The 288,358-nt window shown below is 40.1% G+C and overlaps 3 protein-coding genes, 1 long non-coding RNA gene and 4 pseudogenes across 7 annotated transcripts; 4 read left to right on the top strand and 4 right to left on the bottom strand.

The window, feature by feature from the left end:
- Window positions 1–630: 630 nt before the first annotated feature.
- On the top strand, window positions 631–4,247 carry LOC134365577 (uncharacterized). Its single transcript, XM_063081679.1, has 5 exons — window positions 631–961; window positions 1,194–1,266; window positions 2,074–2,194; window positions 2,687–2,918; window positions 4,113–4,247. The coding sequence occupies exons 1-4, from the start codon at window positions 631–633 to the stop codon at window positions 2,798–2,800; spliced, it is 639 nt and encodes a 212-aa protein (XP_062937749.1). The 3' UTR covers window positions 2,801–2,918; window positions 4,113–4,247.
- Window positions 4,248–59,918: 55,671 nt separating this feature from the next.
- Window positions 59,919–98,884, top strand: LOC134365901 (testis-expressed protein 10-like; annotated as a pseudogene).
- LOC134366284 (U2 spliceosomal RNA) lies at window positions 95,213–95,381 on the bottom strand (annotated as a pseudogene).
- A 17,280-nt stretch (window positions 98,885–116,164) lies between the features above and the next one.
- Window positions 116,165–120,169, top strand: LOC134365899 (liprin-alpha-1-like). The gene is given in 3 exon segments (XM_063082262.1): window positions 116,165–117,115; window positions 118,061–119,812; window positions 119,814–120,169. Coding segments are annotated over 3 exon segments (2,892 nt in total). The 3' UTR covers window positions 120,003–120,169.
- LOC134365903 (testis-expressed protein 10-like) lies at window positions 119,272–153,925 on the bottom strand (annotated as a pseudogene).
- Window positions 153,926–158,208: 4,283 nt separating this feature from the next.
- Window positions 158,209–225,988, bottom strand: LOC134365906 (myb/SANT-like DNA-binding domain-containing protein 3; annotated as a pseudogene).
- LOC134366115 (uncharacterized) lies at window positions 204,354–206,841 on the bottom strand. The gene is made up of 5 exons (XM_063082536.1): window positions 206,804–206,841; window positions 206,277–206,611; window positions 205,972–206,044; window positions 205,044–205,164; window positions 204,354–204,551 (listed from the first exon to the last, which is right to left on the bottom strand). The coding sequence occupies exons 1-5, from the start codon at window positions 206,839–206,841 to the stop codon at window positions 204,438–204,440; spliced, it is 681 nt and encodes a 226-aa protein (XP_062938606.1). The 3' UTR covers window positions 204,354–204,437.
- A 54,226-nt stretch (window positions 225,989–280,214) lies between the features above and the next one.
- Window positions 280,215–283,631, top strand: LOC134366172 (uncharacterized). 4 transcript variants are annotated; one of them, XR_010022248.1, is made up of 5 exons: window positions 280,215–280,325; window positions 280,558–280,630; window positions 281,438–281,558; window positions 282,051–282,282; window positions 283,497–283,631. It is a non-coding gene; the product is annotated as an uncharacterized LOC134366172 (long non-coding RNA). The 4 variants fall into 4 exon arrangements; XR_010022249.1 differs by lacking the exon at window positions 280,558–280,630 and having other exon boundaries at window positions 280,219–280,325; XR_010022247.1 differs by lacking the exon at window positions 280,215–280,325 and having other exon boundaries at window positions 280,334–280,630.
- Window positions 283,632–288,358: the final 4,727 nt, after the last annotated feature.

Below are 288,358 nucleotides of genomic sequence, written 5' to 3'. Positions count from 1 at the left end.
AAGGGCACTGCCCAATCACAGACTGAAGTTGAGGGGACAGAGGGCACGGAAGGGCAGGTCCTATGGCCATGTCCGCTTGGGCAGCAGAAGTACCTTAAGCCCCTGTATGAGTTGAGTTTTCAGTAAATGTGGTGCCTCACCAAGAGGGCAGGAGAACTCACAGAGGATGAGGTGTAATGTGTGATCACCATTATGCAAAGTCCACGCCAGTACAAGATCCCAGACTGGGTCTTCAACAGACAGAAGGATATAAAGGACGGAAAATATAGCCAGGTCCCGGCCAATGGGCTGGACAATAAGCTCCATGAAGATCTGCAGTGACTGAAGAAGATTCAGGCCCAGAGAGGGCTGCACCACTTCTGGGGCCTTCGTGTCCAAGGCCAGCACACCAAGACCACAGGGCGTCATGGCAGTACCCTGGGTGTGTCCAAGAAGAAATAATCTGTAGGCCTTGTCTGTTAATAAAGAGTTTCTATACGTGTCTCCCCCATAAAAATATACATTCCCCTGGGTCAGAATGATCCAATAAATATCCGGCACAGGCCGTCCACGAACACGCGCGGGTCCAGGTGACAGGCGCTGGTGGCGCTGGGCAGGTCCTGCAGGTCCACCTCCTCCATCTCGCAGTCGATGAAGCTCCAATCGCCGCTGCTCTCGTCAGCCTCGGCCCCCGGAGAGGGGCGCGAAGGGCCGCAGCGTCACCCCGGGCCGCGCTCGCGCCTCGGCAGCCTCCGCAGCTGCCCCGAGCCGGGCCCGGCCTCACGGTCCTTCATCCCCGCGCTCGTGCCCGCGCGCCCCCGTGCGCCTCCGCAGACTGCGCTGGGCTCGCGCGCCCAAGCCTGGCGCTCCCCGTCCGCGCCGCTGCCGCCGGCTCCGCGGTTAACCCGCTCCTGCTCGCACGGCTGCCGGCGGCGGACGGTCACCACGGCTCCCGGAGACGCTTTAACCTTCTCTTCTAAAAGTAAGATTTTTACCTTCTCTTTAATCTTAATCAGGGACTACTTATGGTTGTTACCTTACCCTTGGAGTGAAATAATCTAAACAGTTAAACCATTTTCCATTTATTAACACAGTATTAGGAATTAGGTTTCCCCCAGTAGCCATTAACATTCCCAGTATCCCACCTTCCAGAATAATGGAGTGGATGATATAATGCAATCAACTGTGTTAATAAATTGATATTTTTCTCCAAGGAAATGGTTCTCATCGTTTGAAATGTAAAGCTTCTCAAGAAAGCCTTAGAGTCACAGCAAGAAGACTCCATGGGTTAGTGAAGTTCATGGTTTCCTTATTGAAACTCCCCAATTGCCCCAATGTTATTACCCTATAAAAATATCAGTGCAAACGTGGCATCCTTTTGCATTCATATGCTCTTTTCCTTTTGTATTCAAGCGTTCAGCCGATAATTATTTACTAGGGATCCACTGCGTACCAAGCAAAGTAACTAGTACCCAAAGATAAAAGAAATAAGGTACAGTGCCAAAGTAATACTAGTGAGTGTTATAACAGAAGAGTCCATACAGGAAAAGGAGAGGGCTGAGGTTTCACAGAGCAAGTGGCATTGGTCCTGAACAAGTAGGAGTTAGGGGAGAGGTTGAAAAAGGGAGCCTGGAGTGAGTGGGAGGACAAATAGTGAGCCCAACTTCACACTGAGGGAACAGGGAGACACAGAATTATGAAGAAAAGCATGACCTTTTAAAGAATGTGAGTAGTTTGTGGGAGGATTGAAAGGTGTACAGGGTATTTTGAAGAGTAAGTCAAGAAAGACAAAGGAAGGTTGGAACCAGGTTTGAGGTTACTTAGGGTGGATTGAGAACAGAGCCAAAGATGGGAACCCCGGAGGCCTATGACAGGGTAACTAACAGGTGGGTGGGGCAGGAGCCTCACTATTTCAAGGAGACCTGAGAAGCTGCACCCAGAAAGGAAGGAGGCTATGGAAAAACTTAGGAAAGCGACGGTTCAGAAGCTAATGGAGGAAAGAAATTTAAAGGATTGTGAAGTGCCAGGGAGAGGTTAAATAAGGGGGACATTGAAAAGTGTCCTTGGGATCTGAATATTGCCCCCAAATGGCAGTGCTGGAGGTAACATCCAGATGCACGAGATTGAGCCAGATGCACCAGATGCTGTGAGGACTTCAAGCCAGAGAGTGTGGACTCATCTATCAAGGAAGAAAATTTATAAGTGGCCATCCAGGGTAAGGGCTAACACCTGTAACCAGGAAATAGCAAGGGTGCTCTTGGGGAGATTGAACACATGTTTGTGGCTGAGTGAGAAACACGCAAAGGTGATCAGACTGATAGAGAACTTAATCTGAAGACCCTGACTGTTGGCCTTGTACTGTATTCTTATGCTCATGAGCTTTGTGCACATTTCAGTTTAGAATTTATATCAACAGTGAGGTCTCTGATTCTTATCAAGTGCAGTCTCTGACCGCTGTTCCCATAGCTCACAGTTCTAGAAATGACATAATGAAACCCTTTATCATTATTGCTTAAGGGAAAATTGCATTTGATTTATGGGTTTTTAAAAAGTCGGGTGAGGCAAGAGTACCTGTAGACATGAAGGCCAAAGCAGATACTATTTTAGATACATCCTGTAATGAGGGACCCTGTCATTTGAAGTAGGATTGAATTTTTTCTCTGCCTGTAAAGTCTTTGAACATATGTTTTCTGCTACTGTTTTTCAGAATCATTTGCTGTTTCAAATAGAGAACTGTGCGATGATGAGAAAGAGTTCATACATTTTCCAGTATGTGAGGGGACCTCTCAACCTGAACCCTCATGTTCAGCTGTCAGAATAACAGCCAGTAAAAACTACAGGAGCAAAACCTCTCAGGAAGGTGCTTTTAAAAAGATGCATGAGGAAGAACACCATCAACAATGTCCATCTTACAACTGCAACTGATACAAATGAATGAGGTGCATGTGGTGACTCGTAAAATAAGAATTTATAACTATTTCCCTAATTGGCTATGTATTTTTTTCACAAATCTGCTCACGATAGTTTGCCAAACACTTCAGGGAGAGGAGTTATTTGTCTTTCAAAGCAGTTAGGTAATATGGCAATGACTAGAAAATGGATTACTGTAAATCAGCTTACTTTTTCAAGTAAAATTAACTTTATCTAGATTAAGAAGTCATTCAGTACTTGCCTCTTTACCTCACCTATCTCTCCAGTAGACAGTTAGTCGGCAGGGACTGTGTCACCAAGACCTAACACAAAAGCCTATTATTGAATTATTAAGTATTATGAAATATTGGGGGTTTAATCAATGTTCACTGAAGAAAAGAATAAGCAAGTTTATCTATCCAGGTAATTTGAAACTACTCAGAAAATCTCTGCATTTCTCCTCCTGTACTTGAGGTATTCAGGGGAAAGATTACAGAGGACTAACTAAGAAACATATCTAATCTCTAGAGGAAGACCTTGCTTAAGGCTCTAGATGAGGAGAGTTTGGGGTCAGTGCCGGTGGTTTGGGGAAGATTTGTCCTGTATCCTGAGGATGAAAAAGGCTCTCAGGCCTTGACTATGAAGACCCAGATGCACAGATGAGTATTTTCACTTGGCCATGGGCATGATTACTTATATTTTCCAAATTCCAAATTTAGGACTTATAACCTGAAAAGGAATTTTTCCCTTGATATGTGGATTTATTTATATTAACATTTGTAATAATATAAGACTTATGTGTATCTATTTGTAGGTTGTTTATTCATTACAAGACATAAAAAATATGGTTGGAAAATTTTCTTTACTCTATTGTGAGTCTACTTGCATTTTTAAAAAAGGTTACGTTACAGAAATTTTCTCATACAAAAACAGAGAGTGAATCCCTATATTCCTGTCCTCCAGTTTCAACAGTTATTAGCTCATGAACAATCTTATTTTTTCTCTAAGCTACTGTTAAGGACTGAATATTTGTGTTTTCCCTCCCCCCAAATTCATATGTTGAAGCCCTAATCCCCAATGTGGTGGTATTAGGAGGTGGGGCCTTTGGGAGGTAATTAGGTTCAGATGAGGTCTTGACGGTGGGACCTTCATGATGGGATCACAGTGTTCTTATAATGAGAGAAGAGACTAGAACTCTCTCTCTCTCTCTCTCTCTCAACCAGGGGAGGATACAGCAAGAAGGTGGCTGTCTGTAAACAGAAAGTGGGCCCTCACCAGACACTGAATATGCCAGTACTTGGATCTTGAACTTCCCAGCCTCCAGAATTGTGAGAAATAAATGTTTCTTGTTTAAGGCACCCAGTCTATGGAATTTTGTTATAGCAGCCTGAACTAAGACACCCACCCATTCCAACTTCTCCTCAGGGATATTCGAAGCAAATCCCAAACCATCATTTCATATCATCATTTCATCCATAAGTATTTCAGCATGTATCTCTAAAAGAAAGAAAGGAACTCTTTTAAAAAAATAATTATAATGCCTTTATCATTATCCATGATTCCTTAATATTGTCAAATATCCAGTGTTCATACTTCCCTTACTGCCACATATATACATACACATAATCATATATATATGATTATATGCAAGTATATGAATGTATTCATATATACACACATATATGTACTGACAAAGACTCTCTCCATTGACCAGAATGTTAGTCAGACTCCTGAGACTTCTCTGTCTAGGCCCAGGCTTCCATCTCTGTCCCAGTAGAATCCAGTTTTAGCAAGAATCCTGTTAAGTCAGTTTAGTGAAAATCCCCCACTCTTAGTATCTGTTCATCCTTGATATCTTATTACCCTGGCTTGCCTTCAGCAATGATTCTAGAAAGTCTGTTTAGTCCCAAATCCCTTATCCTTGGTGTTTCCTCTTAGTAATTTTCTATCCGCTGACCCCCACACTGCTCCTTGGTTATAAATCTGCACATGTCCTTGTTGGAATCAGGGTTGAGTCCAATCCCTCCCCCCTATGCAAGACCCTTTTGTAGTGGTCCTATTGCCACAGCCATCCCTTGAATCAAGTCTGCCTTACCACCTTTAACAAGTATCATGAGTAATGTTTTCCTTATATATATGTATTATATGCTTGTATATACATTCGTTCCTCAGCATCTGTGCGGGATTGGTTCTAGGACCTCTCTCAGATACCAAAACTTGCTGATGCTCAAGTCCCTTATATAAAATAGCATATTGTTTAAGATCATTCTTAATGTCATTCCTTTGCTTCCTTCTCATTCCTGCTTAACCTTCTTAGAGCAAATGTAAAGGGAATATAGGTTTCAGGGAGTTAGTGACTTATTATGCACGTGGCATCAGTGGTCTGAGCACTAAAATCACAAGGCCCCCGGCCTCATGAGTCACAAGACACCTGGTGAATGATATTATTACCTTGTTTCTCTTAAGACACCTCCTTGTAAAAATGTTAGTAAAAGGGACTTTGCTATACAGACATTGTCTGACTCAGAGAGAGAGAGCTCACATCTGCTGACCTCCGATTCTTCACTGCATCCAGCATTCTTGTCTGTAAATCATGTTGATTAATAAATATCTTTGCATATCTCCAAATGGACCGGCCTGCCTCTTTTTTTACTCTCAGTGTACCTTTTCAATTTGGAGGGCATTATACTTTAATACCCTCATCAAGCAAATGTGTTTGTATTTCATGCTTTATATGAAGTGTTAATGGTAACAAGTGAATTAGGAATGTATCTACTATAAATACAGGAAGGAAATTCAAGGCTCGTTATTTTATTTTATAGAATACATGAAAGTAAGAAAAAGCAACTGCTCATATATGAGAAAATAAAAAATTAATCTGCACAATTTCAAAACCATGAAGAACTATTAAACTCCTTGGTAAGCGTCATGTTTATCTTTTGTTTTGAGGAACTAATGGTAATCATAGAGAAAGTGTACGTGTGCATGTGTAATTTATGTTCTAAAACTTTTGAAGTAATGTTTTAAAGAAGTAAATTTTTCTGACTATAAATATAATATGCTAGTTGCAAAATGCTGCTCTAAGGGATAGTATTTTAGAAATAATGCTTCAGGCCGTGCAATTGCCATTTTGTAATTTGAAAGTTTTCTTTAGTTGACTATATAATACGGGAGGTTGTCTTATTTCTTTCCCTGAAAATCTAGGGGTTTTGAACTCTGGGTTCAGAATCTAGTGTTACAGTTCACTAGATATGTATGTCCTTGTGCCTTAGTTTCCTCAGGGCTGATATTCAACTGGGAGGCACTAGGACAGCCATTTCAGTAGCTTAAAGCTGGCCTCTGTGCAGATTGTTGTAGGGCTGTACCAGCTGTTAAACCTTTGTGTTCCATCATGGGGTTATGGATATCAACCTGGTAGTGGGAGCTTCTGAGTCACTGTGAGTTCAAGGATACCTATCTGAATCCCAATAGTGCCGTTTATTCACTCTCCAGCTGCAGAAATTGTCAATTTTTTCCTGCCTAGTAGAATTAGTGAGATGGGTAAAATGACACCCAGGTGAGAGAAAACATTTGCAGAGACTATGAATATGTGTAGGATCTGCAAGGTGGCAATTTAACCTTGGTGATGATTATATGACTTTTCAAAAAGATTTGTGCTTTGTTTGATACGTGGTTTGTTTGCTTTATAGCTTTTTAGAAAACAAAATAGGGAAGTTTACTGGTTAAGACAAATCTTCAGAACTTTATAATGGAACTTATAAGTGTGTTATTGTTTCAAGTTTTGGTAAATGGTGAAGTATGAATTTAAAAATCAGTGTTTGTTGTAAAAACTGGTGAAATCCAAACAAGATTTGCACCTGAGTTAATAGTATCGTGCCAAGTACAGTTTTCTGGTTTTGACAATGTATCATGTTTATGTTAGATGTTATCATTAGGAGAAGCTGAGTGAAGGTTACAAGGGAACTTTCTGTACTACTTGTGCAAATTCTTATAACTCAATCTATTTCAAAATAAAATGTTAGAAAAACCAACCAAATGTTCAACACAAATGTATTAATTATTACTTTATCTTACATTTTGGTAACCAGCCTTTTAATCATCTCTTCATGCTATCTACACACCCCTCATTTCTTCTGGTCCTTCCAGGCAGCTAATAACTTTGCAATCTGTTATCTTTCACCCATTTTTCCATGTCTATATGACCACGTACAAATAAACACATATACTGTTGTTTATATTTTTGGTTTATTTCATAACATAGTGATTATATATACTTCCCTGCAGATTGTTTTTCTTACCTGGAAATAGTTTGTGAAAAATCTCTTCAAGTTAAATGATATAGATGGAACTCAGTCCTTTTAATGGCTGCATTAAACTGTGTCAATGTAGCACAGTTTATTTAATCGTTCCCCTATTGATTAGTACAAATTTTCTTCCCAATGTTTCACTATTTGAGTAATGTTGTAACAAGTATCTTGTAACTATACACTTTAGACTCATGCTTTTATATATACATGGGATAAATTCTCAAGGGATGGGATTACTAGATTGAAAGAATATGAATTAAATTTTTTTAGGTATTTCCAGACTTCTTTCCAATGTGTCCTCATTATTTGACATTTCCAACAGTGAAGTAGAACACACTTTTCTCTGCATTCCTACCAATAGTGGGTGTTGTATCAAATCCATGCTTTGTAGATTTGATGAGAAGTTATGTCCCACTGTCATATTAGTTTGTTTCCCTGACAATCAGTGAACTTCAGCAGTCTTGAAATGTTTATTGATCATTTGAATTTTTTCTGAATTGCTATTCACAACTTTTCTCCTTTTTTTCTATTGGACTATTTTTGTCGTTTTCTTGAAAATTTTCAAGAGCTCTTTGTATATTCTATATATTCATCATTTATCTATCGTATGTATTACAAACATTTCCCCAAGCTACTTTTTGCCTTTTGTCAATGTTTATGATATCTTTTCTATGCCATGTTTAAGGGTACTTCAAAAAATTCGTGGATGCCTGATACACAACTGAAATATCAACCAAATCTTTGTAGCAATCCAAGTGTGAATTATACTTGTATGACTTTTTCTTACTATAAATTTTTGAGCTTCAGGTGTTTTACCCCCATAATGAACTGAATGTTTATGTTCCCCCTCAAAAACCTGCACATTAAAATCCCAACCCTCAAGGTGATATTAGGTGGTATTAGGAAGCCTTTGAGAGGTAATTAAGTATTGAAGGTGGAACCCTCATGAATGGGATAAGTGCTCTTCTAAAAGAGGCCCCAGAAATCTGCCTCACCTTTTCCACCATGTGAGGAAGCAGCAAGAGGTAACATCTATGAATCAGGAAAAAGGCCTCACCAGACTCCCAACTTCTTGATCTTGGACTTCCCAGCCTCCAGAATTCTGAGAAATAAATTTGCGTTGTTTATGAAAAAAAAAAAAGTTTATGGAAAAATTGAATTAAAAGATAATACAAATCCTTCCAGGAACTTTTTGAAGACTCTTCATATAGCTCCTAGGTTTCTTGTCTTTTTAAAGAAAGTCTCTCCTAAATTAATGCTTTTATTATTTTAATTAATTGTTTTAAACTTTTATAGTCTTGAAGTGCTGATTATTAAGCTGTGATCTCTCAGCTTCAAACCCATCCTTCTATATTCTGCTTTGTGATGCTGGGCCTGGGACTCTGCAAACTACTTTTCTACTTTGCCAGCTGGCTCCCTGCTGGGCTCTGCCAATGGGAGGCAGGAGAGGGAGACTGGAAGGGTAAAGGAGGAAGAAGGGACTTGAAGTTTTCTGTTTGTTTCTTGTTCCTTTCATCACTGTAGTCAACATCACTGTAATAATGGGTCTTCAACCAGTTGCAACTTTGTTCTGAAGCAGCAATTGTTTCCATTTTGCAGTTTTCCCAACTCTTGCAGAAGCAGCAACATTGACCCACTTTGGAGATGCCAGCCAGTTAGCACCCAACCTGTCTGCCCCTCCAGAGGTTGGACCTCCAGCTCAGTGGCGCCATCTCCAACCTCCTATATTTTAATAATCCCCACTCCTTGCCTTTGTTTCCCCAGACCTATGGGTAGTAACTGGTAGTAAGTGACTCTTGCAGTTATTCCCCTGTGATATATCAGTATCCCCTTTCTGCCTTTTTATTCTTGAGTACCCAATTAACAATTCTTTATATTAAATTCTCTCTGTTAAAATATCTGGCATGGTTTCTGTTTCCTGCCTTGACCTTGAGTGTTACTGTTGAATTCGTCAATCTTTTCCTTAGAATTTAAGCAAGTTGTGACATACTTTTATGTAGGAATTTCACAGAGGCCAGTTTCCCCCTCTTTAAATGGCTAATCACCCTAACAGCATTTAATATCTAATCATCTTTTCCCTACTGATTTTGTTTAAAAGACCTTTTGATACATGAAACTTTAAAATTTTTGTGTAGGCAAACTTATCAATTCATCTTTCATGATTTTTTTTTCCCTTTGCTCTTACACCTTGAAAAGTCCTTTCTACCCAGACGTTAGACATATAATCATGTCTATTTTCTTTTGGTGCTCTTGTGCTATACCATACTGCGTCATTTAGGACAGTGGTTTTCAAACTTTTAAAAATTTGAACCTATTGTTAGGATGTATTTTGCTTTGTCAATGAGCATACATTTACACGTTTGTATAAAATTGAAACAAAAATTTCACAAAACAATATTTCTTGCAAAGACTTTAACTACTTACAGAAGATCCCTCAAATTTCACAGCTCCTTTACAGTTCTGGCCAGAAAGATAAGCAGAAATGCTGTCTGAGACTTTCAAGAAGTTTCCTTAAATGGAATGGCCGTGCCCTTCTCCTTTCTTTTCTTTTACTTGCTGACCGAGATGTGGGTGTGATGACTGGAGCTAGAACAGCTATGGTGAAGAATGAGGTGACCTTAAGAATGGAACAACAAGACAGAAGCAGCCTGAGTATTTGAGGAATTTCTGAAGCAGAGCCACTGATGTCATATCTCGACTTTAATGTGAGAAATTAAGTTGTTATTTTGTGTTTTGCTGTTACTCCCAGACAGACTTAATTCTTACAAATACATATTTTGCAGAGTTTATGTCAATTTATACTTCCACCAACTATATATGAGAGTGCTGTTTCTCCACAGCTTCACCAACAGATATATTGTCAAACTTCTGAATTTCGATAATCTTAAAGATGGGAAAAAATAGTTTACTTTTAATTTGCATTTCTCTTGTTATGAATCAGATTGAACATCTTTTAGTATGTAGGAGTGTCATTTATATTTCTTTTTCTGTAAGCTGTCAGGAAGAAAATATTTTTGTCGATCTTTTTTTGTTTCTAGTAATTCTTTATATATTCGGAAAATTAATTCTTTATGTTATATGAGCTGCAAATTTTTTTTCCAAGTTTGTCATTTTTCTTTCGACTTCACTTTTTCTTGGTCATGCAGAAAATATTTAAAAGTTTTGGCAAAAGCCTATAACCAAATTTTTGAAACACTTTCCCCCTGGCACTTAGATTTAAATCCTAGTAGAAGTCCAGAGTCATACAATAATTCACCCAATTTGTTGTCTGGGACTTTTATTGATTTGTTTTTTAAATATACATCTCTGAATTTAGTATGTGAAGTATAGATCCAACTTTACCTTTTTCCAAATGGCTCCCTATTTGTTTAAACCATTTAGCATTGTGCCACTGATATGAGATGTTGCCTTACAAATTCTTGTATTTATTTAGGTTTATTTCTGGACTTTGTATTTTGTTTTGTATTGGTTTTTCTATTCATATGCCAAAACCACATTTAAATTGTTGAGGTTTTATAATGTTTCCATATCTAATAGTGCTGGTCCTCACTCATTGCTTTTCTTTTTTTCTTTTTTAAAGTTTTCTTGGCTATTCTTTTCTTTTCTTTCTTTCTTTTGTTTTTTTTTTTTTGGTGGCTGGCCAGTACAGGGATTGATCCCCGGACCTCGCTGTTACCAGCACCATTCTCTAACCAACCGATTCTTGGCTATTCTTGTTTGTTTAATTTTTTATGCACAATTTGACCCCATGTCTAGAAAAAAGCCCTGTTGATATATTTATTGGGATCCCAATCAATTTACCAATTAATTTAGAGAGAATTGACAGCTTTAGGAAGTTGAATATTCTAATCCAGTCATAGGAATCTTATCTGTTTTGATTGCTACTGTAAATGGGACCTTCTTTTCCATCCTATCTTCCAAATGGTTATTGTTTGCATAAAATGAAGACTATTGATTTCTCAGTGTTAATTTTATACCTCCTTGCCCTTTCTGAATTCTACTATTGTTTGTAATAACTTCTTAGTTGATTTTTTTTGAGATATGCAATCATATCTGGAAATAAAGATAATTTTATCCTCATTTCCAATTCTTATTTCTTAAACTGATATTGTGACATAACGGTGGTGGTACTCCTGGCCTGGCTGGTCTCCCTTCTTCCTGTCTTTTTTCCAAGCCTGAACTGGCAGCCTTCCTGGCCATTCTGAGTGTTACCCAACACCCTTTCAATAAATTCCTTTTCACTCAAAGTCAGAACTGGTTTATTGTTACTTTGAGAAGCCTGACAAAAAGTTCATTTTGCACAAACAAGGCCCACTTCATTCTCAGTACTGATATCTGTTGCCATTTATTGAAGGTCTACTGTGTACCAGGCAGTGTGCCAAGTAATTTGCATATGTCATATCAATTCCCAGGGAATGTACTCTCAGTTTTTGTCCTGGTTATAGTACCAAACTTGAACTCATCCTTTTCACCTTTCTTTAAGGACACTTTTTGCTTTTTGTGTTAGCAGTAGCTTTACAATGTAAGGTAAGAGCCAGTTTAATATGCTTATCTTTTTCTTGTTTGCCTTGACATTATAAAATCAATTTTATTTGGTTAACAGAGTTTCAGGTTTTTTAGCAGTGGTACCTTATTCCCAAAGCAAATGTTAAGTGGAAGCCCATATAAAAAACATTTTAAAGAGCAGCTGCAAAGCTTAGTTGTATTGTGTAGGAGTAAGTTACTTAATCTAGAATCTTGTGATGCTTCTGAGCATAGAGAAAAAGAAGTTGTTCAGATGAAATATAGACATTTCTGGACACAGATCTTGGTGGCTACTATGCATTGAATTGTGTCCCCCCCAAAAGAAATGTTGAAGTTATAACCCCTAGTACCTCAGAAGGTGACCTTATTTGGATATAAGGTCTTTACAGAGGTAGTCATGTTAAAATGAGTTCATTAAGGCAGCCTTAATCCAGTATGACTGGTGTCCATATAAAAAGAGGAAATTTAAGGCTGGCCAATTAGCTCATTTGGTTAGAATGTGGTACTGACAACACCAAGGTCCAGGGTTCGATCTGTGTAGCAGCCAGCAAACACAACAAACAAAATTAAGAAGTGGAAATTTGGACACAGATATAGACACACACAGAGGGAAAACAAGGTGAAGACACAGAGAGAACACCATCTAGAAGCCAAGGAATGTCAAAGGCCACTAGAAGCTAGAAGAGAGGCATGGAACAGATTCTCCCTCAGAGCCCTTAGAAGAAACCAATTTCTGTATTTCCAAAACTGGGAGCCAATACATTTTTGTTACTGAGGCCACTCAGTTTGTGGTACTTTGTTATGGTAACCCCAGAAAACTAATACATTGGATTATGTGGCCAATTGACAGAGTTTTGGGAGTGGAATATCCTACACATTCCACAATGTATTTTCACTGTAAATAATGTTTTTCCGGCATGGGTCAGGACCCTGGTTAGTTACATGCTTGCTATTTATCAAAAGTCTCTTCTGGCTCAGCTAAGCAGACAATCCTCGTAATTGCTAAGTTCATCACATAGAGTTGGAAAAAGCCTGTCTTTTTAAAAAATTTTTTTATCGAATCATAATTGAGCATACATATTTTGGGGGTTCAACATGGACATATGCTGATCAAATCAATATTACTAGCATATACATTGTTACAAATCGTACTTATTCTTTATGCCCCTTGTCCAATCTCTCTCCATCCCCTTCTCTCTCCCCCCTCCCCCCTCTAATTACCCTAGATTTCTTCTCTCCTTCTGAAAGTGTAATGGTTACTCTGTTGATTTGTTGTCTAGATGATCTGTCCAATGCTGAGAGGTGTGTTCAGGTCCCCCAATATTACTCTAGAGCAGATGCTTCTTCTGTCACTCTGGAATGAGCTTTATGGAGAGAGACATCCTCTTCTTTCCTTTATCTCTGCTGGTGAGTCTCCCTGTGTCAATGCACTCCAGTGGCTGGCAGACCATCTACATGGTGGTTGTGGTGTCTAGCCACTTTTATGGTAGCTGTGGTTATTGTGGTGGCTGTGGTAGGCATGCTCCTTACCTAGTTGCTGGTGGTGATCGTGGTGTGCCTGGTTGTGGGAGGGGGGGTCCAGTCCCCGGATCCCAGCCTCAGGACCCTGGGTGGGCCTCTGGTCCTTCTGAATGTTATGGGTGTTCTTTGGTGAGATGAGACCTTTACTAGTTAATATCAAACTTTGTCTCTGATTGTGGGTACTCTGTTTTTTCTTTCAGCTCTCTGTCGGATTATTTGCTGTTCCCAACACTTAAACTCCGAACTGGAACTAATTTGTTGTCCTTTGCTTACTTCAAAAGTGGGGGAACTTCCTGTGGAGACCTGTACTTGAGCTCTGTGGATGAGCTAAATTGCTGCTTTGCTGTTTATTCCCTGGGGAAGGCTTTTTGTGCAGGTCAGGTTTGAATGGTTGACTTCGTAGGACTTCTGGGTTTAGTGAAATCCAATGCACCTGGGTTGTGTAGACACACTGGTCTGGGCCTGAGGCTTTTCATCAAACTGCACCCCATGCAATTCTATATTCCTGACCAGTCTCTTCTGTGTGGTCCTATACTGACTGGTGGTCAGATCAGCTGTCCTTGCTGTGCCCCAGTGTTCTCCCAGTGGTCCCCTCTCCCCCACCGCCTGTTGCGAACACTGTCCATGGGACGGGCTGTACACCGGTCCCTTGAGATGACTCACGGGCCTCTGAATGGCTCCTTTTTTTCAGTTGTTGTGGTTGCTCGCTCCTATGTGTGTCCACTGGAACCCTATTCCTGGTCTTGCTGGCCAGAGGGCCATCAATGCCCTCTTCTCCCTTGCTGCCTCCAAGCAACTTCATCTGAAGGACACAGCTGCAGCTTTTGCCAGCTCCTGCTCTGTGTATTTAGCAGCTCCAGCCTGGAAGTGGCCAGGATTCAAAATGGTCCAAGAGGTTTTTCCTTTCTCTCATCATGGCTTTTCTGGCCTTCATGCCCTCTGTAGGACTCTCCTCCTCTTCCCCTGAGCTCTAGCAGGTCAGCTTGGCTGTCATTGCTTTTTAATAGTCATAAATTAGTTGATTTGTGGGAGAGGGTGACTCTGAGGGCCGTCTATTCTGCCATCTTGACCAGAAGTCAGTAAAAGCCTATCTTTATGTACACACTTTTCATGTCTTAAACCAGAGGTTGTAAACTGGCAACCTGTTCATAAGAGTTTTTTGTGGCTGCAGTTTTAAAAAAGGGGGAAAAATATACATGCTCATTTATTAAATGTACTCGCTGTATTTATTTATTTATTTTATTTTGGCGGCTGGCCAGTATGGGATCTGAACCCTTGACCTTGGTATTATAACACTGCTGTAACCAACTGAGCTAACTGGCCAACCCCAAATGTACTTGCTGTATTTCAAGATCAGATTTCTTATAAACATTTCTGGATTTCTGGATTTGCTTGCAAACGAGAAGATGTGCATTCCCTCGTGGCAACAGTTGGCCATTGCTGAGACCTGCCAGCCACAAGTACATCCCTCAGCTCCATAGCCACCAGACCACTTTCTCGGCTGAGTCTGTAATCCATGTCCAACAGCAAAGAAGGGCATAATAAGAGCTGCTGTTTGCAAGCACCACTACGTAGCAGGTGCTTCCTTGACATCCATTCAACAAATATTTATTGAGGACCTACTGTATGACAGGCACTGCTCTAGGTACTTGAAATATACCAGGAAACAAAACAGACAAAGATCTCATGTGGAGCTTACATGTTAGTGGTGGGTAGAGGACAGAATCAAATAATAAATATGATACATAAGCAAATCATGTAGTATACAAGAAGGTTATAAGTTCTAAAAATAATATAAATGTAGAGCAACGAAGGGGAATTACAAGTTCTGGGAGAAGGTAGGTTGTGATTTTAAATGAAGTGGTCAGGGAAGGCCTCCTCGAAATGTATTTGAGCACACTCAAGGGAGGGGAGGGAGTTAGGTACGTGAATTTATTTGGGAAGAGTGTTTGAGGCAGACAGAAAAGCTAAAGCAAAGGTCCAAAGGCAAGAGCATGTCACGTGTGTTTGAGAAAGGCAAAGAAGCAAGGGCAGCTGCAACAGAGTGAAAATGGGAAGAGTGCAAGGAGGAGTGCTCAGAGGTCAAGGGGAGCCATGGAAGGGTTTTGAAAAGAGTGACCTGATCTGACGTAGATTTTAAAATAATCACAATGCTGCTCTGCTGATACTAGATTCTAGGAGGAAAAAGAGATGGCAAAAAGCAGGGAGACCTGTTCAGAGTGATCGGAAAGTGGCTTAGACCAGGATGGCAGCACAGGAGGTGATGTTAAGAGGTGGAAGTCAGGATGTGTTTGAAGGTAGACTCAACAGAATCTCCTCATGGGTTAGATGTGAGATGCGAAAGAAAGAAGCAAGGCCAAAACCCAAAAATTCTGCCTCGAGTAACTGGAAGGATGGAGTTGCTATTTGAAGGAGCTGTAGGAAGAATAAATCTCAGAGGGTAAATTGGGATTTTGGCTTTGAGTATGTTGACCTTAACTTGTGTACCTGATATCAAAAGGAAAAGTTGATGACCTGTTAGATATAAATCAGGAGTTCAGAGGACAAATCTGGCTGCCAATAACCTTTCTTCTTCTGATTCAATCTCATAGCTTTATATGTAATGCCATAAAATGCCAATGACTCCTAAATGTTTATGGTTATGGGGGATTCAAGGCAAATTGTGGCGGTGTTGCTGTGTTGACGCTGAAGAGCGGGGCTTCTGGTGCTGCCTCATTAATCTCTGATTATGGAGTAGGCATGGTTTTAGTTGCAGAGTTTGGGTCTCCCAGATTCAGACATCATTGCTTTGAACCCCTACCCTGTATATTGAGGCTCAATGTCTTTGCCAGCTTTATTAAGTCTCATATCTGGTAAGCTGTAGAGACAAATTTGAATCAAGATCTAAACTCCATACTTGGGGCTCTTTCTTCCGTGTCACCATGCCAGTCTATGCCAAGACTATCTCCCAAAGGCTCATTCTCCTTGCTTTTTTACCTTCTTTCTGGGCATTTTAATTTCTTTCTTAATTTCAGAAGTTAATTTAAATTAATTTAATTTTCCACTTAATTTCAGTAGCAGGAATATTAGTCCTGAGAAACTGAAATATTAGGGAAAATCCTAGATTGAGACTTCCAGGCAACAGCTACAAGGTGTATTTTGCTTTTAAGTAATTCTTATCTGCTCCATTGTAGCCCAGGTTAATGTCCCCAGGAATTCCATCCTCCTTGCATTCTCAAACTTTTCCCTTTCTCAGTTCAGTTCAATTTAAACTATCTCTGAATGCAGCTCCGTGTCTGAAGAAACGAGGCCTACAAGAAGGAGAAAAAGGTAGTTGTGACCAGTGAGACACCCCGAGAGGCAGGCCTGGGAAGTCGTGGGCTGGACCTAAGGGCCACGCTTTGTCCTCCAATCAGGCGCTCTCCTCCCCGCGCGCGGGAAGCTTCGGGCGCGACCCCTCCTCCCGGGAGTAGGGCGGGACCTGCCGCTCGGGCTCCCGCCTTCCCGGCTGCGCTCGGCGGCGGGGGAGGGGCCCTGATTTCCGGGCGGCGGAAGGAGACGCGGTGGCGTGACGAGGCCGAGGTGATTTGAAAACACGCTCCGGCAGCGACAGGTTGCGGCCGGCGGCGCACGCTGTCGCTTGTTGGGCTTCTGCTCGCACGCTCTTCCCCTCGCCTTCACGCCCGGCCCCGGCAGGGCCTTCAGGTGAGAGGCCGCTTCCCGTCGGGCTGGGCCCTCCCGGGGCTAGGGACGGCGCGCGGGTGCGCGGGGCGGTCGCTGTCTTGTCCGCGGCACAGGCCGACAGGGCAGGTTGTGGCCGCTGTGCGCCCCTCCCGGCCCCCGGCCGCGGAGCGCCTTCGGAGCTGGGCCTGGGTGCGAGCGGGGCCGTGCGGGGGCGGGGCGCCCCGCGGGCGTTTGCCGCGCCTCTAGTGACTGGGCATCCTCAACACCAAGTAGTTCCCTGCGGCCGGACCAATGGGCGGCCCGAGGCCTCAGCCCCGGCGCTCCCTACCGGGGGCAGGAACAGTAGCTCCCCTGGAGGCGGCGCCGGCCTGGCGGGGGCGGAGCTGTCAGCGCGCCGGGGGGGGGGGGGGGGGGGGGGGACGGGGGGGGGTGCGCGGGTCGGCGGGGTCGCAGCCACCCCTCCCGCCGGCGGCTCCGTCACGCGCCCCTCGCCGGGCCGGCCAGGGTCTTTGTGACACGGTGGCGATGACCGCGGACACAAAGGGACGGCGAGGAGGCGAGAGGGGCTGGGCCCGACCCGGTCCCGCGACCCCCGCCCGCCGCGCGCGCCCAACCGCTCCCCCGGCCGCGCGCCCAACGGCTTCCCCGGCCGCGCGCCCAACGGCTTCCCCGGCCCGGACTCCCCCACGCGGGCTCGTACCCTCGCGCGCCCGCGACCGTCTCATGCTGCGCGGCTCGACCCACCGACTCCGTCCCGAGCGCGGCGGGCCGGGGCCTGGCGGGCGCTGCGGGTGGAGCGGGGATGCTGAGGGGCTGCTCCCGGGCGGAGCGACGCGGATAGGAGGCGCCGAGGCCGCGGTGGGGCTCACGGCGCGCGGCTGGATGCCCCCGGCCTGCGGCTCCCTGCGCCTTCCGCCGTCCAGGGGCGCCAGCCACGGGCGCCGCTCCGGCTGCCTTCCGCGCACCCGCTCGCCTTCTGCTGCTACACGTCGGTGCTTCTGCTCTTCGCCTTCTCTCTGCTCGGGACCAACGGGTCCAACCATCCATCGGGTGGCGGCAGCGGCGGCGGCGGGGACTGTCCCGGCGGCAAAAGCAAGAGCCTCAACTGCTCAGGTAGGACCGGCCGGAGCCCGTCCCTGGGGCCCCTCCCTCCTAGTCCCCGCAGTCTAGCTGGGAAAGACCCTGCCATGGGGGGCCCGGGGAGCGGGGCCCGAGGGTGAGCGAGGGCGGAGGGCAGGGCGCGAGCGCGCGGTGCGGGCTTGGGGACCAGCGTTGGGAATGGGGAGTGGGCGTGCGTGCATCCGTGGGTGTCGAGTGGCTGGGAGACGGCTGCCCGTCGTGTCGTGAGGTGGTGTGGCCGGGACCGGGCGAGGCCGAGCAGCCGGCGGGTGCTCCCGCTGTGATCGTGGGTGTGCTCGCTGGAGCGCATGTTTGTGTTGTGCAGGCTCAGGAGAGGGAGGGCGGCCCAGGCAGGGATCTCTGTGGGTAGGAGAGGAGAGGGCCGGGGGGGCCGAGGCTGAGGGCCAGGGCAGTGACCATGTGTTGTGGAGGCTCTTCCTTGGGGCGCTGGGGTCTCGGAGGAGTCGTGCGGGTAAAAGGGATGTTGGCCCTGGGGACGCGGGTTGGCAGTGTAGAGTGACTTGTGTGTGTGTATGTCCTTTGGGTTCAGAGGTGGCATCTGTGGGCGTGGGGTGACCCAGGGTCTGTGGACATGGGCAGGGGAAAGTCCCAGCGCCCGGAAAGTGACCCTGTGTTTTTGTGTTGTGTATGGGTGAAGCCTGGGGCTGAGGTAGCCACTCTGGGGTATGCATTGACGTGGGGGGGATGGGGTGCCTGGAGTGAACCCCGTTTGTGTCGGTTCAGAAGCGGGGGACTAGGGGGTCATCCTGCGTAGGGTTTGGTTATAGAGAGAAGAAATTAGGTCTCACGGATTGCCCCAGTGTAGCGAGGTGTATCCCTGGGTTATTTGGGTGATGTGGGAAGAACTGGTTCTGAGGAAATGATGCCGTGTCTATGTTTGTGTGTTTTTTGGGAGGGCCTGGAGATTGGCAGCAACCAGAGCAAAGGAGTGACCTCTCCCCTCTCACCAAGGCCGCCTGCCTTCCCCCGACAGCTGTTGGAAACAAAGAGCTTGCTGGGGCTTTAATGGATGACACTGGGAGGAGGGTCGGCACAGTGAAGTTTCCTCTTCCTTTCTAAAGGGTTCCCAGAGGAGCCCAAGAATTCACGCCCTGGGGCAAGGAGAGGCCTGCAGGTCTCGTTTGAGGGTGGGTGGGTCCTCCTGGGCCTGGCCGAGCAGATGCTAGTGATCTAAGCCACATCCTTGCTAACCTGCCCTTTTATCAATTCTCAGTCCTCCACTTCTTTAAACCAAGGTGGGGGAGTGGGAAACATCAGGACATTGAGAATCTGATGGTCTGCCTGCTGGACAGCCTTTGTACCTTTGGGCTCTTGAAGGGGCATTGTTTCTGGCGGAGTGAGGAACGAGCAAGAGGGCCTCAGCACAGATGCTTATGCCTGCTGTTTCGGTTTAAAGGCTTTACATCTTTTAATAATTTTCATATGGTATATTTTATGGAGGGGAGGGGTTTTGAGCACAGTAAACAATGGCATGTCTATTAAAAGCTTTTCCATTCGTGAAATAACTTCCATTATTTTTCTAATGTTAAGAGTGAAGTGGAATAATGCTTTAATAAGTAGTTGCACTTTAAGAATCACACTCTAAGAATACACACCATTTGTATATTAGAGTGCCTTTTTTATGTCACAAATATTGGTTATTAAACTTGTAAGTGATCACACCATGTCAAAATATTTTATGGGCTAATATGTTATGGTTATTTGTTTTTGCTAAGCTAATTTGTCCTTAGTAAAATATGGTGTGTGTTGATGGATGTTTTTGTGTATGTTTTCTAAGTCTAGTGCGTAGTAGAAGCTTTAAGAAAAGAAGTGGAGGGCTAGAAACCCACATGATGTGGGGAAAAAGGGGACTGATGTAGGGGTCATGGCACTTGCTAAACAGCTGTGTAATTTGGGGCAAGTTATCTAATTTTTCTTAGTTTCCTCTTCTATTAAAAGAGAGACTTGACTTTATATCTGAGCGTTCTTTCAAGGAATATTTATCACTGTTGTAAATGTCAATAAATTAGGCTGATCTAATAAAATGTTTTCTAGCACTTTAAGATAAACTTGAATAATTCTGGCTCTACGGGTACAGTTTTAACTAAATGATATGTGTAGATTCTTGTTATAATTGTTTCTAGGATGAAGACCTGGGAACAATTTATATGGAAAATATAAATATTTTTTAATTGATGAATTTGAGTACTGTAGTAATCCAGTCTCAACATACACATCTATTAATGCAGCTTGAGATTGTGTGTAGGTTCTTTAGTAGCTTTTATTACCTAGGTATTTCCCACATAAGCTGAAGTTTACTCAATCATATATTTGAGTTTTAAAATCTAAGCGTTGGTCTTGATTCCCTGTTGATTTTCACTTTTGGTTTTGGACCATCATTCTAGACTACTGTGATTTTTCTGGAGCCTCATCGTGTCAGGCTGTGTGTGTTGGGTCACTCACAGCTTTGTGGCACTTGCATGTGTAAAGAGCAGGTTTATGGCTTTATTAAATTAATAGAAGTTGTCTAAATCGTGGAAGAGGGTGAAACCCTGTGATATTTTACTGGAGACTTCCTACCAAGGTGGTTGATGTTGATACATTAGGCAACCAGGTGTTCAACCAGCTATTCATCCTCTTAGTTGAGTTTAACAGATTTTTGAGCTTCTGCAGTTTGACGTTTTGTTCACCAGCCTATGGTTAAAAGATTCTGTCAGATTGTCTTGTCAGAATCAGTCATGTATATGTCTGTATCATCCTCCCTTCTTCCATTTTAGTAATCCTATAAAAAAAGCAACTGTTGTATAGGTTGCCTTAATAAAAAGTCCACAGTGACTTTCTCTTTTTACTGTGTTCAAAAACTTATTTACCTGTTCCAGAATTTTTTCAGCAGGTATATGGCAAGTTTACCTGTAGATGTTTTTCTGGACCTTCATTTCCCTTTTTTTGAAAAATTGAGAATGTATTTTTTCATTTCTGGTCTTCTGGCACCTTGTCAAGATAGCTTAGATAATCAGCAGTTTGTTGCAAAGTCAGATCTAAAAGTTTGTTCAGTATCATGGAGTGTGATTTGTTTGGATCAGAAAGCAAATTCTTTTGAACTAGCTCTGTATTCCATTGCTGTCCATTATCCATGCCACTTACCTTAGATGTCAGCTCCCTTTGATCAGAGTTCTACCTTCCTAGTTTGAAGACCATGCTCCTTGATGAAGCTGAAGCAGAGAAGCTCAATGAGTCTGCATCGTCCCTGTCATGTCTTGATATTACAACATCTTCTCTAGGCAGTGGGCCTTTTGTTTCTCTCTTCTTGTTCTAAACAGGCCTTTTTTGTTGTCCTCTTGTCCCCGTTCTCTATCATTCTGGACTTCAGACTTTTTTTTTATCTTTAATTTTATATCTTCTTATTTCTACTTATTCTTTTAAAATTCAACTTATCAGAAAGTTCCCTGTTCATCTAGAGAGAAAAAAGTTTGGAAGTACATGATATGTGTGAAGAAAGATGAACTTTGAACTCAGGAAACCAGGTAACCTTAGACATGACATTTTTTTTTTTCATTTGTACCTTTTTGGCTCTAGGGTGTTTAAAAAGAACACGAGGCTAAGCGTGAGGTGTTTCTATCTTAGGGAATATGGTTAAAGAGGTATAAAAACATACTAAGAGACCAATAAGTGGCATTTGGTGATAGACATAAGGTGAAAAGTTTGAACTAGGTTTTAAAGGTGTCACAGAATTAGAAGTGGGTCCTCTGGATTGTCATATGTTGTTAAGAATGATATAAAATGGATGATATGAATGTCAGATTAGAAGTGCCTTGTTAGTGGCAATTTAGGATTCTGGGGAGTAAAAAATGAGTTTTTCTAATTAGTGTGGAATTTTGGTCAAGACATTTTTCTTCTACATACATGGTGTGTAAAATGTGGATATTTATTAATTTAATGAACCTTGATAAAATACCTGCTTAATGTGGTCTAATCTGCTAGAAATAACATTTGAGAGGCCATTTCTGTCCTTAAGGGCCTTATATTCTAACAGAGGTGGTTAGCCACTTACAATATATACAGTGGAAATTTCTGTTTAACCCATCTGGGCTTGCTTCTACATCCTCTCCCCCATCCCTCCAATCAGCAAACATTTACTGAACACTAACAGGATTGGCATTTTTTAAGGTGTACAGTTGTAGCCTGTATTCAGAACTTCATTCCTTTCTATGGCTGAATAATATTCCATTGTGTGGGAGTACCACATTTTGTCTGTTCATTCCTTCGTTGCTGGATATGTGGGTTGTTTCCGCTCTTTGGCTTTTCTGAATAATGCTGCTTTAACATTCATGTGCAAGTTTTTGTGTAGAGATACGTTTCCAGTTCTCTTGGGTATATACCTAGGAATGGAATTGCTAGGTCACATGGTAACTCAATGTTTAACATTTTGAGGAACTGCCAGACTGTTTTCCAAAGTGGCTGCGTTATTTTACATCCCACCAGCAATGTATAAGGGTTCCAATTTCTCTACATCCTCTCCAACTCTTGCCATTGTCTTTTTGATTTATAGCCAAACTAGTGGGTGTGAAGTTGTGCATCAGTATGGTTTTGACTTGCATTTCCCTAATGACTAGTGATGTTAAGCATCTCTTCATGTACCTATTGACCGTTTGTATATCTTTTTTGGAGAAATGTCTGTTCATATCCTTTGTTAGGCTTGATGTTGGCATCTTAGGTTAACCATTCCCTTACTAAACCATACTTACTAATTCCCATAGCAAGCACACATGTTCAAACTGGTAGGTTAGCTCTAATTTGCCTGTGTATTATTTGATTTCTCTGCTTACTAAGAAAGTCAGTTGTGTTTGTTCTCAAACTTATTTATGCCAGTGGTACTTGTGAGTATAATTTAGTAAATATTCAAGTTGATTAAATATAAACGCAAAAATTTTTATGAAATGGTTTGGAAAGACTTGATAAAGACAGGAATTGCCTTTGACTGAATTAGATTGTGATCAAGACAACCAAAGCAGAGTGGGCAAACGCTGTAAGTTTTTGGAAGGATCTCCCAGAAAGCATTGCAAATATTTTTAAGTCCGTGTTCTACTTAAAAGGAAATGAAAACGAACATCTTAGGTAATGGTTTATGGGTATGGTTTATCCAAGAAAGTGGGGAACTGAATTTAGCAGATTCATACTCAAAGAAAAAGTCTTGAGTACTGCATGGGAAACATTCATTGGGAAATGAATGAATGAATGTTTTTGACTTTAAAATGGTTAAATTTGTCTTATTTTGGAATAATTTCCTGCTTTGACTCTTTTGGTTAATTGATCAGTCATCATCCTTGTATGTTTGGAAAGAGAGTTTCCACTGCACAAGGTGCCCTAAGGAAGATAGACACAGTGTCTAGGGGATGAATAATTCTCATTTGTAGGAATCAAAAAACGTTTCCCAGAGTAAGTGGCATTTGAATTGGGAGAGTAGATTATCTGAGTCCTTTGCTCTTGCTGTTCCTTTTGCCTGGAATCTTATTGTCCAAGTTATTTATCCCATCAGCTCTTTCAGGTCTTTGCTCTAATGTTGCTTCAAAATGATGCCTTAAAGTTGTAGCTTTTTCCCTCTGCTCCTCTCCTAACCTTCTTTCATTCTTTTTTTTCAAAGCACCTTTTCCTGTGTGACCTACTATATATTCTACTTACTATCTGTCTCCTTTATGTAGCTCCATGAAGCAGGGATTTTTGTCTGTTTTGTTCACAGTGCCTAGAATGTTGTCTGGCACAAAGTTAGGTGCCCATTACATATTATTTAATGACTAAATGAACTTAGAATCTGATGAGAGTTGGGAAGGGTCTTCCAGGCTGAAGTAATGGCTTTAGAGAAGGCACAAAGATGGGAAAGTGAAGGGAGTATTTTGGGAGTGCTAGGTTGTGAGGATTAAGGTAGTAGATGACCTAGTTACACACTGCCGCCACGTTAGTGGAAGGCCTTCAAGACCCATCTGAAGGTTTGGCATTTGCTCTAAAGACAAAGGGAAGCTTTTAAAGGGTTTCAGTGAAGTTGTGGTTTTAGAAAGCAAAGTCTGGAACTGGTGAAGATGAAAGGGAGAAGGGAAGAGACTGGCAACTTGGAGAAAAATGACAGTGGAAGTGGGAAGATTGAAAGGACTTGTTGGCCTTCACAGTTTTTTAAAAAGTTGCATTGGTTGTTAACCATTAAGAATCTGGAGATTTCCCTGAAAAATCTGGATATTTGCCTTCTAAACTTTGGAGGGACTGGCAACATTGGGCTCTCCATTGCACATAGCAAAAACCCAGCCAGAGCTGTCTAGTGAGGCATGAGCTCTTCTGTTTGCCAGTCCTCATCCAATCCAGCAAGCGTCTTTCATTGTCCTTTCTCGCCTTAGCCTCTGGCTCTCCTGCTGTAGGAGGCAGGTGAACTGTGATGCTCTTAATTTGGGATGGAGAGCCTGTTTGGAGGAGAGTCAAATCGGTGTACATTCCTTCCCTCATTTCTGTTATCACCAAGTTGGATGCAAATGCGTATTTCTGCGGTGCTGGGCCCTTTCTATCCAAACACCCCTCCTCCCTGTACTCCTTGTAGCATCTGCTGTACTCTGTTCTTTTCCTTCTTAACTCTTTTCTTGAATTTACCTCCTACCTCTTCATATTTGAAACCTGCCATCTCTGATTTTCCTTGCAACTTCTCTAAAGTGTTTTTTTTTTTTTTTTTTTTTTTTGTCGTTTTCGTGACCGGCACTCAGCCAGTGAGTGCACCGGTCATTCCTATATAGGATCCGAACCCGCGGCGGGAGCGTCGCGGCGCTCCCAGCGCAGCACTCTACCGAGTGCGCCACGGGCTCGGCCCTCTAATGTGCTTTTATCGTATCCATTTTTTCCTGTATGTTCTTAATTTTTTCTCTTAGTTTTTCCTTCATTTTCTTAATTTTATCTCAGCGTTTTTCTTTCTAAATTCTTTAGGTGGAAATAGATCATTATGTTTCTTTTTCTTTAACAGTGCAGGCATTTATGATAAAATTCTTCTTGTCAGTGTTTTAAGTTCCATGAATTTAAGTATGTTAGGTTGTTTGTGTGATTTTACATTATGGTCTAAGAATGTGTCATAGAATTTCTAGGATTTTATATTAAAACTAGATGTATCTTTGCATCCTAGCATGAGAACAAATTTTGTGAAAGATTCTTTTACCCCAGAAAAGAAAGTGTTATTTCCTTGGCTTTTCTGTCTCCATATTATATTAACTATTGATTTTACTTAAATTTTATTTTGAGATAATTTCAAATGTAAAAATTGCAGTAGTATATCCAGATGCCCCAGTTAAGATTTGACCTTATTTGCCTTATCTTTCTATATCTTCTCTATGTCTATCTTTTTTTTTTTTTCCTGAACCTGGCTCTGCTAAGTTGGTCTCTACCAAAAAGAAAGGTTTAATTTATGCTTTCTATCACTTCTATACTTTTAATTTTTTGTTTTATCATCTCTTAATGAAATGTTAAAGTCTCCAATAATAATGACATAGTTTGGTTTTTCACAGTTTGTCAGTTTTTCTTATATTTTTGTTATTCTGTTTAGGACATATACGCGAATATTATTTTATCTCATAATTTGTTGTACCTTTTGCCTTTGTATAGGGTAGATTTAAAGTATCTCCCAAAGTTATAATATTATCCATCTTTTTCTAGATTTGTGTTTGTCTTTTCGTTTTTAAGTGTTGGAATTTGTTTTCCAATGGAGATATTGGAATTCCCATAGAGATCATTCTGCTTTCATAGGCATTCTACTCATTTACATTAAGTGAAGTAATTATGATATTTGTGCTACCTTCCACTATCATCTTTTTTTAAAAAATGTACAATCCAGTGTTTTTTACATAGTCTCAGGGTTGAGCAACCATCACCACAATGAATTTTAGAACATTTTCATCTCCCCAAAAAGAAACTTCATTTTCTTTAGCAGTCACTCCCCAGTCCCCCCACCCCCACCGCCCCAGCCCTAGGCAATCTCTAATCTGCTGTCTTTTCCTGTAGACTTGCTTATTCGGAACATTACATATAAATGGAATCATACAATATGTGGGCTTTTGTAATTGGCTTCTTTCACTCAGCATAATGTTTTTAAGGTTGATCCATGTTGTAGCATTTATCAGATTCATTCCTTTTTATGGCAGAATAATATTCCATTGTATAGATAATACCACATTTTGTTTACCCGTTCATTTATCTATTCATCCATTGATAGACATTTGAGTTGTTTCTAGTTTTTGGCTATTATGAATAATACTGCTATCAATATGCATGTACAAGTTTTTGTTGGATGTATGTTTTCAATTCTCTTTGCTGTGTATGTAGGAGTGGAACTGCTGGGTCACACACAGTAACCCTATGTTTAACATTTTGAGGAATTGCCAAAGTGATTTCCAAAGCAGTTGCAACATTTTACATTTTCACCAGCCATGTAAGAGTGTTCCATTTCCCACAGCTTCATCAGCACTTCTTACTGTCTTTTTTATTATAACCACCTATCTTCACTTAAGTTCATATTTGTTATCCTTAATTTTTCCCTACATATGTGTTTTCTTTAATGGAATTTAAGTTCTCGATTTTTTTTTTTTTTTGAGCTGGGTTGGGAGATACCCTCCCTGCCTTTTTTACATTGTTAGAAGTATTGCTTTAAGAAACCTATTTTCATTATACCTATTATTAATTCTATTATTAGCTTCTCTCATGAGAGAAATGAGGCATTTAGGAGCTTGGCATATTTCTTTTCTCATGTACTTTGAAATTCTGTGTTCAAATCTTAAAATTTTCTCAGTGTGTATTTTTAGTTTTAAGGGGACTTCATTTATTGTTAAACTTTTGTTAATATTCAAATCGATTTATTTTTTTAAAGTGTCATTTTCCATGGCTCAGTTGTCTCATCATTTTTTCAAAAGCCATGTAAGGTTCTAGAGTTCTTAATATATTCTTCTGCCTTCAAAAACTTTGGCAGGTATGTTTTCAACCACACCTCCGTTTCTCTCATTTTTGTGCAAATATTCCGAGTCTTTCCTTTCCATGGATACAAAAAAAAAAAGAAAAAAAAAGAAAAAAAAGAAAAAAACCTCACACCTTTTTTTTTCTTTGTTAAAAAAGCAACATGATCTATGTCAAATTTGAGGAATACAGAAAAATATAAAGAAAATATCTGTGATGATTTCCATGTGTGGAGCCATGGCTAATGTCTGGAATCCTGTCGACACTGCCAATTGTAGCACTCTTAATCCTGTTTGTGATGCCAATTGTCTAACCACATGACCATGCTAGTTGTTAGGCTCTTTTACCTGCCGGTAATCCTGTAGCGACTGGGCCAGTTGCGAAGCTAGGGCTGGGTCTGGAGCTCATAGACCCCTCAAGCCCGTTCACAGACTGTGTCACAAGCCCTTCACATGCCAGGCTGGGTCATCAGACCCCTTACACACACGTGTTAGAGCTAGGTAACCGGCCAAAAAGTCCTTGGAGCCATAGGTTGGAAAGCACGGCTGCGCCAGGTGGACGCCCGAGGCAGACACCCACCAGCCTGCTTCACTAAAACTCCTCTCTCTCTCTCTCTCTCTCTCTCTCTCTCTCTCTCTCTCAAGAACACAAGAATAGCAAGAAAACTAAAAAGATACATTGGCATGCATCTGCGCTAACCCCCCCCCAATTTGTTTACAAAGGATGTGCTAAAACCACACGCAACCAGACCCTAGGCGAGGGCCCTGACCAAACTATTCTATTTTCCCAACACCATGTTCTTCTGTAATCTCTTAACGTTTATGCTGAGATTACTGCATTGTTTTACCAGAAAAATTTTGAACTTTTTTTTGGATATTGTTTGCTTTGGCATTTTCGGTTTATTTTGGAGCCACCGTTTATAGGTCAGATCTCCTTTTGGGATTTTTTTTTTTTTTTTGTCGTTTTTTCGTGACTGGCACTCAGCCATTGAGTGCACCGGTCAGTCCTATATAGGATCCGAACCCGCGGCGGGAGCGTCGCTGTGCTGCCAGCGCAGCACTCTACCAACTGCGCCACGGGCTCAGCCCTCCTTTTGGGATTTTTAAGTTCAGTTTATTTTATTTTGCCTTGTGACCTTTCATCTAATATAGTTTTGCAAGTAAACCCAAACTGCTGATATCGCTACATCAGGTCTGATGTTTATAGCCTAATTGATTTTTTTAGATTCTCTATTTTTTTTTTTTTTTTTTTTGTCGTTTTTTCGTGACCGGCACTCAGCCAGTGAGTGCACCGGTCAGTCCTATATAGGATCCGAACCCGCGGCGGGAGGGTCGCCGCGCTCCCAGCGCAGCACTCTACCAGGTGCGCCACGGGCTCGGCCCTTAGATTCTCTATTGTTCACAAGTGTGCCCAGTCTTTGTTTTAGAATGTGTGTTTGTTTTTCACGGGTTTCTTCCCTCTCTCTCTTTGAAGTGATTTGAGATTATTTTTTTAGGTGGTACAGTTGTGTACACCATTGTTCTTTACTTCTTCAAGTTTATATCACAAACACTTCCCAATTCCCATTTAATTAAACCTAGGTTTTTAAAAATCCTTTACTATTTTATAACAATTTGCTGGGGTTTAAGTTTTTGGTAGTGTCTTTTTAAGTATGGTTTTGTCAGTTTCAGCCAAAGAGAAGTATCTTTTATAGTTTCCACTGCTCTTTTGTAAGGGTCTCTTTTAATCCTTGCAACTCTATGAGGGATTATTATAGTACCTCTTATTTTCCTTCAAGTAACTGGGATTTCTCAGATTTAGTGCTTGGCCAAGATCATATAGTTAACCAAATAATTGGAACCCAAGTCTGGAACTCTTTATAATATACCAGAATTTTGTGAATTTTTTTAAAAAAGGTTAATATCAGGTTTTCCAGTGCCAATTTGCATGTTGTCTTATAGATTTTTGTCTTTGTGGGTGATTTCCCTGGGTTCTGGCTACTTCTTATTTTACTTAGCATTGCAGACTCAAGGAATAATGGTTAGAAATAGAACCAGAGGGTGTTATTCCTGAGTTTACATTTATTGACTTTTAAAAAATTTTCGATGGAGGAAGTGTGTTGAATATATTAGAAATATCTTCTATGTATGTAAACATGCATATGTCACAAAATATAAATGGGATTTATAACTATATGTATAGTTTTTTACAATGTACTTTTTTACTACTTCACAATGAAAACCCTACTCACTTCACACTGAGACTTGGTCTTCTTTCCATATCAATACATGTGTTTCTGCCGCATACTTTAATACTTTAGTGTCTGCTAGTATTTTCTTAATAATTTATTTAATTATTTCCCAACAGATGGATACTGAGGTTGTTTTCTACTTTACTGTTACAAAAAAATGCTGATGTTAACAATCTTATACATATATTTTTGTATTTTTTTCCTTTTATTTCTATCATAATTACCTAGAAATAGAATAGTTGGATAAAAGGATAAAGACAATTAAAATTTCAATACATATGGACACATGAGTGGTTGTGCCAATATGTTCTCTCACGATTGGTTCGAATGCTCCTTTTTCTATACCTTTTCCAGCACTGGTGCTAATGAAAAGAAGTAGCTGACACTTAATATAGCACGTACTGTGTGTCATGCACTGCTCTAATTGCTTTCCATATCTTTAATCCTCCATCAACATTATGATATAGGTTGTGTATTGTCCCCACTTTACAGATGAGGAAATGGAGGCACAGAGGTGGCAAATTACTAAGTACACACAGCTGATAAGTGCTAGAGCCTGATTGGGGTGCTCTGGTGCTGTGGTATGCCTCTTGAACACCAAATTATAATGCATGTTCTTGTTTTTAATTTTTTCAAATTTTAAGTAGCAGATTTTTTTATATGATTTTTAAATTTATTTTTATTTTTTATTGAGATAATTTACATAACATGAAATTCACCATTTTAAAGGATACAATTTGGTGGTTTTTTATAATTTACTATGTTGTGCAGCTATGATTGCTATTACTAACTAATTACAGAATATTTTCATCACTCGAAAAAGATTCTGTGCACCTATTAACAGTCAGTCTCACTACTCCCTATCCCCCATCCTCTCTGGCAACCACATAGTCTGTATGGATTTACCTTTTCTGGACACTTCATCTATATGGAATCATAGAAAATGTGGCCTTTTGTGCCTGGCTTCTTTCTCTTAGCATAATATTATCAAGGTTCTTACATGTTGTGTAGCATGTAATTGTTTTATCTGTTTTTAAAAGTAATATAAGTTCATCATAAAACTCAAACAATTCAGAAAGATCCAGAATGATGAAGAAAGTTCACATTCCACCAAGAAATAACTGTGGTTCATATTTTTGTGACTATATCTTCTAGTTTTTAGATAGGCATTAAAAAATATTGTGTTATACATTTAAAAAAAATCTACCTTTTAAACAAATGTATCAGGTCAGGAAATGTAGAGATTTTCATCATTATTTTTAATAACTGTACCATAACAGATTCAGTTTTTGAGTCTGAGAGGGAAACACACAGGTTTGCCAAGCTAGTTGTCAGAGCCTCAGAAACAGAAGTGAGGGAGAGAGTATCACAGTTTGAGATCTTTGGCTAGGACAGAAAAGGTCTGGAAAGAGCCTGGGTGTCTTTAATACTCAACTTGGGTTCCAGGGCTTTTCTTCCATCTGATTCTGCAGTAGTGGTCCTCCCTGTCACCTTACCTGAAGCATCCTGACAGAGTCATTTAGAGTTGAGGAGGCAGCAGGGAAAGATTGCAGGTGTGGAGGTGGAGGATTGACGGGAGCAAAGTGTTGTTTAACAAAAGGTAGTTTGGCAGTAGTATGCAGAGTGAAGGGAAAAATATCAGAGTCATAATTGTGGAGCATATGTGAAATTTCTTTCGTTAAATATAGCATAGAGAAATTTGAGTCATCTCTGCAGTTAATACTTTTTAATATTAATGTAAACTGCTTTTGGTTTTGTATGATGAAATATTAAGTAAAGTTAATTTTTCCCCCTCATATCTTTATAAGATGGTGAACTTACTATTGTTAATTTAGTAAACAAGTTGAAGATAATTTCTAATTCCTATTTGCTGAGACTTGAAGTGAACATTTACTGAATCTACTGCTTGATTTTAGTGGTTTGTGTCATTAAAGGTGCCCCTCAGGTTGGTTGAGAGTTGAAGTCATATCTGAGGAAAGAAAGAAAGTAAATCTTTGCTGTATACCTCCTTGTTCTAGGCACTGTTGCTTTTGAATGCATTATCTCATCTAATCATAAAGTATCATTACAATATCTAAAAAGTGAAGAACTAGCATGCGAACCTGGCCCTTGTTAACCTCCGTACTCATGCTCTGTCCCTTGTATAGCAGATTGTCTCTGGGGTTGTGTTTGAAATCATATTGAGTTTTTTTCCTCTATTAAGTAATAACTAATACGGAAACTTGAAAAGAGAAAAATCACCCATTTTTCAACTGGTGTAACACAGTTACCATTTTTATTTTTTCCTGGTTGGATTTTCCTGTATGCGTTTTTTATATGTAACCACAGTATATGGTTATAGTTTTTCTTCTGCTTTTTCACTTTAATATTCATAAGCATATTTCCATATTACGTAATATGCATCTTTAAATAGCTGTATAATATTCCATGGCTATACCACATCATTTCCTGGTGTGGGATATTTTAAATGTTTAGATATTTTAAATATTTCCACTGTTTTCATTTTAGAGATCATGGATCTGCATACAGGCTTAGGAACAAGGTAGGCTTGTTTTGGGAGTGAAACCATCCAGCGGGGTCCTGTAAAACTGGATTAGCGTGCTTTTCTGAAAAAGGGCAGGTTTCTCCCAGTACTATTAACAACTAGACAATGAGTTTAAACTCATTGAAATTTTGTTTTTAAGAACAAGGTAAAATGTTTGAACATGTCCTGTGGGGAGTCAACAGGGAATCAACTAGAGATGAAGTAAAGATTTCCACACATTGATAAGGCCTTAGAGAGCACTAATTGATAGGGCTTTCCCCAGCAATGCTCTGAAGACTGGAAATGGTATTGGAAAAACCAGATGATATGGTTTTAATAAGACTGGGAAGACTAGGTTTGAAGACTTGAAGTGCTGGCTGTGAATGAGAATACTGTGAGAGTAGGAACAAAATGAGATGATACAATGAGATGGCAGAAGGCGGAACATTTTTAATACAGTAGGAACTCTTGTCTTGGTTTCTTAAGATTCTGGTCGTTGGTTGGTTACTTGCAAAAATTATTTAAAGTGGGGAGTCACAAAAAATGATTCATAAAGGCATGTAGCATTTTGTTTTAACTTAAAAACATATAAATATATATTTATTAAACAATATTTTGAGAAGAGGGCCCAGAATTTTTCTTTGAGAATAGTTAGTTGCCTTTTTCTTGAATAAATCACCTTCATAATGCATTGATTACAAATTCCAGTTTTAATCCCTTTAAAAAGGAACATAAAGATGTGGATGCAGAGTTGTAAATGTAACTGCAGGTTTTTTTTTTTTTAAACAGTTCACCTTATTTAAGTCTTTCAATTTAATTTCCTGGAAACAATTTATGTTTCGTTCATATGAAATGTTGAAATCACATAATTGTACCCATAATAACAAATACAGTCAGGGTACCTTTGGAAACGTGCTGAGATCTTGGAGACTGTTGCTTATTTGACTCATTTTCCTTACAGCAATTGTGTTAGAGAATTAAATATAAAAACTTTGGTTTCATATTTTGTGTTGGTCCTCAGCAAGGGTGATTTTGCCCCCCTACAAGGGCGGTTTGGTTATGTCTGGAAACATTTTTGGTTGTCACAGCTGGAGTGGTCCTACTAGTATCTAGTGGGTGAAGGCCAGGGATGTTGCTAAATATCCAGTGCTCAGGATAGCTCCCCCCAAACAAAAAATTATTTGGCCCTAAATGTGAATAGTGCCCTCGCTGAGAAGCAATGAATTCTATTGTAACAACTCATGAAGTTTATTATTCCCTTTTGGCTCTCTCTATTAGCTAACTGACAAGATACCCAGAATTACCTTCTATTTAATGGAGGAGTGGTAGAAAAGTCCTATCATTCTAGAGGGCTGCTGGGTCTCATTTTGAACTGCAACCTTAAGCTAGTTAGTGGTGCCAAAAGTTGGGAGTTTTGGTAGCTCATGTTCCTAGGAAGCAGGGTTCCTTTTTTTAGTGTATATTGTTTCCCAGCTTTGAAATGTTAATGAAATTTGAGACAAATTTTACATTTAGAGAATTATGTGATGGGCAGGTTTGCCACCAGAGCAAAATATTTTTGTTTTGAGCCACTCTTCTAAGTGCTCCTTTGTGTAAAATATTTTTATTTGGAGAATTGATTTTTGAGGGCCTTAGTAATGGCTCATCCATTTTGTTGAATTTCCATTTTGGGCTCGGGTAGGGAGGTGTGTAATCATCATCATCATTGATAGGTAGTAGAGTGCCCTCTTGATGCCTGGTATTGTGCAAAATACTTGAAAAGAAAGAACATTCAGAAGATTATCCCAAAATAGATTTCTCCTGTACTGAGTTTGAGCTAAGGCAGTGGTTCTCAAATTTGTTAGGAGTCTGAGCACCAGGAAGTCATGGTGCTCTTGATAAATTAATTTTATGATGTGGACTCTGAAATAGCACAAAACTTTTTTAAGGCTTTTGCCTGGAAACATTCATCTTAATTAAATTTACATGCAATCATTATATCGGGATTGTGTTTAACTGCATTTATCAGTGACCTTGGCCATAGTGGCTTATATGATAAGGACTTTTAAAAAATGTGTTCATTTATTTATTTCCTATAACATTAAGTCTGGAGGGATGAAATCCATGATAGGTATGGTGATTCCATGATTCTTCTTTCTACTCCCTTGCTCCCATCTGTCTCTTTACCATGTTTAGGTTGTTGTGGCTTTCGTCTTTATGCATGTAAGGCTGCTACAACCTTAGGCAGTCAGGAAAAAGAACGGGAGAATGAAGGAAGAAGGGATAGTGCCTATATATCAACATATGCCTATATATGAAGTTCATATATGTGCGAGTGCATATCATATATATGTGTATGCGTGTGCATATGCGAGTATGTGTATATACATACACACACACATATATTTTTTCATATATATAGCTAGCAAGAGAGGCTGAGAAATACAGGGTATTTAGCTGGGTCCCTGTTTCCCTGAACAAAATTGGGGTTCCCTTACTGAGTAATAAGGAGAGAATAGATCCAAGTTAGGTAACTAGCAGTGACTACTAAAATTAGAAAACAATTTAAAACGTATATTTATGAGCTTGTGACATTCTTGACCTTGCATTCTTATAAAACGCTATTGGGATTTTTTACTGATATTCTTTATTTTTTGAACATTAGTTTTGTTGATAGCCAGCAAGGAAGTAATCTCAAATATTGAAGGTTTAAATGAAAAAACTTTAAAATGAAAATTTTTTCCATTGACTTTTTTTTCCCCTTTGCAAATGAGAAAATAAAATTATTTGATTTTAATGAAAATATACTTTAGTATACCAGTTTTCTTAAGGAACATGGTTTGGGAACCACTGATATTAGTACTGTTTGTTTGTACTATTAAATTACTTTGTCTCTACTTTCACTTACATTGTTTTCCTAGATAAAAACATTCTCTTTTCTGTCTTTTAATATTACTCACATGTTGTGGGCAGTTAACACGTTGTTTATTTTTAAATATCTTTTCTAAATTTTCCATGATCCTGTTAGTTTTACCATCAGGGAAAAAAAGCCTTATTAGTTTTTCAAGGTCAATGCAAGTGTTGCCTTTTCTGACACTGCACCTTATGCTCCACATCCATTTTTATCCCCTAATTCTTGGAACTCCTACAGCAATCATAACCTGTATAACACATTTATCCCCTTAATTGTAGACTGTGTTGAATACGTCACTAATCGTTCCATTTGCTAGCAAGATCATAAGCTCCCTATTACATATGTTTGTGTGTCCCAAATACCATAGTATTAGGTACATAGTAGATTAATATTTGCTTTCTGATCAACTAAATAATCACATTTAACACATTAACACACATGAAAATAACATTGATTTGATAGCAAGATAGGCATAAAATAAAATATTACTAATAACCAGTGTAATCAGAATTTCATAACTTTTACCCTTACCTATTAATATAGGACCTCTAGTTCTCTCCTAAATGCCTCTTTCCTAGGTGTATTCTTTGAGTCACCAAAGGGTGTTTCATGTGGGCTTGCTAATGTGTTCTGGCCACTGCCACATGGCACCTGTCTTTTCCTTTCTGTGATGTTCGCTGCCCCTGCAACTGTAAATCGGTACCTCCTACCGTATATCAGAGGTGTACCTCCTTGCCCAATATGACTGTCTCCTTGACTTTGTGCTGTCCTGCCAGGTGTGCTGCTGATATGCCCTGTTTAACCCCTTCTGTTATATATTGTCATGTAGGCATCAAATTGGAGCGCTTTGTATCCTATTGCTTCAGAGTTTTTAGTGAAAGCCATTCTTCACTTTCTTGCTGTAGCCCCATGTCTCTGTTGTGATGAGCTCTTGGGGCTGGGCTGGTTGAACAGAATGAGTGGTAAGCACCACACTGTGCTTGGAATCACTCTTCCTGTTTAGGGCTTTGTTTATTGGCCCCTAAACTTGGTTAAGCCTGCAGCTGAGCAACTATATTATACATCCTTATACTCTTTTCCAGGGTACTTCTTTATTAATATTTAGTTATCTTTGTTGGGTCTGAAGATGTATATTTGAGAGTAATTGGAACTGGACCTTGTGAAAGTTTCTAGCAGGAGTTAGGTAAATAGCGGGGAAGAAACGTATCTAGGATTGAGCCTCAAGAGTTAAAGCAGATGATCAAGGGGTAAAGGGAGGAGCAACAAAAAATTTGGAGATGAGGAAAACCCAAAACATAAAGCCTCCACAGCCAGGGTGAGAAGGAATTAAAAGATGGTCTTCTGTACCTGGAATAGTTTGTGAAACAGTGGGAATAACAAAACAGTCATATTAGTTTCCTCTTGTTCTAAGTTTCCGTTCATGTTTTTTGTTTTTTGCATATGCTTAAACTTTAGAGTAATCCAGTTCTGTGCACCTGAGATTCATTTAAGGAAAAGAAAAAAATTTTGTAACTCACGATTACCTAGATACATGCTTATCCTAGTATAGCATTTGATTCACAGTCGTTACTGCAATAAATACCACTGACTCTCAACTCCTTGGGTATTCAGGTACTTCACTTCCAGCTCTGTGGAGGTTCACCGAGGAGTGAGATGCCCAAGACACCTTTGAACAGCAGTGAGAACAAATGGGGCAAAGAGAGGCAATGAAATGTCACAAGGACGGTTATCACTAGACATAGAACCTCTTTGACTTCATCTACCGAATCCTACTTTGAAATCTAGAAATCAAAACCAACTGGGGATGGGGTATTACTGGAGAAGTGCTCCCTGAGACCTGTTTGCCAAGACCTCATCATGATCTAGGGATGCAGGGAGACCTTGTGTTCTTTCCAGAGTTTGTCAGCTGTTGAGCAGCAGAATCAGAAGTTAATGTAGGCCTCTCTGCTCCAAGACTCATGTCTTCTCCACTACTACACTGGGATGGTTTTTTCAAGCATTCATTTGTTTCTTGTTTTCATAGTGCATCTGTCCTTGTAGCACTCATCCCCAATAGAGAGGATGCGAAGATTGCATTGCAGTGATTTTCACCCAATTCCATGTGATTGGCAGCTTTTACTAAGTGCTAGCCTTGAAGCAGTGCACTTGGTTTATAAGAAAGCTAAATTTGATGCTTCCAAAGCAAGACTGACAATCTTGGAGCAGGAACAAAATGACCACCGGATGCTAGGTGTTGTTGATTGACTCTGCTTCCTGTGGTAGAGTCAAGCAAGTTAAATCAGTCCATTAAAAGTTTTAAGTCCAGTAAGATTTTGAATCTCTTTAATTCTGTGTATACAATATGTATCACGAAATTGAAATTCACCACTTTTTTCAGTTACAGTAGTTTGTGTAAGAATAATCACTCAAAATTTATTTTGAGTACCAAAAGCATTAAGATTACTTTCAGTATTCTTATTTGTTAGCCGTAAAAGTAATTTACTTATTAGAAAAATTTTAAACGTTAAGTAAGAAATAGTAAGATTATTATCTCAAGGTCTTGGCAGGCCAAAATAGAAAAATTCCATAGATTAATCTTTAAAAATTGTGTTAAATCCTGAAATTTGAGTTTTATGTTGGTTTGGGTTACTTTTTGGCATTTTATTATTCAAGATTGTCTTTGGGGGATACTGTATTGAACATTGTGTGTCCTGTGGAACTTCTTTTTGTATATTATGTCTTATTACTAAACTTGTGAATGGGATACCCAACACATTTTAAGGATTTTTTTTTCTTTTATTTGTATGTGAACATTTGGATAAAAAAATCCAAATATACATATATATATAAAACAATTTTTCCTCTTTTGCAGAATTAAATGTGAGGGAGTCTGATGTAAGAGTTTGTGATGAATCATCCTGTAAATACGGAGGAGTCTGTAAAGAAGATGGAGATAGTTTGAAATGTGCATGCCAGTTTCAGGTGAGAAAACCAAACCTATTTTGAAAAATTTTATGTTTCGTATTTTATAATTCGCCATTCTTCAAATTGAAAAGCTTCAAACACCTTGAGTCCCATGGGGAAGTTGGGTTCATAGCCCACCAATTCTTTTTTGTTAAGATAAAGCCCTATTATTTGTACCTTCCATGCTTCTTGCTTGGAATTAAGAGGACAGATTGGCAATAATAGATGTGAAAATGCTTCAAAAAATATTAAAATTCCATCTAAATGTAAGTTTTAATAGTCACTGAAAGGAAGGAAGATACAGGTTGCGGTAGAGTCTCTTATTTAAAATGATAGCGTCTTTTTCCTTTTCTTCTCCTTCTAGTTTGTCTTGGTCCCTTCCGTTCTTATTTGTTGCTGTCTCATTTCTTTAGGCCAAAGAACTTGACTGACTTGAAGCCTCAGGGTAAGTCAAGGTTAGAGATGGATTAGAAAGGGGAACCTCCAACTAAGAGTGTGCATATCTTTGCTTTTCAGATTCTCTTTTCGTTGTGATTCTATCGCCTAGAAAAGTAAAAGAAGGGAACTGAAGTATGTTCCATTTGGTTCTACCCTTTTGTTTATTTTCTGTGATTATAATCTGGTTTTAGAATGTTTCTCACAGGATGATCCCTGGTTCAGTATTTGAGGTGAGAGAAAGAAGGAACCAGAATTTTTTTCACTGGTGATCTTGTTCTAAACGTATCCACCATTTTGGATTTTGAGAAGATGAATGGGTACAGAAATTGGGAATAAAAGTATAGGAGAGTTAGGATTTCTGGTAGCGCTATGACTTAAAGCATATTTCTGTATGATCTCAGATAATTTTCTCTGCGTCAGTGTTCCATCTGAAATGAGAAGGCACATTTTTTACTCTTTCTTATGATATTGTAACGAGAATCAAAATTGGAAAGCGAGTTTGCATATGAAATTTCTTTGAAAACTATAAACCGTGATGTTGTTTATTTTCATTGAGAGGAAGTGGAGAACTTAAGTGAAGGAGGAAGGGGAGGTGGGAATACTATTTTCTAGCCAGACATTTTCTTTATGGTCAAAAGGAGCTTTTCATTTGATGACATAGAGTGATAGGAGGGGTTCTCTGGGGCATTTCTACAATAACCACCTTCTTCCAAGCCTGCTTAGGTAGCATTTGTTGGACTTCAGATCCCTGTGGTCTGGAGACATTGGTTCTTTGCCACGAGTGCTTCTTGCAGCATGGAAGGTGGCTTTACCCAGAATGAGATAAGAAGTCGGTGATAATGCAAACTTTATTCTTTCCACCCAGTGAGTTTTTAATTTCAGATTTTTTATTTCTAGAATTTATAGTTTCTTTTTATCTGCTGAGATTTCCTGTCTTTTCATTACAAGCATATTTTCCTTGAACCTAGATATTATTGCTGCTTCAAAATCTTTCTCTGCTAATGCCGATATCTAGAATATCTCAAGTATCATCCCTATTGATTGTTTTTTTCATTTGGGAATGGATATGTTTTTCTGTTTCTTTGTGTTAGAGTAATTTTGATTTTACCCTGCACGTTGTAAGTGATAAGAATGTTGAATTCTGGGCCAGCCCCCATGGCTCACTCGGCAGAGTGCAGCGCTGGTAGCACCGAGACCGCGGGTTCAGATCCCATATAGGGATGGCCGGTGCGCTCACTGGCTGAGCGTGGTGCAGACAACACCGAGCCAAGGGTTGTGATCCCCTTACCGGCCAAAAAAAAAATGTTTCTTTGAGGAGTACTGTTATTTTTGAAACAGTTAAATTGGCTGAACTCAAACTACAGACTGTCTTCTCTGAGGTGGGCAGCAACACAAATAATAGTTTCTCTTCGTCTTAGTGGGGCTCCTTGGTGTCTGCCCTATATGTGGTTCAGGAGTCAGCCAGAAATTTGCTGAGTTTATGTGCAGAATCTGGACTCCCCTCTGACTCTCTCCTTTCTGGCTATGGTTGCCTTGAACTCTGTCCTCTGGTTGATCAAGTGAGAAAGACTGCAGGGTTTTTCTGTAGGATGTTTAGCCATTCTGTGTGGAGGAGACTGGGGACGTTCTCCTCTTCCTACTGTGTTAAGCATTTCCTTAGTTTAAATTCCTTGTTATGGAATTGTTGGGCCAATGGGATACTCGTGTGCGGATCAACATTCTCACCAATAGCAGTTTATCAGACTGCCTTGACCCCTCAGCCTCTTGGTAGTATATTTAGGCAATCCTTTTAAATTTTGTAAATTTGAAAATTATTTGCATTTGATTTCTAGAGAAATTGAAAATGTGCCATATATTTATTGACCATTTTAAAAAATTAATCTTTTATATTCTTTGCCCATTTTTGGAAGCATTTTCTTTTTCCTTATGTTGATTTGTAAAGGCATATGTATATGTATGTGTATGTACGCGTATTCACAGTATACAGTATTTAAGTATTTATTTCTTACTATGCTGAGCATTTTATATCCATTCACTCATAAACTGTCACGGGAACCTACTGTTTTGATATGTTTTTTAAAAGGGTAATATGAGGGTGCTTCGAAAAGCTCATGGAAAAATAGAATTAAAAGATAATACAAATCTTTCCATGAAGACCACCCATATATGCTCATAATAAATAACTTGAACAATTTAATAGTTGATATATATTTTTAAAAAGTCTTCCTTTCACTGAAGGCTATCAGTTGCTCTTCTCAGAGGCATTATCTGTTGCTTCTCATATTTCCTTCTAGAAATATTCTGTGTGTAAACAAGCATATATGTGTTATGATTCCTCTTTTAAGTTCATGAATCACTGAATAGTATTTACCTTAGAGATTGTTCCTCCTTTTCAGTTTCTGTAGTTTACAAAAAAAGAATTTTGTATTTTAAAGAAGTTGTCCTAGTTTCATTTTTTTATTTATTTTTAATTGGTAAGTAATAATTGTGTATCCTAGTTTCTTCTTATTTTTATTTTGTTTATATTTTTTGACATAAAGAAGTTTTAAATTTTCACATATTTATCTGTCCTTTATGGTTCTGCTTTTCTTTATTCTTTGAAAGTCTTCCAGTAAAACTTGAAAGGAGTAGCCTTTTTGACCTTTTAAAAATACGTAAGCAGCTAGAAAATCCTCTCATGATCTGTTTGAACCCCTTGCATTCTTACCTTGTGGCAAAGCAGGAAAGGAACATATGTTGGGACTTGAGATCAGTAGATGTTTATCCAGTGCTTAGTTTCTGTTAGGTACTAGTTTAGATGCAGAGGGTGTAAAGATGTTTCAAGACAGGTTCCTTGCCTTGTAGGAGCAAACTGCCTAAGGGCTTATGGCATAGTTTGATCTTATTGATAAACAAACCTTCCTTTGACTACTCTGCCTTCCTATAAGCTTATAAATCTGTTCAGGTTAGACTCAGGTTATTACCAGCTTAAAACAATCACCTGATATGCCCATTAAACACTTCTCGCTGGATGATTTAGCAGTATTTTTCAATTCATTTAAAAAACTTGATGATGATTTGGCATGCTTTCAGTGCTCATATAAGCTTTCTGGGACATAATTCAAATACATTTTAACATGTAACAGGATTTGAAATAAAAGCCTAAAATTTTTTTTTCAGTCTGCTAATAAGAGCTGTTATCTTGCCACATATATAAACAAAGCCACTTTTATTAATTTTGTACAAAGAAAAATGAGCAATGGTGCATCTTTCCTTTAAAACTTTATGTAGAATAGTGCCTATGACTTTTTCCCTGATATTTTTCTTAATGTTTTTCCTCCCTTTTTGTTCTTCTCTTTGGAGTTCTCTGGACTATGTGTCTTTCTTCCTTAATGTATCAGTGTCTGCTCTTGCTAGGTGCCGTGCTCTCTTATCAGACCTCTGTATTAGTCAGAGAAACAGAGCTAATAGGAAATATATATGTATGTATGCACACACACACAAATGTATTTTTTTGTGTGTGTGTGTGTGTGTGTGTTTGTGTGAAAGAGATTTGTTATAAGGAATTGGTTCATTCAGTTATGGAGGCTGAGAAGTCCCACGGTCCATCATTGGTAAGCTGGAGGCCCAGGAAAGTCGGTTGGTGTAGGTCCCGGTCTGAGAGCCAGGAGAGTCCCAGCTCAAGCAGGTAGGCAGAGAGAGAATTCTCTTTTCCTCTTTCTGTTCTGTTCAGGTCCTCAATGGATTGGATAATGCCCACCCACATTGGGGAAGGCAATCTGCTTTACTTGGTCCACTGATTCAAATGCTAATCTCATCCAGAAACATCCTCACAAATACACCCGGAAATGTTTAGTCTGGGCACCCTGGGGCCCAGCCACATTGACACATAAAGTTAACCATCACAACCTTCTTATTATTTTCTTATTTATTGTATTCAGCACAGTTCGTGACGCACAGTAGGTACACAATAAATTCCTGAATAGATATGGCTCCAGAGTTGTACAACGCTGCATTTTTCTAAACTACTTAAAATAGCTGGCAGTGTCATCAAGTTCACCAGACTAAAGAAAAGGTATAGGGGAGAATTCTTTTTCCCAGCAAGGGAGGCAATACAGAGGCGGTAGACCTTCGGTTAGAGTTAGGTTCCAACACAGTGCGTAAGTCAGAAACTACGTGTTGTTACAATTGTTCAAATCCCTTAATTTGTCCCTAAGCATAATGAGAGGCTTTCAAGAGAGAACCCTGGAAACTGAGAATGACCAAGGAACAGCAGGCCTTGTTTTCCTGTCTCATGCTCAGTCCTAGATATGTGTTTGTGAGGTTGAATTTCAGGGACATCAAGTCCCCTACTCACTACCATGAAGTGACATATGGTAAGACCCAGCTGAATAACTTGAGTGTGTAGGGAGTGGTTCAGGTACATTACTTGTGAAGAATTGTGGCTCCTCCGTTTATTAGCTGTGACCCTGGGAAAATACTTCAGACTCAGGAATGATAATAGCAATTGCAAAGGTAACTAATGTTTATGAGAATTTACCATGGCCAGATATAAATGCTGAAGGTGTACTTCTCTTATTTGATCTTCATAACAACTTTCTTAGGTAGGTACTATTATAATTACCATTGTATATATAGATGGGGAGAATGGTGCTGGTGCTAGCCCATAGGCACGTGGATGGTGGGTGTATTAGACCATTATTGTTGCTTATAACAAAATACTTGATACTGGGTGATTTATAAAGAAAACCAACATTATTGCTTACAGTTTCTGCGGCTGGGAAGTCCAAAGTCCATCTGGTGGTGGCAACAGTGACCCAGGGGTCTCACATTGCAAGATGGTGGAAGCAGAGCGAGCAGAGAGAGAGAAAGACAGACTCTCCTCTTCTTTTAAAGCCCTCAGAACCACACACACCCCTGACCACCATTTTTAATCCATTCCCTACAGCACAGTCCCACAATCAAATCTCGTCTTCAAGGCTCTACCTTTCAATTACCATAATAGGATCTCCCACCTTCTTAACAGTCACAATGGGGGCTAAGTTTCTAATACATAAAACTTGAGGGACACAATTCAAGCTTCAGGGAGTTTTGGGGGGACATAATTTAATCTACTACAGTGGGTTAGGATTTGAAATCTAGCATTTTTGACTTCACAGCATTAGCTCTAAGAATTAAGCCATGCACTTCACGTGGTTGGATGATATATGAATTAGTTAGGACATTTCAAGTTGTATCTAGTGCTTACTAGATAGAAACTCTTTAATAAATGTTAAGATTCTTAGCCCTATCAGACTTAATGTTCCTTTTTAGTAACTGTTAATTTATATCCCATTTCTTTGCTATCTTTAAATGAAATTTGTAGATAATGTAACCCATATAAATACATAATTAAAGAAATGAATATAATGCATAATTGCCATGTAAACAAATAAAAGTAATTTATAATAAAATAAATATTTCAGAGCGTAAATGCTTATGCTAAAAGATAATGCGTTAGTCAGATGCTTATATCTACTTATAATGAATGTTTGTATTTAAAAAAAATTGGAAACAATTTCATACCAGTACACAAAAACAAAAAGTAGAGGTATGGTGGATGCTAGAATAAAAACCAATATCATGATAAGCTGTAACAGACCACACTTATTTGTATATGGTAAGTCTTGCCATAGTTCCTACGTGAATGGCCAGAGAGACATTCAGAAATTGTGTGGTACTTGTAAGTCTTTGTTGTGTGGAACTGTTTCCTTTGCAGTGCATCTAGCATCCTTGGAATCCATCTGCTAAATGACAGTCATGTTCCTCTGCCATTGTGACAACCAAAAATGCCTGCATAGGGGCACCCACCCCTAGGGGGCAATATTGGCACCTTTGAAAACACTATAGTAGAAAGTTATTAAGCGTATGTTAGGGAGAAATTAGGTTGGAAAATTTGTAGACAGAGCACCTGACATCTTGGAGCTCATAGTCTCTTTTGCTGATTATGTATTTTGTAATTACAAAGTAACATTGACTTATGCAGACATCATACTAGTTATGTAAATTTTAGGGAAAGAGGATAAAGGAGTGTGATCCGTGAACAATTAGAGGAATATAGAAAGGCTTCTTAAAATAAAATTTTAATTTTACTAAAAGTTCATGTAAGATTCTGCTGATACTTAATGTATAGTGAAATCAACTTGGTTATAAAATATATTATTAGTTAGTTATTTTAACCAGTAGCATGTCATATTGTGCTTCATAAAGTAAATCTGACCCCTTTTTAAAAAGTGGATAAATGATAAAAGTCAATCTTGTTCCTTGCAGAAAACTTGAGAAATACAGAAAATCATAAATATGGAAATAAAAAACCATGAAGACAAGTAATGTGAAAAATTTATTGATCTTTTCTTCCAGTATTCATTGTATGCGTGTTCATTTTTATGTCAATTGGGATGTAAATGTGATTTATTTTCTTGCTATATTTTATTTTATATTGTCATATTACTTTAAAATTTTTCATTCAGTTGTGGAATGGGTAATACACTTAAAAATGACACAACATTCACAGACGTTATATATGTGCTTTTCACCTAACATTGTTAGCTTTTCCTGTCACATAGTATTCTTTTAAAAGGCAGTTCTCAATAACTGCATTGTTAATTCCTTGAACAGATATAACATGGTTTTTTTTTTTTTTTTTTTTTGTCGTTTTTTCGTGACCGGCACTCAGCCAGCACCGGTCAGTCCTATATAGGATCCGAACCCACGGCGGGAGCGTCGCCGCACTGCCAGCGCAGCACTCTACGAAGTGCGCCACGGGCTCGGCCCTAACATGTTTTAATTAAACATTGTCTTGCTGGATATTTAGTATTCTAAGTTATCAATATGTTTGTGTTTGAAATGGCTGTAATAAACATTAGTCTACAAGTTTCCTTCAGATGGATTTCTGTATGTGTAATTCTAGATCAAAAGTTGCATTCCTTTTTTAGGACTTTCAAAACATATTGTTAAATGATGTTCTCCAAAATTGAACCAATTCACATTTTCATGGTGTGTTGGGATGCCCACCTAACTGATTTTTATAGCCAATTTTATAAGTTAAAAATGGCATCTCATTTTAGTGTGAAACGCTACTTGCTAGTGAAGATGAATCATTTTTTATACATTAATTGGATGTTTGAAATTTTTCTGTAAATATTTTGTATCTTTGCTTCATATTACTATAATATCTTTCTCAGTTTTTTTTTTCTTTTTTTCCTTTTTTTTTATTGGCTAGCCGGTGTGGGGATCTGAACCTGTGACCTTGGTGTAGTATAACTCCGTGCTCTAACCAACTGAGCTAACTGGCCTATTTTTTCAGATTTTAAAACTTTAGTCATTTATTATATTTTTGTCATGTAGAAGTTTTAAAGGTTTCTAAACACTCTGGACCAGTATGATTACTCAAACCTGAATCACCTTTTTTTTTTTTTTCTTCATCTGTCTTATTTCTACTCATCCTTCAAGGCTCAGTCCATATTCGACTTTCTCCAAGGGGGCTTTTCTTAAATACGCTAGCTTATAATAATAGGTATAAGGTATTATACTTATTGCCTAAACTGTTTATTTGGTATATTATCTGGCTTTGTAATGTATATAATGTTTTCTGTTTGTATGGCTCTCCAGCAAGACTGTAAGGTCTCTGAGAACAGAGATTATATTTCTTTGTGTCTTCTATAGCATTGATGGTGAGACTTTGCCTGCTAGAGGTGTTTAGTAAATGAACTTTGATAATAATAAAATGACATTACATAAGTAGTGCTCTTTACAAACACTGTCAAGAATTTCCTCTTATTATCTCAATGGTTTTTGATAGCAAGCAAATGAAGTAGATAGCGTGGGGATTTCCATTCTTATTTTTATGGATAGTAGGTAGTTATTTTCATTATAAGTGTGGAATAGGGTATGAAGAAATAGCATAATTCTTCCTTTTTTTAATGCAAGTAAAAGAACAAACTATTCACTAGTTTCAGTATGTCATAATAGCATGGTATTGCATTCATGAATGTGAATTAGACTCTTAATATTCATGCATAGTTCTGAGAATTTATTTTTGTTTCTTTTGTAGTGTCATACAAATTACATTCCTGTCTGTGGATCAGATGGGGACACTTATCAAAATGAATGCTTTCTTAGAAGGGCTGCTTGTAAGCACCAGAAAGAGATAACAGTGGTAGCAAGAGGACCATGCTACTCTGGTATGTATAATATTCTTCTGAATACATGTTAGAAATGGTTCTGCCATATTTTCCAACAGAAAGTTTCCAGTCAGAGGTATATTCCCCAAACTGCATGAATTGTTGGTGATTGTGTGAGGGAATGGGAAGCTCTTTTTTTGCCCCCATTTAGTGTTGTTGCTTTTTAACCCCACATATTCTTGTATTGACTGTGTTATTTCTCACTACATTTTTTAAGGCTTAATACCTTTTTTTGTGGGTACTTTGCATGTCCTTTGCTTTATGGTTTGAACATTAGAGTGAATAAGATTTGGGATGGGGAGTGATATGGGATTTATCTTGTTCTTGGTTGGTTTTTTTTTTTTTTTTTCTGGAAGAGGTGAGGAATATCTGTAGAAAGCTATTAGTAGCATCCCAGGTTGTGTACCTTTCCCAGCTCTTTTCTATCTGCATCTTTCCCACCAATCTGTTTGTATTTACTTTCTTCTTTTTTCCTTCCTGAACTGGAAATGGTTGATTTTGGGAGGCATCAATGTTAGTTTCTTATTTGTGCTTGTATTTGTGGGTAGGGATTCAGGTAAGGTAATTAGAATTATTGTGTGGATGATAGGGGTAAAGGTGGAGACTATTCTTATGTGATCTCTATTTCCTTTCTTTCCCTATATATTACAGTGCTCGAAAGTTCTCCCTTTCATGAAATGAAAAGATTTTTAGGGCCAGCTACAAAGTTAGTTTCCAAGACTACTCTCGCTTCTGACACCAGTTGAGATTGGGAGGTTCTCTGTGCTACTCTGAGTCCCAGTAATTTGTTAGAAGAGCTTATAGAAGTCACTGAAAGCTATTGTACTCATACGTTATGATTCATTACAGGGAAAGGATACATGATAAAATCAGCCAAAGGAGGAGATGCATAGGGCAGATTCTGGGAGAGGTTGAAACATGGAACTTCTGCTCTCCTCATGGAATCATGGACAGTGTCAGTTCCTCCTGGCCACAGTGCGTGACAATACACATGGAGTATTGCCAACCAGGAAAACTGACGTGAGCCTCAGTGTTCAGTTTTTATTGGTGATTCATTACATAAGTATGACTGATTGTCCATGTGGTTTATCTCGGACTCCAGGTTCACTAGTACCATGTGACGCAAAGCCCCCATTCTAAATTACATGGTTGGTATTTCTAGTGTGGCTAGCCTCCACCCTAAGACTATGGGATGTGGTTTCCCCCCCAACCCCCTATAGGTTCTGATGTGGTCAGCATCCTCCCTTAACAAAAGATGCTCCTATCAGGTATGACACAGATTACCATCCAGCAGCCAAGGGCAAAGGCGAGACCTCTTTTTTGGGTGAGGCTAAATTCTTTACTCTACCCAACGTAATTAGGTGCTTGGAGAAATTTTTATGTTTTTAGGCTTTTAGACTATCATTTTGTTGTGGTTCTTATACACTTCTCTAAGTACATTGTGTTTCACAGATTTGATCCTGAAACTAAAGAGGAATATGGAATTTTTTCCAATCCCTAAGTAGTTATGCCTCATTTATGAGGAGCATGTGTTTAAGACACCAAGCACTTTGACAGGCAGTGAATGTTACACACTAGGAGGCAGAATCGTAGATGGGGAAGAGCACCACACTAGGGTTAAAAGACCTGGCATTAAAATAACTTTTAAGTCTTTACTGTGTGACCTTGGACAAGTCATTTAGCCTGTCTGAGTCCTAATTCCCTAAACTGTTAGACAGTTATCATTTCTTGGGTTTGTTAAATAAGGATTGAATGAGCTAGGCTATAAAGTGCTATATCAATTTTGTTATTTGCTAAGTGGGCCAGTGTTTTTATGTCATTTGTTCTTTTATTTTATTATTTAATTAATTAAATTTATTTTATTTTATGTTTTGACCGGTTAGGGGATTGCAACCCTCGGCATGGTATGGTCTGCACCACGCTCAGCCAGTGAGCACACCGGCCATCCCTATATGGGATCTGAACCCGTGGCCTCGGTGCTACCAGTGCCACACTCTCTCGAGTGAGCCACAGGGCCAGCCCCATTTGGTCTTTTAAGCGTTCTGTTCCATGAGGTAGAAATATTATTCTCTTATGCTTACTTGAAAACTCCTTTCTTATGCTTTAGGATTGAATGTAAGCCTTTTCTCCTCAGTGAAATCTTTCTTCTGAGAATCTCACTGAAAACTCCTGGCTGAGTATGTTCACACCTTGTGTGTTTCTCTATGCATATACCATACTGTTTTTCTTTTATCTGACATATCTGCTTCCAGCCAGATCATTCATTTCTTAACCAGAAGGCATTGTGTCCTGCCTAGGAAGGTTTATCATCATCTCAGGGCTGGGGTGGAAGTCGTGTGGACTGTGGAAGGCATGTGTACAGTCTACAAAATATAATCTACAAGAAGAACTCTATCTTGTTATCAGAGTAGTTACAGTATTTAATTTATTTAGGAATTCTAAATGACAAAGGAAGGTATGAGATTTTTATGTTTATTAAAATTAGACATGGGTTGAAAAAAGGTTGGGAGTGAGTAAATATCTCATGCACTGGGAATGTGTCTTGTTTATCATTTTACTCTTAGCATTTACCATGATGCCTGGCAGATAACATGTACCCAATCAATGTATGTGGAATAGAAGTAAGAAGGGAGTGTTTTTCTAAAAAGGTTTGGTCATAAAAACAGTTTTAAATCGCGTTTCCTTCCTCCTCTGTTTTCTGTTCCTTTACTCTTTCTTTTCCTCCTTACTTACTCCGAGAAGATTTCATATTATGGTTGATTAATCAAAATTGAACACAATTTAAGACTTTAAAATAAAATCCCATGGAGATTTAGTAATTGGTACTACATACAATATGTATTTTAAAAATTCTTCCTGTTTCTACCCTATCTGGGAATTTGATTGTTGTCCGAAGGAGCTTGCAGGGAAGGAAACGATATTGTTCTGGGTCTTGTCTTCTACTCCAGAGAACTGTTTGAAGGACTGGAATGGCTTCTGTATGGCTTAGGGTATCCTCTCCCTTGGAAGTTGCTGAAGATAAAGTGTCAAATTCTACACTTGCCATCTCTGCTTTTTTTCCGATTCCATGCTGATGATGCTATAGCATTACTCTGTTTTCAACGTGATCTGTTCTCTATGTTGGTTCTTTCAGGATTATAAAGTAAATTTTTTGCATTAATTACATTTTAGGCTGGCTTCTCCCAGTAAATTTGAGGGATAGTCTTTGATTTCACTAGTAACAATTCAGGTGAGATTCTTTCTGATTAGATTTTCTAGAGGAAGTTAATTTCATCAGTAATAGAAAACCTCAACTCTGAGGTTCTTTCCTTTCTAAACCTTGGGGCTTTTCTTACCTTTTGGCTTTTGGTCTTTATCCACAGATTTCATTAAGAAGATTTCTGGAATAAGACCCAAAGGTCTTTTCCTTCTTTTCTAATAAAAGCAGCTTATTCATTTTTCCTCTCAAGCTTTAACAAAATTTTCTTCTACCTTTTAAATGAGTGATTTAAAATTAATTATTTATATTTAACAATTTACTTTATACTATTATTGGTTTTTACTCTGTAAGGCACCTAAATATTTCCTGAATGGGCTACAAAGATGTATGAAATATGGATGATTATGTTTAAGTAATTTATATTTTGAGAGAGGCATAAAATAGGTATAGTCTTTGAATAGGATATTAGATATTAAAATATGGAGAAAAGGACCGTATAAGAATGGATATCACAGTTTTATTTTTGATAAGAAATGTGACTATTCGATAAGATGAAATCTCCAGAAAAAATGTTATTATTCATTCTTGGCTTTTCTTCCCAGATAACGGCTCTGGATCTGGAGAAGGAGGTAAGTTTCAAATACCTCTTAAAGGACTTTGTTTCCTTTCACTTTTTAAAAAAAAAAAAAGATTTGAGATAAAATTCACATATGATTTGTCCATTTAAAGTATACAATTGAATGACTCTTTGTGTATTCACACAGTTGTGTATTCACCACCACAGTCAATTTTAGAACATTTGTGTTAACCCAGAAATAAACTATGCACCATCTGTTAAATTGAGGTGACAACAAACTGACTTCTCCTTAGTATCATTCCCACAAGTGATTTTAGCTTGGACCAGAGTGTTTTGTAACTCTCTCAAATTTTTGCTCATAAAGAATTTTTGAAGTACAGAGTTAAAAAACTCCAAAGCGAGTTGTGCATAGAAAAGGGAAGACTTGCAGAACAACTCTAGTGGGATTTAGAGTCTAATTTCAATCTTTAAAAATTTCCTATGTTCTTGATTTTATTTTGCAAATATATGAATTATTTCTGATGTTTAAAAAACTAATGTTTGGCAATAGTGTATAATAGGGTTTAAATTATCAGAACTGAGAATGACTAATCTGTTTCATAGTCTGAGTCTGTAATTCTTAATGCGTATCCACTGTATGCAAAATAATGTTTGAGGTGCTATGGGTATATACTAAAAGGACACTCACTCTGGAAAAATTCATACTTATGCAAATGAAAACTGCAGTTACGATCTTTTCAACATGATCTGAAACCTTACTGTAGACTTCTAAATTTCCAATAATCCTAAAGATTCAGAGTTGGAAGGGACTTTGAAGATTACGTAGAGAATAGAAGAACTGTCCTGAGGAAGAGGTTCAAGGATGACAGTTTTTGCTAGGAAAAAAAAATGATTAAAGCTGTTGAACAATAGAATTTGATTTAAATGGACACGTTCAAGCAGAAGCTTCATGATCATGTGTGAAGGATCAGATAATACATTCTAGATCTTAGAGCTGGAAAGGATTTTCAGAGATCATGTGGTCTAGCTCCTGTGGTCAGATATTCAGTTTTAGGGAACTATCATTTTTCCTATATTAAACAAGTGAGAGTTGATCTCAAGATTTGCTTATATAATTCAGTACTGGATGCCTTGCCCTGAAGATGTAGGTTGACCATATTTTAGGGAGTATGAGTTAGAAAGGCTTAGTGGTTTGCTCAGAATAATGAACAAACCTTAGTGAGCTCACGGGGGCTTGTAGTATTTCTGGATCTCACGATTCTGAAGCCTCAAAATTACTTAAGATTATGATCCTTGGAATCTGTTTGGGAGTATTCATGAGAGTTTGGAGAGGATTTCTACTTAAAGTGCAGGCAGACACCAAAAATTGGAAATTTAGAAGTTTTACCATCCAGTCATTGTAGATCCGTATACTTTCCTTTTAATACCTTCTTTACTGCTTGCCAATTCCTGGACAGTATTCTTTCCCAAACTAAATTGAGCAATCCCTTGAATGAACTGAAATCCTTAAGTTCACCCCAACTGATTTCCCTGCCCAGTTTGATCTTATCAGGATAGGATCCATTCTAGTTGAGACCCCAAAAATGTAGGGCCCCTTTTGTGGGATGTGAGCTGAGTAGGGGGCTAGTGGTATTCACTGTAGGCCCGCGTTGAAACTTTGTGTCCTTGTCAGAATTTCCATAAGTGCCTCAATGAAATTTAGGATGAGGCGTCCATGGGGGCTCCTTTTTATTTTTTCTTCAGAATGGATAGTGCCTTGGGGGCCTGGTAGGGACGGAGATGTGGTGAAATGAACATAGTGTATATGTGCACTTGTACTCTGAGGTGCCTCGTCCTCCATTTCCAAGGGGCAATTTTTTTAAACTAAACTCTTAATTTTGGAATAATTTCAGGTTTACAGAAAAGTGGCAAAGCTAGTGCATAGAATTTCTGTAAACCCTTCCCTAGTTTCGCCCATTGTTAACATCTTCTATAACCATGGCATGTCTGTCAATATTAAGTGACTGACACCGCCATAGTACTATGAACTAAAATTCAGACTTTATTGGGATTGTACCAGTTTTCCATTAGTGTCCTCTATCTGTTCCAGGACCCAATCCAGTGTATCACACTGCATGGAGTCTTCCCAGGCTTTTCTGGTTTGTGACAGTTTCTCAGTCCTTCTTTGTTTTTTTTTTTTTAATAACCTTCACAGTTTTAAGAGTACTGTCCAGGTATCCTGGAGAATGCCCCACAATCTGGGTTTGTTTGTTGATTAAACTGATATTATGGGTTTTTGGAAAGAATATTACAGAGGTGAATGCTCTTCTCGTCACATCATGTCAAGGAGTGAATGGTGTCAGCATGACATCTGGTGTCACGTTGATGGTGCCGCTGGTAATGTTGATCTTCGTTACTGAGTTAACATAGAGTTAGCTCGATTTTCCATTTTAATGCTTTTATTCTTTCCTTTTTTTGTGTGTGTGTGTGTGTGTGTGTATGGTGGTTGGCCAGTACAGGGATCAAACCCTGGACCTTGGTGTTATCAGCACCATGCTCTAACCGATTGAGCTAACCGGCCAACCCCCGGTTTTCCACTTTAAAGTTACTTTTTCCCCCTTTCCTTCCTCTGTTCCTTGAAAGGGAGTCACTAGTCTAGCCCCAGGGTCCCTTTTCATCGTGACAGCCCATGCTCTTGTGGTACATACCTCTCCTCCATTGTGCCTTGACCTGCTTTTATTGAAGATGAAGCCATTGCTGTCCAGGGCCATTCCAAACCCCTGGGAGTGTCCATGCACTCTGAAACAGAGAAAGCCTTCCCTCTGAACTGAGCCGAAGCCAAACATAAACCCCACTGGGAACATATTTGAACATACATGTATGATCTCCTTGCTCTGAAGCTTGGTTTTTATAACTTTGAAAGTGAGACATTGGTCATGGAGTTCCTATCCTATTTGTGTAGGAATTTTAACCATTTCATTCACAGAGGTTAGCAAATTAGACCTTGAATAGGTCCATTTGCTGCAGTGTCAATGTGACCGAAACCTTTAAACTTTTCAATATACTAAAGACAGTTTTGCTCTGATTGCTCTTCAGGGTGTGATGCAGGGTACTGTGCCCTAGCTGGGCACCTTCCTGACTGACCTGACCATGCTTGACACTGCTCTTCAGGACTCCATCGAGGTGAGTGCTGCACAGGTGGTGTAATTGGGCCTGCAGCCTTCTCACTGGATACCCAAAAGAGAGATTCGCTTCTACAACTACTAGTATCTATTGAGGGCCCATTATGTACAGTGTTGTGTAGAGGCTGGGAGGAATACAAAGAATAACACCAGAAAAAAAACACCAGAAGTGACTCTGTATTCAATGGCCGGCATAGTATATTAAAGTAGGCAGCGATTGACAGGAATAGTAGAAATTTGTTCTGTTTTTATTTATTTATTTATTTATTTATTTTAATTTTTATTGAATCATAATTGATTACACATATTTTGGGGGTTGAACACTAACATATGTTGATCAGATCAATATATTGTTACAAATCATAATTATTCTTTATGCCTATGTCCAATCTCTCCCATCCCCTGTCCCTTCCCTCTCCCCCCTCTTATTACCCTAGATTTTTTCTCTCCCTCTGAAAGAGTAATGGTTACTCTGTTGATTTGTTGCCTAGATGATCTGTCCGATGCCGAGAGGTGTGTTTAGGTCCCCCAATATTTTCATAGAGCACATGCTTCTTCTGTCACTCTGGAATGGGCGTTGTGGAGAGACACATCCTCTTCTGTTCTTTGGTCTCTGCTGGTGACTCTCCTTGTGTCAATGCACTCCAGCGGCTGGTGGACCACCTGTGTGGTGGTTGTGGCATCTAGCTGCTTTCATGGCAGCTGTAGTTATTGTGGTAGCTGTGGTGGGCCACCCACGTGGAGGTGGTGTTTTTGGCATGCTCCTTGGTGTCGGCGGTGTGCCTGGTTATGGCAGAAGGGGGTCCGTTCCCTGGCTCCAAGGGTGGGCCCTGAGGCACTGGTGGTGTGCCTGGGTTGGAACTAATTTTTTGTTCTTTGCTTACTTCTAAAATGGGGAACTTCCTTTGGGAACCAGTAGTTGAGCTGTGTGGTTTAGCTAAATTGCTAATTTGCCGCTGATTTAGTGGTTTTAATGGTTGACTTTACAGGTACTTCTGGCTCTCCAAAGACCCGTTGCACCTGAGTTGTGTAGAAACTCTGATCTGGGCCTGAGTCTTTTCATCAAAATGTACCCTATGTAGTTCCATATTCCTGGTCAGTCTCCACTGAGAGGTCCTTTGCCGATTGGGGTGCCAGTCAGCAGTCCTTGCTGTGCCCCAGTGTTCCCCCAGTGGGCCCATCTCTACCACTGCCCATGCAGCAGTCCTTGCTGTGCCCCAGTGTTCCCCCAGTGGGCCCATCTCTACCACTGCCCATGCTACAGACACTTCCAATGGGACAGGCCATGTGCTGGTCCTTTGCGATGACTCACCAGCCTCTGAATGGCTCCTTTTTTTCAGCTGTTCTGGTTCCTCGCTCCTGCATGAGTCCACGGGAACCCAGTTAGTGGTCTTGCTGGCTGGGGGGCCACCAAAGCTCTCCTCTCCCCTGCTGCGTCCAAGCAACTTCATCCAAAGGGCACAGCTGTGGCTTTTGCTGGCTCCTGCTTCTTGCACTCAGCAGCTCCAGCCTTAAAGTGGCTGCAGCAGAAAATGGTCAGAGTGGTTTTTTCTTTCTCTACTTGTGGCTTCTCCTGCCTTCATGCACTCCGTAAGTCTCTCCTCCTCTTCCCCTGAGCTCTAGCGGCCCCAACTTGGCTGTTGTTGCTTTTATATAGTGATAAATTGGTTGATTGGTGGGAGAGAGTGATGCTGGGGACTGTCTATTCTGCCATCTTGACCGGAAGCCTCCAATAGTAGAAATTTGAACAGAAGTGCAATGAGAGACCATAGAAGGTCCCGATTAATTTCATATGAGAGAATAGGATGGAAAGGCCTATGAAGGAGGGGGTTTGATAAGCTACTTCCTAGTAGCAATAATAAAATATTAAGTGGAGAGGAAATTTGATATTTGAAATGATATTTAAGGATTGCTTGTATTACTTAAGTACATCTCTCTGGTTGTCATATGCAATCAGCCTGCGTTAATTGTGTTATAATTAGAAGGGGAGGCAAATTGTGGGAGGTGTGGCTGTGTTGACGGTGAAGAGCTGGGCTTCTGGTGCTGCCTCATTAATCTCTGATTATGGAGTAGGCATGGTTTTAGTTCCAGAGTTTGGGTCTCCCAGATTCAGACATCATTGCTTTGAACCCCTACCCTGTATATTGAGGCTCACTATCTTTGCCAGCTTTTTTAAGTCTCATATCTGGTAAGCTGTAGAGACAAATTTGAATCAAGATCGAAACTCCATACTTGGGGCTCTTTCTTCCATGTCACCATGCCAGTCTATGCCAAGACTATCTCCCAAAGGCTCATTCTCCTTGCTTTTTTACCTTCTTTCTGGGCATTTTAATTTCTTTCTTAATTTCAGAAGTTAATTTAAATTAATTTAATTTTCCACTTAATTTCAGTAGCAGGAATATTAGTCCTGAGAAACTGAAATATTAGGGAAAATCCTAGATTGAGACTTCCAGGCAACAGCTACGAGGTGTATTTTGCTTTTAAGTAATTCTTATCTGCTCCATCGTAGCCCAGGTTAATGTCCCCAGGAATTCCATCCTCCTTGCATTCTCAAACTTTTCCCTTTCTCAGTTCAGTTCAATTTAAACTATTCTCTGAATACAGCTCCGTGTCTGAAGAAAGGTGGTCTGCAAGAAGGAGAAAAAGGTAGTTGTGACCAGGGAGGACACCCCGAGAGGCAGGCCTGGGAAGTCGTGGGCTGGACCTAAGGGCCACGCTTTGTCCTCCATTCAGGCGCTCTCCTCCCCGCGCACGGGAAGCTTCGGGCGCGACCCCTCCTCCCGGGGGTGGGGCGGGGCCTGCCGCTCCGGCTCCCGCCTCCGGGGCTGCGCGGTGGCGGGGGTCGTGGTTACGTGATCGCGGTGGTGGAGGGGCCCTGATTTCCCGGCGGCGGAAGTTGACGCGGTCAGGTGAGAGGAGGAGGCTATTTGAAAACACGCTCTGGGAGCGACAGGCTGCGGCCGGCGGCGCACGCTGTCGCTCGTTGGGCTTCTGCTCGCACGCTCTTCCCCTTGGCCTCCGCGCCCCGGCCCCCCGGCAGGGCCTTCAGGTGAGAGGCCACTTCCCGTCAGGCAGGGCCCTCCCGGGGCTAGGGACGGCGCGCAGGGGCGCGGGGCCGTCCCCCTCCGGTCCTCCGCACAGGCCGACAGGGCCGGTTGTGGGCGCTGTGCGCCCCTCCCGGCTCCCAGCCGTGGCGCGCCTTCGGAGCTGGGCCTGGGTGCGAGCGGGGCCGTGCGGGGGCGGGGCGCCCCGCGGGCGTTTGCAGCGCCTCTAGTGACTGGGCGGGTTCGCCGGGTTCCAAGTCTGAGAGTTTTAGGTCTGTGTGTAGGGATCGGCCGCCCTTACTTGACTGCGGTCCTGACCTGCGTTCACAGGAGTAGGAGGAGGGATAGTTTCCTAAAACCCACGGGGTCTTCACTTCTGGCACTCAAGACCGAGAACGTGGGGTGTGGCTGAACGGTCGCCTCCTTATTCTCCCTCCCGCCGCCCGGGTGTGCAGTTAAGCGACCTGTACGGAGCAGAACAGCAGCACCAGTTGTGTGGAGTCCCCTCTGCCTGAGCACCAGTTGTGTGGAGTCCCCTCTGCCTGGGGCATTTGCTTCGGGGAAGTCGGGTGCCTCCGACTGGCCTCTCGGTGGAGTTTGGGTCGGGGTTGGAGAGGAGATTGTCAAAGGCCTAGTGCAGTGTGCTTGCTCTCTCCTTGACTTTTTTGGGAAAAGAAGTTAGAAATGAGGAAGGGTAATGAGGTGTCAGGCAAACTAGGTGGAATTCGGTGCCGTTGAATTTAGAAATGAGGAAGGGTAATGAGGTGTCAGGCAAACTAGGTGGAATTCGGTGCTGTTGAATTTTTATACGCTATGATGTGCCTTTAGTTGAAATTGACAGATAAGGCCTGCAGTAGGAATATATGGAATTAAAGCCCAATAGTTTAAAAACTATCGGGGCTCACATCCCTAAGAGACCCAGTGATATGAGTTCAGTCCTTGAGGTCAGAGTTCCTACTGTATACTCAAAACCAGCTACTCTGAAAGCGGCTTAGTAGAACTGTTTGACTTCTGTGCTATGAAATTCTTTATTTTAGGTGAAAATAACAGAAACTTACAGTAGAGCTTTCAAAGTTCCTAATGTAAAAATGTGATCTACATAGAAAGAATCTTGCCAGTTTTAAAAGTCAAGGAAGGGCGATGAGCCCTCCTAATTTTCCTATCGAAGGCAGAACATGAGTGTGACTAATACAAAATGATGGATAACATGGCATAAACTTGACAGTAATCTGTGTGTTAGAGATCAGTCAGGTAGTTAATGGCTAAAGAGAGCCAAGAGGATTGGGGTGGGTGGGGTTAAGAGGGTTAATTTTTCAGAATGTCCTGTACCATTTATTTTCATCCCTGGTCCGTCCACGCTAGTAATTGTAGGAAAAGCTCACAGATTGTGCTTGCTTAATAAGTGAAAACCGTTTTTGTATTAAAAGAGGCCAGGTGAGTATCCGGGCCATCTTTTTAGTCTTCCTTTCCTTACCCATTGTTTTTTTCAGACTGAGGTAACTAGAGATGTGGGTGGGATGAAAACTTGGGATTGGGATAAATGAAATAAGGCAAACCATTTTGATTCCAGTGTGTATAATATAAAGTTGGCTTTGCAGAGCTCAGTCCTGTGAGTGAATTCCTCTTCAACTCTTTATTTTTTTATTTTTATTTTTTAAAGGATGATCGGTAAGGGGATCTTAACCCTTGACTTCGTGTTGTCAGCACCACACTCGCCCAAGTGAGCCACGGGCCCTGCCCCTCTTCAACTCTTTAGTGAAGGATTGACTTAAAAACCTTTCTGAGCCACATCTTTCAAATGGGCTTAGTACCAGTTTCTTCACATGGTATTGTGGGATTGAGTGGTAATGTACATAATGCATCTGATATTGTGCTTGGTATGTACTGGTCCAGAGACTTCAAGAACACATACATGTTTGTGCTTATTGCATATATAATTAGCAATGTGTCAGGCATAGTTTTGAGTGTTTTACAAGTATGAATTCATTTACTCCTTATTTGACCTACCTCATAACCACTGTGTGAGGTAGATGTTGTTGTTGTCCCTATTTTATAGGTAGAAACTAGGGCACTGTGGATAAGTTCAGCAAGGAAGGGGCAAAGTCTGGATCAGAACCTAATCAGTATGGTTCTAGAATTGGCTCTTGATCTGTGTAGCCACATCCTAGCTCATGGGGATTTTATAATGTAGTAAAACCCTGCAGTCAAGTGAATTTGGATATAATTCAGATTATATCCTTGAACCCGAGGCTGGAACTTGAGCTGCGCAGTCTTGCACCAGACATTTTATTAATCTTGCAGCAGTGCAGGCTTTCATTTTACTCATTTTTTTTTGTACCACCAGGTATAGCATTGTGACTTTTTATAGTTAGGCACAGGATAGTTATGATAGACCAGGAGAAGTTTCATTTGTTCCAAAGGTGGTTTCTTACTCAACTGTAGTGGAAGTCAGAATTCATTATTTTCGTGGCATGTGGAAAGGCTTCAAGAAGAGTTGAACTGGTACCAGGTGGAAGAGCCTATTTTTTAGATAGAGATTAGCTTGTGGGAAGGTAAAGCTGGAGAGGATGAACGGGGCCACATTTGGAAGGACCTAATATATTCTGCTAAGGAGTTTTTACTATGTGAGAGGAGTAAGAACAACTGAAAGCTCCCGAGCCTTGGTTAGGTCTTTGTTTAGAAAGAGCTCTGTGGTGACTGTGGCCAGTAGTCTAGAGAGTAGACACTAGAGACGAGGCAAGAATACCAGTGGGGAAACTATTGAATAGTCTAGGGTAGCTATAAAGGACTTCTTTAAAGTATTGGTCTGGGAATGGACCATCTTTACGAAGATCAAAGATGCCCTGTGTAAGGAAGATTTGGATTTAAGTTGAAGTCATGTGGTGAGAGGGAGGGGTGCAAGGTGACATGGTTGTGCCTGCATTATTTCTTATGGTAGTGGCCTACCTGGTCTTTGTTCCTTATTCCTCTGTTACGTTGTATTTCCTTTCAAGCTGCTTTTTATCCTAGTTTTTTTCTTTTTTCTTTTGGATACTGTTTCCTGTTTATATCTAGTCTAGCTTTTCCTGGTATTCAGAATGCTGGATCTTCACTTTTGCCTATACCAGGCCCATGCCCTACTCTTGACTTTCCTTGCTCATGAAATGCCTAGTACTCTCCTTGCTGCATATTTGAATCTTACTCATTGTTCAGGCATTTACATTCATGAAACTTTTCCTGTTACAGGCTACATTTATTCATAACATTGATTTTCAAACTTTGCTTTCTTTTGCTAGAGGTTCCGCAGGGGACTGTAGGGACTACAAGGTTCCCAGCAGATACAGGGTATATCTGTAGCAAGTGTGCTGCTTTCCTCCACACAAAGGAAAAAAAAATCATTTCGGAAGGTCTCCACTTAGCATGTTGCTTGACAGAGAGTTCCATGGCTCAGAAAATCTTGCAAAACCAGTGGCAAGACTGTTGCCTATTGTTAATGACACCCCTCAGTATTTCTTGATGCCAGTATTTCTCGACTCAGCTTACTTTTTGCATTTCTTAACAGTGTTTTCTATTGAATATTTTGATCCTTTGACATAATCACTGTAGGCCTTGATTCTTGAGTATGTTTGAAATAAGTGTTAGAGTAATGTAAGTGTAGGAAAATAGCTTTTTTGTTATCGTTTATTCTTGTCTTTATCCATTGTTTTTAAATTAATTTTTTTCGTTATAGCATTCAAGAATGACCAAAGAAAGAAAATGCCAAGATGATTTCCAAAAAGTAATACTAAATTTGGTAAAAAGAAGCCCAAGTTAGAAAATGCTACTGCAACAAACTTTAAAACAAAGACAATACATCTGCCTGAGCAACTCAGAGAATGGAACACTTCCAACAAACAATAGGAAACTTAACATAAAGGTAAGACATAAATTGTGTTTTGGTTAAGTGAGATTTTTTTTGAAATCATGTAGAATGTTATGTTTCTGTGAAAAGTTGTTTTAACTCTTAGAGCAAATGGCTTGCCTAGAGTCATAGGGTTTATTGATGGATAATGTTTAGAGTTCATCTGTTTCCTATATCTGACCTCATACCTGCGTCTTTCCCACCTCCTCCAGAAAGGCTTGCTAAACTAAACCCATAATGATTTTTCCCTAGAATACTTATGTGGTGATATATCATCTGGAAATAATTCTTATGTTTAACTATTTAATGTGTCAAGCTTTTGATAAACATTTTACCAGCTGTTTTTATAGCTGATTAAGATAAGATCCTGTTTTACTCATTTTTGAACCCATACATAGCACATAGCTTATTATAGGTTCCTGTGGAATGCTTGAAGTCAGTTGAAGTTTGACCAGTAGTTTTGCTTAAAAAATTTTTAACAGCTTCATGGAGATATAGTTTACACGTAATAAAATTCACCCTTTTTAAAGAATATAGTTCAATGGTTTTTAGTGCATTTACAGAGTTATGTTATTATCACCATAATCTAATTTTAGAACATTTTAATTACTGCAGAAAGAAACGCTGTATCCATTAGAAGTCACTCCATTCCATTCTCCCAGCGTTAGGTGACCCAAATCGAGTTTCTTTCTCTACAGATTTGCTTATTCTGGACATTGCATGTAAATGCAATCATATACTACATGGTGTTTTGTTACTGATCTTTCACTTAGCATACTGTTTTTGAGGTTCATCCGTGTTGAGGCATGTATCAGAGCAGTATTTCATTCCTTTGTATTGTCATATAGTATCCCATTGTGTGGTTATGTCACAGTTGATGGACGTATGGTTTCCACTTTTTGGCTCTTATGAATAATACTGTTATGAACATTTGTGTATAGTACAAGTCTTTGTAAAGATATGCATTTTCTAGTTTTGGTTTTTAAGCTCTGAGGGTTAAATAATACCAGAAAGGTATTTGAAGTTATGTGTTTTTTTGAGGGTTATGTACATTATGCCAGAAATAAAATTGTTAAGTAGTGTGCTTTGAATAAAACACACACACACACCTTCCGAAAGACAATTTAAAATAGGCAGAAAGGGCCTGTTAAATCAAAAGTATGTAAGTGAACATAATGTAATGTTTAATGTTTGGTTTATAGTTGGTCTTCAGTAAATGGTGCTGATTGCTGTCACTTTAAATCATAGAGTGCCTAAGTCTGCATTCAGGTTAATGTAAAAATGAGAAAATTCTAACTGAAAATTATGTAACATTATTAAGATAAAAATATCTTAAAGATAACACTGTGATCTGATCTTAATAAAAGCTAAATAATGTTTAAAGTACTTATTGAGGTAGTTTTTCCAAGGAGTGTTAGTGTATTAGCATAATTTTAGTTAGCATGTTTCTTTGAAAATAGTAGAATGTGTATGTGTATGTACCCAAAATGTGTATTTTTATTTATAGGATCTGCTGTCACAGATGCATCACTACAATGCTGGGGTTAAACAAAGTGCTCTTCTTGGACTTAAAGACCTTTTGTCTCAGTACCCATTTATAATTGATGCACACCTTTCAAACATATTAAGTGAAGTGACTGCTGTGCTTACAGATAAAGATGCTAATGTACGATTAGCAGCAGTTCAGCTTCTTCAATTCCTGGCCCCCAAAATACGAGCTGAACAAATTTCTCCATTTTTTCCTTTGGTAAGTGCCCATCTCTCTAGTGCCATGACTCACATTACTGAAGGCATTCAGGAGGACTCTTTAAAACTTTTGGACATTCTGCTGGACCAGTACCCAGCTCTAATTACTGGCCGTAGCAGTATATTGCTTAAGAATTTTGTAGAACTTATTTCTCATCAGCAGCTGTCCAAAGGACTGGTAAGTAGAGACAGATTCCAGTCCTGGATACTTTCTGTAAATCCTAATCGGAGCAACGGAGGCTGAAAGTCTTAGTGAGACTCAGTAAATTCCTTCAGGCCTTGGCAGATGGATCCAGTAGGTTGAGAGAAAGTGAAGGACTTCAGGAACAAAAAGAAAATCCCCATGCCACTAGCAACTCCATTTTTATCAACTGGAAGGAACATGCCAACGACCAGCAACACGTCCAGGTTTATGAAAATGGGGGTTCACAGCCAAATGTCAGTTCACACACAGTTCAGGCTACGGTAAGAAGGATTTCAGTTATGTCCACACTCAGTTTTCCTATTTTGAATTATAACTGCTGACCATTGATGGCTTATGATGGGAAGATATGCCGTTGTATTTCATAGTTTTCATATAGTTACTCATGATTTGATTTGGTTTACTGATGGGAGGAGTCATTTGAAAGCATATTAATTTATTCATTTCTAGCAAAGCCTAATGAGAAATAAAACTTGATGAACTCTGTTGGCTCTGTCATCTTAGAATTTCATTTTTCTTTCTAGTCTTGATTAATGTAATTATTTATGGAGCTTCATTTTAGTGGTATTTTGTATTTAAGATTTAAATTAAGCAAGGGATAATAAATATATATATATTTTTTTGGTGAGTGCACCGGCCATTCCTACATAGGATCCGAACCCGCGGCGGGAGCGTCACCGCGCTCCCAGCGCTGCCCTCTCCCGAGGGCGCCGCGGGCTCGGCCCATAAGTATTTATTTATCATTAATCTTTTTCTTCATTCTTTCCCTTCCTTATTAGGTACCTGGTTGGGGGAGGCAGTGTGGATGAAGGCCTGTCATCTACAGAAAACCTGAAAGGATTTATTGAGATAATAATTCCATTGTTAATTGAGTGCTGGATTGAAGCTGTGCCTCCACAGCTATCTGCTTCTGTTGGAAATGGTGTAGAACGAGAACCTCTACAGGTTATGCAGCAAGTTCTTAACGTTATTTCCGTTCTGTGGAAACTCTCTAAACAACATGGTGAAACCCATAAATTGGTGAGAACTAATGGGTTCTTTATTTTCTTAGTAATGCCTTTTATCATAAATGGGAAGATTAGAAATCAGCTTATTACTACTAATTGGTTATGCATTTTCCAAAAAATACCCAGAGTTGAACTATAAACTTGTTTCTTTTGCGCAAAACTACAAATTAGTTTTTAGAGACAAATTAGTTAGAGATTATTATCTGAATATATTTAATTCCCTCCCTCCCTTTTTTTAAAGTGAAATGGATAACAATATACCTGATTTCATTTGTTTTTATTAGGTGTAATTCACAGTCGAGTTGCAGTGTATTGCTTATGGCAGGTTGATTATGTCAGGGTATTGTAGTTTCTGAAAGTCTGTTGTATTATTAAAACAGTTGTTTATTAAGTAGTCTCTTCCACTTTGTACCCCATTGCCATATTTAGCAGAAATGGAGCAGACTGAATGGGTGGTTAGCCCTGAATTGTTTTAAGTGTGCTGTAGTGAATGTAGTACTTGCCATGCTTTTGCTGTGCAACTAAGGAAGAACAAACTGTAAGATTGAAGTGTTGCTAAATTAATATGGTAGCACATTTTAGAAGATCAGCTGCCGGAGCAAGACTTCAAAGATTGAAGCATCTGGTTTATAGAAGAATTCTGCAAGGACTTTTGACAAGGCAAGTGTGAATTCTTGAGGTGGCCTTTGTACAGATAAAACTGAGAATGCAGTATTTTCTTTTTTTTTTTTTTTTTAATTCTTTTTATTTCATGCTGAAGTTCAGAATGAGTCAGAAGGCTGCGTAAAATGACTAGGGATAAATTAAATAGTATTTGATAATCTCGAATAGCTTTATGGAATTGTATTAAGGTGTGTGTTTCTTTTAAGAGCTTGCTCTGTTGCTAATAATCCATGACCCGTCATCTGTAAGGACGTTTTTTGAGTTGTTTTTCCAAACAGGGTAGCATTTTGTTTAATAGTTTTGAGCCTTTCTGTCTTTTGATTCATTGCACAAACTGGCAAAAAAAAATTAGTCATGATTAGGGGTATAGTGTGTGATTTGGAGAAAGTAAAGCTTGATTTTCATATGGCAGTTGGTTTGTGATTAGGCTTGTAATAATCTGTACAGCTTCTTAGAAAAGTATATGTTAATCTGCAATCTTGAATTGGTCTATTTTCATCTGAAAGGCTAAGATAGAAAAGAAAAGTAATGATATTCAACATGGACTTTGAGTACCAGCCTTTTCTTTGTTTTTAGAGAGCCGAGAAATAAAAATTCCAAGCCTCTTTGGTGTTTGGTGACATATGAGCACCAGTAAACTTTTGGTACTGCTTTGGTAGTTGTATTTGTATGTAGATGGGATAGTAGGGCCAAAATAACAAATCTGCAAATTTATTAATTGTGCTAGTTTTGGATTATCTATTACTATTTTGATAACACTGACAAAGGATCTGCTTTAATTTTACGGATATTTAAAATAGTATGCTTTAGATCTATTTTGTGTTCTTATAACATGGCTACATTTTTTTTTTAGCAGTTCCTTAAAATAGGCTACTAAACTTAAAGACTGTATAGACTGTTGAAGACCAGAATACTGCGTTGAGATACGGTTTCAAACTGAAATGACTGGAGTGGGAGGGTGGTTAATTCAGATAGGAATAATATTTGAAAGCATCTGGTGGTAGAATTCTCTAGTTTACCTTAGCAGATTTGTTATACTGAACTGTAATAACTTGATAAAATAAGAACCATTATCTTAGAGACAAAGTATAAAAATGTATGTTAGCCATACATAATGCCGTGAAAGTGCATGGTAATTTATTTTTTTTTACCACTTGCACTGTTAGTTTCTCTCTCATTCACCTTTATTTGTAGATTGTTAGTTAAGATATTGGGTGACCCATAAGAGCTTAATCATTTTTTAATTTCCAGTATTGTTTCCTTCCTTCCCTCCTTCCTTCCTCCCTCTCTCCCTCCCTCCCTCCTTCCCTCCCTTCCTTCCCTCCCTTCCTTCCTTCCTTCCTAAGTTTTTGATATTTATTAGAAAGCATTTTTTTAATTGACATGATAATTGTACATGTGTATGGGGTACTGTGTGATATTTCAATACATGTGTACAATATGTAATGATCTTAATTCAGTCAGTCAGCATATCCATTACCTCAAACATTTATCATTTCTTTGTATTGGGAACATTCAAAATCTTCTTTTGTAGCTCATTGAAAGCATATACAATAAATTGTTACTTACAGTCACCCTACAGTGCTAGATAGAGCACTAGATCTTATCCATCCTTTCTAGCTATCATTTTGCATCTGTTAGTCACCCTCTTCCTACTCCCCTTTCCTGTGTCTGGTAATCACTATTCTACTTTCTGTGTATAAGCAATCAACTTTCTTATCTTCCGCATAGAGCAAGAACATGCTGTATTTCTCTTTCTGTTCCTGGCTTATTTCACTTAAAATAATGTTCTCCAAGCTCATCTGTGTTGCAACGGTTTAATCTTTAGGAGGGACAGAATGGCATTTCTTGGCCTTAAAAGTGAATCACACACCACAGGCTGAATTGTAACATTTTCCTCAGAAAATCTATAGGTTTTTCTGTTGATAGGTTGACATCCGGGTTAGGTACACAGTTCTAAGACCACTGATTACTTACTTTTAAGTGTTGGTGCTGTTTAATGCGTTTAGTTTACTAGTATTTGCAGCATATTTGAGAAATTTCATTTGTATTCAACTAGTTTAAAAATAAAAAAAAAAAAACCTTTGTAGTAATTTCAAACTTTGATCCTTGGTTTGAAAAAAAAATCTCAAGGTGCATTGAATCTTATTTGCAGTGGTTGAATACCCAGATCTTTACTGAGATTGCTTATTTCTGATATACTGTGTGTATACGTAATATGTAGCTAGTTTCTAAAATGAAAATACAATTTAACATTAACTTTTTAATTCGCTTTGGCTTTCAGGGTCCTGGGAGTCAGGGTCACAATTGTAATTATGCACTCTGAAAATTTTGTTTTGCCATAACTTTGTATTTTAATGCTGGGCTTACTTGCTACTTTTTTGCTGTATGTCTCATTGCTGTTATCCTTTTCCCATGAGGATTAGAATTTGCAACTAAACACAGACAGATGCAGTCATGCTTCTTGAGGGATTTATTCTAAGATTTGTTGGGCATCTATAAATGTGGCTACTTAAGTACAATTTAAAATCCAATTCCTCGGTCACAAGTGCTCGATAGCTACATGTGGGCAGAGGTTACTGTATTGGACAGCAGAGATAGAAAACAGTTTCATCATTTCAAAAAGGCCCTTTGAATAGTGTTGTTCTAGGCTCTGGACGTAGAGATAAACAGATTGATAGATGCTTGCTCTCATGTTTACCTTCTAGTAGGACTGATAGACAGTAAGCAAATGTATAATGTTGGTACTAGGAAGAAAGATGAAAGTAAAGCAGGGTGTAAAGACAGCGTGTGTCGGAACAGAGTGAGGGGGAGTTTAGATAGTTTGTTATGAAACGCACTCTGAGGGTAAGACATTTGAATGTCACCGAATGAAGTGAAAGAGCGAGTCTTGCGAAGGTTTGTGGGAAGAACATCCTAGGCATAGGGAACAGCAAGTATAAAGGCCCTGAGGTGGGAACAAAACAAGTTTGGCATATTTGAGGAAAGGCAGGAAAGCCTGTGCAAATGAGGTGCTAGGAGAATGGTAGAAAGTGAAGGAGAAAAAGAGTAGTGACAGTGTGGCCAGATCATGTGGTTCTCTGTGGTCTCTGGTAAGGAGGTTGGATTTTAACTTGAGTGTGGTGGACATTGGAGGGTTTTGAGCAGAAGAGTGGCATGATCTGCACTGTGTTTATTGAACTGTTTAATATGTTGAATTTACAAAAGTAGAACACTCATTGATTCCCTTGTGCTTACTGTCCAGCTCGAGTAACCATCATTTCATGGATGACCAGTTTGCCGTACATATATGTACAGCCATTCTCTTTTCCCCTTTCTGTATCATTTTGAAGCATGATTTATGTTTTAAAATATCACTGTGGCTGCTGTGTGGAGAACTGACTTTTGGGGGATAAGAAGAGAAGCAGGGAGATAAGTTAGGAGGCTATTGCAGTAATCCTGGTAAGAGATGGTAGCTTGGAGTAGAATGGTAGCTAGTGGTTGAAGTGATGCGAAGTAACTGGATCCAGGTGAAGCCAACAGCACTGCTGGTGCGCATAGTGAAGGAAAAAGGAGTTAAGGACAATGCCTGTGTTAAGGTCCAGATGGCAAGGTGACTGTTGATAGGGAGAGTTTGGTTTTATTCATGTTGAGTTTTAAAATGCCTGTTAGAAGTTGAAGAGGAGATATCAGGGTACCAAGATACAAATGTACATAGAATCTGGAGCTCAGGCAGAAATGGTACAAGGATTGATATCTGGGTAAATCCAGACATTTAGAAGTCAGGAAGAATAGAAGAATCTTGTAAAGGTTACTAAGAAGGAAAAACAATTGAACTTTCGGGTGACCAGCTGTTTTAGCATCTCAAGTTCCACATCCTAAGAAACCACTCAGTCTCTGGCAAAATGGGATAGTTGATTATCCCGGAGAGAAGGAAATAAGAGTGTTATGATCTGGAATTAGAGAGACAGTGTTCAAGTAGGAGGGAATGATAAAATTACTAATATTTCTGAAGCATTTTGGGAAGTGTATTGCTTTGTGAAAGTGTTAAATATCGTTAATGGGAAATAATGGATTTGCTGAGGAATAGAGTTAGGGTATAAATAGACCACCAGGTATAAGACTTTCTTAAGTATTTTATAAACATTGCATCAATGGTCCAAATTCAGAATTTTCTTAAATCTCATTTACTCTCCCTTTTTTTCCTCTTAAACAGCAGATAAAATTCAAGTAAAAGTAATTATTAAGCACCAAAAGGATCTGCGGACGAAACTTATGTGCCGTAACAGTTCATTTTAGTTTTAACATGTGTTTACATATCACTGGCAAAAGATGTATTGTAATGAAACCTGTATAGTTGAATAGCAATAAGTTTTCAAATTTCTGCTTAAACTTTTATTGGTTATTTCACATTATTTTTTCTTGTAGATTTTATAATCTTTGCTTATTTTAATAGGAATCATGGCTTCGAAAGAATTACCTCAGTGATTTCGAACACCATTTTATGAGCCATTTTCCATATGCCTTAAAAGAAATAACCGAGCACAGAAGGAAAGAGACAAATAAAAGGTATTGTGATTCTTTTCCACTGTATAGGTTTGAAAAGCTTTTTAAACAAATTATCAGTAAATAATTAGTCTTAATATGGAACTTTCTAAACTGTGAGGCATGTATATTTAGATTTTGTGAAAATACAAGTAGCAGTAGTATGGCTAATCTTGAACAAGTCACTTTAAGCCTTGGGACTAACAGGCTTTTGATTTAAAAAAAAAAATTAAACTGAGTGTTTTGTGTGCTACAAGAATGTATCAAAGTACATAAATACTAATTTAGTAAACGTTGCCGACGTGGGGGATTTATTTGGGTGAGACACTATGTAATTATTGAATCTCTAAGTGAGATAGCATTTTGAAGGTCATCTAATTCTGCTCTCATTTATACATGAGGAAATTGGTATGACACTAATATCAGTATCCTGAAAGAAGAGGGATAATTGGAGAATAATCAGAAAGGGATGGGTGATAGATTAAAAGATGGAGTTAAAAGGAAAAGTAAGCCTGAAAATTATTTAAAATGTCCACCTCAAGTGAGAGCAGATAAATGTGAGAACACATGATGCGATAAAATATGACAAACAGGTACAAGCTAGAACACTTAAAACCGTAGTTCGCCCAAGTGAACAAACACTTGCGAAGGATCTTACAGTCTGTCAAAAGGTTCTTAGATACACCAAAGAATCATTAAGTTCTTTGAGCAGGTTTCCAAGGATATGCTTAGAAGTGATAAGGCTGTTATAGGCATATAGGCATATGGTTTTTTCATTCATTCACTAAATATTTATTTTGGTTGCTTTCTATGAACAAAGTATCGTGATAGAGGTAATCAGATGTCTCAAGGTATACTCGCTCTCCTAAGCAGTTTCGTTCTGAATTGTAAGAAAGAGTGTCAGGAGGCAGAAAACACACCAGTAATTTTTTTTAACAGAGAATTTAATATAAAGGATTTGTTAACTGAAACACCAAAATGACAGAAGGGAACAGTAAGATATTTTGGAGGTAGCAACTGAGGAGGCAGCTACTATCTCTAGAACTGGGGGAACAAAGAGAGGAATGGCAGAAGCTTGGAGAAGGGAGCCAAAACTCTGACCTCTGAGAAGTGGGTGCTGCTCGGTTGGTGCTAGTGTCTTGAGCTCAGAAGTGGGGCCCAATGGGACTGAGGCCCAGAATGCTGCAGAGGGGGCTCTGGCTAGCAGGTGCTGGTGTTTCTTAGGGGGTGGTTCTGTTTCTGTGTCAGAAAAACTGCAAATTGGAGTAAACTGTGGCTACTAGAATGTGCTGCTAATGGCCTAAGGAAGATCTGCCGGTCGATACTGGCAGCAATGGGAAGCAAAAAAATAGGATGGGAGAGTGTCTCATCTTCCTACAGCTTTGTAGTCTCTTTTTACCATTATTGGCAGATCCCAATGAGAAGCAGCTGCAGAGGAAAAAAATGTGGCTCACAGAGTCGGAGCACCAGGATTACAAAGCAAAGCGTAAAGTGTGGGTTTGAAGCTGAGAAACAATAGCTCAGTAACTGACAGGAGGAGTGAATTTACATATTTGAAACAAGGCAGCATATAAGTATCATTAGAACTGTATAATTAAGTGCTATAGGAATTCATAGGAAGAGACAGATCCCTTGTTAGGATAGACAGACAAAGCTATATTGAAGAGTAGTATTTGACTGGATGTAGTGGATATGATTTCAGCAGGCAGGAATGCAAGGGATGAGAGACTATACTAACTGGAGAAGACAGCATACAGGAGAGCTGTAGGATAAGGTAAGGAATGGAGGGCATGGACCTGGGTCAAAGCTGGTTTCTTCTTGTCACTGACCTTAATGCTCAAAAGTAATTTCTTATTTCTGGAGTTTATTTATCTTTTAGCCTTGATCCTTTTGGCATTGAAGACTTGTGGTTGGGTTAGAACTGTTGTTTTAGGAAGAGTAATTTAGGGAATTTCTGGAGTTGAGGTGACAGAGTCAAACAGAGAGATAAAATCCTGACATCTTGCTCAAGAAAATTTTCCCCCACGTACAATTTTCTTCTTGGAGCAAAAGTTTTTATCCATGGGTAAGCTTCAGAAAGTCCTTGAACTCTTGAAATAATGATATAGCATTGTATATTTGTGTATTTTTTTCTGGTAAGGGGTTCTATATATAATTTTTATCAAAATGAGATTAAATAATGGGTAGAATGTTTGGAACTTAGTAGACCATTAAATTATCCAAGAGTATATTGGTGTGCCATTATTTAACACATGTATTGGACATTTAATATGTACAAGGCACTTACTGTACTAGGTAGTGAGCATTTATTCATTTATTTTTACATTTTAAAAATCAACTTTATTGAAGTATAACTTATGTACAATTAAATGCACCCATTGTAAGTGAACAGTTTGGCAAGCATACGTACTCCAATTACTATGCCAAGATAATAGAACTTTTCCTTATCCTAAATTACCACATGCTTATTTTTAGTCAATCTTCCACATCTCTTGCTACCCCAGGCATCCGCAGTCTGATTTCTAACACTATAGGTTAGTATTTAGTTTTAGAACTTCATATAATTTTTTTTTTTTTTTAAAAAGCATACTGTATGTAATATTTTGTCTCTGGCTTCTTTCAGTAGTCTTTTTGAGATTCATTCACATTCTTGCATGTAACAGTAGTTTGTTCTTTTATATTGCTGTATAGGATTCCATTGTATCAATCTACTACAATGGTCTTATCCATTGTCCACCAAATTCATTTTTGTTTTTTCGTAAAGAAAACAAAATTTATCGCTTACAGTTTCAGAAACTAGTAAGTCCAAAGTGCAGGAAACACATCTGGTGAGGGTCTTGTCCTGGTGGTGAGTACAGCAACTCAGGGAATCGCATTGTGAAATGGTGGAGCAGAGAGAGTAACTGCCTTGTGCTGTGCTTTTTGTTTCCCTTTTGACTTAGTTTTTATTTATTTATTTATTTATTTATTGGTTATGAATATTCATAGGGTACAAAGCAAATTGTTAGCACTCGTGCCTAAGATGTGATGGCCAGATCCATACTGGCAGCTTGCCCATTACCACAAATTGTGATTATACCCTGTGACCCCACCCAGTTATCCCCCCAATTATCCCTAACCTCCCTCCCCATCCCCCTTTGCATCCTTAGGTAATGTTCTCTCCCTCTGCAAGTCCAACACACCACTGTGGTCTTTCTTTCCTTCCTTCTTTCTCTCTTAGCTCCCACATATGAGTGAGCACATATAGTATTTATCCCTCTGTGCTTTGCTTATTTCACTCAACGTAAGTTTCTCCAAGCTCATCCATGTTGTTGCAAATGAGAGAATTTCATTCTTGTTTTATGGCAGAGTAGTATTCCATGGTGTATATATAAGGCGGTGAGCATTTAGTGGTAAAGGAAATAGGCAGGGTGCCAGTTCTCATGGAGTATAGTTTAATGAGGGAGACATACTTATTTCTCTGATTCTTTAATCAGTGACTGACTGATAAATATAATGAAGGAAGAGTTTACGGTTTATACCTAAGGAGGCGGTCCTGACCTTTCAAGGAGGAGGAGGGTCCTAGGGGAGGCTACTGTGTTGAAGTGACATTTGTCTCAAGATATAAAAGGTAAAAAAAAAAAAAAAAAAAGGAGTTAACTTGAGGAGGTTGAGATGGAGAATTGTAGACTTTTTAGCAAAGATGGATTGCTGGTATAATTAACTTATTCTTCATCGGGTTCCTCCAGTGGTTATTTTTTGGCCCTATAGGCTGCTCTTGTTAGTGCATTGAATACTTAGTACATACCAATACAGGTCATAGTTAGGGAAGCCAACAGTAGTCTAGGCCAGTGGCCTTCACACTCGTCTTCATGTTCCCCCAGTATATTTTTAACATTCATGTCTAAATTTTTTCATCTCAGGTTGAAATAGAGAGTTACCAGTGATATAATTTATTTTGTTGTGGTGAAATATACATAACATGAACCATTTTAACTGCTTTTTTTTTTCTCAGTATGCATAAGTATCATTCTTTTATTTATTTATTGAATTTATTTTTTTAATTTTAACTTCTCAGTGTACATTGACTTTCGTGACCCTTTTACCCACTCATGAATTTGCCTATTCTTCATACCTCATGTAAAGTGGAATCTTATAGTATTTATCCTTTTGTGTATGAAATAATGTCTCTACAACAATGTTGTAACATGTATCGGAATTTCATTTTTTTAAAACAGACTTTATTCTTTAGAGCAGTTCTAGGTTCACAGCAAAACTGAGCAGAAAGTACAGAGTTCCCATGTACTCTCTGTCCCGATCCATGCATAGCCTTTTTCACTATTAACACTGTGCAGCAGAGTAGTACGTTCGTTCCAGTCTGTGAACCTACAGTGATACGTCATTATCACCAAAGTGATAATTCACACTAGAGTTACTGTTGGTGTTACACATTCTGTGAGTTTTGACAAGTGTATCCGTCATGATAGTATCATACAGAATAGTTTCAGTGTTCTAAAAATCCCCTGGGCTGTGCCTAGCTTTTTCATCCTTCCATCTCCTAACTCCTGGTAACCACTGATCTCTTTACTATCTGCATAGTTTTGCCTTTAACAGAATGTCATATAGTTGGAATCATACAGTATGTATCCTTTTCAGATTGGTTTCTTTCACTTAGTAATATTCATTCAAGGTTCTTGCATGTCACTTGATGGCTTGGTTATTTCTTTTTAGCGCTGAATAGTATTCCATTGTATGTATACCACATTTTGTTTATCCATTTGTCTACCAGTGGTCATTTGGGTTGTTTCCACCTATTGACTATTGTGAGTAATGCTGCTATGAACATTGGTTTCCAAATATGTGTTCAAGTTTTTTGCTTTTAACTTTTTTGTGTATATCAAAGGATGTAATTTTGGCATTCCTGAAAATACCGACATCTAAAAAACTCAGGGTAGCTGAGTGGTCTTTAAGAACACTGCCTTTCTGGGCTCATAATTTATTGATTTAGATGATTATTCTGAGTTAATGCCGGTAAGTACAACTAGCATGAAAAGGTTTGTGAATATAGATACAGCTAAGTCTTGCCTTTGGCCTACAGATCAGTTTGTGAAAACAGTTAATTCACTGCTGACTGGAGAAGTCCATTAATCGGAAAGATTTTTTTGTATGCTGGGGAAATTTTAGTTTATTTTTTCAGAGGAACAGAGAGATTTGATTAATTTAGCAAGTTGAGGTCGATTGAGTGGTGGTTGGGTTGTGAATTCATTGCAAAGTATGTTAGAAAGGCCAGATTTCCATTTACGGTAGTGATAGTTTCTTTTAAAAGTATTTGTTTTTAAAATGTGAGCTGTATCAAATAATGAGTGAATAGAAGAAGTTCAGACAGTATGCGGATGATTACGTTTTGGCAAATGTACTAACAAACAGATTTCTTTTGGGGGACCAGAGAACAGAATAAGCTGCAGAGAAAGATAGCACAGTAGAGACTGAGTACTTCCGGAAGAAAAAATCAAAAAGGAAATGGATTTGCAGTTTCATCCACAGAAAAAAAATCAGGACTTCCTGTCATTAAATCGAAGAGACATATCTGTAAAGGCTAAAATGAAAGATCATCTAGAATAGCATTAAAAGGTTACGTGGTAAAAAGAGGTTTGTTGGATGTATTGTATACAGAAAGTTTTCATAACTAGTTTAAATAAGGACTCCTTTGAAGATCTAGAATTGTTAAATCCATAAGGATTGTTATTACTTAGGGAGAACCTTATGATAAAGGAACAGAACAAATTAGGCTGGAGGTGGGAGGAAAACTCCCTGAGATTTTGTGTAAGCAGAAGACTTTTTTTTTTTAATGTGTATTTTATGAGCATTGTTGGTATTGTGAGACAGTTGATTACATTTAGCTAGCTTACTCTTATGACATTTATCTAAGGCAGTAGTTCTCAAAGTGTGGTCCTTGATGCCTCTGGACCGCAAGGTAAGAACTACTTTCATAATTATACTAAGACATTATTTGCCTTTTTGTTTTGTTTTGTTTTGACATTTGCACTGACAGTGCAAAAGCAGTGGCGGGTAAAACTTGGTTTGATAGCATGAATTAAGCAGCAGCACCAAACTGTACTAGTAGACACATTCTTCACTGCCATATACTCACAGTGTAAAAGAACAAGCCAGCTTCACTTAAAAATGTTTTTAACGAAGCAGTGAAAATTCTGATTTTATTAAGTTATGACCCTTGAAAACATGCATTTTTAATATTCTGTTTGATGGAAGTGTACGTAAAGCATTACTGCTGTATATCAAAGAACTACAGTTATCTCAAGAAAACTGCTTTGTGTGATCGTTCTACTTGTAAGTATTTTTTTTGGATTGGACTCAATTTTAACCTAAAAATGACTGAGACAAACTCAGACTTGGGTGTTTTGGCAGACATTTTTTTCACAAAAATGAACAAAGTGGACCTCTCAATTCCAGGAAAACAACTGGTATTTGTTGCCGATGATAAAATTTGAGCTTTCAAGCAAAAATTGATATTTTGGAGAACTCCTCTCTACCACTATGAATTGTACCCTTACTTTTTCTCCCTTTCTGCTCTTCGTTTTTTTTTCCCCCCCATGTATCTCTGTCCATCGGGGATCATTAAGAATCTTCTGGAGCTTTTTTTTTTTTTTTGCATAAAAATATTTTTTTCTTTTGTATTTCTAAAGAAAGTTTTAGTAGAGTATAATATTCTTGGTTATTTTCTTTGAGCACACTTAAAATAACATTTTACTGTCTCCTGGTTTTCACTGCTGTTTAAGAAGTCAGTGACGAGCCTAACTGTTGATGCTTTTAAAAGTGACATGTTAGTTTTTTCCTCCTAAAATTTTTCTCCTTGTCCTTTGTTTCCTGCAGTTTCATAATGATGTATCCTGGTGTGGTTTTCTTTCCTTTTTATTTATTCTCCTTACAATTCAGTAGACTTACTGAATCTGAAATCTTGAATCTTCAACAACATGTCTTTACTCGGTTCTGAAAAATTCTCATTATCTTTTAAAAAATTACTGCAGTACCATTTTCACTTTTAACGCTAATTTAGTATAGAAGAACACTTCAAAAAGTTTGTGTACTCTAACTTTAGAGATATTTACTGAATCATCCTCTCCTATTTTTCTTGTCTTTTCTTTATCTCTTATGTTCCAGTTTTTAATTCTTTAGTTGTGTCCAATGGTAGCCAAACATAAATCCATTGAATTTTTTTCCTAATTTTTATTTTAGTTCTAGAATTTCTGTCCACTTGTTCCGTCATCATTTATTGAAAAGATGATCCTTTATCCATTGAATTGCCTGTGCTTCTTTGTCAAAGTTCAGTTGACTATATTTTTGTGGGTTTATTTTGGGACTCTCTGTTCCGTTAACTTATGAGTGTGTCTCTTCTTTCACCAATACCATGCTGTCTTGATTACTGTAGCTTTACAGTAAGCCTTGAAATGGAATAATGAGAGTCCTCCTGCTTTGTTCTGCTTCAGTCTTGTGTTGGGTATTCTGGATCTTTGACTGTATCATATAGACTTTACAGGCAATTTGTCAGTAACTACGAAACAGCTTGATGGAATTTTGATTAGTATCATGTTGAATCTATGGATCCAGTTGGAAAGAACTATTCCTCAAGCGACTAGGATGTTGTAGAACTGGAATTCGGTTTTATCTGAGCTGTTTATTTTATCCTGGGAGAGAAACCTTTAAGGATCCAGCTTAAAGTAGCGATCATATATCTTTGGCTGGCCTCGGGGCTTAGACTTTTGCCTTCCTTTCTCTGTGGAGCCACTGAAAGGTTACCTTAGTTTTGCAGCTTTTTCTGTGGAATTGGCAGTTGCCCACAAGACTAAATCTTGAGTGCCGGGAACTTGCTTTTTCCCAGGTTTTGGGGCCCAGTAAGTGAATGTTCATTTTCTTGTTAGCTCTTTTGAGAGTGCTTTTGAGATTTAAAAAAAAACAAAAAACAAAAAACGATTTCATCCAGCTTTTAAAGTTATTTTCAAAAAGAGGATTGGTTCTAACTACCTACACTACCAATACTGGAAATTGAAGTTTCACCAGAGACCTGCCTCCCTTATGGAATTGATGGTTGGTATATTTATTCTTTAAAATTTTTGTATAAATTCGTGGAGGATCAGAATGAACTCTGGCACGTTTGAAGATGTCCATTGAGACCTTTCGGATAGTAACAGATTATGCTGTTCAAGATAAAGTTACGCTAGATCATGTAGCGCTCTTCCTGTGGGGAAGAAATGTTGCAAGTCTGTCCCAGTTTTTATTCTCTCTTTTCTTAATGAAAGAATTCCCAATTTTTAGCTGCATATATGGCTACACAAAGCAAAATCTATATTTCCCAGCTTCCTTTGTAGTTAGGAGCAGTTATGTGGGTAGTTTCTTTTAGATAGTTCAGACTTCTCCCATTATCAGACTTGCACATTGAGTTGTCTGTGGGTCATCTCTGGCTGGATTTCTGACACTTTAGCTCACATATCCAAGGTAGAATTTATTTCTAGATCTCTGTTCCTTTTTCATCATCACCGTTATCAACTTAGTCACCAGTGCTAGATCCCTTGACTGCTTCCATTTCCATCGTCCCCAAACTCACTCATATATGTGTACATTTAAGCACATTTCAGGTCCAGGTAATTTTTATTCTCCCTAAATGCCCCCACTTCTCCCAGTTCATACCAACAAAGACCCTGGTTCTTGCACCTGCCATCTCTTGCCTGGATTGCTAAAATAGCTGCACAAACTGCTTCTTTGTTTATGGTCTCTAACTTGCATTTTTCCTTTTGCATCCACAGAATCATTCATCCGAAAGAAGGTCACAACCCTGTTACTCCCTTTCCTACAGAATTCATTTTAGTGTCTTTAGCCTTTGACTCTTTGTCATTTGGTCCCATTTTACCTTTCCAGGCCCATTTGTCATTTCTGGTCTTGCATTTGACGAAATGCACTTGATAGCGCCAACTTTACTTATCTTTTATTTTCCTTCTCATGTATTTGTGGTTTCTCTCTACTGTGTCCTGGCTTAAGCCTAACCTAGGATTCATCTTTTCCTTTAAATGGTTAGCTTGAGATAGGTATGATTTTAGATAACTTTACGTTTTTCAAAACATGACGGAAATAGGCTCTGTTGTTGAACATATCATAGTCTGCAATGAATGTGTTCTGAGTTGCAAATTGTGTCTTTAGAAGAATATTCTATTTGAGGTGTTTTGAAATTTCTTTCAAGCTTTGAAAGGCATGTTTTTTATTTGACTAGAATTTAAAAAACTGATTTCAATATGGGAATTAAAAAATTAAGTTATTTCAGACCAGTGCTTACCTAGATAAGTCTCCTTCACACGTGAGGAAATTGTGGCCAGGAGAAATTAGTGATTCTTTTAAGTCAAATGATTACTTAAAAGCAGAGCCAAGATCTACTGTGGTGTTCATCCAAATACAAGTATCTTCTATTAAAAAAGTCTTTAAGTGTGTTAGGGGTTTCAAGTCTTTTTATCTTTCAAATCTTCTGAGATTCTCAGGCATTTACCTTTTGTGTGAATAGCACTTAGTAGTGAACTGAGCAGTATACACTGTAATTCATGTCTTAACAACCTTCATTCCCTAATGGATGGTTTATTTCTAGAACTGTGGCCTAAACCTGGCCTGTGCACCTGTCTTTGTGGCAATTTATCAGTTCTAGAAGGAAACGTGTTTTATCCATTGATTGATTATTTTAAGTATTCTAAATGAAGCAGACACAGTTGATGTAACACTTTATAGATGTGTGTTTGTCTTTGTTTGTTTTTAGCACGAAGCATTGCACGATTGTCTCCAATAACATAGATCATCTCTTACTGAATTTAACACTGTCTGATATCATTTTCTCCCTGGCCAGTGCCTCAACTTTGGCGAAGGATTCCAGTTGGATAGAAACGATAAGGAAATTTGTGACAGAGACCCTTGAAGATGGTTTTAGGCTAAATAGTAAGCAGCTGAACAGATTGCTTGGTGTATCATGGAGGTTAATGCAGATACAACCAAACAGAGGTAGGTAATGCTGATTTGCCCTTATTTAAGAGAGGAGCTCTTATGCATGCCATTTAGGTTCTACATTGAAGCCTTAAAAGGTAGCTAGCCTAATTATTTATAAAGCACTATCTGCTTGAACACTGAAATCGTCTACGGCTTAGTAATTCTGTTTTCAGTGGTTGGTCCACTCTGAAGCAAATTGCTTAAGAGTTCTACCTGTTGTTTTGCCCCCCACAGATTTGTTACCCCACTTCCCCTGGGTGATGGAGCCGCAAAGGATTACTTAAAGCCCCCCCCTTTTTTTTTTGAGCAGTGAGAAGCCCCAAAGTGGTTAACTTTCCCGGAATTTTTAAGCGAGAGGCATTCCCAAAAACGGAATTAACCCCAATTGGGTTTTTTTTGCATTTATTTTCCAGACCAGGAAGAGAACATAGGTAGGCTTATAGTTTAACAGTATAGACTGGTAACTTTTAGTGAAACAAGGCAGATGACATTTTAGTAAGGCCATTAAGTGATTTATTAACAAACATTTTTTTTACAGCAATTTTTTTGGTATTTTTATAATTTAATTAGTAATCTATTTGTTTTTGAGCCAGCAACCTTGCTGTGCCACACATTTTTATTTTACAGCAGAGACTTTCTAGCCTGAGGAAAATTTTCTGTTTTTTGCAAGGTCAATATTTGAAACTGTAAGGCTTTGGAAAACCAGGCCCTGTGAAGTACATATGCTTTATAGTATATTCCACATCTCCCCCCATTTTATTTATTTTAAAAGGAAAAGCAAAAGTTCCAGATTAGGTTGGCACAGTTAAGACAAAAACATTTAAAGCAAAGTTGGTATTATTTAGCATCGCAAGTTCTTTTTTAATTTACTCTAGGTGAGGACTGAGATGTTGTTATTTTTTAGGGCAGCTGCAGCGGCATTATTTTAGGTGCTGCGAATTGGGTGTAATTGCCAATTGTTGAAACTCCGGAAAGGGATTTTGCTCCATATAATAGTTGATTTTGAGTCTAGAAAGTTCGTTAAACTGTTTAGGACATTACAGTTTGTAAAGCATTTAGTTTTTTGTAAAATTTTTGATTCATTACAAGTTTTTGTTTAAGAACAGGATGTTTTATGTAAGTTACAAACACCCTCTTTAAGGCCAGGAAAATTTAGAGAACTGCTTTTGTAGAGAAGATGTTTTTCCCTTTTTGATTAAGGCATTTTTTTATAAAAGCATTGATGATTAATATCTCGATTGAAAAGGTTTTATTTTTCTTTGTATAAATATTTTGGTGTTGGGAAGGCTTTTTCCCAGGTGGTGATTGAAAGGAACATTTTGGCTTACTTTTTTATAGTGATTTGTCTTACGTTGGGGGGTAGATGAACAGCAGGATGAAGCAGCAGTTAGGCCAAATGTAGGCAACATGAAAGAGGGGTCAGAACTTGGAAGTGAGACGTGCTATTTTATATTTAAAGTTTTAAATTTTATTTTGTTATAAGGAGAGAGTTAATTTTTATTAAACTTATACAAATAGCCACATTGTTATAATAGTTATAAGGATATTTAAAGTTATTAAATTTGGGGGGGGATTAATAGGGAGAAAACAAATGCTTTCACTTTTGTTTTAAATGACGTTTTACCAAACTGTTGTTAGTTATAGATAGCTTGAGAGAGAGAGAGAGAGAGAGAGAAAGTTTTTTACATTTGAAAACATTAAGAGAACCAGCAGTGTTTTAAAATAAGGAAATTGTAAAAACCCATAATTTTTTCTTTTTCTTTTTTTTTTTTTTTTTTTTTTTGCCCTTTTCGTGACCGGCACTCAGCCAGTGAGTGCGCCGGCCATTCCTATATAGGATCCGAACCCGCGGCGGGAGGCTCGCCGCGCTCCCAGCGCCGCACTCTCCCGAGTGCGCCACGGGCTCGGCCCGAACCCTTAATTTTTAAAAATTAATTTACCAATTAACTTTTGTTGATTTGACTTTTGTGAACAATTTTATAAACCCATTATTTTTTTTATTAGAATTTTGGAATTTTAGTTTAAAGCTATGAACTTAAAGTTTGTTGGAAAACTGTACCTATTAGAGTTTTTTAATGAAATATTTGAAGACATAACATTTAAAAATTATAATTAAACCAAGATTATGACTGGTAGCATTTACATTAAGACAGATATTTAAGAACCTTACCAGATTTTCGAACACATATTTATAACACCTTTAGTACTGACAGTGCTTTCCCATATAGTTTAATTTATTAAATAAGCCAATTAGTTTTGATACATTTGTATATATCCTTTGAGAAACTTTAGGGCCCTTGGAATTTTTTAGTTATTTTGATCTTTTAGTATTTTGTGTTGGAAAGCTTTGTTAAATAACAAAAGGCTTAAAACACTTAGTTGAATAAAATTACAAAATTACTACAAAAAATAAAACCAAAGTGACAAAGGGTTTTAAAGGCAGAGAGCACAAGAACGTAAGTTTTTAAATCACTTATTTAAAGGACACAGAAAACCTTTTATAATTTTCTACTAAGAGCAGTTAAGTGAAAAGACCTTTAGTAATCCTGTTTGATTAGTAAACCCAGGCAGTGATGTGTGCTGATAAGAACATTTTTTATACATTGAGGTTAGTAAATAGGCCTTATTTGTTAAAGCAGATGATACAGAGCCCAATTTGAGTTTTAGCTATATTTACCAAATACATCTTTATGGTTTCCCAGCCAAAAACTTGGTGTATTAGATTTATACCCTTATTAGTTAGTGCTAACTAGCGCCTATGCCATAGTTGGCATCGGTTTTTTTTTTTTTTACTAGCCATTTTAGGTTCCTGGTTTTTACCGTGGCAGTTGGAGCCATGTGGAGCTGAAGACAGAGGGCAGCATATACATAAAAGATACTGTTTTTCCCAGCATGGCCAGGAGGCAGAGCTGAGATAACGAGACATATTGACCTAGAGACAAATTTAGGTAAAAGGTTTGAATCAAATCTTGAAAATATATTTATTAAAACTTTAGACGATTTCAGTTCCATGAACTTGAGAAGTACACTTATTTATTTAATGTGCGCGCATTAATTATAAGCCAATTTGGTACCTTGCACGTAACACAATTACACAAGCAGACAACATACAGGTTACACACGCATATATGCAGACATAAACAACAAGAACAAACAAGGACAGTTAGGTTAAGATTGTGTTATTTGCAAAAGACTTATTGGTGAGGCCTCACCCTGTTTAAGGTAGTAACTATTTGCTCTGCTAATTGCTTTAGCCCTATGATATAATATTCTGTGTTCAGGGCCGTCTGGGCCAGTTTGTCCACTCCCAGATGTGTCCATTGATGCATTTGTCTGATCATGGCGTGGGCTTGATCTTGTGGCAAGATAGGCTTGCCCGACGCTGCATGCCAACGCCCTGTTTTCTGATCAAAGTAGTTGTTAGAGTCCCTTGAGATCACTGCTACGTCCTCAGCCGAGTATTTAAATTTGGGCTTTTCTGGTTCGGGGACGTCCACTAACAAAACAGTTGAGGACCCGTGGGCCGCCGCCCTTGCCTCAGAATCGGCCGAGTTGTTTCCCCTAGCGAGGGGGGAAATCCCCTTTTTGGTGGCCCGGGCAGTGTATAATACTTAACTTTTAGCGGTTTGTGAAGGGCCTCCAACAGGCCTACGATCTCTGCCTTGTTTTTGATTTTTTTTTCCTTCAGAAGTTAACAGACCCCGCTGTTGATATATAGCACCGTGCACATGAGCAGTGGCAAAGGCATACGTGCTGTCCGTATAGATGTTGATTCTTTTGCCCTCTCCTAGTTCAAGGGCTTTCGTGAGGGCGATGAGCTCTGCTTTCTGGGCGGACGTCCCGGCAGGTAAAGTCTGTGCCCACATCAGATTCTGGCCGTCTACTATAGCAGCTCCTGCCTTTCGTACTCCTTCCTCGAGAAAACTGCTGCGGTCAGTAAACCAGGTGGCTTCGGCATCCGTCAGAGGCTGATCTGACAAGTCTTTCCGCCATCCATGTGCCTCAGCAAGCACTTGTTGGCAGTTACGGATAGGAGGGTCAAAGTCCGAGTCTGGTAACAATGTGGCTGGATTTAAGCTCGCCGGTGGAGAGCTTAAAAGTAAGCCGATGTGAATTCAGTACCAGAGTCTGATAAGGAGTCGTGCGAGCATTTGCGAGCCAGCGGTCGGGAGGCTGGCGGACAACACTCTCCAAGGCATGAGGTGCTGAGATTACTAAATTCTGTCCCATAGTCAATTTATCAGCATCTTTTACTAGGACTGCAACTGCCGCTACGATCCTTAGACAAGCTGGCCACCCTGAGGCTACTGGGTCTAATTTCTTGGACAGGTATGCCACAGGCCTTTTCCAGGGCCCCAGTCTTTGAGTTAGGACCCCCTTTGCAATTCCCGTATTTTCTGCCACACACAGGTGGAAGGGCTTAGTTACGTCGGGGAGTCCCAGAGCCGGTGCAGACATTAAGGCCGTTTTAATATTATCTAAAGCCTGTTGCTCCTCTTTTCCCCACTTTAAAGGGCTGACTGTTCTTAGTGAGGGGATATAATGGGGCTGCCATCTCAGCCAAACCAGGTATCCACAGGTGACAAAACCCGGCAGTACCTAAAAATTCTCTGACTTGTCTTGGGTTACAGGGTGGCGGGATGTGAAACACTGTCTCTTTTCTGGCCTCAGACAGCCATCTTTTCCCATCTCTAAGAAGGTACCCCAGGTAACTGACCTGTCGCTTGCAGATCTGGGCCTTTTTGGCGGAGGCTCGATAGCCCAGCTCTCCTAGCTCCATGAGGAGACGCTTTGTTCCTTCTAAACACAGTTCCTCGTCGGCCGCTGCCAGGAGGAGGTCATCCACATACTGCAACAAAGTTACCTGTGGGTGAGAGGCCCGGAACACAGCCAAATCTTGGTGGAGGGTCTCATGAAAGATGGTGGGCGAGTTTTTTGAGCCCTTGAAGCAGGCGGGTCCAAGTGAGTTGCCCTGCTAGGCCAGTCTCTGCATCTGTCCCCTCGAAAGCGAAGTACTCTTGACTTTTTGCAGTCAGCGGCAAACAGAAGGATGCGTCTTTGAGATCCAGTACTGAGTAGCAGGTCCTGTCTGGAGGTAAAGAACTTAAAAGGTTATAGGGATTAGGGACGGTGGCCTGGAGATCGGCCACGCGTTTGTTTACCTCTTGGAGATCTTGGACCGGTCGGTAGTCATCAGTCCCAGGCTTTCGGACCGGCAGGAAGGGCGTGTTCCAGGCTGATTGACACTTCCGTAGGACTCCCAGCTGGAGCAAACGAGCAATGTGGGGTCTGCTGCCTTCGCGTGCTTCTCGGGACATCGGGTATTGTCGGACAGCTATAGGACTGGCTTGAGCCTTCGGCTCTACGTGGACGGGGGGCCTGATTTTAGCCTTCCCTATCCCTGCTGTTTCTGCCCACGCTTGGGGGTAGTTTTCTAACCACCAATGCATCTGTCCAGTCTCCTGCCCTTGCATTTCAAACAATTGGTATTCATCTCCTAACCTGAGGGTTAGTATCTGCAGAGGCTTTCCTTACCGATTTAGCACCCGAGGTCCCTCGGGGTCAAAATAAATTTGAGCACCCATTTTGGTGAGGAGATCTCTTCCCAGCAGTGGGTAGGGGCACTCGGGAATGACCATGGACGAGTGGGATACCCGGCCCACGCCTAGGTCCACTGTTCTTCGGGTAGTCCATGGGTACTGCTTGTACCCTGTAGCCCCTTGTACCCATGACTTTTTCCCGAGAAGAGGTCCGTTTGCTTGTAGGAATACTGAATTTTCGGCTCCAGGGTCTACCACGAACTGAGTAGGCTTCCCCTCCACTTTGAGAGTTACCCTGGGTTCGGGGAGGGGACCCGAACCCCGTCCCCCCTAATCACTGTCTTCCTGCAAGGCCAAGACTTTGGAGGCTTGAGGCTCTTTCTTTTTCCTGGGGCAGTTTCGAACCCAGTGTCCTCTCTCTTTACAGTACACACATCGATCCTTCGCCAGGGGTTCCTTTTTATTGCCTGGCACCATTTTATTGGGCTCCCTAGTCTCCCTGACTACAGTGGCCAGAAGTTTGTGGAAATTTTTTTCTTGGCGCTTTTCTCTTTTTATTTCCTTTGCTTCTTCTGACTCTCTGGTATGATAAACCTTTCCAGCCACCTGCACTAATTCTCTTAATGACTTATCTTGCAACCCTTCCAGTCTCTGCAGTTTCTTCCTGATGTCCCTACTAGACTGGTCAATAAAAGCGACCGTCCCTGTAGCCCTATGCTCTTCACTACCAGGATCGTATGGGGTGAACCGACGGAATGCCTCCGTGAGTCTCTCCAGGAATGCTGATGGAGACTCATCGGGCCCCTGAGTTATCTCTCTTACCTTAGTCAAATTGGTGGGGCGTTCTGCTGCCCCTCTGAGGCCTGCCGTTAGAGCCTGGCGGTGGACCTTCAGGTGCTCCCTACCTTCCGCCGAGTTGAAGTCCCAGTTTGGTCTGATTAACGGGAACCGTGCATCTATAACATCAGGGAGGAGGGTAGGTCGCCCATCTTCTCCTGGCACATTCTTTCGAGCTTCCAGGAGGATTCGTTGTCTCTCCTCGGTAGTGAACAGGACCTGTAGAAGCTGCTGGCAATCATCCCAGGTGGGCTGATGAGTAAATAGGAGAGGTTCTACAAGGTTAGTGAGACCCTGGGGGTTTTCAGAGAAAGGGGGATTCTGAGATTTCCAATTGTAAAGATCGGAGGAAGAGAAAGGCCAGTACTGCAAGGGCTGGTTGCCCTCTTCATCAGGGGGGCCTTAAGCCCGCAGGGGGAAAATAGGAAGAGCATCTGGAGGGGCCACTCGTTTACTGCGTGTCCCCCGAGCAGGCCCTCCCTTGGATTCATTTTCTGGTGGGTCCTCCTCCGGTGGAGCGGACGGCCGGGCTGCCTGTGGTCGGAAAGAAGGGGGAGGGGGATCAGAAAGAAGCCAGTCCGGGTCGGTGGACGGCAGGCCCTCCGGTTTCTTTTTTACTTCTTGGAGAGCAAACACAGCTGTTGGACCTGTTAAGGGAACAAAGGGACGGACCCACGGAGGAGGATCCGTGACTTAAGTCTTCCCAGACAATGATATAAGATGTCTGGCCTAGGAGGTTTTCAGAATTGAAAATTTTTCTTTTTACCGCTGTAATCAACGGCAGAGAGAAGGAACCTTCAGCAGGCCGTCCGGGTTGGAAAGCTGGCCACTCCGAAGAACAAAGTGTTACCCATTTATTCTTTCTAACCGGCACAGACAAATCATTAGCTCTTTCCTTCACGTCATTCCAGTATTTCAGAGTCAGGCTCAAAGGGGTTGAGACAGTCTGCCCCATGGCGCCCCAGAAAATCGTCAGTCCCCACACACACACAACCAGACAGACAAAAAACAAAACACAGATGCGCCCCTGCCACGAGCGCCACAACCAGAGTATCAGAGAACTCGGGAGGGGTATCTTTCCTAGAGATCTCCCGTGGAGCCGAACTTGTTCGTCTCCTGCGGAGGAATCTGGAGCGTCCTCCAGGACTCCTGTGGCTGCGGCGTGCCGGGACGTCCGCCCCGCCGCTTTTCCGCTACAGAGGGCTCCGCTTTGGAGCCTCCGAAAATCTAAAATCAGACCGGTGATTCCGTCCTGGAGCCACCGAAACCAGATTATAACAGACAGCTTACAGCCGACAACGAAAGTAACAGACACAGTCAGACAGACAACCGCGGTACCTGCTCGAGCGATCCTCTGTTCTCTAGTCTTTGGTCCCAGGGAGAGCGAGCCGATCCCGGACGAGCCCCCAAAAATGTGAGACCCGTGCACCAAGAACAAATGCTACAGGCCGGAGCGGCTCGCCTCCCAAAGACCACAAGACCAGGACCGTTGCAATCGGCATGAGGGATTTTATCTTTCCAGCATGCTGGGGCGCTTTGCCTTTCGGAAAAGCCCCCCCAGTTTACCACACAAGCACTTTTTATACAGTTTTTCTTGAACAGATCTTTATGACAGGATGAGTTGTCGGTTATCAGTGGCGCCCTTGGATTTGTGGGCAGACTCTAGCAGGCTGGTACCCCGGTAGATCTGTGGCGCCTTTAGATTTACAGGTGGGCTTTGGTAGGCCGGTACTCCCGATAACGGCGCTCCTTTCAATCGTATACCTTCCTTGGCACCTGGCAAGGAGGCTTTTAGATAAGGAACCAGCCCGTCCCTGGGATCCCTGGGACCGGGTGGGGGCCATGCCCTTCTTGGAATGTTTAGTGTACTTGGGCCCCCTGCTGCTTAATAGCCCCCTTAGAAGCTGCTTTACATTTCAACAGCCCCTTAGAAGCTGCTTTACATAAAATGCCTTTAGATACGTTTCCCCAAACGTTTGCAGAAGCGAATTGCGCAGGTTAAAGCTATACTAGCAAATTGTGCAGGTTAGAGCTATATCTTTCCGTTACTAAAATCCCACAATATCTTCTACCAGTGTTAAGTGTGATTCTCGCTGGCTGGGAAATCAATGAATACAGCAGATCCCATTGTGCTCCGTTCCTACCCTTTCTTTCTATTCTTCAGTCACACAGTTCTTCAGGTCTCTTGAAAATTTGTGTTTGGCTCTCTGCCACCTCAGGACCTTTGCCTCCACTGTCGCCCCAGAGTCTTCCCCCTGCTGACTCCTCCTAACCCTTATGATCCCAGCTTTAGCTTTATTTCCTCTGGGGAGCGCTCCCTGAAGCCTTGGCCAGGTTAGCTCCCTCTGAAGTTAAATGCTTCCGTGGGGCTCGACTTCCCTATTATGACAGTCGTCACATATATAATTAGTTTTTTGTAAATGTAAATAAAGGGTACTCAATAAATATCAGTTTAATTAGTGAATTAATTCTGCCCAGGAGTCTGTTTTCTTAGAACGAAAAACCTTAGAAGCTGCGTTAGTAGGTTGCACATGTTGCCATCTGAGCATGTCTTCCTTCCTCTGGGGGCCACTGCAGTGGGTTGGAAAAGGCTCATGCACTGAGGTTCTGCATATTGCCAAGGGTGCCTGAGGTGGACAACACAGTTCTAGTTGTCCCCTCGGCTGTCTGGTTTGGGCTTCTGCCCCTGGCCACCTACTCCCTGTGCTTACAAGATTTACACCTCCCCTTGAGACAGAAGTTTTGCCCTGTAACCCGCCAAAGATGACTGTAAGAGGAGGTCATTTATGTCCTGGCTTTTCTCCTTCCTGAGTTTAGATTATGTCACAATCTTAATCTTTCCATTCGGTTTCTGAAATTACTTTTTTAGTCTTCACATTCAAGAATCATCTCTCGGAGTTAATACTTCTTTTAAAATTATTTTTATTTTTTAAATATTTTTTTATTTTTTTTCTTCTCTGTAATGGTTTATCATTAAAAAATTAAACTAATAATTACAATAAATGTATAATTTACAAAAGCCCTATGTTTGTCCATAGGATTTATACATATAAGCATTACAGTACATTCATGTGAAAAACTAAAATCAGGTGTAAGAACATGAATTGATTTGAAAGGATATTTATAGCCTGGATATACATGAAAAAGTAAGTAACTATATAAGTGAAGAGTCATAAGTTTACCTAAATATAAGAAACGTTAAATTCTAAAATATTTTCGCTATGGTATTCATGAAACTTTCACTCATTAAAAACTCTGTAACAAAATATCTTAGGGTCCATACAACAAGTATTAACAGATTAAAGATTCCATTGCATTCTAAAATGTAGTCTCTGTTGGATTCAAAATGCTGCACAGTCATCTGTAGAAGTAGTGTGGGTAAAGAGCAGGAGGCTTTAGCAGGAGGAGTAAGTCCTGACTGTGGCAGAATCCAACCTCTGTGTTCCTGACACGCTGCCGTCCATCTGCATCTTCTTTGGTTGCATGGAGGGCGAAGACATAGAAGAAGTAACCCCGAAGTTTGCAGGAAGAGTCTCTGCTGATCCAGCAGCTAAGCCACGAATGTCCCTTGGTCTAAATTTTTTTTCTCCCTGATGGTGCTCTCCTAAAGCTTTTATCATCGTCTTCATCCAACCTTCTGTCAGTCCCCATGACCGAAAGGTTGTTAAGTTCTCTTTCTAAGACAGCACGAGCCCGTGTATTCTGCGTTGGGATCTGTAACGATAGCGCCAGTGCGTTGAAGTCAAAGGTTTCATCGCAGGCCAGAAGGGCACCGTGAACGCCACTCTCTAAAAGATTGTTTGCATATTCTTTAAGGCCAATTGACAGGATCCAGCGAATCACTCGATCGTTGCTCCAAACAAGCACATCTTTTCCTGCGTTCTGACTTTCTTCTCTTTTTCTTTCCAGTTCTTTTCGGTCAGGACTTGATGCCCTTCTTCTTTGGGGCTTTGTGGAGCGAGTCCTGGCTGCTGTTGCTACTGCTGGGATTGCTCACGGGACCGTCCTGGGAGCCTGTCGAGTTTCTCACGTCGCTGACATCCTCACGGCTGACTGTGTGCAATGCCTCCTTATGCAGCCTGTCTCCCCGGAGGGCCCTCGGGGAGGCCGGAGGGGAGCTTTCACATTTTATCGTTGTCTTGTCGTCTCGCGCCTCCTCTCTGGATGCAGGCAACAAGAGTCACGATGCCCCGTCTGTCTACTTCCCTGGCTGGGCTGTGAGGAATCCTCCTTGGGGTGGAACGGCCGCTGCCTGGAGGGGAGGAGCTGGCAAGGGAGGAAGCAGGGTGGGGCGGAATGGAGCTCATTGATCTCAAACGACCAAGATTGTCTAAGCCTCCACTACCAACTCTACTTTCAGTCTCCTCTGCTCGCTGCTCTGTGTTTTCCTTTTCTTTCTGTATCAACCTGATCTCTTTGTTGATGGCATCCAGCTGCTCTTGAAGCGTCATGGCTAATGTCTGTGCATCAGCCTGTCCACTGGGTGACGACAGATCAACTGAGCTGAGTAGAGGATCTAAACACACCTCTCGGCATTGGACAGATCATCTAGGCAACAAATCAACAGAGTAACCATTACTCTTTCAGAGGGAGAGAAGAAATCTAGGGTAATAAGAGGGGGGAGAGGGAAGGGACAGGGGATGGGAGAGATTGGACATAGGCATAAAGAATAATTATGATTTGTAACAATATATTGATCTGATCAACATATGTTAGTGTTGAACCCCCAAAAATGTGTAATCAATTATGATTCAATAAAAATTAAAATAAATAAATAAATAAATAATTAAATAAAAACAGAACAAATTTCTACTATTCCTGTCAATCGCTGCCTACTTTAATATACTATGCCGGCCATTGAATACAGAGTCACTTCTGGTGTTATTTTCTGGTGTGATTCTTTGTATTCCTCCCAGCTTCTACACAACACTGTACATAATGGGCCCTCAATAGATACTAGTAGTTGTAGAAGCGAATCTCTCTTTTGGGTATCCAGTGAGAAGGCTGCAGGCCCAATTACACCACCTGTGCAGCACTCACCTCGATGGAGTCCTGAAGAGCAGTGTCAAGCATGGTCAGGTCAGTCAGGAAGGTGCCCAGCTAGGGCACAGTACCCTGCATCACACCCTGAAGAGCAATCAGAGCAAAACTGTCTTTAGTATATTGAAAAGTTTAAAGGTTTCGGTCACATTGACACTGCAGCAAATGGACCTGTTCAAGGTCTAATTTGCTAACCTCTGTGAATGAAATGGTTAAAATTCCTACACAAATAGGATAGGAACTCCATGACCAATGTCTCACTTTCAAAGTTATAAAAACCGAGCTTCAGAGCCAGGAGATCATACATGTATGTTCAAATATGTTCCCAGTGGGGTTTATGTTTGGCTTCGGCTCAGTTCAGAGGGAAGGCTTTCTCTGTTTCAGAGTGCATGGACACTCCCAGGGGTTTGGAATGGCCCTGGATAGCAATGGCTTCATCTTCAATAAAAGCAGGTCAAGGCACAATGGAGGAGAGGTATGTACCACAAGAGCATGGGCTGTCACGATGAAAAGGGACCCTGGGGCTAGACTAGTGACTCCCTTTCAAGGAACAGAGGAAGGAAAGGGGGAAAAAGTAACTTTAAAGTGGAAAACCGGGGGTTGGCCGGTTAGCTCAATCGGTTAGAGCATGGTGCTGATAACACCAAGGTCCAGGGTTTGATCCCTGTACTTGCCAACCACACACACACACACACACACACACACACACACACACACACACACACACACACACACACACACACACACACACACACACACACACACACACACACACACACACACACACACACACACACACACACACACACACACACACACACACACACACACACACACACACACACACACACACACACACACACACACACACACACACACACACACACACACACACACACACACACACACACACACACACACACACACACACACACACACACACACACACACACACACACACACACACACACACACACACACACACACACACACACACACACACACACACACACACACACACACACACACACACACACACACACACACACACACACACACACACACACACACACACACACACACACACACACACACACACACACACACACACACACACACACACACACACACACACACACACACACACACACACACACACACACACACACACACACACACACACACACACACACACACACACACACACACACACACACACACACACACACACACACACACACACACACACACACACACACACACACACACACACACACACACACACACACACACACACACACACACACACACACACACACACACACACACACACACACACACACACACACACACACACACACACACGAAAGAATAAAAGCATTAAAGTGGAAAATCGAGCTAACTCAACTCTACGTTAACTCAGTAATATTCTTTCCAAAAACCCATATCAGTTTAATCAACAGACAAACCCAGATTGTGGGGCATTCTACAGGATACCTGGACAGTACTGAGAAACTGTCACAAACCAGAAAAGCCTGGGAAGACTCCATGCAGTGTGATACACTGGATTGGGTCCTGGAACAGATAGAGCACACTAATGGAAAACTGGTACAATCCCAATAAAGTCTGAATTTTAGTTCATAGTACTATGGCGGTGTCAGTCACTTAATATTGACAGACATGCCATGGTTATAGAAGATGTTAACAATGGGCGAAACTAGGGGAGGGTTTACAGAAATTCTATGCACTAGCTTTGCAACTTTTCTGTAAACATGAAATTATTCCAAAATTAAAAGTTTAGTTTAAAAAAATTGCCCCTTGGAAATGGAGGATGAGGCACTTCAGAGTACAACTGCATATATACACTATGTTCATTTCACGACATCTCTGTCCCTACCAGGCCCCCGAGGCACTAACCATTCTGAAGAAAAAATAAAAAGGAGCCCCCATGGACGCCTCATCCTAAATTTCATTGAGGCACTTATGGAAATTCTGACAAGGACACAAAGTTTCAGCGAGGGCCAGGCTGCTTGACGTGAGGCTGCCCACGTCCCCAGCCAGAACTGCTTCGTGAGGGTCACAGCAAGGAAGGTTCTGTCCTTTAGGAACTGTCAGCTGCAGTTTGTCCTTTGCCATTATGTGTGCAAGGACTCATCCTGAACAAAAATAATCTTTTTTTTTTTTGTAACAGCTATTTTTAACTTGTCTTTGAACCTCCAAAAAAGTTTCAAACACTGAATGTTTTGTAGGCTTTATGTTATAGAAGAAGTCCTGTCATTCAAACATTTCCAATTTATGTCCAGCTTTCCAAAAAAGGAGAAAATCCTGTGATTGCAGGGATGAGGATATTTAGAGTTTGACAGTCTCTATTCTCCTTTCTCTGTTTTTCCCCCTTTCTATGGTAAAAGTTGGAAATTTAAAATAAAGCTAAAGGTTAGAAATCTCTTTCAGTCTTCAGGAGAGAAGCATGAGCTCAGCAATGTCTAAAGGGTTTGGAACAAATGAAAAGATCTCTGAGTACAAGGACCAAGACCTCCCAGAGTAGCATACTCCTTTCCTTGGCCACTGTGTGCAGAAGCTGACAACAGTGTGCAGCCAAGGAGGCTAGGCTCTGAGGTGCAGGCGTGGGTGGAGGAGACCACAGAGGGATAGAAGTCCACCTGCTGCACACTCTCCCTTACCTTCAGGAAAAAACCTCCAGAAAACAGGATTTGCAACTCCGTGTTTACTTCCTACTGTATCAAATGGGGGTAATACTATCTTTCCTATAGACTTCCCGGGCTGCTGAAAACATATGAGGTAAAGAACAGGAGAACCTTTCTGAAAGCTCGGGTGTCCTGGAGACTGAAGGTGCCGTGCCAGGCAGGAGCCCAGCCACCCACACAGAGCCTCTCTCCTGTGTGCTCTTAGGAAAGAACAAGATCCTGACGTACCATATCCTTGTGGAGCTGAAGCCGCCTCTGAGTCCGTTTCTGGTTTTCTTTCACGCTGCTGTCCAGGTTTGCAAATTTTAAGGTTCCTTCCTAAGAAACACAAGCGCACAAAGAGGAGAGTGATGGAGGATGCCACGCTGGAGAGAAGTAGAGGGACATCTAGTGTCTGGTACATGACCCCGCATGACTCTCTGAATGCCACACAAAACAGAGAGGCCTCCAGCAGGCAGGCTATGGCGTGGTGTTATGCAAACGCTTGGCTGGCTTGTTGCAAGCGGTCTATTTATAATGAAGCCTGGTGGTCTTGGATTATCCTGTTTTCCCCCCAACTTTGTAAGAAGAGCAACTGATTTGGTTATAAAGTCAATCATCAATTTTTCCCCCCAACTTTGTAAGAAGAGCAACTGATTTGGTTATAAAGTCAATCATCAATACAAGGCGAGCAATTCTCAGAACCAGAGACATTTTTACACATCCCAAATTTCACTCAGTAATCCCATGTCCTGGAAATGAAGATCTCTTCCTCTGTACCTGTCGTGATTTCTTGATCTTGGCCTGAAATGGATGTGCCAGCATTTTGTGAACAAAAGGGACTATTTCTGTGGCATTTCTTTGCTAAATGAAACTTTTGTAGCGGAAGTTTTCTGAGGAAGTCCAGTACTGTGGTACATCACCAATCCATGAAAGCCAGACCTTCACACATTTTTTGCCCTCTTTATCCCTCCAATCAATCTGCCTCTTGGGTTTGGAACACTGACCAATCAACCCTTCTACCTGGTGTCTGAGGACAGAGGGCTCACCTTCTCTCTTCCTGTCTGTTATGATCACCAGCTCTTCTATATAATGACTAATCACGAGTTTCCTGACTAAACATAAAGTGTTTTCAGTGTCTTGTGAAGTTCTCATTTTCGAGGAACGGCATGAATGGGAGGCAAATTTCACAATCCAGTAGAGAATAACCTTTGTATTAGTTTTCCCTTAGTCAGTTTTCCCTGTATTTATTTTATTACCATAGCATGTGAGCTTTCACTACTGCACAATTGCAAGAGGATTCTCTTTCAGTGACTTGGCCTGGCTGATGGCAGTAAAGCGTCAACACATTCTATCACTCACCAGCCTTAACCTGGGTCCCAGGTACACTACTGGGGACAGATCCATAGTGACTCATTATTTATTTAGGTTCTCCTTATTACAAATGATAATAAGGAGAATTACCATTTACTAGTCTCCCACTTACAGTTTCTCCCAGGGATGAATGAAAGTAGCCTAACATGCAACATTTCCTGGGCTAGGTGAGTCCTCCCAAATTCTTGAGAATTTGCTTGGAGTGAGAAATCAATTCTGTCTGACCTGAATGAGTACTTGCCCACGTCCTTCCAATGTGTAGGTCCCTCTGGTCTCCTTCCAGTCTCACAATCACAGGCAGAAGACTAACGTATGCAAATTATTACAGATACATTTAAAACTCAGTAAGGACTTCTGAAAAGTTAAAAGGCTCCTAATAATCCCAGAATAACAGAGGTGGAAGGGATCTTAAAAGAGCACTTAGGACAACCTCCTCACTGGTAGGAGAGATAGAGACCTGACATGGGGAGCTACAAGATTTGCTGATTTCACGACATCATGATTTCATGAGAATGAGAGTCCATCTCTGGCTGAAGCACTAAAAGGACTGTCTAGTGCAAGTTCTTCCAAACAAAGTGTCCGCTGATAATCCACGGGTTTGCTACATCCACAGATTCGGTTTCCTCCTTTCTCGGCCCCAAATCCCCTACCCCACAATGTCTCATAACACCAATCCCTTGAACCTTCCTGAAACGTGTCACAGGCTTCTGTGGCTGCATCACTCTCGTTCTTTCCTCCTGCCTCCTTTGCTGCTTATGCTCATATCCTCTTAGAGACCCTTCTTTCTGCCAAAGCCATCTTCTTTGTGTTTCACTACACTCACGTCTTTCGAAATACCATCCAGTCCCATGACTAATCATCACCTGTGTTTGAATGAACTCCAAATCTCTCCCTCTCCCTCCATAGATCTCCCCTGCCCTCTCTCTTTCTTCTAGTCTCTCTCCCTGTCCTTCTCTCTCACCCTCTCTAGTGCAAATTTCCTGCCTGAGTCTCATCTTTTCTCTATCTCCATCTTTGCCAGGGTTCAGCTGCCCTCATCCATACTGTTCCTGGGCCTTAGAGGGACCTCTGCTACTAGTTCTTGTCTACTCAGCACTGGATCCATCTCAGTAAATGCTGGTTAAATTATAGCTCAGAAGCTACTGATAATTTTTATTTGAATAGGTCTTCAGAGTTCCAGCACTCTCTCCCTCCAATTCTGACTTAAGCATGTTTTGGAGCTTCACTGAACATACGTCTCCACCAGAGTCAAATTTCTGGGGCTTTCTAGCAGTTTTTTTATATCAATTCAATCAGGGAAAATTCCCACCAAGAGTCACAAAACCAAGAAGATTTGGTAACATTCTGCTTTCCTGTTGTTTTGAAATTTGTAAACTCTATAATTCATCTGCTTAAAATTATCTAAGTTTCAGAAATCATAAGGACATAACAGGTTTAAGAAAATCTCTGAGAAGAAATAAAAATATTTCTCCAATAATTAAAAGGAAAACCACAGATTTTTGCTAATTATTATGTTACCTGGTCCATAACACGGAAGAAATAAGATATTATTTACATCTGCCCAGAAGTAGAAGAGAACATAGGTCCTTTAAAACTAAGATTACCCAACTATATTAATCTGATAAGAACAGTCATTACACTTGATCTTAGCCAAAAGGCTAAGAAGTGATGCTACGATTACCCAGCTATAAATTGGTATAAGTCCAGGAGTAACATATCAGTAACAAAGGTCAGGAGTTTTTCCTGGAGTTTCTTTTGAGAATCTAAGTATCTTGACTTCATTTTTTCACAACTGTGCTGAGAACTAACACCCAGAATTACACATTTCAAACAAAGAATGATCAACAAAAATGACTGGAAAGAGACCTGCCATACACATGTGGACTGCCCAAAGCATTCCACTATCATTAATGATAATGTACAGACCACATGAACTCATAGCCAAGTTTTTCATTTCTTTGGGATTTGAGCCATATAAAAGAACTTTAACTTAGAGTACTGGTGTAAACTTCTACATTTAAGAAAGGTTTATGGGATCTTGAATGTCTAGATGTAGCTTTGCTTCTAAGGTTTCAGCCAGAAGACTGCCACCAAGCAAGGAGCTGCGCCGTATTCGATTTATGTACTTTGGAAGCATGACTCAGGGCTATTGGGATTCAAATGTGTGGCTCCAGTTAGTCTAGCTTCATATTAGTGACAGGGAGACCACTAAGCCATCTCCTTCCAGCCAGATGGGTTTCCATTTAAAGTCTGCAAATCTAGGGGGATGTGAAGCAGGGAGTAACATGATCTCAGAAATCATTGTTCAGTATTCAGTTAACCAGGTAGTCCAAATCCAAAGTTAGACATCAGCATAAACTGCCCTACTTACATCATCTACTCCAAGAAGGGCTAACAGTGGGCACATTGTCCAAGTCATGCGAATGATAAGACACAAATTCACGCAGTCAAACAATAGTTTCTGAATATCGACTACATGCCAGGCACTGCATTAGGCATGAGGAATACAAAAGCCAAAAAGACATGTAAAGTCTCTGCCTGCAAGAGGTTTATAAGCCATAGAACATGTGATAGGTGCCAAGGCAGAAGAACGGCAGGCTTCTCCTGGGGCACATAGGAAAGCACTTAATCAGACCTGAGAAAGGGGAGTCCACACTGAGACATGAAGGATGAGCAGGACTTGGGAGAACAGTCCTGAAGACTGTAACCGATGCCCTCACAGAAATGACTATCTAAGAAAAGGCAAGTGGATGCCTTTTCTTAGTAACCCTACCTCCACGTGACTTCATCCCTACTCCAAGCATCCTCCCTAAGCTCAAATATGCAGCTTTTCCTCTGTTCATTTTCATGTGTTATGCATAATTCTGTTATATATGTGTATAACTCACCAAATACTAAAAATAACTGAAATTTGCATAGTGCTTTCCAATATTTTGCCATAGTCAATCTTCAAAGCAATTCTATGAGGTCAACTGACCAATACTATTATTGTTTCCAATTTATAGAAGTAGAGATTAAAGACAAGGATCATATCTTCTAATTGCTCAGTTCAGGGCTTCCCTCTATGGCAAGACATATCATACTATTTTATAATTGTCTAGATTTCGGCTTCTCTCCATCACACTGTAATCCCTTCAAGATCAGGTGTAATACCTTTAAGATCATCCCTTTAAGATGGCTATATCTCTATCACCTAGCACATAAGGGCTCAATCAATATTTGTTGGCTTACTGATTTACCTTCTCGGTGAAGGTACACCTGATCCATCCTGCCCCCTACGCCCAAGGGGTCAGAAGAAATAACTTTATGCCTACGTGATAAAAGCACAGGTTTTAGGGCTGGCCAGGTAGCTCACTTGGTTAGAGCACAGTGTTATAACACCAAGGTCAAGGGTTCAGATCCCTGGACTGGCCAGCTGCCAAAAACAAAAAATCCCATAGGTTTTGGACTCTCACTAGGTTGGGTTTAGGCCTTAGGGCATATTACTTCCCTCTCTAGGTCTTGGCTACCTGCAAAATGAGGATGATAAAATCCACTTTATAGAAAAGCTGTGGGTATAGCATGTGGCCTGTCTTAGTTTCTGAAGACTGATTGTTCACAACCCCTTATTTTTATTTTTCTGACCACCTAATTCTCATTGTTTAGTGTCTATAGCCAGCCATCAACTAGATGGTGAACTCCTGGAAACAAGGTATGTGTCAGTCATCATCTTATTTCTATAGGCAGGCTCGATACTTTACAAATATGAGACAATCAACAAATGTCTGAAGAAGTAAAATGAACCAAGCTATAACTTTACCTAGCGTGGTTCAAAAGTCAGCTCTCATGTGCTGTTCAATAAATATTGCTGACTAACAGATTGTGCAATTCAGTCCAGATAAAGGATGTGGAATTGCTGGCTTGGCCTCTGTCGTTTTAGGAGGTTTTGCTGAGAAGGAATATTCCAGGGCCTCTCATCCACCTAACTGCTAGCACTCAGTATTTGCAGAGTAGTTTGATAAAGAAGTACACATATAAATAAACTCAAGTTTCACAATCTGGTTGCATAACAGGGAAGCTAAGGAGGGGAGAAGGAGAGAACTCAGCTGGACTTCAAATTTTCTGAGCCACAAGTTTCTTAGATTCTACATAACAAACATTCTTCCTTTTATTCACCTTAGGCTTTCTCTGGGGCTGAAGGCATTTAAGGAGCCCTCAAGCTACTCTTCCCTTGAATGGATTCAAGAGCCATCAGCATTGCTGCCCAGTGCTCTCACCACGACCCTCACCTTCATCAGTAGTTCCCGGCTGGTCAAATGGTTATTATGGTCTGAGAAAATATCTGAAAGTTCTTCCAACATCAGCATTCAGTCCCTAGAAAGAGAGATTAAGAAAATATTAACAATGAAGAATTAGTAAAAACCTGACACCTTCGGCCTAGCTGTCTTCAGTACCCATGGCTATGGAGGGATTGTGCTGATCCCAGGACTGGTGGGCAATATGAGCACAGATGAAGCCAATGACTTTTCTATGCAGGATGGCTTTTATGTTTTTAAGATGGACATGGGTCCTTGTGAGAAGAGAGGGATATTTTCTAACCATGCATGTTATAATCATTAAAAAGGATTACTCAGAGCATCAAGTCATTCAACTGGGACATGTTCTCTTCAGTACTTTTTTTTGTTTTTTTAATCTATCTTAGCAACACACACAGAGCCCAGTGGAACCTGAGAGGTCATCTTGGCCAGGCCCTTAATTTTAGAGATGAAGATGCCAGGGCCAGGGATTTGCTCAAGTTTCCACTAGGAACTGCTAAGAGTTGCAGGTATAGAACCCCAATTTTCTGGATCATGGGCTAGTGTTCTTATGCTCAGAGCAAAATGGTGGAGCCATGACAGGCTCTGCAGCCAGATCAGGTGGGTTCGAATCCCAACTCTGTCATTCATGTCCTGAGTGATCCTGGGCAAGTTGCTTCAATTTTCTTATCTGTACAATGTAAATACTAGCACCCCTCATGGGATTGCTGTGAAAGTAAGTGGGATCACATACATAAGGCACCTGCTCTGCCCTTGCCCCATCCAGTACTCTTCTCTATGTACCCCTCCGGGGCTACTGAGTGCATGATTCTCAAGGCAAAGAACTAATAGGGGCAGTATCACTGGATGAGTATATGCAACATTTCCTTTACCATGAAAAAGCCATTATTAAAAACCTGTTTGCTTTACAATGAGTGTAATATTACTCTTATAATAAAGAAAACTATTAAAGCTATTTATATCTTGGAGATAATAATTAAGAACTTAATGACACGTGGCCCTAAATAAAGAAGAATAAATAGGCATCCTTTCTGTCTACTGAAAGCTAGAAATGTAAGGGATTATAGGGGAAGCGATACTCAAATAAAATATCTTAACTTTGTCCCCTGAATTTGGCAATGGAGAGTACGTAAAGCTGATGTAGAAATGTCTTTTCTAAGGAAGTGACACTTCTGTAGTGTCCCTGCTAAAACATACACCCACCAGCCAACCAAGAAACAAACTAGACACCCACATTACACAGAATGCAGATTTGAGGGTTTTCTGTTTATTTTTTTAAGTTTATTTTTAATTGACATGTATTGATTGCACATATTTATGGGATACAGAGTGATATTTCAATACATGTAAATAATGTGTGATGATCAAATCATGGTAATGAGCATACTTATCATGGGAAAAATTTATCAATTCTTTGTAATGAGAGCATTTGAGCTCCTCTCTTCTAGCCATCTGAGAACATACAATCAATTATTGTTAATTAAAGATGCCTAGCACTAATAGTTTTTAAAAGCCAGGGCCGACCCCGTGGCGCACTCGGGAGAGTGCGACGCTGGGAGCGCGGCGACGCTCCCGCCATGGGTTCGGATCCTATGTGGGAATGGCCGGTGCACTCACTGGCTGAGTGCCGGTCACGAAAAAGACAAAAAAAAGAAAAAAAAAAAAAAGAAAAAGCCAGCTGGCATTTTAATAATTTAAAATAACTTAAGTTAAATGATTTAATTCTCATATGACAACAAAAGAGACTAAGATACAAGACCACCTATGTTTTTACTTGTGTTTTAGCCTCAGACTGGCTGTGGAAGAAATCTTAGGCTGGCTAGTTGACTTTCCATAGTGTTCTATGTATCAACCACCAAAGACAGACAGGATTACCTTTCAGTGCAATCAGACAAGGTGGCAATAGGGCAAGGCTGCATTTTAAAACCTGACCATCCCTCTGTTTTTGATACCACAGTTGGGTGGGGCACTGTGATGAGGGGAAGGAGAGGTGATGTGGGGGTGTGGATGATGAGGACACTGTATGTTTCTGATTTACCATCATATTTCACCAATGATTTTATACGGCCCATTTCTTTCATAAGATGCATGTGCAGAGAAAAATCAATCAACTGATCTCTCTTTCACAAACACAGAGTCACCTTCACCGTTCAAAATAATAAAGAGTAGAAAGAACCAAGACAGGAGTGGTAATCAAAAATTGCACTGGACTTTGAAAAGCCTATCTGCCAGTGCTTCTACTGATAGATAACACTGTTATAAACAAAGCACGAGCTCTGGAGTCCACATGGCCTGTGGCTTCTACAGCTCTGTAACATGAGGTATTAAGGTCATCACTTTAATTTTTTTTTTTTTACCCCTTAAAGAATTACTTAATAGATAATTTGACTTTCCCAAGTAGACTATTCCCTGAATAATAGTCATCAATAAGTTTGAGTACTTTGGCACTCATTTTTCAGCACAAATTTATGAAATGCTGGTTTACCAATATGAGTCTCCTACAAGTTCGAATAGTGTCAGTCCCTTACGGCTTAATCAGCTGTGAGTGAACTGATGAAACTGATTCTGCAGACCTACTCTGAGGACAAACCCACCAATTCCACCAGCGAAGCCATGGCTAGGGAGCCAGCTGGCCTCCCTCCTGACTAAAGCTAACTACAATGCATACAATATAAACTATACAGAGCTTACACATTCTTCCCTGATATAGCCTGACCTCTGGACTAGTTCAAACTTGTCGAAGGGAGCTGGCCTAGCTGGTGCCCACAACGCAACCGCCAACCTCTAAATCTGTACTGATATGGGACCAGAACTGCCCCCTCCCTCACCCTTTCTTCCTTTGCAAAAAGTTCTCCAATCTATGGGGATACTTCAGAAAGTTCGAGCAAAAAAATGAATTACAAGATAATTGTAATCTTCCCATGAACTTTCTGAAGACCCCTCTTGCAACTGAGGTTCTGAAAAATGAGGAGATAGTAATAGTGAACTAATAAGGAAATTAAATTGTTAGTTGTTCTAAAGATCATATGAAGAAATATGGAGAAAAGCAGCACAGAATGTGGCCAGTTAGTAATTTCAGTCCAGTACCAAGGAAGGAACACTTAAAAGGTTTTTTAACATCACTAAGACAACTTTTAATATGCTGAGGCAGAAAAGGATTAAATAGTTTCCTGTTGCACAGCAACAACAAATGTCCTATCTGCACACATTATCCCTTGCATCCTGGAATAGCTCAGGGCTTTGGAAAGAGGCTGAAAAACAACCGGAAGTAAAGGCAAATTGCTATAACTTCATCACGCCACAGCCTTATCCCTCAAATCCAAATAATAAGCACATCCTTCAAATTATGCCAAAAGCCAATGATCTTGGCTTTGTCCCACTTTGAGGAGTTTGATTTCTGCAGCAGCCCTGCCTCAAAACTCGTTAATGATCATGAGTAAAATGCATCCCGCCTGGAAAACACAGAGGATTTCAAATATGTTTCTCTAGTTATATAATATGAGCTCTGAAGGTGAGGACCCACAGCACTGATGCAGCAACCAACCACCCCAGCCAAAGAAAAGGAGAGCAGACACTTGGGAACTTACTTCGGGACGGCAGCCCAAGCCTTTTTTAACCGATAGGTGGAATTAGACTGCAGTGCTGAAACGATGGCCCTCAAGGAGGAAAAATTCTTCAGGATTCTCCATTCCTGTATGGGGAGTGATTAAAACATAAAAGGCATTTAAATATCAATATTACAGTGACTTGGTGGTGTCCTGCTGCAGAGGTATCACAGCTGCTATGAATTCTTGCCACTAAATAGGCAGCTGTATAAATACCGAACATCAAAAAGTGGCTCCTTCCTCCCACCCCAGTCACTGAAACACTTTATAGATTTTGGCACTGTATGCTTGTTTCTCTCCCTTTAACATATTTTTTGTGTTGTTGTTACAGTTTTACAGTTTCCAGCTTTCCTAGTAAAAACACTAATGGAGGTGAGTCCACAGAGCTATGCTAGAGAATGCAACTTTCTTCTGCTGAAAGCACACAGATACCCTAAAAATACACATGACAGTTCGCTGTATCCTTTAGACCCACAAAGCAAACTGGGCAGCAGCCACGTTAAGGTCAGATGTTATCAAACACTTCATGACCAACCCTTGTCCAGAGAGGTGTATATAACTTGGCAATAAAAATTCACCACAAGTTGAACTTTGGCTTTTATGCATTTAGCCAACGGGGAATATTTTTATACACATTCATTTCAAATTGGCGCTTCCTGCAAAAATAAACATTCAGAAACACCTTCGTACTTCAATGCTTCCAAAATAATTGGGGATTTTAAAATAAAATTCATTTGGGGAGTGTTTGAAAACAGAATAGAAAGAGAACAGGAAACATTCTGGATGTCATTTTCTGGGTAAGAAGAAAGCTCCCTGCTTAAACACAAGCTACCAAAAGGAGCCTGTAGCATCAGCAGTCAGTGAGTGACTTTGGAGTCTAAGTCCTGCTGAATGCATAGCAGTGGCAGAAAACAGCCAGGGAGAGGCCTCATTCTTGGCTGGCATGGAGAGGGTGGCAACACGGGGAGAGTGGACTATGCCTTATGTCATAGGAATGCTTCTTATACGGGCACATGGGGGTGTAATACATCCAGGGTTTCAACTAATATACCAAATGAGCATGTGTTTGGCTTTGTGCAGAACATCTGGGGCAAGAGGTCCCAGAGTGGTTGGGCGTAAATGCAAGTCGCTTCAAGGATCATTTCATGAAGTAATGCTAATCCTGAATACGAAGGGAAAACAGCATTCGCCAATTTAGCATGCCAAAATCTGGCTACTGAAAACTATGCCAAACAAACCTTCAAACATTTTATTTAAAGTAAATGCTGAAGTACTTTATAGAAGACATGCCCACCCTTTTCAAATGCCTCAATGTCCTCCCCTTATTTAAACAGAAAGAAAGAAAGAATTTTTAAAAAAGGCTCTGAATTGCAGTCTGGAAACCAAGCCTATGAGAGCATGGTTCAGCAAAGGTTCAGAATCCAAAAGCTATATTCTGAAAATCAGGAAACTTGCAATAGATAAAGGAACTCAGGCACAGATATCTCACGCAATTTGTAATAAACACATGGAACACATTATTCAGAAAGAGGTTTAAACGGGGGCTTGAAAGGAGTGCAAAAGGCATCTGGTCCCATTTCTAGAAAAGAAGGTATCTTCCAGGATATGTGATGCAAAAGTAAAAATGTAGCATTAGGACCAGTCCAAGAAAACACAGTAATATTAAGTCAGACAATTTCTCTGCATATAAAATGACCATTTTTCAAACATCCTATCAACAGAAATTGACTGTGATGAATGTAGGAAAAGTAAAATAAATCTTGGCAGGAAACCACCTGGGAGTTTTGTTATTTTATTAAGTTACCCTACACCATTTCCAGAGACACAACCTACTCAATATTAGGAAATTATACCACCAAGAGTAAGGACACTTGGCTTTTTCACATATGCTATGGGATTTGGAATATACTTCAAATTATTCAAGTTGTATTTCTTATTACCACATAAATGCCTAATTTATAATTTGTACCAAAAGTCATCTGTTTGAGCCACACTATGTCATACACACAGATGAGATATTCTTGCTATAGACTTTCTAAGCAGTTGAATGGATTGGAGCTAGACAGACCACTTGCTTTTGAGACGTGTAAAAGATTGTAAATGCTGTGGCATTTATGGCAGAAATGCTTTCTTGTTCTAAGATGGAGAAATTCCATGCTATATAACACTATATCAGAACTTCTTTTGTAACTTTTACTTGTTGAGAAATAGGCTCAATTTAGAATAGGAGAAATGTAAGTTATGAACGCAACTTATACTCTTGTTTCTTGTTCGTTTTTTTTCCACATACTAAAAACCCTGTAGTGACAGACTACCTAAAGACTCAAAACAAGGAAAACAAGGCACAGTTATGTCCTTGCTCTTTAATCAAAGACAATAAAAGAGAATATGAAAGGCTTAGGGATGGGCTGGCCAGTTATTCAGTGGGTTGGAGTGTGGTGCTGATGACACCAAACTCCAGGGTTCAATCCCTGTAACAGGCCAGCCACCAAAAGAAAGGCTTAGGCATTATGACCTACAGATAAGGGATTCATGAAAAACACATCTAGTGGGATATAAAGCAAAATGTGTTTTGGTTGAGGGTTGACCCATGTAGCCCAGAACAAAACCTAATAGCATATTTACATAGTAATTCTTTTGCAAAATCATTGTTTTGCTGAGGTCATTTCTTCTGCCTAGACAAAAAACGCCTTCTCGAATCTTCAAATACCCAAAATCCTAACTATTATTCAAAGCTAAATTCAAATGTCACCTCATCCATGAAGCCATCCTTGATCACCCCAATCAGTAATTTCTCCCTCATCCACTTCCACAGTACTCATCTCACACAGCCCTACTCCTCTACTGCCCAGGCGGAGAGTGTTCTATCCTGCTATGTCCATAAAGTACATAAAATTGTAGCTTACACACATCAGGAGCTCACAAAATACATGGTAACCATTGACTGAATACTTTTGACATTTCCTCAGTCATGACATAAGATGCTGATAAATGAAAGTCATATAGCATGTAAAAAACTGAACCGAGAGACTAGCCACTAAACAGCAGAATGTAATTCAGGCCTAGGAACACATTCCTCCCTCCAACTTCAGGCCTGAGGCCCCCAGAAAGGCCTCAGATGGATGTGAGATCTGCCTAAGTGTTTCAGTTCTTTAGAGAAGAGACTCAGGATTCTCAGACGGTACCACCTCTTCAAATCTACAGATGATGTAATGCATCCAGGTACTGGAAGGGGGCATGGGTAATCATTTTGGGTTGAAAAGCAGTCTGTTTGACATGCAGACCCTTGGTTATATTCACTGAAAGTGGGGCAGAGACTGACAGCCCATGGGGAACACAAAGGAAAAAGTGGACAGAATGTCTCTCCCTGGAAAAGCAGCAGTGTGGGGGCCCACGAGCAGAAAGAAGCTAGCGGGGGAACATTTTTTTTTTTTTTTAACAGGGAAAATCAATAAGCTCCCAAGTTAAGAAAGGCAACTTTTTTCCTTACTTTAGAACAACAAAAACCACCACCACCACCAAATGGGCCCTCAACATAGAGTCTTTTGACAGCCTTTCCAACCAAACGGCTAAACCATTTAAACAAAGTAATGGGAGTAGGCTCTAATATCTACTAAACACAAAGGATAATTTTGAAAAGACAATTACATGAGCAATGTTAATCCACTTCTCGATGATTCTGGCTCTCTGCCGAGTTTTGAGTTCTTTGCCCACCCCCGGATGGTGCTGACAACACATTTGGTGAGGGTATGAAACTGAGAGATGGTAGCACGGATCGTAGGAGCCAAATGTTTGTTTTCCTTCTTATCCCTTCGAGACCAAATGCAGCCCAGGCAGTGGTGAGGCACTACTTTCTTGAACAGTTGCCAGAACAAAAGAGGAATTGACTTTATACGGCAAAGCACGTCATCTGGGGCATCTGTACGTTGGTATTTTGTGAAGACAAATAATCCTTTTCAACTTGATTTGCCTCATGGTGTCCATTTCAATAGAAAAAAGTAAATAATTAATACATTAATGCATCAGAAAAGCCCACGTGATCTTTTTAAATCAGCTCAACCGACCAACTAGAACACAATGGCCAAAAGAAAATTTAAATGACTAAAGACATTTTTAATTTTCTGTCTTGCAAGAAAAGCCAGGGTAGATAAATGTGGTGAAGGTTATTTTAACGTCAATATCATACCCAAGGTGCGTTGTGGGCACTCATGATCATGAACTACCTATAATGCAACTAGATGCTCACCGACTGCCTGAAAGTGACTCACAGACGGACAGCACATGCCCCCCCCATCAATGTCACTGTTCCACATTCTTTAAAATGAAGAAAGTAAAAAACATTCAATAGAAAAAACTATTCCATATCACACGGTAGAAGGAAGAAAGAGGGATTTAGATCCTGATTTCCAGGTCTTTTCCTAAAAATAATAACCAACAAAGTTTTCCATCTTTCTCTTATGCTATCATCGTGGGACCAAAAGACAAATGTTTTTTTTGACAAATCAGATTCTCATTTGTACAACGATTCAGTATAATTTGTGTAGGGATTTGTATAAAAGAAAAACACCAGGATTTACTTCATACAGACTATCTGATTTACTTCTGATACCTCACTTGCATCCTCATTAGATGGAAACTCTCCTGCTTTCTCAAAACTCGTTAAGTGCAGAAGAGCTAAAACCCGTTGTGATAATTCCTAAAAGTCTCCTTTAAAAAAAAAAAAGAAAGAAAGAAACTGGTACTTACTAAGCTAACACTGAGCTAAGAAATGTCACTGACAATCAAATATGTACAGCCAACAAAAATATTCAAACTTCAAAAGTACAGGAAGCACACGTGGAAATGGGCTGCCAGATAGGGTCACGTGTGGATTCGGCGAATTCATTTTATCCGAACTTATACTTTGACCCTTGTACAATCCTCCAAATAAACAGTTCAGATCTTGAAATATTTATGAGTCTGAAGGGAGAGAAACACCCGTGGAACAGGGAAGATTTTGTTTCACTAGGATTAGAATTCTTACCTCCCTCTGTGTTTTGAGCTCCAAGTAAAAAGCACCTTCTTCCAGATTTGCAAGAAGAGCTTAGGCCTGAATTATTCAGGTGATTGATTCAAGTCACATCTTAACTCTGCATTTATAGGCACAGCCTCTCTCAAGGATTCAAAAAGACTTAAATCATATTGCCCCACCGCGCTCTCCAGGCCACCGATACTGTCACTCCCCCATGTTTCAGTGGAAGCACATCTGAGACACAAAGAGAAGACGTACCGCGTCCATGCAGGTCAGCCGCTCGGCCACGAGGTCCTCCGAGAAGCACGCGAATTCTGCTGACCCTCTGCCCTCCAGCTCCTCCTCCTCTTCCAGGCTGAAGGAGATGGTGTTGGGAAGCCCACCTGTTCACATCCGGAAAAAAAAAATCAGTAATTCGGTGCCCGTGTATAAGACCTTGTTTACAGAGTCAAATGGGACCTCTTTAGGAAGAAGAGGGCTAGTCCTTCAGAAAACCCATAGGGAAATAACTGCAGACCATAAATCTGAGCAAAATGGAGGTCTTCCCCAACTCTGCTTGTTCTTAGATTCTTTACTACCTTCGGGGGCCTCATGTTGTCACTTTGACAAACCACGGGTTCCCATGCCAAGGACAGAGCTAGGTTAGGCAAAATCTGGAGAAGCAAAGTGGGGCCCACATTTGGGGTCACCCTCATTGCAGGCACCCTCAAACTCTCTGATCAGCTCCAGGACTAATCCAAGTCATTCCTAAACCCCGACCATGTAATTCTTAATTTCTGGGCCACTTCTAACCAGAAGCCTAGAAGGACTGGGCATGAAGGCAGGCCAGGCTTTGGCGGTAGAATGGGCCATTGTGGTATCAGAAATACTGACAAAGTCCTCAGAATTCTCTAACTGTTCAGAGTCCCTTTCAGCTTCCACCTAAAGTTAAGTATGCATGAAGCAGCAGAATACAGCCTTAAACTAGATTCATCAGAGCCTTATTATAGACAAGCCCATCAATTAGCAAATTACATAGGGCACAGACTGAAGAAGTAAGAAAAAAAATCACTACCCAGGACTCCAAATAAAAAGCTGAAGGGCCGAGCACCTAAAACAGGACCTCCAGTCTCCATCTGGAAAAAACTAGAATGGGATGAAGTTTGACTTGAATCCTCAGCCTCCCTTCCCTGGAGGTTTCCCCCAATTCCTGGGCTGTTTCTCACCTCATCACCCTTCCAAAAAAAAAAGATCTAGTTGCATTCAGTCATATCTCAGCAGAAACTTAAATCAATTACTACTCCCCCAGAAGAACATTTATATTTTAAAGCTTTTCTCTCCTTCTTTGTAGAATGAATGACCTTTAGGCATCTCGGATCAAGCAAGTGAGGGTAGCTTCTTCTTAGTTTTGTAGGGGAAAGGGAATGCTAAGTGTGGGCCCTACAACACTTCCCCTACCAGGGCAGCATGTGGGTACCTGTCTACTCTGGTGGCAGGTATGTAACTTAAAGATTGCCCCATTACCCCGGAGTTGAAGGTCCTCATGCAAACGGGGACTGGAAGAGGTAGGAGGGGATAACTGCCTGGCCCCGAAGTCTGGGACACAAACATGTGCCAGCTAAAGGAAGCTAAAACACTCCATGATATGGGGGATGTTAAACAGTCTGATTTCATCACTTTCCCTCCACACAACTCAGGTACTCTCTCATTCGGTGAAGGAATGAGAAATTGGGGGTCTAATGGTTCAGAATGGGCCTCTGATCCCTCTTGCCAGCTACTGTATAGATATGTATCAACCACCTTGCAATGCAGAGGCTGACCCACTTCAGCCAAGAAAGGTCTGTGCTAAGGCATGATCTCATTCATTCATTCAACAAACACTCATGGCAGCCGCATATGTTCGTATGTCTAGAATGTTGCTGTGCATGAAGAGTACACGGTCCTTTCTCTCTGGGGCCTAGTTCATGCCTTCACGGTTTCTGCTTTTCGTTCTCTTCCAGAAGTAAGTAAAAACGTCAAGCACGATTTTACTTTTGAAACATACAGGAGAGCCTGTTGCTTTTGCCGGCGTTAAGACTGGGTAAAATAAACACATGGGAACCAAGGCAATCTCCTTCTCCCCTGCCTCGGCCTGCCAAATGAGCTCTGCCTTCCAGTCCCTGGGTTGGAAAACAACGAGCGACTGGTATCACCGGTTCCCCAATTAGGCACAGAGCCAGGGGCAGCCCCAATGGGGAGAGCTGGGCTCCAACACAGCGTTTTCCACTCCAGCGCAAAGCCAGGCGTGCAGGCCCCGAAGGGAGCTGAGGCCCGCAGCTGGAGGTGTGCCCCTGGTATTCAAACATTCCCGGCAGATGAAGTCATCTGAGATACACAGTATCTGGCAGTCTGCTTGTAATGATGCAACTGCATTTCCCCCTCTCCGCTCCCCCAAATATAAAAAATGCAGCAGGTACTGTTAGGAATTTGAGGTCATTCTCTTTGGAGCTGATGCAGCTTCCCTGATCAGTGCCAAGGAATCGCTTCCTTTCCCTCACTGAGGAAATCAGCCATCACTTCAGGGCAATGCCTGTCACAAGCTCCAAGTGGGTCAGCCACCATGGCAACCGTCACCAGCACCCCAGGGAGAAGATAAAACGTCATGCTGGAAGCTTGTCCTAACCTCTTTCTGACTTTCTTCAAGGCCTGATAGTTATAAGCACCCCATGACCTCCTTTGTCCTTGAAAATGGGGGGGTCAATTCCTCAAATAGGAAAAAAACAGCCACAGAAACTTCCTTTGCTGAGGCCATTAGAGATGCTAAATGATGGTAATCTGCTCTGGCAGGGGACACATTACAGCGATGCTCTCTACCCTGAAGGAGAAACACCTTTTCTGAGCTCTGGGGAGGGCAGGAGCAGAATCAGATTTAATTTCTTGTCTGCTGGATGGGGGTGCTTGTTTGCATTTGATAGAAGGAGGAGTTATCAGGCAAACAGTGAAAAGCAAGTTCAGCACGGTACATGTTGATGGTGGAATATAAAAATCTCATCCAGGAGACCCTCTTCTTCTTGGTAACAGGAGAAACCCTAGGAAATTACTTAACTTCTCTCAGCCACAGTTTCCACTGTTTTTCTCATCTATAAAATAGGGAGCAAACTAGGTGGTCTTGAAAAACACCCTCTTTGCTCTAAAGCTGTAAGGCTCTGTAATTAGCACTTCAATAACCTTGAGAATTTTACGCCCATGTCAATCCTCCAGCAGCTTGTCTTCTGAGGGCACCAAGCTTTCCTAGTCAACCGGCATAGGGAGAGCTTTCCTCCAACGTGGAGGCTGGAAATCAGAATCTAGCTTTTCTCTGTGAGCAAACGCAGTACTCACTGTCAGTTTCCACTTCTTGCTTCTGAAACTGCTCAAGAAGGTCTTGTGCTCTTCGCTCTGGGTCAGAGCCTGGCATCATCCGTTTGAGATAATCCAGCAGCTTCTGTAAGCACGGGAAGTGAGGGGATTCTCGGAAGTCCTCTGCGCATTGGTCAAGCCAGGCCCTCAGGATTGAAGCGACTGCACTGAGAATGAGAAATGGATAATCACTGCACCCAACTGGCTGTGGGGACTCAACACAAGCCCTGGGCACAGAAGCCTGTCCCGGGTAGACCCTGGGAAAACTTGAGCAGGTGGCCAACAGGTGGTCAATTTATCCAAAAGTTCCTGGAAACATCAATGAATTTTAAGCACCTTAAAACAAGCTGACCACACTTATTAAGTGGTGATTGAGTGGTGGGGGGAGACTGATAAGGTTGAAAAAAAAACAAAAACAAAAACAAAAGAAGAAACCTAACCTTTGAAAAAACCCATACAGGGCAGAAAAAGACCTGTAGAAGAAGCTTTCGTGAATCCTGAAATAACTTCAAAGCAATCTGTACACAGTGGGATATGTGGTTTCCAGTTCTGGATTTGCTCAAATCAGAGACCACAAGATCTACCATACTAATAGTTTAGGAAATAACTGCCTGCCATTAGGCTGGAAATCCATCTGATGAAAGGAAGTGCCTGGGTTTGGAAAAGATAAATGCATAAATTTAATTTTACAAAGATCTCCAGGGTTTCAACATGAGTACCAAAATAATCCCTTAAAATTATCCTTTTGTTTTTGTATTGTAACGATGAATAAGCTAATTATCCTGATTTGGCCATCACGTATTATACACAAATACTGATAGTCAACTCTGTCCCCCACAAATATGTATAATCAGTTAAGTTTCAAGAAAGCAAATAAAAAATAAAGAGAAAAGAACATTGAACATAAAAAAAAAATCCTTTTGTTTCTCAAATTACAATGAGGAGAATGTTTGAAGAGACAGAAATAGTAGGGTAGAAAAGTTACATCTCTGAAAAATAAAGGAAAAAAACTTGATAAGGAAGACCACCGAGAAGGTGATTTCCTCTGATGTCTCTACAGGTCACCTGCAGAGTTCACTTTGGGTGAAACAAGGGCCCGGGTCCCAGGGTGAAAGAGACAAGAGTCATTGTGTGTGTACTGCTCCCTCTAGACATGTTACTGATAACACAAGCGTGTTGTCTTTAGGTTAGGGGCAGTGCCTCACTCAAGGGAAGAGACAACCAGCTGAAAGGTAAGGAGGATAAAATATTTGGTGTGCGATTATTATTCTATGCTTCATATTCAAAGAAGACTCTACGGACACTCCTGAACCAGGCACATGCTGGGCTGTGTCCTGTGGAGAAGAATAGCTGCCTCATCAGCAACCACCCTCCCCCACAGCCCAGGCACATTCGCTGATGATGGCAGGAAAAGATGACAGGGACCATCAATTAACCCGTGCATGTTCTATTGACAGAAATACAACACCTCGTCGTAGCTAAAGACATAACTGACCAAAAGTCTTTCAGCTAGAAAAATCTTTTAGCAAATTTTAAAATTATCATTATCTAAGGGCCGATCCCGTGGCGCACTCGGGAGAGTGCGGCGCTGGGAGCGCGGCGACGCTCCCGCCCCGGGTTCGGATCCTATATAGGAATGGCCGAATGGCCGGTGCACTCACTGGTTGAGTGCCGGTCACGAAAAAGACAAAAAAAAAAAAAAAAAAAAAAAATCATTATCTAATTATACGTCAAACAAATTGTTTATTTAATTTAAAAACTATAACTAAACTAAAAGTTCTTATCCCTCTTTGAGACTTAGGCTAGGCTTTCACAGGTGTGTCTAACTTTCCCGTCTCGGTCTCATACCAAGGAGCAGAACTGTGATAGAGGCATAAATACAACTAAAGCCAATTTAATGCTGAACTTTTGGAATTGAAGTACAAACAGAAGGAAAATAAATGTGTTAATAACGGTTTTCACTACTGTGTACATCACTGTTTCACTAATGTAGACATTAAGGCATTTGGAACTGTAATATTCAATTATCTACACCTAAAGTAGATGACACAGGGCCGGCCCGTGGCTCACTTGGGAGAGCGCGGTGCTGACAACACCAAGTCAAGGGTTAAGATCCCCTTACCGGTCGTCGCTAAAAATAAGTAAATAAATAAATAAAAGTTAAGTAGATGACCCAAAACCATTAAAATCATAGAAATAACTCAATACTCTCCAAATCTTTAGTCCAGATTACATAAAATCATAAACAAAAATTTCATTCCCTTCCAGAAAGCTAGAAGTAATTAATCTGGATTCTGGGGTTAATTGAAAACGTAAGTAAAAATGAAATCAATGGACACGCATAAGCAATCATCGTTTCTTCTTTCTTTTACAAAAACAAATATGATGAATTAAAGAAGAAAATGATGAAGTGGCATTAAATATTTCATTTTTGTAAAAAATATTTTTTTTTCTGTGAATACGTTCCCTTCCTTCCTGACAAACCTTGAGCCCAGATCAGTGGTGCACACAGGTGGCGTGACAGCCTAGAACACAGGAAAGCCTGACATTTGCATACGGCAGGTTGACTCTTTGACTCTTTTTTTTTTTTTTAAGCAGCTGATCAGTATGGGACCGGAACCCTTGACTTTGGTGTTATAATACTGTGCTCTAACAACTGAGCTACCCAGCCAGCCCCTAGCAGGTTGACTCTTCCAGGACTTCTGTAAAAAGTTTTGCACTTCTCAAAATAGGAATGAATTAATCTAACTAATATTACTGCTCGCTTAACATTTCTTAATATTTCAGTGAGAAGATACTCTCTCGATGACACTGATGGAAAAACAGACATGGAGAAGTGATCATTCACATGACACAATAAGAGTCAATAAGAACGTCAGCCTAACAATGAGACAAACAACCTCATGACCCCTCAGTGTTTCCTAACTTAAAGGAACACCCACATAGAAACACAAAATTATAGACAGAAACCAATGATATTAATACACCATTTACTCCTTAACTGCTCATAATTATTCATTTTAAAATGATAAAACTCATTATTTATTGCGAAAAAAAAGTAAGTCTTACAAATGAATATAAACTAAAAAAGCAAAATATCTACTCCTCCTTCATTCTAATCCCATTCCAATCACCTTTTTTCAACAGTTTGGAGTATATTCTTCTAGACCTTTCTGTGGATGTGTATACATATTTAAATACACATACCATGTATATACAAATCAGCATGGGTTTTTCACTGAACGGTATGTTATAGACACCTCTCCATTCATTACCTCCAGATCTACCTTACTGTTTCTCACAATTACATAGTGTTCCATTGCATGAAAGCACCATAATTAATTCAAGTATTCTTCTACTGGTAGGCAGATAGTTAAGTTATTTTTAGGTTCTCACATTACAAACAACTGTAAAATGTGTATCCCTGTTTACGTCTCTGCATCCTTGTGAGTATCTCTCTAGGACACATTACGTAGAACTTACTTCCATAGAAAGCTGCAGCCTCAGAAGGACTGGGGAGCTCTAAAGAAGGACCTTAGTCCAGATCAGACTTGCCCCTAGGTGCACATTTTGTCCTCCTCAATATGATGTTTTTAACTAGCTCTGGTAATCTATTCATTTTACCTTTTGCGACAATGACCTTCCCGCAGCTTAGTTGAAGAGGGCTTTGAAAGTTCACCCCAAACCTAGGCACTGAATTAGCCAGAAAAAGCATTTCACGCACACACACACACACACAAAAGGAATAAAGGGGGAGGAGGAGGAAGAAAAGAAGGGAAAGACACACACAAACAGCAACAGTAAGGCATGAGGCAGACCCCCGCCCTCCTTCCTAATCAGTGGAATGTTCATCAGTACGCCAGGGAGAGAGGCTTTCTGCAAAGGCCTGGACATACGCCCAAAGCTCACAGTAGCTTTACGTTTGCCAGCCCTGGGAAGAGACTTTCCATTCTTGATAGACTAAGAAGCGGATAGAAATGAGAAACTTGAGACTTCAAAAAGGAAAGCAACATCGCAAAATCATGACAGAGAAAACAGGATTACTGGCCAACAGCTTTTCCGTCTTCCCCTGCCTGGCTCCACTCCTGAGATCTAGCTTATACACTAACCAGAACTGAGTGGGAGTATGTAAAGAACCCTACTACTGAAGGGAAATCCTGGTTTGAACTCACAAATTTACAGGAAAGGAGTGACTGTCAGACGAGAGAAGCCGCTTGGCTCTGTGCACAAAACAGGAAAGGAGGCTTGCAGGAGGAAAACCTGACTTCTCATCCTAGCTGTGCCACCTGTGAACAAAGGGAACCGGGACAGGTCCGCTAACGCCACTGACCCCTATCTGGAGAAGGGACATAAAAATACCTGCCTTCATCCACCTGACTGATTAGTTGTGATTTCAAATGACCCAATGACCATAAGGACATTTTGAGGCACCTGGAGAGAGAGGCAATTGTTAAGTCTGCAACTGCTTGCCAAAACTCACAAAAGGAAGAGACTGAAAGAGGTAAAATGGTTTGGTGAAAATCAATCAGCACTCATGGAAGTCAACTCAAAGAATTTGCTACCTATCATAGGAAAAATGACATGGAATACAAACTGTGCTGCAACGCATACGGCTCCAGAGCCGCTGGAAGACGATAATCGCCATGAACAAATGCTGAGTGCACATGTATGGCACACACACACGCACAAATGCACACGTGTGGGCACACACATGCCTACGCATGCACAGATCATGCACACATGTGGGCACATATGCACACACACCGAGGCATCCTCCCTGGGACAGATCAATGCAAAGACATCAAATTATAGTATTAACTCCAAGAGGCTCTTCCAGTGTCCGGCCGCGGGCCGGCCTTAGTGACTGGGGTGCCGGCCCTGGGGCTGCGGCGTGGGGCGGGTGGGCGGGCGGGCAGACGGACGGACGCCGGCCTCGGGATGCCTTCGTCGACCCCCGAGCTCACCCGGAGCGAGCAGCCGCCCGCCAGCCAGCCGCCGCGGAGCCTCCCCGCCCGCTTCTGCCGGCGTGCAAGGTAAGCGAGTGGGAGACTGAGGCAGGCTCGGGCGGAGCGGCTCAGGGTGCCCCGGGCCTCGGCACGGCCCTCGGCCCGGCACGGGGCGGCTGCGCGGCCGGCTGAATGTCGCCCCGGGGGGCGGCGGGGGCCGGGCCGAAGGGACGTGGTCTCGGGGCCACGCGCCGCCCTTCCCCCGGCCCCACGAGCCGGGAGGCCAATGACCTGTGGCTTCTAGAACCCCAGCCGGCGCGGGCCCCTTGGAAACGGTCGTCAGTGCCTCGTCAGTGCCGTGGTGGCCACGGCTTCTGCAGCACCTGATTCAGGCGGAGAGAGCGGGGCGCGGCTGGGCCGGGCGTCAGCCTCACCGTGAGGGGCGCCGGGGGTCCGCCGTGCCCAGAGCCTCGGGAGCGGCCCCCTTGCCCTCGCCCCGTCTGTGTGTTGCCGACACTTAATCGCCTCTCATCCACTCACCTATCGCCTTTCCTTCCCTCCTAGCCGTCGCCGGCTGTCCGGACCTGCTGGCTCTATTTCCATAGTGGAATTTTATTTGGGGCTGTAAACTGACGTAAGTTAGGTTGACTGACCAACCATCGGAGAACACCTCTCCCAACCCTTCACGAGTCCCGTTCCTTTAGTGCTCACCAAATCCAGCCCAAGAATTCAGGGAGCCGTCAGTCCTTCCCAGGAGCTGACTGCACACATTCCTATAAGATGCCTGATGGGTTTTGTACTTGTCAGTTTTGCTGGCTCTGTGCTCCTCCTATGCTTTTCCTGAAAAGTGATTGGGTGGCGTGTGTGTTTGACTTGCTCTCCCCCCACCGGGAAATTGGAAAAACAGGTACCTGAATCACACTTGTTCTCAACAACTAAAAAGTACAGCTTGGCGAACAAAATACTGCTGGGCTTGCTCTTTATGTGAGGGGCAGTCCTCTGGTCTTGACCCCTTCACGGGATTACTGTCCCTGTGAGTATCTTCATGGTGTGTGTTCCTGCACTTAGTATTTGCCTGTGTATGCTTTCCCAACTTATTTGCATACAAAGTGTAACAGATCTGAGAATAAAGAGGCTGTGAACCTTTCATTTATTAGCTGCAGATACTTATGAAATTGCAGATTTATGGGAACCTGTATGCTGCTCTTAATGATTCTAGTCTGGGTCTTTCATTTCCAGATGATGCGTGAGGTGATGCCAACCATCAGTGAAGCCGAAGGCTCCCCAGGAGGAAGTGGGAGCCATGCATCCGGCTCCCCTTCACAGGCAGACGCAGATTCACATTTTGAACAGTTGATAGTCTCCATGCTGGAAGAGAGGGACCGACTTCTTGACACTCTTAGAGAGACTCAAGAAACGCTGGCATTAACCCAGGAGAAATTACACCAAGTTGGTCATGAAAGAGATTCCTTGCAGAGACAGCTCAATACTGCACTTCCACAGGAGTTTGCTGCATGTACGAAGGAACTGAATGCATGCAGCGAACAGCTTCTTGAAAGGGAAGAAGAAATTGCTGAACTGAAAGCAGAAAGGAACAACACCAGGCTGCTTTTAGAACATTTGGAATGCCTTGTCTCTAGGCACGAGAGGTCTCTCAGGATGACCGTGGTGAAGAGACAGGCACAGTCCCCAACAGGTGTGTCCAGCGAAGTCGAAGTGCTCAGAGCACTGAAGTCGTTGTTTGAGCACCACAAAGCTCTGGATGAAAAGGTGAGAGAGAGATTACGAGTAGCACTTGAAAGGTGTAGTTCGTTAGAGGAAGAATTAGGTGCCACACACAAAGAGCTAATGATTCTTAAAGAACAGAATAATCAGAAAAAAACACTAACAGATGGAGCGCTTGACATGAGCCATGAACAAGAAAATACCCCGAGCACGAATGGAAAGAGATCTTCTGACGGTTTGTTAAGCCACGAGGAGGACCTTGCTAAAGTAACAGAGCTCCAGGCAGTCATAGACAAGCAACTGAGGGAGCAGAGCCAAATGAAAGAGCGCCTGGCCGCCCTCTCCAGTCACGTGGTGGAGCTGGAAGAAGATCTCTACACGGCCAGGGAAGACTTGATCAAATCTGAGGAGATGAACACGAAACTGCAACGGGACATCCGTGAAGCCATGGCCCAAAAAGAAGACATGGAAGAGAGAATCAGTCACGTGGCAGAGCTGGAGGAATATCTCTACACGGCCAGGGAAGACCTGATCAAATCTGAGGAGATGAACACGAAATTGCAACGGGACATCCGTGAAGCCATGGCCCAAAAAGAAGACATGGAAGAGAGAATCAGTCACGTGGCAGAGCTGGAGGAAGATCTCTACACGGCCAGGGAAGACCTGATCAGTTCTGAGGAGATGAACACGAAATTGCAACGGGACATCCGCAAAGCCATGGCCCAACAGGAAGACATGGAAGAGAGAATCAGTCACGTGGCAGAGCTGGAAGAAGATCTCTACACGGCCAGGGAAGACTTGATCAAATCTGAGGAGATGAACACGAAATTGCAACGGGACATCCGCAAAGCCATGGCCCAAAAAGAAGACATGGAAGAGAGAATCAGTCACGTGGCAGAGCTGGAGGAAGATCTCTACACGGCCAGGGAAGACTTGATCAATTCTGAGGAGATGAACATGAAATTGCAACGGGACATCTGCAAAGCCATGGCCCAACAGGAAGACATGGAAGAGAGAATCAGTCACGTGGCAGAGCTGGAGGAAGAGCTCTACACGGCCAGGGAAGACTTGATCAAATCTGAGGAGATGAACACGAAATTGCAACGGGACATCCGTGAAGCCACGGCCCAAAAAGAAGACATGGAAGAGAGAATCAGTCACGTGGCAGAGCTGGAGGAAGATCTCTACACGGCCAGGGAAGACCTGATCAAATCTGAGGAGATGAACACGAAATTGCAACGGGACATCCGTGAAGCCATGGCCCAACAGGAAGACATGGAAGAGAGAATCAGTCACGTGGCAGAGCTGGAGGAAGATCTCTACACGGCCAGGGAAGACCTGATCAAATCTGAGGAGATGAACACGAAATTGCAACGGGACATCCGCAAAGCCATGGCCCAAAAAGAAGACATGGAAGAAAGAATCGCTACTCTTGAAAAGCGCTACCTTGCTGCACAGCGTGAAGCCTCGTCTGTGCGTGACCTCAATGATAAACTTGAAAATGAAATTGCAAACAAAGACTCTATGCATCGACAGACTGAGGATAAAAACCGCCAGTTACAGCAACGGGTGGAATTAGCGGAGCAAAAGCTGCAGCAGACCATGAGGAAAGCTGAGACACTCCCGGAGGTGGAGGCGCAGCTGGCCCAGAGGGTGGCAGAGCTCTCGAAGGCTGAAGAGAGACACGGCACCATTGAAGAAAGGTTAAGACAGATGGAGGCGCAGCTGGAGGAAAAGAACCAAGAACTGCAGCGGGCAAGGCAGAGAGAAAAAACGAATGAAGAGCATAATAAACGTTCATCAGACACTGTTGACAAGCTTCTTTCAGAATCTAATGAGAGGCTCCAGCTTCATCTGAAAGAGAGAATGGCTGCTCTAGAAGATAAGAATTCTCTGTTACGAGAAGTTGAAAATGCAAAAAAGCAATTGGAAGATACACAACATGATAAGGATCAGCTCATCTTAAACACTGAAGCATTGAGTGCTGAACTAGACAGGCTGCATAAGGAGGCATTGCACACAGTCAGCCGTGAGGATGTCAGCGACGTGAGAAACTCGACAGGCTCCCAGGACGGTCCCGTGAGCAATCCCAGCAGTAGCAACAGCAGCCAGGACTCGCTCCACAAAGCCCCAAAGAAGAAGGGCATCAAGTCCTCTATCGGCCGCTTGTTTGGCAAGAAAGAAAAGGGCCGACCTGGACAAGCTGGCAAAGAATCATTAGGACACGCTGGTGTTTCAGAGACAGATAATGCATCTCAACATGCCTTGGCACTGAGCAAACTGGGAGGACAGGCTGAAAAAAATCGTAAACTTCAAAAGAAGCATGAATGGCTCGATGAAGCCCGAAGACAAGGTTTGCCTTTTGCCCAGTGGGATGGGCCGACCGTAGTTGTGTGGTTGGAGCTCTGGGTGGGGATGCCCGCCTGGTATGTGGCTGCCTGCCGAGCCAACGTGAAGAGCGGGGCCATCATGTCGGCCCTGTCGGACACAGAGATGAAGCGTGAGATCGGCATCAGCAAACCCCTGCATCGGCTGAAGCTGAGGCTGGCCATCCAAGAGATCATGTCTCTTACCAGCCCGTCCGCCCCTCCCACGTCGCGAACGACACTCGCACATGGGCACATGAACCACGAGTGGATTGGGAACAAGTGGCTGCCCGGCCTGGGCCTCCCTCAGTACCGCAGCTACTTCACGGAGTGCCTGCTGGACGCCAGGATGCTGGACCACCTGACCAAGAAGGACCTCCACGGGCAGCTGAAAATGGTCAACCGTTTCCACAGAAACAGTTTCCAGTGTGGAATTATGAGCCTGAGAAGATTAAATTATGACCGAAAAGAACTGGAAAGAAAAAGAGAAGAAAGTCAGAACGCAGGAAAAGATGTGCTTGTTTGGAGCAACGATCGAGTGATTCGCTGGATCCTGTCAATTGGCCTTAAAGAATATGCAAACAATCTTTTAGAGAGTGGCGTTCACGGTGCCCTTCTGGCCTGCGATGAAACCTTTGACTTCAACGCACTGGCGCTATCGTTACAGATCCCAACGCAGAATACACGGGCTCGTGCTGTCTTAGAAAGAGAACTTAACAACCTTTCGGTCATGGGGACTGACAGAAGGTTGGATGAAGACAATGATAAAAGCTTTAGGAGAGCACCATCAGGGAGAAAAAAAATTTAGACCAAGGGACATTCGTGGCTTAGCTGCTGGATCAGCAGAGACTCTTCCTGCAAACTTCGGGGTTACTTCTTCTATGTCTTCACCCTCCATGCAACCAAAGAAGATGCAGATGGACGGCAGCGTGTCAGGAACACAGAGGTTGGATTCTGCCACAGTCAGGACTTACTCCTCCTGCTAAAGCCTCCTGCTCTTTACCCACACTACTTCTACAGATGACTGTGCAGCATTTTGAATCCAACAGAGACTACATTTTAGAATGCAATGGAATCTTTAATCTGTTAATACTTGTTGTATGGACCCTAAGATATTTTGTTACAGAGTTTTTAATGAGTGAAAGTTTCATGAATACCATAGCGAAAATATTTTAGAATTTAATGTTTCTTATATTTAGGTAAACTTATGACTCTTCACTTGTATAGTTACTTACTTTTTCATGTATATCCAGGCTATAAATATCCTTTCAAATCAATTCATGTTCTTACACCTGATTTTAGTTTTTCACATGAATGTACTGTAATGCTTATATGTATAAATCCTATGGACAAACATAGGGCTTTTGTAAATTATACATTTATTGTAATTATTAGTTTAATTTTTTAATGATAAACCATTACAGAGAAGAAAAAAAATAAAAAAATATTTAAAAAATAAAAATAATTTTAAAAGAAGTATTAACTCCAAGAGATGATTCTTGAATGTGAAGACTAAAAAAGTAATTTCAGAAACCGAATGGAAAGATTAAGATTGTGACATAATCTAAACTCAGGAAGGAGAAAAGCCAGGACATAAATGACCTCCTCTTACAGTCATCTTTGGCGGGTTACAGGGCAAAACTTCTGTCTCAAGGGGAGGTGTAAATCTTGTAAGCACAGGGAGTAGGTGGCCAGGGGCAGAAGCCCAAACCAGACAGCCGAGGGGACAACTAGAACTGTGTTGTCCACCTCAGGCACCCTTGGCAATATGCAGAACCTCAGTGCATGAGCCTTTTCCAACCCACTGCAGTGGCCCCCAGAGGAAGGAAGACATGCTCAGATGGCAACATGTGCAACCTACTAACGCAGCTTCTAAGGTTTTTCGTTCTAAGAAAACAGACTCCTGGGCAGAATTAATTCACTAATTAAACTGATATTTATTGAGTACCCTTTATTTACATTTACAAAAAACTAATTATATATGTGACGACTGTCATAATAGGGAAGTCGAGCCCCACGGAAGCATTTAACTTCAGAGGGAGCTAACCTGGCCAAGGCTTCAGGGAGCGCTCCCCAGAGGAAATAAAGCTAAAGCTGGGATCATAAGGGTTAGGAGGAGTCAGCAGGGGGAAGACTCTGGGGCGACAGTGGAGGCAAAGGTCCTGAGGTGGCAGAGAGCCAAACACAAATTTTCAAGAGACCTGAAGAACTGTGTAACTGAAGAATAGAAAGAAAGGGTAGGAACGGAGCACAATGGGATCTGCTGTATTCATTGATTTCCCAGCCAGCGAGAATCACACTTAACACTGGTAGAAGATATTGTGGGATTTTAGTAACGGAAAGATATAGCTCTAACCTGCACAATTTGCTAGTATAGCTTTAACCTGCGCAATTCGCTTCTGCAAACGTTTGGGGAAATGTATCTAAAGGCATTTTATGTAAAGCAGCTTCTAAGGGGCTGTTGAAATGTAAAGCAGCTTCTAAGGGGGCTATTAAGCAGCAGGGGGCCCAAGTACACTAAACATTCCAAGAAGGGCATGGCCCCCACCCGGTCCCAGGGATCCCAGGGACGGGCTGGTTCCTTATCTAAAAGCCTCCTTGCCAGGTGCCAAGGAAGATATACGATTGAAAGAAGCGCCGTTATCGGGAGTACCGGCCTACCAAAGCCCACCTGTAAATCTAAAGGCGCCACAGATCTACCGGGGTACCAGCCTGCTAGAGTCTGCCCACAAATCCAAGGGCGCCACTGATAACCGACAACTCATCCTGTCATAAAGATCTGTTCAAGAAAAACTGTATAAAAAGTGCTTGTGTGGTAAACTGGGGGGGCTTTTCCGAAAGGCAAAGCGCCCCAGCATGCTGGAAAGATAAAATCGCTCTTGCTGATTGCAACGGTCCTGGTCTTGTGGTCTTTGGGAGGCGAGCCGCTCCGGCCTGTAGCATTTGTTCTTGGTGCACGGGTCTCACATTTTTGGGGGCTCGTCCGGGATCGGCTCGCTCTCCCTGGGACCAAAGACTAGAGAACAGAGGATCGCTGGAGCAGGTACCGCGGTTGTCTGTCTGACTGTGTCTGTTACTTTTGTTGTCGGCTGTAAGCTGTCTGTTATAATCTGGTTTCGGTGGCTCCAGGACGGAATCACCGGTCTGATTTTAGATTTTCTGAGGCTCCAAAGCGGAGCCATCTGTAGCGGAAAAGCGGCGGGGCGGACGTCCCGGCACGCCGCAGCCACAGGAGTCCTGGAGGACGCTCCAGATTCCTCCGCAGGAGACGAACAAGTTCGGCTCCACGGGAGATCTCTAGGAAAGATACCCCTCCCGAGTTCTCTGATACTCTGGTTGTGGCGCTCGTGGCAGGGGCGCATCTGTGTTTTGTTTTTTGTCTGTCTGGTTGTGTGTGTGTGGGGACTGACGATTTTCTGGGGCGCCATGGGGCAGACTGTCTCAACCCCTTTGAGCCTGACTCTGAAATACTGGAATGACGTGAAGGAAAGAGCTAATGATTTGTCTGTGCCGGTTAGAAAGAATAAATGGGTAACACTTTGTTCTTCGGAGTGGCCAGCTTTCCAACCCGGACGGCCTGCTGAAGGTTCCTTCTCTCTGCCGTTGATTACAGCGGTAAAAAGAAAAATTTTCAATTCTGAAAACCTCCTAGGCCAGACATCTTATATCATTGTCTGGGAAGACTTAAGTCACGGATCCTCCTCCGTGGGTCCGTCCCTTTGTTCCCTTAACAGGTCCAACAGCTGTGTTTGCTCTCCAAGAAGTAAAAAAGAAACCGGAGGGCCTGCCGTCCACCGACCCGGACTGGCTTCTTTCTGATCCCCCTCCCCCTTCTTTCCGACCACAGGCAGCCCGGCCGTCCGCTCCACCGGAGGAGGACCCACCAGAAAATGAATCCAAGGGAGGGCCTGCTAGGGGGGACACGCAGTAAACGAGTGGCCCCTCCAGATGCTCTTCCTATTTTCCCCCTGCGGGCTTAAGGCCCCCCTGATGAAGAGGGCAACCAGCCCTTGCAGTACTGGCCTTTCTCTTCCTCCGATCTTTACAATTGGAAATCTCAGAATCCCCCTTTCTCTGAAAACCCCCAGGGTCTCACTAACCTTGTAGAACCTCTCCTATTTACTCATCAGCCCACCTGGGATGATTGCCAGCAGCTTCTACAGGTCCTGTTCACTACCGAGGAGAGACAACGAATCCTCCTGGAAGCTCGAAAGAATGTGCCAGGAGAAGATGGGCGACCTACCCTCCTCCCTGATGTTATAGATGCACGGTTCCCGTTAATCAGACCAAACTGGGACTTCAACTCGGCGGAAGGTAGGGAGCACCTGAAGGTCCACCGCCAGGCTCTAACGGCAGGCCTCAGAGGGGCAGCAGAACGCCCCACCAATTTGACTAAGGTAAGAGAGATAACTCAGGGGCCCGATGAGTCTCCATCAGCATTCCTGGAGAGACTCACGGAGGCATTCCATCGGTTCACCCCATACGATCCTGGTAGTGAAGAGCATAGGGCTACAGGGACGGTCGCTTTTATTGACCAGTCTAGTAGGGACATCAGGAAGAAACTGCAGAGACTGGAAGGGTTGCAAGATAAGTCATTAAGAGAATTAGTGCAGGTGGCTGGAAAGGTTTATCATACCAGAGAGTCAGAAGAAGCAAAGGAAATAAAAAGAGAAAAGCGCCAAGAAAAAAATTTCCACAAACTTCTGGCCACTGTAGTCAGGGAGACTAGGGAGCCCAATAAAATGGTGCCAGGCAATAAAAAGGAGCCCCTGGCGAAGGATCGATGTGTGTACTGTAAAGAGAGAGGACACTGGGTTCGAAACTGCCCCAGGAAAAAGAAAGAGCCTCAAGCCTCCAAAGTCTTGGCCTTGCAGGAAGACAGTGATTAGGGGGGACGGGGTTCGGGTCCCCTCCCCGAACCCAGGGTAACTCTCAAAGTGGAGGGGAAGCCTACTCAGTTCGTGGTAGACCCTGGAGCCGAAAATTCAGTATTCCTACAAGCAAACGGACCTCTTCTCGGGAAAAAGTCATGGGTACAAGGGGCTACAGGGTACAAGCAGTACCCATGGACTACCCGAAGAACAGTGGACCTAGGCGTGGGCCGGGTATCCCACTCGTCCATGGTCATTCCCGAGTGCCCCTACCCACTGCTGGGAAGAGATCTCCTCACCAAAATGGGTGCTCAAATTTATTTTGACCCCGAGGGACCTCGGGTGCTAAATCGGCAAGGAAAGCCTCTGCAGATACTAACCCTCAGGTTAGGAGATGAATACCAATTGTTTGAAATGCAAGGGCAGGAGACTGGACAGATGCATTGGTGGTTAGAAAACTACCCCCAAGCGTGGGCAGAAACAGCAGGGATAGGGAAGGCTAAAATCAGGCCCCCCGTCCACGTAGAGCCGAAGGCTCAAGCCAGTCCTATAGCTGTCCGACAATACCCGATGTCCCGAGAAGCACGCGAAGGCAGCAGACCCCACATTGCTCGTTTGCTCCAGCTGGGAGTCCTACGGAAGTGTCAATCAGCCTGGAACACGCCCTTGCTGCCGGTCCGAAAGCCTGGGACTGATGACTACCGACCGGTCCAAGATCTCCAAGAGGTAAACAAACGCGTGGCCGATCTCCAGGCCACCGTCCCTAATCCCTATAACCTTTTAAGTTCTTTACCTCCAGACAGGACCTGCTACTCAGTACTGGATCTCAAAGATGCATCCTTCTGTTTGCCGCTGACTGCAAAAAGTCAAGAGTACTTCGCTTTCGAGGGGACAGATGCAGAGACTGGCCTAGCAGGGCAACTCACTTGGACCCGCCTGCTTCAAGGGTTCAAAAACTCGCCCACCATCTTTCATGAGACCCTCCACCAAGATTTGGCTGTGTTCCGGGCCTCTCACCCACAGGTAACTTTGTTGCAGTATGTGGATGACCTCCTCCTGGCAGCGGCCGACGAGGAACTGTGTTTAGAAGGAACAAAGCGTCTCCTCATGGAGCTAGGAGAGCTGGGCTATCGAGCCTCCGCCAAAAAGGCCCAGATCTGCAAGCGACAGGTCAGTTACCTGGGGTACCTTCTTAGAGATGGGAAAAGATGGCTGTCTGAGGCCAGAAAAGAGACAGTGTTTCACATCCCGCCACCCTGTAACCCAAGACAAGTCAGAGAATTTTTAGGTACTGCCGGGTTTTGTCGCCTGTGGATACCTGGTTTGGCTGAGATGGCAGCCCCATTATATCCCCTCACTAAGAACAGTCAGCCCTTTAAAGTGGGGAAAAGAGGAGCAACAGGCTTTAGATAATATTAAAACGGCCTTAATGTCTGCACCGGCTCTGGGACTCCCCGACGTAACTAAGCCCTTCCACCTGTGTGTGGCAGAAAATACGGGAATTGCAAAGGGGGTCCTAACTCAAAGACTGGGGCCCTGGAAAAGGCCTGTGGCATACCTGTCCAAGAAATTAGACCCAGTAGCCTCAGGGTGGCCAGCTTGTCTAAGGATCGTAGCGGCAGTTGCAGTCCTAGTAAAAGATGCTGATAAATTGACTATGGGACAGAATTTAGTAATCTCAGCACCTCATGCCTTGGAGAGTGTTGTCCGCCAGCCTCCCGACCGCTGGCTCGCAAATGCTCGCACGACTCCTTATCAGACTCTGGTACTGAATTCACATCGGCTTACTTTTAAGCTCTCCACCGGCGAGCTTAAATCCAGCCACATTGTTACCAGACTCGGACTTTGACCCTCCTATCCGTAACTGCCAACAAGTGCTTGCTGAGGCACATGGATGGCGGAAAGACTTGTCAGATCAGCCTCTGACGGATGCCAAAGCCACCTGGTTTACTGACCGCAGCAGTTTTCTCGAGGAAGGAGTACGAAAGGCAGGAGCTGCTATAGTAGACGGCCAGAATCTGATGTGGGCACAGACTTTACCTGCCGGGACGTCCGCCCAGAAAGCAGAGCTCATCGCCCTCACGAAAGCCCTTGAACTAGGAGAGGGCAAAAGAATCAACATCTATACGGACAGCAGGTATGCCTTTGCCACTGCTCATGTGCACGGTGCTATATATCAACAGCGGGGTCTGTTAACTTCTGAAGGAAAAAAAAATCAAAAACAAGGCAGAGATCGTAGGCCTGTTGGAGGCCCTTCACAAACCGCTAAAAGTTAAGTATTATACACTGCCCGGGCCACCAAAAAGGGGATTTCCCCCCTCGCTAGGGGAAACAACTCGGCCGATTCTGAGGCAAGGGCGGCGGCCCACGGGTCCTCAACTGTTTTGTTAGTGGACGTCCCCGAACCAGAAAAGCCCAAATTTAAATACTCGGCTGAGGACGTAGCAGTGATCTCAAGGGACTCTAACAACTACTTTGATCAGAAAACAGGGCGTTGGCATGCAGCGTCGGGCAAGCCTATCTTGCCACAAGATCAAGCCCACGCCATGATCAGACAAATGCATCAATGGACACATCTGGGAGTGGACAAACTGGCCCAGACGGCCCTGAACACAGAATATTATATCATAGGGCTAAAGCAATTAGCAGAGCAAATAGTTACTACCTTAAACAGGGTGAGGCCTCACCAATAAGTCTTTTGCAAATAACACAATCTTAACCTAACTGTCCTTGTTTGTTCTTGTTGTTTATGTCTGCGTATATGCGTGTGTAACCTGTATGTTGTCTGCTTGTGTAATTGTGTTACGTGCAAGGTACCAAATTGGCTTATAATTAATGCGCGCACATTAAATAAATAAGTGTACTTCTCAAGTTCATGGAACTGAAATCGTCTAAAGTTTTAATAAATATATTTTCAAGATTTGATTCAAACCTTTTACCTAAATTTGTCTCTAGGTCAATATGTCTCGTTATCTCAGCTCTGCCTCCTGGCCATGCTGGGAAAAACAGTATCTTTTATGTATATGCTGCCCTCTGTCTTCAGCTCCACATGGCTCCAACTGCCACGGTAAAAACCAGGAACCTAAAATGGCTAGTAAAAAAAAAAAAAAAACCGATGCCAACTATGGCATAGGTGCTAGTTAGCACTAACTAATAAGGGTATAAATCTAATACACCAAGTTTTTGGCTGGGAAACCATAAAGATGTATTTGGTAAATATAGCTAAAACTCAAATTGGCCTCTGTATCATCTGCTTTAACAAATAAGGCCTATTTAGTAACCTCAATGTATAAAAAATGTTCTTATCAGCACACATCACTGCCTGGGTTTACTAATCAAACAGGATTACTAAAGGTCTTTTCACTTAACTGCTCTTAGTAGAAAATTATAAAAGGTTTTCTGTGTCCTTTAAATAAGTGATTTAAAAACTTACGTTCTTGTGCTCTCTGCCTTTAAAACCCTTTGTCACTTTGGTTTTATTTTTTGTAGTAATTTTGTAATTTTATTCAACTAAGTGTTTTAAGCCTTTTGTTATTTAACAAAGCTTTCCAACACAAAATACTAAAAGATCAAAATAACTAAAAAATTCCAAGGGCCCTAAAGTTTCTCAAAGGATATATACAAATGTATCAAAACTAACTGGCTTATTTAATAAATTAAACTATATGGGAAAGCACTGTCAGTACTAAAGGTGTTATAAATATGTGTTCGAAAATCTGGTAAGGTTCTTAAATATCTGTCTTAATGTAAATGCTACCAGTCATAATCTTGGTTTAATTATAATTTTTAAATGTTATGTCTTCAAATATTTCATTAAAAAACTCTAATAGGTACAGTTTTCCAACAAACTTTAAGTTCATAGCTTTAAACTAAAATTCCAAAATTCTAATAAAAAAAATAATGGGTTTATAAAATTGTTCACAAAAGTCAAATCAACAAAAGTTAATTGGTAAATTAATTTTTAAAAATTAAGGGTTCGGGCCGAGCCCATGGCGCACTCGGGAGAGTGCGGCGCTGGGAGCGCGGCGAGCCTCCCGCCGCGGGTTCGGATCCTATATAGGAATGGCCGGCGCACTCACTGGCTGAGTGCCGGTCACGAAAAGGGCAAAAAAAAAAAAAAAAGAAAGAAAAGAAAAAATTATGGGTTTTTACAATTTCCTTATTTTAAAACACTGCTGGTTCTCTTAATGTTTTCAAATGTAAAAAACTTTCTCTCTCTCTCTCTCTCTCTCTCAAGCTATCTATAACTAACAACAGTTTGGTAAAACGTCATTTAAAACAAAAGTGAAAGCATTTGTTTTCTCCCTATTAATCCCCCCCAAATTTAATAACTTTAAATATCCTTATAACTATTATAACAATGTGGCTATTTGTATAAGTTTAATAAAAATTAACTCTCTCCTTATAACAAAATAAAATTTAAAACTTTAAATATAAAATAGCACGTCTCACTTCCAAGTTCTGACCCCTCTTTCATGTTGCCTACATTTGGCCTAACTGCTGCTTCATCCTGCTGTTCATCTACCCCCCAACGTAAGACAAATCACTATAAAAAAGTAAGCCAAAATGTTCCTTTCAATCACCACCTGGGGAAAAGCCTTCCCAACACCAAAATATTTATACAAAGAAAAGTAAAACCTTTTCAATCGAGATATTAATCATCAATGCTTTTATAAAAAAATGCCTTAATCAAAAAGGGAAAAACGTCTTCTCTACAAAAGCAGTTCTCTAAATTTTCCTGGCCTTAAAGAGGGTGTTTGTAACTTAAATAAAACATCCTGTTCTTAAACAAAAACTTGTAATGAATCAAAAATTTTACAAAAAACTAAATGCTTTACAAACTGTAATGTCCTAAACAGTTTAACGAACTTTCTAGACTCAAAATCAACTATTATATGGAGCAAAATCCCTTTCCGGAGTTTCAACAATTGGCAATTACACCCAATTCGCAGCACCTAAAATAATGCCGCTGCAGCTGCCCTAAAAAATAACAACATCTCAGTCCTCACCTAGAGTAAATTAAAAAAGAACTTGCGATGCTAAATAATACCAACTTTGCTTTAAATGTTTTTGTCTTAACTGTGCCAACCTAATCTGGAACTTTTGCTTTTCCTTTTAAAATAAATAAAATGGGGGGAGATGTGGAATATACTATAAAGCATATGTACTTCACAGGGCCTGGTTTTCCAAAGCCTTACAGTTTCAAATATTGACCTTGCAAAAAACAGAAAATTTTCCTCAGGCTAGAAAGTCTCTGCTGTAAAATAAAAATGTGTGGCACAGCAAGGTTGCTGGCTCAAAAACAAATAGATTACTAATTAAATTATAAAAATACCAAAAAAATTGCTGTAAAAAAAATGTCTGTTAATAAATCACTTAATGGCCTTACTAAAATGTCATCTGCCTTGTTTCACTAAAAGTTACCACTCTATACTGTTAAACTATAAGCCTACCTATGTTCTCTTCCTGGTCTGGAAAATAAATGCAAAAAAAACCCAATTGGGGTTAATTCCGTTTTTGGGAATGCCTCTCGCTTAAAAATTCCGGGAAAGTTAACCACTTTGGGGCTTCTCACTGCTCAAAAAAAAAAAAAAAAAAAAAAGGGCTTTAAGTAATCCTTTGCGGCTCCATCACCCAGGGGAAGTGGGGTAACAAATCTGTGGGGGGCAAAACAACAGGTAGAACTCTTAAGCAATTTGCTTCAAAGTGGACCAACCACTGAAAACAGAATTACTAAGCCGTAGACGATTTCAGTGTTCAAGCAGATAGTGCTTTATAAATAATTAGGCTAGCTACCTTTTAAGGCTTCAATGTAGAACCTAAATGGCATGCATAAGAGCTCCTCTCTTAAATAAGGGCAAATCAGCATTACCTACCTCTGTTTGGTTGTATCTGCATTAACCTCCATGATACACCAAGCAATCTGTTCAGCTGCTTACTATTTAGCCTAAAACCATCTTCAAGGGTCTCTGTCACAAATTTCCTTATCGTTTCTATCCAACTGGAATCCTTCGCCAAAGTTGAGGCACTGGCCAGGGAGAAAATGATATCAGACAGTGTTAAATTCAGTAAGAGATGATCTATGTTATTGGAGACAATCGTGCAATGCTTCGTGCTAAAAACAAACAAAGACAAACACACATCTATAAAGTGTTACATCAACTGTGTCTGCTTCATTTAGAATACTTAAAATAATCAATCAATGGATAAAACACGTTTCCTTCTAGAACTGATAAATTGCCACAAAGACAGGTGCACAGGCCAGGTTTAGGCCACAGTTCTAGAAATAAACCATCCATTAGGGAATGAAGGTTGTTAAGACATGAATTACAGTGTATACTGCTCAGTTCACTACTAAGTGCTATTCACACAAAAGGTAAATGCCTGAGAATCTCAGAAGATTTGAAAGATAAAAAGACTTGAAACCCCTAACACACTTAAAGACTTTTTTAATAGAAGATACTTGTATTTGGATGAACACCACAGTAGATCTTGGCTCTGCTTTTAAGTAATCATTTGACTTAAAAGAATCACTAATTTCTCCTGGCCACAATTTCCTCACGTGTGAAGGAGACTTATCTAGGTAAGCACTGGTCTGAAATAACTTAATTTTTTAATTCCCATATTGAAATCAGTTTTTTAAATTCTAGTCAAATAAAAAACATGCCTTTCAAAGCTTGAAAGAAATTTCAAAACACCTCAAATAGAATATTCTTCTAAAGACACAATTTGCAACTCAGAACACATTCATTGCAGACTATGATATGTTCAACAACAGAGCCTATTTCCGTCATGTTTTGAAAAACGTAAAGTTATCTAAAATCATACATATCTCAAGCTAACCATTTAAAGGAAAAGATGAATCCTAGGTTAGGCTTAAGCCAGGACACAGTAGAGAGAAACCACAAATACATGAGAAGGAAAATAAAAGATAAGTAAAGTTGGCGCTATCAATTGCATTTCGTCAAATGCAAGACCAGAAATGACAAATGGGCCTGGAAAGGTAAAATGGGACCAAATGACAAAGAGTCAAAGGCTAAAGACACTAAAATGAATTCTGTAGGAAAGGGAGTAACAGGGTTGTGACCTTCTTTCGGATGAATGATTCTGTGGATGCAAAAGGAAAAATGCAAGTTAGAGACCATAAACAAAGAAGCAGTTTGTGCAGCTATTTTAGCAATCCAGGCAAGAGATGGCAGGTGCAAGAACCAGGGTCTTTGTTGGTATGAACTGGGAGAAGTGGGGCATTTAGGGAGAATAAAAATTACCTGGACCTGAAATGTGCTTAAATGTACACATATATGAGTGAGTTTGGGGACGATGGAAATGGAAGCAGTCAAGGGATCTAGCACTGGTGACTAAGTTGATAACGGTGATGATGAAAAAGGAACAGAGATCTAGAAATAAATTCTACCTTGGATATGTGAGCTAAAGTGTCAGAAATCCAGCCAGAGATGACCCACAGACAACTCAATGTGCAAGTCTGATAATGGGAGAAGTCTGAACTATCTAAAAGAAACTACCCACATAACTGCTCCTAACTACAAAGGAAGCTGGGAAATATAGATTTTGCTTTGTGTAGCCATATATGCAGCTAAAAATTGGGAATTCTTTCATTAAGAAAAGAGAGAATAAAAACTGGGACAGACTTGCAACATTTCTTCCCCACAGGAAGAGCTCTACATGATCTACCGTAACTTTATCTTGAACAGCATAATCTGTTACTATCCGAAAGGTCTCAATGGACATCTTCAAACGTGCGAGAGTTCATTCTGATCCTCCACGAATTTATACAAAAATTTTAAAGAATAAATATACCAACCATCAATTCCATAAGGGAGGCAGGTCTCTGGTGAAACTTCAATTTCCAGTATTGGTAGTGTAGGTAGTTAGAACCAATCCTCTTTTTGAAAATAACTTTAAAAGCTGGATGAAATCGTTTTTTTTTTTTTTTTTTTTTTTTTTTAATCTCAAAAGCACTCTCAGAAGAGCTAACAAGAAAATGAACATTCACTTACTGGGCCCCAAAACCTGGGAAAAAGCAAGTTCCAGGCACTCAAGATTTAGTCTTGTGGGCAACTGCCAATTCCACAGAAAAAGCTGCAAAACTAAGGTAACCTTTCAGTGGCTCCACAGAGAAAGGAAGGCAAAAGTCTAAGCCCCGAGGCCAGCCAAAGATATATGATCGCTACTTTAAGCTGGATCCTTAAAGGTTTCTCTCCCAGGATAAAATAAACAGCTCAGATAAAACCGAATTCCAGTTCTACAACATCCTAGTCGCTTGAGGAATAGTTCTTTCCAACTGGATCCATAGATTCAACATGATACTAATCAAAATTCCATTAAGCTGTTTCGTAGTTACTGACAAATTGCCTGTAAAGTCTATATGATACAGTCAAAGATCCAGAATACCCAACACAAGACTGAAGCAGAACAAAGCAGGAGGACTCTCATTATTCCATTTCAAGGCTTACTGTAAAGCTACAGTAATCAAGACAGCATGGTATTGGTGAAAGAAGAGACACACTCATAAGTTAACGGAACAGAGAGTCCCAAAATAAACCCACAAAACTATAGTCAACTGAACTTTGACAAAGAAGCACAGGCAATTCAATGGATAAAGGATCATCTTTTCAATAAATGATGACGGAACAAGTGGACAGAAATTCTAGAACTAAAATAAAAATTAGGAAAAAAATTCAATGGATTTATGTTTGGCTACCATTGGACACAACTAAAGAATTAAAAACTAGAACATAAGAGATAAAGAAAAGACAAGAAAAATAGGAGGGGATGATTCAGTAAATATCTCTAAAGTTAGAGTACACAAACTTTTTGAAGTGTTCTTCTATACTAAATTAGCGTTAAAAGTGAAAATGGAACTGCAGTAATTTTTTAAAAGATAATGAGAATTTTTCAGAACCGAGTAAAGACATGTTGTTGAAGATTCAAGATTTCAGATTCAGTAAGTCTACTGAATTGTAAGGAGAATAAATAAAAAGGAAAGAAAACCACACCAGGATACATCATTATGAAACTGCAGGAAACAAAGGACAAGGAGAAAAATTTTAGGAGGAAAAAACTAACATGTCACTTTTAAAAGCATCAACAGTTAGGCTCGTCACTGACTTCTTAAACAGCAGTGAAAACCAGGAGACAGTAAAATGTTATTTTAAGTGTGCTCAAAGAAAATAACCAAGAATATTATACTCTACTAAAACTTTCTTTAGAAATACAAAAGAAAAAAATATTTTTATGCAAAAAAAAAAAAAAAGCTCCAGAAGATTCTTAATGATCCCCGATGGACAGAGATACATGGGGGGGAAAAAAAAACGAAGAGCAGAAAGGGAGAAAAAGTAAGGGTACAATTCATAGTGGTAGAGAGAAGTTCTCCAAAATATCAATTTTTGCTTGAAAGCTCAAATTTTATCATCGGCAACAAATACCAGTTGTTTTCCTGGAATTGAGAGGTCCACTTTGTTCATTTTTGTGAAAAAAATGTCTGCCAAAACACCCAAGTCTGAGTTTGTCTCAGTCATTTTTAGGTTAAAATTGAGTCCAATCCAAAAAAAATACTTACAAGTAGAACGATCACACAAAGCTGTTTTCTTGAGATAACTGTAGTTCTTTGATATACAGCAGTAATGCTTTACGTACACTTCCATCAAACAGAATATTAAAAATGCATGTTTTCAAGGGTCATAACTTAATAAAATCAGAATTTTCACTGCTTCGTTAAAAACATTTTTAAGTGAAGCTGGCTTGTTCTTTTACACTGTGAGTAAATGGCAGTGAAGAATGCGTCTACTAGTACAGTTTGGTGCTGCTGCTTAATTCATGCTATCAAACCAAGTTTTACCCGCCACTGCTTTTGCACTGTCAGTGCAAATGTCAAAACAAAACAAAACAAAAAGGCAAATAATGTCTTAGTATAATTATGAAAGTAGTTCTTACCTTGCGGTCCAGAGGCGTCAAGGACCACACTTTGAGAACTACTGCCTTAGATAAATGTCATAAGAGTAAGCTAGCTAAATGTAATCAACTGTCTCACAATACCAACAATGCTCATAAAATACACATTAAAAAAAAAAAGTCTTCTGCTTACACAAAATCTCAGGGAGTTTTCCTCCCACCTCCAGCCTAATTTGTTCTGTTCCTTTATCATAAGGTTCTCCCTAAGTAATAACAATCCTTATGGATTTAACAATTCTAGATCTTCAAAGGAGTCCTTATTTAAACTAGTTATGAAAACTTTCTGTATACAATACATCCAACAAACCTCTTTTTACCACGTAACCTTTTAATGCTATTCTAGATGATCTTTCATTTTAGCCTTTACAGATATGTCTCTTCGATTTAATGACAGGAAGTCCTGATTTTTTTTCTGTGGATGAAACTGCAAATCCATTTCCTTTTTGATTTTTTCTTCCGGAAGTACTCAGTCTCTACTGTGCTATCTTTCTCTGCAGCTTATTCTGTTCTCTGGTCCCCCAAAAGAAATCTGTTTGTTAGTACATTTGCCAAAACGTAATCATCCGCATACTGTCTGAACTTCTTCTATTCACTCATTATTTGATACAGCTCACATTTTAAAAACAAATACTTTTAAAAGAAACTATCACTACCGTAAATGGAAATCTGGCCTTTCTAACATACTTTGCAATGAATTCACAACCCAACCACCACTCAATCAAGCTCAACTTGCTAAATTAATCAAATCTCTCTGTTCCTCTGAAAAAATAAACTAAAATTTCCCCAGCATACAAAAAAATCTTTCCGATTAATGGACTTCTCCAGTCAGCAGTGAATTAACTGTTTTCACAAACTGATCTGTAGGCCAAAGGCAAGACTTAGCTGTATCTATATTCACAAACCTTTTCATGCTAGTTGTACTTACCGGCATTAACTCAGAATAATCATCTAAATCAATAAATTATGAGCCCAGAAAGGCAGTGTTCTTAAAGACCACTCAGCTACCCTGAATTTTTTAGATGTCGGTATTTTCAGGAGTGCCAAAATTACATCCTTTGATATACACAAAAAAGTTAAAAGCAAAAAACTTGAACACATATTTGGAAACCAATGTTCATAGCAGCATTACTCACAATAGTCAATAGGTGGAAACAACCCAAATGACCACTGGTAGACAAATGGATAAACAAAATGTGGTATACATACAATGGAATACTATTCAGCGCTAAAAAGAAATAACCAAGCCATCAAGTGACATGCAAGAACCTTGAATGAATATTACTAAGTGAAAGAAACCAATCTGAAAAGGATACATACTGTATGATTCCAACTATATGACATTCTGTTAAAGGCAAAACTATGCAGATAGTAAAGAGATCAGTGGTTACCAGGAGTTAGGAGATGGAAGGATGAAAAAGCTAGGCACAGCCCAGGGGATTTTTAGAACACTGAAACTATTCTGTATGATACTATCATGACGGATACACTTGTCAAAACTCACAGAATGTGTAACACCAACAGTAACTCTAGTGTAAATTATCAGTTTGGTGATAATGACGTATCAGTGTAGGTTCACAGACTGGAACGAACGTACTACTCTGCTGCACAGTGTTAATAGTGAAAAAAGGCTATGCATGGATCGGGAAAGAGAGTACATGGGAACTCTGTACTTTCTGCTCAGTTTTGCTGTGAACCTAGAACTGCTCTAAAGAATAAAGTCTGTTTTACAAAAATGAAATTCCGATACATGTTACAACATTGTTGTAGAGACATTATTTCATACACAAAAGGATAAATACTATAAGATTCCACTTTACATGAGGTATGAAGAATAGGCAAATTCATGAGTGGGTAAAAGGGTCACGAAAGTCAATGTACACTGAGAAGTTAAAATTAAAAAAATAAATTCAATAAATAAATAAAAGAATGATACTTATGCATACTGAGAAAAAAAAAAGCAGTTAAAATGGTTCATGTTATGTATATTTCACCACAACAAAATAAATTATATCACTGGTAACTCTCTATTTCAACCTGAGATGAAAAAATTTAGACATGAATGTTAAAAATATACTGGGGGAACATGAAGACGAGTGTGAAGGCCACTGGCCTAGACTACTGTTGGCTTCCCTAACTATGACCTGTATTGGTATGTACTAAGTATTCAATGCACTAACAAGAGCAGCCTATAGGGCCAAAAAATAACCACTGGAGGAACCCGATGAAGAATAAGTTAATTATACCAGCAATCCATCTTTGCTAAAAAGTCTACAATTCTCCATCTCAACCTCCTCAAGTTAACTCCTTTTTTTTTTTTTTTTACCTTTTGTATCTTGAGACAAATGTCACTTCAACACAGTAGCCTCCCCTAGGACCCTCCTCCTCCTTGAAAGGTCAGGACCGCCTCCTTAGGTATAAACCGTAAACTCTTCCTTCATTATATTTATCAGTCAGTCACTGATTAAAGAATCAGAGAAATAAGTATGTCTCCCTCATTAAACTATACTCCATGAGAACTGGCACCCTGCCTATTTCCTTTACCACTAAATGCTCACCGCCTTATATATACACCATGGAATACTACTCTGCCATAAAACAAGAATGAAATTCTCCCATTTGCAACAACATGGATGAGCTTGGAGAAACTTACGTTGAGTGAAATAAGCAAAGCACAGAGGGATAAATACTATATGTGCTCACTCATATGTGGGAGCTAAGAGAGAAAGAAGGAAGGAAAGAAAGACCACAGTGGTGTGTTGGACTTGCAGAGGGAGAGAACATTACCTAAGGATGCAAAGGGGGATGGGGAGGGAGGTTAGGGATAATTGGGGGGATAACTGGGTGGGGTCACAGGGTATAATCACAATTTGTGGTAATGGGCAAGCTGCCAGTATGGATCTGGCCATCACATCTTAGGCACGAGTGGTGACAATTTGCTTTGTACCCTATGAATATTCATAACCAATAAATAAATAAATAAATAAAAACTAAGTCAAAAGGGAAACAAAAAGCACAGCACAAGGCAGTTACTCTCTCTGCTCCACCATTTCACAATGCGATTCCCTGAGTTGCTGTACTCACCACCAGGACAAGACCCTCACCAGATGTGTTTCCTGCACTTTGGACTTACTAGTTTCTGAAACTGTAAGCGATAAATTTTGTTTTCTTTACAAAAAAACAAAAATGAATTTGATGGACAATGGATAAGACCATTGTAGTAGATTGATACAATGGAATCCTATACAGCAATATAAAAGAACAAACTACTGTTACATGAAAGAATGTGAATGAATCTCAAAAAGACTACTGAAAGAAGCCAGAGACAAAATATTACATACAGTATGCTTTTTAAAAAAAAAAAAAATTATATGACGTTCTAAAACTAAATACTAACCTATAGTGTTAGAAATCAGACTGCGGATGCCTGGGGTAGCAAGAGATGTGGAAGATTGACTAAAAATAAGCATGTGGTAATTTAGGATAAGGAAAAGTTCCATTATCTTGGCATAGTAATTGGAGTACGTATGCTTGCCAAACTGTTCACTTACAATGGGTGCATTTAATTGTACATAAGTTATACTTCAATAAAGTTGATTTTTAAAATGTAAAAATAAATGAATAAATGCTCACTACCTAGTACAGTAAGTGCCTTGTACATATTAAATGTCCAATACATGTGTTAAATAATGGCACACCAATATACTCTTGGATAATTTAATGGTCTACTAAGTTCCAAACATTCTACCCATTATTTAATCTCATTTTGATAAAAATTATATATAGAACCCCTTACCAGAAAAAAATACACAAATATACAATGCTATATCATTATTTCAAGAGTTCAAGGACTTTCTGAAGCTTACCCATGGATAAAAACTTTTGCTCCAAGAAGAAAATTGTACGTGGGGGAAAATTTTCTTGAGCAAGATGTCAGGATTTTATCTCTCTGTTTGACTCTGTCACCTCAACTCCAGAAATTCCCTAAATTACTCTTCCTAAAACAACAGTTCTAACCCAACCACAATTCTTCAATGCCAAAAGGATCAAGGCTAAAAGATAAATAAACTCCAGAAATAAGAAATTACTTTGAGCATTAAGGTCAGTGACAAGAAGAAACCAGCTTTGACCCAGGTCCATGCCCTCCATTCCTTACCTAATCCTACAGCTCTCCTGTATGCTGTCTTCTCCAGTTAGTATAGTCTCTCATCCCTTGCATTCCTGCCTGCTGAAATCATATCCACTACATCCAGTCAAATACTACTCTTCAATATAGCTTTGTCTGTCTATCCTAACAAGGGATCTGTCTCTTCCTATGAATTCCTATAGCACTTAATTATACAGTTCTAATGATACTTATATGCTGCCTTGTTTCAAATATGTAAATTCACTCCTCCTGTCAGTTACTGAGCTATTGTTTCTCAGCTTCAAACCCACACTTTACGCTTTGCTTTGTAATCCTGGTGCTCCGACTCTGTGAGCCACATTTTTTTCCTCTGCAGCTGCTTCTCATTGGGATCTGCCAATAATGGTAAAAAGAGACTACAAAGCTGTAGGAAGATGAGACACTCTCCCATCCTATTCTTTTGCTTCCCATTGCTGCCAGTATCGACCGGCAGATCTTCCTTAGGCCATTAGCAGCACATTCTAGTAGCCACAGTTTACTCCAATTTGCAGTTTTTCTGACACAGAAACAGAACCACCCCCTAAGAAACACCAGCACCTGCTAGCCAGAGCCCCCTCTGCAGCATTCTGGGCCTCAGTCCCATTGGGCCCCACTTCTGAGCTCAAGACACTAGCACCAACCGAGCAGCACCCACTTCTCAGAGGTCAGAGTTTTGGCTCCCTTCTCCAAGCTTCTGCCATTCCTCTCTTTGTTCCCCCAGTTCTAGAGATAGTAGCTGCCTCCTCAGTTGCTACCTCCAAAATATCTTACTGTTCCCTTCTGTCATTTTGGTGTTTCAGTTAACAAATCCTTTCTCTGTTAAAAAAAATCACTGGTGTGTTTTCTGCCTCCTGACACTCTTTCTTACAATTCAGAACGAAACTGCTTAGGAGAGCGAGTATACCTTGAGACATCTGATTACCTCTACACCACGATACTTTGTTCATAGAAAGCAACCAAAATAAATATTTAGTGAATGAATGAAAAAACCATATGCCTATAACAGCCTTATCACTTCTAAGCATATCCTTGGAAACCTGCTCAAAGAACTTAATGATTCTTTGGTATATCTAAGAACCTTTTGACAGACTGTAAGATCCTTCGCAAGTGTTTGTTCACTTGGGCGAACTACGGTTTTAAGTGTTCTAGCTTGTACCTGTTTGTCATATTTTATCGCATCATGTGTTCTCACATTTATCTGCGCTCACTTGAGGTGGACATTTTAAATAATTTTCAGGCTTACTTTTCCTTTTAACTCCATCTTTTAATCTATCACCCATCCCTTTCTGATTATTCTCCAATTTTCCCTCTTCTTTCAGGATACTGATATTAGTGTCATACCAATTTCCTCATGTATAAATGAGAGCAGAATTAGATGACCTTCAAAATACTATCTCACTTAGAGATTCAATAATTACATAGTGTCTCACCCAAATAAATCCCCCACATTGGCATCGTTTACTAAATTAGTATTTATGTACTTTGATACATTCTTGTAGCACAAAACACTCAGTTTAATTTTTTTTTTTAAATCAAAAGCCTGTTAGTCCCAAGGCTTAAAGTGACTTGTTCAAGATTAGCCATACTACTGCTACTTGTATTTTCACAAAATCTAAATATACATGCCTCACAGTTTAGAAAGTTCCATATTAAGACTAATTATTTACTGATAATTTGTTTAAAAAGCTTTTCAAACCTATACAGTGGAAAAGAATCACAATACCTTTTATTTGTCTCTTTCCTTCTGTGCTCGGTTATTTCTTTTAAGGCATATGGAAAATGGCTCATAAAATGGTGTTCGAAATCACTGAGGTAATTCTTTCGAAGCCATGATTCCTATTAAAATAAGCAAAGATTATAAAATCTACAAGAAAAAATAATGTGAAATAACCAATAAAAGTTTAAGCAGAAATTTGAAAACTTATTGCTATTCAACTATACAGGTTTCATTACAATACATCTTTTGCCAGTGATATGTAAACACATGTTAAAACTAAAATGAACTGTTACGGCACATAAGTTTCGTCCGCAGATCCTTTTGGTGCTTAATAATTACTTTTACTTGAATTTTATCTGCTGTTTAAGAGGAAAAAAAGGGAGAGTAAATGAGATTTAAGAAAATTCTGAATTTGGACCATTGATGCAATGTTTATAAAATACTTAAGAAAGTCTTATACCTGGTGGTCTATTTATACCCTAACTCTATTCCTCAGCAAATCCATTATTTCCCATTAACGATATTTAACACTTTCACAAAGCAATACACTTCCCAAAATGCTTCAGAAATATTAGTAATTTTATCATTCCCTCCTACTTGAACACTGTCTCTCTAATTCCAGATCATAACACTCTTATTTCCTTCTCTCCGGGATAATCAACTATCCCATTTTGCCAGAGACTGAGTGGTTTCTGAGGATGTGGAACTTGAGATGCTAAAACAGCTGGTCACCCGAAAGTTCAATTGTTTTTCCTTCTTAGTAACCTTTACAAGATTCTTCTATTCTTCCTGACTTCTAAATGTCTGGATTTACCCAGATATCAATCCTTGTACCATTTCTGCCTGAGCTCCAGATTCTATGTACATTTGTATCTTGTACCCTGATATCTCCTCTTCAACTTCTAACAGGCATTTTAAAACTCAACAGGAATAAAACCAAACTCTCCCTATCAACAGTCACCTTGCCATCTGGACCTTAACACAGGCATTGTCCTTAACTCCTTTTTCCTTCACTATGCGCACCGGCAGTGCTGTTGGCTTCACCTGGATCCAGTTACTTCCCATCACTTCAACCACTAGCTACCATTCTACTCCAAGCTACCATCTCTTACCAGGATTACTGCAATAGCCTCCTAACTTATCTCCCTGCTTCTCTTCTTATCCCCCAAAAGTCAGTTCTCCACACAGCAGCCACAGTGATATTTTAAAACATAAATCATGCTTCAAAATGATACAGAAAGGGGAAAAGAGAATGGCTGTACATATATGTACGGCAAACTGGTCATCCATGAAATGATGGTTACTCGAGCTGGACAGTAAGCACAAGGGAATCAATGAGTGTTCTACTTTTGTAAATTCAACATATTAAACAGTTCAATAAACACAGTGCAGATCATGCCACTCTTCTGCTCAAAACCCTCCAATGTCCACCACACTCAAGTTAAAATCCAACCTCCTTACCAGAGACCACAGAGAACCACATGATCTGGCCACACTGTCACTACTCTTTTTCTCCTTCACTTTCTACCATTCTCCTAGCACCTCATTTGCACAGGCTTTCCTGCCTTTCCTCAAATATGCCAAACCTGTTTTGTTCCCACCTCAGGGCCTTTATACTTGCTGTTCCCTATGCCTAGGATGTTCTTCCCACAAACCTTCGCAAGACTCGCTCTTTCACTTCATTCGGTGACATTCAAATGTCTTACCCTCAGAGTGCGTTTCATAACAAACTATCTAAACTCCCCCTCACTCTGTTCCGACACACGCTGTCTTTACACCCTGCTTTACTTTCATCTTTCTTCCTAGTACCAACATTATACATTTGCTTACTGTCTATCAGTCCCACTAGAAGGTAAACATGAGAGCAAGCATCTATCGATCTGTTTATCTCTACGTCCAGAGCCTAGAACAACACTATTCAAAAGGCCTTTTTGAAATGATGAAACTGTTTTCTATCTCTGCTGTCCAATACGGTAACCTCTGCCCACATGTAGCTATCGAGCACTTGTGACCGAGGAATTGGATTTTAAATTGTACTTAAGTAGCCACATTTATAGATGCCCAACAAATCTTAGAATAAATCCCTCAAGAAGCATGACTGCATCTGTCTGTGTTTAGTTGCAAATTCTAATCCTCATGGGGAAAGGATAACAGCAATGAGACACACAGCAAAAAAGTAGCAAGTAAGCCCAGCATTAAAATACAAAGTTATGGCAAAACAAAATTTTCAGAGTGCATAATTACAATTGTGACCCTGACACCCAGGACCCTGAAAGCCAAAGCGAATTAAAAAGTTAATGTTAAATTGTATTTTCATTTTAGAAACAAGCTACATATTACGTATACACACAGTATATCAGAAATAAGCAATCTCAGTAAAGATCTGGGTATTCAACCACTGCAAATAAGATTCAATGTACCTTGAGATTTTTTTTTCAAACCAAGGATCAAAGTTTGAAATTACTACAAAGGTTTTTTTTTTTATTTTTAAACTAGTTGAATACAAATGAAATTTCTCAAATATGCTGCAAATACTAGTAAACTAAATGCATTAAACAGCACCAACACTTAAAAGTAAGTAATCAGTGGTCTTAGAACTGTGTACCTAACCCGGATGTCAACCTATCAACAGAAAAACCTATAGATTTTCTGAGGAAAAAGTTACAATTCAGCCTGTGGTGTGTGATTCACTTTTAAGGCCAAGAAATGCCATTCTGTCCCTCCTAAAGATTAAACCGTTGCAACACAGATGAGCTTGGAGAACATTATTTTAAGTGAAATAAGCCAGGAACAGAAAGAGAAATACAGCATGTTCTTGCTCTATGCGGAAGATAAGAAAGTTGATTGCTTATACACAGAAAGTAGAATAGTGATTACCAGACACAGGAAAGGGGAGTAGGAAGAGGGTGACTAACAGATGCAAAATGATAGCTAGAAAGGATGGATAAGATCTAGTGCTCTATCTAGCACTGTAGGGTGACTGTAAGTAACAATTTATTGTATATACTTTCAATGAGCTACAAAAGAAGATTTTGAATGTTCCCAATACAAAGAAATGATAAATGTTTGAGGTAATGGATATGCTGACTGACTGAATTAAGATCATTACATATTGTACACATGTATTGAAATATCACACAGTACCCCATACACATGTACAATTATCATGTCAATTAAAAAAATGCTTTCTAATAAATATCAAAAACTTAGGAAGGAAGGAAGGAAGGGAGGGAAGGAAGGGAGGGAAGGAGGGAGGGAGGGAGAGAGGGAGGAAGGAAGGAGGGAAGGAAGGAAACAATACTGGAAATTAAAAAATGATTAAGCTCTTATGGGTCACCCAATATCTTAACTAACAATCTACAAATAAAGGTGAATGAGAGAGAAACTAACAGTGCAAGTGGTAAAAAAAAATAAATTACCATGCACTTTCACGGCATTATGTATGGCTAACATACATTTTTATACTTTGTCTCTAAGATAATGGTTCTTATTTTATCAAGTTATTACAGTTCAGTATAACAAATCTGCTAAGGTAAACTAGAGAATTCTACCAGCAGATGCTTTCAAATATTATTCCTATCTGAATTAACCACCCTCCCACTCCAGTCATTTCAGTTTGAAACCGTATCTCAACGCAGTATTCTGGTCTTCAACAGTCTATACAGTCTTTAAGTTTAGTAGCCTATTTTAAGGAACTGCTAAAAAAAAAATGTAGCCATGTTATAAGAACACAAAATAGATCTAAAGCATACTATTTTAAATATCCATAAAATTAAAGCAGATCCTTTGTCAGTGTTATCAAAATAGTAATAGATAATCCAAAACTAGCACAATTAATAAATTTGCAGATTTGTTATTTTGGCCCTACTATCCCATCTACATACAAATACAACTACCAAAGCAGTACCAAAAGTTTACTGGTGCTCATATGTCACCAAACACCAAAGAGGCTTGGAATTTTTATTTCTCGGCTCTCTAAAAACAAAGAAAAGGCTGGTACTCAAAGTCCATGTTGAATATCATTACTTGTCTTTTCTATCTTAGCCTTTCAGATGAAAATAGACCAATTCAAGATTGCAGATTAACATATACTTTTCTAAGAAGCTGTACAGATTATTACAAGCCTAATCACAAACCAACTGCCATATGAAAATCAAGCTTTACTTTCTCCAAATCACACACTATACCCCTAATCATGACTAATTATTTTTTTGCCAGTTTGTGCAATGAATCAAAAGACAGAAAGGCTCAAAACTATTAAACAAAATGCTACCCTGTTTGGAAAAACAACTCAAAAAACGTCCTTACAGATGACGGGTCATGGATTATTAGCAACAGAGCAAGCTCTTAAAAGAAACACACACCTTAATACAATTCCATAAAGCTATTCGAGATTATCAAATACTATTTAATTTATCCCTAGTCATTTTATGCAGCCTTCTGACTTATTCTGAACTTCAGCATAAAATAAAAAGAATTAAAAAAAAAAAAAAAAAGAAAATACTGCATTCTCAGTTTTATCTGTACAAAGGCCACCTCAAGAATTCACACTTGCCTTGTCAAAAGTCCTTGCAGAATTCTTCTATAAACCAGATGCTTCAATCTTTGAAGTCTTGCTCCGGCAGCTGATCTTCTAAAATGTGCTACCATATTAATTTAGCAACACTTCAATCTTACAGTTTGTTCTTCCTTAGTTGCACAGCAAAAGCATGGCAAGTACTACATTCACTACAGCACACTTAAAACAATTCAGGGCTAACCACCCATTCAGTCTGCTCCATTTCTGCTAAATATGGCAATGGGGTACAAAGTGGAAGAGACTACTTAATAAACAACTGTTTTAATAATACAACAGACTTTCAGAAACTACAATACCCTGACATAATCAACCTGCCATAAGCAATACACTGCAACTCGACTGTGAATTACACCTAATAAAAACAAATGAAATCAGGTATATTGTTATCCATTTCACTTTAAAAAAAGGGAGGGAGGGAATTAAATATATTCAGATAATAATCTCTAACTAATTTGTCTCTAAAAACTAATTTGTAGTTTTGCGCAAAAGAAACAAGTTTATAGTTCAACTCTGGGTATTTTTTGGAAAATGCATAACCAATTAGTAGTAATAAGCTGATTTCTAATCTTCCCATTTATGATAAAAGGCATTACTAAGAAAATAAAGAACCCATTAGTTCTCACCAATTTATGGGTTTCACCATGTTGTTTAGAGAGTTTCCACAGAACGGAAATAACGTTAAGAACTTGCTGCATAACCTGTAGAGGTTCTCGTTCTACACCATTTCCAACAGAAGCAGATAGCTGTGGAGGCACAGCTTCAATCCAGCACTCAATTAACAATGGAATTATTATCTCAATAAATCCTTTCAGGTTTTCTGTAGATGACAGGCCTTCATCCACACTGCCTCCCCCAACCAGGTACCTAATAAGGAAGGGAAAGAATGAAGAAAAAGATTAATGATAAATAAATACTTATGGGCCGAGCCCGCGGCGCCCTCGGGAGAGGGCGGCGCTGGGAGCGCGGGGACGCTCCCGCCGCGGGTTCGGATCCTATATAGGAATGGCCGGTGCACTCACCAAAAAAAAATATATATATATTTATTATCCCTTGCTTAATTTAAATCTTAAATACAAAATACCACTAAAATGAAGCTCCATAAATAATTACATTAATCAAGACTAGAAAGAAAAATGAAATTCTAAGATGACAGAGCCAACAGAGATCATCAAGTTTTATTTCTCATTAGGCTTTGCTAGAAATGAATAAATTAATATGCTTTCAAATGACTCCTCCCATCAGTAAACCAAATCAAATCATGAGTAACTATATGAAAACTATGAAATACAACGGCATATCTTCCCATCATAAGCCATCAATGGTCAGCAGTTATAATTCAAAATAGGAAAACTGAGTGTGGACATAACTGAAATCCTTCTTACCGTAGCCTGAACTGTGTGTGAACTGACATTTGGCTGTGAACCCCCATTTTCATAAACCTGGACGTGTTGCTGGTCGTTGGCATGTTCCTTCCAGTTGATAAAAATGGAGTTGCTAGTGGCATGGGGATTTTCTTTTTGTTCCTGAAGTCCTTCACTTTCTCTCAACCTACTGGATCCATCTGCCAAGGCCTGAAGGAATTTACTGAGTCTCACTAAGACTTTCAGCCTCCGTTGCTCCGATTAGGATTTACAGAAAGTATCCAGGACTGGAATCTGTCTCTACTTACCAGTCCTTTGGACAGCTGCTGATGAGAAATAAGTTCTACAAAATTCTTAAGCAATATACTGCTACGGCCAGTAATTAGAGCTGGGTACTGTTCCAGCAGAATGTCCAAAAGTTTTAAAGAGTCCTCCTGAATGCCTTCAGTAATGTGAGTCATGGCACTAGAGAGATGGGCACTTACCAAAGGAAAAAATGGAGAAATTTGTTCAGCTCGTATTTTGGGGGCCAGGAATTGAAGAAGCTGAACTGCTGCTAATCGTACATTAGCATCTTTATCTGTAAGCACAGCAGTCACTTCACTTAATATGTTTGAAAGGTGTGCATCAATTATAAATGGGTACTGAGACAAAAGGTCTTTAAGTCCAAGAAGAGCACTTTGTTTAACCCCAGCATTGTAGTGATGCATCTGTGACAGCAGATCCTATAAATAAAAATACACATTTTGGGTACATACACATACACATTCTACTATTTTAAAAGAAACATGCTAACTAAAATTATGCTAATACACTAACACTCCTTGGAAAAACTACCTCAATAAGTATTTTAAACATTATTTAGCTTTTATTAAGATCAGATCACAGTGTTATCTTTAAGATATTTTTATCTTAATAATGTTACATAATTTTCAGTTAGAATTTTCTCATTTTTACATTAACCTGAATGCAGACTTAGGCACTCTATGATTTAAAGTGACAGCAATCAGCACCATTTACTGAAGACCAACTATAAACCAAACATTAAACATTACATTATGTTCACTTACATACTTTTAATTTAACAGGCCCTTTCTGCCTATTTTAAATTGTCTTTCGGAAGGTGTGTGTGTGTGTTTTATTCAAAGCACACTACTTAACAATTTTATTTCTGGCATAATGTACATAACCTTCAAAAAAACACATAACTTCAAATACCTTTCTGGTATTATTTAACCCTCAGAGCTTAAAAACCAAAACTAGAAAATGCATATCTTTACAAAGACTTGTACTATACACAAATGTTCATAACAGTATTATTCATAAGAGCCAAAAAGTGGAAACCATACGTCCATCAACTGTGACATAACCACACAATGGGATACTATATGACAATACAAAGGAATGAAATACTGTTCTGATACATGCCTCAACACGGATGAACCTCAAAAACAGTATGCTAAGTGAAAGATCAGTAACAAAACACCATGTAGTATATGATTGCATTTACATGCAATGTCCAGAATAAGCAAATCTGTAGAGAAAGAAACTCGATTTGGGTCACCTAACGCTGGGAGAATGGAATGGAGTGACTTCCAATGGATACAGCGTTTCTTTCTGCAGTAATTAAAATGTTCTAAAATTAGATTATGGTGATAATAACATAACTCTGTAAATGCACTAAAAACCATTGAACTATATTCTTTAAAAAGGGTGAATTTTATTACGTGTAAACTATATCTCCATAAAGCTGTTAAAAATTTTTTAAGCAAAACTACTGGTCAAACTTCAACTGACTTCAAGCATTCCACAGGAACCTATAATAAGCTATGTGCTATGTATGGGTTCAAAAATGAGTAAAACAGGATCTTATCTTAATCAGCTATAAAAACAGCTGGTAAAATGTTTATCAAAAGCTTGACACATTAAATAGTTAAACATAAGAATTATTTCCAGATGATATATCACCACATAAGTATTCTAGGGAAAAATCATTATGGGTTTAGTTTAGCAAGCCTTTCTGGAGGAGGTGGGAAAGACGCAGGTATGAGGTCAGATATAGGAAACAGATGAACTCTAAACATTATCCATCAATAAACCCTATGACTCTAGGCAAGCCATTTGCTCTAAGAGTTAAAACAACTTTTCACAGAAACATAACATTCTACATGATTTCAAAAAAAAATCTCACTTAACCAAAACACAATTTATGTCTTACCTTTATGTTAAGTTTCCTATTGTTTGTTGGAAGTGTTCCATTCTCTGAGTTGCTCAGGCAGATGTATTGTCTTTGTTTTAAAGTTTGTTGCAGTAGCATTTTCTAACTTGGGCTTCTTTTTACCAAATTTAGTATTACTTTTTGGAAATCATCTTGGCATTTTCTTTCTTTGGTCATTCTTGAATGCTATAACGAAAAAAATTAATTTAAAAACAATGGATAAAGACAAGAATAAACGATAACAAAAAAGCTATTTTCCTACACTTACATTACTCTAACACTTATTTCAAACATACTCAAGAATCAAGGCCTACAGTGATTATGTCAAAGGATCAAAATATTCAATAGAAAACACTGTTAAGAAATGCAAAAAGTAAGCTGAGTCGAGAAATACTGGCATCAAGAAATACTGAGGGGTGTCATTAACAATAGGCAACAGTCTTGCCACTGGTTTTGCAAGATTTTCTGAGCCATGGAACTCTCTGTCAAGCAACATGCTAAGTGGAGACCTTCCGAAATGATTTTTTTTTCCTTTGTGTGGAGGAAAGCAGCACACTTGCTACAGATATACCCTGTATCTGCTGGGAAGCTTGTAGTCCCTACAGTCCCCTGCGGAACCTCTAGCAAAAGAAAGCAAAGTTTGAAAATCAATGTTATGAATAAATGTAGCCTGTAACAGGAAAAGTTTCATGAATGTAAATGCCTGAACAATGAGTAAGATTCAAATATGCAGCAAGGAGAGTACTAGGCATTTCATGAGCAAGGAAAGTCAAGAGTAGGGCATGGGCCTGGTATAGGCAAAAGTGAAGATCCAGCATTCTGAATACCAGGAATAGCTAGGCAGATATAAACAGGAAACAGTATCCAAAAGAAAAAAGAAAAAAACTAGGATAAAAAGCAGCCTGAAAGGAAATACAACGTAACAGAGGAATAAGGAACAAAGACCAGGTAGGCCACTCCCATAAGAAATAATGCAGGCATAACCATGTCACCTTGCACCCCTCCCTCTCACCACATGACTTCAACTTAAATCCAAATCTTCCTTATACAGGGCATCTTTGATCTGCGTAAAGATGGTCCATTCCCAGACCAATACTTTAAAGAAGTCCTTTATAGCTACCCTAGACTATTCAATAGTTTCCCCACTGGTATTCTTGCCTCGTCTCTAGTGTCTACTCTCTAGACTACTGGCCACAGTCACCACAGAGCTCTTTCTAAACGAAGACCTAACCAAGGCTCGGGAGCTTTCAGTTGTTCTTACTCCTCTCACATAGTAAAAACTCCTTAGCAGAATATATTAGGTCCTTCCAAATGTGGCCCCGTTCATCCTCTCCAGCTTTACCTTCCCACAAGCTAACCTCTATCTAAAAAATAGGCTCTTCCACCTGGTACCAGTTCAACTCTTCTTGAAGCCTTTCCACATGCCACGAAAATAATGAATTCTGACTTCCACTACAGTTGAGTAAGAAACCACCTTTGGAACAAATGAAACTTCTCCTGGTCTATCATAACTATCCTGTGCCTAACTATAAAAACTCACAATGCTATACCTGGTGGTACAAAAAAAAAATGAGTAAAATGAAAGCCTGCACTGCTGCAAGATTAATAAAATGTCTGGTGCAAGACTGCGCAGCTCAAGTTCCAGCCTCGGGTTCAAGGATATAATCTGAATTATATCCAAATTCACTTGACTGCAGGGTTTTACTACATTATAAAATCCCCATGAGCTAGGCTGTGGCTACACAGATCAAGAGCCAATTCTAGAACCATACTGATTAGGTTCTGATCCAGACTTTGCCCCTTCCTTGCTGAACTTATCCACAGTGCCCTAGTTTCTACCTATAAAATAGGGACAACAACAACATCTACCTCACACAGTGGTTATGAGGTAGGTCAAATAAGGAGTAAATGAATTCATACTTGTAAAACACTCAAAACTATGCCTGACACATTGCTAATTATATATGCAATAAGCACAAACATGTATGTGTTCTTAAACTCTCTGGACCAGTACATACCAAGCACAATATCAGATGCATTATGTACATTACCACTCAATCCCACAATACCATGTGAAGAAACTGGTACTAAGCCCATTTGAAAGATGTGGCTCAGAAAGGTTTTTAAGTCAATGCTTCACTTCAGGGCCGGGCCCGTGGCTCACTTGGGCGAGTGTGGTGCTGACAACACGAAGTCAAGGGTTAAGATCCCCTTACCGGTCATCCTTTAAAAAATAAAAATAAAAAAATAAAGAGTTGAAGAGGAATTCACTCACAGGACTGAGCTCTGCAAAGCCAACTTTATATTATACACACTGGAATCAAAATGGTTTGCCTTATTTCATTTATCCCAATCCCAAGTTTTCATCCCACCCACATCTCTAGTTACCTCAGTCTGAAAAAAACAATGGGTAAGGAAAGGAAGACTAAAAAGATGGCCCGGATACTCACCTGGCCTCTTTTAATACAAAAACGGTTTTCACTTATTAAGCAAGCACAATCTGTGAGCTTTTCCTACAATTTACTAGCTGGGACCAGGGATGAAAATAAATGGTACAGGACATTCTGAAAAATTAACCCTCTTAACCCCACCCACCCCAATCCTCTTGGGTCTCTTTAGCCATTAACTACCTGACTGATCTCTAACACACAGATTACTGTCAAGTTTATGCCATGTTATCCATCATTTTGTATTGGTCACACTCATGTTCTGCCTTCGATAGGAAAATTAGGAGGGCTCATCGCCCTTCCTTGACTTTTAAAACTGGCAAGATTCTTTCTATGTAGATCACATTTTTACATTAGGAACTTTGAAAGTTCTACTGTAAGTTTCTGTTATTTTCACCTAAAATAAAGAATTTCATAGCACAGAAGTCAAACAGTTCTACTAAGCCGCTTTCAGAGTAGCTGGTTTTGAGTATACAGTAGGAACTCTGACCTCAAGGACTGAACTCATATCATTGGGTCTCTTAGGGATGTGAGCCCCGATAGTTTTTAAACTATTGGGCTTTAATTCCATATATTCCTACTGCAGGCCTTATCTGTCAATTTCAACTAAAGGCACATCATAGCGTATAAAAATTCAACGGCACCGAATTCCACCTAGTTTGCCTGACACCTCATTACCCTTCCTCATTTCTAAATTCTTTTCCCAAAAAAGTCAAGGAGAGAGCAAGCACACTGCACTAGGCCTTTGACAATCTCCTCTCCAACCCCGACCCAAACTCCACGGAGAGGCCAGTCGGAGGCACCCGACTTCCCCGAAGCAAATGCCCCAGGCAGAGGGGACTCCACACAACTGGTGCTCAGGCAGAGGGGACTCCACACAACTGGTGCTGCTGTTCTGCTCCGTACAGGTCGCTTAACTGCACACCCTCTCACCTGACCGCGTCAACTTCCGCCGCAGGGAAATCAGGGCCCCTCCACCACCGCGATCACGTAACCACGACCCCCGCCGCCGCGCGCAGCCCTGGAGGCGGGAGCCGGAGCGGCAGGCCCCGCCCCACCCCCGGGAGGAGGGGTCGCGCCCGAAGCTTCCCGCGCGCGGGGAGGAGAGCGCCTGAATGGAGGACAAAGCGTGGCCCTTAGGTCCAGCCCACGACTTCCCAGGCCTGCCTCTCGGGGTGTCCTCCCTGGTCACAACTACCTTTTTCTCCTTCTTGCAGACCACCTTTCTTCAGACACGGAGCTGCATTCAGAGAATAGTTTAAATTGAACTGAACTGAGAAAGGGAAAAGTTTGAGAATGCAAGGAGGATGGAATTCCTGGGGACATTAACCTGGGCTACGATGGAGCAGATAAGAATTACTTAAAAGCAAAATACACCTCGTAGCTGTTGCCTGGAAGTCTCAATCTAGGATTTTCCCTAATATTTCAGTTTCTCAGGACTAATATTCCTGCTACTGAAATTAAGTGGAAAATTAAATTAATTTAAATTAATTTCTGAAATTAAGAAAGAAATTAAAATGCCCAGAAAGAAGGTAAAAAAGCAAGGAGAATGAGCCTTTGGGAGATAGTCTTGGCATAGACTGGCATGGTGACATGGAAGAAAGAGCCCCAAGTATGGAGTTTAGATCTTGATTCAAATTTGTCTCTACAGCTTACCAGATATGAGACTTAATAAAGCTGGCAAAGACAGTGAGCCTCAATATACAGGGTAGGGGTTCAAAGCAATGATGTCTGAATCTGGGAGACCCAAACTCTGGAACTAAAACCATGCCTACTCCATAATCAGAGATTAATGAGGCAGCACCAGAAGCCCAGCTCTTCACCGTCAACACAGCCACACCTCCCACAATTTGCCTCCCCTTCTAATTATAACACAATTAACGCAGGCTGATTGCATATGATAACCAGAGAGATGTACTTAAGTAATACAAGCAATCCTTAAATATCATTTCAAATATCAAATTTCCTCTCCACTTAATATTTTATTATTGCTACTAGGAAGTAGCTTATCAAACCCCCTCCTTCATAGGCCTTTCCATCCTATTCTCTCATATGAAATTAATCGGGACCTTCTATGGTCTCTCATTGCACTTCTGTTCAAATTTCTACTATTGGAGGCTTCCGGTCAAGATGGCGGAATAGACAGTCCCCAGCATCACTCTCTCCCACCAATCAACCAATTTATCACTATATAAAAGCAACAACAGCCAAGTTGGGGCCGCTAGAGCTCAGGGGAAGAGGAGGAGAGACTTACGGAGTGCATGAAGGCAGGAGAAGCCACAAGTAGAGAAAGAAAAAACCACTCTGACCATTTTCTGCTGCAGCCACTTTAAGGCTGGAGCTGCTGAGTGCAAGAAGCAGGAGCCAGCAAAAGCCACAGCTGTGCCCTTTGGATGAAGTTGCTTGGACGCAGCAGGGGAGAGGAGAGCTTTGGTGGCCCCCCAGCCAGCAAGACCACTAACTGGGTTCCCATGGACTCATGCAGGAGCGAGGAACCAGAACAGCTGAAAAAAAGGAGCCATTCAGAGGCTGGTGAGTCATCGCAAAGGACCAGCACATGGCCTGTCCCATTGGAAGTGTCTGTAGCATGGGCAGTGGTAGAGATGGGCCCACTGGGGGAACACTGGGGCACAGCAAGGACTGCTGACTGGCACCCCAATCGGCAAAGGACCTCTCAGTGGAGACTGACCAGGAATATGGAACTACAGAGGGTACATTTTGATGAAAAGACTCAGGCCCAGATCAGAGTTTCTACACAACTCAGGTGCACCGGGTCTTTGGAGAGCCAGAAGTACCTGTAAAGTCAACCATTAAAACCACTAAATCAGCGGCAAATTAGCAATTTAGCTAAACCACGCAGCTCAAGTACTGGTTCCCAAAGGAAGTTCCCCATTTTAGAAGTAAGCAAAGAACAAAAAATTAGTTCCAACCCAGGCACACCACCAGTGCCTCGGGGCCCACCCTTGGAGCCAGGGAACGGACCCCCTTCTGCCATAACCAGGCACACCGCCGACACCAAGGAGCATGCCAAAAACACCACCTCCATGTGGGTGGCCCACCACAGCTACCACAATAACTACGGCTGCCATGAAAGCAGCTAGATGCCACAACCACCACACAGGTGGTCCACCAGCCGCTGGAGTGCATTGACACAAGGAGAGTCACCAGCAGAGACCAAAGAACAGAAGAGGATGTGTCTCTCCACAACGCCCATTCCAGAGTGACAGAAGAAGCATGTGCTCTGTGAAAATACTGGGGGACCTAAACACACCTCTCGGCATTGGACAGATCATCTAGGCAACAAATCAACAGAGTAACCATTACTCTTTCAGAGGGAGAGAAGAAATCTAGGGTAATAAGAGGGGGCAGAGGGAAGGGAGAGGGGATGGGAGAGATTGGACATAGGCATAAAGAATAATTATGATTTGTAACAATATATTGATCTGATCAACATATGTTAGTGTTCAACCCCCAAAATATGTGTAATCAATTATGATTCAATAAAAATTAAAAGTGAGAAGGCTGCAGGCCCAATTACACCACCTGTGCAGCACTCACCTCGATGGAGTCCTGAAGAGCAGTGTCAAGCATGGTCAGGTCAGTCAGGAAGGTGCCCAGCTAGGGCACAGTACCCTGCATCACACCCTGAAGAGCAATCAGAGCAAAACTGTCTTTAGTATATTGAAAAGTTTAAAGGTTTCGGTCACATTGACACTGCAGCAAATGGACCTATTCAAGGTCTAATTTGCTAACCTCTGTGAATGAAATGGTTAAAATTCCTACACAAATAGGATAGGAACTCCATGACCAATGTCTCACTTTCAAAGTTATAAAAACCAAGCTTCAGAGCCAGGAGATCATACATGTATGTTCAAATATGTTCCCAGTGGGGTTTATGTTTGGCTTCGGCTCAGTTCAGAGGGAAGGCTTTCTCTGTTTCAGAGTGCATGGACACTCCCAGGGGTTTGGAATGGCCCTGGACAGCAATGGCTTCATCTTCAATAAAAGCAGGTCAAGGCACAATGGAGGAGAGGTATGTACCACAAGAGCATGGGCTGTCACGATGAAAAGGGACCCTGGGGCTAGACTAGTGACTCCCTTTCAAGGAACAGAGGAAGGAAAGGGGGAAAAAGTAACTTTAAAGTGGAAAACCGGGGGTTGGCCGGTTAGCTCAATCGGTTAGAGCATGGTGCTGATAACACCAAGGTCCAGGGTTTGATCCCTGTACTGGCCAACCACCATACACACACACACACACACACACACACACAAAAAAAGGAAAGAATAAAAGCATTAAAATGGAAAATCGAGCTAACTCTATGTTAACTCAGTAACGAAGATCAACATTACCAGCGGCACCATCAACGTGACACCAGATGTCATGCTGACACCATTCACTCCTTGACATGATGTGACGAGAAGAGCATTCACCTCTGTAATATTCTTTCCAAAAACCCATAATATCAGTTTAATCAACAAACAAACCCAGATTGTGGGGCATTCTCCAGGATACCTGGACAGTACTCTTCTGTGAAGGTTATTAAAAAAAAAAAACAAAGAAGGACTGAGAAACTGTCACAAACCAGAAAAGCCTGGGAAGACTCCATGCAGTGTGATACACTGGATTGGGTCCTGGAACAGATAGAGGACACTAATGGAAAACTGGTACTATCCCAATAAAGTCTGAATTTTAGTTCATAGTACTATGGCGGTGTCAGTCACTTAATATTGACAGACATGCCATGGTTATAGAAGATGTTAACAATGGGCGAAACTAGGGAAGGGTTTACAGAAATTCTATGCACTAGCTTTGCAACTTTTCTGTAAACCTGAAATTATTCCAAAATTAAAAGTTCAGTTTAAAAAAATTGCCCCTTGGAAATGGAGGACGAGGCACCTCAGAGTACAAGTGCACATATACACTATGTTCATTTCACCACATCTCCGTCCCTACCAGGCCCCCAAGGCACTATCCATTCTGAAGAAAAAATAAAAAGGAGCCCCCATGGACGCCTCATTCTAAATTTCATTGAGGCACTTATGGAAATTCTGACAAGGACACAAAGTTTCAACGCGGGCCTACAGTGAATACCACTAGCCCCCTACTCAGCTCACATCCCACAAAAGGGGCCCTACATTTTTGGGGTCTCAACTAGAATGGATCCTATCCTGATAAGATCAAACTGGGCAGGGAAATCAGTTGGGGTGAACTTAAGGATTTCAGTTCATTCAAGGGATTGCTCAATTTAGTTTGGGAAAGAATACTGTCCAGGAATTGGCAAGCAGTAAAGAAGGTATTAAAAGGAAAGTATACGGATCTACAATGACTGGATGGTAAAACTTCTAAATTTCCAATTTTCGGTGTCTGCCTGCACTTTAAGTAGAAATCCTCTCCAAACTCTCATGAATACTCCCAAACAGATTCCAAGGATCATAATCCTAAGTAATTTTGAGGCTTCAGAATTGTGAGATCCAGAAATACTACAAGCCCCCGTGAGCTCACTAAGGTTTGTTCATTATTCTGAGCAAACCACTAACCCTTTCTAATTCATACTCCCTAAAATATGGTCAACCTACATCTTCAGGGCAAGGCATCCAGTACTGAATTATATAAGCAAATCTTGAGATCAACTCTCACTTGTTTAATATAGGAAAATTGATAGTTCCCTAAAACTGAATATCTGACCACAGGAGCTAGACCACATGATCTCTGAAAATCCTCTCCAGCTCTAAGATCTAGAATGTATTATCTGATCCTTCACACATGATCATGAAGCTTCTGCTTGAACGTGTCCATTTAAATCAAATTCTATTGTTCAACAGCTTTAATCATTTTTTTTTCCTAGCAAAAACTGTCATCCTTGAACCTCTTCCTCAGGACAGTTCTTCTATTCTCTACGTAATCTTCAAAGTCCCTTCCAACTCTGAATCTTTAGGATTATTGGAAATTTAGAAGTCTACAGTAAGGTTTCAGATCATGTTGAAAAGATCGTAACTGCAGTTTTCATTTGCATAAGTATGAATTTTTCCAGAGTGAGTGTCCTTTTAGTATATACCCATAGCACCTCAAACATTATTTTGCATACAGTGGATACGCATTAAGAATTACAGACTCAGACTATGAAACAGATTAGTCATTCTCAGTTCTGATAATTTAAACCCTATTATACACTATTGCCAAACATTAGTTTTTTAAACATCAGAAATAATTCATATATTTGCAAAATAAAATCAAGAACATAGGAAATTTTTAAAGATTGAAATTAGACTCTAAATCCCACTAGAGTTGTTCTGCAAGTCTTCCCTTTTCTATGCACAACTCGCTTTGGAGTTTTTTAACTCTGTACTTCAAAAATTCTTTATGAGCAAAAATTTGAGAGAGTTACAAAACACTCTGGTCCAAGCTAAAATCACTTGTGGGAATGATACTAAGGAGAAGTCAGTTTGTTGTCACCTCAATTTAACAGATGGTGCATAGTTTATTTCTGGGTTAACACAAATGTTCTAAAATTGACTGTGGTGGTGAATACACAACTGTGTGAATACACAAAGAGTCATTCAATTGTATACTTTAAATGGACAAATCATATGTGAATTTTATCTCAAATCTATTTTTTTTTAAAAAAGTGAAAGGAAACAAAGTCCTTTAAGAGGTATTTGAAACTTACCTCCTTCTCCAGATCCAGAGCTGTTATCTGGGAAGAAAAGCCAAGAATGAATAATAACATTTTTTCTGGAGATTTCATCTTATCGAATAGTCACATTTCTTATCAAAAATAAAACTGTGATATCCATTCTTATACGGTCCTTTTCTCCATATTTTAATATCTAATATCCTATTCAAAGACTATACCTATTTTATGCCTCTCTCAAAATATAAATTACTTAAATATATAATCATCCATATTTCATACATCTTTGTAGCCCATTCAGGAAATATTTAGGTGCCTTACAGAGTAAAAACCAATAATAGTATAAAGTAAATTGTTAAATATAAATAATTAATTTTAAATCACTCATTTAAAAGGTAGAAGAAAATTTTGTTAAAGCTTGAGAGGAAAAATGAATAAGCTGCTTTTATTAGAAAAGAAGGAAAAGACCTTTGGGTCTTATTCCAGAAATCTTCTTAATGAAATCTGTGGATAAAGACCAAAAGCCAAAAGGTAAGAAAAGCCCCAAGGTTTAGAAAGGAAAGAACCTCAGAGTTGAGGTTTTCTATTACTGATGAAATTAACTTCCTCTAGAAAATCTAATCAGAAAGAATCTCACCTGAATTGTTACTAGTGAAATCAAAGACTATCCCTCAAATTTACTGGGAGAAGCCAGCCTAAAATGTAATTAATGCAAAAAATTTACTTTATAATCCTGAAAGAACCAACATAGAGAACAGATCACGTTGAAAACAGAGTAATGCTATAGCATCATCAGCATGGAATCGGAAAAAAAGCAGAGATGGCAAGTGTAGAATTTGACACTTTATCTTCAGCAACTTCCAAGGGAGAGGATACCCTAAGCCATACAGAAGCCATTCCAGTCCTTCAAACAGTTCTCTGGAGTAGAAGACAAGACCCAGAACAATATCGTTTCCTTCCCTGCAAGCTCCTTCGGACAACAATCAAATTCCCAGATAGGGTAGAAACAGGAAGAATTTTTAAAATACATATTGTATGTAGTACCAATTACTAAATCTCCATGGGATTTTATTTTAAAGTCTTAAATTGTGTTCAGTTTTGATTAATCAACCATAATATGAAATCTTCTCGGAGTAAGTAAGGAGGAAAAGAAAGAGTAAAGGAACAGAAAATAGAGGAGGAAGGAAACGCGATTTAAAACTGTTTTTATGACCAAACCTTTTTAGAAAAACACTCCCTTCTTACTTCTATTCCACATACATTGATTGGGTACACGTTATCTGCCAGGCATCATGGTAAATGCTAAGAGTAAAATGATAAACAAGACACATTCCCAGTGCATGAGATATTTACTCACTCCCAACCTTTTTTCAACCCATGTCTAATTTTAATAAACATAAAAATCTCATACCTTCCTTTGTCATTTAGAATTCCTAAATAAATTAAATACTGTAACTACTCTGATAACAAGATAGAGTTCTTCTTGTAGATTATATTTTGTAGACTGTACACATGCCTTCCACAGTCCACACGACTTCCACCCCAGCCCTGAGATGATGATAAACCTTCCTAGGCAGGACACAATGCCTTCTGGTTAAGAAATGAATGATCTGGCTGGAAGCAGATATGTCAGATAAAAGAAAAACAGTATGGTATATGCATAGAGAAACACACAAGGTGTGAACATACTCAGCCAGGAGTTTTCAGTGAGATTCTCAGAAGAAAGATTTCACTGAGGAGAAAAGGCTTACATTCAATCCTAAAGCATAAGAAAGGAGTTTTCAAGTAAGCATAAGAGAATAATATTTCTAGCTCATGGAATAGAACGCTTAAAAGACCAAATGGGGCTGGCCCTGTGGCTCACTCGAGAGAGTGCGGCACTGGTAGCACCGAGGCCACGGGTTCAGATCCCATATAGGGATGGCCGGTGTGCTCACTGGCTGAGCGTGGTGCAGACCATACCATGCCGAGGGTTGCAATCCCCTAACCGGTCAAAACATAAAATAAAATAAATTTAATTAATTAAATAATAAAATAAAAGAACAAATGACATAAAAACACTGGCCCACTTAGCAAATAACAAAATTGATATAGCACTTTATAGCCTAGCTCATTCAATCCTTATTTAACAAACCCAAGAAATGATAACTGTCTAACAGTTTAGGGAATTAGGACTCAGACAGGCTAAATGACTTGTCCAAGGTCACACAGTAAAGACTTAAAAGTTATTTTAATGCCAGGTCTTTTAACCCTAGTGTGGTGCTCTTCCCCATCTACGATTCTGCCTCCTAGTGTGTAACATTCACTGCCTGTCAAAGTGCTTGGTGTCTTAAACACATGCTCCTCATAAATGAGGCATAACTACTTAGGGATTGGAAAAAATTCCATATTCCTCTTTAGTTTCAGGATCAAATCTGTGAAACACAATGTACTTAGAGAAGTGTATAAGAACCACAACAAAATGATAGTCTAAAAGCCTAAAAACATAAAAATTTCTCCAAGCACCTAATTACGTTGGGTAGAGTAAAGAATTTAGCCTCACCCAAAAAAGAGGTCTCGCCTTTGCCCTTGGCTGCTGGATGGTAATCTGTGTCATACCTGATAGGAGCATCTTTTGTTAAGGGAGGATGCTGACCACATCAGAACCTATAGGGGGTTGGGGGGAAACCACATCCCATAGTCTTAGGGTGGAGGCTAGCCACACTAGAAATACCAACCATGTAATTTAGAATGGGGGCTTTGCGTCACATGGTACTAGTGAACCTGGAGTCCGAGATAAACCACATGGACAATCAGTCATACTTATGTAATGAATCACCAATAAAAACTGAACACTGAGGCTCACGTCAGTTTTCCTGGTTGGCAATACTCCATGTGTATTGTCACGCACTGTGGCCAGGAGGAACTGACACTGTCCATGATTCCATGAGGAGAGCACAACCAGAAGTTCCATGTTTCAACCTCTCCCAGAATCTGCCCTATGCATCTCCTCCTTTGGCTGATTTTATCATGTATCCTTTCCCTGTAATGAATCATAACGTATGAGTACAATAGCTTTCAGTGACTTCTATAAGCTCTTCTAACAAATTACTGGGACTCAGAGTAGCACAGAGAACCTCCCAATCTCAACTGGTGTCAGAAGCGAGAGTAGTCTTGGAAACTAACTTTGTAGCTGGCCCTAAAAATCTTTTCATTTCATGAAAGGGAGAACTTTCGAGCACTGTAATATATAGGGAAAGAAAGGAAATAGAGATCACATAAGAATAGTCTCCACCTTTACCCCTAATATCCACACAATAATTCTAATTACCTTACCTGAATCCCTACCCACAAATACAAGCACAAATAAGAAACTAACGTTGATGCCTCCCAAAATCAACCATTTCGAGTTCAGGAAGGAAAAAAGAAGAAAGGAAATACAAACAGATTGGTGGGAAAGATGCAGATAGAAAAGAGCTGGGAAAGGTACACAACCTGGGATGCTACTAATAGCTTTCTACAGATATTCCTCACCTCTTCCAGAAAAAAAAAAAAAAAACCAACCAAGAACAAGATAAATCCCATATCACTCCCCATCCCAAATCTTATTCACTCTAATGTTCAAACCATAAAGCAAAGGACATGCAAAGTACCCACAAAAAAAGGTATTAAGCCTTAAAAAATGTAGTGAGAAATAACACAGTCAATACAAGAATATGTGGGGTTAAAAAGCAACAACACTAAATGGGGGCAAAAAAAGAGCTTCCCATTCCCTCACACAATCACCAACAATTCATGCAGTTTGGGGAATATACCTCTGACTGGAAACTTTCTGTTGGAAAATATGGCAGAACCATTTCTAACATGTATTCAGAAGAATATTATACATACCAGAGTAGCATGGTCCTCTTGCTACCACTGTTATCTCTTTCTGGTGCTTACAAGCAGCCCTTCTAAGAAAGCATTCATTTTGATAAGTGTCCCCATCTGATCCACAGACAGGAATGTAATTTGTATGACACTACAAAAGAAACAAAAATAAATTCTCAGAACTATGCATGAATATTAAGAGTCTAATTCACATTCATGAATGCAATACCATGCTATTATGACATACTGCTACTAGTGAATAGTTTGTTCTTTTACTTGCATTAAAAAAAGGAAGAATTATGCTATTTCTTCATACCCTATTCCACACTTATAATGAAAATAACTACCTACTATCCATAAAAATAAGAATGGAAATCCCCACGCTATCTACTTCATTTGCTTGCTATCAAAAACCATTGAGATAATAAGAGGAAATTCTTGACAGTGTTTGTAAAGAGCACTACTTATGTAATGTCATTTTATTATTATCAAAGTTCATTTACTAAACACCTCTAGTAGGCAAAGTCTCACCATCAATGCTATAGAAGACACAAAGAAATATAATCTCTGTTCTCAGAGACCTTACAGTCTTGCTGGAGAGCCATACAAACAGAAAACATTATATACATTACAAAGCCAGATAATGTACCAAATAAACAGTTTAGGCAATAAGTATAATACCTTATACCTATTATTATAAGCTAGCGTATTTAAGAAAAGCCCCCTTGGAGAAAGTCGAATATGGACTGAGCCTTGAAGGATGAGTAGAAATAAGACAGATGAAGAAAAAAAAAAAAAGGTGATTCAGGTTTGAGTAATCATACTGGTCCAGAGTGTTTAGAAACCTTTAAAACTTCTACATGACAAAAATATAATAAATGACTAAAGTTTTAAAATCTGAAAAAATAGGCCAGTTAGCTCAGTTGGTTAGAGCACGGAGTTATACTACACCAAGGTCACAGGTTCAGATCCCCACACCGGCTAGCCAATAAAAAAAAAGGAAAAAAAGAAAAAAAAAACTGAGAAAGATATTATAGTAATATGAAGCAAAGATACAAAATATTTACAGAAAAATTTCAAACATCCAATTAATGTATAAAAAATGATTCATCTTCACTAGCAAGTAGCGTTTCACACTAAAATGAGATGCCATTTTTAACTTATAAAATTGGCTATAAAAATCAGTTAGGTGGGCATCCCAACACACCATGAAAATGTGAATTGGTTCAATTTTGGAGAACATCATTTAACAATATGTTTTGAAAGTCCTAAAAAAGGAATGCAACTTTTGATCTAGAATTACACATACAGAAATCCATCTGAAGGAAACTTGTAGACTAATGTTTATTACAGCCATTTCAAACACAAACATATTGATAACTTAGAATACTAAATATCCAGCAAGACAATGTTTAATTAAAACATGTTAGGGCCGAGCCCGTGGCGCACTTCGTAGAGTGCTGCGCTGGCAGTGCGGCGACGCTCCCGCTGTGGGTTCGGATCCTATATAGGACTGACCGGTGCACTCACTGGCTGAGTGCCGGTCACGAAAAAACGACAAAAAAAAAAAAAACATGTTATATCTGTTCAAGGAATTAACAATGCAGTTATTGAGAACTGCCTTTTAAAAGAATACTATGTGACAGGAAAAGCTAACAATGTTAGGTGAAAAGCACATATATAACGTCTGTGAATGTTGTGTCATTTTTAAGTGTATTACCCATTCCACAACTGAATGAAAAATTTTAAAGTAATATGACAATATAAAATAAAATATAGCAAGAAAATAAATCACATTTACATCCCAATTGACATAAAAATGAACACGCATACAATGAATACTGGAAGAAAAGATCAATAAATTTTTCACATTACTTGTCTTCATGGTTTTTTATTTCCATATTTATGATTTTCTGTATTTCTCAAGTTTTCTGCAAGGAACAAGATTGACTTTTATCATTTATCCACTTTTTAAAAAGGGGTCAGATTTACTTTATGAAGCACAATATGACATGCTACTGGTTAAAATAACTAACTAATAATATATTTTATAACCAAGTTGATTTCACTATACATTAAGTATCAGCAGAATCTTACATGAACTTTTAGTAAAATTAAAATTTTATTTTAAGAAGCCTTTCTATATTCCTCTAATTGTTCACGGATCACACTCCTTTATCCTCTTTCCCTAAAATTTACATAACTAGTATGATGTCTGCATAAGTCAATGTTACTTTGTAATTACAAAATACATAATCAGCAAAAGAGACTATGAGCTCCAAGATGTCAGGTGCTCTGTCTACAAATTTTCCAACCTAATTTCTCCCTAACATACGCTTAATAACTTTCTACTATAGTGTTTTCAAAGGTGCCAATATTGCCCCCTAGGGGTGGGTGCCCCTATGCAGGCATTTTTGGTTGTCACAATGGCAGAGGAACATTACTGTCATTTAGCAGATGGATTCCAAGGATGCTAGATGCACTGCAAAGGAAACAGTTCCACACAACAAAGACTTACAAGTACCACACAATTTCTGAATGTCTCTCTGGCCATTCACGTAGGAACTATGGCAAGACTTACCATATACAAATAAGTCTGGTCTGTTACAGCTTATCATGATATTGGTTTTTATTCTAGCATCCACCATACCTCTACTTTTTGTTTTTGTGTACTGGTATGAAATTGTTTCCAATTTTTTTTAAATACAAACATTCATTATAAGTAGATATAAGCATCTGACTAACGCATTATCTTTTAGCATAAGCATTTACGCTCTGAAATATTTATTTTATTATAAATTACTTTTATTTGTTTACATGGCAATTATGCATTATATTCATTTCTTTAATTATGTATTTATATGGGTTACATTATCTACAAATTTCATTTAAAGATAGCAAAGAAATGGGATATAAATTAACAGTTACTAAAAAGGAACATTAAGTCTGATAGGGCTAAGAATCTTAACATTTATTAAAGAGTTTCTATCTAGTAAGCACTAGATACAACTTGAAATGTCCTAACTAATTCATATATCATCCAACCACGTGAAGTGCATGGCTTAATTCTTAGAGCTAATGCTGTGAAGTCAAAAATGCTAGATTTCAAATCCTAACCCACTGTAGTAGATTAAATTATGTCCCCCCAAAACTCCCTGAAGCTTGAATTGTGTCCCTCAAGTTTTATGTATTAGAAACTTAGCCCCCATTGTGACTGTTAAGAAGGTGGGAGATCCTATTATGGTAATTGAAAGGTAGAGCCTTGAAGACGAGATTTGATTGTGGGACTGTGCTGTAGGGAATGGATTAAAAATGGTGGTCAGGGGTGTGTGTGGTTCTGAGGGCTTTAAAAGAAGAGGAGAGTCTGTCTTTTTCTCTCTCTCTGCTCGCTCTGCTTCCACCATCTTGCAATGTGAGACCCCTGGGTCACTGTTGCCACCACCAGATGGACTTGGACTTCCCAGCCGCAGAAACTGTAAGCAATAATGTTGGTTTTCTTTATAAATCACCCAGTATCAAGTATTTTGTTATAAGCAACAATAATGGTCTAATACACCCACCATCCACGTGCCTATGGGCTAGCACCAGCACCATTCTCCCCATCTATATATACAATGGTAATTATAATAGTACCTACCTAAGAAAGTTGTTATGAAGATCAAATAAGAGAAGTACACCTTCAGCATTTATATCTGGCCATGGTAAATTCTCATAAACATTAGTTACCTTTGCAATTGCTATTATCATTCCTGAGTCTGAAGTATTTTCCCAGGGTCACAGCTAATAAACGGAGGAGCCACAATTCTTCACAAGTAATGTACCTGAACCACTCCCTACACACTCAAGTTATTCAGCTGGGTCTTACCATATGTCACTTCATGGTAGTGAGTAGGGGACTTGATGTCCCTGAAATTCAACCTCACCAACACATATCTAGGACTGAGCATGAGACGGGAAAACAAGGCCTGCTGTTCCTTGGTCATTCTCAGTTTCCAGGGTTCTCTCTTGAAAGCCTCTCATTATGCTTAGGGACAAATTAAGGGATTTGAACAATTGTAACAACACGTAGTTTCTGACTTACGCACTGTGTTGGAACCTAACTCTAACCGAAGGTCTACCGCCTCTGTATTGCCTCCCTTGCTGGGAAAAAGAATTCTCCCCTATACCTTTTCTTTAGTCTGGTGAACTTGATGACACTGCCAGCTATTTTAAGTAGTTTAGAAAAATGCAGCGTTGTACAACTCTGGAGCCATATCTATTCAGGAATTTATTGTGTACCTACTGTGCGTCACGAACTGTGCTGAATACAATAAATAAGAAAATAATAAGAAGGTTGTGATGGTTAACTTTATGTGTCAATGTGGCTGGGCCCCAGGGTGCCCAGACTAAACATTTCCGGGTGTATTTGTGAGGATGTTTCTGGATGAGATTAGCATTTGAATCAGTGGACCAAGTAAAGCAGATTGCCTTCCCCAATGTGGGTGGGCATTATCCAATCCATTGAGGACCTGAACAGAACAGAAAGAGGAAAAGAGAATTCTCTCTCTGCCTACCTGCTTGAGCTGGGACTCTCCTGGCTCTCAGACCGGGACCTACACCAACCGACTTTCCTGGGCCTCCAGCTTACCAATGATGGACCGTGGGACTTCTCAGCCTCCATAACTGAATGAACCAATTCCTTATAACAAATCTCTTTCACACAAACACACACACACACACACACACACACAAAAATACATTTGTGTGTGTGTGCATACATACATATATATTTCCTATTAGCTCTGTTTCTCTGACTAATACAGAGGTCTGATAAAAGCACGGCACCTAGCAAGAGCAGACACTGATACATTAAGGAAGAAAGACACATAGTCCAGAGAACTCCAAAGAGAAGAACAAAAAGGGAGGAAAAACATTAAGAAAAATATCAGGGAAAAAGTCATAGGCACTATTCTACATAAAGTTTTAAAGGAAAGATGCACCATTGCTCATTTTTCTTTGTACAAAATTAATAAAAGTGGCTTTGTTTATATATGTGGCAAGATAACAGCTCTTATTAGCAGACTGAAAAAAAAATTTTAGGCTTTTATTTCAAATCCTGTTACATGTTAAAATGTATTTGAATTATGTCCCAGAAAGCTTATATGAGCACTGAAAGCATGCCAAATCATCATCAAGTTTTTTAAATGAATTGAAAAATACTGCTAAATCATCCAGCGAGAAGTGTTTAATGGGCATATCAGGTGATTGTTTTAAGCTGGTAATAACCTGAGTCTAACCTGAACAGATTTATAAGCTTATAGGAAGGCAGAGTAGTCAAAGGAAGGTTTGTTTATCAATAAGATCAAACTATGCCATAAGCCCTTAGGCAGTTTGCTCCTACAAGGCAAGGAACCTGTCTTGAAACATCTTTACACCCTCTGCATCTAAACTAGTACCTAACAGAAACTAAGCACTGGATAAACATCTACTGATCTCAAGTCCCAACATATGTTCCTTTCCTGCTTTGCCACAAGGTAAGAATGCAAGGGGTTCAAACAGATCATGAGAGGATTTTCTAGCTGCTTACGTATTTTTAAAAGGTCAAAAAGGCTACTCCTTTCAAGTTTTACTGGAAGACTTTCAAAGAATAAAGAAAAGCAGAACCATAAAGGACAGATAAATATGTGAAAATTTAAAACTTCTTTATGTCAAAAAATATAAACAAAATAAAAATAAGAAGAAACTAGGATACACAATTATTACTTACCAATTAAAAATAAATAAAAAAATGAAACTAGGACAACTTCTTTAAAATACAAAATTCTTTTTTTGTAAACTCCAGAAACTGAAAAGGAGGAACAATCTCTAAGGTAAATACTATTCAGTGATTCATGAACTTAAAAGAGGAATCATAACACATATATGCTTGTTTACACACAGAATATTTCTAGAAGGAAATATGAGAAGCAACAGATAATGCCTCTGAGAAGAGCAACTGATAGCCTTCAGTGAAAGGAAGACTTTTTAAAAATATATATCAACTATTAAATTGTTCAAGTTATTTATTATGAGCATATATGGGTGGTCTTCATGGAAAGATTTGTATTATCTTTTAATTCTATTTTTCCATGAGCTTTTCGAAGCACCCTCATATTACCCTTTTAAAAAACATATCAAAACAGTAGGTTCCCGTGACAGTTTATGAGTGAATGGATATAAAATGCTCAGCATAGTAAGAAATAAATACTTAAATACTGTATACTGTGAATACGCGTACATACACATACATATACATATGCCTTTACAAATCAACATAAGGAAAAAGAAAATGCTTCCAAAAATGGGCAAAGAATATAAAAGATTAATTTTTTAAAATGGTCAATAAATATATGGCACATTTTCAATTTCTCTAGAAATCAAATGCAAATAATTTTCAAATTTACAAAATTTAAAAGGATTGCCTAAATATACTACCAAGAGGCTGAGGGGTCAAGGCAGTCTGATAAACTGCTATTGGTGAGAATGTTGATCCGCACACGAGTATCCCATTGGCCCAACAATTCCATAACAAGGAATTTAAACTAAGGAAATGCTTAACACAGTAGGAAGAGGAGAACGTCCCCAGTCTCCTCCACACAGAATGGCTAAACATCCTACAGAAAAACCCTGCAGTCTTTCTCACTTGATCAACCAGAGGACAGAGTTCAAGGCAACCATAGCCAGAAAGGAGAGAGTCAGAGGGGAGTCCAGATTCTGCACATAAACTCAGCAAATTTCTGGCTGACTCCTGAACCACATATAGGGCAGACACCAAGGAGCCCCACTAAGACGAAGAGAAACTATTATTTGTGTTGCTGCCCACCTCAGAGAAGACAGTGTGTAGTTTGAGTTCAGCCAATTTAACTGTTTCAAAAATAACAGTACTCCTCAAAGAAACATTTTTTTTTTGGCCGGTAAGGGGATCACAACCCTTGGCTCGGTGTTGTCTGCACCACGCTCAGCCAGTGAGCGCACCGGCCATCCCTATATGGGATCTGAACCCGCGGTCTCGGTGCTACCAGCGCTGCACTCTGCCGAGTGAGCCATGGGGGCTGGCCCAGAATTCAACATTCTTATCACTTACAACGTGCAGGGTAAAATCAAAATTACTCTAACACAAAGAAACAGAAAAACATATCCATTCCCAAATGAAAAAAACAATCAATAGGGATGATACTTGAGATATTCTAGATATCGGCATTAGCAGAGAAAGATTTTAAAGCAGCAATAATATCTAGGTTCAAGGAAAATATGCTTGTAATGAAAAGACAGGAAATCTCAGCAGATAAAAAGAAACTATAAATTCTAGAAATAAAAAATCTGAAATTAAAAACTCACTGGGTGGAAAGAATAAAGTTTGCATTATCACCGACTTCTTATCTCATTCTGGGTAAAGCCACCTTCCATGCTGCAAGAAGCACTCGTGGCAAAGAACCAATGTCTCCAGACCACAGGGATCTGAAGTCCAACAAATGCTACCTAAGCAGGCTTGGAAGAAGGTGGTTATTGTAGAAATGCCCCAGAGAACCCCTCCTATCACTCTATGTCATCAAATGAAAAGCTCCTTTTGACCATAAAGAAAATGTCTGGCTAGAAAATAGTATTCCCACCTCCCCTTCCTCCTTCACTTAAGTTCTCCACTTCCTCTCAATGAAAATAAACAACATCACGGTTTATAGTTTTCAAAGAAATTTCATATGCAAACTCGCTTTCCAATTTTGATTCTCGTTACAATATCATAAGAAAGAGTAAAAAATGTGCCTTCTCATTTCAGATGGAACACTGACGCAGAGAAAATTATCTGAGATCATACAGAAATATGCTTTAAGTCATAGCGCTACCAGAAATCCTAACTCTCCTATACTTTTATTCCCAATTTCTGTACCCATTCATCTTCTCAAAATCCAAAATGGTGGATACGTTTAGAACAAGATCACCAGTGAAAAAAATTCTGGTTCCTTCTTTCTCTCACCTCAAATACTGAACCAGGGATCATCCTGTGAGAAACATTCTAAAACCAGATTATAATCACAGAAAATAAACAAAAGGGTAGAACCAAATGGAACATACTTCAGTTCCCTTCTTTTACTTTTCTAGGTGATAGAATCACAACGAAAAGAGAATCTGAAAAGCAAAGATATGCACACTCTTAGTTGGAGGTTCCCCTTTCTAATCCATCTCTAACCTTGACTTACCCTGAGGCTTCAAGTCAGTCAAGTTCTTTGGCCTAAAGAAATGAGACAGCAACAAATAAGAACGGAAGGGACCAAGACAAACTAGAAGGAGAAGAAAAGGAAAAAGACGCTATCATTTTAAATAAGAGACTCTACCGCAACCTGTATCTTCCTTCCTCTCAGTGACTATTAAAACTTACATTTAGATGGAATTTTAATATTTTTTGAAGCATTTTCACATCTATTATTGCCAATCTGTCCTCTTAATTCCAAGCAAGAAGCATGGAAGGTACAAATAATAGGGCTTTATCTTAACAAAAAAGAATTGGTGGGCTATGAACCCAACTTCCCCATGGGACTCAAGGTGTTTGAAGCTTTTCAATTTGAAGAATGGCGAATTATAAAATACGAAACATAAAATTTTTCAAAATAGGTTTGGTTTTCTCACCTGAAACTGGCATGCACATTTCAAACTATCTCCATCTTCTTTACAGACTCCTCCGTATTTACAGGATGATTCATCACAAACTCTTACATCAGACTCCCTCACATTTAATTCTTCAAAAGAGGAAAAATTGTTTTACATATATATGTATATTTGGATTTTTTTATCCAAATGTTCACATACAAATAAAAGAAAAAAAAATCCTTAAAATGTGTTGGGTATCCTATTCACAAGTTTAGTAATAAGACATAATATACAAAAAGAAGTTCCACAGGACACACAATGTTCAATACAGTATCCCCCAAAGACAATCTTGAATAATAAAATGCCAAAAAGTAACCCAAACCAACATAAAACTCAAATTTCAGGATTTAACACAATTTTCAAAGATTAATCTATGGAATTTTTCTATTTTGGCCTGCCAAGACCTTGAGATAATAATCTTACTATTTCTTACTTAACGTTTAAAATTTTTCTAATAAGTAAATTACTTTTACGGCTAACAAATAAGAATACTGAAAGTAATCTTAATGCTTTTGGTACTCAAAATAAATTTTGAGTGATTATTCTTACACAAACTACTGTAACTGAAAAAAGTGGTGAATTTCAATTTCGTGATACATATTGTATACACAGAATTAAAGAGATTCAAAATCTTACTGGACTTAAAACTTTTAATGGACTGATTTAACTTGCTTGACTCTACCACAGGAAGCAGAGTCAATCAACAACACCTAGCATCCGGTGGTCATTTTGTTCCTGCTCCAAGATTGTCAGTCTTGCTTTGGAAGCATCAAATTTAGCTTTCTTATAAACCAAGTGCACTGCTTCAAGGCTAGCACTTAGTAAAAGCTGCCAATCACATGGAATTGGGTGAAAATCACTGCAATGCAATCTTCGCATCCTCTCTATTGGGGATGAGTGCTACAAGGACAGATGCACTATGAAAACAAGAAACAAATGAATGCTTGAAAAAACCATCCCAGTGTAGTAGTGGTGAAGACATGAGTCTTGGAGCAGAGAGGCCTACATTAACTTCTGATTCTGCTGCTCAACAGCTGACAAACTATGGAAAGAACACAAGGTCTCCCTGCATCCCTAGATCATGATGAGGTCTTGGCAAACAGGTCTCAGGGAGCACTTCTCCAGTAATACCCCATCCCCAGTTGGTTTTGATTTCTAGATTTCAAAGTAGGATTCAGTAGATGAAGTCAAAGAGGTTCTATGTCTAGTGATAACCGTCCTTGTGACATTTCATTGCCTCTCTTTGCCCCATTTGTTCTCACTGCTGTTCAAAGGTGTCTTGGGCATCTCACTCCTCGGTGAACCTCCACAGAGCTGGAAGTGAAGTACCTGAATACCCAAGGAGTTGAGAGTCAGTGGTATTTATTGCAGTAACGACTGTGAATCAAATGCTATACTAGGATAAGCATGTATCTAGGTAATCGTGAGTTACAAAATTTTTTTCTTTTCCTTAAATGAATCTCAGGTGCACAGAACTGGATTACTCTAAAGTTTAAGCATATGCAAAAAACAAAAAACATGAACGGAAACTTAGAACAAGAGGAAACTAATATGACTGTTTTGTTATTCCCACTGTTTCACAAACTATTCCAGGTACAGAAGACCATCTTTTAATTCCTTCTCACCCTGGCTGTGGAGGCTTTATGTTTTGGGTTTTCCTCATCTCCAAATTTTTTGTTGCTCCTCCCTTTACCCCTTGATCATCTGCTTTAACTCTTGAGGCTCAATCCTAGATACGTTTCTTCCCCGCTATTTACCTAACTCCTGCTAGAAACTTTCACAAGGTCCAGTTCCAATTACTCTCAAATATACATCTTCAGACCCAACAAAGATAACTAAATATTAATAAAGAAGTACCCTGGAAAAGAGTATAAGGATGTATAATATAGTTGCTCAGCTGCAGGCTTAACCAAGTTTAGGGGCCAATAAACAAAGCCCTAAACAGGAAGAGTGATTCCAGGCACAGTGTGGTGCTTACCACTCATTCTGTTCAACCAGCCCAGCCCCAAGAGCTCATCACAACAGAGACATGGGGCTACAGCAAGAAACTGAAGAATGGCTTTCACTAAAAACTCTGAAGCAACAGGATACAAAGAGCTCCACTTTGATGCCTACATGACAATATATAACAGAAGGGGTTAAACAGGGCATATCAGCAGCACACCTGGCAGGACAGCACAAAGTCAAGGAGACAGTCATATTGGGCAAGGAGGTACACCTCTGATATCCGGTAGGAGGTACCGATTTACAGTTGCAGGGGCAGCGAACATCACAGAAAGGAAAAGACAGGTGCCATGTGGCAGTGGCCAGAACACATTAGCAAGCCCACATGAAACACCCTTTGGTGACTCAAAGAATACACCTAGGAAAGAGGCATTTAGGAGAGAACTAGAGGTCCTATATTAATAGGTAAGGGTAAAAGTTATGAAATTCTGATTACACTGGTTATTAGTAATATTTTATTTTATGCCTATCTTGCTATCAAATCAATGTTATTTTCATGTGTGTTAATGTGTTAAATGTGATTATTTAGTTGATCAGAAAGCAAATATTAATCTACTATGTACCTAATACTATGGTATTTGGGACACACAAACATATGTAATAGGGAGCTTATGATCTTGCTAGCAAATGGAACGATTAGTGACGTATTCAACACAGTCTACAATTAAGGGGATAAATGTGTTATACAGGTTATGATTGCTGTAGGAGTTCCAAGAATTAGGGGATAAAAATGGATGTGGAGCATAAGGTGCAGTGTCAGAAAAGGCAACACTTGCATTGACCTTGAAAAACTAATAAGGCTTTTTTTCCCTGATGGTAAAACTAACAGGATCATGGAAAATTTAGAAAAGATATTTAAAAATAAACAACGTGTTAACTGCCCACAACATGTGAGTAATATTAAAAGACAGAAAAGAGAATGTTTTTATCTAGGAAAACAATGTAAGTGAAAGTAGAGACAAAGTAATTTAATAGTACAAACAAACAGTACTAATATCAGTGGTTCCCAAACCATGTTCCTTAAGAAAACTGGTATACTAAAGTATATTTTCATTAAAATCAAATAATTTTATTTTCTCATTTGCAAAGGGGAAAAAAAAGTCAATAGAAAAAAATTTTCATTTTAAAGTTTTTTCATTTAAACCTTCAATATTTGAGATTACTTCCTTGCTGGCTATCAACAAAACTAATGTTCAAAAAATAAAGAATATCAGTAAAAAATCCCAATAGCGTTTTATAAGAATGCAAGGTCAAGAATGTCACAAGCTCATAAATATACGTTTTAAATTGTTTTCTAATTTTAGTAGTCACTGCTAGTTACCTAACTTGGATCTATTCTCTCCTTATTACTCAGTAAGGGAACCCCAATTTTGTTCAGGGAAACAGGGACCCAGCTAAATACCCTGTATTTCTCAGCCTCTCTTGCTAGCTATATATATGAAAAAATATGTGTGTGTGTGTATGTATATACACATACTCGCATATGCACACGCATACACATATATATGATATGCACTCGCACATATATGAACTTCATATATAGGCACTATCCCTTCTTCCTTCATTCTCCCGTTCTTTTTCCTGACTGCCTAAGGTTGTAGCAGCCTTACATGCATAAAGACGAAAGCCACAACAACCTAAACATGGTAAAGAGACAGATGGGAGCAAGGGAGTAGAAAGAAGAATCATGGAATCACCATACCTATCATGGATTTCATCCCTCCAGACTTAATGTTATAGGAAATAAATAAATGAACACATTTTTTAAAAGTCCTTATCATATAAGCCACTATGGCCAAGGTCACTGATAAATGCAGTTAAACACAATCCCGATATAATGGTTGCATGTAAATTTAATTAAGATGAATGTTTCCAGGCAAAAGCCTTAAAAAAGTTTTGTGCTATTTCAGAGTCCACATGATAAAATTAATTTATCAAGAGCACCATGACTTCCTGGTGCTCAGACTCCTAACAAATTTGAGAACCACTGCCTTAGCTCAAACTCAGTACAGGAGAAATCTATTTGGGGATAATCTTCTGAATGTTCTTTCTTTTCAAGTATTTTGCACAATACCAGGCATCAAGAGGGCACTCTACTACCTATCAATGATGATGATGATTACACACCTCCCTACCCGAGCCCAAAATGGAAATTCAACAAAATGGATGAGCCATTACTAAGGCCCTCAAAAATCAATTCTCCAAATAAAAATATTTTACACAACGGAGCACTTAGAAGAGTGGCTCAAAACAAAAATATTTTGCTCTGGTGGCAAACCTGCCCATCACATAATTCTCTAAATGTAAAATTTGTCTCAAATTTCATTAACATTTCAAAGCTGGGAAACAATATACACTAAAAAAAGGAACCCTGCTTCCTAGGAACATGAGCTACCAAAACTCCCAACTTTTGGCACCACTAACTAGCTTAAGGTTGCAGTTCAAAATGAGACCCAGCAGCCCTCTAGAATGATAGGACTTTTCTACCACTCCTCCATTAAATAGAAGGTAATTCTGGGTATCTTGTCAGTTAGCTAATAGAGAGAGCCAAAAGGGAATAATAAACTTCATGAGTTGTTACAATAGAATTCATTGCTTCTCAGCGAGGGCACTATTCACATTTAGGGCCAAATAATTTTTTGTTTGGGGGCAGCTATCCTGAGCACTGGATATTTAGCAACATCCCTGGCCTTCACCCACTAGATACTAGTAGGACCACTCCAGCTGTGACAACCAAAAATGTTTCCAGACATAACCAAACCGCCCTTGTAGGGGGGCAAAATCACCCTTGCTGAGGACCAACACAAAATATGAAACCAAAGTTTTTATATTTAATTCTCTAACACAATTGCTGTAAGGAAAATGAGTCAAATAAGCAACAGTCTCCAAGATCTCAGCACGTTTCCAAAGGTACCCTGACTGTATTTGTTATTATGGGTACAATTATGTGATTTCAACATTTCATATGAACGAAAAATAAATTGTTTCCAGGAAATTAAATTGAAAGACTTAAAAATAAGGTGAACTGTTTAAAAAAAAAAAAACCTGCAGTTACATTTACAACTCTGCATCCACATCTTTATGTTCCTTTTTAAAGGGATTAAAACTGGAATTTGTAATCAATGCATTATGAAGGTGATTTATTCAAGAAACAGGCAACTAACTATTCTCAAAGAAAAATTCTGGGCCCTCTTCTCAAAATATTGTTTAATAAATATATATTTATATGTTTTTAAGTTAAAACAAAATGCTACATGCCTTTATGAATCATTTTTTGTGACTCCCCACTTTAAATAATTTTTGCAAGTAACCAATCAACGACCAGAATCTTAAGAAACCAAGACAAGAGTTCCTACTGTATTAAAAATGTTCCGCCTTCTGCCATCTCATTGTATCATCTCATTTTGTTCCTACTCTCACAGTATTCTCATTCACAGCCAGCACTTCAAGTCTTCAAACCTAGTCTTCCCAGTCTTATTAAAACCATATCATCTGGTTTTTCCAATACCATTTCCAGTCTTCAGAGCATTGCTGGGGAAAGCCCTATCAATTAGTGCTCTCTAAGGCCTTATCAATGTGTGGAAATCTTTACTTCATCTCTAGTTGATTCCCTGTTGACTCCCCACAGGACATGTTCAAACATTTTACCTTGTTCTTAAAAACAAAATTTCAATGAGTTTAAACTCATTGTCTAGATGTTAATAGTACTGGGAGAAACCTGCCCTTTTTCAGAAAAGCACGCTAATCCAGTTTTACAGGACCCCGCTGGATGGTTTCACTCCCAAAACAAGCCTACCTTGTTCCTAAGCCTGTATGCAGATCCATGATCTCTAAAATGAAAACAGTGGAAATATTTAAAATATCTAAACATTTAAAATATCCCACACCAGGAAATGATGTGGTATAGCCATGGAATATTATACAGCTATTTAAAGATGCATATTACGTAATATGGAAATATGCTTATGAATATTAAAGTGAAAAAGCAGAAGAAAAACTATACCCATATACTGTGGTTACATATAAAAAAACGCATACAGGAAAATCCAACCAGGAAAAAATAAAAATGGTAACTGTGTTACACCAGTTGAAAAATGGGTGATTTTTCTCTTTTCAAGTTTCCGTATTAGTTATTACTTAATAGAGGAAAAAAAACTCAATATGATTTCAAACACAACCCCAGAGACAATCTGCTATACAAGGGACAGAGCCTGAGTACGGAGGTTAACAAGGGCCAGGTTCGCATGCTAGTTCTTCACTTTTTAGATATTGTAATGATACTTTATGATTAGATGAGATAATGCATTCAAAAGCAACAGTGCCTAGAACAAGGAGGTATACAGCAAAGATTTACTTTCTTTCTTTCCTCAGATATGACTTCAACTCCCAACCAACCTGAGGGGGCACCTTTAATGACACAAACCACTAAAATCAAGCAGTAGATTCAGTAAATGTTCACTTCAAGTCTCAGCAAATAGGAATTAGAAATTATCTTCAACTTGTTTACTAAATTAACAATAGTAAGTTCACCATCTTATAAAGATATGAGGGGGGAAAATTAACTTTACTTAATATTTCATCATACAAAACCAAAAGCAGTTTACATTTGGGCTGAGCCCGTGGCGCACTCGGTAGCGTGCTGCGCTAGCAGCGCGGCGACGCTCCCGCCGCCGCGGGTTCAGATCCTATATAAGGATGAGCGGTGCACTCCCTGGCTGAGCGCCGGTCACGGAAAAAAAAAAAAAAAAAGAAGTTTACATTAATATTAAAAAGTATTAACTGCAGAGATGACTCAAATTTCTCTATGCTATATTTAACGAAAGAAATTTCACATATGCTCCACAATTATGACTCTGATATTTTTCCCTTCACTCTGCATACTACTGCCAAACTACCTTTTGTTAAACAACACTTTGCTCCCGTCAATCCTCCACCTCCACACCTGCAATCTTTCCCTGCTGCCTCCTCAACTCTAAATGACTCTGTCAGGATGCTTCAGGTAAGGTGACAGGGAGGACCACTACTGCAGAATCAGATGGAAGAAAAGCCCTGGAACCCACGTTGAGTATTAAAGACACCCAGGCTCTTTCCAGACCTTTTCTGTCCTAGCCAAAGATCTCAAACTGTGATACTCTCTCCCTCACTTCTGTTTCTGAGGCTCTGACAACTAGCTTGGCAAACCTGTGTGTTTCCCTCTCAGACTCAAAAACTGAATCTGTTATGGTACAGTTATTAAAAATAATGATGAAAATCTCTACATTTCCTGACCTGATACATTTGTTTAAAAGGTACATTTTTTAAAAATGTATAACACAATATTTTTTAATGCCTATCTAAAAACTAGAAGATATAGTCACAAAAATATGAACCACAGTTATTTCTTGGTGGAATGTGAACTTTCTTCATCATTCTGGATCTTTCTGAATTGTTTGAGTTTTATGATGAACTTATATTACTTTTAAAAACAGATAAAACAATTACATGCTACACAACATGTAAAAACCTTGATAATATTATGCTAAGAGAAAGAAGCCAGGCACAAAAGGCCACTTTTTGTATGATTCCATATAGATGAAGTGTCCAGAAAAGGTAAATCCATACAGACTATGTGGTTGCCAGAGAGGATGGGGGATAGGGAGTAGTGAGACTGACTGTTAATAGGTGCACAGAATCTTTTTTGAGTGATGAAAATATTCTGTAATTAGTTAGTAATAGCAATCATAGCTGCACAACATAGTAAATTATAAAAAACCACCAAATTGTATCCTTTAAAATGGTGAATTTCATGTTATGTAAATTATCTCAATAAAAAATAAAAATAAATTTAAAAATCATATAAAAAAATCTGCTACTTAAAATTTGAAAAAATTAAAAACAAGAACATGCATTATAATTTGGTGTTCAAGAGGCATACCACAGCACCAGAGCACCCCAATCAGGCTCTAGCACTTATCAGCTGTGTGTACTTAGTAATTTGCCACCTCTGTGCCTCCATTTCCTCATCTGTAAAGTGGGGACAATACACAACCTATATCATAATGTTGATGGAGGATTAAAGATATGGAAAGCAATTAGAGCAGTGCATGACACACAGTACGTGCTATATTAAGTGTCAGCTACTTCTTTTCATTAGCACCAGTGCTGGAAAAGGTATAGAAAAAGGAGCATTCGAACCAATCGTGAGAGAACATATTGGCACAACCACTCATGTGTCCATATGTATTGAAATTTTAATTGTCTTTATCCTTTTATCCAACTATTCTATTTCTAGGTAATTATGATAGAAATAAAAGGAAAAAAATACAAAAATATATGTATAAGATTGTTAATATCAGCATTTTTTTGTAACAGTAAAGTAGAAAACAACCTCAGTATCCATCTGTTGGGAAATAATTAAATAAATTATTAACAAAATACTAGCAGACACTAAAGTATTAAAGTATGCGGCAGAAACACATGTATTGATATGGAAAGAAGACCAAGTCTCAGTGTGAAGTGAGTAGGGTTTTCATTGTGAAGTAGTAAAAAAGTACATTGTAAAAAACTATACACATAGTTATAAATCCCATTTATATTTTGTGACATATGCATGTTTACATACATAGAAGATATTTCTAATATATTCAACACACTTCCTCCATCGAAAATTTTTTAAAAGTCAATAAATGTAAACTCAGGAATAACACCCTCTGGTTCTATTTCTAACCATTATTCCTTGAGTCTGCAATGCTAAGTAAAATAAGAAGTAGCCAGAACCCAGGGAAATCACCCACAAAGACAAAAATCTATAAGACAACATGCAAATTGGCACTGGAAAACCTGATATTAACCTTTTTTAAAAAAATTCACAAAATTCTGGTATATTATAAAGAGTTCCAGACTTGGGTTCCAATTATTTGGTTAACTATATGATCTTGGCCAAGCACTAAATCTGAGAAATCCCAGTTACTTGAAGGAAAATAAGAGGTACTATAATAATCCCTCATAGAGTTGCAAGGATTAAAAGAGACCCTTACAAAAGAGCAGTGGAAACTATAAAAGATACTTCTCTTTGGCTGAAACTGACAAAACCATACTTAAAAAGACACTACCAAAAACTTAAACCCCAGCAAATTGTTATAAAATAGTAAAGGATTTTTAAAAACCTAGGTTTAATTAAATGGGAATTGGGAAGTGTTTGTGATATAAACTTGAAGAAGTAAAGAACAATGGTGTACACAACTGTACCACCTAAAAAAATAATCTCAAATCACTTCAAAGAGAGAGAGGGAAGAAACCCGTGAAAAACAAACACACATTCTAAAACAAAGACTGGGCACACTTGTGAACAATAGAGAATCTAAAAAAATCAATTAGGCTATAAACATCAGACCTGATGTAGCGATATCAGCAGTTTGTGTTTACTTGCAAAACTATATTAGATGAAAGGTCACAAGGCAAAATAAAATAAACTGAACTTAAAAATCCCAAAAGGAGGGCCGAGCCCGTGGCGCAGTTGGTAGAGTGCTGCGCTGGCAGCACGCGACGCTCCCGCCGCGGGTTCGGATCCTATATAGGACTGACCGGTGCACTCAATGGCTGAGTGCCAGTCACGAAAAAACGACAAAAAAAAAAAAAAAATCCCAAAAGGAGATCTGACCTATAAACGGTGGCTCCAAAATAAACCGAAAATGCCAAAGCAAACAATATCCAAAAAAATGTTCAAAATTTTTCTGGTAAAACAATGCAGTAATCTCAGCATAAACGTTAAGAGATTACAGAAGAACATGGTGTTGGGAAAATAGAATAGTTTGGTCAGGGCCCTCGCCTAGGGTCTGGTTGCGTGTGGTTTTAGCACATCCTTTGTAAACAAATTGGGGGGGGGGAGTTAGCGCAGATGCATGCCAATGTATCTTTTTAGTTTTCTTGCTATTCTTGTGTTCTTGAGAGAGAGAGAGAGAGAGAGAGGAGTTTTAGTGAAGCAAGCTGGTGGGCGTCTGCCTCGGGCATCCACGTGGCGCAGCCCTGCTTTCCAACCTATGGCTCCAAGGACTTTTTGGCCAGTTACCTAGCTCAAACACGTGTGTGAAGGGGTCTGGTGACCCAGCCTGGTGTGTGAGGGGTCTGGGGACCCAGCCTGGCATGTGAAGGGCTTGTGACACAGTCTGTGAACGGGCTTGAGGGGTCTATGAGCTCCAGACCCAGGCCTAGCTTCGCAACTGGCCCAGTCGGTACAGGATTACTGGCAGGTAAAAGAGCCTAACAACTAGCATGGTCATGTGGCTAGACAACTGGCATCACAAAAAGAATTAAGAGTGCTACAATTGGCAGTGTCGACAGGATTCCAGACATTAGCCATGGCTCCACACATGGAAATCATCACAGATATTTTTTTTATATTTTTCTGTATTCCTCAAATTTGACATAGATCATGTTGCTTTTTTAACAAAGAAAAAAAAAGGTGTGAGGTTTTTTTCTTTTTTTTTTTTGTATCCATGGAAAGGAAAGACTCGGAATATTTGCACAAAAATGAGAGAAACGGAGCTGTGGTTGAAAACATACCTGCCAAAGTTTGTGAAGGCAGAAGAATATATTAAGAACTCTAGAACCTTACACGGCTTTTGAAAAAATGATGAGACAACTGAGCCATGGAAAATGACACTTTAAAAAAATAAATCGATTTGAATATTAACAAAAGTTTAACAATAAATGAAGTCCCCTTAAAACTAAAAATACACACTGAGAAAATTTTAAGATTTGAACACAGAATTTCAAAGTACATGAGAAAAGAAATATGCCAAGCTCCTAAATGCCTCATTTCTCTCATGAGAGAAGCTAATAATAGAATTAATAATAGGTATAATGAAAATAGGTCTCTTAAAACAATACTTCTAACAATGTAAAAAAGGCAGGGAGGGTATCTCCCAACCCAGCTCAAAAAAAAAAAAATCGAGAACTTAAATTCCATTAAAGAAAACACATATGTAGGGAAAAATTAAGGATAACAAATATGAACTTAAGTGAAGATAGGTGGTTATAATAAAAAAGACAGTAAGAAGTGCTGATGAAGCTGTGGGAAATGGAACACTCTTACATGGCTGGTGAAAATGTAAAATGTTGCAACTGCTTTGGAAATCACTTTGGCAATTCCTCAAAATGTTAAACATAGGGTTACTGTGTGTGACCCAGCAGTTCCACTCCTACATACACAGCAAAGAGAATTGAAAACATACATCCAACAAAAACTTGTACATGCATGTTGATAGCAGTATTATTCATAATAGCCAAAAACCAGAAACAACTCAAATGTCTATCAATGGATGAATAGATAAATGAACGGGTAAACAAAATGTGGTATTATCTATACAATGGAATATTATTCTGCCATAAAAAGGAATGAATCTGATAAATGCTACAACATGGATCAACCTTAAAAACATTATGCTGAGTGAAAGCCAATTACAAAAGCCCACATATTGTATGATTCCATTTATATGTAATGTTCCGAATAAGCAAGTCTACAGGAAAAGACAGCAGATTAGAGGTTGCCTAGGGCTGGGGCGGTGGGGGTGGGGGGACTGGGGAGTGACTGCTAAAGAAAATGAAGTTTCTTTTTGGGGAGATGAAAATGTTCTAAAATTCATTGTGGTGATGGTTGCTCAACCCTGAGACTATGTAAAAAACACTGGATTGTACATTTTTTAAAAAAAGATGATAGTGGAAGGTAGCACAAATATCCTAATTACTTCACTTAATGTAAATGAGTAGAATGCCTATGAAAGCAGAATGATCTCTATGGGAATTCCAATATCTCCATTGGAAAACAAATTCCAACACTTAAAAACGAAAAGACAAACACAAATCTAGAAAAGGATGGATAATATTTTAACTTTGGGAGATACTTTAAATCTACCCTATACAAAGGCAAAAGGTACAACAAATTATGAGATAAAATAATATTCGCGTATATGTCCTAAACAGAATAACAAAAATATAAGAAAAACTGACAAACTGTGAAAAACCAAACTATGTCATTATTATTGGAGACTTTAACATTTCATTAAGAGATGATAAAACAAAAAATTAAAAGTATAGAAGTGATAGAAAGCATAAATTAAACCTTTCTTTTTGGTAGAGACCAACTTAGCAGAGCCAGGTTCAGGAAAAAAAAAAAAAAAAAGATAGACATAGAGAAGATATAGAAAGATAAGGCAAATAAGGTCAAATCTTAACTGGGGCATCTGGATATACTACTGCAATTTTTACATTTGAAATTATCTCAAAATAAAATTTAAGTAAAATCAATAGTTAATATAATATGGAGACAGAAAAGCCAAGGAAATAGCACTTTCTTTTCTGGGGTAAAAGAATCTTTCACAAAATTTGTTCTCATGCTAGGATGCAAAGATACATCTAGTTTTAATATAAAATCCTAGAAATTCTATGACACATTCTTAGACCATAATGTAAAATCACAAAAACAACCTAACATACTTAAATTCATGGAACTTAAAACACTGACAAGAAGAATTTTATCATAAATGCCTGCACTGTTAAAGAAAAAGAAACATAATGATCTATTTCCACCTAAAGAATTTAGAAAGAAAAACGCTGAGATAAAATTAAGAAAATGAAGGAAAAACTAAGAGATAAAATTAAGAACATACAGGAAAAAATGGATACGATAAAAGCACATTAGAGGGCCGAGCCCGTGGCGCACTCGGTAGAGTGCTGCGCTGGGAGCGCGGCGACGCTCCCGCCGCGGGTTCGGATCCTATATAGGAATGACCGGTGCACTCACTGGCTGAGTGCCGGTCACGAAAACGACAAAAAAAAAAAAAAAAAAAAAAAAAACACATTAGAGAAGTTGCAAGGAAAATCAGAGATGGCAGGTTTCAAATATGAAGAGGTAGGAGGTAAATTCAAGAAAAGAGTTAAGAAGGAAAAGAACAGAGTACAGCAGATGCTACAAGGAGTACAGGGAGGAGGGGTGTTTGGATAGAAAGGGCCCAGCACCGCAGAAATAAGCATTTGCATCCAACTTGGTGATAACAGAAATGAGGGAAGGAATGTACACCGATTTGACTCTCCTCCAAACAGGCTCTCCATCCCAAATTAAGAGCATCACAGTTCACCTGCCTCCTACAGCAGGAGAGCCAGAGGCTAAGGCGAGAAAGGACAATGAAAGACGCTTGCTGGATTGGATGAGGACTGGCAAACAGAAGAGCTCATGCCTCACTAGACAGCTCTGGCTGGGTTTTTGCTATGTGCAATGGAGAGCCCAATGTTGCCAGTCCCTCCAAAGTTTAGAAGGCAAATATCCAGATTTTTCAGGGAAATCTCCAGATTCTTAATGGTTAACAACCAATGCAACTTTTTAAAAAACTGTGAAGGCCAACAAGTCCTTTCAATCTTCCCACTTCCACTGTCATTTTTCTCCAAGTTGCCAGTCTCTTCCCTTCTCCCTTTCATCTTCACCAGTTCCAGACTTTGCTTTCTAAAACCACAACTTCACTGAAACCCTTTAAAAGCTTCCCTTTGTCTTTAGAGCAAATGCCAAACCTTCAGATGGGTCTTGAAGGCCTTCCACTAACGTGGCGGCAGTGTGTAACTAGGTCATCTACTACCTTAATCCTCACAACCTAGCACTCCCAAAATACTCCCTTCACTTTCCCATCTTTGTGCCTTCTCTAAAGCCATTACTTCAGCCTGGAAGACCCTTCCCAACTCTCGTCAGATTCTAAGTTCATTTAGTCATTAAATAATATGTAATGGGCACCTAACTTTGTGCCAGACAACATTCTAGGCACTGTGAACAAAACAGACAAAAATCCCTGCTTCATGGAGCTACATAAAGGAGACAGATAGTAAGTAGAATATATAGTAGGTCACACAGGAAAAGGTGCTTTGAAAAAAAAGAATGAAAGAAGGTTAGGAGAGGAGCAGAGGGAAAAAGCTACAACTTTAAGGCATCATTTTGAAGCAACATTAGAGCAAAGACCTGAAAGAGCTGATGGGATAAATAACTTGGACAATAAGATTCCAGGCAAAAGGAACAGCAAGAGCAAAGGACTCAGACAATCTACTCTCCCAATTCAAATGCCACTTACTCTGGGAAACGTTTTTTGATTCCTACAAATGAGAATTATTCATCCCCTAGACACTGTGTCTATCTTCCTTAGGGCACCTTGGGCAGTGGAAACTCTCTTTCCAAACATACAAGGATGATGACTGATCAATTAACCAAAAGAGTCAAAGCAGGAAATTATTCCAAAATAAGACAAATTAAACCATTTTAAAGTCAAAAACATTCATTCATTCATTTCCCAATGAATGTTTCCCATGCAGTACTCAAGACTTTTTCTTTGAGTATGAATCTGCTAAATTCAGTTCCCCACTTTCTTGGATAAACCATACCCATAAACCATTACCTAAGATGTTCGTTTTCATTTCCTTTTAAGTAGAACACGGACTTAAAAATATTTGCAATGCTTTCTGGGAGATCCTTCCAAAAACTTACAGCGTTTGCCCACTCTGCTTTGGTTGTCTTGATCACAATCTAATTCAGTCAAAGGCAATTCCTGTCTTTATCAAGTCTTTCCAAACCATTTCATAAAAATTTTTGCGTTTATATTTAATCAACTTGAATATTTACTAAATTATACTCACAAGTACCACTGGCATAAATAAGTTTGAGAACAAACACAATTGACTTTCTTAGTAAGCAGAGAAATCAAATAATACACAGGCAAATTAGAGCTAACCTACCAGTTTGAACATGTGTGCTTGCTATGGGAATTAGTAAGTATGGTTTAGTAAGGGAATGGTTAACCTAAGATGCCAACATCAAGCCTAACAAAGGATATGAACAGACATTTCTCCAAAAAAGATATACAAACGGTCAATAGGTACATGAAGAGATGCTTAACATCACTAGTCATTAGGGAAATGCAAGTCAAAACCATACTGATGCACAACTTCACACCCACTAGTTTGGCTATAAATCAAAAAGACAATGGCAAGAGTTGGAGAGGATGTAGAGAAATTGGAACCCTTATACATTGCTGGTGGGAATGTAAAATAACGCAGCCACTTTGGAAAACAGTCTGGCAGTTCCTCAAAATGTTAAACATTGAGTTACCATGTGACCTAGCAATTCCATTCCTAGATATATACCCAAGAGAACTGGAAACGTATCTCTACACAAAAACTTGCACATGAATGTTAAAGCAGCATTATTCAGAAAAGCCAAAGAGCGGAAACAACCCACATATCCAGCAACGAAGGAATGAACAGACAAAATGTGGTACACCCACACAATGGAATATTATTCAGCCATAGAAAGGAATGAAGTTCTGAATACAGGCTACAACTGTACACCTTGAAAAATGCCAATCCTGTTAGTGTTCAGTAAATGTTTGCTGATTGGAGGGATGGGGGGAGAGGATGTAGAAGCAAGCCCAGATGGGTTAAACAGAAATTTCCACTGTATATATTGTAAGTGGCTAACCACCTCTGTTAGAATATAAGGCCCTTAAGGACAGAAATGGCCTCTCAAATGTTACTTCTAGCAGATTAGACCACATTAAGCAGGTATTTTATCAAGGTTCATTAAATTAATAAATATCCACATTTTACACACCATGTATGTAGAAGAAAAATGTCTTGACCAAAATTCCACACTAATTAGAAAAACTCATTTTTTACTCCCCAGAATCCTAAATTGCCACTAACAAGGCACTTCTAATCTGACATTCATATCATCCATTTTATATCATTCTTAACAACATATGACAATCCAGAGGACCCACTTCTAATTCTGTGACACCTTTAAAACCTAGTTCAAACTTTTCACCTTATGTCTATCACCAAATGCCACTTATTGGTCTCTTAGTATGTTTTTATACCTCTTTAACCATATTCCCTAAGATAGAAACACCTCACGCTTAGCCTCGTGTTCTTTTTAAACACCCTAGAGCCAAAAAGGTACAAATGAAAAAAAAAAAATGTCATGTCTAAGGTTACCTGGTTTCCTGAGTTCAAAGTTCATCTTTCTTCACACATATCATGTACTTCCAAACTTTTTTCTCTCTAGATGAACAGGGAACTTTCTGATAAGTTGAATTTTAAAAGAATAAGTATAAATAAGAAGATATAAAATTAAAGATAAAAAATAAGTCTGAAGTCCAGAATGATAGAGAACGGGGACAAGAGGACAACAAAAAAGGCCTGTTTAGAACAAGAAGAGAGAAACAAAAGGCCCACTGCCTAGAGAAGATGTTGTAATATCAAGACATGACAGGGACGATGCAGACTCATTGAGCTTCTCTGCTTCAGCTTCATCAAGGAGCATGGTCTTCAAACTAGGAAGGTAGAACTCTGATCAAAGGGAGCTGACATCTAAGGTAAGGGGCATGGATAATGGACAGCAATGGAATACAGAGCTAGTTCAAAAGAATTTGCTTTCTGATCCAAACAAATCACACTCCATGATACTGAACAAACTTTTAGATCTGACTTTGCAACAAACTGCTGATTATCTAAGCTATCTTGACAAGGTGCCAGAAGACCAGAAATGAAAAAATACATTCTCAATTTTTCAAAAAAAGGGAAATGAAGGTCCAGAAAAACATCTACAGGTAAACTTGCCATATACCTGCTGAAAAAATTCTGGAACAGGTAAATAAGTTTTTGAACACAGTAAAAAGAGAAAGTCACTGTGGACTTTTTATTAAGGCAACCTATACAACAGTTGCTTTTTTTATAGGATTACTAAAATGGAAGAAGGGAGGATGATACAGACATATACATGACTGATTCTGACAAGACAATCTGACAGAATCTTTTAACGATAGGCTGGTGAACAAAACGTCAAACTGCAGAAGCTCAAAAATCTGTTAAACTCAACTAAGAGGATGAATAGCTCGTTGAACACCTGGTTGCCTAATGTATCAACATCAACCACCTTGGTAGGAAGTCTCCAGTAAAATATCACAGGGTTTCACCCTCTTCCACGATTTAGACAACTTCTATTAATTTAATAAAGCCATAAACCTGCTCTTTACACATGCAAGTGCCACAAAGCTGTGAGTGACCCAACACACACAGCCTGACACGATCAGGCTCCAGAAAAATCACAGTAGTCTAGAATGATGGTCCAAAACCAAAAGTGAAAATCAACAGGGAATCAAGACCAACGCTTAGATTTTAAAACTCAAATATATGATTGAGTAAACTTCAGCTTATGTGGGAAATACCTAGGTAATAAAAGCTACTAAAAAACCTACACACAATCTCAAGCTGCATTAATAGATGTGTATGTTGAGACTGGATTACTACAGTACTCAAATTCATCAATTAAAAAATATTTATATTTTCCATATAAATTGTTCCCAGGTCTTCATCCTAGAAACAATTATAACAAGAATCTACACATATCATTTAGTTAAAACTGTACCCGTAGAGCCAGAATTATTCAAGTTTATCTTAAAGTGCTAGAAAACATTTTATTAGATCAGCCTAATTTATTGACATTTACAACAGTGATAAATATTCCTTGAAAGAACGCTCAGATATAAAGTCAAGTCTCTCTTTTAATAGAAGAGGAAACTAAGAAAAATTAGATAACTTGCCCCAAATTACACAGCTGTTTAGCAAGTGCCATGACCCCTACATCAGTCCCCTTTTCCCCCACATCATGTGGGTTTCTAGCCCTCCACTTCTTTTCTTAAAGCTTCTACTACGCACTAGACTTAGAAAACATACACAAAAACATCCATCAACACACACCATATTTTACTAAGGACAAATTAGCTTAGCAAAAACAAATAACCATAACATATTAGCCCATAAAATATTTTGACCTGGTGTGATCACTTACAAGTTTAATAACCAATATTTGTTACATAAAAAAGGCACTCTAATATACAAATGGTGTGTATTCTTAGAGTGTGATTCTTAAAGTGCAACTACTTATTAAAGCATTATTCCACTTCACTCTTAACATTAGAAAAATAATGGAAGTTATTTCACGAATGGAAAAGCTTTTAATAGACATGCCATTGTTTACTGTGCTCAAAACCCCTCCCCTCCATAAAATATACCATATGAAAATTATTAAAAGATGTAAAGCCTTTAAACCGAAACAGCAGGCATAAGCATCTGTGCTGAGGCCCTCTTGCTCGTTCCTCACTCCGCCAGAAACAATGCCCCTTCAACAGCCCAAAGGTACAAAGGCTGTCCAGCAGGCAGACCATCAGATTCTCAATGTCCTGATGTTTCCCACTCCCCCACCTTGGTTTAAAGAAGTGGAGGACTGAGAATTGATAAAAGGGCAGGTTAGCAAGGATGTGGCTTAGATCACTAGCATCTGCTCGGCCAGGCCCAGGAGGACCCACCCACCCTCAAACGAGACCTGCAGGCCTCTCCTTGCCCCAGGGCGTGAATTCTTGGGCTCCTCTGGGAACCCTTTAGAAAGGAAGAGGAAACTTCACTGTGCCGACCCTCCTCCCAGTGTCATCCATTAAAGCCCCAGCAAGCTCTTTGTTTCCAACAGCTGTCGGGGGAAGGCAGGCGGCCTTGGTGAGAGGGGAGAGGTCACTCCTTTGCTCTGGTTGCTGCCAATCTCCAGGCCCTCCCAAAAAACACACAAACATAGACACGGCATCATTTCCTCAGAACCAGTTCTTCCCACATCACCCAAATAACCCAGGGATACACCTCGCTACACTGGGGCAATCCGTGAGACCTAATTTCCTCTCTCTATAACCAAACCCTACGCAGGATGACCCCCTAGTCCCCCGCTTCTGAACCGACACAAACGGGGTTCACTCCAGGCACCCCATCCCCCCCACGTCAATGCATACCCCAGAGTGGCTACCTCAGCCCCAGGCTTCACCCACACACAACACAAAAACACAGAGTCACTTTCCGGGCGCTGGGACTTTCCCCTGCCCATGTCCACAGCCCCTGGGTCACCCCACGCCCCCAGATGCCACCTCTGAACCCAAAGGACATACACACACACAAGTCACTCTACACCGCCAACCCGCGTCCCCCGGGCCAACATCCCTTTTACCCGCACGACTCCTCCGAGACCCCAGCGCCCCAAGGAAGAGCCTCCACAACACATGGTCACTGCCCTGGCCCTCAGCCTCGGCCCCCCCCGGCCCTCTCCTCTCCTACCCACAGAGATCCCTGCCTGGGCCGCCCTCCCTCTCCTGAGCCTGCACAACACAAACATGCGCTCCAGCGAGCACACCCACGATCACAGCGGGAGCCCCCGCCGGCTGCTCGGCCTCGCCCGGTCCCGGCCACACCACCTCACGACACGACGGGCAGCCGTCTCCCAGCCACTCGAAACCCACGGATGCACGCACGCCCACTCCCCATTCCCAACGCTGGTCCCCAAGCCCGCACCGCGCGCTCGCGCCCTGCCCTCCGCCCTCGCTCACCCTCGGGCCCCGCTCCCCGGGCCCCCCATGGCAGGGTCTTTCCCAGCTAGACTGCGGGGACTAGGAGGGAGGGGCCCCAGGGACGGGCTCCGGCCGGTCCTACCTGAGCAGTTGAGGCTCTTGCTTTTGCCGCCGGGACAGTCCCCGCCGCCGCCGCTGCCGCCACCCGATGGATGGTTGGACCCGTTGGTCCCGAGCAGAGAGAAGGCGAAGAGCAGAAGCACCGACGTGTAGCAGCAGAAGGCGAGCGGGTGCGCGGAAGGCAGCCGGAGCGGCGCCCGTGGCTGGCGCCCCTGGACGGCGGAAGGCGCAGGGAGCCGCAGGCCGGGGGCATCCAGCCGCGCGCCGTGAGCCCCACCGCTGCCTCGGCGCCTCCTATCCGCGTCGCTCCGCCCGGGAGCAGCCCCTCAGCATCCCCGCTCCACCCGCAGCGCCCGCCAGGCCCCGGCCCGCCGCGCTCGGGACGGAGTCGGTGGGTCGAGCCGCGCAGCATGAGACGGTCGCGGGCGCGCGAGGGTACGAGCCCGCGTGGGGGAGTCCGGGCCGGGGAAGCCGTTGGGCGCGCGGCCGGGGAAGCCGTTGGGCGCGCGGCCGGGGAAGCCGTTGGGCGCGCGGCCGGGGGAGCGGTTGGGCGCGCGCGGCGGGCGGGGGTCGCGGGACCGGGTCGGGCCCAGCCCCTCTCGCCTCCTCGCCGTCCCTTTGTGTCCGCGGTCGTCGCCACCGTGTCACAAAGACCCTGGCCGGCCCGGCGAGGGGCGGGTGACGGAGCCGCCGGCGGGAGGGGTGGCTGCGACCCCGCCGCCCCGCGCACCCCCCTCCCCCCCCCCCCCCCGGCGCGCTGACAGCCCCGCCCCCGCCAGGCCGGCGCCGCCTCCAGGGGAGCTACTGTTCCTGCCCCGGGTAGGGAGCGCCGGGGCTGAGGCCTCGGGCCGCCCCTTGGTCCGGCCGCAGGGAACTACTTGGTGTTGAGGATGCCCAGTCACTAGAGGCGCGGCAAACGCCCGCGGGGCGCCCCGCCCCCGCACGGCCCCGCTCGCACCCAGGCCCAGCTCCGAAGGCGCGCCGCGGCCGGGGGCCGGGAGGGGCGCACAGCGGCCACAACCTGCCCTGTCGGCCTGTGCCGCGGACCGGACAGCGACCGCCCCGCGCCCCCGCGCGCCGTCCCTAGCCCCGGGAGGGCCCAGCCCGACGGGAAGCGGCCTCTCACCTGAAGGCCCTGCCGGGGCCGGGCGTGAAGGCGAGGGGAAGAGCGTGCGAGCAGAAGCCCAACGAGCGACAGCGTGCGCCGCCGTCCGCAGCCTGTCGCTGCCGGAGCGTGTTTTCAAATCACCTCGGCCTCGTCACGCCACCGCGTCTCCTTTCGCCGCCCGGAAATCAGGGCCCCTCCCCCGCCGCCGCGCGCAGCCGGGAAGGCGGGAGCCCGAGCGGCAGGTCCCGCCCTACTCCCGGGAGGAGGGGTCGCGCCCGAAGCTTCCCGCGCGCGGGGAGGAGAGCGCCTGATTGGAGGACAAAGCGTGGCCCTTAGGTCCAGCCCACGACTTCACAGGCCTGCCTCTCGGGGTGTCTCACTGGTCACAACTACCTTTTTCTCCTTCTTGTAGGCCTCGTTTCTTCAGACACGGAGCTGCATTCAGAGAATAGTTTAAATTGAACTGAACTGAGAAAGGGAAATGTTTGAGAATGCAAGGAGGATGGAATTCCTGGGGACATTCACCTGGGCTACAATGGAGCAGATAAGAATTATTTAAAAGCAAAATACACCTTGTAGCTGTTGCCTGGAAGTCTCAATCTAGGATTTTCCCTAATATTTCAGTTTCTCAGGACTAATATTCCTGCTACTGAAATTAAGTGGAAAATTAAATTAATTTAAATTAACTTCTGAAATTAAGAAAGAAATTAAAATGCCCAGAAAGAAGGTAAAAAAGCAAGGAGAATGAGCCTTTGGGAGATAGTCTTGGCATAGACTGGCATGGTGACACGGAAGAAAGAGCCCCAAGTATGGAGTTTAGATCTTGATTCAAATTTGTCTCTACAGCTTACCAGATATGAGACTTAATAAAGCTGGCAAAGACATTGAGCCTCAATATACAGGGTAGGGGTTCAAAGCAATGATGTCTGAATCTGGGAGACCCAAACTCTGCAACTAAAACCATGCCTACTCCATAATCAGAGATTAATGAGGCAGCACCAGAAACCCCGCTCTTCACTGTCAACACAGCAACACCGCCACAATTTGCCTTGAATCCCCCATAACCATAAACATTTAGGAGTCATTGGCATTTTATGGCATTACATATAAAGCTATGAGATTGAATCAGAAGAAGAAAGGTTATTGGCAGCCAGATTTGTCCTCTGAACTCCTGATTTATATCTAACAGGTCATTCAACTTTTCCTTTTGATATCAGGTACACAAGTTAAGGTCAACATACTCAAAGCCAAAATCCCAATTTACCCTCTGAGATTTATTCTTCCTACAGCTCCTTCAAATAGCAACTCCATCCTTCCAGTTACTCGAGGCAGAATTTTTGGGTTTTGGCCTTGCTTCTTTCTTTCGCATCTCACATCTAACCCATGAGGAGATTCTGTTGAGTCTACCTTCAAACACATCCTGACTTCCACCACTTAACATCACCTCCTGTGCTGCCATCCTGGTCTAAGCCACTTTCTGATCACTCTGAACAGGTCTCCCTGCTTTTGCCATCTCTTTTTCCTCCTAGAATCTAGTATCAGCAGAGCAGCATTGTGATTATTTTAAAATCTACGTCAGATCAGGTCACTCTTTTCAAAACCCTTCCATGGCTCCCCTTGACCTCTGAGCACTCCTCCTTGCACTCTTCCCATTTTCACTCTGTTGCAGCTGCCCTTGCTTCTTTGCCTTTCTCAAACACACGTGACATGCTCTTGCCTTTGGACCTTTGCTTTAGCTTTTCTGTCTGCCTCAAACACTCTTCCCAAATAAATTCACGTAGCTAACTCCCTCCCCTCCCTTGAGTGTGCTCAAATACATTTCGAGGAGGCCTTCCCTGACCACTTCATTTAAAATCACAACCTACCTTCTCCCAGAACTTGTAATTCCCCTTCGTTGCTCTACATTTATATTATTTTTAGAACTTATAACCTTCTTGTATACTACATGATTTGCTTATGTATCATATTTATTATTTGATTCTGTCCTCTACCCACCACTAACATGTAAGCTCCACATGAGATCTTTGTCTGTTTTGTTTCCTGGTATATTTCAAGTACCTAGAGCAGTGCCTGTCATACAGTAGGTCCTCAATAAATATTTGTTGAATGGATGTCAAGGAAGCACCTGCTACGTAGGGGTGCTTGCAAACAGCAGCTCTTATTATGCCCTTCTTTGCTGTTGGACATGGGTTACAGACTCAGCCGAGAAAGTGGTCTGGTGGCTATGGAGCTGAGGGATGTACTTGTGGCTGGCAGGTCTCAGCAATGGCCAACTGTTGCCACGAGGGAATGCACATCTTCTCATTTGCAAGCAAATCCAGAAATCCAGAAATGTTTATAAGAAATCTGATCTTGAAATACAGCAAGTACATTTGGGGTTGGCCAGTTAGCTCAGTTGGTTACAGCAGTGTTATAATACCAAGGTCAAGGGTTCAGATCCCATACTGGCCAGCCGCCAAAATAAAATAAATAAATAAATACAGCGAGTACATTTAATAAATGAGCATGTATATTTTTCCCCCTTTTTTAAAACTGCAGCCACAAAAAACTCTTATGAACAGGTTGCCAGTTTACAACCTCTGGTTTAAGACATGAAAAGTGTGTACATAAAGATAGGCTTTTACTGACTTCTGGTCAAGATGGCAGAATAGACGGCCCTCAGAGTCACCCTCTCCCACAAATCAACTAATTTATGACTATTAAAAAGCAATGACAGCCAAGCTGACCTGCTAGAGCTCAGGGGAAGAGGAGGAGAGTCCTACAGAGGGCATGAAGGCCAGAAAAGCCACGATGAGAGAAAGGAAAAACCTCTTGGACCATTTTGAATCCTGGCCACTTCCAGGCTGGAGCTGCTAAATACACAGAGCAGGAGCTGGCAAAAGCTGCAGCTGTGTCCTTCAGATGAAGTTGCTTGGAGGCAGCAAGGGAGAAGAGGGCATTGATGGCCCTCTGGCCAGCAAGACCAGGAATAGGGTTCCAGTGGACACACATAGGAGCGAGCAACCACAACAACTGAAAAAAAGGAGCCATTCAGAGGCCCGTGAGTCATCTCAAGGGACCGGTGTACAGCCCGTCCCATGGACAGTGTTCGCAACAGGCGGTGGGGGAGAGGGGACCACTGGGAGAACACTGGGGCACAGCAAGGACAGCTGATCTGACCACCAGTCAGTATAGGACCACACAGAAGAGACTGGTCAGGAATATAGAATTGCATGGGGTGCAGTTTGATGAAAAGCCTCAGGCCCAGACCAGTGTGTCTACACAACCCAGGTGCATTGGATTTCACTAAACCCAGAAGTCCTACGAAGTCAACCATTCAAACCTGACCTGCACAAAAAGCCTTCCCCAGGGAATAAACAGCAAAGCAGCAATTTAGCTCATCCACAGAGCTCAAGTACAGGTCTCCACAGGAAGTTCCCCCACTTTTGAAGTAAGCAAAGGACAACAAATTAGTTCCAGTTCAGAGTTTAAGTGTTGGGAACAGCAAATAATCCAACAGAGAACTGAAAGAAAAAACAGAGTACCCACAATCAGAGACAAAGTTTGATATTAACTAGTAAAGGTCTCATCTCACCAAAGAACACCCATAACATTCAGAAGGACCAGAGGCCCACCCAGGGTCCTGAGGCTGGGATCCGGGGACTGGACCCCCCCTCCCACAACCAGGCACACCACGATCACCACCAGCAACTAGGTAAGGAGCATGCCTACCACAGCCACCACAATAACCACAGCTACCATAAAAGTGGCTAGACACCACAACCACCATGTAGATGGTCTGCCAGCCACTGGAGTGCATTGACACAGGGAGACTCACCAGCAGAGATAAAGGAAAGAAGAGGATGTCTCTCTCCACAAAGCTCATTCCAGAGTGACAGAAGAAGCATCTGCTCTAGAGTAATATTGGGGGACCTGAACACACCTCTCAGCATTGGACAGATCATCTAGACAACAAACCAACAGAGTAACCATTACACTTTCAGAAGGAGAGAAGAAATCTAGGGTAATTAGAGGGGGGAGGGGGGAGAGAGAAGGGGATGGAGAGAGATTGGACAAGGGACATAAAGAATAAGTACGATTTGTAACAATGTATATGCTAGTAATATTGATTTGATCAGCATATGTCCATGTTGAACCCCCAAAATATGTATGCTCAATTATGATTCGATAAAAATTTTTTTTAAAAAGACAGGCTTTTTCCAACTCTATGTGATGAACTTAGCAATTACGAGGATTGTCTGCTTAGCTGAGCCAGAAGAGACTTTTGATAAATAACAAGCATGTAACTAACCAGGGTCCTGACCCATGCCGGAAAAACATTATTTACAGTGAAAATACATTGTGGAATGTGTAGGATATTCCACTCCCAAAACTCTGTCAATTGGCCACATAATCCAATGTATTAGTTTTCTGGGGTTACCATAACAAAGTACCACAAACTGAGTGGCCTCAATAACAAAAATTTATTGGCTCCCAGTTTTGGAAATATAGAAATTGGTTTCTTCTAAGGGCTCTGAGGGAGAATCTGTTCCATGCCTCTCTTCTAGCTTCTAGTGGCCTTTGACATTCCTTGGCTTCTAGATGGTGTTCTCTCTGTGTCTTCACCTTGTTTTCCCTCTGTGTGTGTCTATATCTGTGTCCAAATTTCCACCTCTTAATTTTGTTTGTTGTGTTTGCTGGCTGCTACACAGATCGAACCCTGGACCTTGGTGTTCTCAGTACCACATTCTAACCAAATGAGCTAATTGGCCAGCCTTAAATTTTGTCTTTTTATATGGACACCAGTCATACTGGATTAAGGCTGCCTTAATGAACTCATTTTAACTTGACTACCTCTGTAAAGACCTTATATCCAAATAAGGTCACCTTCTGAGGTACTAGGGGTTATAACTTCAACATTTCTTTTTTTTTTTTTTAGACCGGTAAGGGGATCTTAACCCTTGGCTTGGTGTTGTCAGCACCACACTCAGCCAGTGAGCCGACCGGCCATCCGTATATGGGATCCGAACCCGGGGCCTTGGTGTTATCAGCACCGCACTCTCCCGAGTGAGCCACGGGCCGGCCCCTTCAACATTTCTTTTGGGGGGGACACAATTCAATGCATAGTAGCCACCAAGATCTGTGTCCAGAAATGTCTATATTTCATCTGAACAACTTCTTTTTGTTTATGCTCAGAAGCATCACAAGATTCTAGATTAAGTAACTTACTCCTACACAATACAACTAAGCTTTGCAGCTGCTCTTTAAAATGTTTTTTATATGGGCTTCCACTTAACATTTGCTTTGGGAATAAGGTACCACTGCTAAAAAACCTGAAACTCTGTTAACCAAATAAAATTGATTTTATAATGTCAAGGCAAACAAGAAAAAGATAAGCATATTAAACTGGCTCTTACCTTACATTGTAAAGCTACTGCTAACACAAAAAGCAAAAAGTGTCCTTAAAGAAAGGTGAAAAGGATGAGTTCAAGTTTGGTACTATAACCAGGACAAAAACTGAGAGTACATTCCCTGGGAATTGATATGACATATGCAAATTACTTGGCACACTGCCTGGTACACAGTAGACCTTCAATAAATGGCAACAGATATCAGTACTGAGAATGAAGTGGGCCTTGTTTGTGCAAAATGAACTTTTTGTCAGGCTTCTCAAAGTAACAATAAACCAGTTCTGACTTTAAGTGAAAAGGAATTTATTGAAAGGGTGTTGGGTAACACTCAGAATGGCCAGGAAGGCTGCCAGTTCAGGCTTGGAAAAAAGACAGGAAGAAGGGAGACCAGCCAGGCCAGGAGTACCACCACCGTTATGTCACAATATCAGTTTAAGAAATAAGAATTGGAAATGAGGATAAAATTATCTTTATTTCCAGATATGATTGCATATCTCAAAAAAAATCAACTAAGAAGTTATTACAAACAATAGTAGAATTCAGAAAGGGCAAGGAGGTATAAAATTAACACTGAGAAATCAATAGTCTTCATTTTATGCAAACAATAACCATTTGGAAGATAGGATGGAAAAGAAGGTCCCATTTACAGTAGCAATCACAACAGATAAGATTCCTATGACTGGATTAGAATATTCAACTTCCTAAAGCTGTCAATTCTCTCTAAATTAATTGGTAAATTGATTGGGATCCCAATAAATATATCAACAGGGCTTTTTTCTAGACATGGGGTCAAATTGTGCATAAAAAATTAAACAAACAAGAATAGCCAAGAATCGGTTGGTTAGAGAATGGTGCTGGTAACAGCGAGGTCCAGGGATCAATCCCTGTACTGGCCAGCCACCAAAAAAAAAAAAAAAAGAAAGAAAGAAAGAAAAGAAAAGGATAGCCAAGAAAACTTTAAAAAAGATAAAAAGAAAAGCAATGAGTGAGGACCAGCACTATTAGATATGGAAACATTATAAAACCTCAACAATTTAAATGTGGTTTTGGCATATGAATAGAAAAACCAATACAAAACAAAATACAAAGTCCAGAAATAAACCTAAATAAATACAAGAACTTTGTAAGGCAACATCTCATATCAGTGGCACAATGCTAAATGGTTTAAACGAATAGGGAGCCATTTGGAAAAAGGTAAAGTTGGATCTATACTTCACATATTAAATTCAGAGATGTATATTTAAAAAACAAATCAATAAAAGTCCCAGACAACAAATTGGGTGAATTATTGTATGACTCTGGACTTCTACTAGGATTTACATCTAAGTGCCAGGGGGAAAGTGTTTCAAAAATTTGGTTATAGGCTTTTGCCAAAACTTTTAAATATTTTCTGCATGACCAAGAAAAAGTGAAGTCGAAAGAAAAATGACAAACTTGGAAAAAAAATTTGCAGCTCATATAACATAAAGAATTAATTTTCCGAATATATAAAGAATTACTAGAAACAAAAAAAGATCGACAAAAATATTTGCTTCCTGACAGCTTACAGAAAAAGAAATATAAATGACACTCCTACATACTAAAAGATGTTCAATCTGATTCATAACAAGAGAAATGCAAATTAAAAGTAAACTATTTTTTCCCATCTTTAAGATTATCGAAATTCAGAAGTTTGACAATATATCTGTTGGTGAAGCTGTGGAGAAACAGCACTCTCATATATAGTTGGTGGAAGTATAAATTGACATAAACTCTGCAAAATATGTATTTGTAAGAATTAAGTCTGTCTGGGAGTAACAGCAAAACACAAAATAACAACTTAATTTCTCACATTAAAGTCGAGATATGACATCAGTGGCTCTGCTTCAGAAATTCCTCAAATACTCAGGCTGCTTCTGTCTTGTTGTTCCATTCTTAAGGTCACCTCATTCTTCAACATAGCTGTTCTAGCTCCAGTCATCACACCCACATCTCGGTCAGCAAGTAAAAGAAAAGGAAGGAGAAGGGCACGGCCATTCCATTTAAGGAAACTTCTTGAAAGTCTCAGACAGCATTTCTGCTTATCTTTCTGGCCAGAACTGTAAAGGAGCTGTGAAATTTGAGGGATCTTCTGTAAGTAGTTAAAATCTTTGCAAGAAATATTGTTTTGTGAAATTTTTGTTTCAATTTTATATAAACGTGTAAATGTATGCTCATTGACAAAGCAAAATACATCCTAACAATAGGTTCAAATTTTTAAAAGTTTGAAAATCACTGTCCTAAATGACGCAGTATGGTATAGCACAAGAGCACCAAAAGAAAATAGACATGATTATATGTCTAACGTCTGGGTAGAAAGGACTTTTCAAGGTGTAAGAGCAAAGGGAAAAAAAATCATGAAAGATGAATTGATAAGTTTGCCTACACAAAAATTTTAAAGTTTCATGTATCAAAAGGTCTTTTAAACAAAATCAGTAGGGAAAAGATGATTAGATATTAAATGCTGTTAGGGTGATTAGCCATTTAAAGAGGGGGAAACTGGCCTCTGTGAAATTCCTACATAAAAGTATGTCACAACTTGCTTAAATTCTAAGGAAAAGATTGACGAATTCAACAGTAACACTCAAGGTCAAGGCAGGAAACAGAAACCATGCCAGATATTTTAACAGAGAGAATTTAATATAAAGAATTGTTAATTGGGTACTCAAGAATAAAAAGGCAGAAAGGGGATACTGATATATCACAGGGGAATAACTGCAAGAGTCAGTTACTACCAGTTACTACCCATAGGTCTGGGGAAACAAAGGCAAGGAGTGGGGATTATTAAAATATAGGAGGTTGGAGATGGCGCCACTGAGCTGGAGGTCCAACCTCTGGAGGGGCAGACAGGTTGGGTGCTAACTGGCTGGCATCTCCAAAGTGGGTCAATGGGGCTGCTTCTGCAAGAGTTGGAAAAACTGCAAAATGGAAACAATTGCTGCTTCAGAACAAAGTTGCAACTGGTTGAAGACCCATTATTACAGTGATGTTGACTACAGTGATGAAAGGAACAAGAAACAAACAGAAAACATCAAGTCCCTTCTTCCTCCTTTACCCTTCCAGTCTCCCTCTCCTGCCTCCCATTGGCAGAGCCCAGCAGGGAGCCAGCTGGCAAAGTAGAAAAGTAGTTTGCAGAGTCCCAGGCCCAGCATCACAGAGCAGAATATAGAAGGATGGGTTTGAAGCTGAGAGATCACAGCTTAATAATCAGCACTTCAAGACTATAAAAGTTTAAAACAATTAATTAAAATAATAAAAGCATTAATTTAGGAGAGACTTTCTTTAAAAAGACAAGAAACCTAGGAGCTATATGAAGAGTCTTCAAAAAGTTCCTGGAAGGATTTGTATTATCTTTTAATTCAATTTTTCCATAAACTTTTTTTTTCCTCATAAACAACGCAAATTTATTTCTCAGAATTCTGGAGGCTGGGAAGTCCAAGATCAAGATGTTGGGAGTCTGGTGAGGCCTTTTTCCTGATTCATAGATGTTACCTCTTGCTGCTTCCTCACATGGTGGAAAAGGTGAGGCAGATTTCTGGGGCCTCTTTTAGAAGAGCACTTATCCCATTCATGAGGGTTCCACCTTCAATACTTAATTACCTCTCAAAGGCTTCCTAATACCACCTAATATCACCTTGAGGGTTGGGATTTTAATGTGCAGGTTTTTGAGGGGGAACATAAACATTCAGTTCATTATGGGGGTAAAACACCTGAAGCTCAAAAATTTATAGTAAGAAAAAGTCATACAAGTATAATTCACACTTGGATTGCTACAAAGATTTGGTTGATATTTCAGTTGTGTATCAGGCATCCACGAATTTTTTGAAGTACCCTTAAACATGGCATAGAAAAGATATCATAAACATTGACAAAAGGCAAAAAGTAGCTTGGGGAAATGTTTGTAATACATACGATAGATAAATGATGAATATATAGAATATACAAAGAGCTCTTGAAAATTTTCAAGAAAACGACAAAAATAGTCCAATAGAAAAAAAGGAGAAAAGTTGTGAATAGCAATTCAGAAAAAATTCAAATGATCAATAAACATTTCAAGACTGCTGAAGTTCACTGATTGTCAGGGAAACAAACTAATATGACAGTGGGACATAACTTCTCATCAAATCTACAAAGCATGGATTTGATACAACACCCACTATTGGTAGGAATGCAGAGAAAAGTGTGTTCTACTTCACTGTTGGAAATGTCAAATAATGAGGACACATTGGAAAGAAGTCTGGAAATACCTAAAAAAATTTAATTCATATTCTTTCAATCTAGTAATCCCATCCCTTGAGAATTTATCCCATGTATATATAAAAGCATGAGTCTAAAGTGTATAGTTACAAGATACTTGTTGCAACATTACTCAAATAGTGAAACATTGGGAAGAAAATTTGTACTAATCAATAGGGGAACGATTGAATAAACTGTGCTACATTGACACAGTTTAATGCAGCCATTAAAAGGACTGAGTTCCATCTATATCATTTAACTTGAAGAGATTTTTCACAAACTATTTCCAGGTAAGAAAAACAATCTGCAGGGAAGTATATATAATCACTATGTTATGAAATAAACCAAAAATATAAACAACAGTATATGTGTTTATTTGTACGTGGTCTTATAAACATGGAAAAATGGGTGAAAGATAACAGATTGCAAAGTTATTAGCTGCCTGGAAGGACCAGAAGAAATGAGGGGTGTGTAGATAGCATGAAGAGATGATTAAAAGGCTGGTTACCAAAATGTAAGATTAAGTAATATTTAATACCTTTGTGTTGAACATTTGGTTGGTTTTTCTAACATTTTATTTTGAAATAGATTGAGTTATAAGAATTTGCACAAGTAGTACAGAAAGTTCCCTTGTAACCTTCACTCAGCTTCTCCTAATGATAACATCTAACATAAACATGATACATTGTCAAAACCAGAAAACTGTACTTGGCACGATACTATTAACTCAGGTGCAAATCGTGTTTGGATTTCACCAGTTTTTACAACAAACACTGATTTTTAAATTCATACTTCACCATTTACCAAAACTTGAAACAATAACACACTTATAAGTTCCATTATAAAGTTCTGAAGATTTGTCTTAACCAGTAAACTTCCCTATTTTGTTTTCTAAAAAGCTATAAAGCAAACAAACCACGTATCAAACAAAGCACAAATCTTTTTGAAAAGTCATATAATCATCACCAAGGTTAAGTTGCCACCTTGCAGATCCTACACATATTCATAGTCTCTGCAAATGTTTTCTCTCACCTGGGTGTCATTTTACCCATCTCACTAATTCTACTAGGCAGGAAAAAATTGACAATTTCTGCAGCTGGAGAGTGAATAAACGGCACTATTGGGATTCAGATAGGTATCCTTGAACTCACAATGACTCAGAAGCTCCCACTACCAGGTTGATATCCATAACCCAATGATGGGACTCAAAGGTTTAACAGCTGGTACAGCCCTACAACAATCTGCACAGAGGCCAGCTTTAAGCTACTGAAATGGCTGTCCTAGTGCCTCCCAGTTGAATATCAGCCCTGAGGAAACTAAGGCACAAGGACATACATATCTAGTGAACTGTAACACTAGATTCTGAACCCAGAGTTCAAAACCCCTAGATTTTCAGGGAAAGAAATAAGACAACCTCCCGTATTATAGTCAACTAAAGAAAACTTTCAAATTACAAAATGGCAATTGCACGGCCTGAAGCATTATTTCTAAAATACTATCCCTTAGAGCAGCATTTTGCAACTAGCATATTATATTTATAGTCAGAAAAATTTACTTCTTTAAAACATTACTTCAAAAGTTTTAGAACATAAATTACACATGCACACGTACACTTTCTCTATGATTACCATTAGTTCCTCAAAACAAAAGATAAACATGACGCTTACCAAGGAGTTTAATAGTTCTTCATGGTTTTGAAATTGTGCAGATTAATTTTTTATTTTCTCATATATGAGCAGTTGCTTTTTCTTACATTCATGTATTCTATAAAATAAAATAACGAGCCTTGAATTTCCTTCCTGTATTTATAGTAGATACATTCCTAATTCACTTGTTACCATTAACACTTAATATAAACCATGAAATACAAACACATTTGCTTGATGAGGGTATTAAAGTATAATGCCCTCCAAATTGAAAAGGTACACTGAGAGTAAAAAAAGAGGCAGGCCGGTCCATTTGGAGATATGCAAAGATATTTATTAATCAACATGATTTACAGACAAGAATGCTGGATGCAGTGAAGAATCGGAGGTCAGCAGATGTGAGCTCTCTCTCTCTGAGTCAGACAATGTCTGTATAGCAAAGTCCCTTTTACTAACATTTTTACAAGGAGGTGTCTTAAGAGAAACAAGGTAATAATATCATTCACCAGGTGTCTTGTGTCTTATGAGGTCAGGGGCCTTGTGATTTTAGTGCTCAGACCACTGATGCCACGTGCATAATAAGTCACTAACTCCCTGAAACCTATATTCCCTTTACATTTGCTCTAAGAAGGTTAAGCAGGAATGAGAAGGAAGCAAAGGAATGACATTAAGAATGATCTTAAACAATATGCTATTTTATATAAGGGACTTGAGCATCAGCAAGTTTTGGTATCTGAGAGAGGTCCTAGAACCAATCCCGCACAGATGCTGAGGAACGAATGTATATACAAGCATATAATACATATATATAAGGAAAACATTACTCATGATACTTGTTAAAGGTGGTAAGGCAGACTTGATTCAAGGGATGGCTGTGGCAATAGGACCACTACAAAAGGGTCTTGCATAGGGGGGAGGGATTGGACTCAACCCTGATTCCAACAAGGACATGTGCAGATTTATAACCAAGGAGCAGCGTGGGGGTCAGCGGATAGAAAATTACTAAGAGGAAACACCAAGGATAAGGGATTTGGGACTAAACAGACTTTCTAGAATCATTGCTGAAGGCAAGCCAGGGTAATAAGATATCAAGGATGAACAGATACTAAGAGTGGGGGATTTTCACTAAACTGACTTAACAGGATTCTTGCTAAAACTGGATTCTACTGGGACAGAGATGGAAGCCTGGGCCTAGACAGAGAAGTCTCAGGAGTCTGACTAACATTCTGGTCAATGGAGAGAGTCTTTGTCAGTACATATATATGTGTATATATGAATACATTCATATACTTGCATATAATCATATATATATGATTATGTGTATGTATATATGTGGCAGTAAGGGAAGTATGAACACTGGATATTTGACAATATTAAGGAATCATGGATAATGATAAAGGCATTATAATTATTTTTTTAAAAGAGTTCCTTTCTTTCTTTTAGAGATACATGCTGAAATACTTATGGATGAAATGATGATATGAAATGATGGTTTGGGATTTGCTTCGAATATCCCTGAGGAGAAGTTGGAATGGGTGGGTGTCTTAGTTCAGGCTGCTATAACAAAATTCCATAGACTGGGTGCCTTAAACAAGAAACATTTATTTCTCACAATTCTGGAGGCTGGGAAGTTCAAGATCCAAGTACTGGCATATTCAGTGTCTGGTGAGGGCCCACTTTCTGTTTACAGACAGCCACCTTCTTGCTGTATCCTCCCCTGGTTGAGAGAGAGAGAGAGAGAGAGAGAGAGAGAGAGTTCTAGTCTCTTCTCTCATTATAAGAACACTGTGATCCCATCATGAAGGTCCCACCGTCAAGACCTCATCTGAACCTAATTACCTCCCAAAGGCCCCACCTCCTAATACCACCACATTGGGGATTAGGGCTTCAACATATGAATTTGGGGGGAGGGAAAACACAAATATTCAGTCCTTAACAGTAGCTTAGAGAAAAAATAAGATTGTTCATGAGCTAATAACTGTTGAAACTGGAGAACAGGAATATAGGGATTCACTCTGTTTTTGTATGAGAAAATTTCTATAACATAACCTTTTTTAAAAATGCAAGTAGACTCACAATAGAGTAAAGAAAATTTTCCAACCATATTTTTTATGTCTTGTAATGAATAAACAACCTACAAATAGATACACATAAGTCTTATATTATTACAAATGTTAATATAAATAAATCCACATATCAAGGGAAAAATTCCTTTTCAGGTTATAAGTCCTAAATTTGGAATTTGGAAAATATAAGTAATCATGCCCATGGCCAAGTGAAAATACTCATCTGTGCATCTGGGTCTTCATAGTCAAGGCCTGAGAGCCTTTTTCATCCTCAGGATACAGGACAAATCTTCCCCAAACCACCGGCACTGACCCCAAACTCTCCTCATCTAGAGCCTTAAGCAAGGTCTTCCTCTAGAGATTAGATATGTTTCTTAGTTAGTCCTCTGTAATCTTTCCCCTGAATACCTCAAGTACAGGAGGAGAAATGCAGAGATTTTCTGAGTAGTTTCAAATTACCTGGATAGATAAACTTGCTTATTCTTTTCTTCAGTGAACATTGATTAAACCCCCAATATTTCATAATACTTAATAATTCAATAATAGGCTTTTGTGTTAGGTCTTGGTGACACAGTCCCTGCCGACTAACTGTCTACTGGAGAGATAGGTGAGGTAAAGAGGCAAGTACTGAATGACTTCTTAATCTAGATAAAGTTAATTTTACTTGAAAAAGTAAGCTGATTTACAGTAATCCATTTTCTAGTCATTGCCATATTACCTAACTGCTTTGAAAGGCAAATAACTCCTCTCCCTGAAGTGTTTGGCAAACTATCGTGAGCAGATTTGTGAAAAAAATACATAGCTAATTAGGGAAATAGTTATAAATTCTTATTTTACGAGTCACCACATGCACCTCATTCATTTGTATCAGTTGCAGTTGTAAGATGGACATTGTTGATGGTGTTCTTCCTCATGCATCTTTTTAAAAGCACCTTCCTGAGAGGTTTTGCTCCTGTAGTTTTCACTGGCTGTTATTCTGACAGCTGAACATGAGGGTTCAGGTTGAGAGGTCCCCTCACATACTGGAAAATGTATGAACTCTTTCTCATCATCGCACAGTTCTCTATTTGAAACAGCAAATGATTCTGAAAAACAGTAGCAGAAAACATATGTTCAAAGACTTTACAGGCAGAGAAAAAATTCAATCCTACTTCAAATGACAGGGTCCCTCATTACAGGATGTATCTAAAATAGTATCTGCTTTGGCCTTCATGTCTACAGGTACTCTTGCCTCACCCGACTTTTTAAAAACCCATAAATCAAATGCAATTTTCCCTTAAGCAATAATGATAAAGGGTTTCATTATGTCATTTCTAGAACTGTGAGCTATGGGAACAGCGGTCAGAGACTGCACTTGATAAGAATCAGAGACCTCACTGTTGGTATAAATTCTAAACTGAAATGTGCACAAAGCTCATGAGCATAAGAATACAGTACAAGGCCAACAGTCAGGGTCTTCAGATTAAGTTCTCTATCAGTCTGATCACCTTTGCGTGTTTCTCACTCAGCCACAAACATGTGTTCAATCTCCCCAAGAGCACCCTTGCTATTTCCTGGTTACAGGTGTTAGCCCTTACCCTGGATGGCCACTTATAAATTTTCTTCCTTGATAGATGAGTCCACACTCTCTGGCTTGAAGTCCTCACAGCATCTGGTGCATCTGGCTCAATCTCGTGCATCTGGATGTTACCTCCAGCACTGCCATTTGGGGGCAATATTCAGATCCCAAGGACACTTTTCAATGTCCCCCTTATTTAACCTCTCCCTGGCACTTCACAATCCTTTAAATTTCTTTCCTCCATTAGCTTCTGAACCGTCGCTTTCCTAAGTTTTTCCATAGCCTCCTTCCTTTCTGGGTGCAGCTTCTCAGGTCTCCTTGAAATAGTGAGGCTCCTGCCCCACCCACCTGTTAGTTACCCTGTCATAGGCCCCCCGGGTTCCCATCTTTGGCTCTGTTCTCAATCCACCCTAAGTAACCTCAAACCTGGTTCCAACCTTCCTTTGTCTTTCTTGACTTACTCTTCAAAATACCCTGTACACCTTTCAATCCTCCCACAAACTACTCACATTCTTTAAAAGGTCATGCTTTTCTTCATAATTCTGTGTCTCCCTGTTCCCTCAGTGTGAAGTTGGGCTCACTATTTGTCCTCCCACTCACTCCAGGCTCCCTTTTTCAACCTCTCCCCTAACTCCTACTTGTTCAGGACCAATGCCACTTGCTCTGTGAAACCTCAGCCCTCTCCTTTTCCTGTATGGACTCTTCTGTTATAACACTCACTAGTATTACTTTGGCACTGTACCTTATTTCTTTTATCTTTGGGTACTAGTTACTTTGCTTGGTACGCAGTGGATCCCTAGTAAATAATTATCGGCTGAACGCTTGAATACAAAAGGAAAAGAGCATATGAATGCAAAAGGATGCCACGTTTGCACTGATATTTTTATAGGGTAATAACATTGGGGCAATTGGGGAGTTTCAATAAGGAAACCATGAACTTCACTAACCCATGGAGTCTTCTTGCTGTGACTCTAAGGCTTTCTTGAGAAGCTTTACATTTCAAACGATGAGAACCATTTCCTTGGAGAAAAATATCAATTTATTAACACAGTTGATTGCATTATATCATCCACTCCATTATTCTGGAAGGTGGGATACTGGGAATGTTAATGGCTACTGGGGGAAACCTAATTCCTAATACTGTGTTAATAAAAGGAAAATGGTTTAACTGTTTAGATTATTTCACTCCAAGGGTAAGGTAACAACCATAAGTAGTCCCTGATTAAGATTAAAGAGAAGGTAAAAATCTTACTTTTAGAAGAGAAGGTTAAAGCGTCTCCGGGAGCCGTGGTGACCGTCCGCCGCCGGCAGCCGTGCGAGCAGGAGCGGGTTAACCGCGGAGCCGGCGGCAGCGGCGCGGACGGGGAGCGCCAGGCTTGGGCGCGCGAGCCCAGCGCAGTCTGCGGAGGCGCACAGGGGCGCGCGGGCACGAGCGCGGGGATGGAGGACCGTGAGGCCGGGCCCGGCTCGGGGCAGCTGCGGAGGCGGCCGAGGCGCGAGCGCGGCCCGGGGTGACGCTGCGGCCCTTCGCGCCCCTTCGCGCCCCTCTCCGGGGGCCGAGGCGGACGAGAGCAGCGGCGATTGGAGCTTCATCGACTGTGAGACGGAGGAGGTGGACCTGCAGGACCTGCCCAGCGCCACCATCGCCTGTCACCTGGACCCGCGCGTGTTCGTGGACGGCCTGTGCCGGATATTTATTGGATCATTCTGACCCAGGGGAATGTATATTTTTATGGGGGAGACACGTATAGAAACTCTTTATTAACAGACAAGGCCTACAGATTATTTCTTCTTGGACACACCCAGGGTACTGCCATGACGCCCTGTGGTCTTGGTGTGCTGGCCTTGGACACGAAGGCCCCAGAAGTGGTGCAGCCCTCTCTGGGCCTGAATCTTCTTCAGTCACTGCAGATCTTCATGGAGCTTATTGTCCAGCCCATTGGCCGGGACCTGGCTATATTTTCCGTCCTTTATATCCTTCTGTCTGTTGAAGACCCAGTCTGGGATCTTGTACTGGCGTGGACTTTGCATAATGGTGATCACACATTACACCTCATCCTCTGTGAGTTCTCCTGCCCTCTTGGTGAGGCACCACATTTACTGAAAACTCAACTCATACAGGGGCTTAAGGTACTTCTGCTGCCCAAGCGGACATGGCCATAGGACCTGCCCTTCCGTGCCCTCTGTCCCCTCAACTTCAGTCTGTGATTGGGCAGTGCCCTTGGGAGAAGCCAGGGGATTGCCCTCCCACCACCTTCACCACCACATCCTCCAGCCCCTTTGCTTCCACCAAACTCCACCCAAGGCCCCTTAGAGTGGATCTTTGCCTTCAAAGACTTGCTCCTGAAAGGAATGAATTGATGACCTTGGGCAAGGTCTCTAACCTCTTTGAGATTATTTCCTCATCTGTGAAATGGAAATGACACCTACCTCATAGCCAAGAAGAGAAATTTAAGAAGATGATGTTTGTGTACAGCTACCACAGTTGCTGAGACATAGGATGTGTTTAAACTGCTAGCCACTTTTTCCTTCCTTGCCCCCCAGCCCCACACGTTGCTCTGCCATTGTTTGTCTCCCCACCTCAGACTTCAAACCCTGACTGCAGGGCAAGGACCAGCAGGAAGCCAGGAAAGACCAGCCCCTGCCTTCCTGTCGGGAGCTCAGGATATTCTTTCCCATGGGAAATGGCCATAAGTGGGTTTCTAATCTAGGATATGGTAATATGTAAATAATCACAACAAAATAAAGGTGACATTAGTGTGTTAAAAAAAAAAAGAAGAAGAGAAGGTTAAAAAAAGAGTACTTCTGTGCCATCAACAATAAAGAGAATGTCTCTCTAGGAATCCTTCCCAACTCTGACAGCTCTGGCCTCAATTGATGTCCTTCCTTCATTCCCCCACTGCCTCCTGGGCCCACCTCTGGCTGAGAACTTGTTAGAACTGGCAGTTTCACTACCTCCCCTTCAAATCTCTGAGTACTCTGAAGACAGAGATGGCCTGTCCTTCATCCTTATGTAGATTCCAGCACAGAGAATGGTCCAGTTCCGGGAGTGTGTGTCAGATGAACTGACTGCAATGGGTCACACCCCTCCTAACACAGCCCGCCCTTGGAGAAGGAACACTGTTTTGAGTGGGTAACCGAGGCACAGGACAGAGGAATGGGAAAGGGTTAACACTGAGGATAGGGACCCTCAGATGTGAGCCTCAACTGCAAAGAGCATTACTTCACCCATGTCCTTTCTAGTTTTGGATCTGAAAATATTTTCTTTGAAGACTGGAGACACACAGACATTTTTTGGTACCTCAGGTCTCTTTTCCCTTTGATTTCATTCTGGGCATAGTTCTGGATAATCCTCTGAGAGTCTTTAAATTCATCCCCTCAAAATGCTGCTGTTCTCCCAATTTCTAAATACTCGCTTTTATCTCAACAAGTCTAGGCTTTAGAGACTTGGGTGATGATGATGATGATGCATAATGATGACAGGAGCTACCATTTTCTGAGCAGCTAACCAGGTACTAGTGCTTTACAACACTGCTTCGTCTAATCTTTACAACAACCCTCTGAGGCAGCTGTTATTATAGAAAACCAAATACAACCTTTGGCTAGTTCAAAGAACCAGAATTCTAATCCAAACTCAACCACTTCAGTACCCAGCCTCCCAATACTCCACTTGCTTAGCTGATCACTTATATATCTTAAAACATAGCCTCCAAATTATATCCACTGCAAACCATCTATTACTAAGAATATGAAAAAAAAAATAATAATATGGGTGCATAGTCTGTACTTAGATCTTCAAATTTCTAGAACTTGTATTTTTTTTTTTTTTTTTTTTTGTCTTTTTCGTGACCTGCACTCAGCCAGTGAGTGCACCGGCCATTCCTATATAGGATCCGAACCCGCGCCGGGAGCGTCGCTGCGCTCCCAGCGCCGCACTCTCCCGAGTGCGCCACGGGCTCGGCCCAAATTTCTAGAACTTGAACATTAAGACAGTATAGTATGTTCATGTCTGGGAGCAGAGAAATTATTCTGCTTTAAAACTTTTTTTTTTTCAGTTTAAATGTGTGCTAACATACAAACTTAAAAACAAAAAGCCAGGCCTCCTAAGACTCTGATGGGGCTTATACTAGAGAAATCCGATGGAGTAGTTAGTTAACTTTCACACAAATATTAGCTCCAATGAATAGAAGCTAGTGTTCAGATGGGGAGAATCTTCTCTTAATTGGAAAAAGACTAGCCTGGGAATGGCAACCTGCTGCAAATACACACCATGTAATCTCTCTCCCAGGTAAAACAAAGCCACCCCAAGTAGAAAACTCAATCTTATGCAAAAAGGGCAGGAATACCTAATGGTTTCCCAGGGACAAGAGAACACAGCCAAGGGAGTATTCTTCCATTTGGGCAATTTGAATAAGTTTAGTACCAGCGGGAAAAGCCTGCTATGGCAGTAAAAGGATTGGAAGTAAATTGTGTACAGACCAAACCCCAGCTCTTCCAACAGAACATAGTATTTTAGTACTGAATGGAAAAATGGATAAATAAGATGTGTGGGTGCTTACTACAGAATATAATGCATTAAATAAAAGAAACAAATTAGATTTACCCAATGCAATGGGAATTGATCTTTAAAACATTATTCTAAGTGAAAAAAACAAAAGTAAATGGTATCTACAGCACACTTTTTAATCTATGTAAATTAAAAATATATGCACACGAAACACATGTTAGAGAATACACATGCATTTTAGAATGATTCAGGTGCAGGAAAGAGAATGAGAGTTGGAAATGGGGATAAAAAGGGAACAAACACATCACTAACACAAAAGGGGGCTTTTCACACGCTGCTATGCCATATCTGGAAATACAACTCTGCTCTCTCTACCTGAGCTTCCACCCCAAAAGAATAGGATTGGATTAAACAGTGATAATAAGGGCATTTATTAAGAAATGCTCTCATTATTCATTATAGTTTTATAGCACAGAAATAATAGCATATGAAACTAAATATAAATTCTCATTTGAGTGCTACTCAAAAGCTTAGTTTTCTTAAATGTATTTGCCCTTCAGTCATTCAACCCTTCCTAGCAAATTGTGTTGGCTCCCACAGCTTGTTCTGCACACCTGTTCCCCAAAGATAATGGAAGATAAATGCCAAAGCCAAATTATCACAGATCATAAAATGTGCAAGGTGTAAATTGTTTTAATATATTTAAGGGGGAAATACTGGTTTGGCTGGTGTGTGTGTGTATGTGTGTGTGTGTGTGTGTGTGTGTGTGTGTGTGTGTGTGTGTGGTGGCTGGTCAGTATGGGGATCTGAACCCTTGACCCTAGTGTTACAACACCGCACTCTAACCGACTGAGCTAAACAGCCAGCCCCAATACTGCTGTTTTTTGCAAATATATTCCTAAGTGTTATATTTAATTTTTTTTTTTTTTGTCTTTTTCGTGACCAGCACTCAGCCAGTGAGCGCACTGGCCATTCCTATATGGGATCCGAACCCGCGGCAGGAGCGTCGCCGCGCTCCCAGCGCAGCACTCTACCAAGTGTGCCACAGGCTCGGCCCGTTATACTTAAATTTTAAGACTATTCTGTTCAAATACAAATGTACATTTTAAGAAAGTTATTGGCAAAGCTAAGAATATCCAGGGGACAATGATCAAGGTGACATAGTCAAAACCGTCACACACTAAAAAGTAGCTGGAGGGAGGCCTCTAGTGGAATACTACTAGCTCCATCCTGTTTAACATTCTTATAATAAATTGCAACAAATCTCTGAGCACCTAATTCTTTTTTTTGGTTGGGGGCGCTGGCTGGACAGGGATCTGAATTCTGGACCCTGGTGTTATAAGGTGACACTCTGACCAACCAAGCTAACCAGCCAGCCCTGAGCACCTAATTCTGTAAAAGGCACCCTGTAAGATGTTAGAAAAGTGCTGTCTGATAGAAATATAATACAAGCTACGTAAGTAATTTAAAATGTTCTCATAGCTACATTAAAAAATAGGGAAAATTAATTTTAATAATATTTTTAATCCAATATATCTAAGATATTACCATTTAAACATGTAATCAATATAAAAATTATAAATGAGATATTTTACATTTTTTTTGGTACTAAGTCTTCAAAATGTGGTGTATACAATTACCCCACATCTCAATTTGGTCTATCTACATTTCAAGTGCTTATTAGCCTCATGTGGCTTGTGGTTATTGTATTGGACAGTGCAATGTTAGAGATAAAAAGGTAAAATACACATACACACACACAGAGTCCATATGTCAAAATTCACATGATGTAATGAGGGTCAGGACCCTATAGGAGATTTTCTATCTTTTTCCCACCAAGTCCAAGAAGGGATGATTGACAATCCAGTCTTTTTTTCCTTTCTTGAAAGTAAATTGAGATACAAAACAAGTGAGATAACCTCAAAGCTGTTTTTATGTGTAGAATAGCTCCAGTACCTTAACTACTAGTATTAGTAGTATTAACTACTAGCATTAACTTTGGACACACTTCCCAACTGATGAAGTACCAAGGTTCTCCACTGCCCTCTAAATTTGACCCGCAAAGAGGAGCAGGCAGCATTTGGCTGTACTGTAATAATCACCAGCAAAAAGAGGAGTCTCACATGTCATATATGTACAAACATCTAATTTAAATTAAATCTTTTACAAGTGAGTCTCTCCTAAATGTCACTACAGAAAGACACTGAGAATCCATACTCATTCCCTTCTTGCTGGAAATTTATAAATTGTGCTTATGAGTAAATGAATTATATCATTTCTTCCAAAAAGAAAGAGAAAAAAATTTGTGGGATGAACTTTCTAAATCCTACCTCAGAACTTGAAAATGGGGAAATAAGAATGTCCCCTAAGACAAACCCTATGAAATCAATACACAATAATCCAGATCACAGATTTGTAAAATGAACTGAAAGCAGTTCACAGCAGCATCTTCCTCAGCAACATCTCCCAGGGAGCATAGTAATGTGAAGAGTAGCCCTGCGGATGCACCTCCCTCCCTCCCCCAGCACCACTCCTTTCGCTGCTTCACAGAAACTGAATGGCTCAGAGGCCAGCAAAATGGGGAGCAACTGGCTGAAGCTATAAGCATCTCCAAAGCAAGGACACTAAATTAGCAGTGGGGTCCATGTACAACAGAAGCAGCAGGAGAAGGGGTAAAAGAGTTGGTAGTGCCCATATAAACACGGTCTACTAGGAGGTAGCTTGGCTTGGGAACTCAAGAATCAAAGCCCAGACGAAAAGCTCCTACAGTGGAAAGAGATGCATATGGTTCACAACATTAACCACTATGGTTACCCAACTGGCTCCCTGGACTTAACCTTAGTCAAACGATCAGCAAGCAAACTTCTGATCATAATTTAGCTTCCCAGAATCATCTGCCTACAGGGGGAAAAAAGGCACTAATCAAAAACATGTACTTGGTTCACTTGGTAATTAACTTTTGCACCCTACACAGATAACATTCTTGGTTTTAGACAGTTTCTTCTGACTTTTAATTAACAGGAGCCAGTCCCTCAGAGCTCAGTCTACTCTGCAGACACTGAAAAGGGAATTTATCATCCTGCAAGCCAAGAACCAGATTCTCCTGGGCAAATGCTTGCTGGGTCCTTGAAGCACTGTATAAGAGCAACCTCTGCCCTCCCCAGGAATCTTCCATTGCTTCAAGATGTGTTTTCTGCAAACTGCAATGAACTTTTACATAAACCAGTCACTTCCCATCTTAAAAGAGGCAGGAATTTTTGAAAATTTATCTATACGCATTTCCACCCTCCCCTTGCCTGGAGATATTTCAATAGACCTTTAATTCCAACATTTCAAGCTATGACACACTGTCATTGCATCCTTGATTATATGACAGTCTTTCCCTTTGCTAAGAATTACATATGACATATTTTTCTCTTTTCAACAGAAGTATATTAAAATTAAAATTAATTTTTTCCAGAATTTCTCAAGATCCCAAAGTGCCACAAACCAAAACTGCGGATCATAATATCATAATTATGAGTGAATGCAAAATGAGTGTTTGCTGTATTAATCTCTATGCTTTTTCTTAGTTTGAAATAGTTCACTCTTTTAATATGGCCTTTTAATTGACTTAATGCCAGTACTTTGCATGTAACATGAGGGTACTCCAAAAAGTTTGTGAAAAATTGAACTAAAAGATATAATGCAAATCCTTCCATGAACTTTTTGAAGACTCCTGGTAGGTCCCCCAAAAGTAGGCCTCCATTTTTTGAAAGGAGTAAGATTGAGTGAATGAATATAAATCCTCATCAAATTCTCTTTAATATATTTGAGATAGGTTGAGATAAGCAACTGAAGCACCTCATTAATAACAACTTGACTAATGAAGCCCCTCTTTTTCTTATGCTTAAGTAATAGTAAAGTCTCTAAGAGGAGATAGCACAAGAATATAAACAAGTATTTAAGTACTGCTGCGTGACTTGAATGTCCTGTATAATCCCAAGATTTTGAATTGGAAAAATCACGTTTGATGTGAAAGTTTATTTTTTAGAAATTCCCTCAAAATGAAGGATTTTAAAATAGAATGTCAAGCAGGTACCCAATAACAGCATGCAAACTGGCATCAGGAACAATACCTTGGGCTGCAGCATCAGGGTGGTATTCAGGCTCTTCCTCCGGGGGACTCTGCAGGAAGTAGAGCTGGTCGGGCAGCACGTTGGCAATCTTCTCCTTTCCTAAGACGTGGGTACTCAGAAGCGGGCTGACACTCCGTTTCACTTTCTCTCTCCTTTCATGGGCCATAATTTTTTTAGTCCGAGCCTTGATGCTCTCCCAGCACTTCTTCAGCTGCTTGAAATCCCGCAGTGATACGCTGGGCTGAGAGTTGTATTCGTGGGCTAGTGCTTGCCAGGTACGTTGCTTAAAGGGCAATAGTTCGCGCATCGCTTTTCTTACATTCCAGCACATATTTGTACTTTTCTACTAAAGCAAGCAAGATGCTCTTTTCCAATTCTGAGAAGTATTTGGCAGGTTTTATAATTTCGTTGTTTTGCATTTTCCACTATATTTCTCCTGGCCGTTAGCTATCCTATAAAAGGAAGTTTGAAACAATAATTACCAACTCCAGCAATACAAATGGTGGCAGATCACTTAAACTTAATCCTTGACTTGACTCCCTTGTCTGAAATACACTATGGTTCTTTTCCATTAGTGAGGAATTATGATAGTCTCAGGAAAATATTCAGAAATTTGCCAGGAATGGAGTTTTACTTCAAAGTATATTTCCCAGGAGGTCCTTTTTCTTGGCCATACTGTGAATATCTGGTATACGAGAGTACTTCAAAGTTTGTGGAAAATAGAAATGAAAGATAATACAAATCTTTCCATGAACTTTCTGAAGTACTCTCATCTAACAGCCAGAAAAGAAAAGTTGAACATCTATGTGGAACTCTAATTTCTTAATTTATTTCTGCTTTAACATTAGAGAACTGATTATTCCCCAAAATCATCACGTTAGCCAGATTTGGAACTACACAGCTTTCTCAAACTTTTGTTTCACCAGAGAAGCCACTGTGAAATCAAATATAACAGATGATGGAAACGTTATCAAGATCTCAGGATCATCAAGAAATTACTCCACATCCAACATTTCCATCACCGTCTGTGACCTTGGATAGGTTATGCTCCTGGAGTAACATTAGTTAGTTGCTTCATCTTTAAAATGAGGGATTGGAGTTTGTAATTCCTCAAGGCTGAGGGTCACTTTTAAAAGTACACAATCCTGTGTATATAATTTCAGAAGTGAAAGGGCCTGGGTGCTTAGACATTGAGTCCAATACCCCTCATTACAATTGAGGAAACTAAGGGCTTGATAGAGTTTGGATATGTTGACCCCCAAAAGCTCATATCAAAATCTGATCTCTACTATGGCACTGTTGGGAGCTGTTGGGGTCATGGAGGGGCAGATACCTCATGAATAGATTAATGCCTTCCCTTGGGGTTGGGGTGTAGTGAGTGAGTTCTCACTCTATTGGTTCCTACAATAGCTAGCGGTTAAAAAGAGCCTGGCACCTCCCCTCCCTCTCTCTTGCTTCCTCTTGCCATGTGATATTGTACCCACCAGCTGCCTGCCATTTTTCACCATGAGTAGAAGCAGCCTGAGACCCATGCCAGATGCAGCTGTCCCAGAATCACGAGCCAAATAAACCTCTTCTCTTTATAAATTACCAATTTCAGGTACTCTTTTAGAGCAACACAAAAACCGACTAACACAGGGCTAGAAAGATAAAATGGAATGCTCAAGATCACAAAGATGGCAACTTGGAAAATCCAGAACCTGGACTGCCCTCATAGTGTGGTATTTTTAGTATCATTCCACAGTTATCTCTTGGGCTCTCATCCAATAATTGGTGACTCCAAATTATTCAACCACAACTCCCTTAAGTCACCTTGCCATCCTCCACAGTGCTCAGTCAGTATCTTTCACACAACAGGTGCTTAATGGAGATGTCTGTTCCACTGAAGTATACGAAACCTATGTGCGTTTTGGGACCCCACATATTTTAATCACAGGAAGCTTCTTATAAAATTAATCTCTCAAATATATGGGGAAAATGTAGCTAAGCAACACTGACTGCAGCAATAAATTACAGGATCCTCTTGTTGAAAAGGGCCAGCACATGCCCAGTTCTTTATGTTCTCCAAGCCTCTGATTTTTCAGAGTAACAGGCAAGTATCACGATCCTGATGACATACTCCATTTAAAACTGACCAACCCCTATCAAAAGAATTAGGGACCACCAGCCAAAAATGGGACATTTGAATATCAAGGGCAATGGGTACACACAGATTCATTTAGCTATTTTCTCTATCTTTGTGTATGTTAGCAAATTTCCACAATAAAAAGTTAGGGGGAGAAAGGCTGTGGCTTTCAAATTTATGGTACACTAATTTATTTTATTTTATTTATTTATTTTTTGCAGCTGGCTGGTACAGGGATCTGAACCTGTGACCTTGGTGTTATAAGTCTGCATTCTAACGAACTAAGCTAACCGGCCAGCCCCAATGGCATATTAATTTAAAATCACACTATTATAAACCAGCTATTCACACACTATGCCTGGGGAAGGATTATTGTACTGTGAATGGCTGAAATCTGTTAGACTGAGGCTGGAAGGGACTGGGCCTGATCAGAGAGCCTTGAAATTGAGGTCAAGGAGTGTGGGCTTCACATGAGGGTCATAGAACCTGATCAGGGTTTCCCACTATCTCATCCCAAAAGTTAAGGTTAGAATGAAGTACTAGTGTGAATGGTGTCTCCACATGCTAGGGACACTACTTCACATTCATACTGGGCACATCAGGTATCAGAGATTGAGAGATTTAGACACATGTTAAAGGTGGTCTAGCCCTCAGATCATGAGCAAAGCTAGATGAGAGGACATTTATCTTTGGGGATGCCTAAATCCCAGGCCTGTGCTTTGATCATGTAGCTCTAATATCCCTACAATGATACCCAATCCAGACCCCTTCTTCCTTAAAGGTCCAAAATTAATCTTTCACTTTCATCAATACTTCTATTCCCTATAAATCAATGTTCCCCAAAGCAAAATTTATTAACACACACCCTGTACAATGTATCTCTTCTGCATTATCTCTATTTGCTAAGATGTCTATGTCCAACTTTACTTTCTGCAGTTTTTATTAAGATATCAATATGTACACTGAATGTTCTTAAACTACAAAGCTCCAAGAGCATATTCTGATCCAATTCTCCCACCCCAGCTCCTCTGCCCCAAGAGATGTCAATATGCCTACTTTCCCCACGTCTCCACTCTTTAAGAATCACAAATGAAAAAGGGGACTACTCCCTATTTCATTCTATTGTATGTAATGCTACTTTATATATACATTTTTATGTGTGTATATATGTGCATATATACACAACATATACTTTCTAAATAAATCTTTTTTTCTATCTTGATTATTTCTTCAAGAGAAGGTCCTAGAAAATAAATGGTTGCCACAAAAGATGAAAACACTTAAGACTTCTGTTACATCACTAACTTGTCCTTGTAAAATAGTGTGCCAACTTACATTTCTATTAATAGCACATGAGCATGTTCACTTACTCTTGCTGTTAACATTTTTTATTCTATGCCATCATGGAAATGAAAAATGTAACTTCATTGTTTAATGACATGAATTCCAGCTCTCAGGCAAATGAGCCACACTCTGACTGAACGAAGTCCCTGTGATACTTAGTGGGACTGAAATTACATAGAGTTACTTCCAAGCAATTTAACAGTTCTTCCTCACAATGTGCAGTACTTCTAGCTGCCACCAGGTGGTGGTGGACTTATGGGGAGTATAAATTTCACAAAGAACCTTGCCCTAAGCGTGGCCAGTTGAGTCTCAAAGAAATAATAGCAATAATAGAGCAGCAGGTAACTTTTATTGAGTCCTTACTGTGGGTTAGACACTATACCAGATGCTTAATATGTACTATATCATTTAATCCTCTCAAAAAATAGCCCGAGAGCATCATCTGTTACACTTCAATATTTTCTGTTAAAAAAACAAAACATACTAAAATATCGGGAGAAATGATACAACTGCTCTTAAAAGCAAATACTCAGAATTACTAACATCTGGGGACCATTAATAGCCTATTAACTAAACTGTTATTTAATCACTAGCTAAGTAAATCCAGAGTTACCAATTTCCTTTGCTTAATTTTGTAGAACAGCAGACCTCCTTGGGCCTTGTAGTTGCATTCTTCAGAGATATAAAGGGTTTCTGATAAAAGTCAATATACCCCAAAGGTTCCCTATGGATTCGCAACAGCTTTATGAAGTAGGCTGTTTATCTCTGTTAACCAATTATCATTCTTATTTCCCAAATAAGAAAACTAAGGCTCAGAAACTTGTAACTTGCCATGGTCACACAAATAGTAACAGAACCAACATTAAAACACACATCTGGCTCCAATGCCCATGCTCTTGTCTGCTCAGCTCCCTTCTCTAAGACCTAGTGACAGGCTCTACTCTGATGCTCTAATTACATCAATTAGCAATCTAATTGTCACCAAGGAAAGGTCCTAGGTTAGGGGAACTTAGGTAGAGCCGGGCCTGCTTTGTCCATCTCCAACTGATGGCTGCCCCTCCCATTCCCCTGAATCCATCACCTCCTCCCTCCTTCCCTCTTTCTCTCAAACTTGGGACCCAGAGGCTCCCCCGACCCCAATCCCCCTCCAACAATGTCTACCTCTCTCACTCGAACTAGAGCTCTGAAATAATTCCTCCTGTTAATCTGGTAAGAATGTATGTCTGGAAAGTAACTGTTGAGATCATATGAAGCTTTAAAATGGTCCATGCCTCAGGGAACCGTGACATTCTGCTTGAGCACCTGACTGACAGTCCTAAGTAAACAAAAGCTTCCCAAAGTAAGAGATCTTCCGAGCAAGGCTTATTAATAGAAACTTCAAGGCTAGAAAGTACATTCTCTCTAGCTTACAACTACACAGCAAAGTCATAATTGACTATAGATGACAACAGGCCTTCCCTGCTGCATCAGCTTTTGTTAGGGATGGGCTGACTTTCCCTGCCCCAAACTGCTCAGTAGTGATCACCTTCAGTGTGAGCTGTTCTGCTAGACCCATGCCCTACTGATCTTATGCATGCTTGCAATCCAACAAGCAGCCCAGTGACCCTCTCACATAGTGAGCCCTCAGTAAACATTTAATGAATGCATACATTTTGAGATACATGTAAAACTGCCTCCATGTACAGATATCGTACAAAACAGTCGGTACACTAAAAGCTGCATTAAGTAATGGTCAAACAAATACCAAAATCCAAATTCAATAAAAGTTCTCCTTGGGCTAGGAAAAGACCCATAGGTGAGACTAAATAAAACAGCACAATTCCAACACCACAAAAGAACAAAGAGGAAATGATCAGCAGATCAGCACAATTCCCAAAACACTATCATTGCCTAAACCACCAGACAGCTACAGTAAGTACATTTAATATCCACCTTAAAATAAAAATTCATCTGCTATGGATTGAACATTGGTGTCCTCCCAAAATTCATATGCCAAAACCCCAGTAGGGTTGTATTTGGGCTTTGAGCATCCAAGGAAGTAATTAAGATTAAATGAGGTCATATGGGACCCTGGTCCAATGGGATTAGTGCCTGCTGGGAAAATAGAATAATTTAATCATGCCCCCTCACCTTAGGTCTGGTTGGGGGTGGTGTGGCACATTCTTTGTAAATAAGTTGTGTGGTGGGGGTTAGTGCACATGCATGGTGCCACAGTTTTCACTGGCATTGACTGCCTAGGGCTTCTGCCTCACAAGGCCATGCTCTCAAACCTACGGTTCCAGGGACCTTTTTGCCAGTTACTTAGCTCATAGACCTGCATGTGAGGGGTCTGGGGACCCAGCCTGGCATGTGAAGGGTTTGTGACCCCATCTGGACAATGGGCTTGAGGGGTCTGTGAGCTCCAGACCCAGCCCTAGCTCCATAATTGTAGTAGTCGGTGCAGGATTACAGGCAGGTAAAAGAGCCCAACAGTGCCCTTATAAGAAGAAACACCAGAGAGCTGGCTGCTTTCCCCCAACTGTCCCCCTCCCCAGGAGCACAAGAGGTCATGTGAGTACACAGCAAGATGGCAGCTAATTCCAAGGTAAGAAAAGAGGCTTCAGAATGAAACCTACCTTGTCTACACCTTGATTTTGGACTTGTCAGCCTCTAGAACTATGAGAAATAAATTTCTGTTAAGCCGCTCAATCTGTGGTATTTTGTTATGGCAGCCTGAGAAAACCAATATACTATCTAATGATTTTTAAGTCCACCAGGGGTGAAACTAAGTCATAAAATTTGAGTAAAGACTAGAGAAACTTGGCCAGATTTTACTTCTACTGCCCTTGTGGAAAAGGGAATTCTCTCTGAAGTTAATACTCAGAATGGGAACCATGACTGAAGAGCTGTGGTGTTGAAAACTCGGACAGATGTCTGGATATTAATGACCTGCTACTCTTGAAGTGAAGTGAAACGAACCAAGACATTGGATGCAGAAAACCTGGGCTCAAATCATGACTTTAGTACTTTCCTGGGTGTATGATTTTGGGCCAGTGAATTAACCTCTAATGCTTCATCTATAAAGTGGGGTTAACACCCACTCCCACCTAATTCCCTTTGTACAACAGCCCTGCAATGTGAATAAAGAAGCATAAACTAAATCTTCAGTAAATTTTAGTTCTTTCTACCCTTTACACCCGTATTAAACTGCTTCCAAACGTAGAACAGCAGTCTATATATATATACTCAAATACTTACTGGCTTTTTATTTAATATATACAGAACTCAACAAATATGTAATGAACTCCTGCCAAAGGCTCAGTGCTGTTCTAGAATATGTGGGAGATACACAGACAAGCTGAACCCCATAGCCTGGTAAGAGCACTGACATGCATAAACTGACAACTAAAACAAGAGGCACAATGAAACAGACACCATAACAGAGGACAAAGTGCCCTGAGTGTTCAGTGGATGGAAGAGATTAATTTTCATTCTTCATGAATGAGAGGATATTTCAGCTAGATCTTTAAGAATGTATAGGATATGAACAGAGAGATTTGAAGGAGATCATTCAGATAAATAATTGATAAGAAAGGACCTGGACTGTGAGTGGGAACAACATTAATAGAAAGGAGGAGGTACACATCAAAGACCGTGTCAAGGGAAGAAATGACCAGGATGTGTACGTGTGTCCACACTAGGGAAGGGGACCGAGAGAAAGCAGAGGTAATGAGGATACATGAGGATTAACCAAGCACCTACTCTGTGCAGGCATCAGAGTGAATGGTGTTCCTTAAGATGGAGAAGATCACAGTCCCCTGAAGACATAACCCAACACATATAGAGATGTGCCCAGGGACATTATACCAGGATTGGGGGATCTAGAACAGGAATCTTAATTCCTGCTAGAATGGACTGGAATCGGAATTGGCTTTAGAACAAAGCAAGGCCACAACTGGGGAGGACTTCAAGAACGCATAGAGAAGTGGTGGGAGAGTTGAAGGAAATGTGGCATCCATCCCCTCAACAGAGACCTGGCAAGTTATGGGTGATCACTTTGTGCTAAAGAGATAAACCCTATTTCCTAGTCTGGTCTGTCACCTGTCTCCTGATTCAGTATCTCAAAAATAACCTTTCCTTTACACTAAAAAAGGACCTCAGACCAATCCTCTCACTTTATAGATGAGGAAACACAGGTTCAGAGCAAAATAGGGGGGTTTCTGGAGCCCAAGTAACAGAAGTGAGTCTAAAATCAAAGTTTCATCATTTGTTTGTAACCCTTCTCCCCACATCTCCTCTTCTGGAACCCCCTCACCATTAAGATACCCTTTTTGCTAGATACCCTCAAGCCTTCCCCACTGTACCATCTGAAAACTCAAAGGCACTGCTCTCAACTCTGTCATCCATTTTGTGACTTTGGGCAAGTCCTCTTTCCTCCCTGTCTGTTCCTCATCTCTAAATTGCAAAGCTAAAGTGGGTGTTCTCTAAAGTCCCATCCATGTTTGCACTACTGTTAAAATGGCTTTTCTGCATCCTAATTTCCACAGTTCACTGCCAAAGACACATAGATCATGTTTTCTGATTATTTATGAGGCTAGTGGAGCTACTGGCCAATGAAAGAGAATGTTGCAACAGAATGATCTCAACACTTCAGACAATCTTGCTATTCTCTTTAAGGCCCATACACAGGTTTAACTGTGTAGGTTAAGTAGTTCCAGGTGAAATGGCTAAAGCAGGTGACCTGATCTCCTCCTGTTCAATACAGCTTCTTGAAGAGTGCCTGGTACACAGTAGGCTCTCAATAAATACTTGTAGAACATACTCGTATGTTGAAACCAACCTGCTTGCATTTGCATTTTTTACTAATTATTGCTAGATGTTCTACTATTTATCATGAAAGAATCATTTCCTAGCTTCTCCTTGTAAATACCACTACCGTCCAAAAGGAGGTAGAAACACCAATTTTTTTAGGACCCTGACTACAACTAATATGCCTTCATACTTTCATTTTATCCAGAGGTAAGAGTAATCAGACCTGCCTGTCTGCCTAGGATGGCTACTTACCTTTGCCCTCTCTGCCTCTGAACCTCCTTTCCTTTCCTTTCAGAGGACTTTCCAGTCTTAAGACTGGAACCTAGCACCAAACTTGCTTCCTCTAGTGTATTCTCTATGCTTCCCCTTCCCCAGCTACTCCAGGCAGCCATGTAACTTGGAAGTGTTTATTTTCACCATCTGTGTCTGAGTGTGACTGTGTACAGAACCACCCTTGTGTTTAAGGCTAGGGCTCCTCCCACCCCCATTCTCCCACTCTCCTCTATAAACCAGATAAGGGTTCTTAAAAGTCCTGGCCCCTTCCTCCCCAACAGCTCCATCCTAAACCATCCCCTGCTCCACAACTTCCCTCAAGTGCCCTTGGAATCAGTATTAAAGTATCCTCCACAGAAAGCACTTTTGAAATACAAAAAGTCCACTTCTGTAGGTGTTCCCACTCCAGCCTGCTTCTTGTCTACTGAGTACACTCTCCTCCACTCCCACTACTTCAGCTACAAGCATAGGCTCTTAAATCTTCTTTAGGCCAGCGGTACCCAGTATTTATCTCTTACTGCAGCACTCTGAGAATTACTCTGCACTGAGATCTATCCATATCCTAGGGGGTCTCCCCCATCTAATGATTTGTATCTTTAGCACACAGTAGATTCTCAGTAAGTGTTCAAAAGAAAGTGAGAGTGTGGGGGGAACCTCTCTCCAGGCTCCATCCCCTCTCCCTAGCATCAAACACATTTCCAGTTGTCTACCAGCCACATCTATGTAGCTGTCCGTTACGGACAACTCAGAAGTCTCCAATTCTCCATGGGCAAAAACAAACTAATTATTCCTCCACCTCCAAATCTCCTGATTTCTGATTATTTCAGCCACATCAACTTGGCTTCTCCAAGCAGAAAACTGATTAAGACCTGCATACGTTTTACGTCAACATCTGTTCCTTCCTCTCCCGTTCTTACTGCCCATGCCTGTGGGCCCTAATGTCTAAAATGGTCTCCCAAACTTCCAGCCCCTCTTCCACACAGCCATCAGAGGGATCTATCTGAAACGCAATGATCATGCTGTTGCCCTGCCTGTAAATCTCTGACATCTCTCCTACTGCCTAAGCGATAAAGTCAAAACTCCTCACATGGCATTCAGGGCATTTAGACCTGATTACTGCATCGCCTCTCCCCAAACCCTAACTTCTCCATGTATTTTTCAACCCAACCAGACCAAACTCACCTTCATGCTCCTGAACCTGCTGTGCTCTCATGCCTTTGTACACATGGGGCTTCCTCTGGCTGGAATCCTTTACCTCAAGGTCCACCAAGGGCCCACTTTCATCCTTCAAGTCCCTATTCTCATGTCATTTTTGTGAAGCTTTCCTCAATTGAGGCCCAGGCTGTTATGTTTATTTTGTTTATAACAGCTTCCTTCTAAAATGAGTTTGAAGCAACTTAATTACACACATACTGCAACTAGATTTTTTTTAAAGAGGGAGACTATCAGGGCGAAGACAAGGCAAGGGTAAAGATAAAAGCTAGGAGGTAATGGAGCATTCAAATCCTCGGTCATAAGGTCTCATACTCACTTGTTTGATCCTAGGTTGGCCCCGAGTTCCCTAGAGTTCCCTATCCAGAATGAGTTGATTACTCTTCTATCAGCTCGCTGCCAGTTGTATATGACTGTACTCAAACACATCCCATAATTTCTGTAATTTTCTCTTTGTGTCCATCTCCCTCACTGGACTGGGAGTTCCAAAGGGAATACATAATTTCTGACTCATCTCTGTATCCCTTGCTTGTAGCATATGACTCAGCACATGATTGTGCTCAGCAGACATTTATTGAATGAATGAGATCATGGATAGGGAAAATGATACTACTGCTTGTTAAGCTCCCTGCCAGGCATTTGAAAAAAACATTATTTTATCCTCACTAAAAAATTGCAAAGGCAAGAAATGGCAGAGCTAGAAGCTGAACCCAAAACTGTCTCTCTCTCCAAAGCAACTGCTCTTTCCACTATGCGTGGTGTTCCATACCTTCACCATCACTATGCACCCAAATACCATCTCCTTCAAGACCTGTTAAAAGCAAAACAAAACAAAACACCCCTCTCCAAGAAGCCGTTCCTGCTCACTCAGGATAAAGGTGAGCCTGAGTCCAGCCGCTGGCCTTCCACAACACCTAAGTAAGAAATCTTTACAAATCAGGAGAGGAAAGGGTGCCTGATAGCTGAGAACTTGATAGCTCAGTCTTTTAGATATTCTGCAGATGGCACAGTGTGAAGTCCCCAGCTCCTCTTTCTATACCTTTTCCCCCCTTTCTCACCCAGACCCTTCCAGTTCTACCCATTCCAAACTGAAATCCAAAATAATCTCTTCAGGCCCACTGCTTCTCTAACCAAATGAAAAGTGTTCAGAACACATGCCTGCAATTACATCGATTTATCAACCTCCGGGGCTGGTAAGCATCCCCATCTCCTGAAACACACTAAAAGAATTTTGAGCATAAGAAGAAGAAATAATGACATTGTAGGAGACTCAATCACCAGGCCTTAGACTCCAGTGAATACTTTTGGGGTGTCCTGGAAGTAAGAAGAGACTACTTGATCTCTCCTCCCAGTAACTCCCGCCCCCATCCGGGTTTCTAAGGGAAAGTCAGAATCCTGGTCCCAAATACTGCTGGGGTGAGGTGGCGAACCCTGGTCCCTTCCTGTACATCTTCTTCCAGGGCTTCAGAATTCTTCCTCTTCTCCAATCCACCTCTTGTCTCTCTCCGGCCTGAAACTCCCATAGCAGTCCTCAATACTAACTCAGGAATTATGTTTTTGAATTAATATTCAACAATTCCCTTGGTAACACAACCGTCTTTCCTGACATGATGAAATGTACACCCCACGGCCCTGATATTATCCTACCTCCTGTTCTAAATGTGTGACAAATATATCCCTGCATCCTATAACCACTTTCCTTACTATTACAGGAACGTTTGTAATCTTAAATGTAACCACACCTAAGAAACATCTAATCTCCTGAATCGGAATAGGGAGATCAAATTCTTCACTGTTTCCTACTCCCAAATAAAGATTATTCGTGCAGTTTACAGTAGTTACCTAACAGCACCAGTGTGATGATTTAATAACTCATGCAACTGTTTAGTACCTTGGGCCTGGTACATAGAAAGTGCTCGAATTATCTTTCACTATAATACGGAGGGTAGATACTATTTCACCAAGTCCCCCCTCCCCATTTGCAGAAACAGCAGTACAGGCTCTGAGTAAAAGAGCTTTCCCAAGGTCAGGGAGGGATCAATGCTCTGCCTTCACCCTCCGTGTGAGACCCCCTCCCATCACACCCTTGGACCTTATAGGAGACAAGTATGGAAAAGCGCCCAGCACAGTGCCCGGCACACAGTGGGGACCCAGGGACGGGAAGACCAACGCACTGCGGGCCACCTGGATTCCTTCCAAGCGGCTCCCCCCCGGCCCGGGGGTCCAGAGTCCACCGCCCCGGGTGAGTCTCCCGAGGCCCGCGCCCTGGGGCTTTGTACGCAGCAGGCCGGCCCCACTCATCCAGTCCCAAGGCGGCGTGCAGAGGCGGCCGCCGGGCGCCGGGCCCGCAGAGCAGAGAGGTCGCCGCGGCTAGGTCAGGAGGTCATCCACGCCGGTCCGCGCCCCCGCACGCCCGGCCCGCCCGGCGGGGACGCTCTTATCTGCAGCGCCGGAGCGGCGGCCGCGGCGACCGGGGGAGAGGCCGGCGAGGCGCGAGCGCGGGCGGCCTGGGCTCCTCTCGCAGGCAGGGCGGCGGGGAGGGCCGCGGGCTCCGGAGCGCCCGGCGGTGGCGGCGCACCCCCGGCCGGCCAGGCCCCGCCGCGCGCGCCGTGGCCACAAAGCCCGGAGCTGCTGCCCCCTCGCGGGCCACCCGCCGCCTGCCGCTCGCTTGGCGCGAGGAGGGCGGAAGCGCTGCCCCGCGCAGTCCCCACCTCCCCGAGCCTCCGCCGCCGCCGCGGCCGCCGGCCGCCCCGGGGGGCTGGGGCGGGGCGCCGGGTGTCCCCCGCCCACCGGACCCCCGCCGGTCCTTATTGACTCCGCGGCTGACATCCTCGGCCACTCTCACCTCGTGCAGATTTAGCTCCCTCCTTTGCTGAGGAGCTCCTGCGGGGGCCTGAAAAACTCTTTCACTTCCACGAACAAAAGAATGCATTTGTCACAAGGGAACTCGGCCATGGACACGAGTTAGTTCAGTCCGAGTGCCCTGACTTAAACAGGCCCTTTTCTTTTGGGATTCCGTGATACTTGGAACAGCCAACCCTGCTATGCTAAATTTATCTTGGACTTTTGCATTGTTGTTTTATTTTTGGTTTTTTTAGTTACCGGATGTGTCTCCTCCTAGGCTGTGTCCCGTCCCCCCCCCTCCCCCCCCCCCCCCCCCCGAGGGCCAGGACTGTGCCCACTGGAACCCAGGACCTGGCTCAGACACTGGCGTGCTGACTCAGTGGGAATTAGTGTGTGTGTAAATGAATGCACAACTCAAACAACTGTCGGACAAGGCACCCCTTTTTAGGATGGTGGTTGGGTGTTTCTTTTGCCCTGGATCTATCGGGAAAATTCCAGGCCCAGAGAAGGGCAGAGAGGGCTGTTGAACTTTATTTTTAATCTAGGTAAAATTCACGTAACATAAAATTAACCATTTTACAATGAATAGTTAAGTAGCATTTATTATATTCATAATGCTGAGCAACCACCACCTCTATCTAGTTATGAAACGTTCCATCACCCCAAAAGAGAACCCCGCACCCATCAGTCACTCCCCAGTGCCTCCTTCCCCAGCCCCTGGTAACCTCTAATCTATTTTCAGTCTCTATAGATTTACCTCTTCGGGATTTTTCATATAATTGCAATCATAGAATACGTGGCCTTCTGTGTCTGGCTTCTTTGACTCAGCTTAATGTTTTCAAGGTTCATCCATGTTGTAGCGTGGATAAGTACTTCATTCCTTTTTATGGCTGAATAATATCTCATTGTATGTATATAACACAATTTGTTTATCCATTCATCCATTGATGGGTATTTGGGTTATTTATGCCTTTTGGCTATTTGTGATTAGTGCTGCATTGTACATGCCTGTACATGTATTTGTCTGAGTACCTGTTTCCAATTCTTTTGCGTATATACATAGGACTGGAATTGCTGGGTCATGTGGTAATTCTATGTCTAACTTTTTGAGGAACCCCCCAAGAACTTGCCACAGCAGCTGAACCATTTTATATTACCAACAGCAATGTATGAGGTTTCCAAACTCTCCACAACCTTGCCAACAATTGCTATTTTCCGTTTTTTTGATTCCTTGAACATTTTTGAGGCCACTGCCTGCCCTCCCAGCTCCCATCACCCACAGCCCTAAAACAGAGGCTGATCCAGGTATCTGACTATAAAAAAATACCCAAACAGTTTCTGGGGCAGAAGCACCAATAAAAATAAAGACCTTAGACTGAGCGCTATACTACTCCTGGTTCGTTATTTTAACGATAATTTGTCTGGTGTCCAGGAGGCTTTGAAATTGCCCAGGGAACCTGGAAACGAAGACCATCCAAAGGGAGATGCTATTGGCAAACATAGTTTATGAAACTCACCACACTGGAAGCTGAAGCTGTATACCGTTTTCACATGTTTTCCACTTAATGCAACATGAGAAGTCCATGAAGATTTCCTTCTTAAATGAGATACAGTCAAGGGAAAACTATTGGTGAATGAAATTAGAAGGTCAATTCAGACTGGAAGTTTCATTAATAGGTGGTACTGTGTGGGAAAAGCACTGAATTTAACCGACAAACCTGAATCTGAATTCTATACTGTACTGCTTATTTCTTTGTGAACTAAGTTAACTTCCTTGAATCTCAGTTTTCTCATTTCTAAGGTGGTAATCATGATGCTTACCTGGTAAGGTAGATGAAAGCTTCTAGTCTTGATTTCAATAAATAAGCAGTGTTATTATTATTGATTTAAAATAATGATTGACATGAGCCACATCCAGAAATGCTACTAAGGAGTCATGGAATACTCATATTTAATCATGTGTCTCCACAAATCAAGAGAGTAGACCATCTTCAAAATTAATGTGGCAGGGTAAGTACTTAGACCTGTAATGTGGTACTGCCTTCCCAGCTCTCTCCCTGTTCTTTGACTTAATATAACAAGTCACCTTGGACAGGCTTCTTAACTTATCTGAGCATTATCTGTAAAGTGGAGTAACAATACCTATTTAGGATTGTGTGAGGATTCAATGAGACATTGTATATAAGGAGATTAGCACAGTACAAGTTACATAGAAAATACTCAATAAATGTTAGCTATTATTTTATTATCAAAAATAAAGCTATTATAAGTTCTCTGAAGAAAGAAAGTATTACACAGAGTCTAGTAAAAGAAAGCCACAGAGAAAGAACCCATTTGTGTGGCTTGTCCCTTCCCCAAGAGCATGAGGTTCCCCTCTGGAGGTCCATTCCCATGATGCAGATGAGTGATGCATTGCACTCCAACAGCTTGTTCAGGATAGCTCTAACTGGGTCTCCCCTTTGCTCCAATCAGGCTCACCAAGTAGTCTTGACATAGCAGGTGGTTTCTACGCAAGTTTTCTTGAAGGAGAGAAAATGCACTGAGCATCGAACCTGAATACTCCAGAGTTCTGAGAAATTACAGTTCTCTTTGCAAATTAAGACACTGATGTTTAGTTTATCCATCTGTCTGTAATGATTTCAACTGGCTAGGTTCAGTCACCCCAAAGTCTAATTAAGTGTGGATATTAGAGACCATTTTCATCAGGCTCTTTTGGTGGCAAGGGACAGAGACTCATCCAAACTTGCTAAAGGAGAAGGATGATTACTGAATCTTAGGTGAACGGAAAAGTAGGAACATAAATTGAGCAGGGTCTCACAGGCACCTAATTGCTACTAGGGACACATTTTTACCTCTCTCACTTGAGGTCAGTGTGTCTGTCTGTCTCTGTCTCTCTGATCTTCTTTGTTCTCAGTCTCTTTGTCTTGTTACACTTCTGTCTGTAGATGTGTTCCATTCTCCCCTATCTCCCATCCTGCTCCCTCTGCTTACTCATCTAGCACTTGGCCATCATGGACACCCTTGCACAGGGCCAATGAGAAAACCTCCTGCTTGCCTCTTTGTTCATATTAACCCAGTCAAAATAAGCCATTGGCCTAGCCCATTATCTCAAGCCAGGACGCAAGGTGGCAACAAATGGATCACCTGCTTTTGGATTAGAAGTCCACTTCTGATCCAATCAGCTGTTATGAGATGGAGGGGAGATATCACAAAAACAGCCACCCAGCACAGCAGGGACTGTGGGGGTATTCACCAGAAGTTTGAATGGGTGGATAGATACACTAAAATCATTCTATTAATAAAACTGTATTTTCTGAACCAAAAATTAGTATAACTAGTATAAAAATTATTTAGGATCCACTTTCTGATGGTAAAGGCAGTCTGGGATATGTAATTCAGATGCTGAAATGTTAAAAATTTCTGAAGTATTTCGGTAGGTAATGACAATAATAGAACAAGATTTTTTAAATTGAGACTTTCCTAGAAAATCTTAGTCACTGTAAAATACTGGGTAATCTTATAAAGCAAAATACCCACATCACAGAACTGTTGAGAGGATTAAAAGAGTTTATGTATGTTTATCAATTTGATTGTTTCTATATAAATATTAACTATTATTACCACATAGTAGAGGATTGGATAGTCCTTGATCTGTGCTGACTCCTCCAACATACAGCTATCCTTTAAGCAATCCCTGACTGCCAGTCAATCTGCCTCTTTCCACATTTCTCTTTAAATACATCAAACAACAGCCGAGGAGGAGGATAGCATTGGGAAGTTTCAGAAAATGGCAGTGATCCCTTCTGCAATTTTACCAGTGTGTGCATTGAGTTGATTTTCTATCTCGACGTCCCCTTCCCTAAGTTGGAGAAGGGTACACTATTCTTCAGATTGCCAGACATATCCAAATATCTTTTGTAAAACCTGAGCATTAAGAAAAACTAAAATGCTTCAACCTACAGGATCCAGCTGTCCTGGGAGGAAATGAGGGGAGAGGAACTTGGAGTGCTGAACAAGATACTACAAGTAGAGCTGTTGAGAAGCCCAAAAACTGGTGCTGAAAAACACCCTAGAAGAGTGGCAGGTCAGGAAGTAGTGGGGGACAGAGCCAGAATAAAATCCAGATTGCATGAAAATTCCAAGACTCATGGATTTCAAATGCCTATCCTCCACCTTTCCCTGAGACCCACTTTGTCTACTTATAAATGGCTGGATTTGCAAGCTATTAGCCACTGGACTTCTACCACCACAGCAATTTGACGTTGAGATGGTTTTGGTGAATATATTCCAAGCCCTTAATACATGGACTCTGAAGTTTTTACTGTTTGTTCTTGGAGTACTTGATTACTTTAAATAATTGGTACCTAGGTACATTAGTTACTTATTGCTGTGTGGCAAATTACTCTAAAATTCAGAGGCTTAAACCAACAAACATTTGTTATCTCACAGTTTCTGTAGGTCAGGAAGCAGTTTAGCTAAACAGTTCTGCCTCTGGGTCTCTCATAGGATTGCAGTCAACATGTCAGCTGGAGGTTAAGTCATCTGAAGTCTTGCCTGGGGTTGGAAAACACACTTCCAAGATGGCTCACGTACATGGCTGTCAGGTTGGTGCTGGCTGCTGGCAAGAAAGCACAGTTCTTGCCCATGTGCGCTTCTCCATGGGCTACTAGGATATCCTCACAAAATGGTTCCTGTCTTTCCCCCATAGCAAAGTATTTACAGCAGCTTTTTCTATGTCAATTTAGCTAAACTGAGACTCTGTTTCCTGGAATTCCATTCTCTGTATACTTCTGGCTTAACTGTGGCCATATGAGACATGTGGGGTGAGATTTACAAGGTGGAGATTTAGAGTCAGGAGGCATTTTTTTTTTTTTTTTCGTTTTCGTGACCGGCACTCAGCCAGTGAGTGCACCGGCCATTCCTATATAGGATCCGAACCCGCGGTGGGAGCGTCGCCGCGCTCCGAGCACCACACTCTCCCGAGTGCGCCATGGGTTCGGCCCAGGAGGCATGTTTTTTGCACTCTGAAGGTCTTCCTGGGCAACAGGGAGTGGGCCAGCTCCCATATCTTGTCACTGATCTACTGGCTCACCTTAATACCATGGGGCAGCATCTGGTCCTAGAGTTCTTTCTGCCTCTCTGAGTCCTGTGCCTTGACAAAAACATGAGCATTGAGGTTGGAGTTGGTAAGAGAGAGAGACAGGTTCCAATTTGTCCCCGTGGGTTCCAGTGTTCCTTGTGGGCCACAGTTTGTCTTCACATGTTCTTAGTTTGTCCTTGATCTTGTCCATATTCAGTTTCCTTTGCAGCTGCCAATGTGGCACTAACCTACAGCGACTTCGGGTTCAACACTAGACTCAGTGGTTACAGCTCCACTGGCTGCCATGATTGCATGAGGTCTAACCCCTTTAAAATGTCTAAAGACACTGCTGCAAGCCTGTATTACTTTTCATAAAGCTGCTTGAAACTGCTCTCTATTTCTAGACTGCTCTGCCAATAAAAGGCTATGAAACCTTGGGGAAGAGGTTTAGTGTCTGAAAAATGTAAGAGTTTGGCTTGGATCCCTAATGGGATTCCAACATTATTTGGATTTCAACATTAGTTGCTCCTACCGTCATCATTTCACTATTGAATTTCTAACTCAGCAATTCCACTTCTAGGTGTCTCTTCTGGAAAAACACTTGCCTGTGATTACAAAGAGGCATGTTCATTGTAGTTTTGACTATGGAAAGTAAAGGAAGGCAAGAGGGACAGAGAGAGGAGAGAGAAAAAGAGAAAGAATGTTGGAAACAACTTAAAGGTCCATCAATAGAAGAATATGTCAATAAACTGGTAATTCATAGGACTGATGAAGCTTGGGGTTTTTTTGTTTGCTCATTTTTTGGTTTTGTTTCATTTTGCTAAGCCATTTTAACTCTACGATTTTAAATCCGGTGAACATTTTAGTCCTGGGCACATTCTCAAACAATGACACTTTGATTCAATCTATTGCTCTTAACTCTACCACAAATAGGAGCAGTTAGTACTAGAGACAAGGCTAAGAAAGCTATAGACCACTGGAAGAAGACAAGATAATGTTATTCCTCTGGAGCACGTGAAAGGATTTGCTTACAGTGTTCTCATAAATAACAATTCAGTATAAACGATCAGTATTTTATCCAATTCATAATAAATATTTCTGGTAGAAATAATTAATACAAAATAAAATTAACGATGGCTAAAACTGCACATGGCAAATGTCAGATCTGCTAACTCTGACTTGGGAAAACAGGACTAACTGGAAATACTGATCACAAATAGAACTCAAAATGGCAGAAATCTAATCAATTAAACTTAAAATAGAAAAATTTCACAGAAAAGAATTGATCCTATTCTAGTAATTATAATTTCAGTAAAATAAAAATAAAAATCTAAAAATTTCGATATTGGTTAATCGTGCTAGTTGATCAAAGAATTAAATGAGTGTAATACAGTTGACTCCAGAAAATATATTCTCAACAAAAATTTGTGAATAATGGTATAATAATTGACATTTTTATGGTCATAAACTTAGATTCAAAATGTCCTTACATCAAAAAAAATAAAAAAGTGTCAAAATCCTGGTGTCTCCACAGACCCCATGCTCTACCACAATTATTTTTAGTTCTCAGAGTTAACGCTTATAATTAGTTCTGATGGTTTCATGGATGTGAGCCAGGGATTGTCAACTCTCCCAGGACCAATACACCGAAGAGTAAAATCCTGCCAATCAGGCAGCATTTCCATGTGTTCACCTCTTAATGCCTTCTTTTCCTAGACTTACATTTCAGGTTTCTTCTTTGATCTGATAGAATGTTCCTTTGTCCATCTTTGCTAGAGTTCCTTCGAATATTGTGAACTGCGTTTATTTTTAGATGGAAGTTCTTCTTGTCAGTCACACAAAAGTGTGGTGTCCACAATTTCAACTTCAGCCAACTAACTTTTCAGTCTCCCCACACCTGTACTATTTCCACAGTCACTCCTTAGGCACTTAGTTATGCACGGGTGTTAACTTCCAGCCACCTTCATAATAAAAATCCTTCTGATTGGCTAATAAAAAATGGGTATTAAAATATAACTGTACAACATAAATATGTACAATCAATACATTTCAATTAAAAAAATAAATAAATTCTTTTAAAAAAGGGCTACAATTTATCTTGTCTCTCATATGGCAGACACTGTTCCAAGTACTTTACATACACTGTCCATTTAATCCTCAGACTGTATTCAAAGCCAGTGTGAATGGATGAGATCACCAATCAAGAGTGTGCTATAGACCAGTGGTTCTCTAAGGGTGATTCTGGGCCAGCAGCATCACCTTGAGCTTATTAGACATGCAAATTAAATTCATGGCTCCTATCCCAATGAGAAACTCTGAGGCTGAACCCCAGGAAAACACTGTGTTTTAACATATTCTGTAGGTGATTCTTTTGTATATTAAGTTTGAGAACCACAGTTGTAGGTTGGGATTAGAAAGGAGGGTCCGGTGCATACAAATCAAAATCCCAAAAAATATTTTCACAGAATTTGACAAGTTGATTCTAAAATTCAACTGCAAGAGAAAATGCTCAAGAATAGTAATGAAATTTTTTTAAAAACTCCGAGATGGCATTTGCCCTAGCAGAAAAAATATTCTTTAAACTTACAGAAATTACATCTGCATGATGCTATATAGGAATAGACAATTAAATTCAAAGAATAAAATAGAGCCCAGAACAGACTCTTGAACATGTAGGAATATCATATATTTAAACGATACAGGAAAGAATTTATTAGTACACAAATGGGGTTGACATAATTAGCTATCCATTTACAAATAAATAACATTTCTACTCTGCATCATATAAAAAGAAAGATTCCAGGTAGATTTTAAAGCTACATGTAAAAGAAAATTATTCAGGTATTGAAATAAAATATAGAATATGTTTGTATTTTTGGAAAAGGAAATAATTTTTTATGTAAGATACAAAAATCAAAGCCATACAAGACAAGACTTATAAATTTAAGTATGTGAAAATTGACTTCTACACACATAGTAGCCACATCTTGGTTTCTAAAACCATTCTCCAATAAAAGGCAACAGGATTCCTTGAAGAAATGGCTGATTCTAGGACAGCGGTAGAAAAACATACAAGATGAGCCTGCAGCATTTTGTAGTACCAGAAAGTAAAGAGCCAAAGTACACATACACACACATACAATTATGGGGATGTGTTGAAGGGACACAGGAGCCAATTGAAAGCACTTCCAATGGCCAAAGCTGGAACAATTAGGGCAACAAAATAAAGTAGTACTGAATTATAACGAAAAATATAAAATAAATAACCATGAGTCCATACTGATATAAATAAATGATTGAATAAATAAACACGGGAGAATAGACAAATCTCCCATGCAGAAGAATTCCAAATAATTTGTGAACATACTTCACCCACGAGGAGATGGAGCTCCCTACTCTTCAAGTACAGGGTGCTAAGTGACTTCTTTTCAAAGGATATGGAAAGAGGGAAAAGGAAAGAGTAACTTGACAGTGGAGAAACCTTACAAACTCTACCTCAGCCAGGTGATCAAGATTAATATCACTAGTGAGAAGTCATGTTGATAGTCTGTACCCTCAAAATGATGTGATGAGAATGGCGCTTTACCTCTGTGGCTCTCCTCCCCAAAACCCCAAGCCCAGCCTAATCATTTAAAAAAAAAAAAGGAAAGAAAAGAAATCAGATGAATCCCAACTAGGGGCATTTTACAAAATTCCTAACCAGTACTTCTCAAAACATCAAGGTCATCCAAAACAATGAAAATCTGAGAAACTTTTACAATCAAAAGGAGCACAGAAGACATTTATGTAAGAGGTGCTCGGTTTCCCTGGGTTCAGGTTTCAGGACATGCCTTTGGGTTTCCAGCCACTCCCTGATGTCTCAGGCCCTCTCCTCTGAACTCTCCCCTGGAAGAAAGTTACTGTTGCCAGTTAGACCTATTTTCACCAGCAACAGGAAGAAAATGAGACCACAAGAGGCTGCCTTATGCAAATCCAGTGGCTGGACATGCTCAGCAGAGAGCACAGAATATTCTTGAATATGCCTATGACATGTGATAGGGTCTGAACAATGAACATGCTCCAGGAAGAGACCAATTTAGCGTGTGCAAGACTAAATGTTACATAACTGGGAGCCACCTCCTTAATTGAATATTTATTAAGTAGAGAAACTATAAAAACTGAATCCCAGATGAAGGTGGGATTGTTGCTCACTTTGGGGGAGGTGACTGTATTTTGCAGCTGAGGTGTGTATACTTAGTATCAAACTTACTTTCAGCAGGCGGCTGCTCACTCTCTTGACCCAGCCTGCACTTCGTACTGAAATTTAAGTGTTTTTCTTTTTCTTTTTTTTTTTTTTTGTCGTTTTTTCGTGACCGGCACTCAGCCAGTGAGTGCACCGGTCAGTCCTATATAGGATCCGAACCCGCGGCGGGAGCGTCACCGCGCTGCCAGCGCAGCACTCTACCAAGTGCGCCACGGGCTCGGCCCTTAAGTGTTTTTCTTGTTTTTGTGTTAGACTTTGAGGCCTGTGCTGAACTAACTTTTGTGTTAGACTTGGTGTGGGCCCTGCTCAGTCTCTGGATCATGCCGCACTCTCTCGGTGGAACCTGTATTTCTTATCTATTTCATTAAACTTGTTCTCACTGTCTACTGTGGCTCTGCCCTTGAATTCTTTCCTGTGGCGGAGTCAAGAACCTGGTAAGAGGACTGGGCAGGTTGAGGCAGACTACTATTCCCTCCACTCCCCCCCTTCGACATCAATATGATGACTACATTTAACATTCAATTGAGAATGGGACCATGGAACAGAAAAAGGACATTGGACAAAAATTAAAGAAATCTGAATTATGTATGGTCTTTAGTTAATGATAATATGTCAATATTGGTTCATTAATTGTGACAAAGGTACAATACTGATGTAAGATGTTAACAATAGGGAAATTAGGTGTGCAGTACATGGAAATACTCCATACTATCCTCACAATTTTTCTGTAAATCTAAAACTACTCAAAAGTAAAAAGTGTATTTTAAAAAATTGACTTCTTGGTCAGAGTGTAGCCCTGTAACACCAAGGTCAAGGGTTCAGTTCCCTGTGCTGGCCAGCTGCCAAGATATAAATAAATAAATAAAAATTGACTTCTATGTGATAAGATACCCTTAACGACATTAAAAGACAAGAAAATCAAAGCAATGAGGTACTATTTTCAGACATTAGTTCCACCAAAATTTGAAAGTGTTTGGGAAAATGGGTTCTCTTACATTTTGGTGGGAGTGTTAATTGACAGGATATTTTGGGAGGGCAGTGGCTATTGAAATTTTAAAATGTGCAATCCTAAGTATCTAGAGAAATACTACTTGCGCATACAGAAAGAAGGGCATGAACAAGGGTTTATTGAAGCATCATTTTTTAAAAAAGTAAAAACTTAACATCTATCAAAAGGGAAATAATTAAATAAACTATGATAGTTATAATGTAGAACACCATAGTTCATTGACTCCAGGATGTCATCAATATAGACATCATTATTTTATGTATCACTAAGAAAGAAAAATGCTCCTAAACTATGACACAAAGCTTTCTTATCATTTGTAATTTTTATTTTGTACTTAGTGAAACAGCTAGTTGAGACTTGACATAGATTTTTAATTCCCTATCTTTGTGAATATATTGAAAGTATTCATGAAATAAACTGATTAAGGCATGTATAAATCCTCTTCTCAGAGTCTAACCTTTCTGAATAATGTTTAGACTCATAATCATCAATTATCTAGGCCGCTAACTTCCATTCTGCACGTTTTGATGCATATCCAGCAGGTTATGACTACTACATCACTACTGCTGCCTAGCTGACAGTAACTGTAAGATGCTCACCAGTTATACAGATCATAATATATGAATGAAAAAGTGTGCCTTAGAATAATGAAACAAGATTATTATGCAGCAGCTAGAGAAATCAGGGAATTTCATACATGCCACCATGGTAAGTTCTAATTCATATTGCTAAGAAAAAATAGCAAGTTGCAAAAAATAATATGCAGTATGATGAGCTCATTTATGGAAAAAAGCAAAACAAACCTCTATATTTCTGGGGCAGACACTGAAAATTTGGCTACCCAAATGACTCACAACTCCTCTTTACTGTGTCATTCTATGCTTTAGATATTTGAAAGGTAACTGTCCTTTTAAGGTCATTTGATAAAGTTCCAGCCAATGAGTTGTAGGGAGACATTCCCCTAGGCTTCCTTTTGTGAATGAAAACACAAAACTTCACTCAGAAGATGACTTTTGGCCTTCCCTGTTTAGTACATGGACACAATTTCTAAAGAAGCAGGAATCATTTTGTGACCACGAGAACAAAAGTCAAATACTAGGGATGGTAATCTGAAAGAAAGCCTGGGTTCCTGATGATACCACTGAGCTGAGCAGCCCTGCACTGCCTGCTGTGCCCTGCCTGTCCCCGGACTTCTTTTCTTTCCTTTTCTTTGGTAAAATATACATAACATAATATTTATCGTTTAAACCATTTTAAGTGTACAGCTCAGTGGCATTAAGTACACTGTTGTGCAACTATTATTGCTATCCATCTCCAGAACTTTTGCATCTTCCCAAACTCTGTACCCTTTAAACACTAACTCCCCATTCCTGCCCTACCCCCAGCCTCTGGTAGCCACTATTCTGCTCTCTGTCTTTATATATTTGACTATTCCAGATACCTCATATAGGTGGAATCATACAATATGCCTTCCTGTCTGGCTTATATCACTTAGCATAATGCCTTCAAGGTTTATTCATGTTGTAACATGTCTCAGAATTTCACTTTTTTTAAAGATTGAATGGGACTCCATTGTACCTACATACCACATTTTTTTACCCATGCATTTTGTTTATCATTCTTATAGAGACATTTGACTTGTTTCCCCTGGGCTTCTTTTTGAATGAGACTAATAACTGCTTCCTTTTGTTGGGTTTTCACTTCCTTGTAGCCAAATAAATTCCTAACTACTACAAGTTGTACATGTATTAAGGATACACTTGTAAAAATATCTGAAACAAATGCACACTAAACATGGTACCTTTAGAGATGAGAATCGGATATGGAGGATACCTTTTTCTCCTTTTAAAAAGAAAACATTTTCTGGAGATCTTGGCTAGCTCGATTGGTAGAGCATGAGACTCTTAAAAGAGACATTTTCCAGTTTTGAATGTCCTTCTCCTGTTCACTGCTATTTCCAAGGATTTCCAGCAAAAAAGTTGCGCACAAAAGATCCTGACACATACAAAAACCACATTATGATGATAATGATCATAACAGCACTTATCACGTTGGGGGCTTTTTCTGTATACCAGGCGCTTCACACACACTGTCTCATTTAATCTTCACATTACATGACTATTATCAGCTCCATTTCATACAGGTAGACACTGAAGCCTGGACAGGTAACTTGACCAAGGCCACACAGAGTCACAGAGTCAGAACAGATATTAGAACCTGGGTCTGTCTGAATGCAGAACACTAGTTCTTGACCACTAACCTTAATTTCTAAAAAAGGCAAAGTGAATAGACTTAATGTGAGCGGTAAAAGGCACACCTTGCGTAAACTCAGGTCAGTCTTTGATGCGTTCTCTTTGAGTACCCTCGGCACACCCAGCAGAGCCAGAGCAGACTCCTGTTCCGATCCTTTCCATGTTTTCCTTATCGCCAGTCTGAACTCCGCAGGCTCCTCCTCTCTTGTAGCCACTGGCTGCTCCTGCGCATGCGCTCTGTGACCCGTAATTTCACCAGGATTCCAAGATTCCGCTTGTCCCCAGGTGCGGCGGAGGCGGCTTGGTGCGGAGGGAGCGCGCCGAGCGGGGCCGCGCAGGCGGTGGGCGGGGCCTTTGGGTGAGCGGCAGACAGGCGCGGGCTTTGGATTTGCGGAATGAATGGCAGGGATCAAACTTCTCAAGTGGAAGGAGTCGCAAGAAGTCTCAATTGCATAAGTGTTTCATCCACCCATCCATTTATTCCAGAAGTATGTATTAGTGACCGCGGTGTGCGGGCACCCACCCAGAATAAAGACTGCTCCCTGGGCTCCCACACTTGCTAGATACACAGAACATACAAGGGACGAGGAATGGGGGGTGTGAGTCACGGTTCATGTCTGCACCTTGCAGGGGAATGGCACCCAGGTTGCTACTAGGCTTACCATTACATTCTTCATTCTGCAGAGCACGAGTACTTACCCCATCCACACTTATCTCAGGATCATGTAATTCCCTGTTTGGGTGTCAAAACAGGACTGTATGACCTAGGAAGATGGGGTCTTGCTCACAGTGGAATCCCCACTTCCTAACACAGACTCTGGCCCAGGTAAGACTCAGAAGCTACTCTGTACAGTGGGCTATGTGATATGTAGCATACAAAGATAAATGGACTCAGTACTACTTTTTCAGGAGTTTACATACACTCTGGTGGGATTGGAACACTCCTCTGTAATGTAACGTGAGGAATATAAAGGCACACAACAAAGGAGCTAGTAGCTAGGGATGGGTGTGTTGAAGGCAGACCACTAATCCTCATGCTGATCCCCAGAGAGAAGGAAAATGAGAAAGAGGGAGGGAGGGAGAAAGGAAAATAAATATTTTTGTCTTGCTCGTATTTGTATTTTTGTGCTATTGGGGTGCAAAAAGCTGTTACCCCCAAAATATGGTGCTTTGACAGGCTGAAAGAAAGAAGCAGCATCAAGGTCTCTCTGATCTCCCTCCTCCTCCTGTCAGTGAACCGTCTGTCACTCTCTAAAGCACCGGATGAAGCTGATTCTGTTACCAAGATCCCAAAGGTCCATTTGCTTGCCACTCAATAGCCAATAATTGAGAGACAAGTGTTGGTGTAAGGAAGGGTAACCTTTAATCAGGAAGCCGGCAACCTGGGGAAATGGAGGACTTACGTCTCAAAGACCATCTTTGCCTCTCCCAGGTTTGCCAAAGGGTCTTGTACGGGTGTGTGGTGGAAAGTTGACTCATGGTGACCAAGCAGGGACGTGCAGACATGTTTGAGTGTTTCAGATAATCATCAAGGAACTTCTCGGGTGGGAGTTGACCAGCATCATACTTCATTCTCCATGGGCTCTGTTATTCTCAAATAAGATCAGATTAGTAAGCTAGTAAAGAATGGCCATCTGGGTTAATAATTTTTATCTAATTATTTGTATACAATGTGAGAGCAAGAGTCATTGTGTTCTGGCAATTAACTGCAGGTTGTGTGGTCTGGGTTACATGAGAGAATACGTTTTTAAATTCACAGTTTTAACAAAATGGAGTTACTTCTTTTTAGGCTGTTACAGTTCCCTTATCTGCCTAAAGCCTGGACCCGCCAAAGAAGAAGACAATGACCTCTGGTCCTTTCCCTGAGTTTTCATTAACTCATGGCACAGGAAGGAAGACTGGAGTCTGTCAACACACCTGGACTAATTTTTATCACAGACTATTATTGTCTTATATTTTGGTCCCACTCCCATTCCCATTTCAGAAGTTCCTTGATGATTATCTGAAACACTCATTGTCTGCTTTGTGGGCCAAATAGACTTTATCCTGGGCCATTGTATAGTCTCCAGGCCCATTGCATCCCCCTAAAAATCATTTACTTCTACACCCCACCATCTCACCTTTCCCTATGGAGATGGGTATATAAGCTCTGTATCCCAAGGGAAAATTGAGACATTACTCTCTTGTGCTTTGCCTTCTCCCAGAACATTAAATGATAAAATTGGTTATGCCTTTTCTTCTTATTGATCTAAATTTGACAGTGATTTTTAATTAATTTTTAAGATTTTTCTGGATTGCAGTTTGTGTGTACAAAGTTTGTCCAAATATAAGTTATTGATGGTGATTTTTCTTCAAAGCCAAGATCACTTCAGGCTGCAGGGACTTAGGAAAAAGGAAGCTTCAATTTCCACTGATTTCAAGTCAGAAGTTTAGAAGAAAAAAATGGAAACATTAGTGTGGAGAGTCACAGCTGGATACTGGAGGAAATTAAAAATTCAGTCCAGATAATAAAAACCCAAAAACAATGAACAGGGCTCAAATCTAATAACAGATGTACTCTAGGTTTCTTCTTCTGAAACATAATTTCTCTCTCTACAAGTCCCTCCCTTTCTATCAAAGGTATTTATGACAAGACTAATCCATTTGCAAAATAAGTGTAGCCTCTAGCCTAATTAATTGTGTGAAATACAGCAAGAATAATAATTTATCAATATAGGTTCTTTTTTGAATTGGCTTTGGAGGGACGTTTATAAGGAATCTCAGATTAGACCTTTAAAAGCCTCTCAGGGCTTAAATTTTTTAAAATTTGAATGAACCTTTAGGAGTGAGATTTTCCTTTGACACCTACAATTACAAACAGCTATTCTGTTTTCTCAAAAGTTGAGTCATTTGTCACATCTGCAGCAACCTGGACTATTATTGCACGAATTCCTCCTTGCTCAGTGTCTGCTTCTTGTCACTCCTCTACCCTCCCTCCCAGTTCTTCCTCCTCGTGCCCACCACCTCCCCTGAATAATTGTTTAAAGGATGCTGAACTGTAGAAATGGTTTCTGCTCCTATTGTTCAGCTTTGAAAACCTTCTCTTTTATTTCTGGAATACATGTTCTTTCACTCAAAAAATAGCAAAACACACACACACACACACACACACACACACACACACACACATATTTATACCTTTATACCAGGGTGCATCAAAAAGTTTGTGGAAAGAGTCTTACTGTCTTTTAATTCTATTTTTATCACAAATGTTTTGAAGTATCCTCTGGTGTGGTGTATGTGTGTGTGAGTACACTTAATTGACTATTTTATAATTTCCCAGTTCCAAAAAACCTTTTCATCCATCTGTCTTTCAAGCAAGTAATCTGATGGATTTCTTGACACTGTCTCCAACCCCACATCCCCATATTCAATATATTATCAAGTCTTATCAATTTTATGTATTCAAAGTTTCTCAAACGTGCCTATGACCCACCATCTTCATCCACCACGTTAGTCCAGACTCTTACCCGGGTCACTGCTATATCCACCCCTCAGTTTCATTTTTGCTTCCCTGCTGAAACATTTTCCCCAGAGCAGAGCTATTTTTTAAATATACAAATCTAATCTGTCATTAGATGCCTAGCACCTGTCAATAGCTTACCTTTGTTTTAAGGATGAAGACCACAAAATCCTTAGTGGGACTACAATGTGGCCCTGCCAAAATCTTCACTCTCTTTCTCCCTCTTTGTCTTTCTGTTTCTCCCACTGGCCTTTTAATGCCTTAAACACACCCACCCACCTCTGGACTTTGCACATGCTATCCCCTCTGGTTAGTGTGTTCTTTTCCTTGCTCTTCATGTTCTTAACACCTGTGCACCCTCTGGATCTCAGATGCAACATCATTTTTGAGAGAAACTTTCTTTGACTCCCAGACTAAGTCATTACAAAGATAAATTCTGCCAAGTAAGCATGATTAAAGCAAACAAGTGTGTGTGCTCAGAATTCTATTTGCTTTCCAGGTGCACTCTTCACTTTTCTCTGCCATGCTTTGTGCCCCCGAAGAGGCTGACCTCTATGGACTACACCAACGTCTCCTTGGCCCTCTGGCCAGGTGGGAGTTCAGAGAAAGTGGGGGTGTCAAGGTATTTATCCCCTGCTTCCTCCAACAGGGTTGCTGCAGGCTGGCATCTCCCTCGACCAAGTGCCAGCTACAGCTTTTGTCAGGCAGCTGTCTTTCTGGAGCTCTCTTTGACTCCAGGTTCCAGGAAATGCCGCCTCTGGCTAAGGGGTGCCATCAGCATTGCTGTCACATGCTGCATTATTACTTGTTGTTCCCCTAATCCCTGCCCGCTCCTTTTTTATTTAACACTCCTCAAATTACCCTCTTGAAGTGAGCCATCTGTTTCCTCTGGGGACCTTGACTGAGACATTGCCCCAGGGAATTTTTCTTGTAACTAAAATTTACATCATTGGTGTCAAAACTTTTCCTTTTGGCCAACAGTAAGGGATTATCTAATCTTTTATATTTATAAAAGGGAATGCTATGTGGTTATTGAAAAATCATATTTCCAAAAATAGAAACAGGATACAAAGAATAGGTTGAATATTATCTTAATTTTATCTAAACAATAATAACAAGTGTGTGTACATAAAAGTTTCAATGAATATGCTGGAAAATGTTAATAGTCACAGGTGAAAGGATTATTATTTTTTCTGTATGATTTTCTGTATTTTCCTGGTTTTCTGCAATAATGCTACATATTATAATGATAAAGATATTTGAGGGTACTTCAAAAAGTTCATGAAAAAATGGAATTAAAAAACACTACAATCTTTCCATGAACTTTTTAAAGACCCCTCGCATATGCACACAAATATTTTTTTTTTCACACAAATATTATTTTAAAATATTTTTACTTGATCTGGTTATATAGGTTATAAAGTTTATTTATTAAAGTATCAATTAAATAAGGCAAACTATGCCTAGGACATTACTTGGCACACGGTAGGCATTCAATATATCAATAATAATTTATTGTTACAAATCAATGTTTTTCATACTTCTCTGCCTTACTAAACAAAATACACAGAACATAAGTTAGCCTTTTGTGGATGACTGGGAATATTAATTATTACATTGTGCTTTAATAGAATGATGTCTGATATCATTTAGTTCAATTTTATTATTTAACGTACAAGAAAATCTGTGAAATGGAATCATCCCCAGAGAGGTTCAGTGACTTCCCTGAAGTCATTCACAGCTAATTAGTGCTCTCAGCACATCTTTTGTCTCTAAAGACTTCCTCCAGGATCTTCTTCCTTCCCTCTGGAGAAATACTTCTTTTCCTCTTTTTGTCACTTCTCACAACTTACTTAATTCTATTACAAGCTTTTTCTTTAAGTAATTAACCCTATTTCTATGTTGATTGTAGTATATTGTATACAATTTTTTCTTCTCTCTCCTTGTCTCAGTTCTATTTTGACTCTGAAAGAGACTTTATCATGTGTAATGAGTACTAGTGATGGAGTGAAAGGAAATCAAAAGGTTTTATAATAAAATTAGATTTAATGAAGAATGGATACCATCAACTTTTAGAGCCTGTTACATGTCTTGTGCTTCCCTTCAGAAACCACCCAAATGCCCAGCCTCACCTTTCTTCACCTCTTTATATTAACCGTACTTTAGTGAGGTATAATTTATGTATTAAACAATTAACACATTTAAGTGTAAATTTTGATGAATTTTGACAAATATATACACTTGTGCAACCATCATCCAGATCAAGATAAAGAAATTTCCTTCACTTCTGAAAATTCCGTCATGTCTCCTTCCTGTCATCCTGTCCCTGCTCCCCACCACTTACACCCTCCTCATGACACACAGCCACTGTTCTCATTTCTATCACCATTTTAATTTTAATATATGTGTAAAATTTAAATTTTAGCCATTTTATGAATATGTTGTAATATCTCCTTATGATTTTAATTCTTTGAGCACCTTTTTACGTTTAGCAGATACCTTCTTTTATAAAATCTCTGTTCAAATCTTTTGCCCATTTAAAAAATTGGGTGCTCTGTGTTTTTATTATTGATTTGTAAGAGTTATTTAGATATTCTGCTTACCTGTCTTTTCTAGTCTGTAGCTTGCTGTTTGACTTCCTTAAAGTATCATTTAATAAGCAGAAATTTTTAACTTTTATGAAGTCCAGTTCATCAATTGTTTCTTGTCCAGTTAGTGAATTGTGTTATAAGAAATAATCATCTGCCCCAAATCATGAAGAGGCATTTTCCTCTGTTCTCTTTTAAATAATCTGTAATTTTATCTTTCACATTGATGCCCCTACTAAGCTTGCAACTTTTCTAGAATTTTGGTACACATAATAATAATACTCAGGTGGTATTTAAAGTCATAGGAATGGATGAATTCACTGAGAGAGGGTGAAGAGATAGGGGAAGAGGGACCAATATATGCCAATCAAATTTCCAATAGCATTGTTCACTGAACCTGACTAGTTGATTCTAGTATTTGTTTGAAAGAAGAGTTGCTCAAATGTAGAGCAGAGACTTTTACAAAAACAAATTGACAGGGTTTCCTCTATCAGGTATTAAAACATTTTATAAAGATAGGTAATTTTAAATGTACATTACTATGGAGAAGTAGAAATTTTTAACAAAGAAACAAAATACAATTCAAGTACAGATAGGAATTTTTCAGCAGCAGAAGAATGTACAATCCATAAAAGGTATTGAAACAGCCATGTATCCATTTGGAATGGAAATAAAATCCATGCCATATGTATTAGTCCATTTCTGCTGCTTATAAAAAATACCTGGAACTGGGTAATTTGTAAGAAAAGAAAATTCACTGCTTACAGTTTCTGAGGCTGGGAAGTCCAAAGTCCAGAGAATCTGGTGAAGGCCTTGGTGGTGACAGTGACCCAGGGGTCTCACATGGCAGAATGGTGGAGGAGAGAGAGAGAGAATTTCTCATGTGGTCTTGTTTTAAAGCCCTCAGAACCATGCTCCTGACCACCATTATTAATCCATTCACTACAGCATGGTCCTATCATATAATCACCTCTTCAAGGCCCCGACTTTCAATGCCATGAAAGTATTTCCCACCCTCAACAGTTACACTGGGAATTAAGCTTTTAATATATGAACTTTGGGGACACAATTCAGTCAATCCATGGCACTATACATTAAGACAAAAATAAATTCCAGGTGGGTTATGGAGCTTAATGCTAAGAAATCAGACAAGTACTAAATGCAAATATGGAATCTTGATGAATATCTTATGTGAATACAAAATAATGACAAATTAACCATATAGAAATTATCCTCTACATGAGATCATAAGCAAAGTTAAAAGAGAAGCAAATTAAAACTAAGGATATCCTATTTTTCAGGATCAGATTAGGAAAAATGTATTAGCAAAAAATACCCCTTGTCTTATAAAATGGATACCCTGGTACATTGTTAGTGCATGCTTGAATTGGTATAAACTTTTTGGAGGACAGTATCTGTTAGTTAGAATTTTAAATGTGCAGCTCTTTCAATCTAGAAATTCCACACCTCCCTACCTATATTCTAGAGATATACATGTGCCCAACGAGGCATGTATGAACGAGTTCACTAGAGCATTGATACTGATAAATAGTGTTTTAAAATTATAACATAACCATACTGTGTAAAATTGTATTCCATTGAATCCAACATGACATCAATTGTAAGACGTCATTATTTCATGTACCAATAAGAAAAACAAATAAATAATGCTGCCAGTGAAACTATGACAACAATACTTTTTTATGTAGAATTTATATTTTATATTTAATGAAAGAGATCTTTTAGACTTATTTGACCTTATATTTGTAAATCATATATCACTTTTTAGCACTAATAAAAAGGAAAATATAAAGGAAATGAATAGGTTAAGGTATTCTTAAAGCAACTTCATGTTGAGGGTCTGACTTTTCCAAATCACTTTTGATTTAGTCATCAGTGATGTGCTTTTCCCCAACAAGTTGTCCTGTGTGCCATCCAACACATCACTGATACCACATTTCTTTAAAAAGTATTCCTCTATTTTAATTTCTAGGATTTTCTACAAAGCTACTGATAGACACCCTTCTTTCTCTGGTTTTGATGCACATAAAGACAGTAGTAAGAGGTTTTCACATTAAGATCTGAAAAATTGTATGTTAAAAATTGATGAAATAGGTGTGTCATGCAACAAGATCTCATCTAGTACATATTAAATGAAAATAGCAATGTGACTGAACAGGGACCATTGCTTGATGCAGAGCAAGCCAAATACTGACACTGGTCTTTCCAGCAGAGGAAAAGATTTATTTGTATGGATGCCAAGTGAGAAGACAAGAGAAATAAATCTCAAATCTGCCTTCTCAACAGTGGGAAAGAAGGGATATTTATGGGGAAGTGGGTAGAGGTAGTGTGAGGCATGGAGGATTGTGATTGGTTAGTGGGTTCAAAGAAGTTCTTCAGCCATCTGTGCAGGTGCAAACCATCTGTATGCTTCTTCATGAGTCACGTGTTCAAAAAACGGTGCTATTAACATGATCTGGAGGTGGAGTTTTTGGCCCTGTGACATCAAATGCCACCCATTGGACATTCAAGCAGGCTTAGTAGAGAGATCTATAGACTCAACCAGTTTAGCTCAGTTTGTGCTGGGCCAAGCTAACTCTTAACTGTCCTGCAGAACACCTTAGGCAAACAACTCATGATTTCTGTGTCAGAGGGATTATCTTAAAAGGCAGATAGGAAGAAAAAGAGTGAGAAGTCAGTTATGAAAATGTATGGAAAGAATGATCAAGTTAAACAGGGAATAAAATTTAACTGAAAAGTCACCAGTTACAGCAATTTACAAAAAATACATACAATATAATTCCATTTATGGAGAAAAAACTTAGTGTTTTTGTGGCAGACAGTACAGATTGGCTCTCCAGAGCCATTCATAATTCTCTCTTCTTTTTAACTTCTAATAGCTTTATTGAGATATAATTTACATACTATGCAATTCATTCATTTTAAGTGTACAGTTCAATGGTTTTTGGTAAATTTATAGTGTTGTGCAACCATCACCATAATGTGGCTTAAAAACACTTCCACTTCCACTGGTGGTGGGAAGAGCACCCTGGGTGAGTGGAAGCAGGTATGGGCAGGAAGTGAGCAGGGTCTGGTTGAGACTGCAGAGTAGCTTTGGGCTTGCTGAATGGCAGGGGCCAGTTTCTATACTGAAGGAATGGCAAAAAGCTTCAGTTCCATATATGTAGTATTCCTTTCATTTTATCATTTAAGAAATATGCATTACTGTCAAAAAGGTACACGCTCCGACCAGGCAAGAGCACTACCTTCCCTATGTTCCCACATTTTTGGGTGTAGAGGGGACAGCATTACAATGAACTGCAATGAATATAACAACAGAGCAAAAATGCTGATGGTGTAGGTCATGGTCCAAATATGCACATACCAGGGAAATGGCACTCAGGGCAGATTGTATACAATGTCCTTTGAGTCCATGGACCTTTATTTGGTTTCCTCCACTGTGCTCCACTGCATTCTCTACTAAACCTGTCAATTCCTATGTTTTGTAACTGCCAGTTTAGTTGTCAATAATCTCCATTAGACTATCAAGAGCAGAAACTGAATCTTGTGCATAATTATATCCCCAGCTCTAACACAGTTCCTGGCACAAGTAAAGGTCCATCTCCATTAAAATGTGATGAATGACTATATCCTTTGTGCTAAGGGGTGTGTAATGTCAGCATATAAAGATGAATAAGACTTCAGTCCTACCTTTTTGGAGCCTACACTCTAGTGGGGGTGGAAGACAGACTCCTCACAATAATTAAAAGTTAAGGAAAGGAGCATAAACAGAGGAACAAATAATCAGGGATGGGCCTAAGAAAGATAAAACCATTAATCCTCCCACTTATCCCTAGGATTATCACTGTGGTCCCAAAGTAATTAAGCCCAGTGTCCCTTCGATAGCTCAGCTGGTAGAGCGCAGGACTGTAGTTGGTTTCCCAAAGTAATTAAGCCCAGGATCCACAGCAAATGCAAGAAAGTGGTGGCGCTCTGCCTCAGGAAGCCCATAATCTAAAAAAAACAAGACTGTGGTACAGAGACTGTACTGTTTGCTAAAGCCTAATCAACCAAAGGCCACATTCAGATTATTGATTCATTACAGCAAGCGAGGGCACCCCAGAGGAACCAAGAAGTCCATTCAACAAGAGGGAGAAGGCAGCATCTTTTGTAAGATTGCAGTTCCACCAAAGGTTCTGAAGATGGCCTAAAGGGAAGTGGCATCAAAAAAAAAAAAAAAAAAAGGGAAGTGGCATCAGTTCTGGATTGGCAGCTGTTTCTGAAGCAGGATCAGAGAAGTGGGAGAAACTAGGGATTGCATGCTTCTGTTAATGGGGTATCCTGGTCAGTCACAGGAAAGATGCTGCAAAATCACCAAACAAGTAGGGGTAGGACCAAATGATGGAAAACAGCAACAGCAACAAGAAACATCCTGCAAGATGAGCCTGCAAACTAAAATTCAAAGTATAAATGGAAGATGCACTCCTGAGGAAATGGATGATAGAGCAAATCAAAATATTTAAGATCTCAAAGGAATGAAGGAAGAACATCCATAAAAGAAAACAGAATAGAAAACCATCATGAAAAAAAAAATCACAAAAAAAATGACTGAACACTGAAAAAAAAAGTCTTGGGAAATAGTACTGATGAATTCATCAAGAGCACCCAGAGAGAAAAAAACATGAAAAAGCGGTCAAACATGAAGAGTAGTCTGAAACATTCCAAAATATATTTAATAGTGGATAAAATATATGTTATGTGAATTACAGTTCAATAAAGCTGTCTTAAAAGTATATCTCTGTCCATCTGTCTATCATTATCTATCTGTGAGTTCCAGAAGAGAATAGAGGAAATGGAGAAGTAAGACTGAAAAAAGAGCAGCTGATCATTTCTAGAACTGAATAAAGTCTTAAGTTCTCCAAGAGAAAGCCCTAGATACACTCTAGTGAATCTGAAAAATATAAGGAGTAAGAAAATCTTAAAAACTACAACACAGAAGTATCGCAGATTTGCAGTGGACCTCCTCCTGCATGTTTCCCCTCAATTTCATGTCCCTCTCCACAAACCACCACTAGTAAAAGTTTGGTGTATGGGTGCACATATATATGACTATATATTGATACAAATATACTATGCAGTTTGGTGTGTGTGTTTTTGCTTTGTTTTTAATTTATTAGAGGGATCATACAAGTACAATTGCTGTACAACTTTCTCTTTTCATATAACAGTAAACCATAGGGATCTTTATTTTTTATTTTTTGTGGCTAGCTGGTAGAGCGATCCAAACTCTTGACTGTGGTGTTATCAGCACCATGCTCTAACCGAGTCAGCTAACTGGCCATCCCTGGATCTTTTCATATAACTCTATCAGAATTGTTTGTCTTAAATTGTAAAGTTTCTTTTTAAAATGCTTTTTAAAAATAACATTTGTTAATTTTTTTCAAATTCAGAGAAAAATAAAGAGGAACCCATAATCCCACTGCCATGATACCATCTGTTGATATTTTTTAAACAATAAAAGAAATAAATATTCATTGCTAGGAAACTAAAACAGTTCAGAAAACAAAAAATGTTTAAAGATACCACGTGATTTCTTCCAGAAAAAAAAGTTTTATACATTTATTAATATATTATTAATATGGAAAGTTACCACAGAAGGAATCATTATAACATTGTTTCACATGTTGATTTTTCCCTTAATATACCTTGGAGATCTTTCTATATTAGCACATATAAAATTATAATGTTCTCTGCTTTTTAACACATCCATAGAATTCCTAGCATGTAATACACTGTACATAAGTTTTACTTATATTTACTGTATATGAAATACATTGTATATCATCACAATCATTGACATGCTCTAATGTTTCTTTAATACTCCTTTAATGACAAACATTCAGGCTGTTTCCAATGTTTTTCTCTACAATCATTGTCCACAGTAAGCATGCTTGTTCATATATCTCTGTGCATGTGTGAATATTTTTGTTGGGCTGATTTCTAGATTTGGAATTTCTGAGTTAAGGCACATGGGCACTTCAAATTTAGATGACCACTGTCCAATTTCCCTCCCAAAAATCTGCACCGATTTAAACTTCCTCCGACAAAGTTTAAAGTCTGAGTGCTTTTTTTCTTCATCTCTCACCAATACTGTGTTGTCATTTTTAAAATGTTTGCCTGCATGGATAACTAAAACTGACAAGTTACACTTCCGTACTTGCTGATAAGAAGGGACAAGATTTCATAAGTTTAGAGATCATTTGAATTTCTTTTTCAGAACCATTTTTTGGGTTAATTTTGAGTGCGTGAGGTTTGTGTGTGTGTGTTTGATAGTCTAGTGCTTGTCTTTTATCTGTCGTGACATTTTTTAGCATACCAAAGTTTTGAAATTTTTATTAAATCTAATGGTCAATGGATTTTGGGTTTAGCAATTTGCTTGTAAAGGCCTTCTAAATGCCTACCCCCCAAAATATTTTTTTTGTATTTTCTTTCTAAGATTTTTAACATTTAGATGTTAGGTTGGGATATGAATAAAATTTTAATTTCCAAATCCATAGCCAATCATCCCAACATCACCTATCGAATCATCTTTTCCTTTATTGACTTAAAATATCACATTCATCATTATGCTTTATGTGGCGATCTCAGATCTCCTACTATAGGCAGAATAACTGCCAGTGGCTCCAGTTCTTGCACTCTGAAATCTATCATCATTTTTTCCTAAGGTTTTCCTTCATGTGGGCTGCTCCCACTCAGTGAGTGTGCACCAAGGACATACTAAGGCAAGCCCCTTCCCGGAAAATAAGGGATTCCTCTGACAGGGTGCTGTGGCTCAAGGATTTCCTACTGGCCTCAATGAAATTTTCTCAGGACTGCACTGCAGGCAAAGACCTTCCTTCCCTCTGTCCTCCCTAGGAGTCAGACCTACATCAAGGTCTGATGGGGCTCCCAGCCCCCTTCACTCATTCCCCATTTTCTTCACAGACATTTTTCCCAATAGATGGAGGACATCACACCCCATCTTGGTTCTGCTTCTCAGAGGATCAAGACTAACACGATATACATGGGTCTCTTTTGTTTCATTCATCTATTTGTCTATTCTAGGTCTGATATCGCAGTTTTAATTACAGTACCTTTATGTATGTTTTGAACTTTGGTTGTCTCCTACATTGTCTTCTTCATCAGAATATTTTTTGCTATTCTCATGCAATTACTTCCTCGCTGAGCTTGTTTCATAAAAAGTTTCTTTCTTTTTAATTAATGCATACCCATGTTGACAAAAAGTACAGAGGATATGTGAAAAATAAGTTTTCCTCCCACCTCTGACCCTCAGTCCCAGAGGAAACCATCTTCACTAGCTTCTTCTGTATTGTTCCAGAAATATTCTAAATATATACAGGTATGTGTGTGCATGTGTGCATGTATGCATGTGTGTGTGTGTCTGAATACATTCCTTCTTTCTGGGCCGAGATTCTAACATATCGTGCATCTTGTTCTGTACTTTGCTTTTTTTCACCTAACAATAGATCTTGGAGAGCTTCAATGTCAATATTTATAGTTCTGCCTCATTCTTTTTCATAATTATGTAGCATTCTATTTTTCCCTCCTGATGCGCATTTAAGTAGTTTCAACAGACAATGGTTGAAATTTACAGTTACCATGAAATTTGTAGATTTAATTTGGGCAAAAGCAACATCTGTATGTTTGAGTCTTCCCAACTTGTCCACAAAGAATGTCTTTCCATTTACTTAGAAGTACAAACTTTTATGTCCTTTGGCCAAGTTTTAAAGTTATTATAAATATAGGCCTTGCACTTCTGTTTAGATTTGTGCCAAAGATGTCTTTGGTTTTCTGTTGATATTATAAAGGAAAAGATGTTGTATAACCTTTTTTATTAGTTTTTGCTGGCTTTCAGGAAACTCTTGATTTTCATATGCAGGTATCTGGTCACCTTACTAAACTTTCTTATTAGTTTTAATAGTTTTTCAGTAGATTGTCTTAGGTTAATAGCATTCTCAGTAGACAGAACTGCATATGTGAGGACCAGGAGGAGAAAGAGAGCCTCATTTGATTGAGAAACTGAAAAAGTTTAGAAAGATTGAATTGTGTCCTCCCCAAAATTCATATTTTGAAGCCATAACCCCCATTGTGATTGTATTTAGAGATAGGGTCTTTAGGGAGGTAATTAAAGTTAAATGGATTCATAAATGTGGGACCCTAATCCAATAAGACTGGTGTCCTTATAAGAAAAGTAAGAGACACCAGAAATCTCTTTCTTTCTTTCCAAGCTCACACAGGGAAAAAGTCATAGGAGGACACAGCAAGAAGGTGGCCATCTGCAAGCCAGGAGAGAGGCATCACCAGAAGCCAAATTTCTGCACCCTAATCTTGGATTTCTATCCTCCAGAACAGTGAGAATATAAATCTGTTGTTTAAGCCACCCAGTCTGTGGTATTTTACTATGGCAGCCCTAGCAGACTAATAAAGACTGGGATTCCCAGGAGCAAAGCAAGGATGCGACATGGTTTTATAATTATGACATTTTGTTCAAGTTGGTGGTAGGGGCAGTGTTAAGGTTTTGTTGGTAGTGGTTTTCCTTTTTAGGTGTGTGGGGTGGTGGATAGGGTATACCATAGAAGTAGAGAGAATTATTGAAGATGGGAAAGTTATATGGGATGGAGAGAGAGAACAAGGTTTTGATGAAAGCAGATTGTTACTCTAGGTCATTAAAGAGGAAATGAAGAACCAGGAAGTAGACTGGACCTAGTTCTGTCTCATGTTTTGCCACCAATCTGTAGTGTAACTCTGAGCATGACATTTGCTCTTTCTGAACCTCAATCTGTAGGATCATGGGAGTAAACTAGAAGATTTCTCAGTTATCTTTCAATTCTGACTATGTGGAATTCCATGGCACTACATTCAATGTGGTTCAGAAGCTCCCAGAATAAATACGAGTCCCTTGGTCCACAGTCTATCTGAATCTTAGAGTAGAGACAAAAAACTCTCCAGTTTCTATCTAGGGACACACTTATCCACTACCTTTTTACTTAAATGACCTGCAACTCTCTGGCTTCCCAACTGACAGAACTTAGCTTGGAAGACTGGGACAAGCAAAGCTAAAAAGTTTGAGATACAGGAGGGAAAGGGATTTGGCAAGAGCCCGGCCAGGCTGGTTCTTGACAATTCTACTTCTCAGCACCCCAGGGGCTGTGCCACCCTTTGGGGTCTAATTTTGGCCTTGTTTGTCAGATGTTGAGGAATTCACTCAATAGGTTTTGTTAGTGCTTCGCTACATAAGAAGTTTCTGTCTGGGTGGGAATAATTTCAACAGTGCCTAGAAAGGCCTCTTTCTCCAGCTCCCACTTTCAGTACTTCCCCCTGGGATGGATTTGGCATGTAGGAAATACTTGGTAAATAGTTGTAATAGGACGAATAATATTATTGCAATTCCCCAAGAAAGGAGATGAGTAAGATGAAAGAATGTAGAAAAACATGATGATCTTGAATGCTAAATTCTCAACTATCTAGTGCTTTGTAAAAGAAATCAAAATAATAATTGCCTTCTTTAGAAAAGAATTGTTTAGATTCAAAGATAAAGCTAGGGAACACACCTTTAGCCTGCAGCCATCTTTTACTTGTGTAAGGTAAATGTGGGACATAGACCTATCCACCCTCTATGCTGGGAAACTACCCCTGGCCAAGGCGATTTACCCAAAGAAAGGCACGAATCCTTTAAGACAAATGGAAGACAGTAGGAAGCAGGAGCCCTGAGTAAATTAATTAGCATGTAAATGGAGTTAGAACACAAATGTTAACTACTCTGGCACTGGGAGGGGTAAATTTATCTGCTCAGCCAGGTCTCCTGCGAACTCTGAGTCTGATGAGAGTCTATGGATGCTCCAGAAATATCTTTTAAGGTCATGTGTTCTCCTCTTTGCAGTCCTATGAACCTTCTGATATATGAGTATAATAATTTGGTTACAACTTTCTTCTACACCAGTTAGAGTCTTGTCATTTTTTTGTGACAATATCTTGGTCGCTGTTAATGAGTCCAGTGTACTTGCTGAAAACCTTTGCGTGAGATTGAATTTTAGCTTACACTCATCAGTTTCCTCAGCTGCAAAATGGGTTTTGTGTGCAGATATCTAAACTCTCATGCTGTGTTAATTTTTACTGCCTTAATTTTCAGGGGATGTTCTCTTTCTAAACTTGTTTCTAATTTATGGAATTATGTATTGTTAGTTCCTTGAACACCATTATAGTCACTATCGTGAGTGTATTAAACAGATAATTAGCAGATCAAAAAATAGCATAAAAAAGAATAGAATAAAATTAATTTTTTAAAAGATAGAAAAGTATTGTGCAGAATATGTATTTTACCATAACCTGGGCAGACTTTCAACTTTCACTAGAACTTTGTGGTTTGGAAAGGAATTGGAGAGGGGAACAGTGAGGATGTTCCAGAATTGGAGATTGCGTCTGAGAGGATAAAGGAACGTAGGATGCTAGAGGAAGCAGCCCTCGAGGAGTTGACATAGAGGCTAGCATGGGAAATGAATCAAATGGAGGTAGCACTAAGCAATCAAATCAAGTCAAATGTATCGCAGGATGGCTTTTGTTAAAGAAAATTCAAAACGGAGGCCACAGTTGGCATATATGCCTAGGCCAACTACCCTTAGCCACTTACCTGAAACCTGAGCTATCCTGATTTCCCCAAATGCTATCATATTATAAGTGAAACTTGAGATTTATTTCCTCATCAGCATGTTTCAGCACATTGTAGCCAATCAGCGATGGCCTGAGTAATCCGCTTGCCTAAAATGAAAGATACTGAAAAATAGCCAATGAAAATTAAGCCCTATGAACTTCCTTTTTTTTGCTTTATAAAACTTACGGTGACATGCATGAGATGAGCTTCTTATCACTTTCAGTTTGAAGTCTGGATTCAAGAACTGGTCTTTTTGGTTTGTTGTTGTTGTTGTTGTTTAATGCACAATAAACTTTCAAAATTTTAACTTGATCTGATTTTATTTTTGACACTTTATATTGGTGGAGAACCCTTGTGTTAGGGGTTATGGAAAGTAGCAGGTAAGGAAGACTGTGTTTATTAAGTTAAGCAATCTCAGAGGCTGAGAAAGCCAGGGTGCTGATAAATGGCTCCTGTGGAGATAGAAGTCATGGAATCAAGATTTCCCATGTAACGTATCTTGCTATCCTTTTGAGATAAATAGATATAGTATATTTTTGCCTTGTTTTGCATGGAGAAACAAAGATTTTGCACTGAGAAAAGAGTGATTAAGAATCTCACATTATGTGATGGTTTTAGAATAGGAGCTAAAACTGAAACCGGTTTCTCATCCTAGCCATTTTCCCAAGGGCTAACTTGCCTTTCTCAGCTAATGTCTGGTCACTGTCTGCTCCATGAATGACTTCCTTCCACAAGGGGTTACTGAAGAGAGGAGTGGTTCCCAAAGTTTAGTCATTCCTCTTCCATCTTCACAGGGCAGATCCAGTAATTCTGTAAAACAGTAGTGAAAAAGATTGTAAATAAAGAAAGAAAAGATTCAACATCAGTGCTGAGTTAAGTGTTGGCAAGAGGAGACAAGTTCTTCAACAGGGCTATGCACCAAGTCACTATGTTTTTTTTTTTTTTTTTTTGTCTTTTTCGTGACCAGCACTCAGCCAGTGAGCGCACTGGTCATTCCTATATGGGATCCGAACCCGCGGCGGGAGAGTCGCCGCGCTCCCAGCGCAGAACTCTACCAAGTGCGCCACGGGCTCGGCCCAAGTCACTATGTTCTTGAATGCAGTGGCTGAACGGAACTTTAGGCTGTCTTCTTTGGATAAGGGTTGGGTTTGTTTTATGTGGGGGAAAACACATGAATCCTATATTTGGCAGGGTCAGAGGCTGGCTAATTGTTTGTTAAACTAAAGGGACTAACAGGCAACCAAAGAGGTATGAATATTATGTTGAACTGAAAACACTTGAACAATCAGCAGCCACATAAAGAAATATTAACTCAACTTAAGGGGAACCTCTGGAAAATACAGCCACCATTGACTACCCTCTGAGGGAGTTTCCTGGCAAGAAGAAAACTGACCCTTAGCACAAGGAAGTGTGAAGTCAGCAGCCCAGTTAGCATCAAAAAGCCCATTAGAACTTTCCATACTTTCCCACTGAAGCTGTAATGTTCCTCCCCTTTCTGTTAAGTTGGTATCTAAACCTTTGCCTTTGGCTCTTCAGTGAGTTATTCACCACATTGTACTCCCACATGCTTAGTAAACTTTTCTCCTGTTAACTTGTCTATTGTCAGCTAATTTGCAGCCTCCCGACACCCACCAGTGGGACCTAAGTTAATAAAGGAGAAGTTTTCCTGCCAGCAACACCCAGTCCCTATTTTCCTGGGTACACAGTTAAACTATGTTACCTATATTCTCCCTATAGCTGTGGCACTGTGCCTAAGTACTAGCCAATGAACCATGGGTGTTGAAGAAATAATTAAAAATAAATGTCCTGCCATCCCAGAAAACATTTCCACGAAGGTAGATGAGAAAGAAAAGTTTTATTATTGAATAGACATTAAACGATTCTGGGATGTGCATTGCAGGTAATTGCTAAAGAGATTGCAAAATCAAAGAGAACTCTCACCCATTATACATACATGTTAACTGTTCTGATCCAAAGGAAAAAATGAAACTTCTGATATCTTTTCAACAAGCAGGAAGTCATGTCTTGGAACAAAGTGCCTAGGCTTGAACAGGGAGACAATAAGTACACCATGCTCCTTCAGGTTCACATTTCAAAGTGGTGGCTCCAAAAATCAACTACACTGTATATTGAGAAGTTAAAATAAAAAAAAAATAAAAGTGGTGGCTCCAAGAAGAATGTTCCCGGGTTGCAAAACTGGCAAGAGATTCATTTAGCTTTAAAAAGACTTACATATCAATGGGGCAGAGAAAGCATTTGCCGCTTCAAGTTTTCTCAAGGAAATGCTAAGGAGAAGGGAGATGGGGAAAGTTCTCTTTCCTTCTGGCACCAGGGAAAATTTTAAATAAAATTTATATATGTATGGTTTGTATTTACCCTTATGTAAGAAGAAGTGATGTGCATCTTTTCCAGGCCGGGCCCATGAAAATGTCCAAGTGATTCTTCATACTCTTTGTATTTCCAACATCTTTATACAGAGAAGATCAGAGGCCATATTTTATATAGCTTTTCCAGTTGTTTGTTGCTAGTGTATCAAATATTTGCTGTTTTGAATAGGTTATATATGCACATGGACAAAATTTCAAAAAATATTAAAGGGCATTGTAGTCAACACTGTTGGTGCCCACCCAGATCCTCTTTACCAGGCCAGTATACCTGTTCCCAGATGCTGAGTTAGCTGCTACGACTTACAGCTGAACCTTTCTCTAGAGGCTTGCTGTTGGCCAAACTTACCTCCTACCTCAAGAGTCAACCCCGCAGCCAGTGACTGACCCACTGCAGGGATACGAAAGGTGGGCTTGCTTGCCTCTAGATGGGACCAACTCTTTGTGGCTCTTTGTGCTCCTACTTCTGTTACCAGGTGGCATATCTAGGTTTTCGGTCCATTAAAGAAAAATCTTTCATGGGACTGGCAAAAGGAAAGGAACGCAGAGGCATGATAGGGCTTTATTATCGAGCAAAAGTACACACCAAGGAAGGGCACAGGCATCTCTGCCAGAGAGAGATGAATGCACCCCCAACCTTCTCCTTCCTCAGTGTCCCACATGGAAACTCCTAATCCCCTGTGCTCTGCCCCTCTTGTTCCACCTAGTGCACAGGTGCTGTCCTATGGCAGTCTGAATACTTATAAGCAGCCTCCCTTGGGCATGTCCCTATTTTATTCCTGCCTCACTTCCACAGTATGACCAGGTTGAAGTAACATTCTTTTTTTTTTTTTTTTTTTGTCCTTTTCGTGACCGGCACTCAACCAGTGAGTGCACCGGCCAGTCCTATATAGGATCCGAACCCGTGGCGGGAGCGTCGCAGCGCTCCCAGCACCGCACTCTACCAAGTGCGCCACGGGCTCGGCCCTGAAGTAACATTCTGAGACAACAGCCTTGCTCAGCAACTTCTGCTTTATCCAGTTTTTCTTACTCCCTTTCTCCTGAAAGCACTCCCTCAATGTGGTTTACATGCACACTATTCCCTGTCTCAGGCTCTGCTCCTAGAGTATTTCATCTAAACAGTTATACTATGAAATGGGGTTGTCAGTAATGGGAAAAGTGACTGTTTCAAACTTGCTTTGGCCTTGAGAATTTTCTCTCACTAAGATACACTGTGAAAAGAAGGAACAAGGCAGAAACATACACATGCTATATAAAACTTCACATTTTAGTGTATTGCTAAACGTAGCATACGGGTTTTCTCTTGCATGCCAACTGTTGAGAATGTTGTATTGAGAAGCACTCTGAGGCCTAGCCTGGGCTCAGTGTGAAAGGGTGCTGATTGATATGAGATGTTCATTTTAGCCAAGAGATAGGGGTATGCAGAAGGAGATGTGGTGAGGGATAATTTCATGGTAATTTTGTTGTTGGAACAAATCCTTTTTTCTTAACATTATTACATGTTGGTGCTAAACACAAGGTGGTAAATTTCTTAGTCATTCAGGTTAAAAACCAGTGTGGATGTGGTATTTGAAAGTCACTATAGTGTAGTGGTTAAGAATGAAGGGTCAAAGCCAAATGGCCTGGGGTAGAATTCTGGCTCCTCCACTTCAAATGATACATATGACCTTGAACAAGATACTTACCCTGGGTGTCTGAGTCCGTAAAACTGCAATAATAGTAGCTTCCTTGTAGAACTTTTATGAGAATTAAATAAAGCAATTCATGTAAAGGTCTCAGAATAATGCCTGGTACCTATTAAGGACTTGATGACTGTAAGATTTTATTATCTTCATTTAATGATTTCAAAGTAGTAGAGTCTTGATCAATGAGCAATTATTCTCTACTTAAAACATGTTTATTTTTAATCACATAACTGGCTATTCATGCTAATTTAAGAAAAAGTCTTTTATACTCTAGATTATGATTTCTAGGCAATGAAATATAACTACTTAAACTTTTTAAGTGGATAAGCTACCTTATAAGGCTGGTGATTGACCTTATTCTCTGTGATTCATCAGGTTAAGGTTGAGGGGCTTAATTCCTCTTGGCAGTTAGAATGCTAATCACCTTAGGGAAGGCAGTAAAGGAACAAGTCACATTGAAAGAGATTTGAAATTAGAGGTTGAAACTCTTGTAAATATTGATTAGCAAAAAGAACCTTTTAACAAAGGTTTGTTTTTTTTTTTGTTGTTGTTTGTTTGTTTGTCTTTTTCACCTTAGGAAGTAATTTCCACTGTCAATTTTTTTAATTCACTATTTTTGACTGCCATTTGAATAATAACTATTCATCAAAAAAATATTTTTAAGGGCTGGCCAGTGGCTTACTTGGGAGAGCATGGTTCTGATAACACTAAGGTCAAGGGTTCAGATCCCCATACTAGCCAGCTGCCAAAAAAAAAAACAAAACATTTTTAAATGCCTTAATATGAGATACTGGTAAATAGACCACATATTGTTTTGCAAAGATCAAAAGCATATAATTTAAAGATAGATATATTTGTTTTGTGAATATGCTTGTACAATGTGCAAGGGACTCGACATAATGGTGACAGCGAAAAAATACTATAATATAGTTGGGTTAATGGGGTTTGTAGGGGAAAAATAGATTGTTAAATTCCCAAGGGAAACCATAAACTTGGGCTGCTGCTGTCTTAGACCTGTGCTAATATGGCTATTGTCAGTCTGAGGAGGGAGGTAATTTACATTTAGCAGTGTTTGTTTTTTTTCCAAGCTACATTTTAAATTCCATTATGGTGAATAATTGTAACAGAAAAATAGGCCACCTTTGTATTAGCATACCCCAGATAACACCTAACTGGCACATTAATTTTATAGAAAGGTGACATTCCTACTCATTATCATACTTTCTATAAGAATCCTGTGAAGAGATAATAAAACAAAAGGTAACTATGAGATTATGGATATGTTAATTTGCTGTCTGTAGTATTCATTTTACCATGTATTTGTATATCAAAATATCATGTTGGGGCTGAGCCCGTGGCGCACTCGGGAGAGTGCAGCGCTGGGAGTGCAGCGACGCTCACGCCGCGGTTCGGATCCTATATAGGAATGGCCGGTGCACTCGCTGGCTGAGTGCCGGTCACGAAAAAGACAAAAAAAAAAAAAAAAAAAATCATGTTGTACATCTTAAACATATACAATTTAAAAATGAATATATAAGTTAATTTTTCTGGGGAGGGTTGTGGATTAAGGGAACAATCATGGAAAAAGTCTAGTTGTATAATGCATTTTTAAAATATTTCTGCTATAATCACCATTTACAATTGTTTTTACATGTACCATAATTGATCCCAAAAGGAATAAAAGTACTTTTTCTTTAATTGGTGATAGTCTAAATAGTCTTGTATATTGATTGAGTTAATTATAACAAGATCTGTAAAGTCATAGTAGCTAGTTCAATATTACAAGATCGATGAGTAAATTTAATTTCCCTTAATACACATACAATGAATAGATAAATTTTCCTACACCAAATAAGGAAATAAGCATTATAATAGTAACGTTAAGAATTATATATGAAATAACTGTTGAAATTAGAGTAGACTCTCACAATAGAGTTCGGCACAAAGTAAGCTCTTAGCAGATGTCAATTTCCTTCCTCTCCTCTTCTCTCCTCTATGTTATATTGAATTTCTGTGATTAAATATGGTAGATTTTTGGCTTATCTAAAGAAGCAAAATTTTAGCAAGCATTGAGCACACATGATTAGCACCCAGTCTTCCAACCCTCCTGGATGACCGAGGATGAAGGTAACACAATTTAATGCCTAGGAAGGATGGAAAAGTAAACTATAGTGTAATAGATGCAGGCAATCTTTTCAGCCAAGCCTCAGGCAAATTGCCAGCAAAAGACCAGGGATTTAAACCCTTTCTCCAGCTTGGTTTTTAACGTAATTTTATTATTTCAAACTAGTTGATTGTGTGAGGCAGAAAGAATGTAGTTAAGATTTTATTTTTGAATTATAACGTTTGTGTTGATTACTGTGATCCTGAATAATGTTTGAACAGACATTAGAATAATGTCATAGACTAAAGAATGTAAAAAATATAGAAACTGCAGTCGCTGCTTCCATTAGTTTTTCTTCTTAATCATTCTCTTCAGTAATTCAGAAAGAAAGCTGTCAGTTTCCAAAAATTTGGTTAATTCCAAAATATAATTAAGCACTTAATATTTTCAGAGAAGAAAGTAGAAAAGGGTATCTACTCAGAAGGGGCTTATAGTCTAAGTTCATGCAAAAATATGAAAATAAAATCAGAGCTGATTATCCAAAAGATCAAAGTGATTGAATTTTAAAAGAATTATATAATATTTGTCTTTCTGTGACTAGCTTATTTTACTTAGCATAATGTCGCCAAGGTTCATCCTATTTGTTGCATATGTCAGAATTTCACTCATTTTCAAGAATGAATAATAGTCCACTGAATGTATATATCACATTTTGTTTACCTGTTCTTCTGTTGATGGACACATAGGTTGATTCCACCCTTTGACTATTGTGAATAATGCTGTTATGAACATGGGTGTACAGATATGTCTTCAAGACCTTGCTTTCAATTCTTTAGGATATATACCCAGAAATGGAATTGCTGGATCACATGGTAATTCTATTTTTAATTTTTTGAGGAACCACCATATTGTTTTCCATAGTGGTGCACCATTTTACATTCCCACCAACAGTGCATAAGGGTTCTGCTTTCTCCACATCATTATCAACACATTATTTTCTGTTTTTGTTTTTTATAGTAGCCATCCTAATGAGTGTGAAGTGGTATCTCATTGTGGTTTTGCTTTGCATTTCCCTAATGATTAGTGATGCTGAGCATCTTTTTATTTTAAACTTTAATTACTCAATTAATATAAGTTAATTTGGTAAAAACAGAAAATATATCTAAATAAAAATGTGAAAAAGAAAACGACCCTTAATCTCACAAGAATACATAGCTACCTCTAATATTTTGGTGAGATTTCATCCAGGCTATTTTCTATGTACTCATAAAAATGAAAATGAATGGGAACATACTTACTGTGTCTCTCAGTCAATTCAGGCTACCATAACAAAGTACCGCAGACCGGGTGGCTTATAAACAACACAAATTTATTTCTCACAGTTCTGGAGACTGGAAATCTGACATCAGGGTGCCAGCATAGTCAGGTTCTAATGAAGATCCTCTTCCAGGTTTCAGACTGCCACCACCTTCTCCTAGAGCTGAAGAGTTCTCTAGGCTTGCCTTTTATAAGGCACTCATCCAATTCGTGATGATTACACCCTCTACCTAATTACCTCCTAAAAGCCTTACCTTCTAATACTATCAAATTGGGAGTTAGAATGTCAACATATGAATTTTGGGTGGACCTTTTAAAAATTAAATGTCTGACGTCTCCCAGGCCCTCAAAAAAAGAGCCTTCCAAATTTTTACCTTTGTTCAGTCATTACATAGGATTTGAGTTATTTTGCCCTTCATTATTGCTGTTTCCGCACTTGGATCTATGAGGTTACTTCAAAAAGTTCGTGGAAAGATTAATGTTATCTTTTAATTCTATTTTTCCACAAACTTTTTGAAGTACCTTTGTATTCCTTATCACTTATATCTCATCTTTGTTTTAGTCTCATATTTCCCAAATGTCTAGATTTGGATTCCTATCCTTTTGTTCTCACCTGGAAGTTGAGTGTGTATAAACAAATAAATTAGTTAACAGTATATTAATATTTTTAGGGCATTGAGGAAAATGAATTTAAAAATTTTATTCTAGTTCCTAAGACTGCCACCTATCAAAAGATTTCAAGCTTCAATAACACACTTCAAGACATGGAGAAATTCATGGGTGTGGAAGTGGGGGTGGAGTGGGGGTGAGAGGAGGAGGTATTATTGATTTGGCATCAAATAAGGCAAGAGTGTGCAGAACTAAGGCAGTGGGACAAATCTGTAACCTTTTTTCATAGGACACCTGAGCTAAGGATGGTTTTAACATTTTAAAAATCTTTTTATTTTGAAATAATTATAGATTGACACGCAGTTGCCAAAAATTGGACAGCGATCTCCTTTGTACCCCTTCACTCAGTTTCCCAACTGGAGGCATCTTGCATAACTGTAGTACAACATCACAACCAGAAAATTGATGTGGTACAAACAACTGACCTTGTTCAGATTTTACCAGTTTTACACACACTTGTGTCTATGTGTGTATATGTCTGTTCATGGAATATATATTTAGTTCTATGCAATTTTATCATATATGTAGATGCCTGTAACCATATGTAGAATCCTGCCACTGTCAAAATACCACTTTTTACATTTTTAAAGGATTTTCAAAAAGAGGAAAATGCATCTGAGAGAACTAGCATGGCCCAGAAAGCCTAAAATATTTACTATCGGGCCTTTATAAAAAATGTTTGCTGATCTATGAAGTAAGAGATTAGAGCAATTAATCCCCCCCCCCAATATTACTAAAGCTGGGAAACCAAAGGTAAAAATGACTGAGGGAAAATCAGGGAGAGGGAAATCTGGGGGAACCAGACAAAGACACCCAAATTAAGCTACAGGACCAAAAAACTGGAAGAAAGGAGACCATTGTGATGGTCTTCTGCAGCTTATCTGTCTTGCCAACTGAAGCAATTCATGGCAAAACTTCAGAGCTATAACAAGAAAGTAAGGAAAATTAATACTTTAACATTGAAATATTTTAACTGTGGAACAGTTTATTTTTTAAAAGAACCCAGGGAAAATTTCTATTTTCTTACCTTCAAGGGTTTTGATGCCGTTCTTTCTATCTCAATTCACCTCTTAATTACAAAGTGTGACATTAATTTATTGTGCATAGTTTGGTTTGCAAAACTATCTCTCAATAAACGGTTAACTGCCCATGAACAGTTGGTCTGCAATTAAAATACACTATCACCAGGGAAAATCCTTTAATTGGTGAAGTTCTCCATATGTGTGGATAATTCCAAGAAACATATAAATGCTTTCTACTCACTTCTTTAAAAATAAAAATTAAAGCTCTGTTAACAATATGAGTAGAGAGACACTTTGCAAAATTGTAAAGAGGTATAGAACATTAACTATCTTAACTGTGCCTGTAGATGGGGGTCAAAGTGGTCAGGGCACACACCTGCAAGTGTCACTGTGTGTAGGCTGGAACTCGTGGGCAGCATAGACAGCAGGTGCATGGCTAGTCCATTCTTTGGACATCCTATGAAGAGTGTACTTGAGCCGAGTCACAGCTGGACACATCTTGGGGCTATGCTCTAGCAGTGAGATCCTGCTCCACCAGTGCTTTCCATTTTTATGAGTTCATGTAGAGGATTCTTAAAGCAAATGTACTTCACAGGGCCTGGTTTGTCAAAGCCTTGGAGTTTCAAATATTGACCTTGCAAAGGACAGGAAATTTTCCTCAGGCTGTAAGTCTCTGGTGTGAGATAAAGAATTCTAACACAGCAAGGTTGCTGGCTCAAAGACAGACTAGTTACTGGTTGATATGTAAAGATACTGGAAAATTTGCTGGAGGGAGAAGGAATGTTTGCTAAGATCAAGCTTTTGTTGGTGGATCACTTAATTGTCTAATGGAATGTCATTTGTCTTGTTTCACTGAAAGTTACTAGCCTATATTGTTAAACTATAACCCCACCTATGTCTCTTCCTGTAACTTCCTGGTCTGGAAAATAAATGCAGGAAGAGAACCCCAATTTGGTGTTAATTTCCCAAGGAAGGGTTGTGTCTTGCTGGAGGGTCCCAGGGAAGTTAATCACTTCAGGGCTTCTCACTGCTCAGAAGAGATGGGCTTTGAGTAATCCTTTGCAGCTCTGTCACCTAGGGGAAGTGGGTTGACAAATCCGTGGGGGGCAAAGCAACAAGTTCATATGAGAATAACCTTAGAGGTGAAGGGTAATTCCTCCAGGATTTAGCATTAGAAAGTCTGAGGTTTGATACCACCTGTTCATGCAGATTTAGGGAAACCTTAGCATCCCAAGCCTGAGGTCCCAAGGGAAGTTGAGTTCAGGCACAGCCCTTACACTTGGAGGAGAGTGAACCAACTACTGGTAACCAAGCAACACAGAAAGTGTTCTCAGGTCATTTATTGAACAATCCTGGTTACCTCTCCATAGTCCACCCCTTTACTTATTGAAAGTTCTGCAAGTTTTTCATCAATGGAAGTGATCTGTTTGTATCTGGAACAGGAAGAGAGAGATAGTGATTTTCTCCCCTACCCCCAACCCATTTCCTGGGTTGGATATGTTCCTGCCAAACTAATTGATGTCTGTTTTCCTTAACAAGAGAGGACCACACTGTTGGTCAGTTACACTCTGCTTAATTGGAGCCATGAGAGTGAATGAGGACATCAAGTCTAGATAAAAAAAGAGAACACATTTAAGGGCAGTAACTTGAGGAACACCGATGTTTAAAAGGCTGTGGAACAAGAATGAGCCAATGAGAAGGACAGGGGAAGAGTGGAAGATAGTGGAGCCAGTATGTAAAAAGGGGGGGGGGCAATTGTGGGGTTATCTACAGTGTCATATGCTATAGAGAGGACAAAACTATGAAGACTCAGAAAAGACCACTGGATTTGTTGTTTTTTGGTCTCATAAATTTTGAAAGAAAAGTTTTAGTTAACTGATAGGAATACAAGTGTCTTTTCAGGAAATTAAGTAGTGGGCTAAAGTGTCAGAATTTTAAGAGATTTGAAAGTAAAGCAGTCATGTTGAGTATATTTTATAAATATCTCCTTGTCTTTTCTTTACTTATCCGTCAATCTCCAGGTATTCATCATCTGCCTTGGTTATCAAAATAGCCCTATTTCTATTGTCACTCTCTAACTCCCATCCTATATTAATAAGGATGGCTATGTTGATAGAAAAATAGACCTCCAAAATTCAGTGGCTTAAAGAACAATAAGTTCATTTCTCATCTCCCTGCAGAATAGGTTTCAGGTGGCTTTCCTCTGTATAGTGATTCACAGATGCAAACTCCTCCCATCTTGGGCCTCTGCCATTTGCTAGGACATTCCTCTAATCTGCATGATTGAGGCAGGGTCACCATGACCAGATTTCAAATGGTAGAAAGAGAAAGAGAAAGTAGGAAAAGGTTCAGCCTGGTCTTAAAGTGCTGTTGTGGAAGTGGTGCATGTTTTTCCACTACTTTCACCTCATATTCCTTTGGATAGAACATACTTACATGGTGTCTTAGTCTGGTTTCTCTTGCTATAACAGAATACCATAGACTGAGTAACTTATAAAAAAAAATTAAAATTACGGGCCGAGCCTGTGGCGCACTCGGTAGAGTGCTGCGCTGGGAGCGCGGCGATGCTCCCGCCGCAGGTTCGGATCCTATATAGGAATGACCGGTGCACTCACTGGCTGAGTGCTGGTCACGAAAAAACGACAAAAAAAAAAAAAAAATTAAAATTATTCTTATAGTTCTGGAGGCTGGGAAGTCCAAGAGCAAGGTGCCACCTTCTGGTGAGAGCCTTCCTGCTGTGTCATAACATGGTAGAGGGCCTCACATGGAGAGAGGGCAAGAGTGTGCATGTCAGCTCAGGTCTCTCTTGCTCTTCTTATAAAGTCATCAGTCCCATCTTGGGGGCCCCCACAGCAATGACCTTATCTAATCCTAATTATCTCCCAAAGGCCCCACCTCCAATCAACATATGAATCTGACCATTAAGGCTCCAACACATGAAATTTGGGGAACACATTCAAACCATAGCACATGGCCACAGTTAACTTTAGAGGATGCTGGAAAATGTAGTCTAGTTGTATGCTCAGGAGGAAGAGGAGACTGGATTTTGATAAAAAGCTTTCCATCTCTGCCACACCCTCACAACCTCATTCATCCTCCACACTGCTGTGAAGCCTAGCAAATCTGACCATATCATTCCCCTGATTAAAAAAAAAATTCAGTATCTTTTCTATATTGAACAACAAATATTTTTATTGAGTACCTTCTGTGTACTAAACACTATAGATACAATGAAAAGGAAAATAAAGATTCTGCATTCATCCTCTTGGAGCTTATAGAAGAACTAGACTCCTGGGAGTCTCTCTCATCCCTGCTCCCAACCCATCATGAAGACTGGTGAATTCTCCTTCCATCCAAAGAACTACTCAGTCCCCTCCTCCCTGTTTCCCAATAGTGTCACTGCTCTGGATATTTTTTTAAAAATCCTAAATGTCATAGCTTCTACATAACCAAATATACAAATATAGAGAGATTTATCAAATGAGCCATGAATGTGCAGGGTGTAGTGGTAAATGGAGCATTTAACTTAAACTGATTTGTTGACATTATTTATTTTTATGTTTATTCTCACTCTGCTCCTGCTTGAAGCAGCAAGAGAAATCTTTTCCAGGAATGCTGTCTGATCCCTTTTCCTTTGTGAAATGATTAAGTTCATTATTCATGCTTGGTAGCCCATGAGATTTTCCCATGTATTCTTACAACAGACTCCCTCTAGTTTGGGTTGCTCGAATGGCTTTCTGCTCCTAGCCACCAAAACATTAATTTCACTTTTTGAAAAGCGTATTTAACATCTAATGTGGACATTGCATAGTACTACATATTTGGGGATTACCGTAGCATCCTTGATGGAAAGTGCTTTGACAGTAGCTGGTGCCCAGTTTGGAGAAGAACAGGACAACTGTATTATTTTTCTATTGCTGGTGTAACAAGTTACCACAAACATAGTGGCTTAAAACAATACCTATTTATTATCTCATGGTTCTGTAGGTCACAAGCGATATCATTTACTAGTTGTATGACTTTGGTTAAGTTACTTTACCTCTCCTAGCAATGTATCATATATTGCTGTATAATAATAACACATAAGTCATAGAATTATTCTAAGAATATGAGAGTGCATGTAACACAGTGTATGTAAAAACTGTTGGCATAAAGTAAATTATCAATGTGTTAATTAAATAAATTTTTTTTAAATAAAGGAAAGGAAGCAGCTGCTTATTCCATGAAGCTGTAACTCTTTTTAGCTTTTAAAACAATGAAATGCACAGATCTTAAGAATATGGCTCGATGAGCTTTGATGGATGCATACCCCAGTCAAGGTATAGACCTTTTCTGTCACCCTAGAAGGTTCTCTTGTGCCCCTTTCAAGTCACTCCTTCCTACGCCACTAGAGGTAACTACTGTCAGTCTCTAAAAATTAGCTTTGTCTATTCTTGAAGTTTGTGCAAATGGAACCGTACAGTATGTATTCTTTAGTATCTGGCTTCTTTGGATCAAAATAATGTCTGTGAGACTTATCCATGTTGTGCGTTTCAGTTATTTATTTCTTTATATTACTGGGCAATGTGCCATTGTATGAACATACCACAATTTGTTTATTCATTTTCCCTTTGATGGACATTTGGGTTATTTCTGGTTATTAATATTCTGAATATCATTGAACAGAATTAATGAATTTAAGTTTTCATTTCTCATGAGTAAATACCTAGGAGTGGAATAGCTGATCATATGGTAACTATATGTTAAACTTGATGAGAAACTGAAGAGCAATTTTCAAAAGTGAGCATACCATTTCACAGTCCCAGCAGCAAAATATAAGACCATAAGTGTTCTTGTTACTCCACATCCTTGCCACCATTTGGTGTTATATTATATGCCAGGGACTGTGCCCAATAATACTCTCTCTCTCATTTCATCCTGACAATGACACAATAAAATAGGTACTAATATCACCCAAATTTTATAGACAAGGAAACTAAAATACAGAAATATAAAGTAATTTGCCCAACCTCACACAACTTTCAAATTGTTGTACAGTAATTTTATCTGGTAGCCTGCCTCTAGCACTGCTCTTATTCATTACATACTACCTCTCCAGGTATCGCTTATAGAGAAAGAACTATAATGTAAGTTGTTACCATACATTATACATAATATGTTTTATGTAATCCAGTTACTTCATTCTATTGTGCAAGTGAAAAGACTAGCCCTGAATAGATGATCTTATTCATTTGGCACTTGTGCTATTTGCTCTTCCTAAATTTCCTGGTTATTTTTCAGAGCTTTGGATGCTTCGGTGTATTTTTTCTTTTTTTTTCTTTTTTTTTTTTTTTCTTTTTCGTGACCGGCACTCAGCCAGTGAGTGTACCGGCCATTCCTATATAGGATCGAACCCGCGGCCGCTGGGAGCGTCGCCGCGCTCCCAGCGCAGCACCCTCCCGAGTGCGCCACAGGCTCGGCCCTCGGTGTATTTTTTCATCCTGGGTCCCAAATGATTCTAAAAGAGGAAGGAGGACTGAGGAACAGCTGTTGCATTAGATAGGGTGACAATACTCTTATGTCTTCTCTCAACTGCAAACATATGCTTTACTGCTAAAAGGAAAGTAGTTGCTATATAAAGAGGAAATATCTGTGTATCATATGCTACAGACAAGTTAGCTTCCTTCTTTTCTGATTATTAGTCCTTGTAATCCCATTTCACATGAAAATAGTGAGTGGTGCAGAAAGAGAAAAACATGAGCTGGAAATGTTTTTTCTGGCTTTAGATTGTAACTGACATAAATGTGCAAATATTTACATGTGCGAATGAGTATATATGTGTATATACATGTTTTTAACTTTAAAAATATATTTTCCTAAAAGTTTTTCTTTGTCCTTTTCTATACTCTACGAAGACAAATGAGAGCACTTGGGTTTTCCATTATCTGAGGTCCACGATGAAAACAGAATCAAAATACCTGTATAGAATTTAGGTTTAGTGATAGTAAAATTTTTAAAAAAATCTATTAAGATTCATAAATTATAAAGATGATATTTTTACAATCCCTCAGGAGTTCTTAGAAAATCTTATATTACACAATAAAATTGATTTGTTTTGTCCGAGTATTGAAAGGAAACATTTTTTTTCCCAATTCTGGTTTTGTACAATCGTATAATTAATGGTCATGATCATGTAGTAGGGGTGGATTTATATGTGTGTGGGAGGTGATGATGATGGAGAGAACCAATTAGGAATTATAAATAAATGAAATGATCTTTGTTTTAAAGTACAAAAAGAACATATAATGGCTTCAAGTAGGGATATGACACTAAAAAGAAAGACAGGATTGTAAATCTGAAGACAGAATTGTAAGACTTCAGGACTGTAAGACCAAAGCTAAATTGAATTCGTTTTTATAGCTAAAGAAATATTGTGTCAATCAGAAGAGGAATTGACTGAGCTTTTAAACAAAGGAAATTGGAAAATTTCTGAAGAAAATATGGGCTATGCTCATTCATCACTGCTCAGGGGAAGACACTTACTTGGAAAACTTCAGAAATCACTTTCCCAGTGGCAAATATAACCCAATTTTGGAAGTGGGTGCATCAGGTCTCTTACTAGTAATCATTCACATTATATAACTTATCCTTTGTTTCATTTTCATGTCCACTATCCAACCTGAGGCTGTAATTTTTCTTTATTCCCATAGAAGTGTACCCATAGGGAGAGAAGGTACTAGGCATATTAACTTGAGTATTCTGGTCTCTGTAGCAGGTGTATTTTTACTATAAATCCAAACATTGGCACGCAGTCTTTATGCACCAACTCCGACTGAACTTGGTTAATATGAGCTTGTACTAAACATACCTACACTAATGGTTAAGCCTTTGGGGGTAAGAAGAGTAAGATCCTGCAGACAGTTTAGTAAAGTTATTAAAGTCATGGCACAAATTGCTATCATCTTTCCCCAAAAGACCTCTGCATCATTGAGCACAATTGTCTTGCAAAATATCAACAACGAAGTTGCTGCTCATCTTAAGAATCCATTGAAGTATTGTTAAATAATATTTACGGAGAGCTTTGCTCTTCTAGAAAAGAAAAGAAGATTGTCCTTTGTAATGTACATAGTCAAATTAATAGGATAAATACGAATAGGCCTGGACCTAGGAAAACAAGTAATTTTGTTGTGCTCTTACACAATATCTTTCTGTTTTGCAGATGGAACCACTTCTAATGTTGAAAAGGAAAACTGTATCTCTAAGACAGTTTTCAAAATTAGATAGAAACAAAATTGATGAAAACTTTTAAAAGGTATCTATAAAAACCCACAAAGAAATAAATTATTTTGGAGGCAAGTTTTTGAAAACCATTTAAATGTTTTGAATTGAATAAACAAGAAACATCAAAATCAAACTATTTTGTAATTACTATGTAGAATTTTTGTTAAAGTGTGTATCCCTAAGGATAAAATCAAAATCTGAATCTTATACAATAAATTATACTCTACGTGAGAATCTGTAATAGGTGTGTTCACTGGGGGAAAAGTAAATTTCTCAGAAGCTACTTGGAAGTGCAGTGGTAATTCCAGGTAAAATGAAAAAGGTAATAATAATGATAACTAATATTTAAAATTAATGCTTCCTTTGTGTTTTAGAAATTTGGTCTCCCCAGTAGTCCTTATTTACAGAGGAGACACCTGAGGTCTAGAGAAGTTAAGATGTCCAAGGTCAAAAGGCCAAAAAGTGGATGGAACAAGGATTCCCACTCTGACCTTTTACCTCCAGAGCTCATACTCTCAATCACTGCAGTATGTTCCAGAAGAACTGATTGCTTACTTTAAAAGGCAGCCACTGAACCTATATTTAGTTATTTATTATAGGAGGAGAATTCTAGGTAAAGAATTGTTGACTGAGCTGTCAAGTGCAGTTAAAATTTCAAGAACTTGAATAATCTCTGACAATCTTTAATAGCTGTTGGTAAACCAATTCAATGCTTTACATTTAATAGCACAGAAGAACACTTTAAAAGTCACTTTGAAGTTAGAAATCCCAAATGCATTTGCCTATTGTCATTTTCCCTTTCACAGCTGATTTTCATCCGAGCACTGGGAAATTTATTCTAAGCACACATTCCACAAAATATTAATTTCATAGAATGTTCAAATCTTTAATCAAATAAGTTTGGTAATCGCATCCACGTGCCAGGAGGTTGGAGCACCCCAAATCCACAGTAACGGAAGCTCCTGCGTTTGTGACCCTTCCAGACCTCACTCTATGTATCTCTTCATTTGGATGTTCATCTTTATTCTTTATAATAAACTGGTAAACATAAGTCCATGTTTCCCTGGGGATTGCAAGCTGTTCTAATGAGAGTTATGGAGACCCTGACTTTGTAACCAAGTTGAACAGAAGTGTGTTACCCTGGGGATCTATTACTTATCAATGGCACCTGAAGTGAGGGCAGTCTTGTGGGACTGAGCCCTTAAACTGTAAGACCCGTGCACCAAGCACAAATCCCACACACCGGAGTGGCTTGCTTCACAAAGACCACGAGACAAGAGATCGCTGCAATTTAGCAAGAGGAGTTTTATTTCAGCATGCTGGGTCGCCTTGTCTTCAGGACATAAGCGGCCCTGAGTTTTTTAACATCAAGGTTTTTATACAGTTTTTTAGACAGATTTTCATAACAGGAATAGCTGCTAATTAACTGAGGTGCCTTAGGATTTATGGTTAGGCTCAACAGGCTAGCACCCCGATAAGAGATGATACATTTGTCAATTGTTTATCTTCCCTGGGTCCAGCCAGGTGTCTTGAAGATAAGGGGGGGCTGGTTTAGTCCTTGGGACTAACTGGTTCCTGGAATGTGTGTCTGGGTCTGCCTTGACCTCTGCCTGACCTCTTAGAAGCTGCTTTACTTAAAATGCCTTTAGATATGTTTCCCCATTTTAGCAAGCATTTGCAGAAACAAATTGTGCAGGTTAAAGCTATACTAGCAAATTGTGCAGGTTAGAGCTATATTTTTTTCATTGCTAAAAATCCCACAAAACCTGCAGAGTCTGACACTAACTCTGAGTAGTTAATGTTAGAATTAAATTAAATTAGAGGACACCCAGTTGGTGTCCGGAAAGTTGAAAAATTGCTTGGTGTGGAAGAACCCTACACATTTGGTGTCAGAGTGTTGTAAATAGAGGAACAGTTTTCCTTTACCATTCAATTCTTCTTTTTTCAAATAAGAACCTTGGGGTTTAGTATTTTTCCCAAACACCCTGTTAAAAGCTGCTCTAAGACAATATTTCAGGCATAGCTATTCAGTAGATTAGAGAAGCCTTTAGTTGTTAGAATGGATGAAGACTAATTCTTCCTGCTCAATCTTGCTACCAACTTAGAAGGAAAGCAAGTCTGGGACATAATTAGAAGACAGTTACTAAACAAACATTTATTATTGATAAGTCACAATATTGTAGAGCTAGGGCTAGGTCTCACAGACCCCACAGACTGGGTCACCAACCCTTCACACGCAGGTCTACGAGCTCGGTAATAGGAAAAGGTCCTTGGAGCTATGGGAGAAGAAACAGCAGGCTTTATTCAGGGCTAGGAGCAGTCATCCTAACATGGCTTCCCGGAGCCACCTCTAGAAGCTCTGCGCATCTGCGCCGTTAGCCCTTTTTACTCAAGTCCATAAGCCGTACATACGTACATACATCCATCCATCCATGCATGCATACATTAAATAAATAAATAAATGAATGAATAACCCGGATGCGCATGTGCCGTCAATTAGACAATAACAAGGAACACCGGTGCGCATACGCATACCCACCTCAGAGGCTCCGCAAGATTCCGAACATCCAAGGTGCCCTGACCATTTTCCTTATATTTTCCCAGCAAATATGATCTCAGTAAAATCCAGGTCTTTGCCCTTTTAAGTGCACTGATCACAGCCTTCATGAAAGATTCGCTCAAGGCAGAACTAACAATATAGGCAGGTTTAAGTTAAAGTTGTGGTCAGCATCAGGCAGTCAGACATCTTTGTGCCCATGGCTGGACTCAAGATCTTTTAAAGATCAAGCCTCAAGTACCATCCCTAAGGTTACTGGCTACAAGCCTTGCTAAATGCTTATTTCCTGTTCAAAGAGTAGTGGGAAGTGTCTTAAAACATTTCTTTTAAACCAAAAAGCTTGTATAATTCTAATTTCGCCAATGGGAGTAAAATCAATTAACACATATCACATTGTCTATGCTGAATTATCTTAAAGACATTTTAGACATCATTGTATACATATTGGGAAATATTGGAAGAACAGATAACATTAGTTATCCTAATTTGTGTCTTAAAGCAATGTGGTAGGTGGTGTGAAATTATAGGAAGGTGGAAAGGAAATATCTACATCATCAAACAATGTTACCAAAACGTGGTTCATAAAACTGCATCAGATTCATCTGAAGATCTTGTTAGATGAACATTCTTGGGCCTTACTATAGAACTGCTGAACCAGAGTTTGCATTTTTAGCAGAACACCAGTGATCATTATGCACACCAAACCTGAGAGTCATTGGCACTGAGAATACGGTATAAGTATTCTAGAAATAGCTTCAGGATTCTTTTTCCTGCTCTACTTTTGGAGGTGCTTTGACTCTGAAAAGCTCCTTCTGCTAAAACGAAGCGAATTAAAGTGAGGATCTTCAAATATTCGAAAGGATTACGGACTGATAGCTAAACCGATGTGATTGAAGACAGAACCGCAGTTGTTCTTTCTTCGTCCCTTGCACCAGAGGTAATATCCACAATGTTTAATGACTGATATGGCAATGGGCACCAACCAATCAGAACTAATACCTCCCAGCTTCAGGACCAATGATAGGCACCCTCCTTTGGCTATACACATCAGCCCACAAATAACGATCGCTATGGATGGTATATAGAATATTGCATATAAATAAATGTAGGGTTTTTCCCCCTCTATTTGACTTTCATGTTCCGTTGTCTTTATTAGACTTGTTTATGGATGGTTGATTGGATAGAGACAGTGGTGTGCTTGAGCCAGTTCTTATTGTCTCTGGAAAGCAGATTCTTAACACTGCTTCCCAAATCTACATTCAGTGATATCACATTGTTGTTTGAAGTTGATTGATATGGGAGTGTTTACATACTACAAATCAGCCTGCCTTCTAGAAATAATCGTTAAATATTTACCAGCACACCACTGGATAGAGATTTTTTTTAAAAAAATAGGTATTCAAATTGTGGTAAAATAGACATGACATAAAATTTACCATTTTAATCATTTTTAAGTGTGCACTTCAGTGGCATTAAATACATTCACATTGTTTTATAACCATTATCACTGTCTGTCTCCACAACTTTTTTGTCATCCCAAACTGAAACTCTATACCCGTTAAACAATAACTCCCCATTCCTCTCTTTCCACAGCCTCTGGAGACCACCACTCTACTTTCTGTCTCTATGAATTTGCCTATTCTAGGTAGCTCATATAAGTGGATTCTTGTAATATTTGTTCTTTTGTGTCTGGCTTGTTTTACTTAGCAAAATGTTTTTAAGGCTCATCCATACTGTAGCATGTATCAGAATTTCATCCCTATTTAAGGCTGGATAATATTCCATTATATGTTGTTTATCCATTCAACTGTTGATGGACCTTTGGGTTGTTTCTACCTGAAGTTTTTTTTTTAATCTTAAAAAAACAACTTTATCGAGACATAATTTAGATACAACAGAATTATACATTTTTAGGTGTATAGTTTGATATGTTTTGAAAAATGTATATGCCCACACAACCACAACCACAATCAAGATATAGAATAGTTCCATCACCCCAGGAGGTTCCCTCCTTCATCTTTACGGTCACCCTGCTCCCAATTCCATGCTTCAAACAACTAGAGATCTGATTTCTATCAATGTAGATAAGTATGGCCTCATCCAGAAGTTCATATAAACAGAATCATAAATTATTTTATCAGTTATTGGTCTGACTTTTTTCCCTCAGCATATGGCTTTTGAGATTTATCTATGCTGTTGTACGTATCAATAATTCACTCCTTTTTATTGCCAGCAGCGTTCCATTGTGAAGAAATGTGAAGAGCCTGAGATTTTACCCTGCTTGCAACCTAACAAGTTAGCCTTCCACAGTTTCATGGCAGAAGATACGAGACTCCTGGGTCAGAGAGAAAGGTCTTTATTGCTCTTGGCACAGCAGGCAGCATGAATTTCATGCTTGTGCTAGTTCTTGAGCATTTCCAGGTCCCATGGCAGTGATTTCAATGGGCCTAGATGGATGCTGACCGCACAGTAAATCTGAGTCATAGCTGAGGAATTTCAGGCTTAGGAAACCCCAATGTTTTATAAGAGGCTACAGGAAATCCTGCCCAACATTTGCCCAGGAGGAAGACATTATCTTCTTTGTATTGAACAGCAAATAAACCTGACCTCTACTCCAGGTGTAGATACTATCTCTATCATCCAAGACTGTTTGCTAACAAGCATTCTTGAAAAGATTGTCTGGAAGAAAGCTGTGAGTGTCTCTGTTCACAAGACGTGCAGAAACACAAGAGACCCATAGTGAATTGTTTACCAATATCTGCTGCTTATCTACTCTCCTGTTGATGGACATTTGGGTTATTGGCACCTTTAACTATTATGAATAAAATTGATCTGAACATTCTTGTACAAACATTTTTACATAACTATGTATATGCTTTTGTTTCTCTTGGGTAAATACCTAGGAGTGTAATTGCTAGGTCATATGTTAAGTGCACATTTAATTAAAAGAAATTGCCTGCTTTCAAAAATGGTCTTTGCTATATGTATATTTACTCCTATCACTAATGTAGGAGAGTTCCAGCTGTTTCTCCCCCTTGCCTGCAAATGTTAACATTTTACCATGCTTGCTCTATTATTATTATTTTTTCTCTCTGTCCTTCTATATATTTCCCCCCCAAAACTTACTTTTTGAGTAAGTCACAGGCATGACATTCCTTTACCCCTAAATATTTTGGTGTGTGTTTCTTAAAAACAGACTTTTATATAACCTCAGTACAATTATTGAGATCAGGAAACTAACATTGATACAACACTGTTATCTAATCTATGCACCTTACTCAGAATTCAACAACTTTGCCCGTAAAGTCTTTTATAGCAACAGAAAATCTGGGATCAGGTGTTCTATTCAGTTATAATGGCCCTTTAGACTCTTAACAGAGTGATTTGCCTTAGTTTTCATTTTGTATTAGGGGCAAATGGCCTTGTGATGCTAATCTCCCCACCCCTTTTTAAGCATATTATCCCTAGTTTAGTCTTTGTTTTTAATTAATTAATTAATTAATCAGTCAAAAAAGGTAATACATTCTCATGGTTCAAAATTTAAAGGGTACAAAGTATTCATAGAGAAAAATCTCTTTTTTACTTCTGTCTTCCAACCTCCCAATCTCCCTTCCTGAAAGCAGTATTTCTAGCATCATGTGTATTCCAGAGGTATTTTATGCACATAAAAGCAAAAATGTAAAACATTATCTTCCATCCCCACTACCCCTGATACAAATGGTTAAGTTTCATTATGGAAGGTAGTAATATCCTCATAATAAGAAAAAGAGTCCCAGAGCACTCTTGACTTCTAGGTATGTCTTAGTCTGTTCCCACTGCTACAACAAAATACCTTAAACTGGGTAATTTATAAACAATATAAATTTATTGCTCACAGTTCTGGAGGTTGGAAAGTCAAAAATCAAGATGCCAGTAGCGTCACTACCTAGTGAGGGCCCTGTCTGCTCCATAGACGGTGCCTTCTATGTGTCCTCACATGGCAGAAGGAAAAAAGGTCTCTCTCAACCTGTTTTATAAGGGCACTAATCCCATTCATGATAACAGAGCCCTCATGAATCACTTCCCAAAGGCACCATCTCTCAATACTATTGCATTGGAGATTAGGTTTCAACAAATTAATTTTGGGGAGAGAGATACATTCAGACCATAGCAAGGTGTTTTCTGAATCTATTGACAACCACACCAATAGTAAAATAATCTAATCTTCATTATTCGAGCTAGTTTTATATCCCCCAAATCTACCTTCCAAACCTAATTGGTTTCAGGATTTACTTCTAGACAAACTACTCTTCACTGTCAGCTCCCATTCTGTTTACTCTGGGGATTTTTCTACTTAAAAAATAAAAAAAAAATATTCTGGTGACTCCTAAAATAAGAATTTATAACTATTTCCCTAATTGGCTATGTATTTTTTTTTCACAAATCTGCTCACGATAGTTTGCCAAAAGTGGCTAGCAGTTTAAACACATCTTATGTCTCAGCAACTGTGGTAGCTGTACACAAACATCATCTTCTTAAATTTCTCTTCTTGGCTATGAGGTAGGTATCATTTCCATTTCACAGATGAGGAAATAATCTCAAAGAGGTTAGAGACCTTGCCCAAGGTCATCAATTCATTCCTTTCAGGAGCAAGTCTTTGAAGGCAAAGATCCACTCTAAGGGGCCTTGGGTGGAGTTTGGTGGAAGCAAAGGGGCTGGAGGATGTGGTGGTGAAGGTGGTGGGAGGGCAATCCCCTGGCTTCTCCCAAGGGCACTGCCCAATCACAGACTGAAGTTGAGGGGACAGAGGGCACGGAAGGGCAGGTCCTATGGCCATGTCCGCTTGGGCAGCAGAAGTACCTTAAGCCCCTGTATGAGTTGAGTTTTCAGTAAATGTGGTGCCTCACCAAGAGGGCAGGAGAACTCACAGAGGATGAGGTGTAATGTGTGATCACCATTATGCAAAGTCCACGCCAGTACAAGATCCCAGACTGGGTCTTCAACAGACAGAAGGATATAAAGGACGGAAAATATAGCCAGGTCCCGGCCAATGGGCTGGACAATAAGCTCCATGAAGATCTGCAGTGACTGAAGAAGATTCAGGCCCAGAGAGGGCTGCACCACTTCTGGGGCCTTCGTGTCCAAGGCCAGCACACCAAGACCACAGGGCGTCATGGCAGTACCCTGGGTGTGTCCAAGAAGAAATAATCTGTAGGCCTTGTCTGTTAATAAAGAGTTTCTATACGTGTCTCCCCCATAAAAATATACATTCCCCTGGGTCAGAATGATCCAATAAATATCCGGCACAGGCCGTCCACGAACACGCGCGGGTCCAGGTGACAGGCGATGGTGGCGCTGGGCAGGTCCTGCAGGTCCACCTCCTCCATCTCGCAGTCGATGAAGCTCCAATCGCCGCTGCTCTCGTCAGCCTCGGCCCCCGGAGAGGGGCGCGAAGGGCCGCAGCGTCACCCCGGGCCGCGCTCGCGCCTCGGCCGCCTCCGCAGCTGCCCCGAGCCGGGCCCGGCCTCACGGTCCTTCATCCCCGCGCTCGTGCCCGCGCGCCCCTGTGCGCCTCCGCAGACTGCGCTGGGCTCGCGCGCCCAAGCCTGGCGCTCCCCGTCCGCGCCGCTGCCGCCGGCTCCGCGGTTAACCCGTTCCTGCTCGCACGGCTGCCGGCGGCGGACGGTCACCACGGCTCCCGGAGACGCTTTAACCTTCTCTTCTAAAAGTAAGATTTTTACCTTCTCTTTAATCTTAATCAGGGACTACTTATGGTTGTTACCTTACCCTTGGAGTGAAATAATCTAAACAGTTAAACCATTTTCCTTTTATTAACACAGTATTAGGAATTAGGTTTCCCCCAGTAGCCATTAACATTCCCAGTATCCCACCTTCCAGAATAATGGAGTGGATGATATAATGCAATCAACTGTGTTAATAAATTGATATTTTTCTCCAAGGAAATGGTTCTCATCGTTTGAAATGTAAAGCTTCTCAAGAAAGCCTTAGAGTCACAGCAAGAAGACTCCATGGGTTAGTGAAGTTCATGGTTTCCTTATTGAAACTCCCCAATTGCCCCAATGTTATTACCCTATAAAAATATCAGTGCAAACGTGGCATCCTTTTGCATTCATATGCTCTTTTCCTTTTGTATTCAAGCGTTCAGCCGATAATTATTTACTAGGGATCCACTGCGTACCAAGCAAAGTAACTAGTACCCAAAGATAAAAGAAATAAGGTACAGTGCCAAAGTAATACTAGTGAGTGTTATAACAGAAGAGTCCATACAGGAAAAGGAGAGGGCTGAGGTTTCACAGAGCAAGTGGCATTGGTCCTGAACAAGTAGGAGTTAGGGGAGAGGTTGAAAAAGGGAGCCTGGAGTGAGTGGGAGGACAAATAGTGAGCCCAACTTCACACTGAGGGAACAGGGAGACACAGAATTATGAAGAAAAGCATGACCTTTTAAAGAATGTGAGTAGTTTGTGGGAGGATTGAAAGGTGTACAGGGTATTTTGAAGAGTAAGTCAAGAAAGACAAAGGAAGGTTGGAACCAGGTTTGAGGTTACTTAGGGTGGATTGAGAACAGAGCCAAAGATGGGAACCCCGGGGGCCTATGACAGGGTAACTAACAGGTGGGTGGGGCAGGAGCCTCACTATTTCAAGGAGACCTGAGAAGCTGCACCCAGAAAGGAAGGAGGCTATGGAAAAACTTAGGAAAGCGACAGTTCAGAAGCTAATGGAGGAAAGAAATTTAAAGGATTGTGAAGTGCCAGGGAGAGGTTAAATAAGGGGGACATTGAAAAGTGTCCTTGGGATCTGAATATTGCCCCCAAATGGCAGTGCTGGAGGTAACATCCAGATGCACGAGATTGAGCCAGATGCACCAGGTGCTGTGAGGACTTCAAGCCAGAGAGTGTGGACTCATCTATCAAGGAAGAAAATTTATAAGTGGCCATCCAGGGTAAGGGCTAACACCTGTAACCAGGAAATAGCAAGGGTGCTCTTGGGGAGATTGAACACATGTTTGTGGCTGAGTGAGAAACACGCAAAGGTGATCAGACTGATAGAGAACTTAATCTGAAGACCCTGACTGTTGGCCTTGTACTGTATTCTTATGCTCATGAGCTTTGTGCACATTTCAGTTTAGAATTTATACCAACAGTGAGGTCTCTGATTCTTATCAAGTGCAGTCTCTGACCGCTGTTCCCATAGCTCACAGTTCTAGAAATGACATAATGAAACCCTTTATCATTATTGCTTAAGGGAAAATTGCATTTGATTTATGGGTTTTTAAAAAGTCGGGTGAGGCAAGAGTACCTGTAGACATGAAGGCCAAAGCAGATACTATTTTAGATACATCCTGTAATGAGGGACCCTGTCATTTGAAGTAGGATTGAATTTTTTCTCTGCCTGTAAAGTCTTTGAACATATGTTTTCCGCAACTGTTTTTCAGAATCATTTGCTGTTTCAAATAGAGAACTGTGCGATGATGAGAAAGAGTTCATACATTTTCCAGTATGTGAGGGGACCTCTCAACCTGAACCCTCATGTTCAGCTGTCAGAATAACAGCCAGTAAAAACTACAGGAGCAAAACCTCTCAGGAAGGTGCTTTTAAAAAGATGCATGAGGAAGAACACCATCAACAATGTCCATCTTACAACTGCAACTGATACAAATGAATGAGGTGCATGTGGTGACTCGTAAAATAAGAATTTATAACTATTTCCCTAATTGGCTATGTATTTTTTTCACAAATCTGCTCACGATAGTTTGCCAAACACTTCAGGGAGAGGAGTTATTTGTCTTTCAAAGCAGTTAGGTAATATGGCAATGACTAGAAAATGGATTACTGTAAATCAGCTTACTTTTTCAAGTAAAATTAACTTTATCTAGATTAAGAAGTCATTCAGTACTTGCCTCTTTACCTCACCTATCTCTCCAGTAGACAGTTAGTCGGCAGGGACTGTGTCACCAAGACCTAACACAAAAGCCTATTATTGAATTATTAAGTATTATGAAATATTGGGGGTTTAATCAATGTTCACTGAAGAAAAGAATAAGCAAGTTTATCTATCCAGGTAATTTGAAACTACTCAGAAAATCTCTGCATTTCTCCTCCTGTACTTGAGGTATTCAGGGGAAAGATTACAGAGGACTAACTAAGAAACATATCTAATCTCTAGAGGAAGACCTTGCTTAAGGCTCTAGATGAGGAGAGTTTGGGGTCAGTGCCGGTGGTTTGGGGAAGATTTGTCCTGTATCCTGAGGATGAAAAAGGCTCTCAGGCCTTGACTATGAAGACCCAGATGCACAGATGAGTATTTTCACTTGGCCATGGGCATGATTACTTATATTTTCCAAATTCCAAATTTAGGACTTATAACCTGAAAAGGAATTTTTCCCTTGATATGTGGATTTATTTATATTAACATTTGTAATAATATAAGACTTATGTGTATCTATTTGTAGGTTGTTTATTCATTACAAGACATAAAAAATATGGTTGGAAAATTTTCTTTACTCTATTGTGAGTCTACTTGCATTTTTAAAAAAGGTTACGTTATAGAAATTTTCTCATACAAAAACAGAGAGTGAATCCCTATATTCCTGTCCTCCAGTTTCAACAGTTATTAGCTCATGAACAATCTTATTTTTTCTCTAAGCTACTGTTAAGGACTGAATATTTGTGTTTTCCCTCCCCCCAAATTCATATGTTGAAGCCCTAATCCCCAATGTGGTGGTATTAGGAGGTGGGGTCTTTGGGAGGTAATTAGGTTCTGATGAGGTCTTGACGGTGGGACCTTCATGATGGGATCACAGTGTTCTTATAATGAGAGAAGAGACTAGAACTCTTTCTCTCTCTCTCTCTCTCTCTCTCTCTCTCTCTCTCTCAACCAGGGGAGGATACAGCAAGAAGGTGGCTGTCTGTAAACAGAAAGTGGGCCCTCACCAGACACTGAATATGCCAGTACTTGGATCTTGAACTTCCCAGCCTCCAGAATTGTGAGAAATAAATGTTTCTTGTTTAAGGCACCCAGTCTATGGAATTTTGTTATAGCAGCCTGAACTAAGACACCCACCCATTCCAACTTCTCCTCAGGGATATTCGAAGCAAATCCCAAACCATCATTTCATATCATCATTTCATCCATAAGTATTTCAGCATGTATCTCTAAAAGAAAGAAAGGAACTCTTTTAAAAAAATAATTATAATGCCTTTATCATTATCCATGATTCCTTAATATTGTCAAATATCCAGTGTTCATACTTCCCTTACTGCCACATATATACATACACATAATCATATATATATGATTATATGCAAGTATATGAATGTATTCATATATACACATATATATGTACTGACAAAGACTCTCTCCATTGACCAGAATGTTAGTCAGACTCCTGAGACTTCTCTGTCTAGGCCCAGGCTTCCATCTCTGTCCCAGTAGAATCCAGTTTTAGCAAGAATCCTGTTAAGTCAGTTTAGTGAAAATCCCCCACTCTTAGTATCTGTTCATCCTTGATATCTTATTACCCTGGCTTGCCTTCAGCAATGATTCTAGAAAGTCTGTTTAGTCCCAAATCCCTTATCCTTGGTGTTTCCTCTTAGTAATTTTCTATCCGCTGACCCCCACGCTGCTCCTTGGTTATAAATCTGCACATGTCCTTGTTGGAATCAGGGTTGAGTCCAATCCCTCCCCCCTATGCAAGACCCTTTTGTAGTGGTCCTATTGCCACAGCCATCCCTTGAATCAAGTCTGCCTTACCACCTTTAACAAGTATCATGAGTAATGTTTTCCTTATATATATGTATTATATGCTTGTATATACATTCGTTCCTCAGCATCTGTGCGGGATTGGTTCTAGGACCTCTCTCAGATACCAAAACTTGCTGATGCTCAAGTCCCTTATATAAAATAGCATATTGTTTAAGATCATTCTTAATGTCATTCCTTTGCTTCCTTCTCATTCCTGCTTAACCTTCTTAGAGCAAATGTAAAGGGAATATAGGTTTCAGGGAGTTAGTGACTTATTATGCACGTGGCATCAGTGGTCTGAGCACTAAAATCACAAGGCCCCTGACCTCATAAGACACAAGACACCTGGTGAATGATATTATTACCTTGTTTCTCTTAAGACACCTCCTTGTAAAAATGTTAGTAAAAGGGACTTTGCTATACAGACATTGTCTGACTCAGAGAGAGAGAGCTCACATCTGCTGACCTCCGATTCTTCACTGCATCCAGCATTCTTGTCTGTAAATCATGTTGATTAATAAATATCTTTGCATATCTCCAAATGGACCGGCCTGCCTCTTTTTTTACTCTCAGTGTACCTTTTCAATTTGGAGGGCATTATACTTTAATACCCTCATCAAGCAAATGTGTTTGTATTTCATGGTTTATATTAAGTGTTAATGGTAACAAGTGAATTAGGAATGTATCTACTATAAATACAGGAAGGAAATTCAAGGCTCGTTATTTTATTTTATAGAATACATGAATGTAAGAAAAAGCAACTGCTCATATATGAGAAAATAAAAAATTAATCTGCACAATTTCAAAACCATGAAGAACTATTAAACTCCTTGGTAAGCGTCATGTTTATCTTTTGTTTTGAGGAACTAATGGTAATCATAGAGAAAGTGTACGTGTGCATGTGTAATTTATGTTCTAAAACTTTTGAAGTAATGTTTTAAAGAAGTAAATTTTTCTGACTATAAATATAATATGCTAGTTGCAAAATGCTGCTCTAAGGGATAGTATTTTAGAAATAATGCTTCAGGCCGTGCAATTGCCATTTTGTAATTTGAAAGTTTTCTTTAGTTGACTATAATACGGGAGGTTGTCTTATTTCTTTCCCTGAAAATCTAGGGGTTTTGAACTCTGGGTTCAGAATCTAGTGTTACAGTTCACTAGATATGTATGTCCTTGTGCCTTAGTTTCCTCAGGGCTGATATTCAACTGGGAGGCACTAGGACAGCCATTTCAGTAGCTTAAAGCTGGCCTCTGTGCAGATTGTTGTAGGGCTGTACCAGCTGTTAAACCTTTGAGTCCCATCATTGGGTTATGGATATCAACCTGGTAGTGGGAGCTTCTGAGTCATTGTGAGTTCAAGGATACCTATCTGAATCCCAATAGTGCCGTTTATTCACTCTCCAGCTGCAGAAATTGTCAATTTTTTCCTGCCTAGTAGAATTAGTGAGATGGGTAAAATGACACCCAGGTGAGAGAAAACATTTGCAGAGACTATGAATATGTGTAGGATCTGCAAGGTGGCAACTTATCCTTGGTGATGATTATATGACTTTTCAAAAAGATTTGTGCTTTGTTTGATACGTGGTTTGTTTGCTTTATAGCTTTTTAGAAAACAAAATAGGGAAGTTTACTGGTTAAGACAAATCTTCAGAACTTTATAATGGAACTTATAAGTGTGTTATTGTTTCAAGTTTTGGTAAATGGTGAAGTATGAATTTAAAAATCAGTGTTTGTTGTAAAAACTGGTGAAATCCAAACACGATTTGCACCTGAGTTAATAGTATCGTGCCAAGTACAGTTTTCTGGTTTTGACAATGTATCATGTTTATGTTAGATGTTATCATTAGGAGAAGCTGAGTGAAGGTTACAAGGGAACTTTCTGTACTACTTGTGCAAATTCTTATAACTCAATCTATTTCAAAATAAAATGTTAGAAAAACCAACCAAATGTTCAACACAAAGGTATTAAATATTACTTAATCTTACATTTTGGTAACCAGCCTTTTAATCATCTCTTCATGCTATCTACACACCCCTCATTTCTTCTGGTCCTTCCAGGCAGCTAATAACTTTGCAATCTGTTATCTTTCACCCATTTTTCCATGTTTATAAGACCACGTACAAATAAACACATATACTGTTGTTTATATTTTTGGTTTATTTCATAACATAGTGATTATATATACTTCCCTGCAGATTGTTTTTCTTACCTGGAAATAGTTTGTGAAAAATCTCTTCAAGTTAAATGATATAGATGGAACTCAGTCCTTTTAATGGCTGCATTAAACTGTGTCAATGTAGCACAGTTTATTCAATCGTTCCCCTATTGATTAGTACAAATTTTCTTCCCAATGTTTCACTATTTGAGTAATGTTGCAACAAGTATCTTGTAACTATACACTTTAGACTCATGCTTTTATATATACATGGGATAAATTCTCAAGGGATGGGATTACTAGATTGAAAGAATATGAATTAAATTTTTTTAGGTATTTCCAGACTTCTTTCCAATGTGTCCTCATTATTTGACATTTCCAACAGTGAAGTAGAACACACTTTTCTCTGCATTCCTACCAATAGTGGGTGTTGTATCAAATCCATGCTTTGTAGATTTGATGAGAAGTTATGTCCCACTGTCATATTAGTTTGTTTCCCTGACAATCAGTGAACTTCAGCAGTCTTGAAATGTTTATTGATCATTTGAATTTTTTCTGAATTGCTATTCACAACTTTTCTCCTTTTTTTCTATTGGACTATTTTTGTCGTTTTCTTGAAAATTTTCAAGAGCTCTTTGTATATTCTATATATTCATCATTTATCTATCGTATGTATTACAAACATTTCCCCAAGCTACTTTTTGCCTTTTGTCAATGTTTATGATATCTTTTCTATGCCATGTTTAAGGGTACTTCAAAAAATTCGTGGATGCCTGATACACAACTGAAATATCAACCAAATCTTTGTAGCAATCCAAGTGTGAATTATACTTGTATGACTTTTTCTTACTATAAATTTTTGAGCTTCAGGTGTTTTACCCCCATAATGAACTGAATGTTTATGTTCCCCCTCAAAAACCTGCACATTAAAATCCCAACCCTCAAGGTGATATTAGGTGGTATTAGGAAGCCTTTGAGAGGTAATTAAGTATTGAAGGTGGAACCCTCATGAATGGGATAAGTGCTCTTCTAAAAGAGGCCCCAGAAATCTGCCTCACCTTTTCCACCATGTGAGGAAGCAGCAAGAGGTAACATCTATGAATCAGGAAAAAGGCCTCACCAGACTCCCAACTTCTTGATCTTGGACTTCCCAGCCTCCAGAATTCTGAAAAATAAATTTGCGTTGTTTATGGAAAAAAAAAAAAAGTTTATGGAAAAATTGAATTAAAAGATAATACAAATCCTTCCAGGAACTTTTTGAAGACTCTTCATATAGCTCCTAGGTTTCTTGTCTTTTTAAAGAAAGTCTCTCCTAAATTAATGCTTTTATTATTTTAATTAATTGTTTTAAATTTTTATAGTCTTGAAGTGCTGATTATTAAGCTGTGATCTCTCAGCTTCAAACCCATCCTTCTATATTCTGCTTTGTGATGCTGGGCCTGGGACTCTGCAAACTACTTTTCTACTTTGCCAGCTGGCTCCCTGCTGGGCTCTGCCAATGGGAGGCAGGAGAGGGAGACTGGAAGGGTAAAGGAGGAAGAAGGGACTTGATGTTTTCTGTTTGTTTCTTGTTCCTTTCATCACTGTAGTCAACATCACTGTAATAATGGGTCTTCAACCAGTTGCAACTTTGTTCTGAAGCAGCAATTGTTTCCATTTTGCAGTTTTCCCAACTCTTGCAGAAGCAGCAACATTGACCCACTTTGGAGATGCCAGCCAGTTAGCACCCAACCTGTCTGCCCCTCCAGAGGTTGGACCTCCAGCTCAGTGGCGCCATCTCCAACCTCCTATATTTTAATAATCCCCACTCCTTGCCTTTGTTTCCCCAGACCTATGGGTAGTA

Source organism: Cynocephalus volans, chromosome 17 (genome assembly GCF_027409185.1).
Source record: "Cynocephalus volans isolate mCynVol1 chromosome 17, mCynVol1.pri, whole genome shotgun sequence".
NCBI classification, from domain to species: Eukaryota; Metazoa; Chordata; class Mammalia; order Dermoptera; family Cynocephalidae; genus Cynocephalus; species Cynocephalus volans.
This window is presented reverse-complemented; position numbering and strand designations above follow the sequence as displayed.

What these genes read in the sequence shown, in the direction of transcription:
- LOC134365577 (XM_063081679.1), top strand. Translation starts at nt 631, where the DNA reads ATGAAGCTCCAATCGCCGCTGCTCTCGTCAGCCTCGGCCCCCGGAGAG. An exon ending in TTTAACCTTCTCTTCTAAAA is followed by an intron (nt 962 to 1,193) that starts GTAAGATTTTTA and finishes TTTTTCTCCAAG; the next exon opens with GAAATGGTTCTCATCGTTTG. An exon ending in TTTATAAGTGGCCATCCAGG is followed by an intron (nt 2,195 to 2,686) that starts GTAAGGGCTAAC and finishes ACTGTTTTTCAG; the next exon opens with AATCATTTGCTGTTTCAAAT.
- LOC134366115 (XM_063082536.1), bottom strand. Translation starts at nt 206,841, where the DNA reads ATGGCAGTACCCTGGGTGTGTCCAAGAAGAAATAATCT. An exon ending in TGTCCAAGAAGAAATAATCT is followed by an intron (nt 206,612 to 206,803) that starts GTAGGCCTTGTC and finishes CAGTCGATGAAG; the next exon opens with CTCCAATCGCCGCTGCTCTC. An exon ending in TTTATAAGTGGCCATCCAGG is followed by an intron (nt 204,552 to 205,043) that starts GTAAGGGCTAAC and finishes ACTGTTTTTCAG; the next exon opens with AATCATTTGCTGTTTCAAAT.